The sequence below is a fragment of the Acanthochromis polyacanthus genome, chromosome 8 (assembly GCF_021347895.1).
Source record: "Acanthochromis polyacanthus isolate Apoly-LR-REF ecotype Palm Island chromosome 8, KAUST_Apoly_ChrSc, whole genome shotgun sequence".
Taxonomy (NCBI): Eukaryota; Metazoa; Chordata; class Actinopteri; family Pomacentridae; genus Acanthochromis; species Acanthochromis polyacanthus.
Window position 1 is genome coordinate 39,517,028 of NC_067120.1, and position 237,674 is coordinate 39,754,701.

The 237,674-nt window shown below is 37.7% G+C and overlaps 4 protein-coding genes and 2 long non-coding RNA genes across 7 annotated transcripts; 3 read left to right on the plus strand and 3 right to left on the minus strand.

The window, feature by feature from the left end:
* The first annotated feature begins 27,560 nt into the window (after positions 1 to 27,560).
* olfml1 (olfactomedin-like 1) lies at positions 27,561 to 36,722 on the plus strand. The gene is made up of 8 exons (XM_051951864.1): positions 27,561 to 27,864; positions 29,496 to 29,599; positions 29,667 to 29,857; positions 30,589 to 30,692; positions 30,982 to 31,167; positions 34,996 to 35,176; positions 36,165 to 36,324; positions 36,407 to 36,722. Exons 1-8 carry the CDS (start codon positions 27,745 to 27,747, stop codon positions 36,561 to 36,563), a joined length of 1,203 nt encoding a protein of 400 aa, XP_051807824.1. The 5' UTR covers positions 27,561 to 27,744; the 3' UTR covers positions 36,564 to 36,722.
* Positions 36,723 to 37,634: 912 nt separating this feature from the next.
* si:ch211-266k8.4 (carabin) lies at positions 37,635 to 134,294 on the plus strand. Of its 2 annotated transcripts, XM_022197330.2 has the most exons (15): positions 37,636 to 37,867; positions 39,656 to 39,743; positions 39,844 to 39,951; positions 41,559 to 41,751; positions 41,878 to 42,003; positions 43,848 to 43,971; positions 44,891 to 44,960; positions 50,993 to 51,107; positions 52,774 to 52,891; positions 61,061 to 61,173; positions 93,185 to 93,283; positions 97,820 to 98,010; positions 99,385 to 99,476; positions 109,391 to 109,648; positions 134,020 to 134,294. In XM_022197330.2, exons 1-15 carry the CDS (start codon positions 37,719 to 37,721, stop codon positions 134,084 to 134,086), a joined length of 1,911 nt encoding a protein of 636 aa, XP_022053022.2. In that variant the 5' UTR covers positions 37,636 to 37,718; the 3' UTR covers positions 134,087 to 134,294. The 2 variants fall into 2 exon arrangements, with proteins under 2 accessions (XP_051807819.1, XP_022053022.2); XM_051951859.1 differs by lacking the exon at positions 109,391 to 109,648 and having other exon boundaries at positions 37,635 to 37,867.
* Positions 134,295 to 143,332: 9,038 nt separating this feature from the next.
* LOC127535049 (uncharacterized) lies at positions 143,333 to 147,342 on the plus strand. Its single transcript, XR_007943695.1, has 3 exons — positions 143,333 to 144,052; positions 146,052 to 146,120; positions 146,648 to 147,342. It is a non-coding gene; the product is annotated as an uncharacterized LOC127535049 (long non-coding RNA).
* Positions 147,343 to 149,089: 1,747 nt separating this feature from the next.
* Positions 149,090 to 158,452, minus strand: rassf10a (Ras association domain family member 10a). The gene has a single exon (XM_051951863.1). It carries the CDS (start codon positions 157,805 to 157,807, stop codon positions 156,392 to 156,394), a length of 1,416 nt encoding a protein of 471 aa, XP_051807823.1. The 5' UTR covers positions 157,808 to 158,452; the 3' UTR covers positions 149,090 to 156,391.
* An 8,409-nt stretch (positions 158,453 to 166,861) lies between these two features.
* tead1a (TEA domain family member 1a) lies at positions 166,862 to 211,477 on the minus strand. Its single transcript, XM_051951866.1, is given in 12 exon segments — positions 166,862 to 172,539; positions 173,749 to 173,901; positions 175,070 to 175,210; positions 176,804 to 176,977; positions 178,604 to 178,731; positions 181,754 to 181,815; positions 184,998 to 185,047; positions 185,189 to 185,320; positions 192,322 to 192,384; positions 195,599 to 195,663; positions 211,121 to 211,213; positions 211,216 to 211,477. Coding segments are annotated over 12 exon segments (1,281 nt in total). The 5' UTR covers positions 211,322 to 211,477; the 3' UTR covers positions 166,862 to 172,425.
* A 20,632-nt stretch (positions 211,478 to 232,109) lies between these two features.
* On the minus strand, positions 232,110 to 234,695 carry LOC127535050 (uncharacterized). The gene is made up of 2 exons (XR_007943696.1): positions 234,122 to 234,695; positions 232,110 to 232,688 (listed from the first exon to the last, which is right to left on the minus strand). It is a non-coding gene; the product is annotated as an uncharacterized LOC127535050 (long non-coding RNA).
* Between the last annotated feature and the right edge of the window lie 2,979 nt (positions 234,696 to 237,674).

Below are 237,674 nucleotides of genomic sequence, written 5' to 3' on the forward strand. Positions count from 1 at the left end.
CTATATTCCGGGAAGCTTATATATTCTGGTTTAATCAACTTTATGATCTGCCACCACCGTGCTTCACATAACTTGTTGATTAAACTATCTAACTATAAAATCGATCTTGTCAGTTTCATGCAGCTCTGTTCTTCAGGAATCCAGATGCACTTGCAGAGAGCTGAAGGTTCTGATTGTTTTTAACGTGTTTGTTGTTTTTTACAGTGCAGGTGAACACGTGAGTAATGAAGGGCTATCCCCATGTGCCCCTGGGCTGCAGATGTTTAAACGCTGGTGTCAAGGCCCGAACACCTGAGAGGGAGTCTGACCTTTAGCTGATGGAAGTATTGAAGGGCGAGAGCGACTGATAAATGTCACATTAAAGCCCCGGTGAAGGAGCTAATAACGGCCTGCTGCCTCCGTTTGTTTGTCGACTATGAGGAGGACCTTTAAATCTGACCAACAAGCAGCTGTGAGTGCCGCACAGTCCACATTTGGTTTCCTATTTCTGCATATTTACAACCAAATCAGTGCAGGAGGGTTCAATCACACAGCTTCAAACCCCAGAAACGTTCAAAGGATCTCTAGAAATAAACTGCTACATTTTTAGCAGCTTTTTCCTGGATAAACATCATTTAACACTCTGCTTATCAATATTTCTACATTAAAAAAAATCCATAAATGACAGAGAATGTGGTGGAAAAAGTTAAATATGTTTAAAAAATGCCTTTAGGCTCAGATGAGAAACAAGATTTGGTGAATCAGAGTGAATAAAACATAAAATACGTGAAGCTTTAATCTGTTACTTACATAAAACCCAATAAGTACCAAGTAAAAGCATCACTACAGCAAAATAAACATACTACTTTACAAGCAGAAGACCTAAGCAGCATCACGACGTGAAGCATGGTGGAGGCGGCATCATGACATGAAGCATGGTGGAGGCGGCATCATGACATGAAGCATGGTGGAGGCGGCATCATGACATGAAGCATGGTGGAGGCGGCATCATGGTGAAGCACGGTGGCGGTGGCATCATGGTGAAGCACGGTGGTGGTGGCATCATGGTGTTTCTAGTGTTCTCATGTGACATTGCTCCACCTCTGTCTTCCTCCAATCAGAGTTCACGTGGACATTCTAGAAACTGTGATGTGTTTTTTGTGCTGCTGAGCCGGTGATGTAATCCGGTCACGTCCTCCAAAATATCCTGGAAGAAGCTCTGGTGTGGGAGTGTGTGTGGGAGCTGCTCGGTGGGTTTGCAGCTCTGCTCTCATGTTGTTGTGTGGTTTCTCTGAGCGTCTTCACATGGGTGCAGGTGTGTCGTGTCCAGGTGTGGATGAGGGTTTGGTTGATTCTGCGGTTCTGATCCGGAGCTCTGGGCCAGACCAGCTGCCTCAGAGGAACAAGAAGGCTTCTGTTGGCCTCCACACCAGTCGCTCTGTTCTGGACTCAGCAGCATCCAGATAAAGCTCACAGCAGAGGTTGGAGGATGGATTTAAGAAACCTGAATACGTCTTTGTATGCTTTGTTCAAATCTGCGACTTGACAGAAAAATCTGCACGTATAAAATTAAAATATATATTATAAAATTAAAGCAGTGTCAGTGAATTCAAGAGTTGATAAATTCAAGTAAATATATAAATAGCTAAATGTATAAAAACAAAATTGTTCACTTTTGAAATTTTTTTATATTAAAATAAATAGATATATACATTTGTTTTATTACATTAAATACATATATTTAATTAATGTAATAAAATGATAAATACATATGTTTTAATAAACACATTAATGAATTAGTTATTAATTCAAATATTTACTTATATGATGAAATACATAAATATATGTATTAATTATTTATTTATTAAATATATTTATTTTGTTATTGCATTAAATAATTGTATTTATTTAATATAATATATATAATTATTAATGAATACATATATTTATTCATTTATTTATAATAATTTTAACATCTATTTATAAAAAAAGTAAAGAAATATATATTTTAAATAAATACATATATTTATTAATTAAATATAAATATCAATGTATTTGTTATTATTGCAGTAAAGAAATACATTTATTTAATGCAATAGTAAATAAATAATGTAATTAATGAATACATTTATTTATCTATTTATTTTATGAGGTACATACATTTTATTTATTTTATTGTCCCATCTCTTAAAGTGAACGGTTTAAGTGCTGTTTAAAATGAGCAATGTGTGTAATATCTGCAGTACCAAAGAAAAATCACCATAACAACAAAAAGTTCACACTGTAAACACCTTTAACAAGGTAAACTTCACCTTGTTGGCGAACAGAACAAACCTCTGTTGTTATAATTCCTACAAACCAGCTTTACATCCAGTAACTATTATTTCTTGTTATTTTGGAGCACTTGGAGTTAACGTTTTAGTCTAAGCTGAAAGATCCAACAATGCATTTTAAGTTAAAATGTGTTAGCTAGCAGCAGGCCACCATGACAAAGACTGACGCGGCACTTAATGACCTCTGACCATTTCTGTTCATAGAGGCGTATGTAACAGAAGGACTTTTGTGATCCCAAATCATGTGTCTCTTGACTAAAACAGGAAAATCAACTCACTGAGGTCAATTTGTGTTATCGATTAATTGATTATTCAGACCTACTGTCCCCAGTGCATTGCCACAAACTGATTTCTCCCTTTACGACACCTGTGTGACAGCGGACATAAATGAAGGATCGGGTTTAGGTTTGTGTCGATGCTGACCACTTAGAAACAGGCCTTGAATGAGATTTTTAGGATCAGTTCTGGATATTTACAAGATAAAATGGTGCTAACTACCAAACCAATCTGAATGAGTTTGTTTTGCGTTTTGAGATATTTGTTAAGTTACTGCATGGCGACAGGCTGTTGTCCTGTCTAGTCTGATATTTTGTGTGGTGGTTGTTTTTTGTTGTTGGTGGTGGTGCAATGGTTCTTTTTATTAAAGTCACCTCATGCAGTTTAGTTTTTGTGAGTCCAAGTGTCAAGTGAAAAGACATTTTGCTGCTCATGGTAGATGTGATAAATATTAATCAGTAACTACAAAGTCATGGAAAGAAGCTAATTACATATTTAAAATAATAAAAAGAAGCTAACTACACAGCTGAAGTGATAGAAAGAACCTAACTATACAATAAAAATCATAAGAAAGAAGCTAACTACACAGCTAAAGTCATAGAAAGAGGCTAACTCCACAGCTAAAATCATAAAATGCTAATTGCATGGCTAAAGTCATATAAAGAAGCTAACAACACAGCTAAAGTCATCAAAAGAAGCTGACTACATGGCTAAAGTCATCAAAGGAAGCTAACTACTCAGCTACAGTCTTTAAAAGAAGCTCACTGTATGGCTAAAGTAATAAAAAAGAATCGAACTATACAGCTAGAGCCATTGACAGAAGCTGGCTGCATGGCTAAAGTCATTGAAAGAAGCTAACTACTCAATTAAAGTCATCAACAGAATCTAGTTATACAGCTAAAGTCATAAACAGAAGCTAACTGTACAGTGAAGGTCATAGAAAGGAGGTAACAGAACAGGTGATGCCATAAAAAAGAAGCTAACTACACAGCTAAAGTCAGAGAAAGAAGCCAACTGCATGGCTAAAGTCATGGAAAGAAGCTAATAACGCAGATAAAATCCTTAAGAGGAAGTTACCTATACAGCTAAAATCACAAAAGAGAAGCTAACTGCACAGCTAAGCTAACTACACAGCTGAAGTCATAAAAAAAGAAGCTTTGGCGACAGGGTTTTGTCGTGTTTAGTCTGATGTTTTGTCAGGAGCGTTTTCTGCTTTTTTGTTGGGATTGTTTTTACTAAAAACCAGTTGAATTTTTGTAAGTTTCTTAATGAATTTGAGTGTCCTGCATGGTGCTTTTGAGTTTATTATAGTCTTGTAGTTTGTGTTGAAAGTACTTCAGTTTGTACATGTTGTAAATTTTTATTAGAATAATGTATTTGTGATAACAAAGCAGAAGCAGAAAATAAAACCCAAGCCTGGTTAGTACTTGGAAATACTAGGTTCTGTGCGTTTTTTATTATATAATGTGCAATATTTCATATTTTCATTTCTCAGGTGTGATAAAATATAATATTCTATTTGATTATCCTGTGTAACATTAACCCTCTAACATTTCATTTTCATGTACAACGTTGTCGATGTAATGAGGAATATTCCATTTTTGTGTCTTTATTTTGTAATTATGTGTTATACTATTTCTTTCTCCTTTTAGGCACTGTATTTCATATATATATATATATATATATATATATATATATATATATATATATATATATATATTATTATTATTGACCCAACCATCAACCTCAACCTCCTCCCTGTAAAAACGTTCCCTGACTTCCTTATCTGCTGCTGTCACTGGAGCATGAAGTTTGTTATTTTGAGGTGTTTGCTGAATCTGTACTGTCACATGACCTTTAAAAGTCAATATCACTTCAACCAAAGTGTGTTTTGTGTAGTAAGAAGCTTTTAAAGGTCGTTTTTAATTGGATGACAGAATGGGATGAGTCCCACGGGGGCCACATCGTTAATGAAAACACAAACCTAAACACTCTCTTAGCTCAAATCAATGAACCTCATCTTCTGCACCATGACTGAATTAAACAGATCCTTCATGTAACACCTCAGTTTCCTGCTTTTTGTTGTTTTGGTTTTGTTTTGTTTTTTGCCTCTATAATTGCTGATTTCTCAGTTTTCTGTGTTTGTCTGTTGAAGGATGGCGAGTAAAATGTGAGTGAAGGTCAACAGGAAGGAGGATTTGAAGAACAGGGAGGTCGTATTTATTGGGAGTCGAGGCGCTCGGCGGACAAACGAGTAAATGTTTGAAGGCTTCAGAAGGGCGTGAGATGGGAGAGATGAAAAAAACTCTGAGTTGATTTTCTTTTTTGGTGTGTTGAGTCTGAGAGACCCTTGAACTTTTTTAACCGTCCATCAGTCTGCAGCTTTCATCAGCCCAAACATCAACGCTGTCCTCCATGAAATCACTAAAATAGAAGTTCATGGGGCCACGGTGGTGAAAACACAGGAATCCTTTTAATGCTTGTTTTTGCTTTTTGACATCAGGATGGAATGAACCAGAATAAATCCGCAGCCTGCAGGTGATGATGTGAAGTGAATGGAGGTAAACCATCTACGAGCACAAGCTTGAACTGAAACACCCATTAAAAACCGCAGCTTTTAGCATATTAGCATACACCAAGTTAACCTTTAAAATGCGGGGTTTGAACTTTTTAAGAAAAAGAAAGAAAATGGACATTTGCAGTGTTCCATTACTGTGCAAAAATGCATGAAAAATCAAGAAGTATAAGTAAACAATACAATAATACACAATATAAAGACAGCAATTCATAAAACATGTTCATGTTGTAGATATTTCATCTAGTAAGTACTGACGTTCCACAGCCATAGAAAGAAGCTAACTACACAGCTAGTCATTAAAAAGAAGTTAACTACACAGCTAAAATTATAGCAGTATGTCAAGTGAAAGCTAGTTGCTGAGACAGGAGTGACTAGCCTTAGCTAGAACTGAAGCTATGCTTAATGATGTATTTTCACCTGGTTGCTAGCTGTAAAAAAAAAAAAAAAAACAGTTCTGATGACAGAAAAGGAAAAGAAAATGTCATGGCTTTAAAACAGTTTGGATATTAGATGGAATGATCGTTAATGAAATGCATTACAATTTATAACAGGTTTTCTACTATCACATGTTGCTAATATATAGCATTTAATGAATATTGGGTATAAATGTTGGTTACTGGTCTCACTGATTGCTAATAATCAATGTCAAACCTTCAATCAACCCATAAACTTACCAAATCAAAGCCCAGTTTGAATTAAAAGCTGTTTTGTTGTTTTTTTTTTAAGCTTTGTGACTCTCAGAACTGTTATTTGACCACAGTGGACAGATTTACTGCAGCCATCAGATCAGCTCCAAGCACAGATCATTAAAACATGTGGTCAATACATTGACGACATACAAACGAACACACTGCTGTTGTGTTCTCCACTTCCTGGTTAGTATTGCTGCAAAGTGGTGACCATTAACGCTCTCACTCAGCAGTGGAGCGCTAAATTATTGAAGAGTAAATCAACTGTTGCACCGTTATATGGATCTTTATAAAGACGCCCTCCAGTTTTTCATCTCATTAACGTGTTCTTGCTGTGACTTTTACATGCCAGAGTGAAACAGTCAGCCATGATGGAACATTTCCACCTTAGAACTGAAGTAAACTGGTGACAGTCTCCAAACCAAGGAACATTTTAAGTGAAAAAATTTCAAAATATGTGAAAGACCCTAACTACACAGCTAAAGTCATACACAAAAGCTAACCACACAGCTAAACTCATAGAAAGAAGCTAACCACACAGTCACAAAAAAGAAGTTAACTGCACAGCTAAAGTCATAGAAAAGAAGCTAGCCACTCAGCTAAAATCATTAAAAAGAAGCTAGCTACACAGCTAAAGTTGTTAAAAAAATGCTAGCTGCTCAGCTAAAATCATTTAAAAAAGAAGCTAGCTACACAGCTAAAGTTGTAAAAAAAAAAAAAAAGCTAGCTGCTCAGCTAAAATCATTAAAAAGAAGCTAGCTACACAGCTAAAGCTGGAAAAAATAAGCAAGCTACACAGCTAAAGTAAAAAAAAAAAGAAGAAGCTAGCTGTAGCGCTAAAGCCATTAAAAAGAAGCTAGCTACACAGCTGAAGTTGTTAAAAAAAAAAAAGAAGTTACACTTTTAATTTCTTGCGTTTCTTCAAACTGCTTCGAAAGGCCGGCCATGGGAGCATGCATGAAAACTTTTAAAATACACTGTAAAATTAAATTAAATCTGAATGCCTAAATATCTTAATTTACAACAATAGTAACACTATTAATAATATTTTTTCTCTTTTTGCTATTATGGGAATGCATCTCTAAAATATATGAAAATAACTTGTTTAAGCAAATTTAGCAAATATCACACTGATTAAATAATTTCAAAATATGAAGTTGTGCAGCTTTAAAATGCCGGTCCTTTAAATATTTTAACTTTATATAAGAAATAGTGAAGTGACTGAAGCAAACTGTTGAATAAAATGTCACATTTTGTTCATTTGTTTGTGGCTTCAACAGAAAAACAAGTCGGAGAAGTTGTCTTGATCTTTGCAAGTCGTCTAATAAGAGGCGGTTATCCATCCTGTCCATATGGGTCGACCTTCAGACCGATCAAAAGCCATCAAAGTTTCCTTTTATCCTCTTCAGCTGCACAATGATCTGGACAATAGCCAACATTTCCATTCGACAACAGCTCTGCTCATGTTTGAGTAGTGTAAAGTGCACTCTCACAATCATTTATGTCTCGTTTTCTGAAGTAAATTTAGTCTAAAATTAATCATAATAATCATATTGTCACTCGATATAATTCTGGTATTAAAATATGAAGTCGTGCAGCTTTAAGATGCTGCTCCTCAGACAAAAACAAGTCAAAAGAAGTCAACTCTTTTCCTCATAGATTTCTATTCAGTCAGACACCAGAGGAGTCGCCCCCTGTTGGCTGTTGGAAATAAAGCAGGTTGAAGGCTTCACTTTCAGAAAAAGATGCTACGTCCATCTTTTCTCAACATTGTATGGCTTTCACTTACAAATGTATCTAATTTTGTTTTGTATTTTGAATAAAATCTGACATTCCAAAGCCATCTCAACACAAACCTCAGTACCTTTTTGACAACATTTAATTCTAAAAAGCTCCTTAATTTGCAAAATAGACATCATGCTGTACTGAAGGAGACTTTAAACTAGCAACCGAGACCATAAACTTATTAGGAAATTATTTACTGAGATAAGTCAAATGAGAAGTTGGTTAATATTTTCATAGACTTCTATACAATGGAAGGAGTCGCCCCCTGCTGGTTGGTAGAAATAATGCAGGGTTGTCTTGTATTTTTGAGTAAATGTGCTAAAATAAATTGTATTTCCAGATCTGGCAGTTTGGTCTGTAGTTTGTGGCTGTGTTTGACCCATTTTGCATTAAAAAGCAGTCATCTGATACAATTCCAGTGTCAAAATATAAAGTTGTGCAGCTTTAAGATGCCGCTCCTTTAAACGCTTTAAGTTTATGTGACAGACAGTAAAGTGGCTGAGGCAAACGGTTAACAAAAAGTCACATTTTGCTCATTTTTGTGGCTTTAAGTCACAAACAAGTCGACTCAAAACAAGTCAGCTCATTTCCTCATAGATTCCTATTAAATCAGACACCAGAGGAGCTGCCCCCTGCTGGCTGTTAGAAATATTGCAGGTTTGTCTTGTATTTTTGAGAGAATGAGGGGGGAAAAAATCGCTTTGTTGCATATAATTCACCCTAATAAGACCATACAACACTATTTTTTTATGATGAGTGTGAATATCTAGCATAATATTTGGCGTTTCTGGGAAAAGCTGCATCCTCTCCGGCATCCGACACACCCGCTGAATTGAAAGGTTCTCCTTTATGGCCTGGAGTGAATTTCTAATGTGATCTGGGCTGGATTTGAATTAGATTTTCCTATTAGCCGTATTCCCCGACCGAACCAAGACATCTGCTTTGAATCTGGCCTGATGCAATAGAATTATCAGTTGATGTCTTCCTGCCCATCTCTGCTCTGAGGTTTTCCTTTTCCTCCTCCAGGTCTCTGCTTGTTTAATAAGCTCTTGTTTTGTGGATATTAATGAGCAGATTATTTACTGGAACAGGTTTCACTATTTATAGATCGCAAGGAAAGCTGTAGATCGTCAAACTCCTGCCTTAAACAGACGCCGTCCTCGGTTTCTGAACTGTTTCCCGTCTTTCCCTCGGCGTCTTTGCTTCATTGTGTACTTCAAAGTTGAGTCTTGGGTGTATTTTAGTGCCACTAATGATATTCCTCTCCTGTGGAAACACGTGAGGCCTCAAGTCAAGGCTTTTAGAGCATTTAAATGTTTAAACGTCCTGCAGAGTTTATTAGACACCAGAGTTTGTAGAACATTCAGGATGAAGACTTTATCTGGGAAGAGCTTTGGAATCAAAAAGAGTGAATAATTCAGTAGCACTACATGACTATTATGCATTACATCAGTTCCACCCATATTATTTTAAACAAACAGAGGAGTTTTGATCTTTCCTGAACCTTTAGAACCTTTTATTGCAGTGTGGTGGAATGTTTTGTGAATTTGTGTTGTTCTATTTAAATTATTGAAATAAAAACTGGAATTTTAATCACATAATTTCAGTTTGTACTTGGTCTACAATTGACTTCTGTTGCTCTGAAACTGTATTTAATCCTCACTAAGGACAGCTAGCCATTTAAATGCACTTCTCTGTCTTATTGTGATGTTATAGTGTCAGAATAATGTTTGTCCAGAATTGAATTTGTCAAAAATCACTCGAAATTTTAAAAAAAAAAGGGCTAAAATGATTAAATATGACTCAAAATATTCCTAAAATAAGGTTAAAATGGTTAAGTGACTCAGAAATTGTCCAAAATTTCCTAAAATCAAGCCAAACTGCTCCAAAATGATAGAAAATGACTCAAAATATTTCAAAAATGAGTTTAAAATTATCAAAATGACTCAAATTTTATTCAAAGTGGTCTAAAATTCATCCAAACGGACATTAAATGATTAACATTGACTCAAAATATTTCTAAAATAAAATTAAAATGGTCAAAATGACCCAAAATGCTTCTAAAATAAGTTTACAAATGCTCGAAGTGACTCAAAATCTGTCTAAACTGGCTTAAAATGTGTCCAAACTGTCCCAAAAATATTTAAAATGACTCAAAATATTTAAAAAATAAGTTCAGAAATGATCAAAATGACTCAAAATTTGTCCAAAGTGGCTTAAAACTGATCAAACCTGGTTTAAAAATGATTAGGAATAACCCAAAATATTATTAAAATAAGTTGAAAATGGTTCAAAAATATTTCTGAAAAAGTAAAAAAAAAAAAAAAGGTCAAAATGACTCAAACTTTGCCAAAAGTGGCATAGCATTGATCCACATTGGCCTAAAACAATTAAAATTGAGTAAAAATATTTCAAAAATGAGCTAAAAATGTTCAAAATGACTCAAAATCTTTCAAAAATAAGTTTAAAATGGTCATAGTTACTCAATATTTGTACAAAAGAGCCTAAAATCGATCTAAACTGGCCTATAACTATTAAAATTACAGAGAAAAAATTAAAGAGGTGGTGAGTTTAGAGATCTGTTTAAATTAGAAGGGAGAATTATTCAACCTCGTGTGAGAAATCCACCCTTTAAGTCTTCACATCTCTGTTCCATTTCCTCATAAAACAGAGCTGAGCCGTTTCATTCTGTGCAGAATGAGGACAGGTAATGTTTGAACGCTGAATATTTGATTTCAGTCTGTTAGAGCAAGCGAAGCCTTTTTTTTTTATTTATCAGCCCCTGTTTGGATATTCAGGTCTCGGCTCTAATTAGTGTTGAACAGCAGAGGTGTAATGAAACAGAGGAGGATGAACGTGCACATTTTCACTGAGATAAATATCAAATAAGATCCGGCGTTAATGTGAGAGAGACGGAGAATTAAAAAGGAACAAGCAGAGTGGGTTAGTTTCCCAGTCATCGTGGAGCAGAAATGAGCTCACTCTTGTTCTTTTCAGAAGGTTTTGTCCCGTTTTGTTTAACATGTTGGACCTGAAACCCAGACAGAAGAACATCTGCTGCGAGGCTTCCTCCCGTTAAAACTCTCCACTCGGCTGAGCTTCGTTCCCCGCTGGTCGTCTGTTTGTTTGTCCTTGAGTGGAGGAGAAGCTGCTTTATTAACGGGGTGGAGTTTCCTGCGAATCCACAGCGGAGATGCAGCACTTTAGCGATGGACCAGATCCACTATCTGTTTATTCAGAGAAGTCTGTTTGTGCTGCTATTTATACACCAATTAAAGCCGACAGTCAGCAGGAGAAACGAGCCGCATAATTCCCCTTCAGTGCGAGGCCTGTAAAGTTGTAGTTTAAGTTGATTATGTGCTCTTAGATATGATGTACCGGCTCATAGATCAAGCGTGGGCAGCCTCAGTGTCTGCTGAAGCACGTAATGCAATTAGAGAAACGTACATCATGTTATCTTGTTAAAACAGGCTCCCTTATTGTTACTTTAATTAGCTTAGCGTATTTCTGCGAGGAGGAAGACAAAGTGAACTCGATATGTACTCCAATGTAGCGAATGAATAACATTATATTCACCAAAATAACTGATGAAACACCAGAACTGTGCTGCAGCCAGATCAAAGTGGATGTTCACACTTTATTTGCAGGTAAAAATGAAGCAATCGAACCCAAAACAACTCCATTTCGATCATAATGTTAAAAAATAAAGCCAACTTTTCTTGTTCATGTAATGTAAGTGTAAACTACTGTTCAACAGCTTGGGGTCATCCAGACAATTCCATGTTTTCCATCTTTTATCCATGTGCTAACATAATTTAACAAGGGTTTTCTAATCATCAATGAGCCTTTCAGCACCATTAGCTAACACAATGTAGCATTAGAACACAGGAGTGATGGTTGCTGGAAATGTTCCTCTGTACCCCTATGGAGATATTCCATTAAAAACCAGCTAGAAGAGTCATTTACCACATTAACTATGTCTGCACTGGATTTATCATTCATTTGATGTTATCTTCATTGGGAAAAAACAGCTTTTCTTCCAAAAATAACGACTTTTCTAAATGACCCCAAACTTCTGAATGGTAGTGTGTGTTTTGCAAATTTCTAGTTAAATGTGCTGAAAAGGTACATTGTTTAAAATTTCTAAAATCACTTTAGAGCTTAAAAACACCAAAGTACGACTCTTCTTTGTCAGAAGAAAAACAGGAAGTAGTGTCACATTATTATAAAGGGACACGACTTAAGGAGGAGGCTGGGGTCAGCCGAGCCTCTTACTGTTAATTGATTATTGTTTGAGACAATTCTAAATTCATATATTAACTGGTAAGATACAAGACGAAGGTTGGGCATGTCAGTAAATGTACCATAGGCCAGCTGTAGTTCCTGGTTGTTCCGCCAGGGGGAGCCTCTTCCTGTTTAATACTGTAGGGACCAGAGGAGGCGTCCCTCAGTTTTGGGAGTTTAGCAGCAACGTGCACCATGACAAAGACTTCTCTGATGCTTAATGACCTCCAGCTGGAGCTAATCCAACCCAAACTTTGATCTTTTTCTCATGAGAACCACATTTTACTTTAAACAGAACTAAAACTCATCTTTAGTGCTTCCACATCATTCTCATCAAACAAATATGTTTTTCTCCACTGGTTTCTAACGTTTTTAAAGGCACAGTTACCTGATCTTCTCCTGCTGGTCAGGATTGAGGTTAAAAAACATTTTTTAGCATGGAACAATGATGTATTTTGTTAGCCTAGCCGCGCTAGACAACCCATGGCAACGAATTTAATTTTCTGCCAGGGTGGGTCTAGTTACCCTCCATAAGGCTCGAGGCTGGATTCTCCTAAAACTGGCCGGACCAATCACCATGAAGTGTAGAGTCAGAAGGCGGGCGTAACTAAGTGAGGACAGAGGTGTGACGATTCTGACAGAAACAACCGGCGCACAATAAACAGTTATCTTTCGACTCGGCTTTGGCCACAGCCCTTAAAGATTTGAAGCTAAAATTCAACTTGAAAGATAAACAAAGGACGGCACTGAAGTGTTTCATTGAGAAGAAAGACGTATTTGGACTTATGCCGACGGGATATGGCAAATCCTTAATATACCAGTTGGCTCCGCTGGTTGGGAAGCTAATGGGACTTAGCCACAATCCGCCGGTGCTCTCGGAACTCCGTCAGCCTATTCGTTGCACTGATTGGTTGTATACCTACCCAATTGCTGTAGAGGGATTTGATAGACAACCTTTTAGCCCGCCTCCCTCCCTGTCGAGCTTCCCTAGAACCTTGTGCCGTCAGAAACATGGGTATAGCGTGGCTAGGCTAGTATTTTGTCATTTAATTTGGGAATTTTGTTGTCCAGCAGTGATAGAGTTGGTTTGTTTCCTACTCTGCAACTTTGGGTTTGTGTAAAACTATTGAAAAAAAACTGGTGAAAAAGTTGGAAAATTTGTTCATCATTTGTGGAGCTTAAGTTTTTTAGCATCAAATGTAGGCCGGGATGTTTATTCTCGTGCACAGAAATGGATTAATGTCTGCATATTATGTAGATTTTTTGCTATACAGTTAGCATTGTTAGTACAAAAATGTTGGCGTCTCTGTTAGTTTTCACGTCTACGCCGATGACACTGTGTTCTCGGTTGTCTTCATGTCTCTTTCTGAACACGTAATTATTTCAGATGGACACAAGAATGAAAAGAAGATTAAAATTGGTTCAAACCTGACTGATCTTTTAGCAGTTTTCAGGACTTTCACTTTGGGAATGACATTGCACTGCAGATTAACATTTTTAAATGAATACATCCCGCTATTCTGCAACAATGTGGAGGAAAAAAGACCTCTCTGTGCCCAAATTACATGTCAGACGGTGAAAGCAGCCGTTTCCATCACAAAAGAAGGCATTTGGTCTCTCACCGTGTGATTTGTAGCTTTCTGCGACGCTGAAAAGGTCACAGAGCGAAGCTTCGGGTTTCCGTTAAATTCCTGCAGCTGCTTTCCTGCACACCTATACGCCGCTCTGCCGTCGCCAAGGCAACCGGAGCAGGTACAGGCCTCGAGTCGCGGGTGATGAACGAACGATGATCGGCGATGAGCGGCTGTCAAAGCAAAAAGCACAAAGGAGTCTGGTCCTTGAGGATCGTCGTAACTAATGGAGTTTTTCTGAACGGCTGTCAGACTGAAAGACGTTTCCTGAACCAGAAGCTCAATGACCGGAATCCGTTTCCTGAAGAAAGCTGCCTTCAGGCAAGAACTGCCGCAGTTTTACACAAGTTAGACACCATTTGCAGATTTCATTTTGTTGTTTTGCTAAAGATATTTTCCCTCTGGCTGTTCCTGCTGGTTGGTGTTTGTTGGGTAGCAGATAAAGATCTTAGTGGTTTAATTTTCTAAAGAGGAGTTTAGAAGCTCTAAAAACAACTCCAGGAGTCCAGTCTCACTTTTCTGTTGTACAACTTTGGACATAATTATTCTGCCGTCTGTTTTTCTCTTCATAAAATCGACACAACAGAAAAAAAACTTTGAATTTTGTCGCAGTGGTTGAATAATTAAAACACAAAAACTCAAAATTGCTCACATCTTTTGCTAATGATGCACTGTAAAAATAAAAAAATAAAAAGTTCAGCAAAAAAAGAAAAAGTTGCAAAAAATGCTGCCTGGAAAAAATAATAAAAAATTTTTAAAAAGTAGAAATAGGAAAAATGACATACATAACTGTAAAATAATAATATTTTAAGCTGATTCTAACACAGTAAAACTATACAGATTTTTGATTATTTACGGTTTTGGTCTTTTTCTTTTATATGGTAAATGTGTAAAACAAAATTAAATAGTAAACAAATTAATTACTTTTGCAAAAATAAAAGTTTTTGATTATTTACAGTTTTGGTTGTTTTTTGTTTGTTTCACAGTCAGCATGTTAATATTTTTTCACAAATACTAAAAGAATTATTATTTTTAAAAACATTAAAAATATATATTTACCATTTTGACTCCTAATGTATATAATTATCCTTTCATATAATGATAAATATCTATAAAACAATGATACTTATTTCTTTAAATACAATACAAATATTTTAACTTCACGATTAAGCCTGTTTTATTTTTTTATGGTTGACATTTAAATTTTGGGTTTTTTCATGATTTTTACCAGTTCTTATCTGTAATTTAACAAAACAGGAAAAATCTGTTGAATAAAATTAAAAATGTGTATTTACCACTTTCAATCCTAATACAGATAACATTTTTTAACTTAACAAATATCAGTAAAAAATGATACTTTTTATTTTATTTGAGTTGTAAATTTTATTTTGATTTATTTTTTATGGTTTCTTTTCCAAATTGTCCAAAAAATTACTTTTAAAAATCTTTTAAAAATGTTCATTTATTACTGTGTATGATGAAACCAGTTCAGAATGAGATTAAGAGGAAGAAAGTGAAAGTAAAGGGAAGACGGGACCAGTAACGGTAGTTTGAGATGAACTCTGAGCTGCTGTTCTGACCTTGTCATCGTGGAGTTCGTCATCTGGAGGTTCAGAGAGTTGATCAGATATTTGTCTTTGTCCTTCTGTATAACTGTACTTCTACTGTAGATGAGTGACAATTTCCAACGTGTATTCAATGCTCTCTCTGTACAGTATTTACTGCATCTAAAGTTGAGTTGTGAAGTTTCTGGGGAGAAAACAGAAACACTTTTTACTGCATTATAAGTGCTGAACATCTTTTTCTGGAGTTTCAGGCCCTGAACTCTGCATTGTGTGATGAATAATTATGAAAGTTTTCCTGCTGACTGGCTGTATGAGTGATCTGAACACAGCTTTGAGGAGATTAATTGAATGTAAAATGTAGTCTTGTGAATGCAAAAAGTATCAAGAACTGTGTCGACAAAAGTGAAAAATTGTAAGATGTACAATAAGAATAATACACATAATTTCTAACTAACACACATCGGCATTTCAAGAAGAACAGTGAAAGAACAGAAAAACAAAAGCAGAACAGTCAAACTAAAAATGATAAAAAATGTAAGTATATTAATTGAAAACCACTGTTTTTACTACACTCCAGCATGTATTTTATATGTTTGCTCTGGTCAGAGGTCATTAACCACCACGTCAGTCTTTGTCATGGTGCCTGTTGCTAGCTAAACTCCCACAATGCTCTCTGCTGCAATATGAACTTCCTGTAGTTACTGATAATGCACATATGTGTGAAATATTATCTTTTTTCTGAAATGGAGTAAAATTTCATAATCTAATCATCAAATGCTGTAAAAGAACTAATGCTTGTTTGTAGAAGTAGTTCTTTATGTGGATGTTATGTGCAGTTACACTTAAATTATTACTTTATTTCTGTGGATTTACAAGATATCATCTGTATTTAACAAAACTGGGGAAATATGTAAAATATTATGCGTGTAAATAAAAAATGACAAAATAAAATTCAAAGATGTAGGAAATAAAAAATGCGAAGATGCACCGCGCACCAATGAGACTGATGAGTTTTGACCCTCCTCGCCTACCGTAGAAAAAAAATCGCTTCAAAACGGAGGAAGACGAGGCTGAGGAATTAGTTTACGCTCCTTCGTCAAATAATTTGGTCGTGTGGACCTATTTTGGCTTCCTGTGCAAACGATGAGAGAACAGTGATATTTTTTGTGTCTGCATAAGGAAGAAAATAAAGAAAATGAGATTTTTGGAGAACTTCCTACTGTTGGGGGATTTTCTTTAGTCTTTATCTCATATTGTGAGTATTTCGTATCGTGAGCCCTGTTTCGTATTTCGTATCGTTTCGTGAGTTGACCATTTAGTAAATATTATGTATTAATAGAAAACTGTGATGGTGTTGGTAGTCCAGGAGAAATATAATTTATTGTCCAAAACTTTCTTTAACCACATGGTTTTTGTTCCGTTGTTCTCCTTTTTATTTGTCATCTTATTTTATTCCTAACAGTGTTTCTGACTTTCCTGCAGCTCGTCTTCCTCTCTTCACGCTGCTCTGAGCTGAAGGTTTCTAATATTAATATCAGGATGACATAATCCTGTTCGGTCCTAATGCAGTCTGATGTCTCTGCAGCTTTTCGAGTCGGATCTCTGCAGAGGAGGCTCCAGGTGCTGCTCACATCTGGGGAACATCAGGATAATAAAAGCCTTTTGTTTGCAAACTAAACTGGATTCTCAATATGTTTTAGGGAACGTATTTTAGTCTTCAAATAATCGTCACTTACGATGTTGTAGGCCGGTTTGTAGGAGAGGTTTGGGTTTAGCCACTGAAACTATGTGGTTAGATGTAGGAAAGCATTGCACTTTTACATGCTAGAACCAAAGTTATCGGTTTAGGTTTGGGGGAAAAAAGTCATACTTTGGGTGAAAATGTGAGTTTTCTACTGAGATAAAATCCATTTCCTTCCAAAACTGACTGAGAATGTAGCTTAGTTGTATAAAACTAAACCTCTAAGGGTTGCTCCCTGTGACTTCCTGTTCTTCCCTCCAATAAAATTCAAGTTAAAGTTTTGAATTAACATAATTTGACTGGTTTTCTTTCCATTTTCACCCACTTACTGGTTTGGTTTAGGCACCAAGGAAAAATATTGTGATTGTGATTTTTCAAGATACGACACTTTCACTGTTTATTTGAAGCTTTTCCTCCGTTTTCTGGGTTACCATGGTGACAAGTCTATCTAGTACACGATTGGTTGGCTGAAAAGAAGCCACAGTGAAGCTGTAAAGATGTGTTTATTAGAAAAATATAACGTGTGTCCCTGAAAACGGTAAATGGTCTGTATTTATATAGCGTTTTACTACACCTGCAAGGTGCCCAAAGCGCTTTACATGATACGTCACATTCACACATTCACACACTGATGGCGGAAGCTGCCATGCAAGGTGCTAACCACGACTCACCAGGAGCAATTAGGGGTTAGGTGTCTTGCTCAGGGACACATCGACATGAGCACGACGGGCCGAGGATAGAACCGGCAACCTTCCAGTTACAAGACGGCCACTCTACCCACTGATCCATGCCGATCCCTCAATGAGTTGTAGTTGTGTAGAAATGTAATTTTGTGGAGATTGTGTTGGTTAAAAGTCATGACTGAACAATAGAACAGATTTAATAAACCAACAAAACCAGTGAAACACATCCAGCCAGGTGTGGTTTGCACCTTATAGCATGTAATTTCTGCAGAATTTGAGATCATTATTTTTACTATTATGTGCATAATCCAGAAGTTTCGCTGCTGTTTTAGAGTTCTTAACACACCATCTAATGGTAGATCAGTGTTTCAACAGATTTTACTGCACATATTCAGTATAGAGTCTCTTCAGCAGGCAGGTTTTGTGAACAGTGCATGAGTAATGTGTAACAAAATAAGATGGCATGATTAAAATTCCTCAGCCCTGTTTCATTATTTGCTCTACATATTGTCTGACATAACTGATGACTGCTTGGAAATATTAAAACCGTGATGACGAACGATCCCATCGCTGACGTCTTTCAGAAATCAGTCGCGACTTCTGGCTCTGCTGAAAACGGCTTCAGGTATTATTTAGTACGTGTTTGTTCTGCTGCTGGTGTTTCCTCTCTGACTAAACCCTGTGATTGTTCTTTCCTTCGGTGTAAATCAGTAAATGTGAGGCTTCGACGTCGCTCCTCATCCCACCTTCCTGCTGCTGCTTCCTGCTTCCTGCCAGAAACCCAAACACCTGTTTCAAATCGCAGCGGATCTGTCCGTCCGGAGGCTGATTTTGTGAAGCAGATCTTGTTTTAGCCTCTTCCAGGACTGCAGTCTTTCATCTTAATTGTACCGCTTCATGTCCGAATGTTCACCCTCCTTACTTGTTTGAGAAAGTTGCAAAATTACCAGCTCAGCCCAAACAAGAAAAGCATTCAGAGAGCTCAGGACTCCTCCAAGGCTGCTCAGTTGTATCATTTCTGACGGCTGAAATCTTGAGAAAATTTGTTAGTATTCAAACCAGTGTTGATGAAAGTTAGCAAGCATCAGATATGTAGCTGAGCTTGCCCTCTTTTCATGTTAAACATCATAAAATTTATTATTAATATCCACTGTAAATATTAACTAGTGCGGTTGTAACTGTTAGCTGCTTTATGACTGTTTAAATTAAGTAGCTTAATCTAAACTAAGAGCCAGTTTTTCACATTTATATGCAGTAAAACCACATATAAGCAATGAAAACATGTTCTCATTGTTTTCTATATTGGTTCATATGAAATGTTAACAGATAGAAATGATAGATTATGTACGATACCTTACATCTTAAACCTCATGTGGACTCTCAAGGCAAAACTACGCTTTATACTCTTTCATGCGGTTGTTTAGAGAGTTTCTCCCTTTGAAGGATGAGCCTAATTAGATTTGCTCTAATTACATGTTCACAAGGTTTGTCATTTACATGTATTCAGGACAGAACACGCCGAACCAGCGAAATGCAAATGCCGACGAGGCCGAATTTGCTCTGAAACAGGAGGAGCAGAAGCCTGACAAAGACGGCGCAACAATAAATGGCAGCCGAGTTAAAGCTAATTAATTTCTCTACCTGGGGTTCTCGTGGCATTCACCTCGGCCTGCTGCACCGCCGAGCGCCTCGCTAATTAAATTTTTAAGAGCAGATCGACGGGAAGTCGGGCGACCTGCAGGGAGATGGAAGGATGAGGTGAAAGAGTGAAGCCGAACCGAGGGGGAAGGTCAGAGAGCAAATATGAAGTTGTGTCAAGAACAAAAGGAGCAGCAGATATTACTGGATGTGATGGGAAAGGTGAGCTGACAGACAGAAGATAACAGAAGAGAAGTCAGTACTGAAGACATCATGGACGATTTCAACAAAGTCTACATCCACTTATAAAGACCAGGTGCATCATGACTGTCCTAGAACTCGGAATTTTCTATCATGAAATCATTTAAACACATGAATATTTGTCACAAAAAACAACTGATTATTCAAGGTCTTCTGGAAATATGATAAAATTTGTCGGGTCATGAATGTACAAACACCTTAACTGGGTTCTTCTGGTTTCAATCTTCTGGTTTATCTTTGACTCCTCTGGACAGAATTGGTTCAGTTCCACTAAATTTGTCATCTTTCTGTCTCTTCAGGTTCTTGATGGGTTTAAGTCAGGACTTTGGGGAGACCAGTCTAGAACCTTCATTCTATCCTGATGTAACCATTTCTTTACCACGTCTGATGTGAGTTTTGGGCTCATTGTCATGATACTGCTACCACCATGCTTGATGGTAGGTTTGGTGTTCCTGGGATTAAAAGCCTCACCTTCTCTCCTACTACAGGAATCATATTTACAGTTTTAAACTAAAGTTTCCATCCACTTAAAAAGTCCATGAATTAAATGTTAGTCTTGATTTTCCAATGACTCCTATAACTGAATTTTCTATGATGGAATCATTGAAATACATGAATCTTTGTCACAAAAAACAATCACGAAATTTGGTTCTTTCATAGATTTGTTAAAGGTCTTCTGGAGCTATGACAAAATCTGTTGGGTCAGAAATATACATACACCTCAGTTTGGTTCTTCTGGTTTCCATCCAAAAATGTTTCATCTTTCTGACTTGGTTCTTCAGGTTCTTGATGGTTTAAGTCAGGACTTTGGGGAGACCAGACTAGAACCTTCATTCTAGCCTGATGGAACCATTTCTTTACCACGTCTGATGTGAGTTTGGACTCATTGTCTGGTTGAAACATCCAACTGTGTCCAAGATCAACCTTCTGATGATGGTTTTAGGTTTTCCTGAAGAATGTGGAGGTGATCCTCCTTCTTCATTATTCCATTTACTTTGTGTGAAACTCCAATTCCACAGAGCATGACACTGCCACCACCATGCTTGATGGTGGGTTTGGTGTTCCTATTCAAAATCCATTAAATTATTAAGAACAAATAATTGATTCTCAAATATCATTAACATCTGTTGTGCTATACAGTCCCGTGGATGGTTTGGATCTCATCTACAAGAATAAAAATCCTCGTCTGAAGGTCCTTCCTTAAGGAATCACCAACTAGGGTTTATCCTTTGGGGACCACTGATGAAGACTAAAACTAATTCTTGAAATAGTTAGGATATTTCAGCATTAACTAAATCTGAAAGCTCTGTATGCTGATTTATCTTCTCCATGTCCTCCAGGGTTCTGCTGTCGGCTTTATCACCACTGCTCTGTTTTTATCAGTCGTCCTCTCCAGCTGTGCTGCCCAGAGCTCACCTGTCAGTCCTGCCTTGATATGGAAATGTAAAATCTCTTCATCCTCTCTGAACTATCGGTCTGTTCTGCTGCCGTCTATCTGCTGCTTCTCTCCGGCTGAATGCAGATGGCTCCTGTTGGCTCGAAATGCTCCGTGTCTTTAAGCTGTAATTCAATCTGATTAATGTAATGCGCCTGGCAGTGTAGTTTTATCTGGACGGATAACAGATACATGAATCATACAGACTGGACCAGAGCTGGCGAAGCTCCACCACAATCTCCTCACTCACAACAGATGATTCACAGTAATTCACAAAACAACACGATATATGAATGAATAACGATGAATGAAGCCAGACTGGAGAGCAGATGTTAGACGCGATCAGAGTTTAGGATGTAGACGGACAAAACAACAGCATGGATCCTGTGTTGGTCTAAATCGGCTGGAACAGTTTTTATTTATTTACCCTCTACATTTACAAGCCTCCAGGACCTGCTGCTGAGGAACATCATGATGCTGCCTCCACCATGCTTCACGTCATGATGATGTTCACTATTTGGTGTCCAGCTACGTCATCTCATCAGATGGACATAAAGCTCCATCCTGGTCTCCTCAGACCAAAGAACCTTCTTGCAGGTGTCTTCAGAGTCTCCACATGTCTTCTGGTGAACTCTAGTCCAGATTTAATTGGAGCTTTTTCCATCAGAGTCTTTCTCTTTGTCTCCATGAAGCTTTGACTTGTGAAGAACAGACAACAGTTGTTGGATGAACAGTCTCTAACATCTCAGCTGCTGAAGCTGGAACTCCTTCAGAGGAGTCATAGGAGTCTTGGTGGCCTCAATCACTAGTCTCTTTCTTCTTGGTCTCTAAGTTCTTGAGGACGTCCTGCTCTAGTCAGATTTATTAATGTTCCATTTTCCTTCTATTTCTTAATGATGGATTTAACTGGACTCCATTGTTGAACTGAAAGACAAACTGTTGTTGGCAAAGTTTTGAACAAAAAGATTATTTTTTTTACATCAGTTTGTTTGGAATCGACTGATTCTGTCTCTCTGTGTGTGTTTTTTGTGTGTCTTTGTCACCATTCTTTGACTCTTGGTATTGAATGTGAATAACTTTGTATCTTTATGGTTTTCTCTCAGTTATAATTGGTTTTACATCAGTTTGTTTTCGTGTTGCGTCTCTTGTAGTCTTTTTATTAGACAGATGATGGTATTTGTCCTTGGTGAATTATTAGATTTTCCAGGTTCTTGTCGTAACCTCTGCAGCTCAGACAGTGACTGTCTGGCTTCTTTACAGTTTTGCTTTGTCAGCTGTACAATGAAAACCGTTCAAAAGTCTATTAGATTACACCTTTGTCTCTTAAACAGTAAGGTCAGAAAGTCACAGGTGGATGAGTCACGCAGGGAGAAATGAAATTAGATTTCTATTTTTTAACCCAAAAAGGAAAATGTGCTTCCCTTGGGTAAAGAAATTAGCAGGAAATGAGATTTGGATCCTTTTTTTTTTTTTACGGTAATCTGTCCTGTGGTATCCAGGTGGAAGCTGTCTGGCATTAAAATCTCATCATCTGCTGAACACAAAGACGGCCAGGAAAGGTCAAGAGACGGAGGGAGGCGGGAAGTTGGCGTCAGTCGCTCAATCACTCTGACACACACATATTAAAGCACACACACATGCAGGTACACAGCGAGCACACAATACACGGATTAACACGTACATATGCACGAAAAATCCACAAGTATACGTACATGCATGGACATAAAACAGCACAGATATATACAGTCAACACGAGTATATGGGCTGTAGACATAGTTATATGCTACATTACTGCACACAAACTAACACACACACACACACACACACACACACACACACACACATGTCTGGTTCTTATATCCCCGTGGGGACTTACCATTGACTCCCATTCATACCTAACCCCTAACCCTTACCCTAACCCTAACCCTAACATTAACCATCCCCAAAACAATGGCTAACCCTAAAGATACGTTTTTGCACTTTTACTTTTTTCAATAACAACAACATGACCAAGAAAACACTGTTTCCCTTCATGGTGACCCAAATGAGGTCCCCACAAATGGCAATTCTTTTGGTTTTGTGAGGACATTAGGTCCCCCACAACCCCTATAATTACACACCCACACACACCCACACACACACACACACACATCACAATGAAAAGGTACAAAACGATCATAAAGAGACACGAAACCACAAAAAACACACAAAACATGCAAAAAACATACAAAAAAATGCAAGAAACATACCAAGAAACACAAAGAAACACAAGAAACTATGCAACAAAATGACATGCAAAAACCACAATAAGCATGCCAAAAAACACAGAAAACATGCAAAAAATGCAAAAAGCACAAAAATCATGAAAAAAACTCACAAAAACAAGCAGAGAAACACCAAAAACATGCGAAAACCATAAAAAATTACAAAGAACATGCAACCTCCTCCCCCAAAACATGCAGAAAAATTTGCAAAATACTCAAAAAACATGCTAAAAAACACAAAACATTTAAGAAAACCACAAAAACATGACATGCAAAGAATCACAAAAAACATGCAAAAGCAAAAGAAACATACCAAAGAACCCCCACAAAAACATGCAAGAAATACAAACAACATTCAAAAACCACAAAAACATGCAAAAACACAAACAACTTGCCAAAAGAAAATAAATAACATGCAGACAAACAGAAGAACATGCAGAGAAACACACAAAAAACATTTTAAAAACACAAAAAAAAACATGGTGATTGCCAGAACATTCCCACGGTAATCATCACCTCGTGGGGTCATAATTCTGTTTACACTCACGTCATGAGGACCTCTTGCGTTATGGGGACCAACATCAGGTCTCTATAAGGAAACCATTTAAAATGACTACAGGAGCTTTCCCAGAGGTGCCTGTGGGGTTTTTAGAGTTGGCCCAAAACACAGGTTTTCCAGTGTACACAGACACACACACTAACACTAACACACACACTAAAACACACACTAAGACACACTAAAACCCACACTGGGCTCGTGGGAGTCCCGCTGTCAGCTCTGGATGAGAACCCAGTCAGATGTCTTGCTGGGTCTCTTTGGATATTTTATAGGACTCCACGGTTTGAATGAATCTTTCATGAGCTTACATCCCATTGTGTGTTTGTGTGTAGCCGAGGTGTGCGTTTATGTGTGTGTTCATACATGTAGAATACGATGAATCTGGTGGTTAGATCCTTACCTCGTCTGGTTCTGAACAGATGCTTTCTAGTGACGTCTGCAGAGAAAAGTGGAGGATTCTGACTGTAAACGAGGCTTTACTGTATTTAAATTATGAATCATTTTTATCTTTTAAGACCCGAGGTGTCGCATCAGTCGATCACAGCTCATGACTTTACCAAGAATCCTGTCACGCTGCATTTGAGCTCCATCCACCTTCAGTGACAGCAGAGAACAACAAAAGCAGATGTTGTCTATAATTAATGATATTATGTGATTATATAATGAATTATGAACTCAGTGAACCACAGACAGGTTCAACTCTTTAACCTGCAGAGGAATTCTAAATCACCATGTAAACAGAGTTTTAGCAGCAGAATCATCACTGTAATCTGGTTATTTTCTCCTGGAATTACAAAAGGATCCAATATGAATCTTATGAACTCTATCAGCTGGTCTGTTTGGATCTTTCTGTGGTGATTTTTTGTGGTTGTTTTGCAGCTTTTTGTGAGAATTTTCTCCCGCTTTTGCTTCTTTCATGGTGATTTACAAGTTTTGTGTTGATGTAGCTTCTTCTTGTTGTAACTAAGCGTCTTTTCGTGATGCTTTGTGTGTTTTTTTTGGGTGCTTTTGCGTGTTGTTGCATAAGTTTTGCGTCTTTTGGTGCAGATTTTGCATCTTTATGTTGTAATTTATTTGTCTTGTGGTGTTTCTGCATGTTTTTTGTGTTTTCTGGCATGTGTTTTGGGCACATTTGTTTTTCTGCACTTTTTTGTTTTTTTTAAAAATGTTTTTCGTATTTTTCTGCATGTTTTTCTTCACACTTTTTTGTGTTTTCTTACATGTTTTTAGTGATTTTCTGTATTTTTGTGTTTTTCTGCATGCTGGTTGTGCTTTTTGCATGTGTTTTTAAAAATATTTTTTACTTTTTTGCATGTTTTTTTATGGTTTTGTGTCTCTTTGTGGTCATTTTGTACCTTTTTTTGTTGTGATTTTCGTCCTTGTCCACTGAAATGATGAGGACAGTGTGGGGTGCTTCACAAATTCCTCTGAGTTCTGTGTTGACTAAGGATCTTTATATGGTCGTTTCATGTGTTTTAGTGACATTTTAGGGACATAGGTTTAAAGCTGTATTCCACCCAAAATACTACTTTCTGTTCAAATATTTGTAGCTATTTATAGGTTTCTTCCTCCAAAATAGTACTTTTTAATGAGCGACCTATGGTTCTAAAGGTTGATTTAATCCAAAATATTAATTTCTGTCCAAGTACTCATAGATTTAAAGGCTTTTTCCAACCAAAATACTACTTTAGACTCACAATAATTTGTTTGCTAAAAGTTGCATTGTGGGTAAATACAGTAAAGGTCTTTGTAAGGTAAAATGTTGATGCAGTCAATAATTGTAACCATTGTTTTTTTTATTGTTCTACTCTCCTCCTTTTCTGGTTCAAGCAGACATATTTAATGTTGTCCTACAGCATTTAAAGATCCTTTAAACTGTAAATATGAACCTGCTGCTGTTATTCCTGCAGGGATGTGGCGTCACCTGCTGGTAGAAACTTGAAACAACAGACTGAAGGAGAATCAGAAGAAAAGACATGAAGTCTGCTGCTTCCTGGCTGTGTTTCTGCTCCATCCTCAGTTATTCTGGTTTCTGTTCAGAGTGAAGCGTTTAATGTTCTCTTTATTTACAGCAGCGGTTAAAATCTGACTTCCAGATGTTTCACGTCTTTCCAGATGTTTCATGTCTTTCATCAGCAGAAGCTCCGGAAACCTTCTGAAGCGACTAAAAAGATCCAGATGGAGATAAAAAGACGACAAAAGCAGCAGCTAGAATAGAAATATCTGTAAATGCACTGAGGACTGTTGGACCACAGAAACTAGATCACCAACAGTAGAGTAATGAAGTACATTTACTAATGTTCTAGTACATTTGCTAACTTTCTAGTACATTTGTTAATGTTCTAGTACATTTACTAACGTTCTAGTACATTTATTAATGTTCTAGTACATTATTAATGTTCTAGTACATTTTAACGTCAGTACATTTACTAACTTTTAGTACATTTACTAAATTTCTAGTACATTACTAAACTTCTAGTACATTTACTAATGTTCTAGTTACATTTACTAACTTTCTAGTACATTACTAACTTTCTAGTACATTTGTTAATGTTCTAGTACATTTACTAACTTTCTAGTAACATTTACTAACTTTCTAGTAATTTACTAACTTTTTAGTACATTTGCTAACGTTCTAGTGCATTTATTAATGTTCTAGTACATTTACTAACTTTTTAGTACATTACTAACTTTCTAGTACATTTACTAACTTTTTAGTACATTACTAACGTTCTAGTACATTTGTTAATGTTCTAGTACATTTACTGACTTATGTGTGGGTCATATTGATGTAATATAATGTTTTTCTTTGGGATTTTGAGGATTAACTGTGTGGTTCCACACACTTTTTTGAGTTATTTTCAAAAAAATGTGACTATGTTGAGCAATATTTGTGTTATTTGTAACGATTTTTAAGTTGTTGACCAGTTTTGAGTCATTTTAGACAGTTTTTTTTTTGTCATTTTTATTAATTATGAAGTCATTTTGAATAATTTTTTCGCAATTTAGGACAATTTATGACAGATTATTGATTTAATGTGGGTCATATTGACGTAATTTAACATTTTCTTAGTGATTCTGAGCAATTACTGTGTGATCACACACATTTTGTGAGTTGTTGAGTCATTTTGGGTGATCATTTAAACAATTTTTTTAGGTTGTAAGCCAGTTTTGAGTCATTTTAGACAGTTTTTGTCATTGTTAGTAAATGTGAAGTCATTTTGGATCACTTTTGAGTAATTTAGGAATATGTTTGACTCATTAGAACTATATGTGACAGATTTTTTACATTTATTGAATTAATTTGGGTCATATTGATGAAATGTAACATTTTCTTGTGATTATAAGCAATTATAGTGTGATTTTTAAGTTATTTTCAAATATTATTGATTAATATTGGAGAAATATTTGTGTAATTTCTAAGAATTTGAAGTTGTTGGTCAGTTTTGAGGAATTTTAGACAGTTTTTTTGTCATTTTATTAATTATTAAATCATTTTGGATCACTTTTGAGTCATTTAGTACAATTTGTGATTAGAAGTCATCATGCAAACTGCTGCAAACATGATTTTTTTTTTAATGTTCATGAAGTAAAATGCAAACAAAGTCGAACACCAGTGAAGTAAATCTGAATGAATCAGCTTCATTTCTGTTCATAAACCTCATTTTTTACAGTTCAGCTGCTCTGTGGTGTTTCCTGTGTATAAAATCAGCCCTGATTATAACGTTTCCTGCAGTTTTCTGTGTTTTTCTGCTCAGCTGGAGGACTGAGGACGTGTCAGCGGAGCATCTGGAGATTATTAGAATAAAAAAACTGAACCGCTGCATGGACCAATCAGCCGCTCCTTCTCCTCCTCATTCTTCAACCCAGAGAGGGGAAACGTGGGCGAGGTTCAGCTGGAAGTCGGACTGGAGGAGCTGAGGCTCGTTAGAGAACTTTAAACCCAGCGGGAGCAACAAGAAGCAGCGTTTAAGGCATCAAGAGCCGCTGTGGATTGATGTTTTTATCTGTAGCTGTGTGTTTCTGCAGCTCTGATCCTCATAATGACCGTCTCACTTCTTCTTCTCCTCTTTTCTGTGAGTGTAGCTTCGGTCCAGAGCCAGGGTTCCTCCCAGGACGCCTTCATCATCCAGTACCTGGAGAGGAGGCTGGTCCAGATGGAGGTCGGTTACTTTACACCGTTTTATTAGCTCAAACATGCACAAGATTCTCATTCACAGACACAAGTAACGTCACTTTTACTTGCGTTTTCAGCCTCCTGACATCGTCTGGCTGCAGGATTTCTGGCATCTCTGGCTGCTTTTTTTATGAAATCCTCCGGTTCTGGCTGTCTAAATGTTTGGATCGCTGCTTGTTTAAGAGTTTTATGTAACGTTTCTTCAAAAGTTTTTCATTTAGCCTCATGGAATCCACAATATTAACACAGACTTTACCACAGCTGCAGGAAAATCTGTAAATATGTTCTTTAAATGTGTAGAAATACTCTTAAGTGTGTAAATTTGCACAATATTCTTAGAGATTTTGTGCATTTTTTTTGTGTGACTACGCACATTTTTTGAGTTATTTTCCAAAATTATGAGTAATTTGGACAATATTTGTGTTATTTTGAACTATTTTTAAGTTCTCGGCCAGTTTTGAGTAATATTAAATAAGTTTTTCAATAAATATGAAGTCATGTTGGATCATTTTTATATTATTTGGGAATATTTTGAGTCATTTAAGACAATTTGTGATAGATTAATGAGATAATGTGGGTATAACTTTTTCTTAGTGATTTTGCACAAGTTTGATGTGATTCTGCACGTTTTTGAGATATTTTCAAAAGTTATTTAGTATTGGACAGTATTTGTGTCATTTTGAACTTTTTTTTAAGATGTTTTGCCATTTTTAAGAATTAGCAAATCACTTCTGTATAATTTGGAATACTTTTGAGTCATTTATGACAGATGTTTGAGTTATGTGGCTCATATTGATGTAATATAACATTTTCTTCCTGGTTTTCAGCATTTACTGTGTGATTATGCACATTTTTTTGAGTTATTTTGAGTAATATTAGGCGATGTTTGTGTTATTTTGAACAAATTCTAAGTTGTAAGCCAGTTTTGAATTATTTCAGACATGTTTTCTAATAAATATTATGTGAATTAGAATCATTTTCAAGTCATTTAGGACAAATTGTGACAGATTGTTAACAATTATTGAGTTAATGTGGGTCCTATTAATGAAATATAACATTTTCTTCGTAGTTCTGACCAATCGCTGTGTGATTATGCACATTTTTTGAGTCAGGTTCAACATTTTTTGAATAAATATTGAGCAATATTTGTGCTATTGTGAACATTTTTTCTGAATATTGTAGCAATGAAGACTCATAAACTGATCCAGACAGTGAACAAAGTGGTGCGTTAAATTTAAATAAAGTGTTTTGTATTCAAAATACTGAAATAATGTGTTTGGACCACACATTTATTGCCTTTTCTGGTTATAAAAGCCTGAAATTTTCACTGTTATTTCTCATGTTGTTGAGATGTTGTTGTTCAAACTGTGATAAAAAGCTGCTGAATGTGAGTCGATGAAAAACCTTTGATGAAATTTACTGAGAAAGAGTTTCATATATGAAGCTAAAATTAAATATCTTTAGAAATATGTGGAGTTTATGCAGCAGATGGTGAAGCTGAGCTTGTTCTAAAAGCTGATAATTTGAGATTAAATGACTCTTATGATGTTTCTTCTGTTCTAAAGCTACATGTTCTTACTTTGACTCCGTTTTAACGCCATATTCTCATTAAATCAGGAGCGTCTGAGTCAGTGTGAGCAGAACATCGTGAGCGTGACCCAGAAGAGCTACGACCTGTCGTCTGAAATCAGAGGCTCTCTGTCCACGTTCAGCGTCCTGAGGTAGGTCAGACCTTCATCATCCCATTAAACCTCAGATCTGTGGAATAAACGTCATTCTGATCCGCAGGTCGGAGGTGAAGAGTCAGGTGGACGGAGTTTCTGCTCGGGTCGACCGGCTGGAGAGAGAGCTGGAGTATCTGGAGAACAAGATCCCCAGCCAGTCGGACATCGAGATGGAGGAAACTCTTCTGGAGCAGCAGATCAAAGCTGCAGAGCTGGACCAGCTGAAGAAGAAAGCAAAGCTCCAGGTGCAGAACGGTGAGAAGGACGGCTTCCAAAATGACACAAAACAACCAAACTATGACACAAAACAACCAAACTATGACACCAAATGGCCAAAAGTGATTCAAAATTAACACAAAAACACACAAAGTGACCACAGTTTGATGGAAAATGACCAGAATTTGGTACAAAAAGACCAAAATTTGATGCAAAACGACCAGAAGTGATTCAAAGTTAACATAAGAAAAATCAAAACAACCAAAATTTGACCCCAAATCACCAAATTTGGTACAAAATGATCAAATTTGACACAAAATGACCAGAATTTTATAGAAAAAGACCTAAATTTGATGCACAACAACCAAAATTTGACATAAAACAACCAAAAATGATTCAAAATGAACACAAAAGATGCAAAGCAACCCAAATATGATGCAAAATGACCAAAATTTGATTAGTACCACAAAAACTTGCAAAACAAAATATGTCACAAAATTAGCAAAATGTGAAAGAAATGATTAGAAATGAAGCAAAAATGATCACTAAAAGACAAAAAACAACCAAAATATGACACAAAATGACCAAAAATTATTCAAAATGAACAAAAAAAGACAGAAAACAACAGAATTTGACACAAAATGACCAAAAGTTGACTAGAAATAACCAGAATTCATGCAGTGCTTCTCATGTATTTGTCTGCTAATAAGAGCAGAACTAATAAAAACAGATATTGTGAATTGAAAACTGGTTAATGGTTGTGTTTCCAGACTGCAGCGCGGCTCTCAGTCAGATCAGATCAGTGAAGATCGTGAAGAAGGTTGGAGACGCCATCGGTTCGTGGTTCAGAGACCCGACCGAGGGCTCAGAGAAGGTCGGTTCTCTTTAAACATGGATTTTTGTACAACATCTGTGTCCTTTTTCAGAGTAATTTTGGACGTCTTTTTAGTGATTTTCAGCGATTTCTGAGTAACATGTGATAGACGGTTGATCAGAGAAGTTCTGGACAATAACAGGATCATTTTATATGAAGAAATGCCAGTTTTCATCATTATTATGGAGGATAAATAACTCTGTGAACGTAAAGTCGAGGTAAAACCAACGATTGATGTTTAATACCTTTAGCATTACGCTGACGTTAAAGCTGCTGCTGGGTCCTCCAGGTCTTCCTCCTCAGTGGGATTCGGAACAACTCGGTTCTTCAGTTCAGTTCTCTGCAGAGCTTCATAGAAACGTCGTCTCCAGAGAAGGTTCTGCTGCTGCCGGTCCACTGGCAGGGATCCGGTCACGTGGTCTACAACGGGTTCTTCTACTGCCACAAGGCCGACACTCCCAACCAGATCCTGAAGGTAAAAATAAAATAAATAAAATAAAATAAAGGCTGACACTCCCAACCAGATCCTGAAGGTAAAAATAAAATAAAATATAAAATAAATAAAATAAAATAAAGGCCGACACGCCCAACCAGATCCTGAAGGTAAAAATAAAATAAAATATAAAATAAATAAAATAAAATAAAGGCCGACACACCCAACCAGATCCTGAAGGTAAAATAAAATAAATAAAATAAAGGCCGACACGCCCAACCAGATCCTGAAGGTAAAAATAAAATAAAATATAAAATAAATAAAATAAAATAAAGGCCGACACGACCAACCAGATCCTGAAGGTAAAATAAAATAAATAAACAAATAAAATAAATAAAATAAAATAAAGGCCGACACGCCCAACCAGATCCTGAAGGTAAAAATAAAATAAAATATAAAATAAATAAAATAAAATAAAGGCCGACACGACCAACCAGATCCTGAAGGTAAAAATAAAATAAATAAACAAATAAAATAAATAAAATAAAATAAAGGCCGACACGCCCAACCAGATCCTGAAGGTAAAAATAAAATAAAATATAAAATAAATAAAATAAAATAAAGGCCGACACGACCAACCAGATCCTGAAGGTAAAAATAAAATAAATAAATAAATAAAATAAATAAAATAAAATAAAGGCTGACACGCCCAACCAGATCCTGAAGGTAAAATAAAATAAATAAAACAAAATAAAGGCTGACATGCCCAACCAGATCCTGAAGGTAAAAATAAAATAAATAAAATAAAGGCTGACACGCCCAACCAGATCCTGAAGGTAAAAATAAAATAAATAAAATAAAGGCTGACACGCCCAACCAGATCCTGAAGGTAAAAATAAAATAAAATATAAATAAATAAAATAAAATAAAGGCTGACACGCCCAACCAGATCCTGAAGGTAAAAATAAAATAAATAAAATAAAATAAAGGCTGACACTCCCAACCAGATCCTGAAGGTAAAAATAAAATAAAATATAAAATAAATAAAATAAAATAAAGGCCGACACGCCCAACCAGATCCTGAAGGTAAAAATAAAATAAAATATAAAATAAATAAAATAAAATAAAGGCCGACACACCCAACCAGATCCTGAAGGTAAAATAAAATAAATAAAATAAAGGCCGACACGCCCAACCAGATCCTGAAGGTAAAAATAAAATAAAATATAAAATAAATAAAATAAAATAAAGGCCGACACGACCAACCAGATCCTGAAGGTAAAAATAAAATAAATAAACAAATAAAATAAATAAAATAAAATAAAGGCCGACACGCCCAACCAGATCCTGAAGGTAAAAATAAAATAAAATATAAAATAAATAAAATAAAATAAAGGCCGACACGACCAACCAGATCCTGAAGGTAAAAATAAAATAAATAAACAAATAAAATAAATAAAATAAAATAAAGGCCGACACGCCCAACCAGATCCTGAAGGTAAAAATAAAATAAAATATAAAATAAATAAAATAAAATAAAGGCCGACACGACCAACCAGATCCTGAAGGTAAAAATAAAATAAATAAATAAATAAAATAAATAAAATAAAATAAAGGCTGACACGCCCAACCAGATCCTGAAGGTAAAAATAAAATAAATAAAACAAAATAAAGGCTGACATGCCCAACCAGATCCTGAAGGTAAAAATAAAATAAATAAAATAAAGGCTGACACGCCCAACCAGATCCTGAAGGTAAAAATAAAATAAATAAAATAAAGGCTGACACGCCCAACCAGATCCTGAAGGTAAAAATAAATAAAATAAAATAAAGGCCGACACGCCCAACCAGATCCTGAAGGTAAAAATAAAATAAATAAATAAAATAAAATAAAATAAAGGCTGACATGCCAAACCAGATCCTTAAGGTAAAATAAAATAAAATAAATAAAATAAAATAAAATAAAGGCTGACATGCCCAACCAGATCCTGAAAGTAAAATAAAATACAAAATAAAGGCCAACACACTCAACCAGATCCTGAAGGTCTGGACACACTTATTATTTAATATAGAAATCAATAAAATAAAATAAAATCCAGTTTGCTTCACTCAGAAATTGGAGGAAACTCTTCAAATCAATTAAATTCAAATAACTTTATTTGTCCCCAATTTAAAAGGACATACAAGCAGCTTAAAGGGGACTACCAAGTAAGAAACACAATCACACACAAAAAGACAACACAATATTAAAAAAAAAAAAGAAACTCTGACAGAAAGAGGTCTGGAAAACTCAAAGCCACAACAGAATCAGAAAACCAGTTTCTGAGAGTCAACAGCTTCAAACACAGATTAGATAGAGGTCATAGTAAGAAGTCTCAGTTTAAACTTGAAAATCTGCCTGAAATAACTTGAGTTTTGGCCAGAATAACACAAAAATATGCATACAACAACCTAAAAAGTGGCTAACATGACTAAAATTGTCCAAAATTATTGACTACAAATTGGTCTAAAACAGCTTGGAACTTTTTCAGAAGGACTTAAAGTTTGTTAAAATGACTTAAAATTCACCAAAAACAAAATAAATTGTGTCCCGAATAACAGAAAATGTGTAGAAAACAACCGAAAATGTGACAAAATCTGTCCAAAATTACTATAAATCATCCAAAACAACTTAAAATGTGGCCAAAATGACACAAAAACCTGTCCAAAATGATTGAAAATCTGTATAAAATATTGTAAAATGGGGCAGAAATGACAAAATCTAAGCAAAAAAGACTCATTTCAGCCTTAATACTTGACAGCTGGAGAAAGTTTTGAAATGCTTTGTTAATCCCCAAGGGGGACATCTGTTTGCTACGACAGAAACAGCACAGTTCCAGCCTCCATAAATACAGATAAACACGTACAAATGTGCAGTAAATAAAAATATAAAATACAAGACGTTCTATGTAAAGGATGTGCAAATGTTAAGGTGTTTGTGTGCGTTACAAATAGAGTGCTAGAGTAAAATAAATACTGACAAATGACAGGATTACTGTTGTTTCATGAAGACCATTGCACTGTTTCTGTCTTTATTTTGCATCTCTGTGTTTATTCTGACGTAATGCTCAAAGTTCTCGTTTCCCAGAAACAGTTTCTCCTCCACACTGACTTCATCTCTGTAGAATCGCCTCTCTTGGCCGGTTTCTGATGGCTTCCATGGTGTTTGTCCAGTTTTCTGTGCTGTGTTTAACTGAGGTCATCCTGCTGAACAACGCCAGAAAATAACACAAACATTTAGTTCCAGTGAGGCAGGTTTTTCTCAGCATGCTCTGGAGACCGTTAAATCAGAAAAGATGAGGAAATACTGAGTCAGTTCAGAAAGTTTTTGTCATTTTTTGGACAAATTTGAATTGTTTTGTGTAATTTTGGACACCTTTTGTCATTTTGAACAGTTTTTGAGCCATTTTGGACAAATTTTGAGAAATTTGGGATGATTTTTGTGTAATTTTACTTTCATGTGATTTGACCAATTTTTAATAAAAAACACATTTGAGTTCTGCTGAAAACTGCAGTCATCCAATCAAAAGACCAAAAATATGAACAAATTTGTATCACTTCGGTCAAATTTAATGTCTTTTTTCTTTTTTAAAAAAAGAGTCATTTTGGACATCTTGTGAGTCATTTCAATCCTTTTTGAGTATTTTTGCACAACTTTCAAGTAATTTTAGACAGGATTTTCTCACAAATGTGTAAAAACTGGCACCAGATCAGATATTTTCTGAATGACTTCCTACAGGAGGCCACAGAAACTAAAACACTGACAGGATTTCAGGATTTCTGCTGAAGGCAGGTCGAAGCCTGCAGATGACTGTGGTTTGTTCTTTAAAGGTGGAACTGCTGAACGGGACGGTGGTGGACAGCACTCTGCTTCCAGGAGCAGGACGTCTTCCTGTCTACAGCCTGAACCCAAACACCTTCCTGGACATGGCTGTGGATGAGCTGGGCCTCTGGGTGATTTATGCTGACCCTGAGTATGGAGGAAACCTGGTCATCACCAAACTGGACAAAGGTAGAAAACCCACAGGAATAGAATTCATACTGAGAATGTCTACAGAGTTCCAGGTCCTTGAAGTCCATAGAAGAGAATGTCCCCTGGAGAAAGTTCTAGAGTAGACCTCCAACAAGTGTAGAAAGTTCTAGAGTAGACCTACTGACAACTGGAAAAAGTTCTAGAGTAGACCTACTGACAACTGGAAAAAGTTCTAGAGTAGACCTACCGACACCTGGAGAAAGTTCTAGAGTAGACCGACTGATAACTGGAGAAAGTTCTAGAGTAGACCTACTGACAACTGGAGAAAGTTCTAGAGTAGACCTTCTGACAACTGGAGAAAGTTCTAGAGTAGACCTACTGACAACTGGAGAAAGTTCTGAGTAGACCTTCTGACAACTGGAGAAAGTTCTAGGGTAGACCTACCGACAACTGGAGAAAGTTCTAGAGTAGACCTACCGACAACTGGAGAAAGTTCTAGAGTAGACCTACTGACAACTGGAGAAAGTTCTAGGGTAGACCTACCGACAATTGAAGAAAGTTCTAGAGTAGACTTACTGATAACTGGAGAAAGTTCTAGAGTAGACCTACTGACAACTGTAGAAAGTTCTAGGGTAGACCTACTGACAACTGGACAGTTGTCAATAAAGCTGTCAAAAATCATCTTAAATTTCTCAATATTTTTCAGAAATGGCTCAAAACTCTGTTCAAAATGACAAAAGATGTCCAAAATAACACAACGCTGTCCCAAAATTATTAAAAAATTGTATCAAAAATGAAAACAAATTTCAAAGTGACTCAGTATTTCCCCAAAATGACTCAAAAATGATCCAAACTTGGTAAAAAAAAAAAAAAAAAGAATCCATTAAAAATTGATAAATCTGGACCCACCTCTACGGACTTCAAGGACATGGAACTCTGATCGTTAATAAAGTTACTGTAGATGAAGAACCAGATTATTATTGGTTGTTGAAGGCAGTAATTCTGGTTTTATTTGTGTCTCCACCAGGGACTCTGGCTGTAGAATATACCTGGGATACTCAGTGTAAAAGCCATGATGCTGAAGGAGCTTTCCTCATCTGTGGAACCCTCTATGTGGTTTATAACACCAGATATGGAGGACGTTCTACCGTCCAGTGTCTCTACGACATCCACGACACCATCCACAGGTGGGAAACATGATATTCTCCTTTCACCTGAAAAACTGCAGTCATTTCCTGATCAATATTACACATTTTCTTTCCCCTACAGCAATGAGAGTCCAGTGATGTTCTTCCCGAAGCGTTACACCAGCCACAGCAGCATCCAGTATCACCCTGGAGACCAGCAGCTGTACGCTTGGGACGACGGATACCAGACCATCTACAAGGTGGAGACCAGGAGGAACGACCGGGTTACTGCAGACTGATCATCCTGAACCTGTAGCACTGCAGAAACAACCCACAGTCCTGCAAGAAGAGTTATTTTTATGTAACTGTAGAGATCCTTTGCTGGCATCGGATGCTGCCTCCATCACTGTTAGACACAATAAGCTTTGTACAACCACAATAAAGAGCATTTAAATGTCTTACATTCTCCTCTCTGAATGTTCTTGGAAATTTCTGAAGAACAATTTTAGCTGTAATTTTTCAAAAACAATTTAGTGGTTTTTGACTGATTTTCTCCATTTCTTTTACTTTTACTGTATTTAAATCATATTATTTTACAGATATTTGCTATTATTTGACAAAAAAAAAACAAGCATTTATGTATATTAAGGATTGGAAAATTTGGTTAACTGTTTTCTTCAATTACAGATAAAATCACAGAAAATAAAAAAAAGTCTTAATGTAAATGTTAGCCCTTAAATTACTGGACATAATGTCCACATAAAAAATCTATATATTTGCAAAAAGCAATTAATTAGTTTGTACGATTTTATTGTGTCTATACCTGCTTAAAAAAACCAAACAAAAAACACCAATAGTTTTACATCGGACTAAATCAAATCCTTACAGTATAGTTGGACTTTTAAAAAAAAATTAAATAAACCAAACTAATTATATTAAACACATACATAAATGCAGTTACAATTACATTAACGCTAAGATTTCAATATAAAACAAATAAAACAAATGTAGGTGTAAAGTTTCATGTAGTCCTACAAAAAATATTAAATACATTAATAACAAAAAAATAATAAATCCCATTTTAAAAAAATTAAACTGTTCAAGGTTCTTCCAGGAACCCTGCAAGCAAGCAGAGAATATCCCCAGAGTTCCTTAAGGTTATATTAATTCTAAAGGATCAGATAGATAAATAGATAATTGATAAGTCCGCGAATTATTTATAGATAATTGATATACTTACAGTGTCTCCTCAATATTCTTCCGGGTATTTAAATTCTTCCGCCATTTTCTTTGCTCCGTCTCTGATTCGTCGCGCCCATTTTCACTTCCTGATGACGTATGGAGGGGGCGGAGTCAGAGTGACCGTTGGGTTTGACTGACAGCCGGTTCAAACAGACCGCTGAGACTCGGTCTGACCGGACAGAAGCTGGTCCGGACGGGGCGACTTACTGACCATGAGGCGGAGAAGCAGCAGCACCAGCTCTTCCAGCCGGAGAAGCTCCATTGTCAGACGGAGAAGTGAGAATCTGCGCTTCGACGAGTTCGGCTTCGCTCTGACTAAAAGAAAAGACCGAAAAGTTCATCACCGGAGTCACGACTACAGGTGCGGACCGGTTACCGTTAGCATGCCAGCTAGTTAACTGACAACAGGCTGATGACTGTAACGAACCGAGGGTTTGGGTAAAGTTTTCTAAGTTTCTGGACACTTTCCGCTTCTTTCATTGTTTTCTGTCGGTTGTTAACGTTAATTAATGACAGAAAATATAACTTCACTGTATTTATATTAAAGTTAGTAGTATTTAAATGTTTAGTTATCGTGTTTTTAGAAAAATAGAAGTCTCGTGATGCTAATTATTCCATATAACATTGAATTAAATAAACTTGTGGCTGCACAATGAACTAACAGAGCTATTAAATCGGAAAAGCTGCACTTAACTCATTATAGATGATATTGGTTTTATTGTTTGACAAAGCAGCACAAATGCATCATTTTCCGTCACTATAGTGTCATTATTTCACATGCAAACGAGTTAAAACAACAGCAAAAGCTCCTGTGTAGTGAAACTGACCGTCCAATATGTTGTTTATCTGTGATAAATATTGTAATATGAAAAAATAGAGGAATTTTGACCAGATGGCTATTTGTGGTGTTGATTCTGAACATTTGTGAGAGAAATACATTTTTTTTATGAACATCGTCCTTCTTGTAGCTAATTTACAGTTTTATTCTTTTTACAACCAAATCTTCCTTTTCAGTGCTTCTCTGCAGTTTCTTGTTTATTTTTCTGTTCACATGTGAAGCCTGAATATCAACAGGCTTCATGTGTTTTAAATGGAGTTAAAGAAAACAGCTGCAGTTTTACTGTTCAAACTGTGATACATCCCATAATACTGATGCTCAAAGTTGTTCATAAAGAAAATGAACAAAAAACTAATTTAGTCTTCAGGTGTAAAACTGATGTGGTTGCAGAGCTCAGGTGTTTATTTCAGTGGAAATGATGGAAAAAGTCCGTTAAAAAGTGATAAATCTGGATGAAAACATATTTGAGTTCTGGTTAAAACTGAAAGCAGTTTTACATCCATCTCAGGTGAGAAAATTACTTAATAATCCATAATTACAGAAAATGAGTTCAGAATAAAATTAAATTTGTCCTAAATGACTAAAAAATGATCCCAAAGAAACAGAAATGATCCAAAAATGATGAGAAGAGATCCAAGTTGACATAAAATTTGTTGAAAATGACAAGAAATATGTCCAAAATGAGTCAGAATTTACCCAAAATTACTCAGAAATCGTCCAAATTGACTGAAGATTTGCAGAACGACCCAAAATTAGTCCACGGTGCTTCAAAAATGATAGAAAGTGACTCAAAATTTGTGCAAAACGACTTGAAAATGATCCAAAATTACAGGAAATTTGTTCAAAATGAAATGAAAATTGTCCTAATTTGCTTGAAAATGATCCGATTTCTGAGTCAGCAATTGTCTAAAATTGTGGAAAAGCATGGTTCTGAACAGAAACCAGATTCAGTGTTCAAACTGAGACACCTGGATGGATTTAAACTGATCTGGGGTCAGTTTTTACCAGAACTCAGATGTGTTTCTCCTCCTAAATGTCATGGTTCTATCTGCTGGACTGATGAAGTTCTGTGGCTCAGAAATGATGGAAAAAGTCCATTAAAAAGTGATAAATCTGGATCCTCCTCTGTGGATGAAGGTAGAACTGTGATCATTGATGAAGTTACTGCAGATGAAGAACCAGATGTTCTGAGGACATCAGGCTGTAGTGATGCTTCTCTGCTGTCCACTCACAGCTCAGTGTTTGTTCTTCTAGAAAATGATGACGTCCTCCTGATGAATCAGTCTGAACTCACCATGTTTTCTCTGTCAGCTACCCTCAGCTCAGCTCAGGAAAAGTTAAAGAGCTGTGTGAGCTGCTCAGCTACTGGAACGGATCCAGCTTTATCTGCAGGAGTCAGGTCAGAGAGCTGGATTAACTACTACTACTGCTAATAATAAAACGATCTAATGTGATGTTTGCACCATGTGGTCATCGCTTTCTCCTCTCTGTGCTTCCAGATAGAGAGGTTCATCAGGATGGGGATTCCTCCGAGCCTCAGAAGTCGCGTGTGGAAGTGTCTCCTCAGCATCGACGGTCTGAGAGAAACTAGTGACTTCAACTACCAGGTAGAACACAGTGAGACATGAAGCTGTCATCATGATGTAACGCTGCTCTGAATGAGACTCTGCTGGTGACTTCAGAACACATGACCCGTCACTGCATAGTAAAAACAATGAGTGTGTGTGACTTTAAGTGACAGAAATCTGTGTTTTTTGACTGTTTGATGAACAAAAATGTCTAACATGCTTGAGTAAGTGACAAGAAGTCCCTGCTGTTTTGGAAAATTCTGACACTGAATGAGAAACAAAAAGACTTTCTATAAGCGGCGCCACCGGATATTCTCAGATTCCTTCTGTTTACGTTTTTAATACTTATTCTAAGACCGCTTGTACAAATATCTTCTTAAATAATTGTTTCCTGTAGTGTCTAAACCTTGCATTCACCTGTAAGTGTTACAGTTTCAGTCCAGCAGATAGAACCATGACATTTAGGAGAAAAAAAACACATCTGATAAAAACTGACCCCAGATCAGTTTAAATCCATCCAGGTGTCACAGTCTGAACACTAAATCTGGTTTCTGTTCAGAGTCATTTGTTTCTATGATTTTATTTAATTATTGACTCAGAAATTGGATCATTTTCAAGCAATTTAGGACAATTTTCATCAAATTTCCTGTAATTTTTATGATTTTTGAGTCATTTTGCAAAAATTTGAGTAATTTTCTGTCATTTTTGAAGCATCTTGGATCAGTTTTGTGTCGTTCTGCAACTTTTCAGTCAGTTTGGATCATTTTTGTGTAATTTTGGGTGAATTCTGGACAATTTTTTGTCATTTTCAACAAATTTTACGTTAACTTTGATCGATTCTTTTCTTTGACATTATGTAGATCATACGATTATTTCAAAAAGTGTCAGTAGAATGATTTTGGGGGAAAATAAAGGTTTGTGCTGTCCTTGATCTGTTGTACAATTACGGATGGCTTCATATAAAGTCCTGTCTGTAGATTAAACAAAACCGTGAATGTGGATTAAAAAAAAACTGCAGTTGGCCAGAATAGATACTGCATTTACAACAAAACAGCAAAATAAGCAAATAAATTCTTCTATTTGGTGCTTTTCATGCAGAGTACAGTACAATTAGAACTGTACAAATGAAGAGGACAGTTAAAAATGATAAAATAATAAAAATAGAAGCAACAGAGGATTAAAAAAAAAAGCAAAAAGATGTTCTAGTTAAGGTGTCAGAACGTAAATGCCACCTCGTTGTGTTCCGCTGTCTTCGCACTGTCAACTGTACATCATCAAAGTAATTAATGTAAACACGTATGAAAACTCACTAACAGTTTAGAAACAGACTGTTCTCTACAATCTGCCCACATTTTATAGATGATGATGATGATGATAATGAGACTTTTCATCCAGAAGCAGAAGAATAAAACCAATGAAGACGTCTTCTAATGTTGCTTCCAGTTTAATTGCTGTTGGATTTAATCCTCCAGACAGAAGCAGCTCCAGAGGTTTACCAGCAGATGTCCAACAGCTTCACAAAGTTTCATTTCCTCTTTATTAGTACCAGAACTATGATTTTAGATCATTTTAACTGGTTCTGTAGTCTGTTTATGAGCGCCTGTGACTGATTTCTAACCGGACCTTGTGTTTATTCCCTCTGTTAGAGCTGCCTGTGTGAGGTTCGAGGTCCTCTGGTGGATTTGGGAGTCAGTGAATACGGGATTTTATCTGCCATCGCCACGCTGAGCGACACCCAGAACGACCTGGACCTGAACCGACAGCAGCCGTCCAGCTGCTGTGAGACCAGATACTCGGTCCAGGACATTGTTCTGTTCAGACAGATCGCCCTCGACCTGCGTGAGTTCAGCCCATACCAAAAATCACCTGATGTTTGGCGTGGGCGTGAAGGAAAATGACTGTTTCCCATTTAGCCGATGAAGGCGTATAAATTAAAAAGTGGTGCTTTTATTTTGTCCTCCTCAGAACGTTCCTTCCCCACTCACCGCTCTCTGATGGGAGAAAGTCCAGAAGCCATCGAGGGTCAGGCTAAACTCTTCAGAGTCCTCATCGCCTACGCAAAGTACCACCCACAGGTCGGATACAGCCAAGGTAACACTCCAGGGTTTGGCTTTTATAAACAGGATGAAGTTCGTCTGTCTTTGGTTTCTCAGTAAATAATGTTGAAGTGATTATTGCTGGCCCTGTGCTTCCTGCTGAGGGCGGATTTGAGCTTCACTGATCAGGGAGTTTTCACATTTTTATCAGAATTCTTCATTCATTTAACCCTCCTGTTGTCCTCATTTATGGGCACCAAAAATATTGTTTCCTCGTCTGAAAAAAAATCACAAAATTCAACAAAAAAAAATTAATTCTCCAGATTTCTGAAAATTTCAGGAAGAAAATTGCAATAATTCCTCAAAAGTTTCCCATCAAAGTTTTATTTAAAAAACAAATCCCTCAAATGTGGTAAGAAAATTCTTGCAAATGTTTTCAAAAATGAGTAAAAATCATCCAAAAAAATCCTACAAACATCTAAAGTGGTTCCATATATGTCAGTAAAAGAACATTCACATAAAAATCAACCAAAATCCAGCCAAGTTCACTGGATTTTGGTTGATTTTTATGTGAATGTTCTTAAAGACACATTTTTTTAAGGTTTCTTTTTTTTCCGCCAAAAATGTTCACAGATTTCTCAAAAATGTTGAAAATGTGAACATCAGCAGTTTCACTGTGAAAATATAATTTTTTTCTCCACATTTTCAAACTTCAAACGGCTCAGTTTGACCTGCAGGACGCCAGGGTTAATGGAAATAGCTGCAGTATGTAATGTGGAAGTAGAGGACCGTGAAAATAAAGAGTTTACATGAATTATTCTCTTTTCTGCTCAGAAAACATAAACGCTTTAAATTATTAGTTACACATTTTTCTGTCACGATAAACTTAATATTTACATGTGATTGGAACGTATTCTGATCTCTCCTGAAATCTAAGAAGCATTTTTAGTATAAAACTTCAGTAAACATTTGTTCTTTTGCAACCTTGATGTGTAATAATAAACCAAAAAATGACTGAAATCATCTTAAACTGGAGAAAGATAAAAAAAAATGTGATATTTGACAAAGAAACATGCTTACATGCTTTCTGTTTTTCTGTCCTGTCGTTAATGATTGCTGTTAAAATGAAGCTTCTGTAGTTTCTTAACCTGTTTCCTTTATTACATCTTATTATTATACCTACATCCGTCTTATTTTTATGCTCCTGCCACAAGAAATATGTGAAATAAAGGAAGCTAGGTGCCCTTATTTTATTATTTGGTTTCAAAGGGGAACTTCGTTTTTTTCAACCTGGGGTCTGTTTTCAAATGTAATTTCATACATGTGAGTGATGGAGAAATGAATTTTCGACATAGCTCCAGTAGCCAGGCAGGCAGCTTAGCAGCTCAGCTAGCAGCTCAGCTAGCGAAAAGAGCGATCGCTCTTTGTTGTGGTCTGTATCCAAATCTCAGGACGCTAGAAAGCAAATCTCGTTCCGAAATCGCGCGATAGAGCCGAGCTGCTAGCCGAGCTGCTAGCTGAGCTGCTAAGCTGCCTGTCTGGCTAAATACTGGAGCTATGTCAAAAATTAATTTCTCCATCACTCACATGTATGAAATTACATTTGAAAACAGACCCCAGGTTGAAAAAAACCGAAGTTCCCCTTTAACATGATGAGTTGAGGTGGACATAAATGTGCAAAAGAACACATTTTGCTCGATGCGCTGCTGTTCATTTCTTAAAATTTGTTCATTTTTCCACCTTAAACTTTTCTAACATCCTGTCTCTATCACACGTACTTTAGATTGTAGCATTTTCTGGAGGCTACATTACTAGTTCTGCATTTCTTCTGTGTTTTAATGATTAAACTGTGTTTTATTGAAGCGTTGTGTGTTTTACTGAAGCATTGTGTGTTTTCAGGGATGTCCTACATCGCTGCAGTGCTGCTGATGCAGCTGGGAGAAGAAGAATCTTTCTGGGCTCTGACGGCTTTGTTGGATAAACCCAAATATCTGTCTGAGCTGTTTGACCTCAGCCTCACCAAGTAAGGATCAAATCTACTTTTAAGTTCTTATATTACAGACTTTCTGACACCGAGGGATCCTCAGCCTCTTCTGAGATCTGCAGGTTCTGATTTTCTGAGCTGAGATAAAGACGGAGGCTCAAACTGTGGAATAATTTACCTGCTGATTAGATTTAGCACAATCTGTCACTTTATGTCCATCTTTGTTTAAAAACTTTATTTGGAAGAGCTTTCATACATATATGTTATGTCTGTTTTATATATTTTTTACTGTTTTTATTTCTGATTTATTAGAATCTTACTGTCATTTTCAGTCCTTTCACACTTTGTATTTGTAGAAACTATATATTCTTCTTCTTCTTCTTCTTCTTATTCTTATTCTTATTCTTATTATAATACAAAAAAGGGATATTAATATTTTTGTCATTAAAATTATAAGGTAAAAAAGGAAATAATAAAAAAAGAAATGACATAAATAAAAATCACTGCCAAAATATTCTTCCCAAGCAGCAAATTGAAACACTGCAACTTTAGAATTATATGAAATTTAAAGTTTAATTGTAATGATCTAAACTTAATTATTAATGATGCAAAGAATCATGATATTCTCAATAATATTCACTTTATTTGTGTTTTTTACAGCACATTTTGAAAACAAAGCTACACAATACAACTGGTGTCAAATTTGATGAATAATAAAGGGAAAAAATTCAAAAGAATTAATAAAATACTCAGCATCTAATGAAGGAAAATCCAGACTTTTTGTTTCTTTCTCTTTCTTTTTTTATTATTTACTCATCATATAAATATTCTTCACATCCATGTTTACAAAAATCAGTTTTTTTCCACATTTTTGTCTGAAAGTTTGTGTTGTTGTTTCTGTGCTTTGTGGTCCAGCTGCAGGACTGAACTGTGATGTTTGTTTTCTGGTTCTGATCAGAGTCCAGCAGCAGGTGAAGGTGTTTGAACAGTTCCTGAAGCACAGGAAGCCTCGACTCTCCCAGCACATGGTGAGTGTGGATCCTCCTTTAGCTCACGGTCTGTACAGAGAAGGAAATGTCACTCTAATTATCGGTTACATGACGCACTTCTGAGCTCCAGACTCTTATTTTAAGAGTGTATGAGTTTAAATTTCATCAGTCATTCAGCTGTGTTGGTGTCGCTGTATTACTTTTGTCAGTCTGTCCCTGCCTGCTGAATAAAACAAACTGTTTAGCTGATGTGTGTTATTAAAATGGCTGGTTATTATAAATGAAAATGAGGGAAGAGGAGGCAGACGGAGAGATCGGACACCTGATGATCAGATCAGAACGAGGAAGCAGTTCAGTCACTTTCTAAAATCAGAATTCTGCATTAGTTTAATAGAAAAAGCTGCATTACAGAATGTGACCACTTGGTGGAAGCAGAGGACCGTGAATATAAAGAGTTTAAATGATTATTGTCTTCTCTCAGGTCTGGAGCTCTACAGATGGCCAGTTAGAGAATTCATTTAGTTCAGATGTTGTTAGCGGATGCTGGATCTTCTTCCTCGTGTTTTTTCCTGGAATCATTTGTCTCAGAAGGAAAATGCTTCTAATAACCTGACGACAGGAAACACCCCAGAAGTATGTGAGCATTAGAGTCCAGCTATCGGCGAGTGATGAGTGGCTGATCTGGAGGAGGAGGCGTCTGTAACAGATCTATCATCAGAGGGGCGTCTTCTGCCTTTCAGCCCTCATCCTAGAGATGTTTCTGGTTCTGTGGAATCCACTGCTACTGGACTGTTTTTAATAAGAGCTCCTCTACAGACATGTTGTTTACTAAAAGAAGTATCAGCTGACAGCGGATCATTGACCTCTGGGTTCAGCAGTTTGTCCTTAGGATTAATCAGCTTCTATATATGTGGCTTTGTTCAGCTGTTGTTCTGGAAGCTTTAGGAGAGAAGTTACAATTTAGAAGTTTGTTCAAGGTTTGCTCGATGTTCTGTCATCTTCAGTTCAGAATTTAAGAGGATAAATTGAAATTTCAGACACCGTCTGGTTTGTTCTGTGATCTGAAGAAACTGGACTTTTAGTAAAGAACTTTTAAGGTTTGTTCAATGTCGTTTAAACGCCAGCGTAAGGCTGGGCGATATGGCCAAAAAATAAAATCTGGATTTTTTTAATTTTTTTTAGTCGTCTTGGACGATTACGATTTTAATGGATTTTTGTTGTTTCTTTGCGGTCTGTTTGCTATGGCTAGTGCTAGCCATGTCACACTCTTCCCATTCTTTAGGATGCCTCTGCTGGAGGTGCTGAAAGAGGTTAGTTGTGCTGCCACTCTTTGTTTTCACAGTACTTTTGCAAACCTTGCACATGACTGTAGTTTGCTCTGTGTCAGTCTTGTCAAAGCCGAACCACTTCCATATAATCGATGTAACATGAGGCCCTTTTCTCGCGACCAACTCTTCATCTGCTGTTCTGTCCTCCATGACGGGGGTGTGAGTGTTTTGGTGGAAGGAGATGAGAGGCGGAAGCAAACGCTAGTGCACAAGTATTGCTATATATTTAAGCTCGCCTCGATTTTACGATTTGGCAAATTTTCCAATTTTCAGGTTTTAAAAAGGCGAATTAATCGAATTCATTTAATTTATCGCCCAGCCCTACGCCAGCGTCGCAAAAGCAGAGTGAGCACCACCTCTCGGTCCAGCTCACCCCCGGCATTTGCCTGTCCACACTGTGCGAGACGTTTTCAAGCGAGGATCGGGCTGATCAGCCATCTTCGCACCCACAAAACCCAGTGATTCAAGAAGTTGTGGTCATCTTCGCCCGCGAAGGACAAACAACAACAACAACAACAAACTTAAGTAGAGAAGTGAAGAATTTAGTGAAAGAAATTAGAATTTTAGAGGTTTTATGGACTTGTTTGAGGTTTGTTTTATGTTATTTAAACGTAAGGAAAGAAATTTAAGTGAAGAATTTAGCTAAAGACGTTAGAATTTTAGATTACTTTAGATTTTTTAAGGTTTCTTCTGTGTTTTGAATATTTGAAAGCAGAAACATGAATGTTGGAGACCTTACGAGGTTTGTTCTATGATCTGTTATCTAAAGTAAAAAAGTTAGACTTTTAGTAAAGAACTTATGTAAACTTTATAGAGTTTTACATACTTGTTTGAGGTTTGTTCTGTGTTATCTAAACTTAAGTAGAGAAGTTGAAATTTAGCTGAAGAAATTAGAATTTTAGATTCCTTTATAGTTTTTTTTTTTAGGTTTCTTCTATTTTCTGTATGCTTAAATAGAGAAATTGAAATTTTAGTGGCCTTAATTGGTTTGTTGAAGGTTTGCTCTATGTTCTGTAATTTTAAGTTCAGAACTTTGTGGAATCAGACTTTAAATAGAAAAATCAGGTGGAGAAATTGAACTTTTACAGGCCTTAGCAGGTTTGTTTATGGTTTGTTCTATGATCTGTTATCTAAAGTAAAGAAGTTACACCTATAGTAAAGAATTTAAGTAAACTTCAAAGGGTTTTTTTGTACTTGTTCAAGGTTTGTTCTGTGTTGGGTAGAGGGGAACTTCGTTTTTTTTCAACCTGGGGTCTGTTTCCATATGTCATTTCATACACGTGAGTGATGGAGAAATGAATTTTCGACAAAGCTCCAGTATTTAGCCAGGCAGGCAGCTCAGCAGCTCAGCTAGCAGCTCAGCTAGCAGCTCAGCGAGCAGCTCAGCTAGCGAAAACACCGGTTTTGGCGCGAGCTATCGCGCAATTTCGGAACAAGATTTTCTTTCTAGCGTCCTGAGATTTGGATACAGACCACAACAAATAGTGATCGCCAGGTAATGTGGAGGTTTTCGTTCACTTCTCATCTCTAGTATGTTGTGGGACACTCATTGAGACTATCTGAGCCGGTCAGTGTGGGAAAAAAGCACGTTAGGGCGGACTTTGACGCGGAGGGGGGGGCTCTTGCCCCATGCTTTTCGCTAGCTGAGCTGCTAAGCTGCCTGCCTGGCTAAATACTGGAGCTATGTTTAAAGTTCATTTCTCCATCACTCACATGTATGAAAAGACATGAAAACAGACCCCAGGTTGAAAAAAACGAAGTTCCCCTTTAAGTGGAGAAACTGGACTCTACATGAAGAATTTAGCGAAAGAAATTAGAATTTTAGGTTTGTTCTCTCTTTTGTATACCCGAATAGAGAAATTATAATTTTTGAGGCCTATTCTGATACTTGTTTTCCGTCTTTAGTCATAACTAGGTCCATGTGTTTAACCCTCCTGTTATGCTGGTAAAAAAAATCCCCAAATGTTCTTCTTCTGCTCGGCTTAACAAGTGTATCAATGTTTAACGTGTTTGCAAATCCACCCTGGACAGAAGAAATGTCTGGTAATAATTTATCAACATCACTTCATGAAAAGAAAAAAATCAAAAATGTAAAATAAAATCAGCGCCATATAAAACTACTGTATTTTAACATGCATTTTTTATGACAAACTAGTGGATTCTCCTCATTGAACCCGGATATGTGAGAGGTAAACAACACTGCACTAAATAAGGTCAGTAATGTCGTTAATAGTGAGATATAAACTATGTTTATTGGGATTTTTTGGTTGGATAATTAAACATGCCCCAGATCAATGTCATTATTGTTCCTGACAAACAAACATAACAGAGGGCTTAAAATGATGATCACAAAGCTTTGTTTGGTCTTGTCAGTCCCTCCTGTTGGTCTACAACCGAGAATTGCCCCCCAGTTTTTAGCTCTAGACCAGTAAGTTGTCACTGCTGAACCAGTTTTTCCTCCAGTGCCCAATGTGAAGAACTGGTTGGAGGTTAGACCGGACCTCAGACTGCCTGGAGGTAAAGGAACAACAGAGCTGCTAGCATGGCTGTCATCTGCTACGGTACCTTTACGCTTCATCAGAATGACCGAGCTGCTTTACAAACTGCCCTCAGTCCGTCTCATCTCCACCACGCTGCAGCAGCTTCTTCTCCCCCGTTTTAAATATTCAGACTGAGTGTTCAGACACACTAATGCATCCAGCGCTGCCGTTTGTGCTGCCCAAGTGTCTTTGAAGGGATTGTTGTATTTCACGTCGACTCAGCAGGTCCAGGAGGAGAGAAGCTGCCCTTTTAGAGCCAAAACACACACACACACACACACACACACACACACACACACACACACACACACACACACACACACACACACACACACACACACACACACACACACACTCTCTCTCTCTCTAACCACAGGGGTGTGTTGTCGGCACAATAATTTTTCCTCCTTCCACAAAATCCTCTTAGAGATCAGAGGTCAGCACTTCCTTTGTAATGGAGCCGTTCAGCAGCAGACTTAGAGCTGTAAACAGATTGTTGTTGTTCTGCTGCTGTGATCCCTCGTCTCCGTTTATCACTGCCACTGTACAGAACGTACGGGGAAGATTCAGCCTTCCTGCCTGAGCACAGTGTGACACAAACCATGAAGTCTGATGCAAGAAAGACGTCTGTGGATGAAACCAGAAGGAAAGCCTTCAAACCAACGGTCCGGTTACACAATGTTTGTCATGTAGAGCAGCGGTGTCAAACTCATTCTGGTTCAGGTTCACATTCAGCCCAGTCTGATCTCCAGCGACCAGTAAAACCACAGCATGATAACCTATAGATGACCACAGCTCCTAATGGTTCCTTCGGTTAGTGCAAAAAAGTACGTTCTGATAATGTTCACATTTAAGGAATGATCTTTTTGTAAAATATTAAGAACAAACTGACATTTCTCAAGAAAAATAAGTTCAGTTTCATTAACATTCATCCTCAGTTTATCATTTCCACATTACAACTTCCAGATCACAGAGTGTCTACAAAGAAACACAACATTTAGTCACCTGGACCTGAACCATGGAGGATTTTACTTTATGATCAAAACGACAACGTCAGACAAATTAAAAAGACAAAAACAAGAGAAAATATTACAAAAATTAGACCCCAAATGGAAAAAAACGAGACACAAAACAACAAATGAGACAAACGAAACAAAACAAAAAAGACAAACAAATTTGTTAAAAAAGTTACAAAGTGACAAAACAATGGACAAACAACAAAAAAATGACACAAACCAGACCAAAAATGACAAAAAAAGAAACAAAACAACAAAAAGTAGACAAAAACACAAAATGACACAAACGATACATAAAAAAATGAATAAAGCAAAACACAAAATGACAAAAATAGACTAAACGCAAGCAAGACAAAAAGGAAGCACAAAACGAGAAGGAAAAAGACAAACATGAGACAAACGACAAAAGTCAGACAAAAACGACAAAATATTACAAAAATGACAATAAATGACACAAACGACATGAAACGAAACAAGAAAAAATTAGACAAAAGAAGTCACAAAGCGACAAAGCAATGGGCAAGCTACAAAAACAGGACAAAAAATTACAAAAATGACACAAAATGACAAAAGTGAGAAACAGAACAACAAAAAAGTAGACAAACAAAACAATTGTGACAAAAAAACAAAACGACACAAACGATACACAAAACAACAAATAAAGCAAAACACTAAATGACAAATGAGACAACAAGGAAACACAACATGACAAAAATGATACACAAAACAACAAATAAAGCAAAACACTAAATGACAAATGAGACGACAAGGAAACACAAAATGACAAAAATGATACACAAAACAAAGCAAAACACTAAATGACAAATGAGACAACAAGGAAACACAACATGACAAAAACGAGAAACAAAGCAACAAAAATGAGACAAACGACAAGTCAGACAAAAACAGAACAAAATATTACAAAAATGAGAACAATGAACAATCTAGTATTTTACTTTCTGATCCAAACAACTTGTCATGGCCTACAAATGATTTTATAGTTTTACTAATTTACAATCTGCAGTTCATTTACACTCTTTAGAAAGTAGCCCCGGATTGGACCCTGTGGAGCTCCAGTTTTGGCCCGCGGCCCGCATGTTTGCCACCCCTGATGTAGAAGATGGATGCTTCAGTAAAAGTTTGACAGAAACTGGCAGTGAAACGAGTGTTCTCCATCGTCCCTGCAGGAGTCGGTGGGAGTCTGTTCGGTCCACTTTGTGACGCCGTGGTTCCTCACTCTGTTCACTTCCCTGCCCTGCTGGGACTCTGTGCTGGCCGTCTGGGATCTCATCATTCTGCACGGTATGTCTGCACAAAAACACACGCATGGATGGACATCTATGCACATAAAGAACGGAAACAAGCCCCTATGTGCCGCATATTAATGTAAGCAGCTGTAATTGGGACGGGGTTTAATGAATTTAGTGAAATATTTATTGGTAAAGCTAAATAATTAGAAACAACCATTAGCAGATCACAAAGCTGGCCATTAGGATGTTTATTGAGTTATTCTGTAATTGACTTACAATTAACTCAAGCACATTTAAACTTTCAGAGGTTGTTTATGCAGGCAGCTGAGAGGTTCAACTGAAGTTAGTATTCCTCCATGTTTGTAGTTTTATAGATCCATTTCTCTTCCTTAGCTGACATCGGCCCATTTAAGGACGTCTCCTGATAATTCTCCATCACATTTAAACTCTCCTGTTTGGTTCATTACTCAGGAACAGCAGCGATGTTGGCCTAGATCGTATTTAATTATCCAAAAATGTCAGGAAAAAATCCCTATAAACACAGTTTATATCTCATTATTAACTCCACTACTGTTTAATTATCACACATCTTGGTTCAATGAGGAGAATTCACTCTTTTTTCACAAAAAAATGCACCTTAGAACTATTTTAATGTACACTGGAGAGACCTACATATAAAATTCAACAATTTTACATGACATTGATTTAAAAAAATGTATTTTACATTTTTTCTTTTCATGGAATGATGTTGATAAATTAACACGAGATATTTCTTCTGTTCAGGGTGCAAATAGGTGAAATGAATCAGTTTCATTTAATATATTGATTACACTTATTTAGCCGAGCAGAAGAAGTTTCATACTGAAAATAATACTTTTAACGAGTTTTTTTTAGATGTTTTTTCTTTAACCCTTTAAGGTCTACCATTGTGCCTGTCCACCGGGACATATTCTGACATTTTTACACACTGTAGTGCAATTTTTTGGAGTATTTTCATTTGCTTTACATCAACGTAAGCCTTATATCTGAAGTTTTAATAATATGTATTGACTTATGTCTTAACTACGACAATAAATTACACATTTTTAAATGTAATAAAGTTGCTCAATATCCTGCGGTCTCGTTTGTAAAGATTTTTGTTGTGTATTCTTTATTGTGTATTTTAACAAACCCATCACTGCAACGAAAAAGTGCTCTGAGACCTGGTGAATGTGTGAAATGTTAGTCTGACTGCCCAGATTTTATAAGCAAAAAGAATAATAGGTCTATCTGATCTGGTTTCAAATCTACCACCAATCAAAAATGAAAATGCAGTCATAATGCTGGACTCTACAGGGTAAAAACAGGCTGATGTGACCCACAACATAACAGGAAGTTACATCAAAAACACAGCAAACATTAGACTTAAAAAATGAAAGCGTCACGTCTGGCAGAAAAATCACGATTAGATGATTTCCTCAAATCGTTTCATTCTGGTCATAGTGAAAAGTTTGTTGGGCAGGACTGTTTGTTTTTCTGGAGCAGTGACTTTCTGAAGTTTCTGCCTGGAAAGTTCAAAACTTTGCAGAGTTACCGACTGCAGGCTGAATCTTTCCATCTACAGCACAGATATGAGCGTGGTGCTCATCTTATGGGCGAGAAGTAAAATAAGTTTACTTCCTGACACGTTGAAGTGTTGCTTTAATGCTGCTGGAATCATTTTAAAATCTCCTCCTCAGGCCTGTCTGCGGTGTTTCGTACCGCTCTGACCGTCATCGAGCTGCTGGAGCCTCGACTGATGGACCTGAATGATGAAGGATCCATTTTACCTCTGCTGCTGAGAGTCCCTGTGAACGTGTAAGTCCAATCAGGCTTCGCTTTGTGTGGTATTATGAATATACGTATGCTGTGTAGTGAGACAAATTAAAGGAAAACCATTCAGTGTGTTAAGATATTGGGCCTTTAGAGCAGCATCAGTCCATCTCGATGTTGATTCTCCAAGTGTCTGACTCTCTACTGGAGGGATAAACACCACCAATAGTTCTTATCTGTTCTATATATCAGACAGCAAACGTAAACAGAAGACTGGACTTAGGAGTTGATACTGATCAGTTGAAATATGCCTTAATTTACCCTAAAATCTGACTGAGACACTCTATTTATGTTACATTTTTCGGACATCTATCGCTTTTATTCTCATGCATCGTTCTCTGTCAACATTGTCTCCTCCATAAAGAAACATAAGCCGTGTTGTCTGAGCCCGACATGTGTGAATATCGTTCCGGACCACCCTTGTTCATCCACTGAAAGCTCCGGTTCTATTGAAGAATGTTCTCAGAGCTCAGTTTTTAGGCTCCATCCTAAATGGAACCGCAGGCAGCTCATGAATATGAATCGGCTCGTCAGGGCTGGACGTGTTTGGACATCGAACATTCCAGGAAAAGTGGAGCATCATTGTTTGGCCATGGTTGTTTATCTACGTGTTCGATGTAAACATGCCTTTTACTAAATTAGCTCCTTGAATAGCGGCCCATGCTGCTTTCAGTCTCACTGTGCTGAATATAAACACCGTACAGCTGACAGACATGTTTTGTTGACATGTAGCCGTCGTCATGGCAACCCAGCGGGGTCACCGGGTTCTGTGTGTACAGCCAGTGTTTGTGTGTCAGAGATGGACTGGTGCACGGTGATTATTAAAGTGCAGTTTATCATATTTGGTTTAATAGATAAGCCGCCTCCAGCTACTTAAATTCCACCCTCCTGTGAGCGTCTCATTGTAGGAAAGCTCCCACTGTTTGTTTACCTTGGACGGAGATCTGTGGAGTCGACCCTGGACAAATGGAGGCTGCACGGCCAAGTAGTTTCCATAAACGTAGCTGTGTCACAGGCGGTGATAAAGCACTTAATCACCAGCCAGAGGGGGAGAAGGCGAGCTAGGTACGCCTCAATGACTTGCAAAGTGCACTAGAAAGGACAAATTACGCCGGATCATTGCGGAGAACAGCTTCTCGACTGTTTAACTGGTCATTTAATGTCTTAATGCTTGATTTCCAGCATTTTCTAGCGAGCTTTCTTTAATTACACAGATGTTTGCTGTGTCACAGGAGCAGAAATAGCTGTGTTTGGTTCGTGTGTGAAGCTCCTCTGCTGTTTGCTTGTGTATCCAGCATCAAGGGCAGCACTGACAGACACATTTTGTTCTCGCTGTGGTGTTCAGTGGGCAGCCTGCCATCCCGTCACATTGAGAAGTCCTTGTTGGCTGCTTGGCATCATTACGAAAGCTTGGTCAGAAGTCAGCACTAAGTGGCTCGGTCGTCTCCCAGGGCAGGATCTCCTTACACTGGGAAGATACTGCTGAAGAAAGAGACCAGATGAATGCTGAGGGCACATCTTCAACCTCTCCTCGTTTTCTTTAAGCATCTCGCCTCTTTTACCCGCTGTGAATGGTATAAATGGGAGTTGTCATGCGGCCACATAGGCCATCCTGATTAATGATTGGTTGAGAGCTCATCCATCTCATGTGAGCGTCTGTCCACACTGAGCTGTCCGTCAGCTGTCAGCTCCCTCATAGGCTCTAACAATGACTCCCAGCAGCTTCTGTGTGTTTCACTGATGCTGGATCTCATCTAAAGCTTCAGTGTCAGAGCTGATCAGCTGAAGAGTTTTAGGACTCACAACCACTTCTCTTCCTGTTCCACAACTTTGTTTGTTGTCTGACATAAATACTACTCAGATAGCAGCCCTTCTATCTCAATTTATTCTGTAAACCTCTATATTAGGGATGTCACAATATCAGAAATAGTCTGATTCTATTTTTTAAATGTAGTCTTCCGTGTTATCAATCAGTGATCGAATAATCTTTTGAGCGTCAATCTTTCCCATCATTTTTTTGTTTTTTCTATTTTTTGGTTGCGTTAGCTATTCAAATAATCTTTTTCAGTAATTTTGTTGTTTTTTTGGTTGCGTTAGTAAATCGAGTAATCCTTTGAATAAGAAAAGTTGTCTATCTTATAACAATGTATATAAGAGTTATCTTGTACTTGCACCTTTTGTGACTTTTTGCACCCCTCTGTTTGTTCCTAAGAGCCCTGTAACAGTAAATTTCTCCTTTGTGAGATCAATAAAGTCTATCTTATCTTATGTTATCTTATCTTGAACATCAACCTTTTTCCTTGCATTTTTTTATTTTTTATTTTTTACTTTTTTGGTTATGTTAGCTAATCAAATAATCTTTAGAACGTCAGTCTTTTTCCGTATTCCACATATTATTCTTTCTTCTTTTGGTTACGTTAGCTACTCAGATGTATGAGCAGAGTTCTGTTGGACTTTAGAACCACTTTTTTATTGGAGCTCTGGTCGGAGGTCATTAATCATCACATAAGTCTTTGTCATGGTGCCCATTGCTAACCAAACTCCCACAATGCTCTCTGCTTGCCAAAATAGAACTGCCTGAAGTAGTTGTGACTACCTCCACTAGTTGTTACCGTACAAAACAGTAGAAAGCTCCAACTGGTGGAACAACCAGGTACTACAGCTGATCTACAACACATTTACATACAAATTGAACATCATCGAACACAAGGATGTTTAAAAACAGTCAGTGTTGTGTAGTGAATGTCACTGGAAACACTTTGTAGAGTAAAGGCTAATCACAGTTTTCTCATGTTTTCTCATGATACTCATGTAGAAAACGGTGAACAACAGGCAGGAACCTGAACTTTGCAACTAAACAGGTAGAAACAGAAAATTATGGTTAATTCACTCAACTCTAAATTATATTAATATGCAACCTCCTCTGAACAACCTTTAGATGCATTAAAAGAACGTTTATTCTTACTCAGAAATGAATTATGAACGTTTAAAAATCCAGAACTAAACGGCAAATTAAATCATCTCGAGCCGTTAATGTCAGAAATGATGAATGTGGCTTTAATACGATGTTTGTGATGATTTTATGTCATTAAATTTAGTGGATTTGTTATTGGATTATGAGATAAAACCTGCAGCCCTGCACAATCTTCTCCTAAGTGATTTGTGATCCCTGTCAACTTTATTATAGTAGTAAGGATCACATTTCACCTGACTTAAACAGCTTTTTCATGCTAAACGCTGACATTAGGAGCAGCCACACCACCTCCAGCAGCCCTCTGACTCGTTCAGCTCTTCTTTCAGCAGATCCTCTCCATTGTGCCTCCTTCAGCCTCCATATCTCGGTGCCCAGTCCCGTCTCGCCCTCTAAACCTCCTCCTACACTTCCAATCTCTTTCTCTTTTGTTTACTCCGTCCTTTGCACTAGTCGATTCCCATAAACCTCCCCGGGCCGTCCCTCCTCCCCCGGCTCCTCATTTTCTTTTTCCTCCTCTATGCCTCCTTTCATTCATTCATTTATCCTCATTGACACATTGACACCCTGGTTCAGCTGCAGGCGTTGACACATCATTTGTTTACTTCACCGAGACAACACCAGCTTCAAACTCTCTGCTTTATTTTGTCCCTCTTTTCTTTCAACCATTTAAATTTCCTTAAATACTCCAGCTGAGGTTTAATAAGTCCTGTTTGTGTCGCCCGTCCTTTTCACACGACACGCATTTTAGATCCCTTATAGTCTCCGTTTACTCATTTTAATCTAAAGTCTGTCTTTTTTTTTCTGAAGGGGCTTTTTCCTCAGAAACCTGATACCGAAAATTGGTTTGGGATAGTCGGAGCTTTATCTGTTTTAACATCTTGTAAAGTGAACCTTCCTCTACGTTTTACAAAGCACATATCAAAGCTGTGACAGATAAACTCCGTCAGTCAGACAGACTTAACACAAGATTCCTGGGAGCTTCTCAGAAAGCAGCATAAATAGACGACACAGTCATCTCCTCTGAACCATTTAGAAAAAGATTAGCTTTGATAAGGTTGACATTTTAAATGTCTCAAAGTATTAATCCTCCTGTTGTCTTCATTTACAGGCACCAAAAATATTGTTTACTTGTCCGAAAAAATTCAAAAATTCAGCAAAAAATTCCACAAATTTCTGAGAATTTGCAAAACCTTCAGGAAGAAAATTACAATATTTCCTTAAAAGTTTTCCTGAAAAGTTTTATTTTTAAAAAGTCCCCCAAATGTGACAAGAAAATTCTTATCAATATTTTCAAAAAATGAGTAAAAATCTTCCAAAGAAATCTTCAAAATATCTAAAATGATCACACATATATCAGTAAAACTTTTAATATTTTCTTTAGGAACATTCAACAAAAAAGTCAACCAAAATTCAGCGAATTTCGGTGGATTTTGGTTGATTTTTATGTGATTGTTCTGAAGAAATATTTCCTTTTTTCCACCAAAGAATGTTCAAAGATTTCTCAAAAATGTTGAAAACGTGAACATCAGAATTTTCACTGTGAAAATATATATTTTTCTACGTTTTCAAACTTTAAAACGAGTCAGTTTTGACCCGCAGGACGACATGATGGTTAAACACCTGTTGAACAATCGAGGGTTTCTTTAGCTGAGGTAAATAAAGGAGCATACTTTAGAAAGTGCTACCACATTCTAGGGTCAATGCCGATTATTGGTACTAAAGAAAAGCTGATGTCTGGGACTGATATAGCTTAAATATAATGTTTTACCATCATGCGATAGCAGAGAACCTGTCATTTATAACTAGACTTCTATACTGAAACTGTAAAATACATGCAACTGGTCCAACCCTGTAAACACTGGAAAAGTTAAAGTAGAAGTGTTCCGTCAAATTCTAAGTCCCCTTATGATGCTTTCATTATTGGTCCATATGGGGTGGCATCTGGAACCGGACTTGAACTGCCAGTTAGTGACCGAGGATGCAGTGCATATAGATGATATTTTCTATTTATTTATCCACCATTATCATTGAAGTAGTTTGCTTGTGCAGCGACACTCTGCTCTCAGTGCTCCTGTAACGCTCCCTGGAAGTCATACAAACATGTCAAGAGCCATCTGCAATGAGAGCTCAGTTTCCTAAACCGTGATATTGTGACAGCTGCTGCTAATAAATCAGCATCTGGAATATGTTACATGTTCAAATACGAGCTAATTTAATCTGTACGAAACCTGCAGCGTAAATACAGACACTCTGCACTTTTGTAAGGGGATAGTTTTTGCTCAAATCATGAGTTCTGAGACTTTCCCTGGTTTCCTGTCAAACTGGTGATGATTAGACATTAAAAAAACTGCTCAACAAACAAACAGTTCATCACAGCTTTATGCTAAGTAAAGCTAGCTGACTCCTAATCACTTTTTCTACTGGTTTTAGCCGTGTACCGAGCACACAGATATAAGCTCAGTACCAACTTTTAAAGTGGAAATCATGCTTTCTGAAGCTGGTAATCGACTGATATTTTAGTTTTGATACAGACGTTGATTATTTTTATCAAGAATGGCAGGATACCCACTATTTTTAAACGGGTATTGAATGTAATGTTTTCACAGCTTGTAATAGTAGAGGACCTATCATCCATAAATACACATAAAATAGAAGCAGGAGTGGTTAAATGATCTCCTCTGTTTATGTGGGATCTGCTGCAGTTATGTTCTGTGTTTTCTTAATATTTCTCTGTTCTGTCACTTTTATTCCCCTATAAGATCCAGATCTTAAGGCTTTATCAGTTATTGTCTTCCAGACTGTGACAGAAGCTAATTTCCTCATTTCCTGTTCAGCTTTTCTGCCTGTATTTTGCCTTTCTGATTCCACAGAGTGATGACAGACAGAGAGAGGAGGCTGAATCAGACCTGAACTACCACATTTTATTCATCAATAACTGCTCCATAAATACACAGATTACCAGTAATCAGTAAAATGCCGACGATAATCTCTTTAGCCCAACCACGTTGCATTGCATAATAGCTTTTATTTCTGCGACATTTTGTCTTAGTTATTCCCCCCCGTCAGGCTATCTTCCAAAACCTTAACTAGACTCTTTGGATGCACATTATTCAGCAGAAAGACCACATCTTTGAGTGTGATTGACTAGAATTTCCCAGAGTCAGAGGCGGAACAGCAGCAGTCGAGCTGATAAAGTCAGAAAAAGCTTCAGGACCCATAAACAGGGCGGATACGTTTGCTGTTGCTTCACTTCAAACTGTCTGAAACTCTTTATCCAACCTACTAAATTAAGTTTACATAGAAATATCAACAACAAAAGTTATATTAAGTTAATTTATTAGTGGTGTAAATTTGTTGTTCTTTGGTGCTTTTCACTCTCAGCTTATTGTTCGAAATGAACAGAAAGTCGTCCAGCTGTTTCCTGCACTTCAGAAACTAGAATTACTGCGGCCCATGTATCATGGTGACATCGGTTTATTTACCCTCGTATCCTATCATTCATCAGCATCACGTCACGTCTGTGAAATCCTCTGTGGATCTTTAACGAGCCGACAGAAGCCCCGACCGATCACAACTCTCAGCTCACATCATTCGTCTTCCTCCCACAAGTTCACTCAATTTTCATTTTCTCCCAGGCGCTCCATCTATCTGTCGCTGTCCCAAACCATTTGTCATTCCGAGTCGGACAGCTCAACCCTGAGATCTAACCGGGTTCCAGCTCTGAGAAACTCACTTATTTGGTTTCTTTTAGGAGTCAGATGGAGATTGATGGAAGTGTCAGGACTCTGTCTCAGTCAGAGTCTTTGTTTGAAAAGTTCAAAATGCTTAAACACAAATTCATTCATAAGTGAGGCATCAGTTATTTTAGAGACATTCAGTCTAGACCTGTCACATGAATCCTGAACAGTTTTTCTGGCTTTTGCTGGGTCAAACAAATGTTACCTTCACATGTTAAATCCCCCAAATCTGAAAACAATTCCACCTTTTTTATCTACGGTAATTTGCTAAAATTTAATGAAAACATGCAAAGTTCTACCTTCAGACTGGGACTGTCTCCAGAGTTCCATAGAGGAGGATCCAGATTTATCACTTTTTAATGGGCTTTTTCCATCATTTCTGAGCCTCAGAACTTCATCAGTCCAGCAGATAGAACCATGACATTCAGGAGGAGAAACACACCTGAGTTCTGGTAAAAACTGACACCAGATCAGTTTAAATCCACTCAGATGAGAACCAGAATGACATGAAATTTGTCCTAAATGACTCCAAAATGATCCCAAAGGAAGGCCTTTGCCATACTGTATCATATGTCATGTTGTCATTGAAATTGCTTCCAATAAAGATAGTTAATAAAAAATGATCCCAAAGACACAAAAATGATCCAAAATGACGAGAAGAGATCCAAATTGACATAAAATTAGTTAAAAATGACAAGAAAATTGTCCAAAATGAGTCAGAATTCACCCAAAATTACCCACAAAATGATCCAGATTGACTGAAGATTTGCAGAATGACACAAAATTAGTCCATGATGCTTCAAAAATGATAGAAAATGAATCAAAATTTGTAAAAGAAAAAGAAAATGACCCAAAATTACAGGACATTTGTTGAAATTGATTAAAAAACGATCCAATTTCTGAGTCAGCGATTGTCTAAAATTGTGGAAAAGCATGGTTCTGAACAGAAACCAGATTCAGTGTTCAGACTGAGACACCTGGATGGATTTAAACTGATCTGGGGTCAGTTTTTACCAGAACTCAGATGTGTTTCTCCTCCTAAATGTCCTGGTTCTATCTGCTGGACTGATGAAGTTCTGAGGCTCAGAAATGATGGAAAAAGTCCATTAAAGTGATAAATGTGGATCCTCCTCTATGGATGAAGGTAGAACTCTGATCATTGATGAAGTTACTGTAGATGAAGAATCATCTGAATCTGAGGGGGTCAGGGGTAGGAATGATTGATTTTTAATGGAATAAAACATCTATGTATCTTAATTCTACAGTAATCTGCTCTTTAAGTTGTTTTGTTTTTTGCACACTGTGTATTCAGTGCTAAAAAAAGAGATGCATAAATGTTACAAACTTTGAGGCATTAGAAATAAGCGCTAAAATAAAGCTGTGTAAGTGTGTTTTTAATATCTCTGACACCTTTTTTTTACTTGTTCTGTCGTCCCCCTGCAGGGCTCAGTACTCTGTGTTGGTTCCTGCTCTGTGGAACACCGACGTCCAAGACTGGGAGCTCAAATGTATGACCAGTCTGGTGCTGGACGAGAGCCACCACGGAGCTAAAACAGGTAGCAACACACACACACACACACACAGACACACACACTCCGTTTGTTGTTAGTGCAGAAGGACTCCCGGGACGTTTCCACAAACAGTCGCTCAAACTCTGGTTTCTCAGTCACTTAACCTCCAGCGGCTCTGTGACTGATCCAGTTACACTCTCAGACCCACACCTTTGTCCTGCAGCTCCAACGTCACTGTAGAAGCTGGTCAGACGTCTACAGCCGGTTTCTGAGAACCAACAGGCCTCCCTTTGTTCACCTCCATCACTCACTTCCTCCTGTTTACAACCTGGTAAATGTTAACCTGCCTGTTGGCGTGTTCTTGTCCTCGTTTCATCTCTCCGTGCTCGGTTTCGTGTTCGGTTTATCCAACTTATCGTCCTGCAGGTCAAACTGACCCGTTTTAAAGTTTGAAAATGTGGAAAAAGTTTATATTTTCACAGTGAAAACTTCCACATTTTCAACAACATCTTTGGGAAGTGTTTTCAGTGGAACACAAAGAAATGTTAAAAAAAAAAAAAAAAAGTTTCTTTAAGAACCAACCAAAATCCAGCGAAATTCGCTGGATTTTGGTTGTTTTTTTTCCTAAATGTTCTTAAAGTAACAGAAATTTTACTAATATACATGTAATCACTTTGGAATTTTTAAAGATTTTTTTGTTGGAAGATTTTTACTCATTTTTTTAAATTTTCTTGCCAAATTAGTTTTTGTTAAATTAAAACTTTCAAGGGAAACCTTTAAGGATTTATTGGAATTTTCTTCCTGAAGGTTTTGAAAATTTTCACAAATTTGGGGATTTTTTTTGCAGAATTTTTGGATTCTTTTCAGACAAGGAAACAATATTTTTGGTGCCTGTAAATGAGGACAACAGGAGAGACAGACGGATGGATTTTATTCTAGTTTTTCACTCGGATGAGGACGTGGGTATCAGGGTTTGGTCTGATTACTCTGAAATGTTGTAAGTTACTAAATATAAATTTCAATGCAAATTTTGTAATCTAATGAAAAAGCATTGAAGCTTACTTATTACCAGTCGTCTGGCCTATTGGTATGGATTCTCAGGTATTTCAGCGCTGAACTTGCCCCACAGCCTTAGGAAAAACATATAAATTAAAACTGCAAGGATTTACAACACAACTGAAAACACACACAAACACATTTGCCAACATTAATGAAAATAAATAATAATACCAAATCATGTAATGTTTTGTTTTGCCTGTTGAGCACATTTCATGAGGACTAGCCGAGCCTCTGAAGGCTGTCTATATTGAGGACTCCTTGGAGAGTTTGTTGAAGCAATCAGTGTTTGTGGTTTTGTTTTGTGTTTTCACAGCATCTGATGCAATTCAGTGAAACGATCGGACACTTTTCTTGTCCTGTTGATGAAGCATCTGTCGCTGTCTTATATGTCTGTTGTTAAACTGCCCGGGTCTGTATTCAGAGGCAGTAAAGAGCATGACGACTTGCTGTCAGTCTCTAGAATAAACCTGCTTTTGACTTCTTAATGAGAACTGACAGCCACCAAAACTGTCCGATGAATGAGTCACCTGTGAGTCAGTTTGGGTCACTGTTTAAAGCTTTTAGTTTGTGATGAGTAAGCCGACTAGAAAATTAACAAAAAGGACAAAAATATGTCTTTGTTTTTGTTTTGTTTGGTTCAGACCAAATAAACTGAACTCCAGAGGACTGAACTATGAAATGAGGTTAGTGAATTAGCAGGTATGTTGTGGTTAAAGACAGAGTTTTCAGTATCAAAAGGTTAGACCTTTACCTGGCTAGATCTCCATGGTAACTGATGCTGTGGAGCTAGATCTCCATGTTAGCTGATGCTGTGGAGCTAGATCTCCATGGTAACTGATGCTGCAGAGCTCGATCTCCATGGTAACTGATGCTGCGGAGCTCGATCTCCATGGTAACTGATGCTGCGGAGCTGGATCTCCATGGTAACTGATGCTGCAGAGCTAGATCTCCATGGTAACTGATGCTGCGGAGCTGGATCTCCATGGTAACTGATGCTGTGGCGCTAGATCTCCATGGTAACTGATGCTGCAGAGCTGGATCTCCATGGTAACTGATGCTGCAGAGCTGGATCTCCATGGTAACTGATGCTATGGAGCTAGATCTCCATGGTAACTGATGCTATGGCGCTAGATCTCCATGGTAACTGATGCTGCAGAGCTGGATCTCCATGGTAACTGATGCTATGGAGCTAGATCTCCATGGTAACTGATGCTATGGCGCTAGATCTCCATGGTAACTGATGCTGTGGAGCTAGATCTCCATGGTAACTGATGCTATGGAGCTAGATCTCCATGGTAACTGATGCTATGGAGCTAGATCTCCATGGTAACTGATGCTGAGGAGCTAGATCTCCATGGTAATGGATGCTGTGGAGCTAGATCTCCATGGTAACTGATGCTGAGGAGCTAGATCTCCATGGTAACTGATGCTGAGGAGCTAGATCTCCATGGTAACTGATGCTGTGGAGCTAGATCTCCATGGTAACTGATGCTGTGGAGCTAGATCTCCATGGTAACTGATGCTGTGGAGCTAGATCTCCATGGTAACTGATGCTGTGGGGCTAACCTGGTCCAGGTTTTGTTTAGAGTTTCAGATTTAAATCGGCGTTAAGAAGCGTCTCCCTTTAACTAAAGCGTTTTCTGATGATTATTTATGAGTGATGCAGATTCTCAGCTGATGAAAAATGTTTTATCTTTTTATAACTAAAACCACTGAATGAAGTTGTGTAGTTACAGTATGAGACACTGTATGTATCGTGTTGCCATGGAAACCTACATGTTTTTCGTTGGTGATACTTAAATCGTAAAAATCTGTTAAATTTCATCGTGAGTTGCTGCCAAGTCCGTTTAAACTGCTGGTTCTGCAGCTGATAGAACACGGATGAGAAAACTGGTTGTTCTATTCCAGAGAATATTCAATCAACAACATTAATTTCACTTTGATTTGGTCACAAATTAAAGTGATTTCCTGCATTATGGGACGGTGTCAGACCTAAATGCACTTCAAAACAATATCGTGTTTAAATAAATGACCTCTAAAGTTTAATAACTTTATTGTTCAGCTGTCAACTATCAATAATCAGCTGCACTGATCAATAAAACGAATATATTACACACATGTAACAGCTTTCTACCAGCATTCCTGGTAGAACATCATTTCCAGTAGCAGCTTTTATCATCAAACATCTTTACTTTCCTCATTGTTCTGCATTAAAACAACCTGTTGACTGAAGAGTCACATGATGCGTTAAACAGCTCCTTTTATGTGAACAGAGTTTGAAGCAGAAAGTCTGAGTCGACAAAGAAACTTGAAAACCACCTTCGAGATTTGAGTTAACTGACTTTTTGTCGAACTGAATTACATCAAGAAAGTGTGGATGTGTTGAACTTGATTCATAGTTCAGCCCTCAGGTGTAAACGTGAGCTGAAAACTAAACATTGACCTCCTAAAGATAGAAAATAGTTTTTTTAAAGAATCAGAGGAGCAGTTGATTTCATTTATCTGAGGCTCTTAAAGAAGCTGCTTTTACTGCCGGTATCAGTTGACAATCTCCCAAAGACTGATGGCAGACTTGGACTAACGTGTGGGTTCACGTGTTCCTGCTGCAGATCAAAGCAGCTTTCATCTTTCTGAAGGTTGTTCAGGTGTCGCCTCCACCAGATCTGGAAACCCCTCGGTGTCGTCTTCACCAAAAGCAGACGGCTGGAATGCAGCTCTGTTGTGTTTTCTGCTGTTTGTGGCTTCATCCTGAGTCACACGCTGGTGGCTGCAGGGCTGATTGTCAATGCAGATGGGAAAAGAAAAGAAAAAGAGAGAGTGTGTGTGTGTGAGAGAGAGAGTGTGTGTGTGTGGAGGAATGAGTTGTGTGTTTGCAAAAGACCAGAAGTAGCTGAAAGAGTTTGAGAAGTTTCCTTTCAGGGCAACTGGAAGACACAAAGCATGTTTTACGGTGGATAATCCATCACACTGTGCTGGTGTGTGTGTGTGTGTGTGTGTGTGTGTGTGTGTGTGTGTGTGTGTGTGTGTGTGTGTGTGTGTGTGTGTGTGTGTGTGTGTGTGTGTGTGTGTGTGTGTGTGTGTGTGTGTGTGTGTGTGTGTGTGTGTGTGTGTGTGTGTGTGTGTGTGTGTGTGTGTGTGTGTGTGTGAGTCAGGATGAGTCATCCTATTTGTTGGCCTGTCAGACTGTCTCGCCCCGAAGGCATCCAAGGAAAAGGGGGGAAAAAAAAGGAGCTGATTCATTGGCTGCCTCTGCGATGTGTTTTCTGTGACACACTTTCACTCTCTCTGCCCGTTACCGACACCCACCACCATCACAACATCATTACACTTTCATTAACGTGTGTTTAATGCCTCCATTAACATTTCAGGATGTGGAAACTGGAAACCAAGGACAGCTTGTTCACAGCGTGTTCTGTTTGGGAAAGATTTGTGTTTGTGTTTAGGGACACAAACAAGCCCAGCCTGTGATGTTTAGAGATTTGATTTGCGTGTTTTTGTCTGCGTTTGCCGACACGGCTCTGTGAGGTTTAAGGCTCTGTGTGTTAATAATCGATTTACTGCCCTTAACAATTCAACCAATTAGCAATGTATCAGGCAGAAGATGAAGGACGTGAATGTTATGAGATGTGCTGTAGACGATGTTCTGTACAGTGACAAACTGGTATTTATTCATTTCAGTTCAAACGAACTGTAAAGACATTTGGTCCCCAAATTTCGGTCTGCCCTCATCAGTAGTCTCAGTTTCAGAGATCTTATAGTCATGTGGCTGGTAGATGAGGCTTTAAAAAAAGATTACTTATTTAGTCCTTTGCAGCAGCCCAAAGGCTGACCAAAGTGCTTCTCAGTGAAAATAATAAATATCTTTGTATTTTAATTTTGTATTTATTCATTGTTTCTTTTTTAGCTCACTAAGAATGGAAGCTATTTGAGGACATGTGTGTTATGTCTGTCCTGAAACTGCTGTCACACTGTAATTTACTGCAAAGGATTATTACACTAATGATTTATTGTCAAAAATGCAAAAATATTCTCTACTTAAATCATAGAGCTTCACACTCTCCTGCCAAAAACACAAGAACAATGAATATATTGCTCAAAGTGCAACTTATCCAGAAAAAGTACAAAACCTAAAGTTATAGCCGACTTCTAACAGTTTTAACAGAGTTATGGAATAAATAAAGAGCAGCTGGGTTTTGCAAATTTTCAACGATTTTCTTAACTGAGAATCGGCAGCATTATGAGTTGGTAAGCGATTAAGAAGTACAGCAGTGACGATTCCACATGGTGTTATTGTGTTCAAAATGGAGAATAACAGAGTTTATCCATAATCTCAAAGGAGCATAAATATGACAGTTTCAGTGAACTTAGTTCGTACGTTTAACCCCTTGATCAGTTTTCTGTAAAATATGAGAAATGCCGAGTCCACCTTTCCAAAGACATGAAGCCTTTTCGTTGTGTAAGTAGTAGGGTTATAACTATTTGACTTTTTTTTCCAAAATCAAAGTTCTGCATCATGATTGGATGAACTTTGTGGTATAATTGAAGAAACCAAACTCTTAAAAAAGTCCCCCTGAAACAAAAAGTATTAAATACACATTACAGCCGATGACATGGCTTATAAAGTGAAAGCAAGAACAGAAACTGATACTCCAGTACATTATGATGGCAGTACAACTCATCATCGATCCATTATCAGTCATATGCACTTGTAATGGCCCTTGTGATAACTTAGCATGGTTTCGCATTTCATATCATTGGCTGGAACCTTTTTTGACTCAGAAACAAACTTCTAAAGTTGGACGCTGCACTGAAACACGCTGCGGTGTTTCATTTCAGTATCAGTAAGAAGTGCAGCCAGGTACTGCAGCAGGTGTACAGTCCACTCTGACATGCATGACCTTCATTTCCTGCCTTATCTTAGAATTCTTAACGGCAATTAATCAATTAACTGATAATTATTAACAGCCCTCAAGCCAGAGATGCTAAAAGAAACCAGAGTGGAGTAGTTGATGATTTGGACCAGATTTGAGTTATTAATGATTGGTTTTGTTGTTTTTTTGTTAACGGTTTCCTGATTTGCGAGGTTTTCAAGGTGCTTCAAAGTCAGGTTGCGCGTTGCCGTGGCAGCAGCAGGTGTTGAGTGATGTTGTCGTAGTTTTTCCACCGTGACCGTGGGGGTCTCTGGGGCCTGTCCAACGACAGCCTGACTCAGCGATAAAGGACGGAGCCGGAGTGACTTCAGGTTATGCTGAGTCAGGCTGAGAAGCCCCGAGAACACAGAGACGTGTCCTTCTGTCCTCCTGGCTGATTATTCTCCTCTGGTTTCCTCCACTCTCCTGCCTTATTCTGCCTCTCGTTCAGCTCTTTTCTTCCATTCCTGTCTGGTGCAGCAGCAGATGCCACAGTCCTGTTCTCCTCAGCAGGTCCCATGATACCTACGCTGGTTTCTTCCTGTCCTGCTGCTCAGAGTGCAGTGACTCAGCGTTCCCTTCATTCTCTGACCCAAAACAACCCCCTAGAGCTGAACAACCTGCATATATTCTAAGTTTATGATGCTTTAAATCAAGCATACGCTCTCTGTGGCAGGATTATAGAGTTTATACACTGTTATTTATTAATACACTGGATCAGGTTGTTATTCTGAGAAACAGAACCAACAAACTGACCTTAAAGAGTTTCATTGCACAACAAACAAGACCGAGAAATATTAGAGATTTATTTAATGAGAGATCTATTCAGCTTGAGTGCGTAAACTTGGAAGCATCTAGCAGTCTTCTACCTGTGTGAGAATAATTATGTTAAAGTGTAATTTGCTCAGGGAAGTCTGTATTTATCTTGGCTCAATGTGGGACGACTTTACTCCACAGTAAAGGAAACGAGTCCACAAATCTGTTGGATTTCTCGTTATTTCTGACTATTTGATAATGAAATGTTATCTTGGAGTAAATTAAACCATCATTCATCCTCGTCAGTAGTCACCAGTTGTCTCTGTTTTAGGGTTCCTGAAGTCATGCGGATGGTTCACCAAAGTATTATGAAATTAGAATTTTTTTGTGTATATTTAGCCAAAAGAGCGGAACACGAGTTGACTACTCAGTTTAATCATTTCAAATTTAAGAGTTTTCATGATTTTTTTTTTTTTTTTTTTTTACATGAGGCTTTTCAAAAATGTTTTACTCTCAAAAATAGAAAACCAGTTATTCTTTCATGTACCTTAATCATAGAACTTCACACGTTAGCGCCAAAAACACAGGAGTAGTAACACAGGAACAATGACTAGATTGAAGTGCAATTTATCCACCAAAAATAAAAAAAACAAATTCTAGTAGATGTGTAACAGGTAGAACCGAGCTGCGGAATAATTTAGCAATTAGGTTTTGCAAATTTTAAACTGTTTTCTTAAACGACTGTCAGCAATGAAATGAAACCATAATTACCTCCGCCAAGGAGGTTATGTGACACCAGGCGTTTGTCTGTCTGTTAGTAAGATAACTCAAAAACGCCTGGGCAGATTCACATGAAATTTTGAGGGGATGTAGACTATGGTAAGAGGAAGAGCTGATTTAATTTTAGTGGCAATCTGGAAAGGATCCTGGATTCTGGATCACTTTGAATTTTTTAGTATGTTTTAGTATGTGGTCCAAAATGTGACAAAAACATCATAGGTTAGTATGTCGTCCAACAAACTGGAGCAAGGTGTCCAGATAGCTCAACTGGTTAAGAAGGTGATTCGTAAACAGAACTGTGTCAGAGACGCAGGTTCAATTCCAGCTCATGATCCTTTACTGCATGGGTTTCCTGTTTTCCTCTCTATCCTTGGTGGAGGTCTGCACTCTGAGTGCTTTTCTAGTTCATAAATGTGGTTTTACTCTTAACTCAATGGTAGATGTAACAATGCTACATAAATCTTTAACAAATTTGTGGATCCAAACTATAAGCTGCATCACTGCCAAAATATAATCACTTTGTCCTTGTGTCATTTCTGACCTTACCTGAAAATTTCTTCCAAATCGATTGGTCTGTTTTTGAGTAATGTTGCTAACGGACAGACAGACGGACAGACAAACATACGCCGATCGTCAAATAACTCTGCCAAGGCTCCGCCTCATTGGCAGAGTAATACATTAGGTGCAGTTCACATTATTCTAAATGCTACTGAAGTAATTTGTGACCACAGATAGATATATTAGTGAGCGTCAGCTGAAATATGGCAGCGCTGGCTGGAGGTCATTAACCGCCACAGAAGTCTTTGTCATGGTGAACATTTCTAGCTAAACCTTCATAAAGGTCTCTGCTTTCCAACACAATCCTACCTGTAGTCTGAGTGATTGCATCTTCTGGTTTCTACTATATTAAACACAAATAACTGCAATAAACAGCAACAAGCGCCATCTAGTGGTGTACCGTGGCACTACAGCTAACATATTTAACATTGTCTGACCATCGTCTTCTATTTTTAGTCGTTTCGTTATTATCCACAAGTAATCGTTATCGTCCTTGGTGGTAACAGTTCATTTTACAGATTGTTTATAACTGCTTTAGCCACCCATCACCTATGTTTAGTTTTTTATTAGATTTTTTGTTTTGATTACTAATTTGTTGAGATTTTATGCGTTGTACGAAAATGCTCAATTTATGTAATCCAGTTGATTTAATTTGCTGCCCAGCTCTACAGTGAACCTAATTAATCTTTTTTTGTTTGTTTGTTTTGACCCAGAAAAAATTAATCTTTTTAATTCGGAGTCATGTTCAGTCAAACCACGCTTTAGCAGAAAATCTCTTAATTGCATTGTTTCCGACCTGCTTCCTCACTCCTCCATTTAGTGAACTCTGAGCCCATCTGTTCTCTAAACCTCTCTGTTCTATCCTCTTGTTCACACCGTTTATGACCTCCATGTCCATCTGCTGTTCGTCTCTCACTGACTCTCTGCAGTAGTTTATGGATTTTCATGTGTTCATGCGTCAGAATCCATCCTCAACAGAACCGTCCTCCTCCTCTCTCTGCTGCTAACGTCTGTAATGCTTTCATTTCTGCTTCAGACCAGCTTGACACTAGAGGTAGACAATATCAGTTTCACCTTGTAAAAATAGAAATGAGGGAACGTACTGAGAGAGCAGAGGGATTTAAGGTGTAGTCTGTGGTTTGGGTTGGAACAAACAAGGTCAGGTTAAAACCAAAGGTCACAATAAATGGCCTGAGGCTGAGAGCTGGGCCGACCTCACACCCAGACATCGAGATAACGAGAGCTGATGGAGGTCCTGTCAAGAGCCTGGATGTGGAGCTGAAGGGTTTCTGTGCAGCTCTACCGTCGGCCTGAAGGCAGATCCAGCAGGGCTTTAAAACACAGGTCACTGTAAACAGTATCTAAAATTAGAAGCTGGGACTCTTAGTGCACGTTTCCACTACTTAAATCAGATTTAGATACACCTTTGAAGTTGGAAATATTATTTCACTGAGTTTATTTAACATGAAAATGTTGCATCAACTTATTGTTTGTAGCTTAAACTCACATTTCCACGTTCCTGACTGTTCTGTGTCTTGTTTTTGAGTCTCTGTAATTGTTTTATGTCACGTTTTAGCTGTTTGAGTTTTGTTTCCGAGTATTTGTAGTCATTTTGTGCAACTTGTAATTACGTCTTTGTTGTTTTTTTGTGTTTCTTTTTTTTTTTGCTTCGCATCTTGTTTCTGAGCTCTGGTACTTTTTCTCAATTTCTTGCAATTTTTGTTGTGTTTCTAATTCTTTGTTGTTGTTTTGAGTCGTTTTTTTGTCCTTTTTTGCTTTCTTTCCAAAGCTTTGTACTCGTTTTGTCACTTTCAGGCCATTTTATAAGTTCATTTTAAACTAAATTCAAGTCGAGGTAGTAATGGTTAGAGTAAAGATCAGTTGAGGAGCAAAAAGGTCCAAGGACTGTCTTATGAAGTCTACCAGTGATGGATCCTTCAAAGTTAGGAGTCAACCAGAGGTGGTAGGAGAATATCTGGGTCATCTTTATTGGTCCTGTGGTTCTGGGTCACAGTTGGGGCTGGAGTGCATCTATTAGTCCCAGAAGAATGTCACCTTTCTCACCTTTCTTTCCTCTGAGGACACTTAACCTACCTGTGACCTCCGAGGTCGACCTGCTTTGTAGGCAGCTTGGGTTTTCGTTGGGATTCCTTGTAATCTCTGCTCCTTCTTCATGAGTTTCTGCTGGTTGAAGTGGCCTCAGGCTGACCTACTGCCATCATTAGACACCTTTACCAGATAATTCAGTCATACACTGAAGGACAGTTTCACTATATTCCGTATGTAGTACAAGAAAAAAGATATTTTTCACTCCTTATAACAGGTTAACTGTTGGTGTCCAGCAGACAGAGAATCAAGGGGTTTGTTTTTGTAGATCTCTGATGGTAAATGAATCCTCTAACTCCTGTTTTTAGCTCCTCTGAGACAAAAGGATCATAACTTTAGCTTGTTTCTAACAGTAAAAACACCAGTGACCTCAGATATTTTTACCAAGTTCAACTCCAAGTGGACTAACAGGTTGTAGGAAGTGGACCGAGAGACGTTCTGGATCCTTCTGTTGACTTCATAGTAGGAATAGTTGGTGTTTTCAACCAAATGTTTGCTGAAGTGTTTCCATTTGGAAATTTTACTGTTAATTCATAGATAATGTACATCCAATCACAGCTAGCAGTTAATTAGCTTTACCTGGAATTTATTGCCTAAAATCTTTGTTTTTTTCTCTCAATCTGCAGCTAAAATGTTTTGTCAATGCTTCATAATCAGGTATTTTCTAGACTAATAATTTAGTTTATGGAATCTGACATCTGCATTTTAACAAACAAACAAACAAAACAACTGTTAAACTTTGCAAAAACAATTAAAAATCTCTATATTTAATAATGGTTATTCATCCTTTTACAAACTTTAGCAGTAAAATGACACTTTTATTTACAGCATTTAAAGGTTAATTTTATAATATTTTCTGTGAAATTACATTTATTTTAAGTTATTTATGAGATAAAATGTTAACCTTTTATTTAAAAAAAACTCTAAATTATGTTTTTGTGTCCTATCTCCTAGTGTTCTTGCACAGAAACACTGAAATTTAAATTATTATTTTAGGTTTAAGTGACAAATAAAGCAACTGTAATTATGACAGAAGAGAAATGTAAAACCAACATTTGGTGTTTTGAGAAATGAGCGATACAATTGATGGAAAACCATTTCTGTTGATTAGCCATCATTTAATCTCAGCTGATTATTTTCCTTCATTCATACTGAAGCATCTGTTCCATTATTTACCTTTTTTGTAAATTAATGGTTGTGTTTATGTGCCGCAGTATTTTTATTTGCTTAACTTCTGAGTTGTTAAGCAGTAAAATAAACAAAACCAAGCCTTTTTACCTGCTTAGTTTGTGCAGTAAAATAGGAGATCAACGCTTTGCTTGTCCTCGTCTTCCCTCATTAAATCAGAATGAAGCAGCTGGTTAGAAATTCTGCGCTTGTTTGCTCGCCGTCCTTAATTAGCTAAAATTATGAGCTGTATTAATTATTTGTGATTTGTGTATAAACGCGTCGGGTGGTGAGATGAGAAGCTGCAGATAGGAGAGGAGATCAGAATCTAATCTTTTTAAGGGAGAAGAAAGGAAGGCAGTGTTGGCTCAGATCCCGCTGAGCGCCTGAGTCCTTTCCTCTGGGGTTAAACCCTGAAGGTTTCCTCTCAGCAGATCTCTGTGTTCGCCAGCTTCTTCCTCACCAACACGACTTTCTCCTCCTCTTCGTCCTGTTCTTCTGCTGCTCCCCGTGGATTCCCTGTGGCCATCCTGCAGTCTGTTTGTGCTGCTGTATAATTGAAGTTAAAGGAGAAGCTGTGCACATATGGTTTGTGTTCGTACATGTGACTAAAGCAGCCTTTTATTTATTCTCTGAACCAAAACTCAGCTCTCAGACTCAAGCAAGTAATTAATGGATTGTATTAATTATGTTTGCTTCCGTTAAAATCTGGGGCATAATTTGTTAAAAAGGTTGCGATGAATTTGCATACACTTAAATTTGGGTCATCTTTTACTTTCCAAACGAGGCAAGAACTGCTTTCTTTGCTGCACTTCTGATGTAAAATATGCATGAACTGGAAAGAACGTACATGTGTGACGACGACAAGGGAGCAGTAGATTGAATATTCCATTAGCTTTGGGTAAAACTTCATTTCCACAGAGCATGATACTGCCACCACCATGCTTGATGGTAGGTTTGGTGTTCTTGGGGTTAAAAAAAAGTCTAAGACCCACCCACGACAGTCTGAAATCAGTTCTTCAAAAGTCTAAAACCAGGACCAAAACCAAATTTAAACCAGTCCAAAAATGTTCGAAATCAGTCAGAATACCATCTGAAACCAGTCCTAAAAAAGTCAAAAACCAGTACAAAATCAGGACCAAAACCAAACCTAAACTACTCCTAAACAAGTCCAAGACAGTCTGAAATCAGTCCTCATCCAGGACCAGATCCAGAGTGAAATAAATCCTAAACCAACTTTAAATCACATCCAAAACCAGGAGAACCAAGACTGAAACCAAACATAAACCAGTCCCAAGAAAGTCCAGAACCAGTCCAACATCCAGTCTGAATCCAGTCCAGAAGCTCTTCTAGAAAGCCCCAGAGCATGATACTGCCACCTCCATGCTTGATGGTAGGTTTGGTGTTCTTGGGGTTAAAGGCCTCACCTTCAGTTTTTCTTCCATCTGACCACAGAACTTTCCTCCAGAAGGTCTTTTCTTTGTCCATGTGATCAGCAGCAGACCTGAGTGGAGCTTTAAGGTTCTGATTCTAGAGGAAGAACTTCCTTCTTCATGGATCCTCTCAGCTCATGTTGATGTAAAACCCTGTGGACACTGACAGCTGTGTTCCAGCAGCTTCTCATCCATCCAGACCTGCTTTCTGATGGTTCTTGGATGACTCTTGACCATCCTGACCAATGGTCTCTCAGCAGCAGGTGGTAGTTCGTGTTTTCTTCCTGATGGTGGCAGTAACACAACTGGGCCATGAACTTTATTCTGACAAACAGATGATTGTGGATCTGAAGCTGCTTTGAAATGGCTCCAAGTGACTTTCTGACTTGTTCAAGTCAATGATTTTCTTTTTCAGATCTTTGCTGATAGCTGTAGTCAGTCGTCATCACTCACAAGAAGTCAAGCTAAGAAAATTAGATCAACACACTGATAATTCAAGTTGCTGGATCATGATATTCATGGATTTTACAAATGGATGGAAACTTTACCTCTTGACTGTAGCGCATGATTTTACCAGAACTTGGATGTATTTGTCCTTCTTAAATGTCATGGTTCTATCTGCTGGACTGATGAAGTTCTGAGGCTCAGAAATGATGGAAAAAGTCCATTAAAAAGTGTCAAATTTCAATCACTTTATGTACTTCAAGGGCCTTTAGTTCTGTAAATAATCCCAGTATGAAGGTTAAACTTTGCTTCTTTCAATATCAAGTCACAGTAAATAAAGGATCAGCAGATTCTTCGGTTTCGGGGGGGGTGATTTTAATGGAGTGACCTTTTTGTCATAGTGCTTTATTGTATTTTATGGCCCTTTTTAACTTTACAGCACTTTGGTTCAACTTTAGTTATTTTTAAATGTTCCTTATAAATATATTTGACTTTAGTCTGGAAGGACACGTTCACAGTGACCCACAAAGTAATTTCAAGGAAGACCTGACAGAGCATTACAAAGGCACTAAACCTAATTTCACTGTTTAGACATCATTATAAAGTGGCACAATAAAGTAGTAAAGTTGTGGAGTTCAAATTAGAGGCAGCAGACTGTGTTTATATCGCTCATCATTATGGTTTTGGCAGCTGTAATTACAGGCTACAAAGCAGAGAACTCGCTGTTTTGGTTCTTTTGTTCGTGTATCTCATTACTCCTCTGCCTACTTTTTACTCTTTTATGAACATTTCAACGTCACTAGCATCCACCTAGCCCCTTCATGTATTATGTGATACTTACTGCTCGTGTGTCGCAGCCTCTTGTCGGACATTTTGGCCTCTGGGGATGAACTCTGACCTTAGTGTCGGCCTGAAGGCGCATTAGGAGGCAGGTGTTGAATGACAGGGTGTGGAAAAGGTCGAAGCTCACAGGTCAGCCGGGTTCAGACTCCTCCATTATTATCCTCTGCTTTCAATTGTCCATCTTTCACTCATATCCCTTCTTTTATCCACTCCTGTATTCTGTCTTTACTTGGTTTGCACCAGACAGCTTTTTGTCTACATTTGTGCTGCTGTGATTGTATGTAAAAGTCTTAATTCTCAGTTGTTGATTAGCCGATGATGCTCACTAGTAGCTTCATGTTCTAGAATTGCCAGAGCAGCAGATCCTCCTTCTAACAGCAAGCTTGTCAGAAATACAGCAGACTCACGGTGTTTTAATAATGGACTAATTGGCCTTCTTCCATAACGCCAGGAGCAGCAGTGATCTGGTTTCATGCTGGCACAGAGCAAGTAGATTCCTACACAACGGCAGCTGGTTATCTCACTGAGGAGGTTTGCAGAGTGTCGCCTGAAGCTTTACGTCTAAAGTCTCACTCCTTGGTAATGATGAACATCTAGCGTATGCAGACCATAGCTGACTACTGGTAAAATAGGTGCTGATGGAGTGATCCAGACTACGACGTGGTTCTGTTTGATGGGTCAGTCCATATAAAATCTGAATGAAAGTTCCTCCAGACCTCCTCAGAATCAGCTGATTCTTTATCCACAGCAACTTCACTATATTTAATGAAGCTATGCAAAGTTCTACCTTCATCCTGTGAATATTTCCAGAGTTCCAGGTTCTTGAAATCCGTAGAAGTGGGTCCAGATTTATCACTTTTTAATGGAGCCCTGACTTAAATTTGCATTCTAATTTATCCACCTCCCCCTTCTTCCCATCTTCGTCTTTTCTTTGCTTGTTCACTTCTTCTTTGTCTTCTTCTTTGTTTTCTTCTCCTTCTTTGTCTTCTTCATCTGCCTCCTCTTCTTCCTCCTCATCTTTTTCTTCGTCTTTTGCTTCTTCTGCTTCTTTGTCATCATTTTTTCCTTCTTCTTCCTCTTCTTGTTCATCTTCTTCTTCTTCTTTGTCTTCTCCTTTATCTTCATCATCTTCTTGGTCTTTTTTGTATTCCTCTTTCTCTTCATGTTCCTCTTCTTCTTTGTCTTCCTCCTTTTCTTTCTATTCTTTTTCTTCATCATCTTCTTTGGTCTTCTTGTTCTTCATCTTATTCATCTCCTTTGTCTTAGTCTTCCTCATCTTCTTCCTCTTTTTGTTCTAGTTCTTTGTCTTCTTCCTCTTCTTCTTGTTCTTTTTGCTCTTCATCTTCTCATCTTCTTTTGTCCCCTTCGTCTTCTTCTTCTTCTTTATCTTCTATTGCTTCATTTTATTCTTCTTTTTGGCCTTCGTGTTCTTTGTCTTCTTTTTCTTCATATTCTTCATCTTCTTCTTCTTCTTAGTCTTCTTGGTCTTCTTGTTCATCCTCATCTTCGTCTTCTTCTTCATCGTCTTCTTCTCATTCTTCGTATATTTGTCGTCTACTTCCTCCTCCTCTTGTTCTTCTTCTTCTTCCTCTTCATTTTCTTCCCAGCGTCCCTCTCTGCTGTCATGGCCTCCACACTTGATCCACCAACCCACTGATGGGACTTTTCATTTCTGCCAGCTTTGTCCAGAATCTGTGCATGTTTTTTCCTCATCTGAAACCCTGAATGCCGCTGCTGTGTAGAATAATACCGACACTCCTCGGGGAGCTTTTCTTGTCCATCACTTTTACACATGCATGCACAAAAACAAGCGGTGAAAATGATTTGGCTGCTGTCTGAGGACGTGGTGTCTGAGCGATGAGACGTTGATCCCTTTGGATGCTTTGGTATTATCACAAACTGCAGCAGGAACACCAACGCTGCTCACGTGTCTAAAGCAGCCTGAGGACGTTTATAAATGCTACCTGTCTGAACAGCAGAGGTCTGATTTCTGCTAATAATCGCCGATGACTGAGCTGCTTTGTGCTGCGATGCTCAGTAGGTCAGATTAGATACTGTAAATACCTGCTGGATTCAGGTGATTAGCGTGTCACTCATGGTGGGAATTAAACAGGTCGAGACGCTGCTTCGGCTTAATGACTTTTGGACTTCCCCCTTTATATGCAGCTGGAGAAGATCTCAGGCTCTCGTGCAGTTAGATCTGCTTTTATTTATGTGTATACTAGCATTGTCACGATATCAAAATGATCACTTTGATACCACAACCGCTAAAATATGCTACAAATCCACGACGATGCCCTAAAATACCAGGAGAAGTAGATGGATGTGACTGCACAGGGGCCTTAAAGTTTGTCTTTTTAGATCATAAAAAAACTGAAAATTCTTGGACAGAAAATATGCCATAAAATTTATATATAACATTCCAATGTTTACAAGATCATAAGGAACTCATAAATTAAATGCATCCTGTCACATACTGAAGAAACCTTCTCTCTGATACAGTGCTGAAGAAGTAGTAGTCGTAGTAGTAATGGTACAGAGAAAACACTCAAGAAATGCAGCTTCTGTAAACACTATACACTGGCATTCTTGAATTTCTATAATAGTGGTGGTAGTAATACCAAGAAAACTCTCAGGAAATACAGCTTCTATTTAAACACTGACATTCTTAAAGTTCTGTTGTTGTTTTTGTAGTAGTACTGAGAAAACTCTCATGAAATACAGCTTGTATAGTAGTTGTATTTGTAGTTGTAGTGGTACCAAGAAAACTCCCTGGAAATACAGCTTCTGCTAAAGTAAAGTCATTCTTAAAGTTTTGTTGTAGTAGTAGTTTTAGTTATAGTAGTACAAAGAAAACTCTCAGAAAACACAGCTTCATTCTTAAAGTTCTGTTGTAGTAGTAGTAGTAATAGTACTACTAATTGTTGTAGTAGTAGTAGTAGTAGCAGCAGCAGTAGTACAAAGAAAACTCTCCGGATATACAGCTTCTATTTAAACACTGTTGTTCTTAAAGGTCTGTAGTAGTTGTTGTTTTTCTTCTAGTAGTAGGATTTGTAGTGGTGGGGATAGAAGTAGTGACAGGTAGTAGTAATTCAGGACAAAACAGCCCCTAACAAATTCAGTTTTATTCCACTTTGAGTAAAGTTTCATAAATCTACAGTTTCCATCAGCTTGTTTTGATAGTAATGAACATTTAGAATAAAACCAGCTGTAGTTTTTTATTAACTGAATACTTATTATAACTGTATAATAACCTCATTAGCTGGTCTACTTCAATAGACTGAATGCCTCTCATACCAAATATCCAGGAGTTTTGCTGCTGTTAAACTACTTAGCTAGTTCTTTGTGCAGCTGATGTCATTAATCTGAGCTGCTGTTGTGTTTGTATTTCGGATTTCTTGGCTGCTGTTTCTGCTGAAAGTCATGTTTCTTTAACCTCTTTATCTCCTTTCCTCCATCTGTTGGCCTCTCCGACCTCCAGATAATCTTTTAGAACTTCAACTGTACAACACAAAGACGCACTGAAAACAAAAAGTTTAAAAGACTACAACACTTTGAGGTTTGAAACTGAATTATTTTGACTTTTAGTGGTAGCTGGAAGCAATGGAACCTCTTGATGATGTTCCCAGGAGCAGACATAAGAGGAATTTGCTTAAAAAAAAAAGTTTTCTTTTTGACTTTTTGTGTCTTGCTGTGGAAACCCCCTTCCTCTCAGTCCTAATCTCTACCTTCATAGTTTATCTCCTTTTGTCTTCATGTTCTCTGGTGTTATTAAAGTTCAACCTTTTGTCTGTTTCTTTATCAGTTCAGCCTCAGTAAGCAGTTAGAGGTTTTATTTATGTTTATATTAGCGTTGTCACCACATCAAAGTGATCACTCTGATACGTTACTAACCTGAATGTACGATTAAAACGAGTCCACAGATAAACCCTGAAATACCAGGACAAGTACATCCACATGACGGCACAGAGAACTACAAGTCTGGCTTTTTAGATGATAAAAAACTAAATATGTTGAAAGAAAAGAAGCCATGTAACAACAAGTTCTGTTGTAGCAGTACTAGTAGTGGTTGTAGTGGTGGTAGTAGTTGTAATAGTGACTCCCCCACTGTCACGTACCGAGAAAACTCTCTGGAAATATTGCTTCTTTTAAAGTCCAGTCATTCTTAAAGATCTGTAGTTGTTGTTGTTGTATTAGTATTAGTTGTAGTACTAGTAGTAGTGACTACTGTCACATATTGAGAAAACTCTGCAAATATACCTTGTATTTAAATACTGATGTCATTCTGTAATAGTATCACTACTACTAGTATTAGTAGTAGTAGTAGCTGCCCTGCTGCTACGTACTGAGAAACCTCTATAAGTCCACTACATCAGTGGTAGGTGGTCACAGTGAGTTTTAATTGTCTATTCTGTAGAAACGTTCCTGCTCAGAGAAACTCAGTCAGTTCTGTAGTGAAATCCTGAGGATCTGGTTTATTCTCTGCTGTAATTCCTGTTTTTAATCTGCTGTGGACTTAAAACTACAAACAGGTCTGATGTGAGCGATGATCCAGACAGATAAAGTGACGACGCGTCTACACCTCCATCCTCCATCTGGTCTCTAACCTGCTCTCATCATCTGTTACCAAACAAACGCAGCAGCTACCTCCATCCAGCTGCCACATTAAATGGTTTTAAAAAAGGTTATTTGATGTGAAATATGAACCCACCTTATGTATTTACATTGTGATGTACACTCACTGGCCATGGCTCATTTTAATCCCTTTTTTGTTTTGTTTATTTGGTCTATTTTTTTTTTTATCTCTGTTGTTTGTCAATTTTTTTGTCATTTTTAATCTGTTTTGTTGTTTTTTTGTGGTGTTTTTTTTTGGTCTATTTTTTCAATCTCTGTTGTGTTTTGTCCATTTTTTATGTTATTTTCAATCTGTTTTGTTTTTTTGTCTCATTTGTATCATTGTCAATCTCTTTTTTTTTTTTTTTTCAATCTCCCTTTTGTCTCATTTTTTGTCATTTTCATTCTCTTTGTTGTTTTTATTTTCAATCTCTTCTTGTTTTTTGTCTAATTTTTTCATCATTACCGCCCGGCAAAACTGCGTTTTCCGGAAGCTATTGTTTTCAGCTGCATGGTCTCGCTTGCTTGCTTGTTTGTCTGTAACACTTTGGTTTCCGTGCAATAAGTCAATAAAATACTGATGTAGCCTCACCATATTTGGTACACAGGTGTACCATAATAAGACTCAGGTCAAGTTCGCATTTGGTGACCGTGACCTCATTTTCCAGGTCACAGGGGTCATCTTTGTCGCCGGGCGGTCCAAGTTTGGTAAAACTTCTTGTTTCAGTCTCTTTTTGTTATTTTTTTAATCTCATTTTTTAAATCATTCTTAATCCGTTTTTGTTGTTTGCAACTTATTTTTTGTCCCTTCCAATTGTTTTGTTGTTTTTTGATAAAAATTTTTTTGTCATTTTCAGTCTTTTTGTTGTTTTTTGTCTAATTTTTTTTCTTTTTAATCTTTTTATTTTCTGTCTCATTTTCATTCATTTTGAATCGACATCAGGTTTAATCAGAGCTGCAGCCTGCATACAGCTCTCCACTCCCACTACTGTGGTTGAATTACTCATGAACTCGTCATTTCACAGAAAAATTAATGTCTAGACATGTTATTGTCTGCACGATAAATCACATTACTTTGTTTTATCATTTGTTTTTATTAGTTTTATCCCATTTTGATGTTTTGCACATCATTTTGTTACCGCCTCCTTGATAACATTAAAAAAACTTGATTTGATGAACGTATTTCTGCAGCACAGGATCAAAAATGTTCCATTTTACCACCTCTGTAAGATGACAACCACTTATAAACACTACAATAAATATAATATTGTTATTTCTATTACATGCACAGTTTTCACACATTTTATAATGAGAGTAAAAGTAAAACTAGAACAATTTTATAATGCAGAATAGACCTTTTCTTGATGTGAAGTCTGAAGTATTACAACGTCAAATGATGGAAGATCTGCATGGTGAGAAAACGTGTGGTTATAATGACCAAGATAAGAGCTTAAAGTAAAGACCGTTACTCTGAAAACACCCTGAAGCTCCCAGAGTTGAATCAAACAGTCAGCAGATCACTGATGAGATTCTTCTGTGGACGTCTGAGGCGTTCAAACATCATTACCTCTCAGAAAACAGCAGTTATCTCTAAACCCACAAGACATCTGGCTATTGTTTTGCTCTGTTATTCTTTTCCCTCCGTTTTCCTTTCCCTCCTGCACCTCTAATCTTTTTCTATTTCACCTTTGCTCTCTCTCTCCTTTTGTGTTTTCTCTTCTACTGTTTTTTAAAAAGGAGACTCTGTCCTTGTTGTCTGAGCGAACAGAGGAAGAGACGAATTGACTGGAGGTTTTCAGTCGATTCCAGCAGCCAGAAATAACAAATAACTTCACTGCTCTCCTCCTTTGTGGTGTGAAAACGTCCAGTCAAGGCATTAGAAGTTTAACACTGATAGTGGTAGTCTGTTTTTGGCCTATTTTTTCCATCATTTTCAATCTCTTTTTGTTGCTTTTGTCTCATTTTTTTTAACCTTTTTGTTGTTCTTTGTCTCATTTTTGTTATTTTCAGTCTTTTTTTGTTTTTTAATCTAATTTTTCCAATCTTTTTGTTGTTTGAGTCTTATTTTTTTGTCATTTTCAATCTCTTTTTGTTGTTTTTTCTCTTTTTTTTATAATTTTCAATCTCTTTTTGTTGTTTTTAGCCGATTTTTTCATCATTTTCAATCTCTTTTTGTTGCTTTTATCTCATTTTTTCAATCTTTTTTGTTGTTCTTTGTCTCATTTTTGTTATTTTCAGTCTTTTTTTGTTTTTTCATCTAATTTTTCCAATCTTTTTGTTGTTTGAGTCTTATTTTTTTTGTCATTTTCAATCTTTTTGTTGTTTTTTCTCTTTTTTTAAAAAATAATTTTCAATGTTTTTGTTGTTTTTAGCCTATTTTTTCATCATTTTCAATCTCTTTTTGTTGCTTTTATCTCATTTTTTCAATCTTTTTTGTTGTTCTTTGTCTCATTTTTGTTATTTTCAGTCTTTTTTGTTTTTAATCTAATTTTTCCAATCTTTTTGTTGTTTGAGTCTCATTTCTTGTTATTTTCAATCTGTTTTTGTTGTTTTTTTGTCTCATTTTTGTCATCATTTTCAATCTCTGTTTGGTATTGTTTTTATCTATTTTTTTCAGTTTGTTGTTTGTATCTCATTTTTTGTCATTTTCTATATCTTTTTGTTGTTTTTTGTCTTATTTTTTTTGTCCTTTTCAATCACTTTTTGCTGTTTTTTCACCCCATTTTTCGTCATTTTCTCTGTTATTTTTGTCAATTTTTTTGTCATTTTCAGTTTGTTTTTGTTGTTTTTTTGTCTATCATTTTCATCAAGTTACTTCACTATAGTCATCCTTTGTGGTCTAAAAAAGTCCAGTCAAAACATTAAACCTTTAACAGTGATAGTAGCAGTCGTATTTGTAGTAGTACTTGTAGTAGTAGTGGTAGTAATAGTATTTGTAGTAGTAGTAGTGGTAGTGGCTGCCCTGATGTCACAGGAGAACTCCAGTACACCCACACTGTCTGTTTGCACACAAAAAAACAAATGAATCTTGAATCTTGACATTTCCAGTCAGACAGTAACATAACTGGGTTCTGTACGTGTTTCCTTTCATACTCCTAATATTAGCTCTTATCATTTAAAAATAATAGAACAGCAGTATTCACATAGATTTCTGTGAACACATGGTGACTCTCAACATACAACTTTGATCTCTTATTACCATTAAAGGTTCTAGCCACCTGAAAACATTCGGTATATGCTCTCCTTCTAGCCTGGTTTCGTGTCCACCAACTCACTGTGGGGAAGATCTGCCTCTGTAGCTGCTACCAAGCCTTTTCTGTTTGCTGTTGGGTGCATTTTAGGTAGTTTACAGTTATTTTTTAGTGCCTTTATGCTAGTAAAGTGGCCTGTTGGCACTGGAAATAAGGATAATATAACCAATGAGACGAGTTCTAGGCCTTAAAATCACAACAAACTGGCCTTTCCTGTTAGCTATTGATGCTTTTCAGGTAGTTTACAATTGGTTTGTCAGAGCTTTTCAGCTAAAACAGCCGCCTTTTGGTGCTGGAAACGAGGATAAAGCGAACAACGAGAGTAAACTGGAGAGGATGTATGCTGAAAAACCAAAACAAGCAGCTGAAAAACACAAAAACACTCAACAGAACTGAGTGGGACTGCATATTTTGTCATAAAAACAATGCATGATAACTATTTAATGATGCTGTAAACTGGGTTTTTGTGAATATTTAAAATTATTCATAGAAAACTAGAACAATAACTGTATATTCTATTTGTAATGTGTACGTAAACACCTAACTAGACACAAGAGTTGAAAATGAGCAAAAACTATGAATGTTCTTTGCAGCGCATCAGTTTAATGCTTTGCTTTAGAACCATAATAAACTGAGTTCTGCCTCACAAACAAAAATAAATGTAGATTAGACTGATCTTCTGTCTTCAGACTAAAATTGACGTCAGAAAGTCAAACATACAGTCGACCAAATGTGAGCAAAGGACTTGCACTTTTGGACACTATTCGCACAATAAAACACTTCAACATTTGTACATTTTTTTACATTGGACATTGTTGTTTATTTTTATTTACAGCTCATTTTTGCTTCTTTATTTATGATGGTGAGAACTTTACTCTTTCTGCTGTAGCAAACAAATTTCATCTGTACTATTCTATGTATAGTTGAGCCTTTGTGGGGCACTGCGAGAGTACCTGGCTGCTCCTTTTGCCTTTTTCTCCCTCTAAAAATCTCCTTTTTGAGGTCGTTCTGGTCACAAAACAACCTTGATTCCAGTGTGTAACCTAAGCTGAGCAGTATGGATCCTCTGGTTTTTATTTCAGTGACAAACACATGAAAACATTGCTTGGTAGACGCCAGCTGGTATTTGCCCTCAGGTCATTACGAGGTTTTCTAACCCTGAGAACTGCTGGCTAACCTGTTCCCTCTTTGCTGCCCGTAAAACCTCCTGTTTTCTGCCGTATTTCTCACGTTCAGCTCAAATCAGTCGAGCTGTCGCTGTTTTCACGTTGCAAAAACATCTCTATCGGTTTCCTGGGTGGATTTTTTTCCTCGTCCCCTCCTGTGTTTCTCCCCTCAAGACATTTTCTGTAAACTATCAGCACTTCAAAGCCTCCTCTGGATGTGCTGATCCAGGCTTCCATTGGAGCCCATCGGATCCCTGCTACAGGTGTGCCGCCCTGCCAACTCCCAGAGGCCGGCCGAGGCTTCAAACGGCCCAAAACACAACCTTCAAAAGGCTGCGTGTCATCAGCATTAATTCCTGGACAGTGAGGAATCAGCAGAGCGCTCTGTCATCTGAACCTGACTCCGGCAGAGAGAGTGGGCAGGAAAAGACACTCTGTCATTCATAGGTCCTCATTAAAGCCCTGAGTCATAGAGAAAGCCGGAGCTGAGCTCACAGATGCTGACATTTCCAACTGCTGATACCTACCACTGCTGATTAGCGCCGTATGTTTCACCCTGACAGCTCCCAGTCACCACAGCCCTCTGTTGGTGTTGTGAAATTTGTTTTTGTGTGTCTGTGTTTACTGCCATTGGGTTGTTGTGTGCTGGGTGTGTCTCAGAACAGAGCTGGAGGGTTGTAGCTGCAGTTCCAGGTCGGACTGACTCGACGATTAAACTGTAGTCTTCATGTTCAGCTGCTGTATGAATGTGAAATATTTACAGAGCATGTGTTAGACACAGTGTCAGATGTCTAGGATTCCATCACATTGTGTTGACGAGCGTCACCGATCAGGCGTAACTTTATGACAGTGTTTCTGAAAGTGTGAGGCGTGACTGGGAGGAAAAGGTTTGTCTACGTCAGGAGTGTCAAACTCATTTTAATTCTGCCCAATTTGATCTAAAGTGACCAGTAAAATAAAAGCATAATAACCTCTAAGTAACCACAACTATAAATTATTCATTTGTTTTAGTGCAATAATGTTCACATTTAAAGAATTATCTTTTTACAAAACACCATGAACAACCTGAACTTTCTTAGCCCTCGTGTCGTCCTGCAGGTCAAATTGACCCATTTGAAAGTTTGAAAATGTGGGAATATATGTATTTTTTTTCACAGTGAGATGTCTTATGTCTACATTTTCAACATTTTTGGAAAATCTTTGAACATTTTTTGATGGAAAAAAAGAAATGTTAAAAATGTTTCTTGAGAACATTCACAAAAAAAATCTACCTGTCTGTCAGCAACATTACTCAAAAACGGACTAACGGATTTGGATGAAATTTTCAGGGAAGGTCAGAAATGACAGAAGAGCTGACTTGGGGGCAGTTGTTCTTGACTTTTAACCTGCTAATCCTGACTTGGGGGCAGTTGTTCTTGACTTGAAACCTGCTAGTCCTGACTTGGGGGCAGTTGTTCTTGACTTGGAACCTTCTAGTCCTGACTTGGGGGCAGTTGTTCTTGACTTGAAACCTGCTAGTCCTGACTTGGGGGCAGTTGTTCTTGACTTGGAACCTTCTAGTCCTGACTTGGGGGCAGTTGTTCTTGACTTGGAACCTTCTAGTCCTGACTTGGGGGCAGTTGTTCTTGACTTGGAACCTTCTAGTCCTGACTTGGGGGCAGTTGTTCTTGACTTGGAACCTGCTAATCCTGACTTGGGGGCAGTTGTTCTTGACTTGGAACCTTCTAGTCCTGACTTGGGGGCAGTTGTTCTTGACTTGGAACCTTCTAGTCCTGACTTGGGGACAGTTGTTCTTGCCTTGAAACCTGCTAGTCCTGACTTGGGGACAGTTGTTCTTGACTTGAGACTTGTTGGTCTTGGCTTGTGATTTCACTTAATATTTCTTGGAACAAGCTTCAGAGATAGAGGATAGTGGTCCAGACTTTTTACTTTTTCTTTTCTTTTTTCCATCAGTCAGTTTGTCTTCTTGGTCAGCAGTAACAGCTATCTAAAAATCTAGCTTCTACTGCTACCAAAACAAGCTAACACTAGCATGGATTAGCAACCCTGTTACTGTGATTAGAGTAGGGTTAGCAAACAACACAGAAAACATGGAATATACCATTGATGTGTAAGCTGAGCCAATCAAACCTTTGATAGATTATTACCTATTACTACTCTGCCAAGGAATGCCAGAGGTATGTGTCGTTCGGCTTTCGTTTGTCCGTCCGTCTGTCTGTAAGCAACATTACTCAAAAGTGGACAGACGAATTTGGATGAAATCTTCAGGGAAGGTCAGAAATGACACAAGGACCAAGTGATTAGATTTTGGCAGTGATGCTGCTTATAGTCTGGATCCACAAATTAGTTAAAGATTTCTGTATCATTGTGAGATAGCGGCACAGTGTCACTGTAACCATGACAACAAGTGAACAACACCACATGATTACGATTCTATTACAAATCCACCGCTGAGGTAGCCTAGCCGCGCTAGACAACCCACGGCAACGAATTTAATTCTCTGCCAAGGTGGGTCTAGTTACCCTCGGTAAGCCTCGAGGTTGGATTCTCCTAAAACTGGCCGGACCAATCACCATGAAGTGTAGAGTCAGAAGGCGGGCGTAACTAAGTGACGACAGAGGCGCGACAGTTCTGACAGAAACAACCGGAAACAACCATAGAAACAGGGATAGACAAGAAGATGGCTGCACACAATAAACAGTTATCTTTAGACTCGGCTTTGGCCACAGCCCTTAAAGATTTGAAGCTAAAATTCAACTTGAAAGATAAACAAAGGATAAGATAAGAAAGATAAATAAGACTTCACTGAACTCCCGCATCCTCTGATTTCTGGTGCTCTAGGAAGTCCGTCAGCCTATTTGTTGCACTGATTGGTTGTATACCTACCCAATTGCTGCAGAGGGATTTGATAGACAACCTTTTAGCCCGCCTCCCTCCCTGTCGAGCTTCCCTAGACCCTTGCGTCTTCAGACCTGGGTCTAGCGCGGCTAGGCTACCGCTGAGGACTTATCTGGACTTTTCCATCAGAAATGATCCAACGACTGAGCAGCCTTGGTGGAGTACTGAACTCTCTGAGTGCTTTTCTTATTTATTTTTCATTATACGTCATTATTTTCAACCTCTGAGCTGCACAACACTCCTGTTGTCTGATCGTAAATGAGGGCATTGCATTGTGAGCAGAAAGTTTCATTGTGAATTTTCTGCTGCCGCTGTATGGAGCGTATAAATACCTGCAGTTGTTCTGTTCAGAGGCGTTTCCTCTCACCTGTACTGATCATATTATGTGGGTTGTTAAGTCTCATCTACACTGAAATGGTCAATGTGATGGTTTGTTGTTTGTGGATTTACCGACACGTCTTCAGCCTGTTATTACCACCAGAGAACATCTGTCATTATAGCATTAGTGGGAACCTTTATTTTGGCATCAGATGAAGATGGAGTGAGCAGCTGAGGCTCTTCTTGGTGCTTTTATGAAGAAATTCTGTTGCTGTTAAACATTCCAGTCTCAACGTCAGCACTGAGCTGTCCTACTGGTTATTTTACATATTATATTTCACTTTTTAAAGGAAGGTGTGTTTTGCTCTTTCTCTGCAGTAAATCACTCAGAACAAGCAGTGCAACACGAACCTTCTGTTTGTCTGACTCTCCAGCTAAAGGCCAGACTGGTTGTGTTACCACCGAGCAATTAAACCCCAACACAATCCAAGATTAAACCGTTTCAAAGTGTTTCTTTGATCCTCAGACAATTTCAGCTGGATTATGAAGAGTTTAAATAATTGTTTTGCTGAATTTAGAACAACCTGCCCTGCCAGAGCTTAGTAATAAACAATAACTTTATTTGTACAGCACCGAGTTACAAAGCGCTGAACAAAACGACTCATGTCAAATTAGACGGATAGCCAACATAAAACAGTCAAGACAAGTCAAGACAACGATTTTACACAGCGTCTTCCAGTAAAAAGGATCAGGATTAGCAGGAGAAGCCTAACCAGGTATTATTAAAGGTGTAATTAGACCAGAATAATTTACAAATTACAGATTTAACCCTCAGAGGTGGTCGATCAGATTAATTCAATTTGTATGCAAGGTTTCTGCAAAGCTTTGTCAAGTTTATGTACGTTAGCATGTCGCCCTACTGTACAGCTAACTAGAAGTCCCAGATGACTACAAAATATTAAGAGTACCAGCTTTTCTGGTCCTTGTAGAAAAGCATACATTTGAGTTCTGGTAAAAACCGACACCAGATCAGTTTTACATCCATCCAGGTGAGAGCCAGAATGACACTAAAATTGTTCAAAATGACTTGAAAATGATCCATAATTACAGAAAAATAGTTCAGAATGACATGAAAATTGTCCTAAATCACTGGAGAATGTTCCCAAAGACACAGAAATGATCTAAAATAATGACAAAAAAAATCCAAGTTGACATAAAACTATTCTAATTTGTCCAGAAAATGACTGCAATCTTTCAAAATGAATCTTTCAAATGTTTTCATTCTTCAGAAATTTCTCAAAATGTCATTAGAATTGTTTAAACTCGTCTCAGACTTCTTAATATTTGCCTGAATTGGCTAAAAAACGCTTTAAAAAGACAAAAATTGTCCAAAATTGTCCCAAAATGATTCAAATCTTTTGCAAAAAATTACAAAAACATTTTGTTTTCACTTCTACATTATTGTTTTTTCTCAATGTGAGCGCCTTTTTCAGATTTCCACTCCTCCATGACCAGATTTATTTGCTCTACTTGTCCAATATTGCTGATTTTGAATCAGTGCCATGATGAGAAATGAGAGAAATAATTCCTCAGATGTTGTTGTTGTTCAGTCAGCCTCAGACAGAAGAGTTCTACTTCCTGAAAGCTGCTATTAAATAACGTCATTCTTCTCTAAATGTCAGACTGGAGTCTTGTTAGTTTTGTTATCTGGCAGCTTTGAGAAGTCTTTTCTCCTCGTGATTGATCGTTAGATGGACTGTGACTCCACTCAGCACATTTCATTCACATCTGCAGATCTTATTAGATTAGAACAGACTAAGGGACATGAGGTTCTAACTGAACTCTCTGGAGGAAGAACTCTGGTAAAAGGTGAGTGTGTTGTAATCTGAGTCTGCTGGCTTCTCTAACCCTCATCAGCTCTCACTGATAGACTGTTCAAAGTGCAGATTGTGGAGTTTTATCTGTAATTTGTGCTTCCGTTTTAAAACCTTTTGGGCTGTGTGAGAATGAAACTGGAGAGACGATAAAAATGCCTGCACAAGGTTGACTTCCAGCAATAAATCAAACAGTCAAACATCCACTCAAGGCTTCTCATTACAGACTGAGTCATACAGAAACTGTGCAGGTGAGCTCAGCGCTGTTAAAGCATCCGTCGTCTGTTTGTAGGAGCATGTTTGACTGTTTGACTATGAAAACACACGTATATAACAAAAAACCCATGTTTGTTTGTGTCTGTAGGATTTGTTTTCTATATTTGTATAACTTTTACTCAAAAATCCATTATTTTTATCACAACTTTTCATATTTTTAGCATGTAAAATGTTGAACCAAAGTCCTGAAAGGCAGCACAGAATTAATAATGTGCAGACGATATCAGAGTTTATTTTTATTGCTTTTTATTCAATCATCTGAAAAGAATGGACCTGCTTAAATACCAGCCATGAAAGATTACCTGGTATGTTTCTATCCAGATTTAGTTTTCAGACTGGGACATTTGGATGAATCTAAAACTGATTTAGTGTCAGTTTTTAGCAGAACTCAAATATGTTTTCCATCTTTTAAAAAAAAGAATCAGATGACCTGAAAGTTGTCCAAAATTAAATGAAAATGGACCCATTTTTTTTGTTTCTCCATAGTGACAGAAACACTGCAAGAGTACTCACAAATTGTTCCAAACTAAAAGTACTAAAAGTACTCAAAGTTCTCCAAAATATCTTAGGATTTGTCCATTAATAAATTTTTTGCTTTAGGTTGTGACACCTGAATTCCAAGAATTAGTAGATTACAGTATTCTACAAATTATGCTGACAGCTCACAACAATGCACTGCCAGTTAACATACCGCGAGCAGCGGAGCTTCGACAGCTGATCGCTGCTGCTTGGGACATGTCTCAGTTCTGATCACAGATGTATTAAAAATGACTCCCGAGACACACACATGTTTTGCACACACTGTTGCTCAGTGAAATCTGGCTGGTACAACCGTGTCCGACCTGTAGCACAAACGCAGAAATGCCCGGCAGCAGCCGACCATGCGAGTTTCGTGTTGCGGTGACGGACTGGCTTGGCTCCGTGCCAAATCAAAATTTCAAAATCATCTGGCGGGCCAGATATTATTCCTGACGGGCCAGTTGCCAACGACTGCTTTAGATTTTTGTTTCTGTATGCCAATATGCTAAACAAGTGATTCATATGAAGAAAATCCAGTTTGGGGCTTCAAAATAAAAATTATGTTGAAAAATATGGTCTCAAAGTTTTTAATGACTGTCAGTGTATATATTTTCATGTTTCCTTGTTGTTGTTGTTTTTAATTTTACTTTTTTGTAATTGATTTCTGGGGATAAAGGGGCAGACATAATAAGACTTGTCTTCTTTCTGCTCCCTGTCATTCGTGTTTGGTGACTGTATTTACATGAAACCTTTTTTTAATTTTACAAATTAATGAAATAAAACAAACAAAAAGACATGTAAACTGATCTGGTGTCAGTTTTTACCAGAACTCAGATGTGTTTCTCCTCCTAAATGTCCTGGACATTGGACAAATCTGCTGGACTGATGAACTTCTGAGGCTCAGAAATGATGGAAAAAGTCCATTAAAGAGTGATAAACCTGGACCCTCCTCTATGGACTTCGAGGGCCTGGAATGTTCTAAGTGAGACTAAACTTAAAGACTGGAAGCAGGAAAGGATAACATCCCCTGGAGAAAGTTCTAGAGCACACCTACTGACAACTGGAGAAAGTTCTAGAGCAGACCTACTAACAACTGGAGAAAGTTCTAGAGCAGACCTACTAACAACTGGAGAAAGTTCTAGAGCAGACCTACCGACAACTGGAGAAAGTTCTAGAGTAGACCTACCGACAACTGGAGAAAGTTCTAGAGCAGACCTACCGACAACTGGAGAAAGTTCTGGAGCAGACCTACCGACAACTGGAGAAAGTTCTGGAGCAGACCTACCGACACCTGGAGAAAGTTCTGGAGCAGACCTACCGACACCTGGAGAAAGTTCTAGAGTAGACCTACCGACACTTTGAGAAAGTTCTAGAGTAGACCTACCGACACCTGGAGAAAGTTCTCGAGTAGACCTACAACTTGTTGGTAGGTCTACTCTAGAACTTTCTCCAGTTGCAGAAAGTTTCTAGAACTTTCTACAGGGGACGTTCTCTATGGACTTCAAGGACCCAGAACTCTGGAAATATTCACAGGATGAAGGTAAAACTCTGATCACTGATAAAGTTACAGGAGATAAGTAAGAAAATGATTTTTAAAGATTCAGAAAATGTTCCTAATGACTCAAATAACTGTTCAGAAGAGATGTGCTTAGTCCTAAATGAAGCGGATCCGTCCCACTGAACCGATGAGCTGATGTTGTTCTCAGACAGTCTCTGGGTGGCGAACAGGAAACGTGCTGCGACACGCCGCTGTTTTGAAGCGTTGGTTGGAGGAAGGGAAGCTCCCCTGGACTGACGGTGATTGAGACAGATTGGAGGGAGTGTCTGGGAAATGGAGCTGTTCCAACTTCAAAGATAAGCTCAGCCTCGGCTCTGAGAAGACCTCGCATTAGGAAGCACTTCATCATCTGAGAAGACCTTGCACTGGAACGCACTTCATCATCAACGCTTCCTGTTTGGCAGAAGCCTTTTCCTCCAGGCTTGTGTTAAATCACTGATAGACGCTGCTGCAGATTAGAAGTCTGCAGATAACTAGACCTGAATCTGAGCTTCTCTCTGAACAAACAAACGTAGATTTAAAAAATGAACCAGAGGCTCGTTTAAAGTCATGAACCAGAACTTTAACGGTATCAGTGTTTCCCTGACCTTCTCTGTATGCGGACGTTTATGTGCAATAATTTTAATTTACTTAATGATCAGAGTTCTACGTTCACTGTGAATATTTCCAGAGTTCCATATAGGTAGCTCTAGATTTAGCACTTTTTAATGGACTTTTTAACCAATTTTGAACTATTTTTGAGTCATTTGGAAGGTTTTTGACATTTTTTTGCACAAATTTGTATAATTTTTGGACAATTTAGTAGGAATTTGAACTCTTTTTTTGACAAATATGAAATTTGGAATGATTTTTGTGTCATTTTAGACAAGTTTCATATAATTTGATCAATTTTTAATAAAAAAAAAAACATCTGAGGTCTGATAAAAACTGACAGCAGATCAGTCTTACATCCATCCAGGTGTCTCAATCTAAATATAATCCAGATTTGACCAATTTTACACAATTTTTAAGACATTTTGGGTAAAATTTCAGGTTCTTTTGAACATTTTGTAATAATCTGGGGAAATAGTGAGTTTTTTTGAAAGGGTTTTGTCACTTTTTGGACACATTTTTTTAAAAATTTATGACAATTTTGTGTCATTTTTGGGCATCTTTTGTCATTTTTAACATTTTTTTAAATCATTTTTGACCAAATTGAGAAATTTGTGATGATTTTTGTGTAATTTTAGACAATTTTCCTTTAATTTGACAAATTTTAATCATAATAAACATTGGACTTCTGGTAAAAACTGCAACCACATAAATTTTTAAGTACTTTTTTTTTTTGCCATTTTTGAGTAGTTTTGCAGTTTTTTGACATTTTGCTCAAATTTGAGTAATTTATTTTTTTTGTCAATTTGACCATTTTTAATGAATTTTCATTAAGTATGAAGTCATTCTGAATATTTTTATTTCTGGCTCCAGATTCATCACTTTTCAGTCGACTTTAAATCTAATAAACTAAAATATTTTGTGTTTTATTTCAGAGCAGAGTGAAACGCAGAAAGAAACGCCGTCCAGCCAAGTCGACTCAACAAAAGAAAAAGTTTCCGCTCCATCTGAGGCAGAAAATACCGAAGCAAAGGGTGAGTGTTGTACCTTTAAACACGCATTCATAACGTTTGTCGCTCTATTTTACAGCTGTGTTTGTCCAGCTTTATTCTATCCAGCAGGTCTGAGCTTCGTACATCTTTTAGTCTGAGCTAATCTGAGAAAAATGCTCCTGAATCAGTCCAGCTGGTTCAACACAGGACAAAACAAGTGTAAGCCTGCAGAACGGTGGCGTTAAACCATCGTTCACTTCCACAGCAGCTTTGTTTTAGTCGCTAACTTGGATAATTTATTACAGTTTGATTGCCACAAACTGCTCTTTAAACGGAGCTGAGTGCAGCTTCACAACACTGCTGACCTTTTATCCTCTGTAACCGCCTGATTTACTGCTGTTTGGACTGAACGTTTACGGAGAACGCAGCCGTTTTTAGCGTTTAGTGTCAGATGTTCGTGACGTGTGCAGCAAAAAAAACCCAAAAAGCAACAAATCCAGTGTTTACCCTCTGAGTATTTGGTGTTAATATTGTGTTTTTCATGCTGTAAAATAAAATCCTGTTAAAAAAAAAACTGAAAACATGGCGGCAAGAGCGTATAAAATGTCATATAATGGTGTAAAATGTGCATTAGAAAATGGAGTAGATTAAAATCAGTCAAGTAATGATCTTTTTCAGCAGATTTAAACACTGTGTGATTTTCCAGTCACACATAAAAGAACAGAATAAGATTTAACTTTAATAGTTGAACTTTTTTCTCTGTACATTTTACTAGATTTTAGATGAATATCAGGAACTGAATCAGCTGGATGTTGATCCAAAACCCTAAACCAGCTGGAATCATCCTGTCATGTAAACGTGCAGTAGGAGTCTGAGACGGCGGTAAACAGATAGAAAGGTTTCATTAAAGTTGTAATGTGGTTCATATTTTAGAGGCTGCGTCGTGCTCAGTGGTTTATTTTCACAATTAGTTAAATTCCTTTTTGCACAGATCAGTTTGATTTTGTTGCCAAAGAATAATTCTCCTTTATTTTGTTTGGCTAAATACGGAGTCACTTTGAAAGGTTTTCATTTTGAAGATAATTTTTGAGACGTTTTGTGTAATTTTGGTCACATTTTGTCATTTCAAGCATTTTTTGAGCCGTTTTTGGATAAATTCTGCGTCATTTTAGACAATTTTCATGTAATTTGACCATTTTTTAAGAAAAACACATTTGATTTGTGTGAAAGACTGACATCAGATCAGTTTAACATCCATCCAGGTGTCACAACCTGAAGCAAAAATGTAAACAAATGGACAAACTCCAAGATATTTTGGACAAATTTGAGTACTTTTGGACAACTTTCATGCAATTTTAAACAATTTGTCAGAACTCTGGAGACAATTTCAAGAAATTTGGAACAATTTTCATTTAATTTTGGACAACTTTCATGTCATTTGACTCATTTTTAATGGTTGTAAAACACATTTAAACTCAGTTAAAACTGACACTAGATCAGTCTTACATCCATCCAGATGTCACAGTCTAAAGACAATTGAAATTTGACCAATTTTGGACAATTTCTGCATCATTCTGGGGAAATACTGAGTCATTTTGAAAGGTTTTTTGTCTTTTTTTGACAAATTTGTATAAATTGGGGTAATTTTTTGTAATATTGAACACCTTTTAACACTTTATTGAGCTGTTTTTGAAAAATATTGAGAAATTTGGGACGATTTTTACATCATTTAAGACAACTTTCCCATAATTTGATCAATTTTTAATAAAAAAATCACATTTGATTTATGTTAAATACTGCAACCAGGTCAGTTTTGCTTCCATTTAGGTGTTACATCCTCAAGCAAAAATGTAAACAAATGGTCAAATTCCAAGATATTTCGGCCAAATTTGAGTACTTTTGGACAACTTTCATGCAATTTTGAACAATTTGTGAGTACTTTTGGCTTGTTTCTGAGAAATTTAGAGAAATTTGGGACAATTTTCATTTAATGCTTAGAAATGTTTTCATTTCCAGATCAGTTTTACATCCATGCAGGTGTCCCAGTCTGAAGATAATCAATATCTGACCATTTCTGAGTCATTTGGTGGAAATACTGAGCCATTTTGAAAGGTTTTTTGTAATTCTTTGGACAGATTTCAATAATCTGTGAACAGTTTTGTTTATTTTGGACATCTTTCATCATTTTGAGCAGGTTTTTTTCAGCATGCCTCTCTCAAATATCACACTGTAAGCTTTGTCTTTAAGTTCGTTTGTGGTAGAATCACCCATTTATGTGCCCAAATGTAAATGCTAAGCTAATTAGCAGAATGTAACTTACAGATTCAAACTGCCTCCCCACCAACATTTGTGAACATGGAGCTTCTACTCTAATATTTCCATATCAGGAGACAAATGTGAAGACAGAAACTGAGCATTCTGGCAGTAATTTTCTAGATCATGTAGTTATACTTCTGTTAAAACATGTCAGGATTTCTCTGCGATACTGTAGAAAATAGCAGAGTGTTTTAATCTCCTGAGATCCAGCTGCAGAGACACGACTGTGATTGTCTGAACCAAACAGTAGATTGTGTGAGTGAGTGTTTGTGTTCACAGCTCGGTCTAAGCAGGCAGACCCCCTGAGTAAATATGGAGAGCTGCTGATAACATTCATTTCACTGTTACAAGGACACATACAGTACACAGAGCGGGCTGTAATGGAACGATAACTTATTGTGTTGGGTGTGTGATTCTAACATAGTGGAGCGTTTCATAGCAGCAGAAATGATGTTTCCTACTTTATAAAATGAAGTTCTTCTTAGTGGAGAACCAAAACCACAGAATTTGTTGCATTTGACTTTTACCTTTAATATGATTATGATTGTTTATATTTTTATACTCTACTTAGGCTTTTTATCCCCCACCTCCACGAAGTGGAAAAGGGGGATATAGGTTTGGCCTCTGTCCGTCCGTCCGTCCGTCTGAGATGAAGGGGACAGCTTTTCTTGGAAACTATTACAGCTAGGATTACAAAATTTAGTGTGTAGCTTCACACCATGGACACCTTGATCAAGTTTGAAAATGAGACCTGTGCGATAATATTTAAGAGTTATGGCCCTTTATCACTATTTTGGATATAGACTCATAGACATCACATGTGGCGGGGGATATTGATGACCATCTTATTACTCTTTTTTTTATTGTAAATACCAGTAATTTTGCACCTTGTTTTTTCAAATAGCATGATTTGCACGTTTCGGGCATCTTCTCTTGCACATTAGTTTCCTAATGTGCAAATGTTTAAAATCCATGAAACATTTCTCATAAAAGGGAGAAAAATAAACCACTAAAGAATGCCCCAGGAATGCAAACTGATTTTTATTTTCTGTCGCTAATGTTGCATTTTTCCTTAAAGTCTCTGGAACAAATGTGTAGAAGTCATTCTCTACAGATTACATGTGTCTAAAAGTTTTTATAGCTAAAGAAGAAAAACACATAAGTGTTATTTATTTCTGAAGTCTAATGTGTGAGCTGCTGGATGTCTTGAAGAGGATGAATAAAGTATTTTTCTATAATCCTAACCTTACCTATCTACTAACCAACAAACCTACCTACCTTCTAACCCAGCCAGCCTACCTTCCAACCAATTTACCTACCAACCTACCTGCTTATGTACCTACCTACCAAACTTCTAACCCTCCTACTTACCTCAGGGTTCCCACGCGTCCTGGAAAACCTGGAAAATGACTGACCAGTTTTCCAGTCATGGAAAACATATGGAAAATGAGGAAAAAAGGTCAAATGTCCTGGAAACGGTTAACTTTTCCTGGAGAAATATTTGTCCTCCCCCTGTCAATGTAAACGGGTTGCAAGTTATGCGCATGCATGTCTGTTGTCACCGTATTTTCTGGGTAACATTGAGGCATATAATATATATAAAATAGCGCTTCTCTGCTTCGAGCCAGTGCAGCGCCCCATGTGCCGCTACCAGCCAATCAAATTTGCATTCCCCTGAGTTGGCCGTAACTTGCGAGATGAAACACAACTCTGATATCGGCATAGCGGCGGCTTAACGGGTATGGGCCACGTTTCACTCAGTAGTTCACAGTTGTTTTATTGTCTGATAAAAATAAGGGAATGAAAACATTAGGAATTCTGTTGTGTGGGTGTTGTGACACCCGCACTTTTACTGAAACATCATTTCATCCCCCTCACTGCCGAGGTGTGTGGTGGTGTCCGCATAAACTACATCTTCCCACAACAGTTGAAGGTGCAGCTGAGCGTTTCATGTCTGAAATCAAACTTTCAGTCGATGACGCCGGTCAGCACCATAGAATACAGTCTATGGTCAACACAGATAAAGTCTGTCGCGAAAAGTCCGCCTGCCTGTGATGGTGACGTCACGGTGACATCACTCACTTCACCTCCTACGTCCTCCTACCTGATGACGTGTGTCTGTACCGAATGGAAATGTCCTGGAAAAGTCCTGGAAAATCATTTCGGGGAAAGAGTGGGAACCCTGTTACCTACCTTCCAAACAATCTACCTGTCTACGTATCTACCCACCTCCTTGTAACCTACCTACTTATCTACCTACAGACCCGGTTCCAGGTCCCGTCAGCGTTCTGACCCGGGTGATGCGTCTTGCCCAGCGGTTCCTGTTGGAGCCGATGAGCCGACAGCGGGTTGAAAACAAGAATCCACAAACACAAGCAAAGACCAGACAGAGGAGTCCTGCAGCCGCACGAGTCTTCAGGAGTCGGACTTCAGCTTCGTTACCGAAAACTCAGGTACAAATTCATGACTGCAGCTTATTTATTTAAAACCCTAAAAACTAGCTACTTCTCAAGAGAAAGCTCAGTGTGTATCGTGGTTTATGGAGACAAAATCGGATGTGCAGACTCTGATGTTCTGGACCTTTGCTTTGGTCCATTTTCTCTGACTGGATCTCTTCACATTTCAGTCCATTACGGCTCCACTACGGCGTCTCTTTGTGCCGTTTGTTTGGATTTTCCCGGTCAAATGAAGCTCTTCTGTTGATTCACGGTCGGTTTTCTCTGTGTGTTTTGGCCTTTCACCTCCACTGCAGCTCTCTGGGAGATTGCCGTTTGCCGCCCGCCACCTTTCTCAGCGTTTTGTTTTGCTATGAAAGTGACCAGGAGCAGTGTGAACAACGGGCCAAATGCTGCTGCCACACTTTGAACAGCTCCACTTAGAGCCCAGATCCCTCTGAAAGCAGACTGGGCAGCGACGCTCACTGAGCTGGCTTCTGATTTAAATCACGTTTGACACAGCAGAGCTTATTTCTGTTCTCACTGTGTTGCATAATATTTGGTGTTTGTTTCCTTCTGTGGACACTTTAAACAGAGACTGTTTCATTTCAGCTGCAGGGATGTGTTTATATGTTTTAAATTCTGTTCTTCTTTTTCTTCTCTTACTGGATTCTCAGAGAAACGCTCTCATTTGACCTGCTCTACAGTTGTATGTACAAGAGAGGTTGAAGAATTTATAATATAATTCCCTTGCTGTGATCACCTGAGTAATGATGCTTTTCCCCACAGTTTTGACTGGTGATAAGCAGGAGTGTTTCCTCCTGTTTGCTCTCAGTTACATCAGTGTGATGAACAGCTGCAGCCGTGGGTTAGGGATGACTGGCAGATGGGATTGGATCGTCACCACAGGACTTTTTATTGATGACATGTAAACATATTGTTCACACAGTTTCTAGAACAAGCAGCGTGTGACGGTCCTCTGGGTGACGATACTTCCTCGTCTTTCATCCTCCTGCCCTTTGCCACGCTCGGCTCATTTTACCATCCATCATCCTGCTCTCCTCTTCCATCCTTTTTTTCCTGGATTGTTTGCTTCCCATGTTGTTTCCCCAAACGCCTGGTGTGATTTTTACAGATCTAAAGGCCCACACGTAATGAGGTTTTCAGGAGGGGCTGGACGTGATTCTCTGAGGTGAAGCCAAAAAACAGATGCTGGGCTGCATCCAGACAGTAATTAAAACACATTCTTAATAATGATCTTGTTGATGCTGTTTCACCACACCAGTCTGATGAGGAGAGAAAACAGGACACACCTCCAGACTGTGATGGAACGCTCCATCAGTTGGTTTCTGGTCGGATAAATACTCTGCCATCCTTTGTTTGTTCTTTCAGATCGGGTTGAGGAGGCGGAGCCAGCAGCGAGGTGGAGCCCATCAGCCAATGGGGCAGGGGGGCAGCGGTGATGTCACTGCCAGAGATGACAGGTGAGGACAGAGTTTAAACATTGCAAAGCAAAACATGACAAACCTGCACTCAGTCATGTCAACAGCTCCTGCAGAAGAGGTTTTTATTTACTTTTCACTGCCGGTTAGAAAACTGCTCACAAAGATGAGCCTCTGTGGGCTTCTTAAAGGTTGGAGGGAATCCATTTTTATTTTGTATTGTGCTGTTTATAAACTCAGAGGTGTAAAACTAATGACTACACTAATTACTGAACTCCCAATAAAGCTGTTCTCATTTACAGATTTACCTGTTTGTTGTCAAACAGGAGAACGAGTAAGAAATGGTGACTATAAATCAGCCCATTAACACGACATGTTAACCAGCAGCCAAACTCACCAAACACAGGAGTTAAAAACAATGGTTGTGCCAAGAATTCACACGGACCTCCATGTAAAATAATTGATAATGCTAATGTAACTCTTACCGTACAGTTCTGTGTTACTGTGGTGGGTTTGGGTAGTAAAGGGGCACCATGACAAAGTCTTCTGGGACACTTAATGACCTCTGGGATCAATTATCTATTTCAGTGATAAACCTTTGTGATTCATATCATCAAAGCAATATCAGCATAAACCAAATGTCCTCAGTGCTCAGTTTGCATTGGAGGTTAATCAGTTATTGGCTGACAGTGCTGCATTTATCAAGAAAATCATTCAACTTCACTACTGAGGTTTAGATTCCTGCAGATACAAAACGGTTAAATCAGTTAAATGGTTCTTGATTAGTACTGAATCTCACCAAACAACGGCTGTGCTGGACTTAAATAAAAAGTTAGCAAACGTTGGCAATGGAAAACTGGTTTATTGTTAAGATAAGGAGGGAGTTTAGTGTTTGTTCATGCAGCTAAACTTTGTGTTTTCATCTCGTGGTTGTTTGCATGTGATGTGTTTTAATAAAACTATTGAACGTTATGATGAATAGTTTAATTATAGCTATTAATAAGGCGTATCTCTGGTATATATCTTGTTGTTTTCTTGCTTCAGGCCTCATAGACCAACAGTGAAGCATTTCATTTGCTCTTTGTGGTTTCATCAGTCTTTTTCTCTCCTTCTGTTTAATCACAGTCTCTCAGATTTCTAGGCCGACCTGTCTTTTTATTATCTCTTTTTCTTTAATGCTCACTGAAGCAGTCGGGTCTCTGATTCCCAGAATCCTTTAATATCCCCCTGCAGCCGCTCTGACTTACCTTTTGCATGATTCAATAACAAATTGGAATCTGAGATTGTGGCTTAGTCCTGAGGGTTTCTGTCACTCAGTCAGGCTGCTCAGAATGACTCATTTTTATGGCTGGATGTGCACAAACTTATTTCACTTTATTGTGGTTGCTCCTTTCCTGTATCTTTTAGGGAATCTGCTGCCGGCATACTAAAGATTTTCCCACGCTTACAGATAAGTGTGTGTATGCAGGCAAGTCGGCCACAACTTAACGCATGACGCACATTTTAATTGGTTTCTTTCACGTGCGAATATGAGGAGAAACAGCAGCGAAGATGAGGGTGTCGTGCTGTCGTTGTGGCTCATTTCTAAAGTTGTGTAACTGCTGTTCCCTGCATTAGTCAGCTCTAACTGAGCACATGATCAAATGTTAGACTGGCTTTTAGCTTGGTTCATCGTGTAGCAGCTCATTTATTTACAAAAAATAGCAGCGTAACACTCCCATAAGAAGGATTCTGTCCATTATGTCATAATCATACAAATTAATATTGCATGTCTGGCTGTGGACAAACAACCTGATGATAGCAGTTTTTGTAAATCAGTGTTTTTCAACTCAACTTTTGAGCTCTGGACTTGACTATTAATGATAAACGTTAAGGTCAACATGCAGAAATAAGGACTTTTTTGTATTATTTTTACCCTTAATATTTTATTTTGCACATGATCATAGTTATTTAATCTTTAGCACTGGACAAGACAATTTTTCCAGGATATTACACAGTTCAAGTATTATAGGTTAGCTGTAGTCCGCCCGCAGGTGGACCTTCTTACCGTTTAATACTTGTATTAATACTTTAATACTGTAGAAACCTAAACACTTGGGCAGTTTATGCTGCCAACAGAGATCATTGTGGGGATTTAGCAACGGGCACCATGACAAAGACTTCTGTGACACTTAATGACCTCAAGACAACTAGGATAAAGTTCTACTATCCCAGCAAAGAACAAATGTCCTCAACTGATCAATTATTGATTAGCAGAGATACTAAAATACTGATCAGTTAAACACGCCTTGATCAGTTTCTAAACTGTCCCCTATTGATTAGACTAGACAGCCACCAGTGGGCTTTAGCAATAATTGGATTTTCTTAATATTTAGCGCAATAGCATTTTTTCTCGATATTACACACTTCAGGTATTATAGATTAGCTGTAGTTCCTGGTTGTGACACCAGGTGGACCTTCTTACTATTTCAGCGCTCAATTTAGACGGTCGCCAGGTCACCATTTGCGATGTTTTAAGTCGCAAATGGTGACCTGGCGACCGTCGAAATCGAGCGCTCGATCGAGCTGAACCGCCTATCATGTTTTCTTCATGGAGGCAGCCACTTTGTATGATGTCATCAACCTGCCATGATTCCCGGCGCTCGCGGTGACCTGGCGACTGTCTAAATCGAGCGCTGTATTTAATACTAGGATCAATACTTTAATACTGTTGAAATCTAAACGAGGAGAGAGCATCGTGGGGATTTAGCTAGCAACGGGCACCATGATAAAGACTTCTGTGATACTTAATGACCTCAAGCCAACCAGGATAAAGTTCTACTATCCCTGTGATGGCGCCTATCATCAAAGAAATGTCAGCAAAGAACAAATGTCCTCAGTTAATCAATTATTGATCGGCAGAGCTACTAAAATACCGGCCAGTTAAGCATTCCTTGATGAGTATTGAAACCGTTCCCAACTGATTGCACTAGAGAACCACCTGTGGATCTTCTAGCACTTTAAGAAATCTGCATGAATTTCAGCTAAGATCTTTAAACTGCAGGAATTCTAGCGTTGTTTTGGAGCAGCTGAAGTTGCTTTAATTTTGCCCTGATTGTTAAATACGGTCCAGTTTGGTGCATCACATTCAGCTGTACGTCCTTTTGTTAAACTCAGTTTATTAATATTTTACTGGTAGAATCGTCCATCTATCCATCTACTCATCTATTCATCTGTTCATCCATGTATCCATCCATCCATCTATATATCCATCTACTCATCTATCTATCCATCTATCTATCCATCTATCCATCTATCTATCCATCTATCCATCCATCTATCTATCCATCCATCTACTCCACGACGTCTTCAGGTACCAGCTGGTTCTCAAGCAGGAAGGAGAATTTCACAACAGCTTTCTAATCCTGTCATTGTAATGTTGTTTCTTCCTCTGACACACACACACACACACACACACACACACACACACACTCTCTCTCTCTCTCTCTCTCTCACTCTCTCTCTCTCTCTCTCTCTCTCTCTCTCTCTCTCTCTCTCTCTCTCTCTCTCTCTCTCTCTCTCTCTCTCTCTCTCTCACTCGTCTGAAGCATGCCTGTCATTCCTCTCAGCTCTGCTCTCTGTGTCAAGTGGTTTTAAGTTGTTTTAAGCGGGCTGGGGGTCACAGAGGTCACAGAGGTCACCAGAGGTCACTGCAGGGATTATTGTAATTGGGTGTTAAATTCGTGTTCGAGGACAGAATCAGACAAATCCTCTCTGCCAGGTGCTGAAAACTGACTTTATCTGCAGAGGGAAACCAAATAGAGCAGCAGAGTGAAAATAAACAGAGAAAGTGGAACATGATTGATCCTTCCTGTTCAGGAATCAGACTTTATTTATGGAGCAGTTATCAGACAAATTAAATGCAACTCAAAGGAATAACAGCCCCCAAGATCATGTTGGAAAAATGTAGAAAAATTAATCTAATGGAGTAATAAATTAATAAAATCAATCAAAATGTATCTAGAAGTAAAAAAATAAAATAGACCAAGAACCATGGGGATTGAGGAACTGAGAAAAGGAGATAAAATAAAATAGGATGAAATAAAGAAAATTAAATATAAAAAATATCCATGATTAAAGCATAGATAACTATATAGGTGAAGGGCCAAATAGAAGTAAAAATTCATAAAAACTAAATTATGAAATCAAAGTAATACACAATACATTCAATAAACTAAAATATGTAAATGAGTAGATTTTTAGAAAAAAATATAAATACAATTAGTTTTAAATAAATAATTGTAGGTAATCAACATGTAAATATAGAGAAAAATTAATTATTTTTGTTTTAACAAGTAGTGCATACATTAAATCTAACTAATCAAAGTGGAAATATTTGAATAAATAAAAATAGTTCTACAATTAATAAATTAATTAAATCGATCAAAATGTGAATAAATAAATACATAAATACATAAAAATAGTTGTAAAGGAGTAATAAATAATTAAAATCAATCAAATCAAAGTGTAAATATAGAAATAAATTAGATTTGTTCTAAATTAACAAGAAATTATTAAATATTTATTAAAAAAATCTAAATGTAAATATATAAATAAAAATTGTTCTAAATGAATAATAGATATTAATCTGTTAAATAAACCAAAATGTAAATATATAAATGAAAATATTTCTAAATCCGTAATAAATTAATAAAAATCTGTTAAATAGTTGTAATGTGAATATATGAATAAAAATAGTTCTAAATCAGTAAGAAGTTAAATAAAACTAATCGTATCAAAATGTAAATACATAAATAAAGACTAAAAGTAGTTCTAAAGGACTAATAAATTAGTGCATTAAATTATATAAATAACATTGTAAATATAGAAATACAATGGTCCTAAATTAGTACTAAATTAATAAAATCAATCATAAGCCTGATTAAAGCATTTCATTTTGAGTTTATCTTTACAAACATCAACAGTTCAGGGAGCGCTTCACATTTAGTAATTTTTTTACAGCAATATTTATAACAAATTATACTAGAGTATTTCACAGAGATGTTACATCTGACAGAGTTAAAAAGAGTTTTTCTATCATGTGGTTCAGGTGATTTATCACAATAATAATAATAATAATTACTAAATAAAATAATCACATTTACAGAGGAAGCTTTGTGTGATAAAGCTCAGTTATGATTCTGTCTCATTTTCCCAGCATTCAGTGGAAAACATCCAGAAACCTGCAGAAACTAGAATCAGTGCAGAATTTAATCCTCATCCGGTTCTTCTTGTCCTCCTCTCTGTTTTCATGTCTGAGTCCCTCTGAGGGCTGCTGGGAAACACAAGAATCCATTTTTAACGAGGTTTTGTTTAGACTGTTTCTAAAATTTAGTAGAAGTCACGTTTAAATCAGAAACGCTGAACAGTTTTCTGTCCTCCTGAGGACTAAAAACAACCTGAGAGGATCAGATTCTTCCTGTATAAAAACAAATAAGGCTGCAGTGGAAGTCATTTAAACAGAAGTCGTGTCAGACATCACTAATTTAAAGGATGGGCTGAGCTGCCCAGATGTTCACGTCTTCCATTTATTTACAGCTGAATCTGACTTTAAATATTTTAATCACTTCTGACGCTGTTGTTCAAACGTTCACTGACAGAAGATAAAACTTTATTTATCAGAAAACCACTCATCAGAAGACATGCGGTACCTAAAGACTAAATGGAACAGGAAGTTTTTCACCGTGTACCAGAACACTGTGATTTAATTTAGTTTTTATGAGTAGTAACTGTCCAACTCACAACACACCTGAAAGAAGCTCTGCAGCCAGAAAAAACAGAATGACAAAACATGAGAGATGTAGCGACTAAGACTTAAAACAGTGAGATATGAGGACGATACGCATAAATAGTGAAATATAATAAGTAAAGGCTGGAATAGAAGAGTAAAATATGACACGAGTAATTATATGGGAATAATAATTAATGTCACATGTGATGATGAAAAAATGAAATATTGTATTTGCACCTGAAATATTACACATTTTGACAAAGTTGTACGTGAAAGTGAAATATTACAGCTGAAAAATGAAAATATGAAATAGTGCACATGAAATTAAACAATAATAAATATTTCACGTGAAATTAAATGAAAATATGGTGTTGCACAACAGATGAAATATAAATCTGAAATATTGCGCTTCAAGTGAAAGAAAATATAAAATAGTGCACACAAAATGAATGAATGAAATATTACACATGAAGTGAAATTAGGATACAAAGTGGTGCACATAAAATGAAAATATGAAATATTTCACATTAAATGTAATGACAGTATGAAATGCTGCACTGGAAATAGAAATGATTAAACGGTGCATATGAACTTCAAATGTTTGTTAGAGACGAGGCAGTGTGTAACCTGCAGCTCACCTGTCCTCACTGCAGCCCGGTAGTCTGTAAAAGGAGCTGTTCTAAATCAGTTTGGTGTGACACCAAAGAGCCAGCGCCTTCACTTGGTTTCTCTTGGTTTGTGTGAGGAGTGGTTATGTGTTTTGAGGGAGAGGGTAAATTCTAGAGTTTTGTGAGGGCTTATCTCCAAGGAAATGGTTGCGCTTAATATTTTCCCCCCACCAAACGATTCTACCTTTGTTTGAGGCCTCTTTCCTTTAGTTTGCTTTCTTCTAGTAAAATGAGTGGGTGGCTGTGGGGAGTCATAGCTCCACTCCACCTTTTAAACGCCTTATTTCTGTTTTTTTTTCTTTTTGTTACGTTCCCTGTCCTGATCCCTGTCCTTCACATCACTGACTTACAGGAACGTAACATATTGCACATGAAATAAAATGAAAATATGAAATACTGCACTTAAATGTACTTAAAATATGAAATGTTGCACATGAAATAAAATCCTACACACGACGTAGAAACTAATGTTGTACAACCTATTAGCAGTAATATTACAGTGAGATTTAACACGTCGTTTAGCTGTTATTAGCCTTTTATCTGACATCATAGGAAGACAATCATCAATGCCGGCCTCAGATCAGTCTGAGGGTTAGTTAGGTCACTCAGAGGTCAGGAGTCTCTTTATTTAAACTCCACGATGACGTGACGATCTACCAGAACAGCGTCACATATCTGACCTGTGCTGTAACCCACTGAACTTCTCTGCTGTTCTTTTGTCAGAACCGTTGTCAGACGTGTAGAATTTGTTAAGAAGCCGTCAGACTAAATCCAGAACGTCTCAACACTCTGCTCCTTTATCTCCCACAATGCACTGCTCTGCTGCCTGCCTCTGCAGGTTCCCTCTGATGCTGTCATCTCCAGGTCAGGACCCACATCTGTCATACGTGTTCTTCAGGGCACGGTTCAGCGTCATTTAACTTTACTGCCAGATATCATTTTACAAACTTCATTTTATTAGACAACGCTGCAGATTTGTCAGGTGGAGGAACTTGATTCTGACTTACAGTAGATATAAAAGTCCACACATCCTGTTAAAATGAGACCAAAATCAATCATTTCACAACTTGTTCCACCTCTAATGTGACCGAATAATAACCTGTATAACTCAACTGGAAAACAAACTGAAACCTTTTAACAAATTCTGAATTATTTGGGCCAAATTCTGATTAATTCTGTAAAGGTTTTATGTAATTTTGGACTAATTTTAGTCATTTTGATCAAAATCTGATTAAGTTTGAATGAGTTATGAGTCATTTTGGAAAAATTTGAAGTCATTTTGGTCAAATTAATATGTAATTTTGGACACATTAAAGTCATTTTGAACACAATTTGTCATTTGGGCCAGATTCTAGGTCATTTTGGACAAATTTCAAGTCATAGTGGGCAAAGTTTGAGTCATTTTGAACATGCGTTGATTTGTTTTGGCTGAATTTTAAGTCATTTTGGTCAAATTCTGATTCATTTTGGACATGGCTTTAGTCATGTTGGACAAATGTTTAGTCATTTGGAACACATTTCATTCATTTTGAATGACTTTTGAGTCAAGTGTGAGTGCATAAAGCCTCTTGTGCTCACTCCAACAGCTAACAGTAGAATGTTTGGTGAGTTTCATTTGTGGTTCAGACATTTTAGAGTTTATCAGAAGCAGCTGTAGAAAGTAAATAAACCTGATGGACTGAGAGGTAGCTGCTCATTCTGTACAGTAGGAAACATCCTCATAGTTTTACAGACTTTATTTTATACCTTCAAGTTTATAAAACATAGAAAACACAACAAAAGCAGATTTCCACCATGTGAGACCTTTAGTCTAAAGCTTGGTAGTGCTTTATCACAGTAGTGTTTCTGCTTTCATGCTGGTATTTTAATGCTGATTATGAATTTTGAGTGTGTTTGTGTGCAAAACTGCATTAATTTACATGTAGTAGTAAACTGGTATGTAATGCTGGGAAGCAGCCAGATCCTGACGTGTGTGGGGGGGGAGTTTTCTAACCCTCCTACCAGCATTATGTCTTGTAGATACATCACTCTACACCACATCTCTGCCTGTTAATCCCCTGCTGTAGATTCCTGCAGTGTCACTCTTCCCTGCTCTGTTCTGAACCTGATGCAGGTGTTTCCTGTTCTGCATCGACACCTGAGGATAAAGAGAAAATCACCAACAGTGCAAACACAGTCGTAATCCCATCGAGGGTTGGGGGGAGGTGACGACGTAGAGGAACGCATTTATTATCTCCCCTCGTTGCTGCTGCTGTTGTGTATTTATTGTTACGTAAAAGAAAGGGCTGAGTCAGAATGTGTGGATTTACTGTTTAAAGCTGCTGTGTCTGAATTCCACTGTTTAGAATCTCTCCAGCAGTCATTTTAGTCATGTACCTGCAGTATGTTTACATGAGAATAGTTAGCTGCATTATTGTATTAAGAATGTGTACGTATCAATGAACAAACAAAAACTCCATAATTCCTTAGTGATCTAGAGATCTGTGCACACGGAGCTATGTGCAGCATAAAAATGACATCATTTGGTTTCAACTTTATTCTTTCACCTCTTATAGCCATTTTCCAAGTGAGGCGTTTATGGAATGTTAGTAAATCACAGTGTCTAAAAAAGACAAAGAAAACGAAGACAGTGAAAAAGAAAGCAAAGACAATGTTTTAAACGACAAAATGGACGATGAAGAAGATGACAAAGATGAAGACGACAACAAAGACTAAGAAAATGATGAAGACGACAAAATGGATAACAAAGAAGACGAAGACGAAGCTGACGTTGAAAATTACCAAATGGGCGATGATGACAATGCCGATGAAAAGATAAAGAAGACAACTACAAAAAAAGATGACAACAAAGAAAGCGATGACGTAGAAGACGACGTAGAAGATGAAAACAACAGAGACGATGAGGGAGACAACAAAGAAAAAGATGAAGACGAAGAAGAAGACGCAGAAGACGACGAATACAAAGATGACAAAGAAGAGCATGACATAAAAGACAATGACCACAAAGAAGATGAAGAAGACGACAAATAGGAAGAGGATGAAAGAAGACGATGACGTAGAACATGGAGACGACAAAGTAGATGAAGACGATGAAGTACAACCTGATAAAGAAGACAAAGATTTAGAACACGAAGACAAACACGAAGTAGAAAAAGACAGAAATCAAAGAAGTGAACAATAAAAACTATTGAAATCAAACGTTCAAACTATAGAACTGGTCAAACTCATTCCATCAGTCGAGTAAAAGGCATATGATATGACTGAATCTTAAAATGCCATTTAAAAAAGATCCTGAGTTTTCCTGCCTGTTAGTAATGACACAACTGGTGATCATTAATCATTAATATATTCATACATTTCATTTTATTGCAGATATCCGTTCACTGTCGGTGCAAAACAACAGTGTAAATGAAGACAAGCATCTATCAGGATGTAATGTTGATTAATACCTGGACCTAAACAGGACTGAGGAGGTTCAACCAGCTGAGGAACTTTTTCTGGATTCTTTCTGTTTCCAGATCAGAACAAACCCATCAGAAGTCGGGTACCGGACCTGTTGGCAAGGTCAACCATCGCCGTAGCAACCACAGCATCATCCACCACGTCAGAGCCAAATCTCTCCGTCTTGTACGAAACAAGAACCCATCGAACCAGAACCCTCCATCCTCCTCCCCCTCCTCCGTCCTGCCTTCGTCCCTTCGGTCCTCCAACCCTCCTCCATCTTCAAGTCCTCAAACTGTGGAGCAGCTGGACTCTCCAAAGACGGCTCTCATCAGGTAAAACACACCTTTAATGTCACCTGCTAATAGTTTGACAGCCGTTTCACCTCCTGTTGCTCTTCTTCCATCTTCCCAATAATAAATAAACATCAACAACTTCAGTCCCCCGAGTCAGAAAACCTAATTAGACATCACAGATTCAGAGACGTGATACTGCAGCTCCTTGAAAGTGTCGTCGGTGTTGAGCGCTAAACAGCCCAGAGCATGAAATTAACAGTTTAATTCAAGCACTAATTTGATATTTTCATTAAATCTCCTCCCTCTGGGACTGAATTATTTATCCTGCAGGGACTTCAAATGTACTGCGTACTAATGTTCATGTGCTCCGAAGTTCTTGAAAACTAAAAATCAAGATTTATGTGACTACACTCCGACTCCACCTGTGATTCTCGTTGACAGGAAGGTTAGCCTCATCTCTGTTGTGTCGTCTTGATGAATTCATCGATCAGAGTTTAATAGTTTCAACGCTACTAGCTAGAAGGCAAAATAGTCTTTTTCAACAAACATGTTCTGTCTACAATAACAAATCATATTTTTCTTCAGAGGCATACATTTTCATCTATTGGATGGATTTTAGACCTGCCACCATATCATGAAGACAAAGAGAAAATAAAACGCATAAAATGAAAAACAAACAACCACAACCTAAAATAATGAGATGGATGAGGTTCAACCTGTTAACTGCTGGAAGAGCAGTTTTGAGAACTTTGATCTTCCTCTCAGAGTGTTCGTCATCAGAGTCCAGCAGCATTCGCGTGGACATCTCCAGCTTCGACTTTTAAGTTCTGTTTTCTAACACGGGCGAAGTGAAGCGTGATGTCAGAGTTGGTAGTCAGCGTGATACAGCTGGGGGCAGGGGGGTATCCGAGTATTTGGATCTGAAAATTAATATTCGGTTACACCGCAATGACCGAAGATTTGGATATTCGGGTCCAGCCCTAGATTTTATGTCATTTTGTTGTGATTTTTGCATCAATGCTTGGTAATTCTGTTTGTTTTTGTGGGGATTTTGCGTCATATTGTGGTGTTTTTATGTCTTTTTCTGGTGATATTGTATCAGTTATTGATAATCTTATGTGTTTTTGTGGTGATTTTGCATCACTTCTCGGTAGTTTTGTCTTTTGTGGTGATCTTGCACCAACGTTTGTGAATTTTGTTGGTTTTTGTGGTGATTTTGTGTCCTTTGCGGTGTTTTTTTCATCTTTTTGTGGTGATTTTACGTCAAATATTGGTAATTTTGTGTGCTTTTGTAGTGATTTTACATCATTTTGTGGTGACCTTTAAAAGTCCAGAATACTCTGGATGTGATCAAACTTCATCTGAAAGCACAGCGAAGCCTTTGATCGGTTCTATGTGAGACAGAGTAAACAATGACCTAACACGTATAAGTTGTACACAAATATCACCAAATAAAAGACTGTGTAGCGACCTAATTATCTTAGTTTCACCAACCACTGTTTTTTGCCATCTCTGTCTACTTTATAGCGTGTCTAAACTAAATTAAATTAAATACGTAAATAGTCGTATCATCTGCGTATAACCGCACACTTAATTTGTGGTTTTAAATACTCCTCTTCAAAGCATCTTGTAGTGTGCATTACATCAAACAGAAACCCACCACATGCAAATATGACAAACAGTCAGCACCCACTGGTTTCAGTGTCTGTGGATTTGTCACAGTAGCTGGTAAGTTGGAGAACTTTCCTGGTAATTACGAGATCAGACCTGCCAAACGTCCCTTTTGTTTGTTCTTCTTTTAAGTGTACAGTTTCAATAACGAAAGGTGAAATGCTTGATACTGTAAAGTTTCTATGTCCCACAGATTCTCTTTACATACAAATGTTCAGTAAATAAACACAAACTTCCCCAAACAACAGATAAATAATGAAGAAAAGGACACTTGAGGGCTTGAAACGTTCTGAGCATTGATTTTTCCCAAAGCTCAACCTGCCAATGAAGCAGAAATCTTTCCACCTTTTCCTTTTTCCCTCGTCAGAGCAGAGCCGAGGCTTAAGTATGATATGAATTAGCATTATTGAGCTCAGATTTATTGACGTGGAAAACTGCTGACCTACAAATGAGGGACGATTCACAGTTTTCCTGTCAGATTCTTTCAGTTTAGTCTGACGTGAAAGTTTATAGTAGTTTGACTTAAATGTCTGTTACTGTTCCCCTTTTTAACAAGTAATGAAAGTTTCACAAAGATCCCAGAATAAGTCTTTGAATTTTGAGCTCAAAACACCAAAAAGATGGATCCTTTCTACATGACGGTAGAACTCGTGGTTTTAGTTCTGATCTTAAGCGACTGGTTTGACGTGATGTGAATGTATATGTTGCTTTGTGTTGGTTTTTAATCAATTATTGGTACTTTTGTGTATTTTTGCGGTGATTTTGCATCTATCAATGGTAATTTTGTGACTGTGTGGTGAATTTGCATATTTCTGTAGTGACTGTGCATCATTTAGTGCTGATTTTATGTCGTTTTGTGGCGATTCTTCACTTTTTTGTGGTGATTTTACATCAATTAGTGGTAATTTTGTGTTTTGTGGTGATCTTGCATCATTTAGTGGTGATTTTTTGTCGTTTTGTGGTGATTTTGTGTGTCGTAATGATAATTTAGATTTTTTTTGTAGTGATTTTGCATCTTTTAATGGTAATTTTGTGATTTTTGGGGGGGGGATTTTGCATTTTTTCTGCAGTGTTTTTGCATCATTTAGTGGTGATTTTGGTCTTTGTGGTGACTTTGCATCTATTAATGGTAACTTTGAGTCTTCTTGTGGTGATTTTGGATCTTTTTATAATGATTTTGCATCTGTTAATTGCAATTTTGTGTGTTTTTGTGGTGATTTTAGTGTGTTTTTGTGGTGACCTTTAAAAGTTCAGAGAAATACTTTGGATGTTATAAAAGTTTATCTGAAAGCACAGTGAAAATACGTGTAGACTTTAGCTTTTTGTTTCAGTTGTGTATCAGACAGAGTAAACAATGACCCAACACGTACAAGTTGTACACAAATATGACCAAATAAAAGGCTCTGTCTCCTGGTTACCTGCTTCATTAGTTTCAGTTTGTAAGTTTGACAGAATGTCCTTGTTCCTGCTGTATTTCCTTGTTGCTGCCATGTGGTTGTTGTGATTGTAAATAAACTGTTAGTGACACGTCTACATTCTGTTTATCAACCCTTTTATAGAGCAGTAATCAGTGATGCAGCCTCTTTGTCTCTTAATAAGGGCTTACCTTCTGTTCTCCTCACTGTACCTGAACAGACGGACATTGTTCAGTAACAACTGATGACAGGAAGTAGTGTCGTCATCGTCCAAACACATTCCTTCCCCGGCTGACTTTTAAATCTGATCACATTAATATTTATGGGACCACAGCGGTTAATCTTTCACCGCTGATGTGGGTCAAAATATTTTCACTCTGATGAATGTTTAGTGTCTCTGACTGTCATATTTTAACCACAGAAACTGACTCCCACCCATGGCCTGTAAACCGCAGGAGCGATCACAGCCGAGTGTTTACGGCGTCTCTGATGTGTTTATGAGGACAGAAACTCCTCCTGGTGTGTGTTCCACGGCGCTCAGCAGCAGAGCAGGGCGGAGACGCTCTAAATAGATCAGCAGTTTCCGGTTCGGTCGGTTCCACACCTTCTGTACGAGACGTTCCTCCCACTGGGCTCATGGAAAGATTCTGACAGCAGAAACACCAGCAGGTTCTTTTTATTCTGCTAGTAGATGGACAGGAGGAAGTTTAAGTTTTAGCCCAAGAAAACAACAAGGGTGTTGGTATTATGCTTTTCTAAAATAGTAATAAATGGATAAAAACATCAATTAAACACACATTCTGACTCCAACACACAAAGTCACACCTATGGTCAACGTATCGACAACAAACTGCATGTTGTCATCGGTTTGCATCTTTTCTCAGTGATTTTTTTGTGGTGATTTTATGTGTTTTTGTGGTGATTTTTGCGTTTTCCTGTCGTGATTTTGCATCACATTGTAGTGATTTTGTGACTTTTTGTGGTCATTTTGCATCACTCAGTGCTGATTGTGCATATTATTGTGGGGGTTTTGGTTCTTTGTGGGCTCATTTTGCATCATTTTGTGTTGATTTAGCAACTTTTAGGGATAATTTCATGTCTTTCTGTGATAATGAAGCCTGTATTTCTGGTTATTTTGCGTATCTTGGTGGTGATTTTGCATCATTTAATGGTAATTTTGTCACTTTTTGTCTGGATTTTGCAACTTTTCTGCTGATTTTCTATCATTTATTGGTGATCATATATCTGTTTGTGGTGATTTCATGTCTTTTTGTGATAAGATAGCTTGTATTTGTGGTGATTTTGCTTTTTCCTGTAGTGATCTTGCATCATGTTGTAGTGATTTTGTGTCTTTTTGTGGTGATTTTACATCATTTAGTGGTGATTTTGTGTCTTTTTGTGGTGATTTTACATCATTTAGTGGTGATTTTATGTCTTTTTGTGGTGATTTTTCATCTTTTAATTGTAATTCTGCATATTTTTCTGGTGGTTGTGCATCATTTAGTGGTTTAGTGAGTTTTGGTGGTGGTTTTTCATCTTTTTGTGGTTTTTGCATCATTTATTGCTGGGTTTTTTTTTGTCTTTTTGTGGTGATTTTGCATCATTTAGTGGTGATTTTATGTCTTTTTGTGGTGATTTTTCATCTTTTAATTGTAATTCTGCATATTTTTCTGGTGGTTGTGCATCATTTAGTGGTTTAGTGAGTTTTGGTGGTGGTTTTTCATCTTTTTGTGGTTTTTGCATCATTTATTGCTGGGGTTTTTTTTGTCTTTTTGTGGTGATTTTGCATCATTTTGTGGTGATTTTTACATCTTTAAATGATAATATTGCATCATTTTTGTGATGATTTTGCATCTATTAATGGTGATTTTGTATCTTTTTTGGTGATTTTGTGTTTTTGTGATGATTTTGTATTTTTTAAAGATAATTTGGAATCTTTTCCTGGTGGTTTTGCATCTGTTAGTGATGATTTTATGTCTTTTTGTGGCAATTTAGCAACTATTAATGGGGATTTTGCATCATTTTGTGGTGATTTTGTCTTTTTGTAGTGATTTTGCCTTTTTTATGATTATTTGGTGCCTTTCTGTGATAATTTTGCATCTTTTTATCAGGATTTCATCTCTTTCTATGATAATATAATCCGTATTTGTAGTCATTTTGCACCTATTAATGTTAATTTTCTGTCTCTTAGTGGTGATGTTGCATCTTTTTGGACTTCTCTACAGAATTGTAGACTAGAAGTCGAGCTAGCTGCTGCTTTTAGATGTTTTTAGAGGATCTACATGTTGGTTGTCGGGCTGTTTGTGAAGTTTCCAGAACCAGTGATGATTTCTTTGAGCTGTATAAATGTTCAGTAGACGTTAAGTCCGTCTGCTTTAGGCTAGAGTTTGCTGTTGGTGAACCTTCTGTGACTTCATCACTGACTGATGATCAGTTGTTGTGTTTTTTGTGGGAGTGGAGGAAACACGACGACACTCAGGAAGATGAGCTCAGCTTCACGTTATCGCTCCCACACCAGAATTACTTTTCCACTTTCAGGTCAGTGAATCAGAGCAGCCAGTTTCCTGATGCATTTAAAGTGCAGAAGGAGATTTGTTGTGCAGTAAATTTGGACGGCAGAACCTTCAGCTGACGGAGGACAAAAAGCAATTTGGTGCTTTTCGTCTGCTGGAGATAAATTCTCACTTTGTTCCAGTAGAAACAAACAAAGCTGATCCAGCGTTCTGCAGAACGTTCTAGAACTTTTCTGCTGTTTTCATTCATTATCACCGTATTAAATTACATTTACACACATGACTGCCTGTATGAAGTCTAATTTTAGGAACATTGATATTTTTACCTATGTGTGTTGCAGAGATATTTTCAGTTGTTTTTACTTTTTTTGTAGGTTTTCATTGTTACAGTTCACCGTGTTTTTTTGTTTTTTTTGTTTCACCCCTGCTGCCAGATTTTCACAGTTGTTTCTATGTGGTATCTTGTTTTTTGTTGTTTGTTTTTGGTTTTGATCAGTATTGCACCCTTACTGCCAGATTTCTATATATCTTTATAATTATTTTTTTTTGGTTGTTACAGTCCACCATGTTGTGTGTTTTTCATCTCCAGTCTTACCAGTACCTTTAAACAGCTGTTTCTTCTTTCTAGGATCTTGTTTTTAGTTGTTAATCAGTACTTACCCTCTAGAGGACTGACTGCTGCTCTGCTCTTCTTCATGCGTGTGCAGCTGCCAGTAAAACATGTTGTGCTGCAGTCATTATAACCAGCTGAACCAGTAACACATATCTGCTCTGATAGCGTTGCATAAACATCTGGCTCTGCTGTTTAATTACATCATAAATTTAATTCTCAGTTCATCAAACAAACATGTCGACTAGTTCAGTCCAGCTACCATCTTTATTTTAATCCTTTTTATATCATATTAGAATCTAACAGATAAAAGCTGTAATTAAGACGTCGTCTTCACTAATTATTTATCCAGAAGTCCAGGCTTCATATTGAGGCCTGTTGTTGCAAAAACCACAAGTTTGTGTTTTTATCTGGACAATGATGTAGGGTTAGATTTAAAAAAAAAGATCTTATTATGGGATATTCCATTTTTATTTATATTTTTATTTTAGATTATTAGAATATTTTGTCCATTTTTATGATCTCATAGGTTTTTCCTTTATTATTATTATTATTGTTGTTTGTCGTATTCTCTTTTTTTCACCACTTATTTACTTTTTAGGGGTTTATTTTACTGATTTACTATTACTACTATTGTATTTCTAATTTTTGGAAAATATTTTACAATGCTTAACCTTATTTCACCACTTTTTAATTTATTCTTATTCTTATTATTCTTATCATTATGTTATTGTTAATTTTGTTCCTTTTTACCCTTTATTTACTTTTTTTTTTTTACTATTATTATCATTATTATTCTGTTTTTCTTATTTGTGTGTCTGTTTTCTTTTATTCCATTTTTTCTGTCCCTTCCTTGGACGTGACATTTCATTATTTTGCTGTTATTACTCATTTATTTTAAAAATGTTTTAGTATGATTAACTTTATTTCTCCACCTATTTATTTATTTAATGTGTTTCTGTTATATAATAAATATTTTTTTTTATAACTTTCTGTTCTTCTTATTAGATATAGAATATAAATACGTTATTGATTCCCAAGGGGACTTCCTATCAGTATTATATTATTTGTTGTATATTATAAAATCTTAATCTCTGAGATGTGATTACGATGCAGTAGAAGACGACAGTTTGTTGTTTTCGTGCAGTTGAAGATAAATTCTCACTTTCTACCTTTTTTCTGAAGAAAACTAATAAGATATGTGCAAAATGTTATTTACTTTCTTCTACTTTGGCTAAACAAGTCATAAAACACAGATTTGAGTCAATCTAAAGTTTATTTTCAGTTTTAATGTGACGCTGTGTTGGTCCAGACTGAATGAAAACGGTTGTTCTCTGACGACAAACGACGACTAAACTCACAACTGAAATCAAATAAAAGGGCAGAATGTAGTAAATGTAAGAGTAGCTGAGCGGGGTCATGCGTGCACTGAAAGTTGTTCCAGCAGCAGAACATATGTGACTCTGCAGTCTGCCAGAAGTGTTCTAGCTGCAAATAAAAAGCTGTCACCTGATCCTGCTGCTGGAGCTGCTGTCCGTCCTGTTCTCACCTCCTCCCGTCTGCACACGCTCCACATACGTGTGCAAACCTCACGTTGCACAAACGGCAGAGTTCAGGTTGTGTTTACATGCATGAAGACGCCGTGCAGCGGTCTGCAGCCACGCTCCACCTGAACCAGAAGCAGGTGTGGAGGCCTTACGTAACGGGACGGACGATCAAACGTCCTATTTACAGAAACAAAAGGACACATTGACTGCAGCGTCTGGTGCTCAGAGACCGCTTCAGTCCCCCGCTAACCACAAACACACCGACAACGGCCTCAGTCAGTGGAAAACAGTTCAGCAGGAAAAAACAATAACAGCCTGAGAATAACGTGCTGCATGGTACAGTCCTATAGAAGTGGTTTCATCTTTTTCTGGTGATTTTTCAGCTTTTAGTGAAGATTTTCTGTCATTTAGACGTGATTTTGCGTCGTTTTGTTGTGATTTCACGTCTGTGTGGTGATTTTTTTTTTTTTCCATTTAGTGGTAATTTTGCGTCTCTATTGGTGATTTTGTCTTGCTGGCCATTTTTTGTATTTTTCTTGTGATTTCACATCATTCAGCAATGATTTTGCATCTTTGTGTTGATTCTGTGTCTTTTAGTGGTGATTTTTCTTCTTTTTGTGTGCGATTTTTCATCTTTTTGTGTTGATTTTGCATCTTTGTGCTGATTCTGTGTCTTTTAGTGGTGATTTTTCATCTTTCTGTGCTGATTTTGCGTCTTTTTGTGCTGATTCTGTGTCTTTTTGTGCTGATTTTTCATCTTATATTGCCAGTTTTGCACCTTTTTAGTGATTCAACATGTTTTTGTTCTGTTTTTTCATCTTTTAGTGGTGATTTTGTGTCTTTTTTTAACCAGTGCAAGCTTTCCAAATAAACTGCACTTGTATTTTTTGTAGAAACTGGTTTTGGATCTGGCTTCTCTCTGCTGGTAAACCAAGTCAGCTGTTTGGTTAGACAACTAACTAAGCTTGTGTTTTTTATCTATAATGGTGACAGACGTTTACCTTTGCTATATCACAATGAGAACACAAACACAACAGAATAAGGAGAATTTCTCATATCTGGGTCAGTTTGGTCTTCGTGTTTCCCGTTATTCAGCGTTACTGAGCATCATCGACTACCAGCTGCTGCTTTCTTTATTCTTTTGTGTTTACAGGAAGTCAGGTCTATAATCACGTCTTTTCACTGCTAGTTTAACGATATCGGGACGCTGTAGTATTTGTACACACCGTCCTGAAAACCTGTTGTGTAATAAACAGCCTCAGCCAAAGAACTTTGTGGAATCTGTCTGAACTCGTCTGCTGGTCGTTTGGAGTCACGCTCGGCTGGCAGCTTTAATTAATAATGACAGGTGATCGCTGTTATTCCCGTGTATCTGTTTATTTATTTATTCAGATTCCAGCAGATCTCTGACACCACCTTTAATCATTAATGACTCCAGATTTCCCAGCGTTGCCCGGCTGCTGCTCTGTGTTTAATCTGCTGTAGCCGTGTGAAAGGCGACGGTCTGACGGTCTCACAGCAGACAAACGGAAAGAAAAGACGCCCCATCTTCACAGACTCTCTAAGAAACTGTCACACCTGAAGCCTGAACAGCAAAGGTGAATTTACTGTTTAAACTGGAGCTGCACTACAAAGAGACTTCATGCCAACCTGTCGGATTTCCCACCAAGGAGGCCGTAAACTTTGCACTCTTCACCTCCATCGTAGAGAAACAAGACGTCGCAAAAACAGCTTTTAATGGCTTTAGTGTTAGCTCCCTGCAGACAAGAACTAGTTCTTTAGGGTTATTATTTCATAACTACACCAAAGACTTCATTTAGATGGGTATGTTTTCACTTTATGTAAGGTTGATTACAAAATAAAAGCAACAATGTCAGCATAAAAAACTAAACAATACAAAAAAATAGGAAAATGAGTTGTTGTTCCTCTATTGTTGCAAATAAAATATCATCATATAATACTACAATAAAAGAAAAAGAATCTCAAAATGAAAACCGTATAAAAGGAAAAAAATACAAAGCAAATAGAAAAGGAGTTTTTTGTGCTCTATTGTTGCAAATAAAATGCAATCAATTCATACAAAAAAGGAATTTGAAAAAATGAAAATAGTATAAAAGAAATAAAGACTAAACAAGACAAAAATAAAAAAGTTGTTCTTCCTCCATTGTTGCAAACAAAATCTGTGCTTGCCCTAGGGAAAATGTGTCTCTAGCCACTGTGGCTAAAGTGCTAGAGTTTTATTTAGCCACACTTTTTCAGTATCTGTACTGCAGCGAGTCCTTTTCCTGCATTCTGGTGCATTTTGAGGCCAAAGATCATGTTCAATATTGCTTCAGTTTATTTCAACATTTTTATTTAAAAAAAGTTACTCACACACAATTTGCATCTGGACTATTTTTATTTCTAAGTAATAAGAAATATGCACAACAATTCCTGTAAAAAATCAATAAATCAATCTGTAACATAAAATACATACACATTCAACACTTAAGACTAGAAAGTTCTGAATCTGACTTTCCTGACGAGATTCATGAAAAAAGCTAATGAGATTCATCTCAACAAAAATACGACTTTTGCCATAGAATGGCTTTCTTCTAAAACTACAAAGTATCACTGGAAAGTACTCAGTCATTAAATTATCCCTCAGACTAGAAATTACTCATTTGTATTACAAAATAATGCAGACTAGAAAAGCCTTGGATTAAACAGTCACTATGTGATATTGCAATTGTTTATTATGGGGGAGGGGGGCACGTCCTCGTATCCAGATATGTGCAGCATCAGGAGTCTTAGACTTTTTAAACAATGTTTTCATGATAATCTGACCTCTCATGTGTTGTACAGTTGCCCAGCATTCACCATTTGTTGTACATGTGATATTTTTATATAAAAAAAATTCAGTGTCTTTCTATTTAAAAAGATTTTTCAACTCTTTAATCGCCCTCTCCTTGTCCTCCTTGTTGTACGCCTTTAGTCTGAATCCTTTTTTCTGATTGGCTGAGACGAGACACATGACGGTGTGCGTCTATTAATGATCGGAAGCATTCGGGTCGTTCCGGTTATACTCGGTAGCGCTCTTCAGTAAAGGAGACGCGGTTTGTTACTTTCTTTGATTATCGCTCGGCAAATTACGAAAAAGTTGTAGATTAACCCTTTTTTCACATTTATTAGGCAAAATTAGCTTAGCCACCGTGGCTAAACATGCTAAAAACAGCTTTGCTATCCTGAGGAAGGTTTCGCTTATGGAGAAGTGGTGAATGGCTAGCGCAAGCACAGGAAATGGAAACAAATAATACTAAAATAATTTTAAAAATATATACATATATATATATACACATATACACACACACAATAAAGCAGTATAAAAAAAGGAAAAATTAAGCAAAATAATACACTAAAAATAAAAATTAAAAAGCTGTTCTTCCATATTTGCAAATAAAATGTTATCAAATATTACTAAAATTAAATTTAAAGAGCACGAACAACTCCCTTTTTTATTTTTTTATGTATTTCTATGTTTACTTTTTGTTTTGGAATGTTTTTGTTCTTTTTTCTTTTATTTTAGTATTATTTCATTTTATTATTTTTAACAACAAAGCATGAACAAGTCTCTTTGAATTAAATTTTTTGTTAAATTCTGATTAGTGAGACGAATAAACCTGTACAGCTCTGGAGCCAGAAAAGAGAGGACTAAGAGCTGCTGGATCGCTCTCCATGCAGGAGGTTAACACATCTAGCAAAGTGTAGATTTCAGGTGTCGGGTGACTAATTTGGGTGTTTATCTTCAGCCTAACTGTGGATTTCTTTGAAACTCTCGCCACACTCTTTGCTACTGGAGGCTAATGCTAACTGCCACCGCTCAGCACTGTTTCCTCGAATCTCTGCAAAAGATTGAGTGCAAAATTAGCATGACACTTAAAGCTACAACAGTCCTATTATTTACCATGATTTTCCTTTAATTTCCACTTTAGTTGCTCTCATACACCAGCAGCTGTTTGTAGTGAAAGTGCAATTCAGTTTTATCAAATTTAGTTCGTGCAAACCAAAATAATCTCTTATTAAGCTGTCGCTCCACCAATAATTCATTGTTCTGTTGTCATTTTATGCCACGCTAGGAAGTCTTGAGCCTTTTATTTCAGTTTCAATCTGAGAATTTCTTCTTTAATTAACATCTGACTACTGAAGACGCACCATTATTATGATTTTATTAATACAAAATTGCAGTAAAAGCTTCTTTAAACGGTGTCAGGGGTGAAGTTTTCCCTGAGAGAGGGTCATCCTGGAGGCAGCACACTGTAAGTGAATGGCAGCTTCAGTCCACGCCTTGTTGTTTACCCAGAGAGGCAAACAAAAGCCAACAGGTACAAATGTAAAAGCGAACGAACCGTGAACCGACCACACCTCGCTGTTTTTCTTAGAGCTGAATGGAAAAGGCTCCCCCCCACACCTCCCATTCCTCCACTGAAGGGAAGTAATAAATCGGATACACAGAGCTTAAATTGTTTTCCCTCCAGTGTCACAAAGGAAACTGTCATTCCCCACTGAAAAATGGAGGAAACATAGGTGTTGAGGTTTAGCCAAGAAACATGTCACGGGTTGTTGCTTATCTAGAATGGCAGTGAAAGGGTTCGGCTTGAATGTTGGCGACCGCAGTGAAAGGAAAAGGTCAAAGTTAATGACAAAAATCCTTCAAGGTTAAAAGTATAAAAGGGAATGGAAACGGGATAAAGGGACAATGCCAAGTCTAAGTCCTCTGGTGCGCGGGGAAGGACGGCGTTTTGTGCAGAGACGTCCATTCAAACCTCAGGATTTATTTGTCACAGACTCACATTTCTCATTTGTGAGCGTTGAAGGCACACTCTGGAGGGTTTGATGAAAGGTTAGCGATCTGTGCGGGATAGAGTTCACGTAGCGGCTTTGATCGCACGTCTCGGCCTGTAGGACACCTGGGATTCCTTCAACAAGGCCTCAGAAAGCAGCAGCGATCATCCATCAACGCACAAAACAGGAGTTATATTACTGAGCAGCATCAGTATGAAGCTTGTCAGAACTTCTGCAGACTCACTGATGGGAAATATCCCCGTCAAAGTCAGCCGTAGGTTCACTTTCATGTAGCTCCATCGCATCTCCTGATTTCCCAGTTAATGTGGCTTCATCAAGCATTAGTTAATGAAGAATTTCTGCCTGCGACCTCAGAAGACTGGAAGCTCCATATGCTAAAGATGTTTGTGATATAAAGTCTAAAGTTCTGGCCAAAGCCAACAAGTGAATCCTAAGCTTTGAGTATTTTTGAGCCGGTTCTTTATTCTGATATTCAGTTTGCCTACTTTTAGCTCAACACTTCAATATTTTGAACCATGCTGGGAGCGTGCTAATGCTAGCGTTTAGCTCAGTGCCTCACCCTACATCACAGAACTGCTAGCATGAGTGTTTTCTCTTTCTGACAGCAAAGATTGTTCTAGTAGAACAGAACCACAAACTGATGTTAACAACGACCACAATGATGAAAACGGTCAAATAAAAGAGGCTCAAATACAGAAAGATTGTCCAAAAAGTTAGAAAATCCAGAAAATGTCATTTATTTGAAAAGAAAAAAGCATTTACCAATAAAGAATCCTTCTTTACCCACAAAAACAACTCAAAAATGCCTTCTAAGAGTTAATGCAGTAGAATGAGTGGGAAAAGACACGAGTTTATATAAGATTGAGAATAATATCATCGTCTGGTTGCTGTAAAGGTGGAAAAAGTAGAACAGGTGGAAACAAACGCTACACACCCCATATTGGACTATTTCTACATACCTCATGTAAGATAATCTACTTTTATTATAATCTGTACAATGCAAATAGTTCTTAATCAGTGCAGTTTGTAGTGATTTTGTTCTCTTCTGTCGTGTGCTGCTAACTTAAAGAGCTGCTAAACCTTTTTCATTAGCTGGGTTTCCTTTACAGTTTTTCGCAAAATAAAAGCGATATTTCTAAAATATCGACAAAGTATATTTGTGCTTTGAACGTGTTTCCATTGAAGGTTGTTCTGGGCAGAAGCATCGTAACTCTCGTAAAATATCATCCCGCGAGATTTCACTGCAGGAAGATGGACGCCCAAAACCTGTTTCTATCTCCTTCTAACACTCTGCATTCCTCTGCTGTTTGCTGTCTAGTATGGCAGTGATGTTTTTCTCAAGAATAATGGCAAGAAAAGTCTCGGTCTCCTCTTCTGTCCACACGTACCGTGCCATGTTTACTCCAAGAGAACTGGTCATGTGACCAGGTACGTCACGTCCGGTGACGTGTAATTACAGAAAAAATGTTTCCATTGCGCTTTTGCGATATTTTTCAATGTCGAAACGTCTAAAAAACCTCCTCATGAGAGCGTAAAAACTTTTTAGCGATATTTTAGTCCTTTTTCGAAATTCAGGTGTTTCCATTACCAGTTTTTTATTGTGCTATTTACATTTTGCGCATATCTAAGGGTAATGGAAACGCAGCTATTGACTGAGATTTTCACAAACCTGGAGGTGGAAGTCGGTCTTCGTCTGCCCTCATCTCCATTTCCCTTGTTTTAGATAAACTGTCATGCCAGAGTTGTTCAGTAACTTCCAGTACTTCCTAAAACCCGTATCCTGATAGTATCTGATATCTGTGAACACCTGCTGAGGACAGGATGAGGGAGACGGAGCTGTGAAGGTCGGTTTTATATCAGCGAGGCTTTTGTTTCTGCTTCAGTTGTTAACTGGATGCATGTTGGTTAAATAAGAGCACAGAGACGGTGGTGAAGCTGTGACAGAACATCAGAAACCTCCAGTAGGTTGTTCCTGTGGTGCCATCAAAGAAACACAGATATCCTGAATGTTAACGCCCTAGAACATCTTCAGACTCTTTATTTCAGTGTTTCTCTTGTTGAAATACGCTGACTTTTGTTCAACAATAGTTGTGGTAAAGTTATCATCTGACGTGGTGTAGACGTCTGTGGTGAAGTCATCGTGTGTTTAGTTTTAAACATTCAATTATCCAGATTCTGTTGCTAATATTAGTGTTAAGACAATATATTAATGTCTAAGGAACTACTGCCTTGAATGGTGCTAAATAAATGTGTTGATTAATGGAGACTTTGGTTGATAAATTATTTAGTAATTTTAGCCTAAATTAATTTTAGTATTTAGTCCTAAATATCAAAGGTTAGCATTGTAAGAGTCACTTACTTATAGACTCATGAACTTTGCGGTGCATCTCCACTTGACACAGGACGGATTGTGAAGTGCATGAGGGCTCTAATGTGCACGTTTCGATGCTAATGCAGTATATATCTGATATATCCTTTACGTTATGTAGGAGTCCACAGATCTGCAGTGTTTTCTAATCGACTAGTGTACAGTCCTTAGTGACATATAAATGTGTGTCATCTGCAAAAAGCTTTATCTGACAGTGACTGCATTCGGCTGCAAGCTGTTGTGATCATTGTTATTTTCTTTGTACAGCTGTTTGAGTTTCAGTCAAATGTCTGCAGACCATTCTTTACGTCTCTTTGTGGCTGTTTTTCTGTTGTTTTGTGTGTCTGTCAGAATTTTGTTGTCTTTGTTGGTATTTTGCATCTCTGCAATTGTTTTGTGTTTTTTGTCTGTGATGGATTTGTCTCTTTGTTTGTTTTATGAGCCTTTATTGTTGTTTTGCGTCTCTTTGTGGTTGTTGTGTGCTTCTTTGTCATAATATTGTGTCTCTGTTGTTGTGTTTGCCTCTTTGTCATAGTTTTGAGTCTATTTTTGTTTTTTTGTGTCTTTTTGTGGTAGTTTTGTGTGTCTTTGTGGTTGTTTTGTGCCTTTTCTCAGCTGTTTTGTGTCGACTTGTGGTCGATGTGTGTCTCTGCAGTTGTTTAATGTGTGTTTATTGTTGCTTTGCATCTCTGCAGTTGTTTAGTGTCTCTTTGTGGTTGTTTTAAGTCTCTTTTTGGTTGTGTCTTTTTGTGGTAGTTTTATGTGTCTTTGTCATAATTTTGTGTCTGTGCAGTTGTTTTGTGTCTTTTTTCAGTTGTTTTGTGTCTTTGTGGTATTTTTGTGTCTCTTTGTCTTAATTTTGTGTGTCTTTGCGGTTGTTTTTTTTTTGCCTCTGTCATAATTTTGTGTCTCTGCAGTCGTTTTGTGTGTTTTTGTGGTAGTTTTGTACCTCTTCTTAATAGTTTTCCTTCTTTTAGAGCCACATGTAGTATTTTCAGATACACAGCTTGTTATTTTATGTGTACAGTAACATACAGCTAAAAGAGCCCGACCAGATTATCGCCACGGTGAAGCTCCATCACACCAAACTGTCGACTTAATGCAGTTTCCGCTCAGAAGACGCCACAATGGAGCTGCTAAAACATTTAGACGGGTGTCAAGTTGGGCTCATTCTGCAGCAGGGTGGTAATAAATTAGATTAAAGTGGTTCAGTAACACAGTCAGGTGAAGCCGTGTGTTGGTCCAGCAGTGAGGTGGTCTGAGCTCAGGTTTCTGTTTCTTATGTGACAATCAGCTCAAATAAAGTAGCAAACATGAGCAGAATGCACATCAATATGAGGATTATTTGTGTGTTAATACGAACACACACCAACCTGAGCAGATCTTCTCCACTGAGCTGCAGCAGACGTACGTAATGCATAATTTAAATTCAATTACAGAGTGAGGAGACGACGGAAACTGGAGAAACTGTGCTGCACCAGTAAAACCATTTCCTCCAGCGTGCCTCAGCCAGAAACACTGAGTTCAGTTACTCAGCTGTTTCTGCTGCAGCTCACTGGTGTTAGCACAGGGCGTCTTTGTGTGTTTTTGTGGCTAAAGGAGGAGTTTTTATTGGTAAATGCTTTTTGCTTTTCAAATAGATGCCATATTTTCTGGATTTTCCATATTTGTGATAATCTTTCTGTATTTGAGCCTCTTTTTTTGGACTGTTTTTATCGTTGGGATCATTAATATCGAGTTTTCTGTTCAAACTACCACCAAAATCAATAAATACAGAAAAAGTTTAGCACCCTAGAGCCATGCTAGCAGCTCTGTCATGTTGTAGAGTGGTGCACTGAGCTAAACGCTAACATTAGCACGCTCACAACATGGTGTTTACTGTGTTTTAGCGCTTTAGTCTTCATTAGGCTAAACAATATTCAACTAGTGAACTAAAAGGATGCCAACTGATCCCCAGAATAAATTCAAAACTGTAACTTGTTAGCTTTTTCCAGAGCTTTCAAGTAGATGTTGCAACTCACTGGTTAGCATAGCGACACCATCAGAAGACTGAGCTCAGAAAACCCATTAATAAAAAAAACACTGAGGGCCTGTTACTGTAAAACTGTCCCTTCATGTTGGTCGGATGACTTTTCTGGATGTTTTTTGATTATGTTATGTGTCTTCTGGAAATATGAGGAATTCTGCTTGGTGAAAAATATACATACAGCAACTTGAATTATCAGTAAAAAAAAACAAAAAACGGACATATAATGATCCACAACAAAAAACTCACAAAAAATTACACAAAGTGAGGAAAAACTGAACGTAAATGACACAAAATGAGGAAGATTAGACATGAAGGGACCCAAAACAAAAAATACAGCACAGAAATATTTAAAAAATGAGACATAAAATGAAAAAAATTAGATGCAAGATGAGAAAAAAACAGAAACAAAATAAGAAAAGCACAACACAAAATAAAAACAGTTCACACAAAACAAGAAAACCTAGATGGAGACTATAAAACAGAGATATATAATGGCTCAGAACAAAAAAAAACACAAAAAATGAGACAAGATGAGGAACAACTGAATGTAAAATGACGCAAAATAAGGAAGATTGGACATAAATTGACCCAAAACAAAAAATATAACACACAAATAAAAACATTTGACACTAAATGAGAGAAAATAGATGCAAGGTGAGAAATACCAGACGCCAAATAAGAAAATCACAATATAAAATGAAAAAAGTTTGCATAAAACAAGAAAAATTAGAGACGATAAGAAACAGACATATGACCCAAAACAAAAAAACACACAAAAAAATTAGACAAAATAAGGAAAAACTAGATGTAAAATGATACAAACCCATGTACATATACATGTTATGAGGCAAAATTTAAAAAACACCCCAAAAATTAGAAAAACTAGACATATGTTGACCCAGAACCAAAGAACTGATACGCAGAGTGAGAAAATGAGATGAAAACAAGATAAGCAAGGCATAAAACAAGACAAGTGTTTTGTGATGTAGAAAGCTGTGATAATCAGATTTCCTTAGGGACCTTTTAACTTCTCCTCAGTAGTTGCCATTGGCAACAGCAGCTGGCTTCTCTGAACTGATGGAAAACATTTGATCCATTAATCAGACTCAGACACAGCTGATGAAAAGGCTTCTGGAGGAGAGTTGTGGTCAGATGGAACAGAAACTGAACTGTTTGGCCTCAGTGACCACAAACATGTTTGGAGTGAAGGAGGCGTGTTGAGGCGTGACGATGGAGGACCGTCAGGCCTCAACACGTCCAGACAGACGTGAACAGCAGCTTTGTTTCCTCAGGTTTAGGGGATGTTTTTGTAGATGCACAGCTGATAGGAGCTTTAACCTCAGTGGATGTAAAACTGGACCACATCTCTGGTTTATGTTTCTTATCGAATGTTCCCCAGACAGAAATCAGAGGGAAGTGTAAACAAGAGGATCTGACTGTTCAAAGGCCTGCTGGTTCCTGCAGGCTGCTGCTTTTGTACACTAGCATGAAGCTGGTTGAGTAGTTGTAAAAACTCAGCACTAAATATATGGAAAATGGAGATGGATCCATGTGAGCAAGAGAGTTTTTTAGTGAAAGCACAGCAGGTTGGGTTCGTTATAAAAACTTCTCATAAACCAACTAACTACAGCCATGGCCATAAGTTTGGACACAGCATGACTTATGTCTGTTTTGATGTCTATTACAGAACATAACTAATATTTTTTGACAACACCAGTTTAATTAGTCAACAAATCAACAAGGGATATAATATTATCAATAAATTCCAACAATTGTTCCCAAAACATAATATTAGAAGAAAATAACAAAAAAATGCAGTACTTTCACAACAGAATTTGGTAAGAATAACAAAATGACACCAAACTCTTTTGATGTTTTTTTTAAATATGAAACTTAATATAGTTCTCAGGTTATTTCTAATTACCCATATCAGCTTTCTTAAACTGTGTGAGACTTGACATCAGTAGAAGTTGATTTGTTGCAATTAGTTTAGATTCCAATTTTTTTGGTATATTGACATAAAATTTGACTTGAAAATGACTCAATTGACCAAAATATGATCTGAAAATTGTACTAAATGGCAAGAATGAGTAATTATTGGACCTTAAAATTGGGAAAAAAAGGTGCAAAATTTCCAATCCAGACTGTGACCCCATAAAGTTCCTGTAAGTGTATATCTATGGATGGATCCATATTTCTACTTAAATACAGTCTTTGGTCCACATTTCTCCAACTTCTGAGGCTCTAACATCAGTAGAATCTGATTTATGGAAAGTTTGACCAGACAAGGTTCCAGTCTTTAGCTTTGTAATAACCAAATTACTTCAAACTTGTCCAAAAAGACTTGAAATTTGTGTAAAATAAGATAAAAGTGGTCTAAAATTATGCAAAATGTCAAAAATTCCAATAATTAATAATTATTGACCCTTGAAAATGGAATAAAAGTGCTAAATATTCAAACCAAATTGGTATTATAACTGCATAAAGTTCCTGTGAGTGTATATCTATGGATGGATCCGTATTTCGACTAAAACACAGACTTTGGTCGACATTTCACCGACTTTTGAGGCTCTAGCATCAGAAACAGCAAAGTTCAAAGAAAGAAACAACTATTTATTAAACAAGCTAACAGGCTGAAAGGGGTTTTTGAACTTTTCAACCAAGTTAATGAGATTTATCAGAGATGACAGCTGACCTTTTAGGTGTTTCTTTGCTTGTTTTGTCTCCAGACACCAGGAAACAGTAAAGAATAATTCCAACTTTCTCCCGAAGGATTCTTTACGTTATTTCTTGTAGATGGACCATGTTTGATTAGTTTTCTCTTCTTCGAGGATTCTTAGCAGTTGGCTAACGGCTGGTAGCCTTTAGCACACCACTCTGTACCAAACCAGTCAATGGAAACAAACCTAATTTGCATTTTCTTTCTTTTAGTTTTTATTTTGGAGTCATTTCAGCTCCAAACTCTCTTGACAGTCATGTCAAAACGTGGCTACAGGATCATTATCTTCCCTTATTCCCAAAGCCTGTTGCTTTAAGCTCGTCCACATTTAACATTCTTATTAAAACTCTGTTTGATACCGTCCAGAAGGGAAGTTTCTCTTCTTGATGCCGTGTGAACTGAACCAAACATGCAGTAAAGTCAGATTCCATCCAGGTTAGTTTTCACTAAGTGCTGTCTTCATGCTTTAGTGGACTTAGATGGAGTTTGGTTTCCTCCTCTACTAAAGCTTCATTACCCATGCAGGTCCACAGCGGTGTTCTCCTGCTTTCATACAGGCTGTGTGTGGCCAGCAGGAGGTGTTTTACCCTCCAAATGCTCCTTTTTTGTTCTGGCTGCATGTTTTCATTTTGGATCAGAGTCTCCAGAGACTTTCTGGGCTTCTAAAGCGATTATTGGGGTTCATTTAGAGGCTGCAGGCTGAATAGCAGGAGGCCCAACGAACGTTTAAATGTCTCTAAAGACTGAGCTGGACGAAGCTTGGAAAGACTCAATGATCAGCAGCAACACAGAGGACAGACTGGGACCGAAGGACGTCCAGACTGGGACCGAAGGACGTCCAGACTGGGACCGAAGGACGTCCAGACTGGGACCGATGGACGTCCAGACTGGGACCGAAGGACGTCCAGACTGGGACCGATGGACGTCCAGACTAGGACTAGGACTGAAGGACGTCCAGACTGGGACCGAAGGACATTAGACGTCCCTACTGGAGTCCTCTGTCTCTGATTGGATGTTTAGCCTTAGCTCTGTTGTTAGCTTGGTTGTGTCTCCAGCCACATGCAGCTAAAGCCTCCGTGGCTAACGGGCTCAGGCTAATCGCTGCAGAAACAGTCAGACCAAACAACGGCGACTCAATCAAACACACAGTGGACAAAGAAGCAGATTCACACAAACACAGTCTGATAGGAGAGCCAGCCACAAGTCAGACGTTTAATCTGAGGAGCAGAAGAGCAGAGTTTTACCTGAACAGCTGACTGGATGGAGTCATTTTACGTCTCTTTGTGGTTGTTTTCTTCTCTTTGTTAGTATTTTGCATCTCTTTGCAGTTGTTTTCTGTCTTTTTTCAGTTGTTTTTTGTCTTTTTTCAGTTGTGTCTATTTCTGCTGGTTTTGTGTCTTTTTGTAGTCATTTTACGTGTCTTTGTCGTTGCTTTGCATCTCTTTAAAGTTGTTTAGTGTCTTTTGTAGTCATTTTGTGTGTATTTCTGGTGTTTTTCTGTCCTATTGTGGACATTTTTTGTCTGTTTGCTGCTGTTCTGTGTGTTTTGCAGCTCTTGTATTATAACATTCATGTGTAATATTTGGAAAATGTTTACTCAGAGGTGAAATCAACAGACTTTGTTCATAAATTCAGCTTTTAGACAGCATTTAAGTATTTCTGTCACATGTAGGAATAGAAATTATGTCTGTTTTCTGCTCAGAAACTGATTGAAAACTTTCCCTTCAGAAGTGAACCGGAAGCTCAAACCAGGAAAGAACAGGTGGCATGTGAAGCATTCCACTGCGTTCATGTGTTTAGATCCACACACTGTCAGCATGTTCGTACGTTACGGGATTCCTGAGCCGGTTGAGTCTCTGCAGGGTGTGTTCTCAAATGTTTGTGGCTCATTTAGAATCCAGAACTTTTTTCTGAGGCGTCTGGTTTTGGCAGATGAGCAAAAATGTCATTTGATCTGCTGAGAATGTGAATGTTGGAGTTTTAGAGGAGCTGTGGGGAAGAAACACTTCTGAAAGCAGCAACTCAACCAATCCAGAGAGACTTCTAAGGATTGTAAATGGGAAGATAAGTAGATCAAATTACAGGACTTATGTTGACCTACTTTGTAAAATAAACAACACAAAACCACAAACTGGTGTTGATGAATGCAGCAGGACGTTACGAGTCAACAGTATTATTTCTGACTCATGTGGTGTGACTCTAATGGGATTTTAATTTTAATATCAACAATTAAAAACCAGAACTGGAGCAGCCGTTTCACATTTTGTTTTTACAATCAGTAGACTAGAACATTGTGATTTGCAATAAAACCTGTCAGTCTTTTAGTGCGTAAGTAAAATAAACAATTGATGGTTACATAACAAAAGCAGGTTATATTTGTGTGGTGGTCATAACTTCAGAAGTGAACGATAAAAACTTGGTTTGCCATGCAGAAAAAGTATAAAATAAAATACACCAGGAAAATACTCACATTTCTCAGTATTTGTCAAAGATGTCTCAAAAAACTGTTCAACACGACAACAGATGTCCAAAATGACTCTAAATTGTCCCAAAATTCTTAAAATGTATCCAAAAAATGACAGAAACCGTTGAAAATGACTCATGAATGCTGGACTGTCATCTGCATGCAGGAGTTTATCAGGAGTCCAGTCCAATGAAATCGAACTTTTTGCAAAACTTATTTTAAAAAACTGTCATATTTCTGGATTCATAGCATCCTGAACCTGGAGATCTGCTGCACTTCCATCTACGTCTTGTCCAGTGTTTGAGCTTTCTGTCACCGTCCTGCTAAATATGAAATAATTCTCTTTAATACTGAATTCCAGCAGCATTTTTATTCTGCAAAGTCGTATTTATGATGCTAACTGATGCTAATGTGTCCAAATGAAAGTTACAAAAACTGTAGAAAGTTAAGCGTCAGACTCTTTTGCAGCACAAATTCAGTAATATTTACCCGTTAGCGGTGCAGCTAGCGGGATGCTTTGAGATGCTGTTGCTTGTTGGTTGCAGAGTTTTCTAAATCTTTGGTCCAGATCCTCAACAAGTTAATTCCTGATGTTGTACGTGAGGTTTGCAGCTACAGCTCGTCCATTTTGTTCACTAGAGATTATATATCATCTATCATGTATCACACATGTTAATATGAGGCTTGAAAGTTTACCCAGAATGCACTTTTTGAGGTTTTCACCGTCTTTAGAGAGAAGAAAGTCGTCCAAAATCACATAAAGACTCATCTAGAATTACTCAGTATTGTTAATAGTAACGTGTAAATCATGCAAAATTACTTAAAAATTGTTTAAAATAACAAAAAATTGTCCAAAACTCTTTAAAAACTTTTTCAAATGACACAGAACTATCCAAAATTACCTAAATCGGTACAAAAGTAGTCAAACATTGTCAGAGTGGACAGGGAATTTGTGGAAAATGAAATGAAAATTGCTTGAAAATTGTCTAAAATTCAGTGTTCCGACTGCGACACCTGAATGGATGTAAAATGATCTGGGGTCAGTTTTTACCACAACTCGCATGTATTTATTATTCATCACAAATTGATCAAAATGTCATTAAAGTTGTCAGAAATCATCTAAAATGACTTAATATTCGTCAGGAATGGCCAAAAAAAAACTGTTTGATGACCGTAGACGTCCAAAATTACCCTAAATTATTTAAATTTGTCCAAAAAATGACTAAAACCTTTGAAAATGACTCAATATTTGCCCAAAATGACTCAAAAAGTGGTCATATTCCAATTATTACCTCCGCCAGGAGGTTATGTAATCACCGGAGTTTGTTTGTCTGTCCGTGTGTGTGTGTGTGTGTGTGTGTGTGTGTGTGTGTGTGTGTCTGTCTGTCTGTTAACAGCATAACTCAAAAAGTCATGGACGGATTTTCGCCAAATTTTTTACAGGATGTCCGGAAGAGCAAGAGTAAGAATCGATTAGATTTTGGAGGTGATCCGGATCACCGTCTGGATCCCAGAATTTTTTGAAGGTCAAAGGACAATTGAGAGATGGCTGCCAGGCCATCTCTCAATTGTATAGAGAGCTCTTCCGGACATCCTGTAAAAATTTGGTGAAAATCCATCCATGACTTCTTGAGTTATGCTGTTAACAGACACACACACACACACACACACACACACACACACACACACACACACACACACACACACACACACACAGACAAACGGCATGGCGGAGGTATGCGCTCTCCGAGTGCTTTTCTAGTCTTCAGACTGTGACGCCTGGATGCTTGTAAAACTGATCTGGTGTCAGTTTTTAACAGAACATCCAAAAAATGGTCAAATCACACAAAGCTTCTCTACAGGTACACCAAAACTGTCCCAAATCACTCCTAATTTGTCCAAAGTGACTCACAAATTGTTCTAAAAGACATGAAAATGATTCAGATGACTTTTATTTGTCCAAAGTGTCTTGAAGTTGTCCCAGCTCCACAGTGTGACACCTGAAGTGGATGTAAAATTATTGACAATGACTCAAAAATGTCCCAAATTATCAAAAAACACAAACCTAAAATCATCCAGTATGACTCAAACTGTCCAAAATGACAAAAGCTCGTTCAAAATGACTCACAAATTGTTTCAAATTAGACTCAAATGATCCAAAACTACTTTTAAGAAATGTTGAAATGACTCGGTATTTCCCCTGTTTGCTCTGATTTGTTCTTCTTCTTCCAGAGAGCTGTCGTCCAGACATCAGACCAGCGTCCCGTTCAGGAACTCCAGAGAGTCGAAGCTGATCTGAAGAAGGAACGACGGAGCAAGTGACGGATTAAATGCACTAAAAGTTTCCTTTAAAATGTGAAAACTGATTGAGGTTCTGCTGGTTTATAGACAGACTGAGAATCACTCATTTACAGACAGAACTTTTTACTCTTTCTCACTCTACTGACCCACTAATGCTTCACACTGACGCTTTTATTGTCTAACTAATAAAATATTGATGCTTTTGACACTGACATCGTATTTATTTAGCAGGTTCATGTTATTAAAACCACACTCATCGTGTTTAATGAGCTTCAATCTCAGCAGGAACTTTTATTAAATCAATCAGAGCTGCAAACTGCTGAAGGTCTCACTTATGTTCGTGTTAATTTTGTTTTAAACGCCTCTGAAACTGGGTCAGCTGGCTTTATTTAGAGCAGATGAGCCTTTTGCGGACACTTTCTCCTCAAAGGAAGCTTTTTTTGAACACCGACTTTTAGAGGCAGCAGCTAAAATTATTCTAACAAGAAACATTTCACATAAAATCCTCAGAATTTATTGTTTTAACATAAATTATGATTCAGAATGACTCGATACTTGTTGAAAATGACAAAAAACAGACACAAAAATGATTCAAAATTACTCACAAATGTCCAAAAATGACTGAAATTGATCTAAACTTTTCATGAACATATTTTCAGGCACACTGTGTGTTTCAAATAACACAAGAAGCTAAACAGTGCTGTTCACAATAGCATGAAAATTGTCTCAAATTCCTCCACATTTGTCCAGAACGGACCAAAATAGTACAGATACTGTTTCAAAAATACTAAAAAATATCCAAAATGACTCAATAGTTGTTGAAAATCACGCAGAAATTGTGCAAAATGACAAAAAATGTATTTAAATGTCTTGAAATAAAATATAAGTCTGTGAGAAATGACAGTAATTTAGCAGAAATTAATCAAATCTGTCAAAAATGACTCCAAATCAGACCAGACTAAGTGAAAATGTGTCCAGAATGATAAAAAAAATACTTGTTTTAAAAAAGGACACTTTTTTCTACCACAACCCAGATGTGTTTTTATCTAAATTTGCTCAAATTACATGAAAGTTTTCTAAAACTGCCAAAAAAATTGTCCCAAATTTTGCAATATTTGTCAAAAATGGCTCAAAATTGTTCAAAATGACAAAGTTGTCCAGCACTAAACAATAAAATGATTTTAATTTGTCCGAAAAGTGACAGAAACAAAGTACATTGAAGTTGTGTACAATTACTCAATATTTGTCAAAAATGGCTCAAAAAGGTGTTTAAAATGACAAAAACTGGCTAAAATTGCACAAAATTCTTCTCAAATGTCTGAATATTTTTCAGAAAACGGCTCAAATTTCTCCAAAAAAAATGGTAAAACCTTTGAAAATGACTTGAAAATTGTCCAAAATGGTTGAAAAGTCCATAAAGTGATAAATCTGTGGAAATATTCACAGGATGAAGGCAGAACTCTGAAGCCGGTTTTCTTTCAGGTACGTCGACTGTTTCTTCTTTCATGGTTTGATTTCCTGCAGACGTTAATCAGTATTTAAACGCTTCAACTGCAGTTCTTTCTGTCTGTCTCTAATTAATAAAACTCTTTCCCTGCAGCGTTACTGATGAGGTCAGAGGAATGCTTCGACCCCGCTGACCTCACAACGGTTCAAAGACAGACTCAGATCGCTGTTTGTTCTTTACGTCATCGTGAGAAGCTTCTGCTCTGAGGGAGTTTAGTGACATTTACTGCAGATACAGTTTATATTTAAATAAATTCTGTTAAAATCCCTCCTGCAGACCTGATGTTTGTCACATTTGATGAGAGATAAAGCTGATAATTAACGCTCTGTCTGCAGCCAAAACACGAAGAATCCAGAAAACTGCTGTTTGCTGGATCCAGACAGACGAAGGATTCAGGAGCTAACGAGTCTTTAAACCTCCATCTCTCTGTTTGACAGTAAACTGGTGGCTTCAGCACATTTTAGAGAGAAACAGTGGAAAAAATCCCATTTACAAAGCTTTGATATTCACTAAGAATGCAGTTTAGACTCATTAAAATTAGTTTTTTATTATTATTGTTATTAAAGCAGCTGCTAAAAATGGAGAACCAGTTTGTTTACAGGTTTCCCTCCTAAATTAAACATAATTTAAGATAGAAAAGTGTCACAGCAGCAAAAATGAACATTTAAAATATTCTTGTACATTCAGTAAACGGGTAAAAAAGCACTGCATATATGTACAAAAACATTAAGTCTTTAGTTATTGATTAGGAGCATAAACACGACGGTTTTAGGTGGATTTTTTAAAGGAAAGATGCTCCAATTGTTTGTGTTTTTTGTGTTTTTTTTTTATTGTGACGACACTAAAACGTCTGAATTTACAGAAACAAACTGAAATTAATCATTTCAACAAGTTTCCTTCAAATTCTCTTAACAGTTGTTAAATATCCTGTTTTTATACTTCTGAAACTACCTTTTTACACACTTTTAAAAAAATGTACAAAATTACACAAAAGAAATACAAAAATAAAACAATGTCCAAAATCACACAAAATATATACACAATTACACAAAAAAGTCCAAAATTGAACAAAAGATGTATAAAAAACTACACCAAAGATGTCAAAAATGACATCAAAGATGTCCAAAAGTACACAACACATTCCAAATTATACAAAATTATACAAAAGATGTCCAAAAGTAGAGAACGGTTTTTCAAAATTACACAAAAAAATCCAAAATTGCCCAAAAAATGTACAAAATTTCACAAAAGATGTCAAAAAATTTCACAAAAAAATGTATTAAATTGTACAAAAGATGTCAAAAATGATTCCAGAAACCAATTTACTCAAGAAAATGCTCAAAAAGACCTGAAATTTGTCCAAAATTAGTCAAAAACTTTTTGACTTTTCTGCTCTTTTCTGTCATAGTTGAAGGGAAAACTTTGCACTCATTAAGTCTCCCAAAATGTCACAAAAATTGCCCAAAATTCCACAAAAAAGTGTCAAAAATGACTCAATATTTTAAAAATTTTCTCACGAAAGTGTTCGAAAGGACCTGAAATTTGTCCAAAATTGTTCAAAGCAATTTCTACGACTTTTCTGTCGTAGTTGGACTAAATTTAGTTTATTTCTTTTTCTTTTTTTGAGGTTGTTCAACAGCTAACTTTGTCTTCTTCTACTCTCTTTATTGTAGCTATTGTATCTCACAGCGCCTCCCTCTGGTCACATTATGTCGCCTAATTTATTGGCTCCAAACAAACCTAAGTCACATTTTCCTTCAATTTAGTGCAACTTTTTTGAAGTTTTCACATTGAAAGTTGGATATTTTAATCGTTTTTTTAACTATTTTTGTGCATTTTTTCTGATTTTGCGTCACTTTTTGTTGTCAAAACGTTGTTAGCTTTATTGTAAATCGAGTAAACTGCAGTTAAACGTCGTCCTAACTGACCTGCCGTAGTTTTACTGAATACATGATTCTGCTGTAATCAGCCTGTAGGAGGACTTCAGGCTGAGTTTGAACTGCAGAGCTGCATCAGGATGGCAGGTTAATGATTGCAGCAGGTTTCCTCACATCCTCCCTGTTAATCTACAATCACATTCTTTCATTGCAGCGAGGAGGAGAGTCGACTCTGGAATCATCAGACGTTCTACAAGAACAAAGAGCAGCTGAGGAATGAAGGAGGAGACTGAGAGCAGCAGTAATTATAAATCAGGTCTGTCTGCTGTGAGTCATCAGAGATCAGAAATGAAGAGTTCAGCTGAAAACAAAAAGAGAAAAGAGTTTAGTTTTAGTTCAGTGACGGTTAAAGTCTGCAGAACCAACCAGAGTTTTACACATCAGGGGCTCCAGTTATTAGGTCTAGTCTGTGTAAGTTTAGTTGGTTTGGTTCAGTTTTATCTGCATACATGGAGCAATATGTGTGTTTGAGGTGTTAAAAATGACGTAAAACTTGTTTAAAATGATGTGAAACTTACCCATAACTAATCGAAATGTATTCAAAATGATTAAAAATGTATCCAAAATGCTCTAAAACTCAACCAAAATGAATTAAAGCATGTTCAGAAAGACACTAAAGTCATTCAGAGTGAATCAAAATTCTTTACAACTTCGCCAAATACGAATTAAAATTTGTCCAAATTGATCCTACAAACTAAATGTCTGAAGAAAGAACAAAACTCACCAAATGTTCTGCTGTAACAGTGAACAAAAGAGTCTTCATGCACTCAAACCTGTTCAAAATGACTCAAAAATAGTAGAAAATTCATAGAAAGTTAAAAAAAAAAAGACTCAAAATTTTAATAAAAAGCTTTAAAATTTGCCCGATATGACTCAAAACCCACCCAAAATCAATCAACAGATGTTCAAAATTATTTAAAACTTGGACAAAGTTAATTGAAATTTGTTTAAAATGCTTCAAAATTTGTCTAAGATTTCTCTAAACTTTCTAAAATCAATCAAAATATGTTAAAAATGATTTAAAACCTGTTTAAAAAGACTTGAAACTTATCATAATTGAACCTAAGTACTCAAGACTCAAACGTTGTCCAAATTGACCTAAAAATGTCTTAACAATGAACACAACTCACCAAATGTTCCGAGAGTGAACACAAGAGTCTTCATACAATGACTCAAAACTTGGAAAAAATTAGTTCAAATTTGTATAAAAAGAAAAAGACGTGTCAAATGCCAAAAATCTGTCCAAATTGACTCAAAACTTCCAAAAAATAAAATAGGAGATGGATGGATGGAGGATGGATGGGTGGATGATGAATGATGGGTGGGTGGATGGATGGATGGATGATGAATGATGGATGGATGGGTGGATGATGAATGATGGATGGATGGATATCTGTCTGTTACGAGTCTTTTTCCTAAAGATCTTAAAACCGTGGTAATGCTCAGTGACTGGTGACTTTCCAGGTATAAATCCTGGACGAGGTGGTTGAAAGTTCAACTTCCACCTTCTGCTGACGAGGAATTTCATCAAACCTCTGTAAACGTCATCTGCTCTGGAAATATTCCCAGGATGAAGGTAAAACTCTGATCATTAATGAAGTGAGTGCAGATGAAGGTCAGGAGGAGGTGATCATTTCTAACAGTTCAGGGTTTAGCTGATGTTTGCTGCACAACCAGAGCTAACAGGAAGTGACAGACAGGAAGCTGAAGGCAGCATCTGTTTCCCTGAATTCATCCGCTGCTGATGATGATGATGATGATGATGATGATGAACTTCCTGCTCTGCCTTCGTCCAGATGTGTAGCCACATTTAGCATCTTCTGCTAAATCAGATTCCTGCTGCTGGTCCAACCTCCAGAGACAAGACGAACACAAGTTACTGAGCCACAAACTCATCAAGATCGGAGCAGAAACCCTAAAGGAACGTTTTGAAAACACGTTTAAAACACTCTCATGTCTGTACAGTAAATATGAAGCAGCAGGAAGCTAGCTTAGCTTAGCATGGACACTGGAAACAGCTGGAGTTACTTTGTTCTGAACATGTTCTAGTACTGTGTTCAGCAGGAAGTTTGTTCTTTTTTCCTTCCCACAATGTTTTTCTTAATCAATCAATCAATCCTTTAAAGGTAGAAGAACTAAAGATGTTCTAAAAACGTTTGTTGAAGCCGTCGTTTTGTTGTGAGAACGTTTTATAGAAGCGTCTTTCCTCAGCAACATCTGCCAAACATCTTCAGAATATGACAGAAAACAGTTTATTTTTACGTCACATTACAGGAACATTTTGTAAACTTTCATTGAACGTTGGTTTGAGAACGTTCTTCTGTTATCATCCATCCTCTGAATGTTGGAGTTAAAAGTTTATGTCTTTATTATCTTTAATTCTCTCTAAATATTCACATTTCCACTAATAATCCATGGTGTCAGATTGTTGGCTGCTTCTTAACTTATCAAATTTCTATCTGCTTCCTCGTTTATCTCCGATTACACCGAGACACGACCGCAAAGATGTAAAACAGTCACAAGCAACATGTAGAAAAACCAACATGTTTTCATTACAGTCGTGTTTTTTTCTTAAAAATCACAGTACTTAGGATGAATTGTGTTTGCAATCTGGGGTTTTATTGATGCTTTAAACACCAATTATCCTGTTTTTCTTTATTTTCACACAACTGACACAACGTTTACCTCAGGTGCAGTGATTTGTCCAGCATTAATCGAAACATGTTTAAAATTACTCAAAATTTATCCTAAATGCTTTAAAACTCGGCCAATGTGAATCAAAATTTGTCAAAAATGACTCAAAACATTCTAAAAATTACCTAAAAATTGTCCAAAAGGAATCAAAATATGTTTAGAATTCCTCAAAGTGTATCCAAAATGCTTCAAAACCGGCCAAAATAAATCAAAATGTGTTCGAATTGACTAAAAGCTGTCGGAAACGAAAGCAAAACTCACCAAATGTTCTGCTGTTGGCTGTACGAGTGAACATAAGAGGCTTCATGCACTCAAACTTGTCCTAAATGATGCAGAAAAGTTCTCTAAAACTACTCAAAACTTGGACACAATTAATGGAAATTTGTCTAAAATGTTTCAAAACTTCTCCAAAACGACTCAAAACTTTCCAAAATCAATCAAAACTTGTTAAAAATCACCTAAAATTTGTCTAAAATCAAGCTCTGTTTAAAATGACTCAAAATTTGTCCAAATAGCTTCAAAAAAACTAATCAAAATGTGTTCAGAAAGACTCTAAACTCATTCAAAGTGAATCAAAATTGCTCCAAAATGACTGAAAATTTGTTCAAATTGACCTAAAAGCCCTCAAATGTCTGAACAACGAACAAAACTGGCAAATGTTCTGTCAGAGTGAACACAAGAGTCTTCATGCACTGAAACTTGTACAAAATTAATTGAAATTTGTCTAAAATACTTCAAGAATGTGTTCTACATGACTCAAAACTTTCCTAAATGAATCAAAACTGGTTCAAAATGACCTCAAATATGTCCAAAATCAATCAAAATGTATTTAGAATGACTCTAAATTTGACTGGAAAGCTTCAAAACTCAACCAAAATAAATCAAATTGTGTTCAGAAAGACCCAAATTTGTCCTAAATGACTTTAAATTAGTAGAAAAAGTTCAGTGTGAGACGTTTAGTTCTGGTCGTGTAGAAGATTTGGGATTAAATACTGAAGTTTTAACTCACTGAAGATGACTGGAGTCGAGTTGAAGGTTGTGTTTGTGTGAATGGAACCATAAAAGTGTGTCAGACTGAACGTCGTCATCGGTGATTCCTGCTGGGTGATTGATTCGTTGTTGGCTCTCAGCTCGATTCCTCCCACCTCTAAACCGGTTTGACGTTCTCACGCTGAGAGAAAAGGAAGTTTCTCAGAACCGGCAGACGTCAGGTTCTGTAGAATGAGCCGACATGGAGCTCGGTTTGTGGAGGAACGTGAGGTCAAGGCAGCTTCAGGCCGTTTGTGTTTGACTCGTGGCTGATGTTTAACTCACAGTTTACATTGTTCTGTAAGGCGGAGCTGCAGGAATGGAAGTCTGAGCAGAAACAAGCAGCATGGCTGGAAAGATTTAAAACTTCTGTAGGGTGACATTCATACAGAAGACTGTTCATGCACTCAACCTGAGAATCCCTCAGAACTCGCCCAAATCCACCCAAATGTCGACAAAGTTGTTAAAAAAACTTCCAAAATGACTCATCATTTGTCCAAAAAAGACTCAAAATTCATCAAAATCTAGCAAAATGTGTCTAAAATGACTTAAAATCCTTCTAAAATAAATAAAAATGTGTTCAAAATACCTTCCAGTTTGTCCAAATTGACCTAAAAACTCTAAGATGTCTGAACAATGAACAAAACTTCACTAAATGTTCTGTAGGGTGAACACAAGTCTTCATGCACTCATATTTGCTCAGAATGACTCAAAACTCGTCCAAAATGAATCAAAATAGGTTCAAACTGACTCGAGTTGTACAAAATGACTCTAATCTGGTCCAAAATTGATTGCAATGTTAAAAATGTCCGAACCGACTTTAAAAGCCTAAAATGTCCAAAGATTCTCAAACTTGTCCAATGTGACAAAGAGAAATGACCGAGAATGACTCAACTCAAAATTAATCAAAATACTTGCAGAAAAACCCAAAAATGTCCAGAATGACTCTAATGTTGTAGAAAAGGTTCAATGTGAGACGTTCAGACTGAAGTTTTCATCCAACGGAGACGACTGGAGTCCAGTTAAAAGTTCTGATGACGTAAAAACTCTAGAAAATGTTTTGAAGCTACAGATCCATTAGAACCTGAGGACCTTCAGACTTCCTGTTCCTCTTCGTGAGTCGTAGTCTTTCTCTGGTCAGGAACAAACCAGCTGCTCTCACATCTGCTCAGTGTTCTTACCTCCAGATGTTCCTGTGGAGCTTCATCGATGGTTTCCTCGACTCTTTCTTTGGTTTCTGTGTTTTTCTCTTTACCCTCTCTGAGTTCCTCTAAAAGCCCAGAATCAATAAAGAACGGATCCATTAAGGAGTCCAGAGTCGCTTTAGATAAAAACCATCGATGGAACTGTTCTAGAAACGTCTTTAGAGCCTGAAAATGTTTATGGGTTGAAGGTTTCTGCTTTAGAACAATTTAAATCGACAAAACATCAGAGAGAAAAAGAAACCACAGAATTTATAGTAAAATGAAATGAGGAGAAATGTAGATCCACACACTCTTTCTCTGGTGTCTCTTTATTGTCATTTTGTGTCTTGTTTTTATCATTTTGTGTCTCTTTATTGTCATTTTGTCTCTTTATTGTCATTTTGTGTCTCATTATTGTCATTTTGTCTCTTTATTGTCATTTTGTGTCTCATTATTGTCATTTTCTGTCTCTTTATTGTCATTTTGTGTCTCATTTTTGTCATTTTGTCTCTTTATTGTCATTTTCTGTCTCATTATTGTCATTTTCTGTCTCTTTATTGTCATTTTGTGTCTCATTATTGTCATTTTGTCTCTTTATTGTCATTTTCTGTCTCATTATTGTCATTTTCTGTCTCTTTATTGTCATTTTGTGTCTTGTTTATGTCATTTTGTGTCTCATTATTGTCATTTTGTGTCTCATTATTGTCATTTTGTCTCTTTATTGTCATTTTCTGTCTCATTATTGTCATTTTCTGTCCCTTTATTCAGAGACAAATAATTTGAGCACAAGAGAAAAAAAACAAACGACAGGTGATGTTTTGGCGTTTGGCTTTTTAACGACCAGAAAATCTCGTTTCTGCCGAACGTTAATCAAATCAAACAGTTTTTAAATGTCAGCAGAATCCCCTCCAGCGTTGGAGAAATAAATTCATGTTGGTGACTTGAACTAAACACTGCAGGTAGAAACACACCTGTTAGAAATATTAAGACAGAAAAGCAACAACTAGAAAAACATCACGCTGACACGTAGAGAGTAAAAAAAAATGTGATTAGTCGTTTAAATAACTTTACCAGGTTTATTGTTCATTCTACTCTTTATTCTTTTTCCTAATTTTATTGTGGTTTTACCTTCTTTTTACTTTTTTTATTCCCTTTGTCTTTCCTCACTTGGATCATTTTATCTGCTCTTTTTGTGTTACTTTATTTTGAAAATCCTTCACCATATTTGGACTGACTCTTCCGTTGTTCAGTGAACTTCTTTCTTCTGTTTTCTTTTACTTTTTGTTCCTCTCTGGATGCATGTTTTGGTTCTTCATTCTCTGATTTATTTATCTTCTCCCCACCAGGATGGATTTGATCAGTTTCTATTTTAAAGTCTTTATAATTTCTACTTCCTGTTGCTCGTGTCCCGGTGGAATAAAAGCTTCGTCTTAATGCAGAACTGCCACTGCTGCTGCTTCATTATTTACGACTCGGCCTCGGTTTTATGGAGGATTCGGACGCTTCCTGCTCCAGGGTAAAAGCCTCTGAATAAATAATGGAGCTGACAGGACGGATAAATCAGGACCAGGGACTTCTGACGACTGGGAATCTAGTCTAGATGTTTTATTTTGGTAAATATCGATGAATGTAAACCTTCCTCTCAGTCCACTCAGACATGAATAATATTCAGAACAGGTTTTTTTTTTTTTTAGTTTCTTCCTTTAATAGACATGCAAAAGCAGCTTTTAGTGACTGAAGATGGACCTTTTTGTCTTGTGATATCACATTATGTGCTTTTATTTTGAAATTTTGCAACAGTGGATGAAAAACTCCCCACAAACAGAAGTTAAAAACATAGACTATGCTCAGAATTCACACGTTTAAATGTAAAATGACCCTCAGAGATAGAAAGTCCTGCTGGCTGGAGAGTTTTCTTCCTGAAGGGGGAGGAGCCAGCAGAAGCTACAGGCACAGAAACCATCAGAATAAAAGAAGTTCTTCAGTCATGGAGGAATCAACGTGTTTTTGGCAAAAAAACATTAAAAGAAACGTACAGGGAACACATGAGACTTTTATTCATTTAATTAAAAGAGGATAAATATGAGATTTTTATTTTTTCTGAACACACACATCGCTTTATTTTAAATTTTTAAAGTTAAGCTAAGTTTCTGTCGAGAAGCTTTTAATTTTAATTTAATAAATACATCAATCAGAAACATAACGGCCTCCAAATTTAAAACAGACAAAGTCAAAGTTTTTATCTTGAAGTTTGGATCTAAAATGCATTTTAATGTTATTTTCTATTAGAACTGATCAATAATAATAATAATAATGAAAAATATGTATGTAGCATCTTTCAAAGCACAAAAAGAAAGAATATTTATCTAATATTATTCAATTTTTATCATCAAACTGATTTTCTTTAATTTGATCTAATGATTTTTTGTTCTATCCTTTTTTTATTCACTTACTTATTAGTTATTTTATTTATTTGCTATTAATGTTATTAGTAGTAGTTTTAATAATTGTATTATTATTAATTTTCTTATTTTTTATTATTTATTTTCATCATTTGTCTGATTTTCTTTAACTTCATCTACTCTGTTGTTCATTTTGCCCTTTATATATTTACTTAATTATGTATTTATTCTATTTGTTTGCATGACAGTAAATATATAACTGCATAATAATAATAATGATAATAATGATGAAAAGTATTTAGCATCTTTAAAAGAGCAAAAAGAGAGAGAATATTTAAATAACAAAATATCACATAATACATTTCTTGATTTAAAGAAATCATGAATTTTTAAAATATTCATCTTTTTGGTATAATTGTGGTTTAATTATGTGTTTATAAATCTTATTAAAATTGGGATTTTATGGGGGAATTTTTAAAAATTTGTATTTATCATAAATAATGTTCAAACTATTTTATAATTAATTGGTTAATAATGTACTAATAATTAATAATGTATTTTTTAAAAAGTTGTAGTTATTGTCATTTATAATGAATGACTTTATTCCTACCAGTCCTCTTATTTACATATTCTGCATTATTAATAATATTATTCTTTTAGTCCAGTTAATTATTTATAGCTTTAGTTTTAGCAGCAGCTGTTTCACTGGTTTAATAAATAATAAATAAAGCTGTGATTATGAGGGGAAATTTATTCAGTAGTTAAAAAAATATAGGGATTAAAACCACAAAAAAGTTTAAAAATAAACAAATACAGCTGTATTTATAATCCTAAAAAAATTATATATGTAAATATGATTTTATCAGTCTATAAATAATATATAATAATTCCGTATTCAAAATATATATATATATATATATATATATATATAATTTTAAAAATATTAAAATGTCTAAATCATTTTTAATACATGGTAATTAAAATTAAATACATATACTTTTATATGTATTTATTTGTATTTTGGGTGGTTTGTTTTGTGTTTTTCTTTTCTTTGTTATATTTTGTATTATTTTTAATTAATTTCTGTTTCCTTTTATTTATTAGTGAGCTGTTTATCCTCACTAAAACTGACAAATGATCTTTATGATTATTTTTAATTATTACTCAGGAAACATGACTTATTTTGTTTGTGTTTTTTCTCTCTTTTCAGAAAACCGACGACTTCAATCAGTCGATGTTCATCTTTAACATTTCAGAGGCTGTTTAGAGACAAAAGAAGGTAAACGGACAGATTTTTGATCTTATTGCCGTTTCTGAAACACAAAACAGTCAAAAAAACAAAACAAAACTAACCAATCAGAACTTGGACTGGTCGCCGGGCAGAATACATCCAGGAAAATTTATCATTTTAGGATTTAAAAAGCTGCTGGCAAATGAAGTGTTTCACAAAAATTAAGCTGCAGCTGTCACCAGCTGTTATACACACACTCTCTCACACACACACACACACACACACACTCACACACACACACACACTCACACTGTAACACACACTGTAACACACACACACACACTCACACACACACACACTGTAACACACACACACTCTCACACACACACACACACACACTCTCTCACACACACACACTGTAACACACACACACACACACACACTGTAACACACACACACTCTCTGATCTTCACACTCTGCTCCAGATGTTGTTCTGTGACGTCATCAGACTGAAACTCATTTATTCAGTTTGTTTTTGACTCTAAGCTCTGTTTGTTCTGCTTTTATTCTTTCAGTTTTTCTCTGACTGACGTCTTTGTTCTGCTCTGGTCGAACCCAGAACACGTGACCAAACTGTTATCCTCTGATAACGAGGCGCTAAACTTCACTTTCTTCATCTGAAATCCTAAAAACGTGACTGAAGACTTTAAGGAGCTGCAGTTTTTAACCCTCTGGACTCTTTTTCTTCACTGAGGTTCACTTTTAATCTGAAGTCCTGCAGCTCTGTGGAACCAGAAAGAAGAAGGAGGGAGAACCTCCAGAGAACCTGGAACCAATGATGAACTGAAATCCAATCAGTGATTTAAAATCAGTGTCTCCAGATCTGCTTCTGTCCAGTCTGTGGTGTTTGTGCTGCAGCTGCTGACTGACCTCACATCAGACTATTATTATTATTATTATTATTATTATTACATTTAGAACTGGATCAGATCTGCTCCAGGTTCCATCATCCGTCTCACTGAAACGCATTCTGGTTTACTTTAGTTTGGAAACTTGTCAGTTAAACGTCGGTTAGTGAGGATTTAACTGGAGGCCAGAACAGGAAACTGGAAAAAAACAGAAAACTGAAACACAGAAGAAGATTTAGAGCAGAGAGACGAAAATACAGACTGAGATTAAAGAATTACTGAGGCTGAAGAAGAGTTATCAGTGAGGAGGCTCCAGTTATCCAGCTAGGTCTCCATGGTAACTGATGCTGCACAGCTAGATCTGCATGGTAATGGATGCTGCACAGCGAGATCTCCATGGTAACGGATACTGCACAGCTAGATCTCCATGGTAACGGATGCTAACCTGCTCCAGAGGAGGTTCTGCTCGGACTCTTAGAACAAAAATTGGTTTAAACATCATAAAAGGTGTCCAAAATTAGACAAATATGGCTCCAGATTTCTCAAATTTGATCCTAAATGACCAAAACCTTTCAACATGTGCTAAATATTTCCTCAAATTACTCAAAACTTGTTGAAAAAGACCTAACATTTGTCCAAAATGACTTAAAAATTGTCCAGAAATGGTCAAATTTAGATCATCTTCAGACTGAGACGCCTGGATGGATGTAAACTGATCTGGTGTCAGTTTTTAGCAGAACAAAAATGTGTTTTTCTTTCATCAGAAATCAGTCAAAATGACATGAAAATTTCCCAAAAACGATCCTAAAACTCTTGACTCCACTCGGTCTGGTTTATTCGTTCCGAGCAGCCAATAGAAATGATGATAATTTGCTTTTATTCTTTACTTTTCTCATTTCAGAATTTGCTGCAGATTAGCAGCTCTGTGGACGCGTTTCTAAAGCAGCAGATTTCCAAACATCACTCATCATCATTACTGTTAGAATCAGAAAACCTGAAACTGAAGCAACGATTCTCACAGTTAGAGGAAGTTCTAGTCAGTTCAGGATCCGGATGTGATCGTCAGGTGTGGCCTTCATCTCGTCTAAACGCCGTTCTGTAAAAACATTGTCACACCTTCAGTCTCAGCCTGCAGCTGTTTGAGTTTAAAATCCAAACCTGGCAGGAAGAAAAGCCGTTTAGCCCAAAGGAGGGAGAGATTCCTGCTCTGACATGAAGATAAAACAGCTTCATCATTTCTATTCAGAACCTAAAACTAAGTTCTGTCAAATACTGGGACTGAATTTAGACAGTTTCATTTGTTTTTAGGATTTAGATTTTTAAGTTTGTGCTCCTAAAAACACCAGAAGACATTTTAAAGCTTCTGTTTCCACATCCACGTTTAGCCTATTTCAAACATTCCAGACGTGTTTAAGGTCATTTTGAGCAGGTTTCAAGTATTTTTACACATATGTAGGTCATTTAAGACCATTTTTAGCCTTTTTTTTTTGGCCAAACTGGACTCATTTCAGACAAATTTAAAACGATGCTTGACAGTTTTCAGTTATCTAAGACAGACTGTAAACCTAAACAGCAAAAAAACAAAACTTTTAAATCATTTAGGACACATTTAAGCAGTTTTAGACAAGTTTTGAGTCATTTTGGACAACTTTGAGTCTTCTTAAACAGATTTCAGTCTGAATCTCTAAAAACTGGAACCTTGTCTGGTCCAACTTTAACCATCGGATTCTACTGATGTTAGAGCCTCAAACGTTGGAGAAATGTGGACCAGAGACTGTGTTTTAGCAGAAACATGGATCCATTCATAGATATACACTTACAGGGGCTTTATGGAGACACTAGACCAGCCTGGATTGGACATTTAGTACGTTTTTCCATTTTTAAGGACCAGTAATTAAATCTGTGTCCTCTGTTGGATCCATATAATGATTCTGGTCTGATTGAATCTGTTCTGAGTTTTCACCACATTTCATGGCTGTAGAGTTTGATTTATGGAGATTTTGAACTATTAAAATGCTTCTCCCTCCATATCCAGACCATAACTGAACTCTAGCAACATTTTCACTAAACTCTGTCTGAACGGAGACAAACGGAGCCAGAATCCAGACATGATTCCATAATTCACCGTTTATTTCAACACTAACAGTCGTGCGATAACGTGGAGCCATGAAGCTTCCTAAAGGTCCTGCAGAAACAGTTTTCATCTTTTACAGCTGGACGAACATGGAAGAACCGACGTCACGACATCCTGACGAAGACACACAGTGAAAGCACTCCTCTGAATGTGAGACATCCCAGCAGGTCTGAGAGCAGACGTTAAACTACAGCAGCTATTTCTAGGATCCAAAGTGAGCCGAGGCTGAAAATAGTTCCTCCTGCAGCTGTATGAGGCTCCCAAAAGCATCTGAGAACCATCCCACAGGTGTTTGTGCCACATACAAGGACATTTTACTCATTTATTCTGTTTAAACTCCTAAAATAACACTCTACGGAAGCCCAAAGACGCCACAGATGTAACGTCCGATGTGCATTTTGCAGATTTTGCATGAATGAAGAAACGTATTATCTGAATTTTGGATTTTTATCCTGTAACCATCCATTTAAACAGCAGGAAACATGTTTCCTTCCAGACTGGATGTAATTTTTTGAGAAATGGGAATGTTTTTCCCCAACTTGGGTGTCCAATAAATAAATGCAGTTTATAAAATTAATTATTAGTTCGCTTTTGCATCTTTCTCTGCTTCTTTCAAACTAAATTTAACACGAACAGAGCAGGCTAAAGCAGTTACAGAAACCAGATTCATTCATTTATTTCTGTTTTAACTGCAAAAATATTTCTACGGAAGACCAAAGAGGCCACAAATATGACTTCTGATGGGCATTAAATTGGATTTTTCTCTTGTAAACGTCCATTTAATTAATTGATTGAGTGTAAAACAGCAGAAATCATGTTTCCTTCCAGACTGGATGTAACTTTCTGAAACAGGATTGATTTTTCCCAACTTGGACGTCCAATAAATAAATAAATATAGTTGGATTGGGTTCATTTTGTCGTTCATTACTGTACAATAGCGTTGCTTATTTAAACCTCTGAGGAAACATGTCAGCAAAGGTAATACAACTTTTCTTTTTTGAATCATCGGTTTAAATGAGCAACACTACCGTATAATAAATAAATATACTTTATAAAATGGGTTATTAGTTTAATTAACACTTCTTTTTGCATCTTTCTCTGCTTCCTCCAGACTCTCTAATTACCCAGATTTACCAACACCAGAGCAGGTTTGTGTTTGCTACCTTGAAATGTTCACACAATTATCCACACATGACGCTGATTTTTGATTTTTATGTCATTTTAAAGGGTCACAAGCTTCATAAAGTTGCTAATCAACACACTGAACAATCCTGGAACGGCTGAAAATGAGCTGCAAACACCAGATGTTCAGTTTTTAAACCCAGCAAATGGAAAATTAAAACGCCTGCATCCTTTAGCGACGAATACGGAATTCAAGAGACGCCACAAATGTGACTTCTAATGTGCATTTTATACATTTTGCATGGATGTGCTGATTAGAAACGCTACAGATGTTCAGATTCACATGTTTTTGTTACACAACGGCCGAAGCGGAAGCGATTCCTCGACGCTGATAGAAATATGAGGCTTTTCTTGTCGGCCGCTGTTGAGTAAGAAGCTTTTCCAGGAAACAAAAAGCGCTCTGAGCTGCCAAACCGACGCTCCAACGATAATCCAGACGCAGGTTTAAAGGGACACGACGATCAAATCGATCAGGAAGCTGCTGGGAAGTAAATATTTCTGAGTTTAGACGACTTCTGATGAAATTAACAAACAAAAACGAGCTGCTGAAGAATACTTGGGAGCAGAAATGCAAGATTTTAAGTTGCTTTTAACGAATATTTTCACATTATTTATGGTATTTTTATTTGTTTTGTGCATAAATACAAGTTTTTAAGTTTGCAAATTTGAAAAAAGCAATTATTCCACTGTTAAAAATAGGAAAAAGAATTTAGCTAATTTTATTAAATTACTTCAACTAATGCAGAAATTTGAGTTTAATTTACAGCTAATATTCAGTTGAAGCAACATTATCGAGTCAAACCAACTTAAAATGATGTTTGAAACTTTTTTGTGGCAATTTTGATTATTTTTCTGATCTTGGAGCTTTAAGTGGTGAGAACAGGAGCTTGTGCATGACTTTTTTTTTAGTGTATTTATGTTTATTTAATCTGTATTATAGTGATTTTTTAAGTGTTTCCTGTTTTTAAGAATTTACCACAATAAAAACAGCTTCTTATACGACTGAGCTGCAGTCTTAATGTAAAGGAAACTGATTTTCTGCTGCATTATGTTTGTAATTTATCACAAGTAATATTTAAATCAAGTTTTTTTTACCTTTTCATCATTTATTAGATGAACGTGTCGCTGTGGTAGCCCAGAAAACGGAGAAAAAGCTTCAAATATGGACTAAAACTGTCGTATTTTAACCCAAAACATCCCACTTTCCTAAAACTAACCTCATCATTTTGGTGCTCCTAACAGGTGTTCTTAATGTTAAAGTGTCAACTAAAGCCAGATATTTTCCAAAAAAGTAGTTTTTGTACCTAAATTTAACCAAACAGGGAGTAAAAATTAACCATAATTTCAAGAATAAAAGTGCTAAATTGGACAAAAACTTCCTGCTATGTTACAGTTTTAACCATAGACTGTATATAAAGTGGACGTAGCATCTGGCTCCAGAATTGAAGCCAACCCAGAAGTGTCAAAAACTTGCAATATCCCGCCGTCCGCTAGGGTTGGCTCCAAAAAGCTTTTTCTCCATAGACCCCAATTCATTTTTGGAAAAAATAAAATTTGATAGACTGATGTTCTACAGCTCAGGATTTTTTTCCCCGTTAGTTTTCATGGTCAAAATGAGAGATCAGGTGGCCGATCTTAAAATAAATCAATACTGAATTTTAAATAAATCGTTAAAGTTGGCGGAGCCAGGGGGCGTGGCTATACTTGATAGACAGCAACAGAAGCCTCTGCGGTAAAATGTGGGCGGGATAAGAGAGTCCTCAGCCAATCCTGCCCCTAGTTGCTCTCCGGTCCAGTCTGTTTGATGACGCTTTTTACATCACTGGCTCCAAAAAATCCAAAACGGCGACCAGGAAGTAGCAAAATCCGGGCTTCATTTTCTCGACGTTGAAACCAACGGGTGACGTCACGGTTAGTTTACGCCTGGTTTTAACTTTCAGGGAGGAAATGCATTCTAATATACAATTAATTAAAATGCTGTTTAGTTTTGTATAAATGGATTTTTGGGGGGGCAGCAGGGTTGTTCTGATAGTTTAAACTGCTAAAATAGCATTGTATGGAAGCCCAAAGAGATCACAAATGTGACTTCTGATGGGCATGTAAGTTGATTTTTTATCTTGCAGGGTTGTATTGACTTATGTAATGTTTATTTAAGTTAAAATCCACTATTTACAGATTGTAAACCACATTTACAGACTAAAAAATCTAAATATTTCAGCTTCTGCTTCTTCTTAAATGAGTTTTTTTATCTGTCTCATGATTTAAACACCTGCTAAGTTTTTGTTGGAGTTTCTCTTTAAACAGAAGCCAAAATAATATTTGTTCTGATCTTATTATTTCAGGAGCCGTTTAAACAGGAAAACACCAAACTAAACCAACCTTTTCTGGCTTTAAACCCACAGTTCCAACCTTATTCACTCAAAAAGTCACATTCATACTCAGCTAATCTGCATCCTCAGTCTTCTTTTTAAAGGAAATATAAAAGACTTTTACTTTGAAAGAACACTTTTGCAACAGGTTGTAGTGACATTTCATTGTTTTTACTCGCTGTTTGGTTAAATTTAAGCACCAAAATATCACAGTTTGGGTTAAAAAATACACTTTTTACAACACGTTTGAAGCTTCTGTTCCATTTTCTGGATTATCAGGATTCATTTACAATTATCTGGATAAAAAAGAGCTGCAGTAAAACGATTTGGGCTCAATGAAAAAAAACATTAATGCAGTTTTACGGCTGAGTCGCCCAAAAGCATCTTAACATCCGACAGGCGTTTGTGCAACAAACAAGGACAATTTCCTCACTTATTTCTGTTTAAAATGATAAAATTACACTCTACGGAAGCCCAAAGACGCCACAAACATGACCTCTGATGTGCATTTTACATATTTTGTAAGAAATCTGCAATCTGAATAATTGGATTCTTATCCTGCAAGTTGATCATCTATTTAAATACCAAAAAACATGTTTCCTACAAGCTCAAATGCATTTGCATGTCCAAAAAATAAATATATTTTTTTAAATCAGCTTTTAGTTGAATTAACACTCGGTTTTACGTCTTTCTTGGCTTCATCCAGACTAAATTTTACACCAACAGAGCTGGTTGAAGCAGTTACAGAGCTGTAAAAAACAGATTTTTTCATTTATTTCTGTTTAAACTGCTACAGTAACTCAACTGTGGAAGCTCAAAGGTGCCACAAATGTGACGTCTGATGTGCATTAAACATTTTTGCATAAATCTGTTGATAAGAGAAGAAACATGTGATCTGGATAATTGGATTTTTATCCTGTAATCGTCCATTTAAACAGCAGAAAACATATTTCCTTCAAGACTTCAAAAATTAACAGTTTGCATCAATCTTTTTGAATTCGGACGACTTCTAACTAAATTATGTTCAACCAACAAATTAAATTGAGTTGGAGGATGAGTTGGAGGAATTAGTTTTTTAGTATGAACTCATTGAAATTGTCCATAGTTGTTAAAATAGCAGAAATCCTGAACTCAAGAGGAAGAACAAATAAGTTATTAATCCAATTTTGTTGAGTTTCATCAACTTAATTTCAGTTTTAAATCAACTGATGCAGAAATCTGAGTTGAAATTACAGAAAATATGAAGTTGATGAAACATTATTATGTCAACAAAACGTCAAAATAGTGTTTGAAACTTAAAAGTGTTTCTATTTCTATCTTGCAACCATTTATTTAATGAAGTTGTGCCAACAGGAAGCACTTTTTTGAGTGTAAGCAGCAGAAAATACGTCTCCTTGTGCAGTTTTGTTGAAGAGAAACATCATTTTTGAGAAACACGAGCCGCCTGGTTCAAACCTGGGTGTAAATAAATAAACTGGCTTTACAAAACTAATTATTAGTCTTATTAACACCTATTTTTCATCTTTCTCGGCTCTAAAATCATCCAAATTTAACCCCACACAGCAGGAAAGCAGCAGTTTAGCTTGAAATGCTCAGAAACACGAACACTCGATGCAGGTTTTAGATTTTGTGTCATTTTAAATCTTTAAAAAGTTGTGAATCAGAATTTTAAATAATCCTGGAACAGCTGCACAAAAGTTTCAGAGGATAAAGTGTGACGCAGCTTGAAGACGGTTAAATAAAAGTTTCTGAGGAAGACATCGATGCTAAAACCTTTAGAGCAGGGGTGTCCAACATGAGGCCCGTGGTCCAAAAGTGGTCCTCCAGAGGGTCCAATCCAGCCGTCAACGTGTAAAAACTACAGAGAAGACATTAACTGCAGATTGTAAATCAGTAAAAGTATAAATTTAAAATCATTTCTAGACCATGACAAGTTGTTTTGTGTCTGACTTTTCTTATTTGTCTCATTTTTGTCGTTTGTCCATTTTTTTTGTCACTTTGTAACTTTTTTGTCAAATGTTTTCTCTTCTATTTTGTTTCGTGACGTTTGTCTCATTTTTTTGTCGTTTTGTGCCTCATTTTTGTCATGTTTTGTCTTGTTTTTGTTGTTTCTTTTCATCTTTTTGTTTGACTTTTGTTGTTTTGTCTCGTGTTTTTGTCATTTTGTTTCTTTTTGTCTCGCTTGTGTTTTTTGTCATTTTTCGTCTTGTTTGTGTCATTTGTGTCATTTGTGTTTTTGTTTTTGTCGTTTGTCAATTTTTTTGGTGCTTTGTAACTTTTTGTCTCTTTTTTGTTTTGCTTTGTGCCATTTATTTTCGCGTTTTTGTCATCTTGAGTTTAGCTTTTGTCTCGCTTGTGTTGTTTGTCTACTTTTTTGTCATTTTGTTTCTTGCTTTTGTCATTTTTGTCTTGTTTGCGTCATTTGTGAATTTTTTGTCTTTTTTTTGGTCTAATTTTTTGGCTCTTTTCTGAAAGTAAACATTAGAAGTTGTGGTTATTTAAAGGTTGTTTTGCTGTGATTTTACTGGAAACTTGCGATCAAATTGGGCTGAATGTGGAACTGAGATGAGTTTGACACCCCTGCTTCAGATCGTCGAGTCGTTCTGTTTTAGAGTCCTTCTGTTAGTCGGTTTGTTTCGATGCGTCTAACTCCACTTTACCGCCTCATAAAAGAGCTTTTACAGAACTTTAAACGTGCATTAAGCTTCATTCGACCTTTTACAGGAAACAGCAGCCAGTTTTCAGATTATAAAGCGTCGACGGGATTAAAGTTATTCTGTGGATTATAAGTGTTCTCCTTTAATGCTCTGCTGCTAACAAGTGCTGCTTTGTTGACGTTCCTGCCGGAGGTCAGAGGTCGTCTACGGAGCAGCAGAACAGCGATACACTCTGAAAACGCAACGTCTGGGCTCCAAACACACAAAAAAACAACAGTTTGCATCGATGATTCTGAGTTTAGACGACTTCTGATGAAATTAATGAGCTGCTTGCAGCAGAAATGCAACATTTTAAGTTGGTTTTAACAATTTTTTTTTACTTTATTTAAAGTTTTTAAAGTGTTATGTATTAAAAAACAAAATTTTAAGTTTGCAGATTTGAAAAAAAAAAATTATTCCACTGTTTAAAGTTAGAAAAAGAAGAAAAATGTAGCCAGTTTTATTAACTGATGCAGAAATTTGACTTTAAATTACAACTAATATTAAGTTGAAGCAACAATACTAAGTCAAACCAACTTAAAATGATGTTTTCAACTTTCAAAAAAATGACCTAAAACAGCAAATCTGCTTATTTTTCTTATCTTGCAGCTTTAAGTGGTGGTAATCGGAGCTTCTGCATGACTTTTTTTTAGTGTATTTCTGTTTATTTAATGTGCATTTTAATGAGTTTTAAAAGTGTACTCAGTTTAAAAAGTAAACTGCTGTGATGTTCCTCGACTAAAGCAGAACTTTTAGTTTAATTTACTCACAATATCAAGTTGAAGCAACACAATTCTGTCAAAGCAACTTAAATAATGTTTCTTCTTAGAGCTTTAATCTACTCAGTAATCAGTGGTTCCGTGTTTCCAGGAGCCCTGCTGGTCCAGATGTTTCTCTGCTGCTCCTCCAGCTGATTGTTGTGCAAAGACTACATGAAGCAGAGTTATTGCTGTAGAATTAAAGTCCTCAGAGGTTCATCCAACACTGATCCTCTGCCCTGAGTTCGTGGAGCTGCTTGAAGCTCATCAGTCTAAACCAGGGACTCGCAGACCGGCGGGTTGTCGGAGTCCTGGCTGTGCATGGAGCTCAGTCCGGTGTCCGAGTCCTCGTCGTTGGTGCTGCAGGTCTTGGAGAGCCCCCTGGCCTGCTCCACCCAGCCGCTCCTCTCTGAGCCCGGCTCGGCCTCGGCTCCCCCCGCCTCCAGCTCCCCCTGCTCGCCGTCCTCCAGCTTCTCCTGCTCTATCTCCATGGTCTCCACTCGGGCCAGCAGCTCCAGCAGTTCGCTCTCCTTGGTCTCCCAGAGCGCCAGGCTCAGGTCCAGATCGCCCCTGATGGCGTCCAGGTCTGTCTTCAGCCTCAGGCCGATGTAGAGGCTGGTGTCCAGTTGGGTTTTGATCCGCTCCTCCTCCAGAACCAGCTCGTTCTCCGACAGACTCTCCACATCTGGCTCCGCAGCTGGAGCGGCGGCGGTGACGCACATCTCCTCCGCGACGCCGTCCGCGTCCTGCGCCGCCTCCGCTCCTTTCTCCTCCCGCCGCCGCTTCATCCAGCGCCGGTTGAGCTCCTCCTGGATCTCCCCGGTGATGCTGTCCATCAGCGCCTCCCGCTCCGTCAGCTCCTCCTGCAGCCGGACCACCTCCTCGCAGCGCCGCGCGTACTCCTCGAACTGCGCCAGCGCCTCCGCGGAGCAGCGCGCGTCCTGCCGCTCCGCTTTGCGCTTCCAGTCCGCAGGTGTCGCCTCCGCCTCCAGGTAGGTGTCCTGCACGTAGTTCACCCCGTGTCTCTGGATGCGGTCGAAGTGCACTTTGGCCTCGTAGCGCTCGATGTCCCGGTCCAGCTCCTTGATCCTCTGGATCTGCTGGCGGATCGTGTGGTCCTGGGAGATCACCAGGTGGACCAGCGTCTCCATCTTCTCCGCAGAGCCCTTGTCCTTACACACCGCCTCCTCCTTCTTCTTGTTCATCTTGTCCAGCTTCCTGAAGGCCTTCCTCACGATGCGCCGCTGCTTCTCCTGGGATAAGTTTGCTGCTGCGGCGGCGGCGGTCCAGCAGCTCCGGGCGGTCCCTCGGAGCAGCCCGCCCGGTCCGCCGCTCTCCCGGCTCTGGACCACCCGGGCTTCGGCGCTGCGGGGCCCGTTGTTGGGCAGCGACGCCTCGTTCTTGACCAGCACGAAGCGGACGTTCTCCTGCTCGTCGCCCCAGGCGCTCCACAGCCGCAGGATCTTGGTCTTGTTGGGCAGAATCCGCTCGAAGCCTCTCCACTTCTCCACCACGCAGTAGTTCTGCGGGGATCCGGACAGCATCGCGGCAGAGACGCCCTGCTGCAGGTTCTGGTCCTCCAGCAAGACTCGGACCACGTCGGCGCAGGTGGTCCTCTTGGTTAAGCCGGAGACCAGCTTCTCCTCCCGGCAGACCCACACCGAGATCTTCCCCTCCTCCGGCTCCATGTCCGAGTCACAAAGTTTCTCCAGCGGATCCTCCGGGTTGGTTTCTGCTCAAACTTTAAGAATAATGAACAAAAAGGTCTCTTTTTAGATTTTAGACTCCATAATCAGAGAGAAACGGATCCAAAACATCCAGAAACAAACTGCGCTCCGGTCCCGCTGTAAAGAAGTCCGAACTTAAAGCCTCGTTTCTCCGTGAATAAGTCCGACTCCTCCCGGTCATTCTCCCTCAGCGGTGCGTCCTCGGGCCGCCTGCCGGGACTTCATGCTCTCCGGCCGGCAGAGATGTGCGCTCTGCCCCGGAGAGGAGAGAAGTGCGTCCGTGTGTCAGGAGGAGCTGCTCCGGAGTGAAGCAGGATGAAAGACCCGCCTCCAACACACGCGCGCACACGCACACGCACACGCACGCACAGATAATGAAAGTGGTCTTTGTTAAGTGGAGCTGAGTGCAGCTGATCCTGATAACAGATTATCGCAGGTTTTCTGCTCAACTTGATGCTGAACTGGATGAATTTCAAGGTTAAAAGTCAGAGTTGATGTAAAAACAGCAAACAGAGCTGGAAAGTACATTCAGTCGGTTCTACTTTTCATGTAATGCTCCACTCCACTATGTTAATTTTTCTGTTTAATGGTAGACAAGTATTTTGCACATTAACTCTTGTAAATACCAGGTAAATTCTGACACTACTGAGTTTCCAGTTGACTCCTATAACTTTTAATTTTCCATTATGTAATATATAGATCTAATTTATCATGAAAACAATCATGTGTTTTGGTTCTTATATAGATTTATTAAGTAAATCTGTTGAGACAAAAGTATACAAACACCTGAACTAGGTTCTTCTGGTTTATCTTTGACTCCTCTGGACAGAATTGGTTCAGTTCCACTAAATTTATCGTCTTTCTGACTTGTCTCTTCAGGTTCTTGATGGTTTAAGTCAGGACTTTGGGGAGACCATTCTAGAACCTTCATTCCAGCCTGATGGAACCATTTCTTTACCACGTCTGATGTGTGTTTGGACTCATTGTCTGGTTGAAACATCTAACTGTGTCCAAGATCAACCTTCTGCTGATGGTTTTAGGTTTTCCTGAAGAATATAGAGGTGATCCTCCTTCTTCATTATTCCGTTTACTTTGTGTGAAGCTCCAGTTCCACAGAGCATGATACTGCCACCTCCATGCTTGATGGTAGGTTTGGTGTTCTTGGGGTTAAAGGCCTCACCTTCAGTTTTTCTTCCATCTGACCACAGAACTTTCCTCCAGAAGGTCTTTTCTTTGTCCATGTGATCAGCAGCAGACTTGAGTGGAGCTTTAAGGTTCTGCTTCTAGAGGAAGAACTTCCTTCTTCATGGATCCTCTCAGCTCATGTTGATGTAAAACCCTGAGGACACTGACAGCTGTGTTCCAGCAGCTTCTCATCCATTCAGACCTGCTTTCTGATGGTTCTTGGATGACTCTTGACCATCCTGACCAATGGTCTCTCAGCAGCAGGTGGTAGTTTGTGTTTTCTTCCTGATGGTGGCAGAAACACAACTGGACCATGAACTTTATTCTGACAAACAGATGATTGTGGATCTGAAACTGCTTTGAAATGGCTCCAAGTGACTTTCTGATTTGTTCAATGATTTGCTTTTTCAGATCTTTGCTGAGCTCCTCAGACTTTCCCACTGTAGAGTTTGAGTCTAATGAGTGGATCTAATGGGTTCTATTTAAACCGGATCAGAGGAGTCAGCAGCTGTAGTCGATCAGGAGAGGTTAAGAGGCCATGAAACTAAGAAAATGTTATTAAAACAACTTTTTATATCACCACAACTGATAATTCAAGTTTCTGTATATATAATTTTGATATTTCTTGAAGACCTTTAATAAATCCGTTGATTTTGGTTGTTTTTTGAGAAAAAGATTCATGTTTCAATGATTCCTTCATAGAAAATCCAGAGTTCTAGCAGTCACTGGAAACTCAAGGCTAGCATGATTTAAATGGTCTTTACAACAATATCGAAACTTTTGTTCCTGACTTGACACATAGATCTGAGTCTAATGAGTGGATCTAATGAGTTCTATTTAAACTCGATCAGAGGAGTCAGCTGCTGTAGTCGAATGGAATCACTCATGGGAAGTTAAGAGGCCATGAAACTGAGAACATTCGTTTCAAACATCGTTCTCTTTACACAAACTGATAGTTCCAGGATGTTGAAATCATTGGAAACTCCAGACTAGCACGCTATAAATGGTCTTTACAAGTGGATGGAAGCTTTCTGTGATCCAGATTTCACGTTTTTCAGGTCTTGTAAGATGCTAATTCTGAACACAGACAAATTAAAAGACAAATATTCCAGATTCTTCTTGTCAATTTAGTCACATTTAAAGAATTACTGTCTCCCTTTTATTCTTATTTCTAACAGTTAGCTAGCTTCCAGAACAGTTGTTTACCCCATTTGTAGATGTGTTTTTGCTTTGAGTGAGCAAACACGTGTTACATTCACTTTGTTCCACACAAACCGATGAATCGAGGACTGAAGCTCTACCTCGGTGTTCATTGTTGCAGAGTTTCCTCTAATCTGCTCGCAGCTGTTGGAGAGCTCAGCTGGGTCGAGCAGAAAGCAGAAGGAAATCCATCTATTCCGGCCTGCAGCTTCCTCATGCCGACCCCTAATCTGCTCTTCCCACTATTTCAGGACCAACATGGCGGAACGTCGGCGGCTCCTGAAAGGATTCATGTGCATTAAGTGGTGCTGCATTAACCGGCTGATCTCTGTACGTTTGTTGGTCAAATAACTGCTCAGAAAACCATCTGGAAATAATGTGAGAGATGTGGGAGCGTGCACGAGGATCGCTGTCAGGAGCGTGCACGCTCTGCATGACAAACAGCGGATCTGGATTAAGGGGATTTTGGCTGCAGCAGCGTCTGGGAGGCCTGATAACGCCGCTGCATGTTTCCTCTTATCGCTGGTCTCATTTCTGACCTGCAGCAGAGTTATCAGCTTCCAGAGACACAACAATGGCTTCATTTCCTAAAATACACAACTAATACTGATTAGACACAGCCGTACACACAGACAAGTCTAGTTTATGATCATATATGTTTCATCAAAAAACAAATCAGGTCATTCTAGACTAATTAATGTCATTTAATCTGTTAAATTCACAAGAAATCAAAATAGAACGGCAATTTAATTCAAATGATTGTAGCTTTGATGCAAATAAATGCAGGAAAAGTGACGTTTTAAGCTTCTCCTGCCATAAATAGAAGCGGTTTGAATTCTTAGAGAGTGGCGCCCTCTAGTGTTAGTCAAAGGAAACACAGTAAAGATCAGTTTTTTTTAAAATTTTATTTATTGATTTGCACAAACACAAACTCAGTGTCTACTTATTGTCCTTTTTCCAGGAACTTTATGCAGGTTTTTCTGCTGTTAAAATGCATTTTTTCTCACTAATCTGCTGCCCAATAATAATAATAATAATAATAACCATAATAATAATAATAATAATAATAATAATAATAATAATAACAACATTTTAATATTTTTAGTGTTTTAATTTTAAATATCATTTTAGTTCAATAATTTATTAGAGTGTAATTTACATTTTAATTTCTTAAATTTCACATTTAAGTTAGTGGGGTTAATTTGCATTAAATATAATATTGTAGACATTTAATTTTAATACTTAAATATTTGGGTCAATTCACAAGTTTTGGAATATTGTTCATCTTGATTTTAATATTTTACTTAGTCACATAAAATGCATTTTATATGATATTGTAAACATAATATTTAAATTGAATTTAATATGAAGTTAAATTCCATAAGGATTCTAAAATAGTATGCAAATTATACAGTTAAATTTACATAATTATTAATGCAGTGGGAACTTGAATACTATATTTAAATTAGACTGTTAAATTGACATAATTAGTAACATATTAGGTGTTTAAGCTTATCCAAGTAAATTTGCATTTTTAGGAATACTGTTGATTTTAATCTTAATATTTTACTTTGTCATGCAAATTAGTGCTTTATATGATGTTGTAAACAAAACATTTAAATAATACAGTTAGATTTACATCATTATTGACATGTGAAGTGTTTAACCTTAATATTTAAATACTTGGGGAAATTTATACTTTTAGGAAAATTAATATTTTACTATATTACTGTAGCATTTTTTCACAACATAATTTACACTATTTTTACCATTTGACATGTTTTTACGATGCGTTGGTGTTTTGTCTGACAAAGTTCCTTCTCAAAGACAGCAAACCCCAAAGAGACCAAACACTTCAGACCATCTGACGGAGACGATCGTCCTCCAGAAGCTCCATCCCCAGATGAGCCCACATCTGGATCCACTGCAGTTCACTGGATGAAGCAGCTGATGGCAAAGCTCACTTCCATCCTGGACAACCCCCCACGGCATGACGCTGTATTTTAACAAACACTAATTCACTGTTTACAATGTTTGGCTGGAAAATGTAACTATTTTACTGTATTTAAATGAATAAAACTATATTTTTGACAGAAATTTGGATTAATTTAAAGTAAAATGATGCATTTTAAGGACTAAAAATTGCATGTATTTTTTTTAACTGTTATTTTACGGATTTTTCCTGTTTTGTTAAATTACAGATATGTATTAAAATAGTGGAATAAAGTTTAATTTACACATTAACTGCTACAAAACAGATTAAACCCCACGAAAAACAAGTATTTTGACAGACAACAGTTTGTTTTTTCAACATTTTAAATGAAAAATTGTGCAAATTTACTGTATTGGAATCAATAAAAATATAATTTTACAGACATTTATTAAGAATAAAGTTTGTCAACAAAAACTAAATCTGCTGCTGGATTCCATTAAAGTCCTAATAAATGATCATAAAGTGTGATACTAAAGGTTTGTGGTGCTAAAAATCTCAAAGTAAAGATCTCAAGTTGAACATCTGGATGGAGGCTGATAAAAGTTGACCTTCCTTCATTTCTCTGGAGCGACTCCATGGATTTTAGGGATGCTGCTTAAAGACCAGCTCTTCTGGTCGTCTTCCTTCTAGTCGCTGTAAAAAGTAACTCCATCCTCACCAACACCTCTTCATGACAACTTGTTCTGCCTCTGACCTGGTGGAAACTCCAGAAACTTAAGAAAACCCGTCGAGACTCGGATTTTCGAAAAACTGGTCGGGCAGGGGAAGGTGTGGTGGGCGGGGGGGGGGGGGGGGGGGGGGGGGGGGGGTAGAGGGGAAGCCGCCACCCACCTCCTCTCCTATTCTCTGCCCTGACTCCACCCAGACTCCGCCTTGGCTCCACCCATGTGGTCACTTTATTAGGAACAGAAAGTACGATGTCAAAGGGACAACAAGTCTGTTTCCCTTCTTCTGATCTGTAGCTCAGTGAGTTAAGGGTTTGTCTATGGAGCTGCAGGTCGCTGGTTCAAGAACAGACCCTTCTTAGATTTTCTGAAAAACTTAGACAAAGACAAAGAAAGAAAACTGCCAACAGTAGGTCTTGATCCTGCTACCTTCCACTTGGTAGTCTCTGTTCTTACCCCCTGAGATACTCACTCGGGTACTGTTTTTTCACGCATTTATAATCTATTTTTTGCCGTTTTTAAGTTGTTTTTTTCAACTCAAGTCTCATCTCCATTGTTTTTTCCAGGAGGTTGTACTTCAGCCTTTGTGCTGGAGGGTTGAACCCTCAGTTCCAAGACTTTCCAAAGCCTCCAGACCTCCCGAGTCCTCAGGACCTGAGCTTTCACACAGTCTGAGGGCTGAAATCTTCTGAGTCCCTGGGCAGTTCTCTGTTAGTTTGAACCTTCAGACAGTCTGAGGACTGAAGTTTTAAAAGTTTCTCAGTACTTCTGTGTTAGTTTGAACTTTGTGGTTAACAGAAGCCTTAAAACTTGTGCCCATGAGTCTTGATTTCACATTTAGACCATCCATCTGAGTTCTTCTCAGACCTTCACCTGTGGGTTCTTCAGAAATCCTGAACAAACTTTGATTCTCTTCACTGAACAGTAAAGTTTGTGGAGATCAGAAGGTAACATTAGTTTGATCGATGCCTTCAACTACTAGTAGACTTTATCTGGACTTTATCTTTAATTTGACTCTTCTTAAATGTTTAGTTTTGCTCCTTTCTCACCTTTTATTCTTTTCTAATGTCTGATTTGATTTCTAAATGTTTTGTATTTTCAATGTTTAATTGTTGTTTTTTCAAACGTTTTATAGGCTAATATAGTAGGTTCTCCAAAATGTCACCAAAAACGTCATAGTTTAGTATGGCGTCCAAAATGTGACCAAAATTTCTCAGTTTAGTTTGTAATCCAATAAGTAAAAAAGAGATGTCCAGGTAGCTCAACTGGTTAGGAAAGTGTCTCATGAACAGTATTGAGTCAGAGGCACAAGTTCGATTCCAGTTCATGGCCCTTTCCAAAATGAGATAAAAGCATTGTATTTCAGCATGTTGTCCAAAACGTCATAGTTTAGTATGTTGCTGCAAAAATGTCATAGCTTAGCATATCATCCAAAATTTCACAGTTCAGTTTTTTAATCCAATAAGTGAAACAGAGATGTTTCACACAACCTCAACTGGTTAAGAAGGCGACTCATGAACAGTATTGTGTAAGAGACGCAAGTTCGATTCCAGCTCATGGCCATGTCCAAAATGGGATAAAAGCATCATATTTCAGCATGTCTAAAATGTGACAAAAACATTATAGTTTAGCATATCGTCCAAAATGTGGAAAAAAGTTTTATAGTGTCGTGCGTCATCCAAAATATGACAAAAGCATATTTCGTATGTTGTCCAAAATGTCACTAAAACGTCATACTTCAGTATGTCGCAAAAAATGTCATAGTTTAGTATGTCGTCCAAGATGTCGCCAAAAACATCATAGTTTAGTATGTCGTCCAAAATGTGACAAAAACATCATAGTTTAGTATGTCGTCCAAGATGTCGCCAAAAACATCATAGTTTAGTATGTCGTCCAAGATGTCGCCAAAAACATCATAGTTTAGTATGTCGTCCAAAATATGACAAAAACCGTCATAGTTTATTATGTCGTTCAAAATGTCACCAAAAACGTCATAGTTTAGTATGTCGTCCAAGATGTCGTCAAAAACATCATAGTTTAGTATGTCGTCCAAAATGTTGCCAAAAACGTCATAGTTTAGTATGTCGTCCAAGATGTCGTCAAAAACATCATAGTTTAGTATGTCGTCCAAAAGGTCACCAAAAACGTCATAGTTTAGTATGTCGTTCAAAATGTCACCAAAAATGTCAGTTGAGTATGTTGTCCAAAATGTTAATGAAATGTCAGAGTTTAGTGTGTCGTCCAAAGTAGGGCTGCACCTAACGACCCGTCGACGAGTCGTCCGAGCACGATACGTCATCAAAAGCGGAAGTGAGCGCGCAATGCAATCATAAACATGGATGTCAGCGTTTACTATAAAGCTGTATCTAAACGCGGACGTCCACGCTTCATCGTGCATACATAATACATGCACGATGCCGCGCCGACGTTCGTACGTGTTCTGTGCTCCGGTCGGAAGGGAATTTCTGTTGCATTGCGCGCTCACTTCCGCTTTTGATGACGTATCGTGCTCAGACGACTCGTTGACGCGTCATTAGGTGCAGCCCTAGTCCAAAGTGTCACCAAAAACGTCATAATTTGTATGTCGTCCAAAATGTCGCAGAAATCGTCATCGTTTAGTACGTCATCCAAAATGTCGCAAAAAATGTAGTATGGCGTCCAAAATGTGACCAAAAACATCATACTTTAGTGTGTCGTCCAAAATTTCACCAAAAGCGTCATAATTTAGTATGTCGTCCAAAATATGACAAAAACGTCATAGTTTAGTATGTCGTCCAAAATGTCGCAAAAAATGTCATAGTTTAGTATGGCGTCCAAAATGTGACTAAAAACGTCGTAGTTTAGTATGTCGTCCAAAATGTCGCAAAAAATGTCATAGTTTAGTATGGCGTCCAAAATGTGACTAAAAACGTCGTAGTTTAGTATGTGGTCCAAAATGTCGCAAAAAATGTCATAGTTTAGCATGTCGTCCAAAATATGCCAAAAACGTCATAGTTTAGTATGTCGTCCAAAATGTCGCAAAAAATGTCATAGTTTAGTATGTCGTCCAAAATATGCCAAAAACGTCGTAGTTTAGTATGTCGTCCAAAATGTCGCAAAAAATGTCATAGTTTAGTATGGCGTCCAAAATGTGACTAAAAACGTCGTAGTTTAGTATGTCGTCCAAAATGTCGCAAAAAATGTCATAGTTTAGTATGTCGTCCAAAATATGACAAAAACGTCACAGTTTAGTATGTCGTCCAAAATGTCGCAAAAAATGTCATAGTTTAGTATGTCGTCCAAAATATGACAAAAACGTCATACTTTAGTATGTCGTCCAAAGGGTCACCAAAAATGTCATATTTTAGTATGTGGTCCAAAATGTCACCAAAAACGTCATAGTTTAGTATGTTGTCCAAAATATGACAAAAACGTCGTAGTTTAGTGTGTTGTCCAAATTGATATGATTTAGTATGTCTTCCAAAATATGACAAAAATGTCATAGTTTAGTATGTCATCCAAAATATGACAAAAATGTTCTGGTTTCGGATTTCGTCCAAAATGTCGCAAAAAATGTCATAATTTAGTATGTTGTCCAAAATGTAACGAAAATGTCCTGGTTTCGGATGTCATAGTTTAGTATGTCTTCCAAAATTTGAAAAAAATATCAGTTTATTATGTCGTCCAAAATATCACTAAAATGATATTTTTAAGACATGTTCAAAAATTTCGCTTTTTTTTTGCATAGTATATTATGACTTTTTTCGCTAAATTCGCCTCAATACAAGCAGTTAATTCAACATTAATAACAAATTTCATTGCTGTCTCTACAAAAGCTGTTGTTCAGTAAATCTGTCATCTGTTCATCTTTGTTTTTATCTACTCTAGTATTTTCTACAATTAAGCAAGAAATGTCCTACTTTTTAAAATGAAAATGTGTTGGTGCGAAGAATATTTTTATTATTTGAAACCACTGAAGACAAAAGTCGTGAGCACAGTTTAGAATTGACCATTTATTTAAACTGAATAGCATGTGCGTACAAAGTCTCTACAAAGCTAGAAAATCTCTAACATACTTTTAGCCATGAGGGGAAAGTTACAAAGCAAAGATCAGACCCTGTGCAGAACCAACAGACGTCACACTCTCCTCCAAAATAGGATAAACATTAGAATATCAAAGATATACACAACATCTGTAATAAACCTTAGTGTCACGTCTCTTTTTTTCTTTTATACAAAGCACCTTATTAAAAACAAAAAAAACCTCCTGGGTGCAGACGAGCTGCAGCCGGAAAAGATTCAAGGCCATTCTGGAATCCGTTACAGGACTTCTGCGTGGTTTTCTGAATAAAGAGATAAATATCCAACTTTCACAAACAAGACGACATTAACAACACGGACGACGATGATTGAAAACTCGAGTTTATGCGGCGGCTTCCAGTGTGAAGTTATCGGCTCAGAAACGGACATTTAACAGTAAAACCTGCTGATGTCGACACGTGGATTTAGATGTCACAGTTCAGGTTTTACTTTCAGGAATCCTTCAGTCTGACAGCAGAGATGACAAGAGGCGTCCACGTTTACCGGAAAAATGTGGGTTTTTTGGCAGAAGCTTGTAATAAATCACTTCAGATGACTGTCTTTGGTTAGTAGGTGGTAAATAATGTCCAAACTGAAGGTTTTATTGCAACAGCAACTGGATTTTCTCTTCTACATTTGCAAAATTCAGAAATTTCTGAAACTTTTTATGATGCACAGGAAGTTAGAATCCTGAGAAACACTCTTAAGTGTCTTTAGAGTTATAATTTTGTGGTTTTGAACAAAGACAAATTAAAACAATTCTGAAGAAAATGCATGAAAACGGCCCCTCAGTCGCATCCAGATTACATTTACTCACAAAAAGGTAAAATTTCACATCCTTGATTTTTTTTTTAGTTGACTTTTAAGTTGGGATTTAATTTTTTTTTTTACATTTCCTGATCGTTCGCAATCTATAATCAATCAATGATCAATTAATAATTAATGTGATTAGATACAGGAGACATTTCAGATGCAGATAGGCTTTTTTTAGTCACAAATACGTGACTTTTTTTAGACGTACTGACATAATAGGAGTCATTAATCATCACTGAAGTCTTTGTCATGGTGCCCGTTGCTGCTAAACTCCCACAATGCTCTCTGCTTTAACATGAACTGCAGTCTGAGTGACGCCTCCTCTGGTCTCTACAGTATGAAAGAGGAAGAGGCTCCACCTGGTGGAACAACCAGGAACTACAGCTGATCTACATTTACTGACATGTGTGACGTTCTTTTTTCTGCTAATATAATTCTACTGGGTTAAATTCTTAGTGCCAATTAATTGACTACCTGATAATTACCAGCCTTAAATGAATATTTCTGGGTTCAGCCCCTGAGAAAATGCATTTAAACTGCTCCTCAGTTATTTGTTAAATATATTTTTACCAGATGAACAGTTCGGACTAAAACGTCTTATTTCAGGAGTTTTCTAGAAGTTACTGGATCTTCTGGACGCCTCCTAACATCTCAGCTGGTCACACTGGAAATAAAACCCGCTGAGCTTCAAACAATGTTCTTCCATTATTAGAACACATGAAAGTTTCTGGGCCTCGATCATTTACACAAAGGAATTTAATCTGTAGTTTGTTTTTTTACCTTTTTAATCAACAAATTATGAGCACAATTTTTACTCAACCATCTCTAATTTTCCTGAAAACATTACAGCAGAAAATTTGGATATTTGTAAAGATATTTGTGGAATTTTTTGCTTCATATATATGCAAAAATAAAATTTCCCGTCGACCCACTTAGTTTTTTTTTGCACATTTAAATGTGAATTTTGAGTCTGAGTAACAGTATCTCAAAGCATTAGAGATAAAAACCTGAAATTTCCACAGTTATTTCTGATCATGTCACTGATTCAGAACATGAAAGAAGATACAAATTTGTTGTCGTATTTGTGGGACATTTTATAAATATTTTTAAAAATCCTTTACATCATTTTATCAACCCATTTTATATAGTATTGCATATATAAAATTTTAGACAATTTCCTGACATTTTATTATAGTATTTTTCTGCACCACGCTTCATTTTATGATGTCACCACCGTGCTTTATATCATGATGCTGCCACCACCATGCTTCACATTATGATGATGCCACCACCATGCTTCACATTATGATGATGCCACCACCGTGCTACACACTATGATGTTAACTTATTGAGCAGGTTTGTTGTACCACAAAAAACAAAAATTTTGACAGATAGATTGATCCAAAACAGAGCTCTGGAGTTTCAAAGTGGTTTTCTACATATAACTTATATTATATGAGGATATTTTTATTTTTAGAGCCCATTTTGAATGAACTTTTACTTATTTTACTTTCCGAAAACCCGCTGACAGTGGATCGATGGGTAATTTAAATGCTAAAAAAAAATCTCAATCTAAAACTTCACAAATATCTATAATTTATTACGGAAAAAAAGTTTTTAGTCAATCAGAGATAGTCGAGCAGAAACTTTTCTAATAATTTGATCATTTGAGATGGAAAACCCCTTTTAATGAGTTGAAATGATAAAAAAAATGTCTTAATTAAAAAGCAGTATCAGTATTCTGTTGACTGTTACTTCTAAAAGCTTCTAAAGACAGAAGGACGTCTTCCTACTTTATGAACAAACCTTCAAGCAGATTTCTTCACTTTGTGATCAACAAAGTCCCAGATCTTCATAAATCATCCCACAGTAGGGAAGTCAGAATTAGTGTTTTATAAGTGAATGAACGAGGCACCAGATCGTATTCAGTGTGAAGCTCTTTCTCCACAAACATGTGGAACAGATTCCTGTAAACGCTGCTATCAGATAGAAGTGAACAACAGTGTGACATCTACAGGGAAATAAAAACAGATTTTCTCGGATGTTTCGCTGCAAATGTCCACAAATTACGTTAAAAAAAACAAACTTTCTCATATGAAATTCAGATAATTGGCTCCAGCATGTGAGACTGAACTGTGTGTTCTTGACAAACACTAAAAGGCTTTTTTCTCTTTTCTACAAACACCAAATTATCAAGACTTTAGCGAAACAGAAACGTCTCCTGCTGTCTCCAGCCAAAAGGCACTTCACCGACCGACCGACCGACCGCCAGACCACCCCTGCTACAGCTCCACCCGCCGACAGTTTTTGGTTTTTGATTAATAAACGACTTTAATTCTGACGGAATCTTTCACAACGTGGACTTTCTGAAGGGAAACGCGAGTTAAAACGCCACCGAGGTGCCGAAGTCTCCTGGTCAGGGCGGCCTATAATCTAAAATTTAACTCAATATTTCAGTCTCTTTTGGCAGTACGGGTGAGTTAAAGCTCAAATTAGCTGGTATAAGAACACTTCACTAAGCTAGACTTCATTTGTAAAGAGATCCAGGTCATAAAAGTGTTAAAGGTGGATACACCATGAATAATGTACAGTTTTTTTTAATTCACAGTGCTCTTCAATGGACTGACCAAGATGTATTTAAAATTAGAATCCTTAAGATCGTCCTGATTACGGATCATTTATTTTTCAGGAGTATCCATTCATTGCTTTTACATTTACAGACAAAAAGGTAAAGATTTGACATGCATGACCTTCTTTTTTCAGCGTTTTCTTAACATTTCCTGATAGTTGGCAGTCTAAAATCAATCAACGATCAATTTATGATTAATGCAAATGAGACACCAGACACATATCATATGCAGATAAGATTGCTGTAGCCACAAATACGCGACTTTTTCAGTAAAGCTGACTTAATCTCCCAGTAATAGGAGTCATTAACCACCACTCAAGTCTTTGTTATCCTGCCCTGTTGCTAGCTAAAGTCCCACAATGCTCTCTGCTTTAACATGAACTGTAGTCTGAGTGATGCTTCCTCTGGTCTCCTAAACAATAAGAGGCTCCACCTGGTGGAACAACCACGTACTACAGCTGATCTATGATACATTTACAGACATGCACGACCTTCTTCTTTTTCTTATTTTTACTCAGTTAAATTATCATTTGCTAGTTAAACGATTAGCTAATCCCTGCTAAAGTTACTAAATACTTAAATGTCGCAACAATAAAGTCTGATTTATTTCGTCAGTAGCTCTACAGCTTAGCTTGATCCGTATCTTCCCAGAAATGTAGCATGTAGCGGCAAAATTAGCACAAAAGCAGTGACTGGCCTGCTTGGTTGTAGTGTACCAAGTTTACACATGTAAAATAGTGTTTTTATGAGATGAAGATTAATATCTAACAGACTGTAAGTATATCTGACGTGCTCATGATGCTAAAGGATAACTTTTCATAGCTCTGTCAGTCGTTCTTCAGTAAAAGTTTGTTTATTCCAACATTTTCAGCTGTTTCAAACTCAGCTGCTTGACAGAAATGCAGAAATTCAACACAGTGGCATAAAATCCTCACTGCTAACTAGTGTTCTGTGGTGTAATTGCAGACTAACAGAGAATAAATGCTAACAACAGACTTTTGTAAACTAAACGCAACAGTATAAATCAAATTAACGACATGAATCTGTTTGATTCCTCTGATCAATAAATCACCAAACTCCTCTCAACCAGGACTGAAACCTTAAGGACTCTAATTTTATTGTGGTCTTTCTTGTTTGAATCTAGACAAAGAGTCATCTTTTGCACAAAAAGGTACCTGAATCGTTTAATTTTACTTATAGTTTAATAAGATAAATTTTAGATAGTGATCGTGGAATTAAAATATAGTCTATATGCTACTATCCATAAACAATTTCCCAAAGTTTAGAAGCTATTTTTTTATTTCCTCAAGAAAAACACACAAAAGGTAAAAATTAGATTTCCTTTTCTTTGGGACAAACCTCTTCTTTTGTGTGTCTATCTGTACAAACCCACCTCTATATTCTACTATATGATAATGCAGTAACTGTTATTTCCTCTCTGTTTACTGGCGATACACAGGGTCTGACCTTCAGAGCTATCTCGGTGGGATCGTTTTCGTCGTTGGGCCGTCGTGCCAAATTGTGAGATCTTTCTCCCTTTCGACTGGGTTGTCTTTCCCAAATTAAACACGACAGAGATACCACTTCCATCATCAGAAGAGCAAAAATTACAAATTAAACAAGAGAACGAGGGGAAGAAAGTAATCAGCAGGAGACGCGACATCTCCTGGTGGTATCAGAGTCACGATGTTCTCGGGAAAAACCTCCCAGGTCGATTCTGCTGCGTTTCTACGGCTGCGTTGCCACTGTGCTTTTACAGCTAATGAGCCACCGGTCGGCAGCTCCCAGTTAATATTTCGTGTGCTGAAATGAATCCCGTCGAGGAGGATTCTGCAGCACACTGAGCAGTTTCTGGTGTTAATTGAGATCTACCCCGTTTTATTACGTTCTAGCAGTGAGCATGCAGCCATCTTCCTTCTTCACTAACTTGTTTGGCTGAGAGAAATTCCGTTTTTCAGACATTTTTTACTTCCGACGTCACCATTAAATCACCAAGCGAAGGCCATAAATGTGTTTGTTGCTGTGGTGCTCGCTGCTATTCCTTGATGAGCCGGTAGATGTGGTGCTGTGCTCCGTGTTCGTTGTTGGAAACCTCGAACACACAGGCCATACACAGCAACGTCTCCTGAGTGTCTCTGTTGCTCACCACCTGGAAAAACACAGGAAACGCCACAAAAACAGGCAAAAATGAGGTTTACTTATCTTTAAACACTGTCATGGTTGATCTAAGAGCTAAAACGAAGGCAGCTGCACTTCACTAAGTTTGTTGAAGACGTTTAATTGTTCCAAAAGGCGTCTTTTTTGAGGTTATTTGCTTGTTGAGGTGTGAATAGGTGTTAGCTTGTCTCAGAAGGGATCTCAGGACTGCATTGTAAGTCGCTGATAAGTGGCGGTAGAGCCTACCTGTTCCAGTTTAATGTATACGTTGGGATGTCCGACAACCGATCCGTGATTTATTTACATTTATTCTTAGCTAGCAATCTGTTTTCAGTGCTGCAGATACAGTTGTTACTCTTTCTTCTTTGGTATAGAATTGCTATCTTCCTCTATTGTTACTTAGATTGACGTTTTCTCCCTGTCTTTGCATGATTAACCCTCTTAGAAGTCTCTGTCATGGTGCTGCTTGGAGGAGACAGATGAAGAGGTGAAACATCTTCTGGAACCAGAAACAATTCCCATTACTTCTACTGAAGCACTAAAGTTCATGTCTTGTCGGTTCTTGTTTCAAGAAGAAGTGCTAGTAGGTAGCTGATAAGTGGTAGGAGACTGTCTGCTTTTAGAGACACCTGTTCCAGTTTAACGTACACATTCTTGGTTCAAGAACCTACAAGATGTGAACGTAAATGTTTCAGTAGAAGGAACAGCACTTATTTTTGGTTCTAGAATAACTTAAGAGGAAACAAACAAGACTTAACTTCACCTCTTAGGTTCAAGAAGGCGCTCTGAGAACCCTTCCCAGGTTCAGTAGAAACCAACTGGACTTCTCTGGGAGGTTCTTGAAACAAGAACTACAACTACCACGACCCGGATGACTGAGAATCCACATGGACACATACATAGGTCTTTTAAATCTCTAATCGTTTATTTCCTCTTTTACTAGGGTGAGGAACCATGATTGGCTGCCTGAAAATGAGCAACACTGGCAACTTCCTGAAAGAAGATGCTGGATGAAGAGATTTGACGACATCCAAGAAAGTCAAAGATCTACTTTTGCCGTACAATATGCCTTACTCTCTTTCAGATCCTGACATGTTTAGTCCGGTTCTGTCATCTCTTCGTTTAGTAAACATTTCTGCAGATACTGAAACACTTTGATGCATTTAATGACCATTCAGTGTTTTTACATAGAGTTACTCACCAGCAGAATAGTGAAGTTCTCCAGCACACTGTTCATCATGTACTTCTCAGGCAGGTGTTTGAGCTTGTGGATGAAGTTGATCATGTATTCACACATCGGAGAGCGACTGATTCTGTAGACGAAGCGTCCGTTTTCAAACCTCGCGTACTCCGTCTGCGAAAGAAAAACAAACTTAGTACCAAATTAAATGTGACAGTTTAATATTAAAGTCAGTTTTACGTGTAAAAATTAACTTTAGTCTGTGAAAACTGTCAGATGTCACAAAATAACCCTGAAGTAAGATGTTATTTAATGTGTTTAGGGGCTAAACATTTACTTATATAACAGAAATCCTGCATTACTAAGAAGAACTGTGCAGTTAAGTGAAAAAAGACATGCTTTTTGGGAAATGGGATCATTCCAAGAAAAATCAGTGAATCTCACCTAAACTTCTTAAAATAGCACTAAAACTTTGATTTTATGTTTAATGAAATGATGCAAATTTATGGCAGTTCCAGGTCCTTGAAGTCCACAGAGATGGGTCCAGATTTATCACTTTAATGGACTTTTTCCATCATTTCTGAGCCTCAGAACTTCATCAGTCCAGCAGATAGAACCAGGACATTTAGGAGGAGAAACACATCTGAGTTCTTTTGTCATTTTGAACAGTTTTTTATTTTGTCATTTTTAACAGATACTAAGAAATTTAGATGACTTTTCTGTAGTTTTGGACAACTTCCATGTAATTTGACCTTAATTTTAAGAAAAAATACATCTGAGTTCTGGTAAAAACTGACACCAGGTTAGTTTTACATCCATCCAGATGTCTCAGTCTGAAGACTAATTGAAATTTGACCAATTTTGGACACTTTTTGAGTCATTTCAGACAAAATTGCAGGTCCTTTTAAACCATTTTTGAGTAATCTGGGGAAATACTCAGTCATTTTGGAAGGTTTCATCAATTTTTGGACAAATTTTAGCCGTTTTCTGAGCCATTTTTTACCAATATTGAGAAATTTTAGTCTATAAAATCATTTTTTGACAACTTTCCTTTAATTTGACCAAAAACTTTGCCAAAACTTTCCCAAAATCATTAAAGAATTCGTCTAAAATGACCTTTTCCTTAAAGAAACCTCAACAAGACTACTCAAAAAATGTCCAAAATGACACATCATTTATCAAAATTGCTCAAAAATTATTTTAAAATGTCTCAATACAACCACATAAAACTCTAAATGTTTCAAACAGCAGAATGTAAGGCTTTAATTGACTTTGCTTTGGGTTAAATCTCTCATTTCAGACCTTCATTTCCATTAAAAACGCCCCCAGCATCCTCCCTTACCTCGACCTTCTCCACCACCTGCTTGCCGAAGGAGCACACCTTGGTGGAGCAGGTGATGGTCATGTTCTCGGAGCTCTCGTATTGGCTGGTGACTCCGTAGAAGGCAGCCGGGTCGTCCTGCACGTTGTAGTTCAGGTCGGCCTGCAGAAACACAGAATAGCTTCAATGTAAATGCAGTGAAAGTCAGTCAGCAGAAGCAGAAACAGGAGCAGGAGGCCTAGTGTGAGAATCAGGCTCCTCTACAGCGCCCTCTGCTGGGACATCAGGCACTGCACCCGTTTGAACTGATGAAAACTAACTTTAAATGTCCTTTCAGTTAGTTCAAATAAAGACAAAAACGGGCTCATTTTTAACATTTTTCTGTCAAAGAAGCTAAATTATCCCTAAAATTCTCCTGTAGCAAAAAGAAGATAAAAAAGAGAACTCTGACCCTTAATTTTATCCTTTAATTAGTGAAATTTGCTCATTTCAAGCCAAAAAATGAGGCCAAACTGGTGTTAAACCTGCTTATAAAGTTAGAAGATGATAAAATTACCGAGGATTTTGGACTTAAACTTAATGCAAATTTATTTAAGCAATGAAATGACATGAATTTAAAGTGAACATGGAAGTTAAAACGACATTATTAGTCTGTAAAGTCACTTCAGTGTTCGTTTTCAAATGACGGAGGAGGTTTGATCGGTTAGAAAGTCAAGTTTAAGAGGCCTAAAACTTGACTTTAAACACTGAATACTTGGATGACAAATATCTGTATTATTATTGTTAATAATAAAAAATAATAATATAGTCCTTTTGAAGACATTCAAAGATGCTTTACAATGTTGGTAAATTTGTTTATTTTTAATTGGTTTCTTTATTAATTAATTTGTTTGTTTGGTAATTGCATTAATTTTATTTATGTATCTCTAAAATTCTAAACAATGGATTATTGAAGAACATTTTTTTTTAGTTTATTGAAATAAAATTTAAATATACAAGATAAATACAAAGATACAGCATTTTATTTTATTAATTTACTTGTCTGTTTACTGCATATTTTATTTACATATCTCTAAAATTCAACACGACATATTTTTTTAGGTTTATTGAAAGTACCAAAAATATTTTTAAAAATCTAAGTATACCAGTCTAAGGTAAAGATAGAGCATTTATTTATTTATTTGTTTGTTTGTTTACGGCATGTTTTATTTACATCTCTCTAAAATTCAACACGAGAGATTTTTTTCAGTTTACAGAAATTAACAAAAATATTTTTAAAAATCTAAATACACAAGTTAAATGTAATATTTTTATTTTTTTATTGCATTTATTTTATTTCTGTATCTCTAATAGTTGATAAAATGCTTTCATGAATAACTTCAGGATTAATTCCACCGTCTATGAAGTCAGATTGATGGAGTGAATCTGTGAGTAAAAAGGTTCTCTGGAGGTTCTCTGGAGGTTCTCTGGAGGTTCTCTGGAGGTTCTCTGACAGAACGCTGGTGGGTGGAGTTCAGTCTGGAGGTGAGCAGGTGTTCAAACAAACAGCTTTCATCAAACCTCCTCGTCCAGGTGGGAAAACCCGACGCACCTGGAGCTGCTCAGAGACAAAGAGAGAGCGGAAAAACACCAGACGGGACGGACAAGAACCTCCAAAAGAACCTCCAAAAGAACCTCCAAAAGACCAGAGAAGAAGCTCCAGAACCAGAGAAGAAGCTCCAGAACCAGAGAAGGCGTCGTGCTGAGTTCACTGACCCAGAACTTGATCAGGTAGAAGGCGTTCTGGGGACCCTTCCCAAACAGTTCCTTCAGGCCGCCCTTCTTCTCGGGGAACTTGTCGTAGATTTGCCGGATGTCGACGCACTCGAGCAGCGGGTCGCTGTAGGTCGGACTGTTCTGGCTGATGTGGACGAACAGATGTTTGTTGTACTGAGAGGAAGAAGAAGAAAAGAGATGAAACAACAAAAACATTCTGACCAGAACAGTCATCTGGAATCTAGAAACTGGATGGAAAAAAACTGAACCAATCTGTCAAAATACAGAAAAAAGTGTGGAAAACTGTAATGAACAAAAAGTGGAAAAACGATGACGGAAATAAACAGGAAATATCTGAAAAATAATCCTGTGAATAAAGATTATTTTCTGTGATTTTAGTGGATATTTGAAACAGTTTACTAGAACAAAGACTGTAAAATTATTATCATTATGATGATTATTATTCAATAATAATACATTTGTCGATCCTTAATATTTAATTTTTTTCTATTTAACAATGGAAAACATTTGTAAAAAGTATATTTTCAGCTGATTTAAATCCAGTAAAACAGTAACTGTAAAAGCTCCTTCCTGTAAATTTACACATTTTTTCTGTGAAAACAATGAGTGATGTTTACGAATAATATTATTATTATTAATTGAACAGAACAAAGAGTAACAAATAATCTATAATGATGATAATATTATTGGTATTATTATTTGTCCAAAACTACTTGAACTTTGTCCAAAATAAGCCCATTTTGATCAAAACCGATTCAAATCTTCCTAACATTATTTGAAACTTGTCCAAAATGATTCAAAAGAACATAGATTGTCCACAACTCCTGAAATTAATTTAAAATTATTTAAATTTGTATCTAAGTGACTCAGCATTGCCTAAATTGACAATAACTATTCAAGAAATATTCAAAAACATCCAAAATTGATCCCAAAATGACTTCAAAATGTCAAAAAATGACTCAAAATTCTCCAAAAATTCCAAAGAATTGTCCAAAATTCAATTGGAATGTCCTAAATTTGTCAAAAAAAAAAAAAGAAATTACTTTAAAAAAAAAAAAGTCTCAAAATTATTTAAAATGCGTCCAAAAATAACATTAAACGCTAAAACGATTTGGAATGTCCGATGTTTGTCAAAAAATTACTTCAAATTATCCGACAATGACTCAAAATTGTCTAAAATGAAAATAATTCTCGAAAAAAGATTCAAAAACATCCAAAGTTGATCCCAAAATGACTTAAAAATGTCAAAAAAAATGACTCAAAAAATGAAAATAATGAAATAATAAAGTAAATAAAATTGTCCAAAATTCATTTGGAATGTCCTAAATTTGTCAAAAATTAAATAACTTTGTTTAAAAAATTACTTAAAATGATCCAAAAAATAAAAAAATAAAATTTGTCCAAAAATGGCATTAAACACCCAAAAATCATCCCAACAGTTGAGTGTAAATACAAAGTTCGGAGGGGTTTTTAAAGGACAGACTTATTTAATAATAACTGACTATACGTCACCACGGCAACAGTTTTGGAAATATTAATTTTTCCAGCTTCTTCGGACTTTACGTGACAGTAAATCTGATTTATTTACAGCAGAATCTGTTTCAAAGTCACCTCGGAGCTGTTTTTATTATTTTACAGAACAGGAAGACGGATGTTTGCTGTCGGGGCTGGAGGTGACTGATGGAGGGGGACGCTTTAGTGGCAGGATGACGGATGGACGGAGCTCAGACGGAGCTCCTCATTGGTCCAGAGGTTGTCTCTAAGGTAAGATAAACTCACCGCCTCCTGGTCGCGCTGCGTCTCCAGGAAGGACGAGAACTCCACCAGTCGTAGTTTGGTGGTGCCGATGGAGCGTCCCTGCCAGGCCGGCTCTCGGTGCGTCTGGGCTGCAGCCGGCGGCTCGTAGCCTGCAGCAAAGAAACACGTTTAACCTCCACAGCATTATCATCTGAAGCACAGAAACACCTTTAACCTCCACAGGATTATCATCTGCAGCACAGAAACACCTTTAACCTCCACAGCGTTATCATCTGGAGCACAGAAACACATTTAACCTCCACAGCATTATCATCTGCAGCACAGAAACACATTTAACCTCCACAACATTATCATCTGCAGCACAGAAACACGTTTAACCTCCACAGCATTATCATCTGCAGCACAGAAACACCTTTAACCTCCACAGCATTATCATCTACAGCACAGAAACACCTTTAACCTCCACAGCATTATCATCTGCAGCACAGAAACACCTTTAACCTCCACAGCATTATCATCTGCAGCACAGAAACACCTTTAACCTCCACAGCATTATCATCTACAGCACAGAAACATCTTTAACCTCCACAGCATTATCATCTGCAGCACAGAAACACCTTTAACCTCCACAGCATTATCATCTGCAGCACAGAAACACCTTTAACCTCCACAGCATTATCATCTACAGCACAGAAACACCTTTAACCTCCACAGCATTATCATCTACAGCACAGAAACACCTTTAACCTCCACAGCATTATCATCTACAGCACAGAAACACCTTTAACCTCCACAGCATTATCATCTACAGCACAGAAACACCTTTAACCTCCACAGCATTATCATCTACAGCACAGAAACACCTTTAACCTCCACAGCACTTTCATCTGGAGCACAGAAACACCTTTAACCTCCACAGCACTTTCATCTACAGCACAGAAACACCTTTAACCTCCACAGCACTTTCATCTACAGCACAGAAACACGTTTAACCTCCACAGCATTATCATCTGCAGCACAGAAACACATTTAACCTCTGCAGCATTATCATCTACAGCACAGAAACACATTTAACCTCCACAGCATTATCATCTGCAGCACAGAAACACGTTTAACCTCTGCAGCATTATCATCTACAGCACAGAAACACATTAAACCTCCACAGCATTATCATCTGCAGCACAGAAACACGTTTAACCTCTGCAGCATTATCATCTGCAGCACAGAAACACATTTAACCCTTTAAGCTTCAGTCAATTCCAGCCGTTTTCAGTACAAAAAATCGCTAATATTCTATTTTTAAATTAAAAAAAATACGAAAAATACGGGGAATATTGGACGGGCATCACGAGGTGCATTTCCTTGAAAATGACCGATTCGGGGATTTTATACGACTTCAGGACATGTTTTGGACAAAATAGTTTACTGGCTTGTGTCATCTGGATGTAAAAGGTTGGATTATGGCCGTTTTTTGTGGAATATTTTTTTTTGTGTGTAATAATGAACCCGGAAATGTGAGTCGCGCTGTGTGCGTTGAAGCCGTGTATAGAGAACGGATGGATGGATATTCGTTTTTGTCGGACAAATGTGTTTTTCTCACCCGCTGTAGTAATCGCATCTGAAAGTGGTTTATACCGGCGGATTCATGAGAATCTAAGCTTTCCATCGGCGTATAGTGTTTGTATAATCGTGTTTGCAGCCGTCGGACATTCTTGAAATTCCTATGCAAATTAGTAGGTGTACCGCCGGCGGTACACCTACGATGCACTGAAGCGTAAAGGGTTAACCTCCACAGCATTATCATCTGCAACACAGAAACACATTTAACCTCCACAGCATTATCATCTGCAACACAGAAACACATTTAACCTCCGCAGCATTATCATCTGCAACACAGAAACACATTTAACCTCTGCAGCATTATCATCTGCAGTATAGAAAAATGTTTAACCTCCACAGCATTATCAGCTACAGCACAGAAACACATTTAACCTCCACAGCATTATCATCTGAAGCACAGAAACACGTTAAACCTCCACAGCATTATCATCTGCAGCGCAGAAACACATTTAACCTCCACAGCATTATCATCTGAAGCACAGAAACACGTTAAACCTCCACAGCATTATCATCTGAAGCACAGAAACACGTTAAACCTCCACAGCATTATCATCTGCAGCGCAGAAACACATTTAATCTCCGCTCACCACAGCATTATCATCTAAAAATCATGTTAAAACACAACAACGACGGGAAAACTCGCCTCACAAAAGCTCCTTTCTGCTGTTAGAAGCTGCAGCGGGATCAGCAGCAAAACGCAAAAGTAGCTTCTATTGTTCCAAAATATCAACTGGATTCTTACAATCAGGAGTCAAAAACAGCCTCAAAGTGTCTGAGTTTAATTATCTGGTAACAAAATCCAAATATTTCAGCTGATTTTTTTGTATTTCCACCTTCAAACAAACCTGTGAAGTCATTTTAATGGTTCAATATCTCCAGAAATTAAACTCCAGCAGACATGAAATGTGGTGAAAATATATATATAATAAATATATAGATATAATAAATTCATCAGATCAGAATCAGTGAATGGATCCAGCTGAGGACTTTAAAAAAAATCATTGGTCCTTGAAAGTAGAAGTGTGCAAAATGATCTAATGATCGGATTCAGTGATTTAAAAAGGGCAAATTTAGCCAAAACATTGCAATAATTTGTCCACAAAAGGGTTATAATTGTCAACAACGACTCAAAATCATTTGAAATTCGTCTAAAATGACTCAAAATTCATAAAAATCACTCAACATTGTCCAGATTAATAACAGTGAAGAATTATTGGGCCTTGAAAATGGAAAAAAGTGCAAAAACTTCCAATCCAGGTTGGTTTAGTGTCTCCATAAAGTTCCTGTAAATGTATATCTATGGATAGATCCATATTTCTACTAAAATACATTTAAAATGTACATTTTTACTGTCTGATGCTCAGTTTTTCAACTATAACTCAGTTTTAAAGCAGATTCTGAGAGGAGTTTGTGGTTGCAGATGATGATAAGAGTCACACTGACACCTCTTTCCTCTTTTTGACCTCCTGGCAGCACAAAGGACCTGAATCAGAGTCTGGAGCTCCCTGCAGAGAGGTGGCGGACATAAAGGAGATAATGTGGGCTTCTCACCTGAGATGGTGGTGGTTCCTGCCGTCTGCACCGAGTAGGCCTGCTGGGAGAACGGCTTGATGCTGGAGAGGAAGATTCAGACACAAGATCATCCACACAGAAACAGCAGGGAGGTCAAGAGCTGCTGGGAGTCGGTACGAGCTGCTGGGGGTCAGTACGAGCTGCTGGGAGTCGGTAAGAGCTGCTGGGGGTCGGTAAGAGCTGCTGGGAGTCAGTACGAGCTGCTGGGGGTCAGTACGAGCTGCTGGGGGTCAGTACGAGCTGCTGGGGGTCAGTACGAGCTGCTGGGGGTCAGTATGAGCTGCTGGGAGTCAGTAAAAGCTGCTGCAATAACATTTACCTCCATCATCATCACAGCAATGAAACAGAACAAGTCAAGCTAACTGATGACGAGGAACAGCAGGACAGCAGGTCTGAAAATCTACTGAAGTTTACCCTTTGCACGGTGAAATTCATCATCTCAATCACAGTAATGATTTGTAAATTATCACCTGAGATAATCTTCTGATTCTACACACATGATCAAAACTGCAAAAACTAAAAAAAAAAAACAAAAATCTGTAATTTCACTCAACTTTTACTTTTAATTTTACAGATATTTTTTCTGTATTTGGAAAAAAATCCAAAAATATCAATTAAGTGCCAGAAAAACTGTAGTGAATTTACATATGTAACGTAAAATAACAAGTGAAATATAATAATACAACAAAATAATGAATAAAACTGATTTTTTTTACATGTGAACATCCTTCATTGAAATGAAAAATCAACCAAAAAAAAAATCACAGGATCTCGAGTTAAATTAAGGCAGGAAAATGTGTTTTAATTGTGGAATTTCTGCTGTATATTTAAGAGATGTTTGTTTAGTTTTATTTGACAGGATTTTTCAGCTTAAAAAGTAAATGCATTTCCTTTATTATACACTACCAAACAAACAACTTTTCTGACTGAACTGTGCTGCGTATGAAAGCAAAAACAAACACAGGAATACTGACCACAGAAAATAACATTTGATTTGAGATTAAATGTCTTTTTTTGCTTTTCAGTATGAGAGGATTAACAGTTCAGGGTTTGTCTTTATTCCGTTCTGTGCATCAGTAAAACATCGTCATCAAACCTCGTTGACATTCAGTCTTTCTGCTTTCGGAAAATATTTCTTTTACAGGGTTTTTTTTATTCTGTTTCATACAGAAAGTGAAGAGTTTTGACCTTAACGTTTTATAGCCGCTCTAGAGGCAATTTTATTGCTCATTTATTATCTCAGTTTTCTTTTATTTCACATCTACAAGTTCTGTAATTTTTTTATGACTCAGTAAAACTCATAGATAGAAGCTGATAATTACCAGAGGATGACCGTCACATGGTTTCACATTCACAGAGAAGTAATAAAAGCAGTTTTTGTGCAGAAGAACACAAGATAAAACTATTCTGACCCGTTGTTAGGGGAGATAATAAACAATCACAGATTTTACGTTGTTGTTTTTAACTAAGACACGTAAGAGGAGACAAAACAAAAACTGCTTTTAGCTTTTTGGCTTTTAGTGTTGCTTTTCTGTCAGCTGGTGGAACATGAAACACCTCCTTCATACACTTAGAGAAGTAAAAATAACGTCAGGGCTGAGAAAAGGTTTTTAACCCCACGAATCACTTCTTTTTTATTGCTTTTCCTCGTTCACTCTGTCAATTTTATTTTATTTTTTTCAAGAATACACTAAAAAAAACTGTTGGATGTCACAATGAAAATAGATTTCCATAAACTGATGTCAGGACTTCCTTAAAAACCAAGTGAGCAAGAAAGACTAGTGAGGGAGGCCACCAAGACTCCTATGACTGCTCTGAAGGAGTTCCAGCTTCAGACGGTTCATCAACAACTGCTGTCTGTTCTTCACCAGTCAAAGCTTCATGGAGACAAAGAGGAAGACTCTGATGGAAAAAGCTCCAATTAAATCTGGACTAGAGTTCACCAGAAGACATGTGGAGACTCTGAAGACACCTGGAAGAAGGTTCTTTGGTCTGAGGAGACCAGGATGGAGCTTTTAGTCCATCTGGTGAGATTATGTTTGTTGGTTTGTTGTCCAAATACTGGACATCATCACAAACACACCATCTTCACTGGGAAGCACGGTGGAGGCGGCATCATGATGTGAAGCATGGTGGTGGTGGCATCATGATGTGAAGCACGGTGGTGGCAGCATCATGACGTGAAGCACGGTGGAGGCAGCATCATGACGTGAAGCATGGTGGAGGCAGCATCATGACGTGAAGCACGGTGGAGGCGGCATCATGATGTGAAGCACGGTGGTGGTGGCATCATGATGTGAAGCACGGTGGTGGCAGCATCATGACATGAAGCACGGTGGTGGTGGCATCATGACGTGAAGCACGGTGGAGGCAGCATCATGACATGAAGCACGGTGGTGGCAGCATCATGACATGAAGCACGGTGCAGGCAGCATCATGACGTGAAGCATGGTGGAGGCAGCATCATGACATGAAGCACGGTGGTGGTGGCATCATGACGTGAAGCACGGTGGAGGCAGCATCATGATGTGAAGCACGGTGGTGGTGGCATCATGATGTGAAGCACGGTGGAGGCAGCATCATGACATGAAGCACGGTGGAGGCAGCATCATGACATGAAGCACGGTGGTGGCAGCATCATGATGTGAAGCACGGTGGTGGCAGCATCATGACGTGAAGCACGGTGGTGGCAGCATCATGACGTGAAGCACGGTGGTGGCAGCATCATGACGTGAAGCACGGTGGTGGCAGCATCATGATGTGAAGCATGGTGGTGGCAGCATCATGAGTGCTTCTTGGCAGCAGGTCTTACTAAACACTGGGCTGATGCAATTATTTATTTGATGTTTTATGCTTTTAACTGACATCACTTTGTAGAAATATGTTTTCACTTTGACACGAAAGAGTCTTTGTTTTTTGTAAATCTTTCAAAAAAGGAAAATAAATCGACCAAGATACAAAGTTGACATGCAGTAAAAGGGGAAAACTTTGTAGTATATGTACTTCAAGAGCCTGTAAAATATTCACAGTATGAAGGTAGAACTTGGATCATTAAATAAAGTTACTGTAGATGAAGAACCAGATGATTCTGAGGAGGCACGGATTGATTTATCATGGAATAATCCAGTGTTTTTATTGTTTTGGTGAAGTTACAGAGTTAAAGGCTGACCTCACAGCATCAACCTGTTAAAGCTGGATAATGAAGTGAATAATTGTGACTCACTCTTCTGTGGTGGAGCTGGACTGTCCTCCAGGAATCATCCCCTGCCACAGCTGGAACAAACATCAACACACCGGATTCAAACTACAAACCAAACTGTGGATATGTGGCCACCAGATTAGACACAACTAACTGCTTCTCCTGGACTTATTTGCGCAGATTAAATGTTTTTTTTTTTTTTTGGTGTTTCTTACCTGTGCGTTGCCGGGGAAGCTGGCTCGTACGATGCCCGGCAGCAGCTTGCTGTGGATGGCTGTCGCCGAGACGATCTGAGCCGAGGACATGGAGGAGATGCTCTGCAGCGCCTTCTCCTTCGCATTCTGGTCCTGCAGCCAAAACAAACCATCATTAGGAAAAGCAGCATCATGTCTAAACTTCACTCAGTGAGTTAAAAAAGGGGAAATTCCACAAACTAGAAACAATGATGACAACTTTCTGGACTAATGGAAGTTAAAGTTGAGCTAAAACTGAAGCTAGAGGGGGAAGATCTGAGTTATTCAACCGCAAAAATAGACGTTTCACATCTGTATCATCGCATTAAAACTGTAAAACCACTCAGTTTAGCATTAGGACGTGCTGCAGTGAAACACTGTGAAAGGACAGACAAATATATAAATCACATGGGGATTGTTTTGACAGCAATTGGGTGAAAATCATTTCAGTATTTCTTTCCAGTATTTCTAACTCGCATCATGATGAAGCACGGTGGTGGCAGCATCATGACATAAAGCACGGTGGTGGCAGCATCATGATGTGAAGCACGGTGGTGGCAGCATCTTGATGTGAAGCACGGTGGTGGCGGCATCATGATGTGAAACACGGTGGAGGCGGCATCATGATGTGAAGCACGGTGGAGGCGGCATCATGACGTGAAGCACGGTGGTGGCGGCATCATGACGTGAAACACGGTGGAGGCGGCATCATGACGTCAAGCACGGTGGAGGCAGCATCATGATATGAAGCACGGTGGAGGCAGCATCATGATGTGAAGCACGGTGGAGGCAGCATCATGATGTGAAACATGGTGGTGGCAGCATCTTGATGTGAAGCACGGTGAAGGCGGCATCATGATGTGAAGCACGGTGGAGGCAGCATCATGATGTGAAGCACGGTGGTGGCAGCATCATGACGTCAAGCACGGTGGAGGCAGCATCATGATATGAAGCACGGTGGAGGCAGCATCATGATGTGAAGCACGGTGGTGGCAGCATCATGACGTCAAGCACGGTGGAGGCAGCATCATGATGTGAAGCACGGTGGTGGCAGCATCTTGATGTGAAGCACGGTGGTGGCAGCATCTTGATGTGAAGCACGGTGGTGGCAGCATCATGATGTGAAGCACGGTGGAGGCGGCATCATGACGTGAAGCACGGTGGTGGCGGCATCATGACGTGAAACATGGTGGTGGCGGCATCATGACGTCAAGCACGGTGGAGGCAGCATCTTGATGTGAAGCACGGTGGTGGCAGCATCATGACGTCAAGCACGGTGGAGGCAGCATCATGATGTGAAGCACGGTGGTGGCAGCATCTTGATGTGAAGCACGGTGGTGGCAGCATCTTGATGTGAAGCACGGTGGTGGCAGCATCATGATGTGAAGCACGGTGGAGGCGGCATCATGACGTGAAGCACGGTGGTGGCGGCATCATGACGTGAAACATGGTGGTGGCGGCATCATGACGTCAAGCACGGTGGAGGCAGCATCATGATGTGAAGCACGGTGGTGGCGGCATCATGACGTGAAGCACGGTGGTGGCAGCATCATGACGTCAAGCACGGTGGAGGCAGCATCATGATGTGAAACATGGTGGTGGCGGCATCATGACGTCAAGCACGGTGGAGGCAGCATCATGATGTGAAGCACGGTGGTGGCGGCATCATGACGTGAAGCACGGTGGTGGCAGCATCATGACGTCAAGCACGGTGGTGGCAGCATCATGATGTGAAACACGGTGGTGGCGGCATCATGACGTGAAGCACGGTGGAGGCAGCATCATGATGTGAAGCACGGTGGAGGCGGCATCATGACGTGAAGCACGGTGGTGGCAGCATCATGACGTGAAGCACGGTGGTGGCAGCATCATGACGTCAAGCACGGTGGTGGCAGCATCATGATGTGAAACATGGTGGTGGCGGCATCATGACGTGAAGCACGGTGGAGGCAGCATCATGATGTGAAGCACGGTGGAGGCGGCATCATGACGTGAAGCACGGTGGAGGCAGCATCATGATGTGAAGCACGGCGGTGGCGGCATCATGACGTCAAGCACGGTGGAGGCAGCATCATGATGTGAAGCACGGTGGAGGCGGCATCATGACGTGAAGCACGGTGGTGGCAGCATCATGACGTCAAGCACGGTGGAGGCAGCATCATGACGTGAAGCACGGTGGTGGCAGCATCATCTCTTCAAAAAGAGATTTTGCAACTCTCACTGTAACTTTACACTGTTTTACTGTATTTAAATCAACAAAAGTAAAATTATTTTCCAGATATTTGCAGTAACCCTTCGTCTATTCCGGGTGTGACGAGAACTAAACTGGATGCAAACATCTGAGATCTACAGCAAACGGCAGGATGTGAAGGGAGCCGGAGCAGCTGAATAAAATGGAATTAGAGGCTCGGCGATCGCTGCAGATTCACTAATTGGCAGCTTCACTCAAGTTAATTGGCGCTGAGTGAAATCTCTCCTCCTGTGGGAACTAATAACATTATAGACGGGAATCACGCTGGATTTTCCTGCTAAACACCAGCAACCATCTGGGTCTGATAACATCCTGACCTGAACTCATCTCTGTAAAAAACCACTAGAGCACATGTTCGCTTTAAGCCTCACCAAGTTCGAATGAAAAAACAGAAACAATGTGGAGGAAATACAGAATAATAAGCCACAGATACACAGCTAGGGTTGAAAAAGAGGCAAGAAATCCTGGTTTTGTAGGTTTAGTTTAATTACTCAAAATCTTCACACTGTGTTTACTTGAGCTTAAAGTCAACATTTATTGTCTGTAAAGGAACATTTAGCTCCGAGTTTTATACTGAACAGAAAATCTGCGAAAGAAAATTAAATTCTGCAAACATTAGAGCCTCAAAAAATGTTAAACTGTGAAAATACCTGCAAATATCTGTAAAATAGTGACATTTTAGCTGATTTAATACAGTAAACAGTGATTTCAGTCTTACATTTTCAAAAAAAATTACGATGCCACCACCACCGTGCTTCACACCATGATGAAGCCACCACCGTGCTTCACACCATGATGCCGCTACCACCGTGCTTCACACCATGATGCCGCCACCACCGTGCTTCACACCATGATGCCGCTACCACCGTGCTTCACACCATGATGCCGCCACCACCGTGCTTCACATCATGATGCTGCCACCACCGTGCTTCACATCATGATGCCGCCACCACCGTGCTTCACATCATGATGCCGCCACCACCGTGCTTCACACCATGATGCCGCTACCACCGTGCTTCACATCATGATGCTGCCACCACCGTGCTTCACATCATGATGCCGCCACCACCGTGCTTCACATCAAGATGCTGCCACCACCGTGCTTCACATCATGATGCTGCCTCCACCGTGCTTGACGTCATGATGCTGCCACCACCGTGCTTCACATCATGATGCTGCCTCCACCGTGCTTCATATCATGATGCTGCCTCCACCGTGCTTGACGTCATGATGCTGCCACCACCATGCTTCACATCATGATGCCGCCTTCACCGTGCTTCACATCAAGATGCTGCCACCACCATGTTTCACATCATGATGCTGCCTCCACCGTGCTTCACATCATGATGCCGCCACCACCGTGCTTCAAACCATGATGCCGCCACCACCGTGCTTCACACCATGATGCCACCACCACCGTGCTTCACACCATGATGCCGCCACCACCGTGCTTCACACCATGATGCCACCACCACCGTGCTTCACATCATGATGCTACCACCACCGTGCTTCACACCATGATGCCACCACCACCGTGCTTCACACCATGATGAAGCCACCACCGTGCTTCACACCATGATGCCGCCACCACCGTGCTTCACGTCATGATGCTTCCGCCGCCATGCCTCACAAACTACCATTTGGAAAAAGACTGATTTTGGATGTTATTTACGTTTGATGTGGATTTTGTTGACATTTTATTTAGTTTTGCTCGTTTATTCAGTCAACATGTAAATTAATCCCTTTTCTGTGATTTTACCAGATATTAAATATTAAAAAAACAAATCAGGTAAAAATAATTGATATGTCCAAAAATGAACAGTTTGCTCTAGAAAGATTCTGTAAATAAATAAAACTTTTGTGCTGCTCACTGCAACCGCTAAGCCATTAATGACTCAGCTATGAAGAACAATGACATGACAAAAATTCTGAGTCTTTTCAGTTGAATTGCAAGTGGCCTCGAGTATAAATATGAAGAATGTCGGCCAATATATATATCAAAAAATATACGCAGCATGCAGAGAATCTGTTGAAGGAAAAAATGTCAAATATTTGCTTTTTCCAGCGTCTCCAGCGTGAGAATTTGCTGCTTTTCTCCGTTTTCTGTCAACAGAATCTGACAAAAAAAGCAATTACAAAATGTAACCTTGAGCTGCACAAAAGTGGAATCATGGATGATTGAAAAAAAACATCCACACACTCACATAATGAAAACTAGATAAAAACAAGATAAACAAGGTTTATTTTTCATCAGGTTGTCACTCTGAGGCGTTAAAAGTTCAGGTCATAAATCCTGATTTAATACGTAGAAAAGGAGAACAAAAATACTGTCTAAAGCAACATTTTCATCCTTTTAAAGAAAACAGCTTCAGCTACATTCCAGTTTAACGTGTCAGAATATGATTCAAACGAATCTTTAATGTGGACTTTAATGAACCATCTGTCGTTTATTTTATGACTGTTCGCTGCGTCTCCTTTCAGCTCCGCTCGGAAAAACAAGCGGCGCTTTGTTGCTTCACGTGAAGTTAATTACAAGCAACAGTGAGAAAGGAGAAGAAAAGATTAATAGAGTGAAAGGAGGCGGAGGAGAAGAATGGATGTATGGATGTAAGAGGAGGAGGAAGAGGAGCTAAACAGACCTAATTAGACACCAAGGATACAGGAGTCACTGTGACCGGCATCCAGCAACAACAACAAAAAAAACAACAACACAGGATTTACACCATTTCTGTGCATTGGGTGACAAAACTGTTGCTTCTACGAGATTCAAAAGAGATCTTAAAAAGCCTCATAAGTCCAAAACCTGCAGCAGAGTCTGAATGGCATGTTGTATTCAGAAAAAGCACCATAATTATGTGATTTATCAGAGCTAGAAGCTTCAAAAATAGGAAAAAAAATGCTGGATTTCCATGTTTCCTGCAGTCCTTGAACTACTCATCTGTGACATGTTGGGAAAATGTAGCTTAAAAACTGATGATTCTTTAGAAATTCACCAAAAATAAACAATTTCCTCAAAAAAGATTCTGGTAAAAATAAAAATTCTGTGCTTCTCTGTGTAATGATGAAGCAAACAGTAGCTGGGTTTCCTTTACAGTTTCTTGCAAAATAAAAGCGATATTTCTAAAATTTCGACAAAGTATATTTGCGCTTTGAACGTGTTTCCATTGAAGGTTGTTCTGGGCAGAAGCATCTTGTAAAATATCATCCCGCGAGATTTCACTGCAGGAAGATGGACGCCCAAAACCTGTTTCTATCTCCTTCTAACACTCTGCATTCCTCTGCTGTTTGCTGTCTAGTATGGCAGTGATGTTTTTCTCAAGAATAATGGCAAGAAAAGTCTCGGTCTCCTCTTCTGTCCACACGTACCGTGCCATGTTTACTCCAAGAGAACTGGTCATGTGACCAGGTACGTCATGTCCGATGATGTATAATTGCAGAAAAAGTGTTTCCATTGCGCTTTTGCGATATTTTTCAATATCGAAACGTCTGAAAAACCACCTCATGAGAGCGTAAAAACTTTTTAGCGATATTTTAGTAGATAATTCAGGTGTTTCCATTACCATTTTTTTATTGCGCTATTCACATTTTGCGCATATCTAAGGGTAATGGAAACGCAGCTAGTGACTCAGCTGTGACCAACGGTGACACAGCAAAAATTCAGTTTTCAGCTGAACTGCAGGCAGTGTTTACACTGTGCATAAACAAATTAAAAAGTAGGAAAATATCTGTAGTATATAGAGTCATCATTTATTTTGATTTCTTTTTTAGGTGCTGGACATTTGGAAAAATGTTGGACATGTTGATTTTTGTTGTATTTTTTTTTCAATTTTTGTAAATTAAAAATACAATTTATCAGGCTGAAACTGCAAAAACAAGAAAAAATGATTGGATTTTGAATTTTACAACAGCCCATGAATGAATAATCTGGGACATGCAGCTCTTTAAGGAAAAAGTAACCAAATCTAAGCTTAAAAACTGCGTAAATTTCATCAAAATCGCTTTATTCTACATGTCACGGTTAAAGATTTGCCAAAAATAAACAGATTCTGTTAAAAATTATTAGAAATTCTGTGCTCCTCAGCGCAAGTGTGAAGCAAACAGTGACGCAGCAAAAATTCAGAGACTTTTCGGATGGACCGCAGTGTTTACACTGAGAACGGAAGAGTCAAGTATGGAAAGTCATTAAAAATGTAAATAATTAAATATCTATAGTATGTGGAGCCTCCATTTATATCCAGCATCAGGAAAACCTCTGGAAATTGCTGGACATGTTGATTCCAGTTTTTAAAAATTTTGGAAAACAAATAATCCTAGAAATTGAGATGTAGAGTATTCTATTCTCTTGATTTTCCTCTCCTTTATTCTTTAGAATGGAGAAAAAATGAATGTCAGTGAAGAAAAACGGGATGGCAGCAAAAAACTAACAAAAAATAAACAAAAAAAGAACCAGAAACTACTCAGAATTCAGAGGATTCATTGTTTTTTTACTGAAAAACTGTTCAACTGTTGTGTTTCTCACCATCAAACAGAGCAGAAATCAGTTTTTCAGGTTCAATCAGGTTGTAAAAAATAATAAATGCTCCTTTTACAGTTGGCAGTCTGTGTTTAAAACAATAACACTCTAGCTTCATATTATCCAGAGTATTTCTGGTGACTTTTTGCACATGTAAACTGCAGATCAGAGCAGTGTGAGACTTGCGATATTTGGATGCATTTTTAGAATTTGTAGAATCTGCCTGGCTGCCTGCAGGTGGCGCTATTTCTCACCCACTGCAGTGATTGGTGCTAATCCTGTTTACTCCAAACAAACTGTAAAAACACACCGCCGTCCGTGCAGAAGGGGATTTATTTCCTCACGTCTTACCTTTAGTTTGGACTGGAACTCCCTGGATTTCCTTCTGGCCAAGACCTGGATGTGACTGGATACCTGGAGGAGAGGAGAGGAGGCGAGGAGAGGAGGGCAGCAGGAGAAAAGGGGGTTGGAGGGTTGGGAAGAGGAGGAAGGACCAAACAGAGAGTTGCCATGGTTATGAAAGGCCTGTTGCCACACTGGAAGGGCGAACACACACTCAGTCCTCCCCTGACAACAGTGAATAGATCCATCTATGCACATCTTTTGAGAGCAGACAGACACCTGGGAACGCCGACCAGCATCCGACAGATTCACGCTCTGCTGCCGCGATCTGTCACAAAACCTCAACAGACTGGTTCCACATGTCATTTTTAATGTGTTTATAACCTCAACATGTGATGAAAATGCTTCAGTAGAATGTGTTTTCATTGCTACTCTTCTTCTTGTCGGCATTTAAAGACTACAGAGGTCATGTTTAGCAACGCGTCTAGAATAAAGTCACTGATGCAAACCTTAAATCAACACTAAGTCAGACTTTCATAGTTAAATATTTTAATGTTAATTTTAAGGTGAAGAACAGCACACAATGTCATTTACTGCTGCAATTTAGAACTATGAGTAGTTAATTAGTTTCTGTGTCGTGTGCATTCGTTATTTAACAAACTCAGAGGAAATAATCCTAAACAACCAGAAGCAACGAACTAAACTTCAGATCCTGTATGTCAAAACCTGGATTATATTCATTATTACTGAGTCCATAACGGGAAGCAACTAATAAAACTTCAGCTGCCGTTGGTCAAAACCTGGATTGTATTCAGTATCATTGAGTCAGAGGAAATAATCCTAAACAACTGGAAGCAACAAAATAAACTTTAGCTACCATTAGTCAAACAAAACGAAAGTGGAATTCTACTGTTCTGGGACCAATTGTGAGGTGGAAATCTGGAAAAATCTGTCTCTAAATCACTTCACACAACTTAAAATACATCGCTTGCAGTGTTATAGTCTATTGTATGCAAATAACTGTCTACAAACAACTGTAAGCAACAAACTGAACTTTTACTTTTTTTTGTGGACATTTGTAATAGATGTAAAATTGTAGAGGTCACATTGATCCTGCTGCGGTCAGCTGTAGGATCAATTTTGGTGCTGAAATGTGGAAAAATCCTTCCCCATAGCAATTAACACAATTCAAAGTACGGTACTTCTATCTGTTAATGAAACTTCATGCTGTCAGACAAAACTTGGATTTTTTTTTTACCTGTTTTCTACATGTTTAGCTATGTATTTAGTGACTTTTTATGGCCATAGCTGTGTATTTAGCCGTTTCTGTTTTAATCTAGCGATGTAGTTAGCCTCTTTCTATAGCTTTAGCTGTATTATTAGCTTCTTTCAATAACTTTAGCAGTCTAGTTAGCTGTTTTCTATGACTTTAGCTATGTAGTTAGCTGTTTTCTCCAACCTTAGCTATGAAGATAGCGTCCTTTTATAGCCACAGCTGTGTATTTAGCTATTTTCTTTTACTTTAGCTGTGCAGTTAGCTTCTTTTGATAATTTCAGCTGTGTAATTATATTTTTCAGTTACTTTAGCAGAATTCTTAGATTCTTTCTATGACTTTGGCTATTTAGTTAGCTTCCTCTATGACTTAGCCAGATTCTTAGCTTTTTTCTATTACTTTGACTATGTAGTTAGCTTCATCTATGACTTAGCCACATTGTTAGCTTCTTTCTATGACTTTGGCTATGTAGCTAGCTTTTTCTATATCTTTAGCTGTATTATTAGCTGCTTTCTATGATTTTAGCTGTATACTTAGCTTCTGCCTATGGCTAAGTGTGTAATTAGCTTTTTAAACAATTTCAGCTGTTTTCTATGACCTTAGCTGTGTAGTTAGCATCTTTTTAATAGCCATAGCTGTGTATTTATCTGTTTTTGTACTATTTTAGCTTTGTAGTTAGCTTTTTTCTATAGCTTTAGCTGTATTATTAGCTGCTTTCTATGATTTTAGCTGTATAATTAGCTTGTGAAATTAGCTTTTTAACCCTTTAAGCTGCAGTCAATTCCAGCCGTTTTCAGTACAAAAAAAATCGCTAATATTCTATTTTTAAATAAAAAAAATTACGAAAAATACGTGGAATATTGGACGCACATGGCGAGGTGCATTTCCTTGAAAACGACCGATTCGTGGATTTTATACCGACTTCAGGACATGTTTTGGATAAAATAGTTTACTGGCTTGTGTCGTCTGGATGTAAAAGGTTGGATTATGGCCGTTTTTTGTGGAATCTTTTTTTTTGTGTGTAATAATGAACCCGGAAATGTGAGTCGCGCTGTGTGCATTGAAGCCGTGTATAGAGAACGGATGGATGAATATTCGTTTTTGTCGGACAAATGTGTTTTTCTCACCCGCTGTGGTAATCACATCTGAAAGTGGTTTATACCGGCGGATTCATGAGAATCTAAGCTTTCCATCGGCGTATAGTGTTTGTATAATCGTGTTTGCAGCCGTCGGACATTCTTGAAATTCCTATGCAAATTAGTAGGTGTACTGCTGGTGGTACACTGAAGTTTAAGGGGTTAAACAGTTAGCAGTTTCTGTATTACTTTAGCTGTGTAATTTTCTGTTTTCTATAACCTTAGCTATGTAGTTAGTGTCTTTTTATGGCCACAGATGTGCATTTATCTGTTTTTGTATTCATTAAGCAGTGTAGTTAGCTGTTTTCTATTACTGTAGCTGTGTGGTTAGTGTCTTTCTATGGCTTTGACAATACAGTTAGCTTCTTTCTATAACATCAGCTGTGTAGTTATATGTTTTCTGTGACATTAGCTCTGGAGTTAGCGTCTTTTTATGACCAGAGCTGTTTATTTAGCTGCTGTTGTATTCATTTTTATGGCCATAGACGTGTATTTAGCTGCTTTTGTACTAGTTAAGCTGTGCAGTTAACTGTTTTCTATTACTTTAGCTGTGTAGTTAGCGTCTTTTTATAGCCATAGATGTGTATTTAGCTGTTTTGTATCAGTTTAGCTGTGTAGTTAGCTTCTTTCTGTAACTTTAGCTGCAACAATACCACTGTAACACTATATTTGGGTTGTGGGTAAGACCACACTGCTTCTCACCAAGTGATTTTTCTTTATTACCTTCAAAATTTTAAGTTTATGATTTCTTTTCTGTGATGAGGACTGATCACGTCTCTCTTCACGACTGCAGTTTAATCTCTGTTTAACGTGATTTCCTGCAGTGACACATTCTGCAGACGCTGTGATTGGATTTAAACGCCGCCTCATTATTACCTGTTTCCTCGTTCGCGTCTTCCCCGTCCTCAGCTTGATGTATCTGGCTATCAGCTCGTTGCGACCTGGAGGCAAAAGACACAAAACATGAAGCATGACACATGCTTTGTTTTTTTCTTTTTCCTCACACACACACCCATGTTAAACCCCAGAAATCATATGACCCTGACAAACATCTTAGCTGCTGATTTAGAGCTGTTGACCCAGCGACCCAGTGACGTGCAGCTTCACATAGAAACGCTGTAATCACGGATACCCCGTTGAGCCCGACACACACACACACACACACACACACACACACACACAATCACACGCTAACAAACACACACACACATGCCCTAGCCCTGAATACACATGACCCAACAATACAGGCATTCATGCGGACCGGCCGTCCCCTGATTAAAGGAACCAGCAGGCCAGCTGTACCCATGCTTACGAGCGTGCACGTACGCGCATGCACGCACACATGCGTGCTTACAATGCTGAATAATTCAGCCCATTCAATAGGCAGCACAGCAGACTCAGCATGACCTGGCCGGTATGGATTAGTGAGGCTGAGAGAAAGGAGGCAGAAAACCGCAAGTTTACGTGGAGAAAGTTTGTGTTCACGTATTATAGCTTAAAAAAAACATGTTTTAATGGAATTATCAAAGAAATGTGGAGCAAAGTTTTGAAATGCTGTAAAAAAAACTTAAAAGAAAAGCTTTAATTTGGCAAGAAATAACATTTAACGTTTCATGGAAGACATTTTTAAACTTCATTTGCTATGACTGCTAAAATATAAAAGCTTGTTTTTAATAGAGACCAGTTAGCATGTAGCTAACCGGATAGCTGGCGGTTTATTGTGTTGAGAATATTTTATTTACTTTATTGCTAATAAATGATGCTGACGATGAGTAAACCTGCCACCAGAAGGGGGCGCTACAGCTGTAATCAACAGATTAGAAGAAGAAACAAAACTCGCCTTTTGAAAACTGCTAAAGAAAGAAAAAGAAAAATGTGGCTCATCTAGAAGAGAAAAATGGACAAAAGTCTTCAGGAAAAATTCACATTTTTATATTTGTCATAAAAATTGATTACTAAAGCAATCAAGTGTATTTTTACTCCATGTCAGGCTATTCGGTGTTTATTTTACAGTACCAAATTATAACTAGAGTTGGGAGTTTGACACATTAATTTAAAAAAAATAACGCTAAAAAAGCATTTAATCACACCCTTCTCAGTTCCTTAACTTCTGGCACAGTGGTAACACTAATGAACACTCCAGTCCAGCAGGTGGGGCTAATGAACCGAAAGCCGTGAAGAAGAAGCAGAAGACTCGCTGAGTGAATCAGCGCACAAGAAAGTTTGGTGAAAAGTGAAGGAAGACGAGATGCATTGAGCTCGTTGGGAGGAAAGTTTTCTTTTAAAATCTGTCTGATGTCAGCGTGGATAAATGCTGGTTGGAGCAAATTCTGCAACAAAGAGTTTTCTGATCACCCCAATGTAAAACATGTTAGCACCAGAGCGAACGTTAGCTACGTGTCCTCAGGGAAGTTTTTTCTCGTATGGAAACGTGTCTGAATATGGTCCGGTTGTTGGGTGGGTCACGGTACGTGTCCACAGGATCCGTCAATTTATCACATCCCATTCAGTGTCTCGTTGCATGCTGGTTCTGTTGTGGTGCAATTCGAGCTGCGATCCGTTACAGGCCCCTGGAGCTCATTTGCATGAAGTAAACTTGACTTATGCAAATTTGTCACGGGTGAACAGAGGTCTGACATCCCAAATTTTTGTCAAATGTCTTGTAGGAGTCAGGAACAGTTTGGTTTACCAGCAGATTCGAGTTTGAGCTCAGGTGATTTGTGACTGTAGGAGCCAGGACAATTGTTTTCTTTATTAATCTGTTTTTCTTGAGGTAACCACATCTAGTGGCTGAAAGATGGGAATGAAAGCCAGGAAGACCTCCAGGAAGGTGTGGCCTACCAGAGACAGTCTTTTGATTACAACGCACATCCAAGGCCTGCAGCAAATTCTTCCTCATTTTATCTTTAGCATCCTACGTCTTTTTGTTTCTAAGTTTCAAAGAAATTTATGTTACAATAAATAGTGCCTTATTTTTAAAACATTTTTCTGTGGGCATCATTTTCTTTTGCATGCGTGTTGAGTCAGACACTTCGGTACAGCCAGCAGAGTGGCTCTAAAGGCCCAGGAACAGCCACAACACGTCTAAACTAGCCGTCGAACTAAAACCAGGACAGATTCAGCAGATTAGTTCTCACCTCAGATGTTTTCAGAAATACTTTATGCTGAGCTGTTTTTGTACTAAAAAAGAAAGTTTGCAACCGAGCCTCCATGTTGGTCCGACGTTTTTACCAGACTGAAGGTCTGTGACCACCTAGTGGCCCACTGGTGACCCGCCCACCAGGTGGGACATTTTCAGATGTGATACGTTTACACACGAGGAAAACGGATCCTGTGGACACGTACCATCACTAGTGGGCCACTAGGAGGTCACATGACCGACCTTTAGACCTTCAGAGCTTCAGTCCTATGTTTGACAAACGTTTCATGATACATCGGATCTCCACTTACCACATCAAATCTGCATAAAGCAGAAGACAAGTTTACTTTATGCAAATGAGCTGTGGGCTGCTCTGGAGAAACGCAACAAAACGCAACCAGCATACAAGCGTTTCACATAGACAATGAATGGGATGAGATAAACTGACGGGTCCTGTAGAGCTCGCACAACTCTTATTTTTCCAGATAAATGGTGAAATCATCTAGTTTAATTGTTATTTTTCTAAATAAATGGTGAGATCCTCTAGTTTAACTCTTATTTTTCTGGATAAATGGTGAAATCATTTAGTTTAACTGTTATTTTTCTAGATAAATGGTGAAATCATTTAGTTTAACTGTTATTTTTCTAAATAAATGGTGAGATCCTCTAGTTTAACTCTTATTTTTCTAGAATAAATGGTGAAATCATTTAGTTTAACTGTATTTTTCTAGATAAATGGTGAAATCATTTAGTTTAACTGTTATTTTTCTAAATAAATGGTGAGATCCTCAAGTTTAACTCTTATTTTTCTAGATAAATGGTGAAATCATCTAGTTTAATTGTTATTTTTCTAGATAAATGGTGAAATCATTTAGTTTAAACTGTTATTTTTTCTAAATAAATGGTGAGATCCTTAGTTTAAACTCTTATTTTTCTAGATAAATGGTGAGATCCTCTAGTTTAACTCTTATTTTTCTAGATAAATGGTGAAATCCTCTAATCTAACTCTTATTTTTTCAGATAATTTTTAATCTAACTCTTATTTTCCAGATAAATTTGTGAAATCCTCTAATCTAACGTGCTGTTCTTTCCTTGTTTTTCTTCGTCTCGTTCTCTTCTGGCTCGTCTCCGATGCAGCCGAGTGGATAACCCAAAGTCCTGCCAGCTGGCCAACCGATGGTCAAGATCAGCACAAAGCCAAACCTTCTACTCTGCTCCCAAACGGCTCCACAATAGCCTGACTAAACTAGGCAGATTGGCGGAGCGGTGCACTGTGGGCGTGCACGTGGAGGGGGGGGCATGGCTCGTGTCTCTGAGCGGGTCGCCGCCACAGAAGGAGGTTTACCTGAATAAATCTGGGCATGCTCCTCCTGCAGGGTTCCCCCCAGCGGTCTGACGACGTGCACCGCCCACACACACACACGTGCGGCTTACGGAGCACGAGCGCCACACACAACTGTGCAGTACGTGCATGGAGCGCCAACACTCACACAGAGGCTGGAGGAGGAGGCAGGGCTGGAAATCTGACTCCAGAGGGGGCAGCTGGTCTTTGGTAGGAGGCTTAACGGTGAATTATCATCCTTCAATAAAACACACTACTTCCTGCTAAACTCTGACTAACTCATCCATCCATCCATCCTTTTACCATCCATCCTGCCCTTCATCCATCCATCCATCTTTTATCCATCCTCCCTTCATCCACCATTTCCCTTCATCCCATCCATCCTCCCTTCATCCATCCATCCTTTATCCATCCTTCATCCATCCATCCATCTTTTATGCCATCCATCCATCCATCCTTTTATCATCCATCCTCCCTTCATCCATCCATCCATCTTTTATCCATCCTCCCTTCATCCATCCATTCTCCCTTCATCCATCCATCCTCCCTTCAATCCATCCATCCATCCATCCATCCTTTATCCATCCTCATCCATCCATCCATCATCATCCCATTCTCCCTTCATCCATCCATCCATCCATCCATCCTTTATCCATCCATCCATCTTTTATCCATCCATCCTCCCTTCATCCATCCATCCATCTTTTATCCATCCTCCCTTCATCCATCCATCCATCCATCCATCCATCCTTCATCATCCATCCATCCTTTATCATCCATCCTCCCTTCATCCATCCATCTATCCTTTATCCATCTTTTATCCATCCTTCATCATCCATCCATCCTTTATCATCCATCCTCCCTTCATCCATCCATCTATCCTTTATCCATCTTTTATCCATCCTTCATCCATCCATCCATCCTTTATCCATCTATCCATCTTTTATCATCCATCTCTCTTTTATCCATCCTCCTCCATTCCATCCATCTTTTATCCATCTTTTATCCATCCTTCATACATCCATCTTCCAATCCTTCATCCATCCATCTTTTATCCATCCTTCATCCATCCATCCATCCATCCTCTGTTCTGTCTGGCTGTTCCTTCCTCCCCTCCTCTGGCTGTTCCTTCCTCCTCCCTCCTCTGGATGTTCCTTCTTGTTCAGTTAAAGACTTCAAGGTTGGAATCAGATGTTTTTTTAACCATGACGACCAGAAGCTGCTCGTTTTAATGGAGGCTCCAGAAACACACAGAGCTCATGTTTTGGTATGTAAGAGATTTAAGAACACGGAACCAGAGCCAGGACCAGAACTGGAACTAGAAGCAGAACCAGAACCACAATCAGAACTAGAACCAGAACCAGGCTGCTGATGTTCACGTTTGTTGCTGGGTGGAAAACTTTATCTCTAAATTCATCAAGTCAATCTGTAAAATTCTTCCTCCTCTCGACCTTAACGTTGATCAGAATCAGTTTTATTGTCATTAAACAGTTTATCATGAAACTTCTGTCCTCACATACCAACAACATATAAACGTATAAAAACATGAAATATGTACAGAAATATAAATAAGTTGACATTTATCAATTGCCGGTGAGGTAAATGTAGTTAAACTGGGGAATAAAAGAATTGAAGCAGTTAAGAGAACAAGTAACATGAATGCAGCTGTTTTTAGTCAGATCCTCTTTAATTCATTTGCAGCAACTGAATTATAAAACTCTGGAGTGAAATCTAACTCCTTAAAATAGTAAAATGCACGTTTTATCCTTCTCACTAAAAGTTAAACTGCTGCTAGTTTTAAACATCCACTGTCACCGTTTTTATTTATCTGGATGGTTTTTTTATTTTAAGTGCTGCAGCGGTGAGGAAGGTTTTTAGTTTTGTTTGCTTTTACTATGTATGCAGATATTTAGGAAAATTACATTAACTGATGATTAAAATGGCCTTTTTCTACAGTTAACATGTCAATTTACACGTTTTTTGGGGTCATTTTTATTATTTATTATCTGCAATTTAACTAAACAGACACATTCTGCAAAAAAAGCTTTTTTTTAAATTATTTTTATTATTTTTTTCATTCCTTAATATACTTCATTTTTCTTTCCAAAATATAAAAATAGTGTAAATTTAGTCAAATGCAGCGAACAAACAAAATTTTAAAAATATAGGATGTTATTTACAGTTTGGCGTTTTTTTTTTACAGAAAACATTTAATTCATACATTTTTTTTACTTTTTTCCTGTCTTTTAGACAATATTATTGTTAATATATAATTTAACAAAACAGACAAAATCTGTAAATAACAGCTTAAATTCTTTTTTACAGTTCTTCATTCCTTTTTTTTACACTTCATTTTTCTGAACATTTTTCTTTCAAATGATGACAGTATCTGTTAAAAAATTACTTTTGCTTAAATAATTTAAAATAAATAGTGTAATTTTACAATCAAACTAAAGGAACAATGAAAAACAAATAACAGACTCATGATATAACGTTATTTACAGGTTTAAACCGTTTTTTTTACAGTTAAGTGAAATTTACACTTTTTTCCTGTTACTTTATGATCCATTACCTGTGATTTTACAGAAGAAGGAAATACAATAGAAATGCTTAAACTCTTAAGTCCTTTCTCCAGTGCAGACCGATCCCTGTGCATGTGACAGACCAGCTTCTCAGACAGATTTCCTTCTCAGAGACTTGTGGACGATAAACACAAGCTGAAATTGAATTCAGCTGAGAATCAGCAGCAGCGTTTGAACGAGCTTGCAGACGTCCGATGGTCTGATTGAGAAGGGTTTTTTAACAGGAGTTCATTCTGGATAAAGCATGAATGAGCCCACTGAGTCTAACTGGGACCCAATAACTCTCAGTTTAAGACGGCAGAAGGAGAATTTACAGCGTGAAGGGTTTAAAAAACGGCTCAGTGGAGCCAAAATGTTGACTAGTAATATGAAAATGTTGAACTTTCTGTGCTGCTTCTGACACAGTCGGTGATTAAGACTTCTAGAAAAGCTCCTCAGAAGGAGGTCAGAGCCTCACTGACCACCCGAGGAGGAGCTCAGGACCAACGCTGGCCTGGAGCCCGGAGCTCACAGATCATTACAACATCCACAGATCCACAGATCCACCTCAGTGTCCTCACTTTAAACCATCACAGCTGCTGCTTCGTCTTCCAGTCACTGCAAACAACATGCAGCTTCATTTAAAGGGAAAATAAAACATCCAAGCTGGGAATATTTCAGAGTTCCATAGAGGAGGGTCCAGATTTATCCCCTTTTAATGGACTTTCTCCATCATTTCTGAGCCTCAGAGCTTCATCAGTTCAACAGATAGAACCATGACATTTATACAGGGACAAAAAAACTAGAAATCCCCACAGAAGTAGCAAAAGTTACCACAAAAGACCCAATATCACCCAAAAAGAGCCAAAACTACCCTGAAAGATTCAAAAAGGTAAGGAAAACACTCAAATCTCCACAAAAAGGGACTAAAAATCACCACAAAACGGGTTAATTTGCAACAAAAACTCAAATTTGGCAATAACAAAAAAACATGCAAAATAACCACAAAAATGTCCAAAGTATCACAAAAGACACAAATCACCCAGAAAAGAGCCAAAACTACCTGAAAGATTCAAATATGCCAGGAAAACACCCAAAACCACCACACAAAAAAGGACCAAAAATCACCACAAACAGATGAAATTTTAACAAAAACTCTAATTTAGCACAAAAAAAATCAACCAAATTGGACTAAAGCTCCTCCAGAACCTCCTCAGAACATCTGGTTCTTCATCTGCAGTAACTTCATCAATGGATCACAGTTCTAACCTGCATCCAGATTTATCACTTTAATGGACTTTTTCCATCATTTCTGAGCCTCAGAACTTCATCAGTCAGCAGATAGAACCATGACATTTAGGAGGAGAAACATCTGAGTTCTGCTAAAAACTGACCCCCGATCAGTTTACCATCCATCCAGGCGTCTCAGTCTGAACACTGAATCTGGATTTTGTTCAGAACCATTTTTTTCTTTAATTTTAGACAGGTGTTGACTCAGAAATTGCATCATTTTCAAGCAATTTTCATTTCATTTTCAACAAAGTTGGATCATTTTCGAGTCATTTTGCACAAATCTTGAGTCATTTTCTGCCATTTTTTGAAGCATCATGGGACTAATTTTGTGTTGTTCTGCAAATCTCCAGTCAGTTTGGATCATTTTTGGGTGAATTCTGACTCATTTTTGGACAATTTTTTTGTAAATTTTCAACAGATTTTACATCGACTTGGATCTTTCTCATCATCTTGGACAATTTTTGTGTCTTTGGGATCATTGTCGAGTCATTTAGAACAAATTTCATGTCATTCTGGACTAATTTTCTGGAGTTATGGATCATTTTTGAGTCATTTAGAACAAATTTCATGTCATTCTGGACTAATTTTCTGGAGTTATGGATCATTTTGAGTCATTTAGAACAAATTTCATGTCATTCTGGAACTAATTTTCTGGAGTTATGGATCATTTTTGAGTCATTTAGGACAAATTTCATGTCATTCTGGTTCTCATCTGGAATGGATGTGAGACTGATGCTGCAGTTTTTTAATAAATTCAGGGGAAATAATTCTAACACAACCGGAAACAACAAACTAAACTTCAGCTCCTGTTAACATTGAATGGAATAAAAACCTTGGATTATATTAACTATTGTTGTTTAATCATTAATCTGAGCTGCTTAAAGTTTCATTTTATGCACATTGTCCAGAACAGGAGCAGGTTTAGATTTTTAACTACGTGTCTTATTTAATGTAGTCTTTTAAGGTTATTTATTTTGCTTATCACGTCTATCTTTCCTTTATTATTTATCCTGTAATTAATGTCCTTCCACCATCTTTTAACATGTTTGAATCAAAATAAACAAAACTGAGCCAGCAGTTTCTTTAAAATGAGTCAAATTTAAGACATTAATAAAACATGAAAACTGCAGGAAATTTTCGTGAAAGAAAGAAAAGTGCCTATCTGACTGCTGCAGCCTCCAGCACATCTGGAACATCTGTTCTTAACATCCAGCTACAGCGGCCAAAGGTTCCAACACCGGGTTGTTTTTTTATCATGCTGCCGTTACTTTGTACCTTTAATAACAGCTTTTTATTCTCTCTGCCTTCTACATGCATCGTGCTCGTTCTCATTTTTCTCTCCCACTAAGTTCGTCTCATCACTTCCTGTACCTTTCTCTGCTTTTCTATTTCGGTCGCTCTCCCAGCGGGGGGATTGTTAGACCCCACAGGTTAACTTCCTGTTGGGACTATTCACCTGCCACTCATCTTTTTCTAACCTAAACCAGCCCTAAAGACACCAGAGGTTTGGTTTTATAGCCGGTATGCTGCAGAAAAACCAGAACGACGATTAAAAACACGACATCTGTGATTCAGGACTCTTTGGGAAGCGCTGCATTACCGCAAATACACACAAAACAACTAGGAAAAGACGCAAAATTAACAAAAGATGATCAAAAATATGACAAACGGCTGCAAAGGAACTGTTGATAGGCGCAAAATGACATAAAAATGACCAAATTACTGCAAAAAAGTGAAAATAATGTGCAAGATGACTAAAAAAAGTCACAACATGAACACAAACTGGTGCTGCATTACTGCAAAGACGCACAAAACAACTATAAAAAGATGCAAAATGGCCAAAAAGAAAGAGAACTGATTGAAAAGACACAAAATGAACACAATCAGATGCAAATCAACGGTAAAAGAGGCGCAAAATGACAAAAAAAAAAGTTAGAAAAGGCGACAAAATAGATGCAAAATGATTCATGAGTGAGAGAAGTGATGATGAATGGCTGTGAAACAACCGCAAAAGAGGCGCAAAATGACAAGAACTACACAAATATTACTGCAAAATGGTAGAAAATTACGCAAGATGACTAAAAAAAAGACAAAACATTTACAGAAAGATGCAAAATGATTGAACAGTTAAAGGACTGAGAGAGAAGATCTGCAAAATGAACTAAATGGCTGATAAACATTAAAAGAGCTGTAAAATTGATTGCAAATGACTAAAAAGTGAGAGTAGTGACTGAAGAGACACAAAACGAACACAATTAGATGAAAAACGACCACAAAAGAGGCAAAAATAACAAAATAGACTCAGACTAAAAGCAGAAAGGTATAAAAACATGCAAATGACAAAAAAAGTCACAAAACGCACCAAAGTAATAAACCTTGTGAGTCAAATGAAGCAGATCCATCCACTCCATTAGGTGATAAACGTGTCAACAACCCGGAGTCAACAAGTAAACAAACAAACAACAAACCACGGATCAGGAACAGGACGAGACGATCGATCGCAGCTGATCAATAAGACAGACGGAGTTTCAGTATCAGAGTCCTGCAGGTCAGAAAGGAGTCATCGACTGTTTAAACCAGGAACTATTCTGACAACAGATTCACCAGTTTGAGTCACTTTAAAGAAAGAGAAAGTCTAATTCTGTGATTCCAGCTTCCTAAATATGAAGATTTTCTGCTTTCTGTACTCCTCTGTGACAGTAAACTGAATATATTTGGACAAAAGGAGACATTTATCAGCACAAAACACATGACTAAAAAGATGGAAACTGACGCGGAGCTGCGAAAGTGACACAAAAACAACTGTAAAGAGGTGTAAAATGGCACAAAAAATGCAAAATAACTAAAAAAGAGACTGAAATGTAGACAAACTGATGTTGAAAGGATTGTAAAATAGAGCTGCAATGATTAACTGAAGAGTAAATAATAAATGCGTCCAAATTCTGTGACTGCAGCTTCTTAAATGTGAATAATTCCTCTTTTCTTTCCTCCTCTATGACAGTGAATTGAAGATATTTGGATTAAACGCAGACCATTTCTCTGCACAAAAGATGCAAAATGACCAAAAAGCAAGGGAAATGATTGGAAAGGCGCACAAAATGAACAAACTGCTGCAAAACAACTGTAAAAGACGTGTAAATTACTGTAAAAGGTAGAAAACTCTGCAAAATGACTAAAAAAAGTCACGAAATGCATCAAAATAGATGCAAATGACTAAATTCTTAATAGTTTAGGAACTGCCTAAGAAAACCTGCAAAATATACAGAAATAAATGAAAAACATCAGTAAGAGGCAGAAAATTGTGACAAATATGCACAGAACTGTAAAGAGGCACGAAAATTACCCAAAATGACCATTTAAAAAAATGCAAAATGCACCAAAATAGAAGCAAAACGATCGTAAAATAGAGCTGCAATGATTCATTAAACAATAAAAAAGCTTCCTAAATGTGAATATTTTCTGGTTTCTTTCCCTCCTCTGTGACAGAAAACTGAACATTTTTGGACTAAACCAGAGACTTGTCGTCATTTTTCACCGTTTTCTCTGAACTTCACTGAATAACTGAGAAAATAATGGTGAGAAAAATCTTTTCATGATGTGACAGTGCTTTAAGCTGATCTTTAATGAATGAAACCTACAGTTTAAAACATAAATAACAGGATAGATTTGTACAAATGTGATTATTCCATGTTCAGCTGCAACCTTTATCTTCCAGTACTACTGGAGTACAGCTATTGATCTAATGGAATTAAAGCATGTGGACGGTTGTTGTTCTGCTTTGTGTCCAACTTTACCACAGTTTTCTAAGTTCCTGTTTCCTGTATTAAAACACCGTCGTTCCTGTTCTCCAGCAGAGCTCCTCAAAGCTCCATTAATAGATTTTTTCTCTTCCTGAGGAGAACACCTGGCTGCTAGCTACCTTCTGTTTTCTCCTCACCTCTTGAACTGAGGTTCAAAGAGGAAACAACAAAACATGAAAGCTGCAGGCGCTAAATCCAAACTACGGAGCCAAAAGAGTTCAGCAGAACCAAGGGAAGTTGGTGGTTGATTGCTCTGTGGATCTCTGAGTCCACTCACCGATATTTAGACTGAACTTTTAAGTAAAACAGCTAAAAAGTCTTTTTTGTGGCTTCATGAATGTACCTGACACATTTAAATATTGGGGTTAGTCTTATTTTTGATGAGTATTATACATATTAAGAATTAAAAATCCCACAAAATTAACATCCTCCCGTCATTTTGCACTTTGAGGGCCGGATTGGACCGAGGCTAGGCGATATGGCCAAAAATAAAATCTAGATTTTTTTAGTCATCTTGACAATATGATTTAATGCTGGTTCTTTGCGGTCTGTTTTGCTATGGCTAGTGCTAGCCATGTCACACTCTTCCCATTCTTTAGGATGCCTCTGCTGGAGGTGCTGAAAGAGGTTAGTTGTGCTGCTACTCTTCGTTTTCACAGTACTTTCGCAAACCTTGCACATGACTTGTAGTTTGCTCTGTGTCAGTCTTGTCAAAGCCGAACCACTTCCATATAATCGATGTAACATGAGGCCTTTTCTCGCGAACAACTCTTCATCTGCTGTTCTGTCCACCATGACGGGGGTGGTGAGTGTTTTGGTGGAAGGAGATGAGAGGCGGAAGCGAACACCAGTGCACAAGTCGTGAAAGGCAGAAGAAGAATCTGTATTGTTATATATTTAAGCTCGCCTCGATTTTAAGATTTGGCAAATTTTCAAATCGTCAGGTTTTAAAAAGGAGAATTAATCTAATTAATTCGATTTATCGCCCAGCCCTAACTGAACCCTCTAGGGGGCCGGTTTTGGCCCTCGGGCTGCATGTTGGACACCCCTGCTCTACAGTGTAAGGTTCAATAATCCAATCCAATGATCTTTGAGACAGCTCGGGATATTCCCACAAAAAAAAAAACATCATCTTTTCGTAGATCGACACAGTTACAGCATGGGCACCATGAACAAAGCTCTCTGTGGTGCTTCATGCCTTCTGGTCACACATTATTGGAATTCTCTGAGGATTTTTGAAGTCAGACATGAAAAATCAACAATCTTAGTGTATTTTTGTGATTTTCGTTTGCTTTTTGCCCCCGTAAACACACCGTTCACATTTCACAATGCAGCTTTTACTATTGTGCTAAGGTTCAACACCGACAAGTTCAAAATGTGTTGATCGACCCGCGATGTTTGAGATAGGTCGAGATATTTCTACAAAAAACTACGTCACTAATTTTGCAAAGAAATTGCTCACTTGAGGTGGTTTTTGACTTTTTCCTAACAGCTAATGAGCTTCATGGGAGACAGAAACAGTTTTGATGTAACAAACTTTTAACTTTTGTGTTTCTGGTTGATGAACAAAGCTAACAACGGGGCACCATGACAAGCTTTCTGTGGTGGTTAATGCCCTCTGGAATTCTGGATCCTCTATGAACAAGCTTAGTGTATTTTTGTTTGCTTTATTCTACTTCATATAGTACACATATACTTAGTACAGCCACAGTTGGTGATCTTTGAGCATAGACTGTATATAAAGATGGACGTAGCATCTGGCTCCAGAATTGAAGCCCACCCGGAAGTGTCAAAACTTGCAATATCACGCCGTCACTAGGGTTGCTTCCAAAAAGCTTTTCTCCATAGCCCCAATTTCATTTTTTGTAAAAATAAAATTTGATAGACTGATGTTCTACAGTTCAGGATTTTTTCCCGTTAGTTTTCATGGTCAAAATGAGAGATCAGGTGGCCGATCTTAAAATAAATCAGTACTGAATTTTAAATAAATCGTTAAAGTTGGCAGAGCCAGGGGGCGTGGCTATACTGAATAGACAGCAACAGAAGCCTCTGCGGTAAAATGTGGGCGGGATAAGAGAGTCCTCAGCCAATCCTGCCCCTAGTTGCTCTCCGGTCCAGCCTGTTGATGACGCTTTTTACATCATCTGGCTCCAAAAAATCCAAAACGGCGACCAGGAAGTAGCAAATCCGGCTTTCATTTTCTCGGCGTTGAAAACCAACGGGTGACGTCACGGTTAGTTTACGCCTGTCTTTGAGACAGTGTGGGAATATTCCAACAAAAAACTTGGCAAGTTTCACCAAATAAATTCATACATTTTAAAAAAAAAATTCCTTTCATGTGAGGTGGTTTTGGACTTTTCTAAAAGCTAATTAAAAAAAAATTTAATGTAGCAAACATTCAACCTTTTTTAAAATTACTTCTTGTTTATAGATGTTCAAAGCTAACAGCAGGGCACCAGGACAAAGCCTTCTGTGGTGATTAATGCCTTCTGCTCGCAATAAAAAAGTGTTTTTATTCATAAATGTTCATGTTTGCATTTTGAAAACCAGCTCAATCCACTGATAAAACATGTCCATTATACTGTGTGTTATGTTTAAATATCACTGATTGACAAGCTGCACCACTGCTATTTATACACTGACTAACCGTGTTTAAAAGGTGCCAATAATTTTGAATTGTTGATTCAACTGAGATATAAACACATCCTGGAGCCGTGGAAATGCTCTCAGACGGTGAGAACAAGTCGGTCGGGAGGTTTGGGTCTCACAGGAAACAGCGCCGGGCCTGTAAAGGAGCAGAGTGAACAGCTATAGGTGGAGAGTGAGGCAGCGTGACACTAGCAGGGAGAGTCTATGAACTAATGGAAGTGATGACAGATGGTCCTCTGGCTGCCACCAGCTGCGACTCTCTTTCCTCTTTCCCCCTTTCTCTCTAAGTAGAGTGCTCTCCACTGATTCCTTTATAACACAGCTCTGGAAGTCTGGAAACTAAAATTAGGATCATAAATATGTTGTTTCACCCTGAACACTTGATAAGGTGTCGCCTCGGGGAACTAGCTGGTTTATGTTCAAAAGTTTGTGGAAAATTAAAGATTATGATGATGTTTGTTTGACACAGTAGCATTGTTGGTGTTCATGAAGAGCACTTTGTTGTGCTTTGATCAAATCACATTATTTTTATTCCGTGTTCTATTTGTTGTTTGCTAACCCTTCTGTAATCACAGTAACAGGGTTGCTAACCATGCTAATGTTAGCTTTCTCTCAGCAGTAGAAGCTATATATTTAGCTAGCTGTTACTGCTGACCACTGATGGAAAACAGTCCAAGAATGAGTCTGATCCTGAAAATATGAAGGTAGAGTGAGACGTGAAATCAGACTGACAATGGAGGAAAACCGTTTGATAATTAAACGAGACAGAAAATGACAGAAATGACACAAAATGACGACGCAAACGACAGAAACAAACAGAACAGGACACAAACGTCATCAATATGGTTGGGTGCATGTTGTGGGACACACAACATATTCGTTGTACAAAAGCGTATCAATTGAGAACACCAATTCTTCCAATTTTAAATCTTACCACAATTTAAATGAGTGATTTCTATAAAATGTACCACCTGTGTGGTTGTCATGAAGGGGAAATTAGCTTTAGAGACCTAAAAGACTTCTATACCGTGCTGAAACATGCTTAATTCTGGCTTAAAGTGGACATTTTAACATGGAAGTCTATGGGGATTGACTCGGTGTGGAGGCAGCCTCAAGTGGACATTTGAGGAACTGCAGTTTTCATTTTTCAGTTCTGGAGGTTACGGTTTGGTAAAAACACTGGACGGAACAGGAAGTTGATGCTATTCATGTACAAAAAAGCACACTGATTGAAAACCACCAATTCTGTGGAATTTTAAGCCTTAATACAATTAAATGGGTGACTTGTATAAAAATTCACCACCTGTACAGTTTGGAAAAGGGGACAATTACTTTACAGACCAAAACAGATTTTATATGAGGCTCTAAACAAATTTCTTTCTGCTGTAATGTTGGACATTTTAACATGGGGGTCTATGGAGATTAATTCAGTTTTATTGCCAGCCTCCAGTGGACATTTGATGAACTACAGTTTTAAATTTTTACTGTTTGGTACGAACATTGGTCAGAACAGGAAGTTGGTGTGCTATAAGGAGTTATTCATGAAAACCACCTTCACCTGGTGGCGTTTTGGTTTAGATGCTTCCAAACAACCTGAAGATCTTTTCCACTCACCGTACATCTTCCCTTCGTCCGACAGAATGATCTCCTCTCCCACAGGCGGGTAGATGGCCAGGGCCTCCTGGAAGCTCTGCTCGATGTCGGGCTCCAGACGCCCTCGGGGTCTCCATCCATGGTCTTATCCCCTCCAGAGTCGCTCAGTCTGTCCATGTCCTCGCCTGGACTCTCACTGCCGCTCCAGCTACTGCGATCCATCCTGGCGGCCGAGTGTCCCCACGTGACGGTTTGACGGCCGGGAGATGATCAACGCTAATTGTAAACTCGAGCTAAAACGAGTTGATAACACCAATAATTAACTCCCAGCGGAGCAGCCAGCTGCAGACGGCTACAAAGTGGAGGCTGTTAGCTTAACAGTGGCCAGCTCCAAACCCCAGCAAGAAGAAGAAGAAGAAGAACAACCAGAGAGATGTTGGAGTGGAAATGGTCCACAATCCAGGAACACCTACCAAAGAGAAAAAACAGGCAAAGAGAAGCAGAACTTCAGAACGGTTCCGTTTTACTCATGCAAGGAGACGTTTCTGGGTGTTTTTACTCATTTTTTTCACTATGGGTGATTTTCACTGCAATCTAAAGTCCTGCAGCTTTTACACCTCTTTTATGGTTGTTTGCAGCAATTTGTCTTGATTTTGTGTGTCTAATCAATTGCATAGCTTCTCAGTCATTTCTGTCTTTGTAGTTGTTTTGTGCGTCTTTGCTGTAATTCTGCATCTATTTGTGTTCCCAAGAGACCAAGATGACAAATGTTGGTTTTGTTCAAAATCTTCAGTTTACTGCCATAAAGAAATTATTTACATTTTAGCTGAAATCACAAAATATTGTCAGTTTGTGCTCCTTTGTGCCTTTTTCGAGTCATCTTTCATAATTTTGTCTATTTGTTGTCATTTTATGCCTCTTTTGCAGTTATTTTTCAACTGTTTGTCTTGATCTTGTGTCTTTTTTAGTAAATGTTGTAGCACTTCAACCATTTTGCATCTTTGAGTGCCCTTTTGCAGTAATTTTGAATATTTTGGTCATTTATGCCTCTTTTATGGTTCTTTTTCTGCCATTTGTTTTCATTTTGTGTGTTTTACCAATAATTGCATAGCTCTGTAGTCGTTATTGCCGTGTTTTTGTGGCTGTTTGTGCCCTTTTTGCAGTAATTTGACTATTTGGGTCATTTTATGCCTCTTTACAGTGTTTTTCCACCATTTGTGTTCATTTTGTGTGTTTTATCAATAATTGCATACCTCTGTAGCCGTTATTGCATCTTTTTGTGGCTTTTTTGTGCGTTTTTGCTGTAATTCTGCATCTGTTTGTGTTTTCCCAAAGAGCTCAAGATGATAAATGTCTTTTGTCCAAAGATCTTCAGTTTACTGTCACAGAGAAGAACTTGAAAGTATTTACATTTAAGAAGCTGGAATCACAGAATTTAGACCTTTTTTTATTATATATTGTTCAGTTATTCATTGCAGCTCTAATTACGATCTTTTTGCTTCCATTTTGGTGCTTTCCTGTGTCCCTTCTTTACTCATTTGCATGTTTTGTGCCTCATTGCAGTTATTCCGTGCATATTTCTCGCAGTTTTACTCGTGTTTTACTGATATTTTTCATCTATTGGTGTTATTTTTGCGGGTCTTTTCAGTCAGTTCCTGAAGCGTTAAGTCATTTTGCATCTTTTTTTTTAGTTGTTTTGTGCAGAAAAATGTCATGATTGTCCAAAGATGTGCAGTTTACTGTCACAGAGAAGAAAGAAACCAGAAAACATTGACATTTAAAAAGCTAAAATCACAGAATTTAGACTTGTTTTTAAAAGTCAATGATTGTAGATCCGTTTTACAATCATTTTTGCTTCTATTTGGGTGCATTTTCTAACTATTTTTACTCATCTTGCATAATTCTTTTGCCTTTATGCAGTGATTTTGACTAGTTGTCATTTTCTGTGAAGATCTTCAGTTTTCTGTCACAAAGGAAGAAAGAAACCACAAAATATTTATATTAAAGAAGCTGCAATCATAGAATTTATACAATTTTATTATTTATTATTCAGTTAATCATTGCAGCTCTACTTTGCATCTATTTTGGTGCGTTTTGTGACTATTTTTGTGTCATCTTACATATTTTTCCCCCTTTTGCAGTATTTGTTGTCTAGCTGTTGTCATTTTATGCTAAAAGATCTCCATTTTTCTGTCACAGAGGAGGAAAGAAACCAGAAAACATCCACATTTAAGAAGCTGAAATCACAGAATTTAGTCTTTTCGGTTATTTCAACTAATCGATTAATGGCTGCAGCTCTAATTAAAATACAAGAAAAACGGGTGAAAGGTCTGAGCCGATAAAACAATGAAACAGATTAACCTGCTGCTGCTCAGTTACAAATTTAGATTTTCAGTTTGCAGGATTTCATTTTCAGAAAAATGGGACAAAATAATGAAAAAAAAAAAGCTTCCATTCGATTGACGCTGAAAACATTTCTAAGTTGTGATCAACACGTCGCACGCCTGTTTCCCAGCTGCTCCTGGCAAATTATGCTTCTTTTCACGAAGGGAAATTGCCTATTTTGTTAAACCGTCGCGCTGCATCAAATCCGAGCGAACGGCGGCTACACACAGCTACGAGCAGATTTAGCTGCAGAAAGAAGAAAAAAAGAGAGAGAGGAGAGGAACTGGAGGGTTGCCAGCTGCCTACAATTCTTCTAAAATCCCCCACGGTAAACAGCAGGGTTGGCGGCCTCACAGCACACTCACACAGCGACATATGCACACGGAAAACACACACAAACACACACCAGCGCAGTGCCAGGCCCTCGGGCGAACACATGTCATTTTGTCTGGTCTTCTACTGTTCACACTTCCCATGCAGAGTTCCCGAAACAGAACGAAGCGACCGGCCTGCAGGGCGGAGAGGAGGCCGGAGTGTGTGGCTGCTTCACACACACACACACACACACACACACACACACACACACACACACACACACACACACACACACACACACACACACACACACACACACACACACACCACACACACACACACACACACACGAATGCGTGTGAAGCTGCAGCGTTTCCACCTGGAGGCTCTTTGACACCTGAGGCCCGAAACGCTGCAGCAGGAAAAGCGTTTTCTGTCTTCCCTCTCCACGCTTTATTTCCTTCCACTCGTGCGTTTTCCGTTTCCTCCCAGACTTCCAGACTCTTCCTCCCTCCCTCCATGCGGCCGGTCGTTCGTGCATCGAACTGCAGAATCAGTAAATCTGGGAATGAACGGTGAAAATCTGCTGCCAGGAAAGTGCAACGTTTAAAAGGTGCAGGATGAGTGGAAACAACAGCAAATATCTGGGAAATAATAGATATTTGTTGTTTGAGGTTTATTTTTATGGTCACACACTGTAAAAAAAAAAAAAGTACTGTTGAAAATATGTTTTATCATTTTGTGTTTATCTTTTTTTTTTTACTGATTCCACTTCAGTGATTTTTTCTTCCACATACTGGGAAATATCTGTAAAATATTTTTAGAATGAAAATGAAGAGTTCATTTGCAAAAACATGTAACTCCGTTTTCAGAAAGCTCATTTTTTTATGGTTTACTTGAGATAATAATAATAATAACACTAATAATGTATTTTTCTCTGTTTTGTCTTGTATTTTTCTACTGAGTCAAATCAACTCAACTTCAGTTTGATTGATATTATGTCAAGTAAACATTAAAAAAAGAAGTTTTCTGAAAATTTATCAAAACACAGTTATCCGTTTTTGCAAATGAACTCTTCATATATTGTTGCCGATTTAACTACAGTCAAATTTGTGTCATTTAATGATCACACTGTAAAAGCACAAATTATAATTTACAAAAATACAGATTTGTAATCTGAACATCATGTCCACTTTTGTCCTGTTTGTTTTATATTCAACATGTAAATTAATTGTGTTTTATGTGGTTTTACTAGATATTATCTGTAGGTCTACATTATTTTTGGTAAATTTATAACGCTAAAAAAAACAAGTTTTTCCTCCCAAATACCGGCAAATAAGTGTAATGTTATGCATTTATTTTTCCAATTTAACTACAATAATTATTTTTCTTCCACATACTGGCAAATATCTGCAAAGCATTTTTATAATATATCCTTTTTTTTTTACTAATTTAACTAAAGTAAAAATTGTGTCATTTCATGGTCACAGAGTGTAAAGGAACAAACTATAATTTATAAAAATACAATTTCTGATCTGAACATTAGATGAATATCTGTAAAATAATGTTTTTGTTTGTTTTATTTACAATGTGTACATTTTTACTCTTTTAAATGATTTACTAAGTATTATCCGTAATTTTAGTTTTTAATTACTTATTTTTTAGCCATGCAAATATCTGTAAAATAGTTTTATAATATTTATATTTTGCTGCTTTAAATAAAGTAAAACTATTTATTTTATGTTCAAACACTGTAAAAGAACAAATTGCTATTTGCAATAAATTTAGAGTTTTGGTCAGTTAGTTTTACAGTCAGCATGTACTTTAACAGTGGTTTATGTGGTTTTACCTGTAGGTTTACACTTTTTACTCTAAAACTGATTTTTCCCCTCCAAATACCAGCTAATATCTGTAAAATATATATTTTTTATTTTTGTTGCTGTTTTAACTACAGTAAAAATTGTGTCATTTTATGGTCACACATTGTAAAAGAACAAATTAAATGTGGAAAAAACAGATTTTTGATCTGAACATTAGATGAACATCTGTAAAATAATGGGTTTTTTTTGTAAAATGTGTGCATTTTCACTGTTTTTATATGTTTTTACTTAGTATTATCGGTATGTTTTTTTTTAAATTGCCAATTTTTTACTCTTAATATGCAGTATACTGAATTTTTCTTCCACATACTGGCAAATAGTTCTAATGAGGCAACACAAGCAGTGTTTTCATCCAACTGTCAAAGTTCTAAGCAAACTTTTAAAAAACTGTCTCAAAACGAAAACTAGCTGTTAGCCAGCTGCTAAAACTGAGAAAAATGGAGGAAAGTCCACTATTTTTCAGGATGAGTTCTAAAAGCCACCTGAACGAGCTAAAAAAACAGCTATGCTAGCTTATCCCGGCCGTGTTCAACACGTGTGCGCTGCTCGGATGTCATTAAGGACCATGGAAGACTGTCATGATGTCCTTTACGAGCTAACCCCCACAAACGTCAATCACAAAGAGTCATTGTTTACACAGAGAGACAGACGAGCACATCAGCAGAACGGAGCACTCATGTAGGGGCTAACAAGTGCTATGGCTATCGCTAAGGGGTTAGCTGTGTCTCTTAGCTTGCAACTAACGCTATCTGGAGCAAAAAGCAGAAAAACAACCTGCTGAAACTGAACAAGAAGCATGAACATCAACACAAGACAGGACATTAGCTGCTCTCTATGCTAACAGCTAGTGGCTAAGATAGCAGGTAGTCATATTAGCCCGAAACAGAGTCTGGAAACAATAATTAATAATGCTTAGTTAGCTGTGACTCTTAGCTTGCTGCTAACTCCATCTGGAGCAGATAAAAGAAAAGCAGAAAAACAACCTGCAGAAACTGAACAAGGAGAAGAAACAACACAAATCAAGACATTAGCTGCTTCAGAGTGCCTAAGGCTACGCTAACAGCTAGAAGCTAAGTTCACAGGCAGCTACAGATTGACCTGAAACAGAGGCCGTGTCCGAAATCGCATACTAACGTACTACATACTACATTCTCAATGAGTATATACTGTATACTACGTACTATAAGTATGATTAGAATGCCGACCATTCACACTGTAGTATACTACTACATTTCCCATAATGCATTTCAACCTCCGACGACAAAAACCGGAAGTACTGCTATCAAATATCTCGGCTGAATGCCGGCTTCAGGTCGATTTATGCTAACAAACAGTCGCATAATTAATGTGGCAATTTCAAGCCGGCACTCCTCATGCAGTTATTAGCCAGATTATGCGAATCGTTTCAATTGTAGCTGCAGGCTACTGGAGGTAGCTGCTACTTGTTCTGTATGCAAAGCGAGCTGCTGCAACTAGCTGCTAGCATTCAGTAGCACATTGTGAGGCGTCTGACAAATTTAAAACATTGGTCAGAAAACGCCTATTTCTCAATCTGTGGGGTGATTAGGATGACTACTTAACCACATAAATAAAATAAAAATCGCCCCGGTCCGGCCACATATCCCGCGGAGGCTTGCATTTTGGTAGGTAGCTCGCAAAGCATTATGGGGCGGTTGAGTATGACTAGTGTGGTCACCGCGCATACTTAAAATTTTCCGGATGTAGTATACATCCGGGTATTTCTCGCGTACTCAGTCTTTTCATACTATCTAATGTGAACGCACTACATACTTATTTTGACGTCACATTTAGTATGAGTAGTACGTTAGTATGCCATTTCGGACACAGCCTTTGTCTAAAGGTGGTCAATAATTGACATTTTAAATAAAAGTATGGCTAACATGGCATGACCAGTAGTTGATGTAGCTAGCTAATAGCATGGCTAAAAGGTAAAATTGCTAGACAAATGTCTGGGTAACAGTTGAAACTGTTCGCTAAAGTGCAGCTAGCAGTTAAAATTGTCAGCTAATATTATAGCTAAAAGTTGAAGTTGTCAGGCAAAAGTATGGCTAACAGGTAAAATTCTTACTAAAAGTATAGCGAGCAAATTGTCAGCTAACATTAGGCTTGCATTTCGGTAGGTAGCTCGCAAAGCATTATGGGCGGTTGAGTATGACTAGTGTGGTCACCGAGCATACTTAAAAATTTCCGGATATAGTATACATCCGGGTATTTCTTGCGTACTCAGTCTTTTCATACTATCTAATGTGAACGCACTACATACTTATTTTGACGTCACACTTAGTATGAGTAGTACGTTAGTATGCCATTTCGGACACAGCCAGAGTCTGGAAAACAATAATTAATAATGCTTGGTTAGCCGTGTCTCTTAGCTTGCAGCTAATGCTATCTTGAACAAAGTCAGATTAACTTTAACACCCAGTTCTGACTGACGGACAGAAAAACAACCTGCAGAAACTAAACAAGGAGAAGAAACATCAACACAAATCAGGATGTTAGCTGTTTTCAGTCCATAAGGCTATGCTAAGAGCTTGTGGCTAAGTTAGCAGGTATCCGCAGATTAACCTGAAACAGAGTCTGGACAACAATAATTAATAATGCTTGGCTAGCTGTGTAACTTAGTTTGCGACTAACTATCTAGAGCAGATAGGGAAAAAAAAGCAGAAAAAATAACCCACAGAAACAGAACAAGAAGCAGAAACATCAGCACAAATCAGGACATTATCCGCTTTCAGAGTGCCCAAGGCTATGCTAACAGCTAGCGGCCAAGTTAGCAGGCAGCCATATTAACCTGAAACACAGTCTGGCAAACAATAATTAATAATGCTTGGCTAGCTATGTCTCTTAGCTTGTGGCTAAATATCTGGAGCAGATAGAAGCGATAAAAACAGAGAGATTAAGAAAACAGCAGGAGGCAAATTGTAACTGATCTCAATCAATAACACTTGAAGTATGTTATCTAAGAAATAGAAATAAATAAGGGATCAATCAATTACTGACAGATATTTGGAATTTTAAGATTATTAGTATGATTATTTTAATCACCAAATAATTTGCAAAAACTGAAGAAACACAAACATCAACACAAATAAGGATATTAGCTGCTTTCACAGCGGCTAAGGATATGCTAACGGCTAGCAGCTAGCAGCTAAGTTAGCAGGCAGCCACAGATTAACCTAAAACAGAGTCTGGAAAGCAATAACTAACGCTTGTAGATCTGGTCCCTAGTGGGTGATTAAAGTGATAGATTAAGAAACAGCAGGAGACAAACTGTTATTGATATCAAATTGATGAATCGATCAGTTGATGCAGTTGACAGGAGAGCGTTGTAGCATCTCAGGACTCTCAAATATAATCGCTCCTGTTTCTGTTGGACATATTCAGTTCTAATTATCATAACAAATGAAGAAGCCTACTTATGAAATAAAGGTTTTCTGCTTTCAAACGCTTGTAAATAATTAAAAACTACTTGTTCAGGACGTTCCTGCATCATTTTTTTTGTTCTTTTTGCTGCTTCCTGTAACTTTTTCCTGCCTTGAAGCTACCATGTGCAGAGAGAGGTTAACCAGAGAGGTGGGAGTCGATCCGAGGGGCCCAGCATGCAGATGGAGGCCGGAGAAAGACATTAGTCAACACAAAATCGGCTGTGACTGCTGGTCCTTCCTCCCACCACCGGGCCTCCAGCGCCGGGCAGGTCCAGAGCCGGTGGCCAGGCCTCCGGAGGGCCAGCCGGGCCCGAGCCACGACCCTGCAGCTGGTTCCTACTTCAGATCTCCGGTTCCTCGGCTGCTCGCGGTTTTAATGAAATGTGATTGTGTCTCAGCGGGGGTCCTGTTGCTTTACAGGTCCGCTGTTATCGAGTCGGTTTCCTCTCTGCTGCTGGACGGATCCACGCCGCCTCTTTCAACCGCTTCCAGGAGTTTTATTCACGTAATCCTCAAAGCAAACATTGTTCCACTTCACAATGCCACGTCTAGATGTTCCAGACAATTATTCCGCTGATGTTTCTCCGCTTATCTGAATATTTTTTATTTCGCTTCAAGGACCGGCGTTCAGTTCGGCTTCATTTTTTATTCAGATGCGACCAAGCGTTGGACATGAGAGCTTCATTTATCTTCGCCAGGACGAGGTGAGATCATCAAGGACCCTCATGTTATTCAAACAGTCCAGCTTGGATGGAAGCGTGAGATTTCAGACGGGGTCGACGTCCCTGAACGCCACAACAGCAAATACAACATTATGCAGATTCTAAGACGACAAACCTGCAGTTTGGTCAGATTTTACACCTTATTCAAAAATTAAAGTAGTAATCATGACTGTTTTCCAAAGTAAAAGTACTTTAATATGGCTGTACTGTCTGGAACCTGCTCATGTTTACTCCACCAAGGAACACTGCAGAGTTAAGTGACAATCAGCGCACATTTTGGACAATTTTTCAATTATTTTGGAGAAATTTCAGCCACTCTGGTCCAGTTTTGAAGCCATTTTACACAATTACATCAACATCTCCATGCTGAATGCATCTTAAACAACCTCCTCTGTTTCACCGTTCAGAGCCATGCCGCATTTATTTTATTTCATCCAGTAGCTTTGATTTCTTCTCATGATCATTTAGATAAATTTTGAATCACTCTGGACAAATTTTTTTGGTGATTTGAAGAAATTTCCTCCATCGTTTTGAACAAGTTTCCAGGTTTCAGCCATGTTTAGCTAATTCTCAGTCACTCTGGACTGTTCTTTTAATTATTGCAACAAGTTTAAGTCACTTTGGATAATTTTTTTTACTAGTTTTGGGCATTTTTTTCTGGTATTCAGACAAGTTGAAGTCATTTTGGAAAAATTTTCAATTGTTTGAGAAATTTGAGCCATTTTGGTCCAATTTTGAAGCCATTTTAGACAATTCTATCAACATCTCCATGCTGAATGTATCTTAAACAACCTCCTCTGTTCACTGTTTCTGAGCCATGCTCACTTATTTCACTGATCCAGGAGCTTTGATTTTCCATCTAAAAATGTCAGAATCTATTTGAGACTTGTCCAAAGTAACAACAAATGTCCAAAATGAATCCAAAATTTTCAGAAATACCTCCAAAACAGTTCAAGCTTAAAAAGTGGAAAGATGTTTCTCCATGCTGATGGATCTCCAACTGCCTGCTCCTCTGTTCACCATTTCTGAGTCATGCTGACTTCATTTTATTCAGTCCAGTAGCTTTGATTTTCCTCTCATGATGATTTTGGACAAATTCTGAATCATTCTGGACATTTTTTTTTTTGTGATTCTGGATAAATTTGAGCCATTTTGGACCAACTTTCTCAATTGTTTTGAACAAATTTTCAGGTTTCACTTATGTTTAACAAATTCTGAGTCATTCTGGATGTTCTTTGAATTATTTCAACAAGTTTCCCTTTAGAGGAGTTTTTTGATGAACACCACAACAAAAAGTCTTTGCAGCAGCACAAACCGAACAAACAAATGAACCACAGTCTTCAACTTGGTCTCCAGATCCACGTTTGGCTTCAGCGAACCGACTGGATCCGTTGGTTTGGGGACGGAGGATCTACAGGAGGTCCTACGAGGACACGAGAGCAGGTTCGACGTGTAAACGACGAGCAGGAGAAGACGGATAAACAACAACGACGTCCAGCAGCCGCAGGAGAATCAGCAAACCACCGTGAGGATTTATCAAAAAGGTTTAAGGAACAGCTGCATCGAAGAAACAGCAGAAATCTACCGTAGCGCATGCTCCTGTCCTCACTGAGGCTCATTTCTACTCATTCTCACCTCTGTGGAATCAGTCTAAGTTGAATTTCCCGATTTCTTTCACAAACATGAGGTTTATTGATCCCATCGTGGTGAGATATGAAGGCTATGGAGCAAAAATGCAGAAGAACCAGCAGAAAAATCCAAATAAACAAGAAATATTCATAAATACTCCTGATATTGTTCAGATTCTTCTCCATGCAGAAGTTCCAGCTGATGCAAAGATTCCTGTAAATGTGGAAGATATTCTACAGCGATGTTCTAATAAATGCTGTTATTGCACAGATTCATGATGTAAATGTATAAATATTAATAATGCACGGGTATAAGTGTTGCACCACAGTGAAATATGACAGACATGATAATATAGATATTATACTGTGTGGAAACACTGCCTGCAGCTCAGCCCAACAGTCCCTCCATTTCTATGTTGTTCTCAGCTGAGGTTTTTATTTTCTATTTTTTACAGAATCTAGTTGAAGGAAATGTTTATTATTTAAAAATAAGACATGAAAATATCAGGATTTTAGGCCGAGATTTGGTTTAATTGTCCAGTTGAGTAGTTCACGGGCTGTAGGAAATTTACAAATACGCTTTAAAAAAAAAAAAGAATAAAAGCAACGTTTGAAATGACGCAAAAAAGTTACACAAAAATTGACCGAAATTCCTTAAAATTTGTCCGAAAATGACACAAACCCTTCGAAATGACTCAGTATTTCCCCAAATTAGCCGAAAGGACCTCAAATTTTGTCCGAAATGACTTCAATTCTAAATGACAAATGTTTTCCTGGATGGATGTGAAACTGATCTGGTGTCACTTTTTACCAGAACTCAGATGTTTTTTCATTAAAAAGGATTAAATTAGATGAAATTTGTCCCCAAACAACATTTTCTTCCCGTTTTCATGGTTTGAGGCTCAGATAGAGGACTTAAAAAAAAAAAAAAGACGACAATATTTGTTTTTGTAAACGTGTATTTTAACAGATTATCTGAACATAAACTCTCTAATCTGTGATTTTGTCTCTACATTCACAGTTCAGATGGTGGATGTTTCAGTTAATCCATTACTGATCATCCAGAGGGAAAAACATCTTTATGAAGTCGGTTTGATTCGTTCTGACCCGATTTTATGTTTTAAAAAACAAAACAAAGGTGGAATGAAAAGCAGCGCGGTGAAAAGAAACCGGCCGAGCTCCTCTTTTTCTTCCTCACCGCTCAGATACACTCAAGGAAAGCGGCTGAAGAGGCCTCATTATGTCTGCGTGTGTTCGTGTAGAGCAACACGTCTAGAACACTTCAGTAATTAGCAGCAGATCAGCCTTCCTCCTGTGTGGAGCTGAAAGGCCTTCACTGCTCGTCTTCTCTGTGGGTTGATGCTGAGTCAGTCTGGACATCATCTGGCCTCAACACACACACACACACACACACACACACACACACACACACACACACACACCACACACACACACACACACACACACACACACACACACACACACACACACACACACACACACACACACACACACACACACACACACACACACACACACACACAAGGCCGGGAGGCTCCAGCAGCGCCGACACCCTTTAATGAGTGTGAACATCCAGACTGGAGTCTCAGGAATCAGAACCTTTATTCATCTGAGCTCCACTAAAACAGGTTCTAGAAGGTTCTCCAAGGATCCGGCAGGTTCTGGGTATTTGTAACTGAGCTAAACGGAGCCAAAACTGCAGATGAAAACATGATAAAAACACACAAAGCTGCTCCACTTCGTTCTTATAACGTACAGCTGAAGATGTGGACCGACTGAAGAATACAAGAGAAAAACAGCACTACTCCACCAAAAAACACAGAAATATCACTAATTAATTAGAGCAAGATACTGTGAAACCAGGGTTTCCAACGGTCCTTGAACTGCTCATCTATCATAAACGGTTCAGTTGGGAAATTTTTTAAAAAATGTAAAAATTCCCCCACTGAATTAAATGTAAAATAGCATATAAATAATGCAAAAATCAACTGAATTTACATTATTTATCTGACCCAGAAACTGTAAAAATGGAAAAAGGATTGAGCTGGTCTGGAAAATAAACCAAATATCAGCTTAAAAATCAAGAGTTTTTCCTTGAAAACCATTTATTTTCCATTTTTTATTTGAAAAATTGCCAAAAATAAAGTCTTTGCAGTAGCCGGATTCTGTAAAAAACTAAAAATTCTGCAATTTTTGGTGCAAACATGAAGCCTGAAATGACTCAGGTGCCATCAACGTTCACATGACAAAAATTCAGAGAGTTTTCGGTTGAACTGCAGGCAGTGTAACAGAGCAGAGAGGAAACGAGTACAGAAACCAATTAAAATACTACAGATCATTAAACATAGAGCCACTGGTTATTTTTCTAGCTCTGGTAATGCCTGTGGACACAAATGTAGTCCAGATTTTTAAATACTTTTTCAAAATAAATAATCAAAGAAACTCAACTTTTGTTCCATTTTCAAATGATTTCTGTAATTTTTAATGCATCATAACGACAGAATATGTTCCTGAGTTTTCTCTCCTTCACTCTGAGCAGCAGAACTTTAGATCACAGTGAAAAATTAAGTTACAGTGAAGAAAAATGCCCACAAACTGCTTTGAGAGCTGATTTCTGGTTCACTGGAATAATCAGAGTAACGCTGATCTGCTCAGTTTTCCTCCGATTTATTAATAATCGTGTTTGTTTTGCAGCAGAATTCTATTTTAATCTGATCATCTGACGGCTTGTCCTCAGATCTGAGCTGCTAAAACTTAACAATAAAACCGTCGGCTGAGGATCCTGCAGGCCGAAGAGACTCTGTCGTCTGTCGACTCCTAGCTGGGCGCTAACGACGGCAGACGCACAGAATAAGAAAGAAAGAAAGCAGCGTTTAGCTCCTCGGATGCGTCTGTGTTTCATATTTACTGCTGAGCCTTAATCCACAACGTGATATTATCGTTTCTGTTCACGCAAAATGTCTCGATGAAGCAGAAATAATTGCAAAAATGTTGTCATACAGACAGAAAAAATGAAAATGAGCCCAAATTCACCCAAAAAAAGTGAAAAATGTGAAGTTTGATGCCATTTCGCAGCTGTACTTTAAATTTTGGATCCTGAATAAATCCTAAATGTCAGCTTCTGCACAGAAAATAATCAACTTTCCCACTAATAAACAACCACAAAGCAGATGTTTGGAAACACAGTGAACAACAAACGATCATTTCTGGATTGGTTGTTTGGTCTAAAATGTCAGAAAATGGTGAAAATTTCAATGAGAAATGTCTTATTTTCTCTAAATACATTCAGTTTACTGTAATAAAGGAGGAAAGAAAACAGAAAATATTCAGATTTAAGAAGAAATCAAAGAATTTGGATTTTTTTCTTTAAAAATGCTTCAAATTAATTCATCTATAATCAAATAGACTAATTAAAGAGTCGATAACTAACCGAGTAATCGTCACAGAAAAGGCTGTTAAATATCAATATTAAGCTTCAGTAACTCAGAAAGGCAGGAATCATTAAAAAAACAACACAAAAAGTTGAATGTCTTTGATTAGTATTTCTACAAAATGTTTAACATCTTTAACATTTTCCACTTCTAAAACACTCCTCATGCTGCAGATGTTTAATTATTTACTCCTATTTCCGTGTACTTGTGGAAACACTGCCTGCAGTTCAGCCGAACACTTCCTGTTTTTTGGTCACATGACTGTTGGTCACAGCTGGGCCACTGATGACATCACGGTTACTTCAAAGACGTCAGAATTTTTTGTTTTTTATAGAATCTAATTCGGGCGCGCAGTTCATTTTTGGTGATTTTATAAATGAGACGTAGAATTAAACAATTCGCTGAAATGCGACAATTAAAGCTCAGATTTGGAGGATTTTTCCCGACAGAACTGTTTGTAACAGATGATGCATTCAAGGACCATCGTAAAAGTGAAAATCTGATGATTTTTTCTGTTTTTACAGTTTCAGACTCTGATAGATGGTTTAATTTTAGCAGATTTTTAAAAAAACAACATCTTTAAAACCTGAATTAAACTCAGGAAAGTTTAAAGCTTTATTATGCAATAAGAACATGAGATATAATTAGTTTTTTTAAAGTTCCTCCAATAGATTATTCTATTTCTGTATCTACAGAAATCAGCCAGAAAACGTCAAACTGGAGGAGAAGCCGAAGCAGCAGCGAGTACTCGGATATTTTCCGCGGGATTTGTCAGAGGACGGTGAGTAATCAGAAGAAAAACCCGAGCAGGAAACGTTTTTTTCCACTGAAGCTGCTGTTTACCGACTCTCAGCCTCCAGCCGGGAAACGACTCGAGAAGTCGTTGAAATCTAGATTTCCTGCTGAGGTCAGGAAACACGAGGCTGGATCCCACTCCCAGACGAGGATCCAGAATTTATTTAAAACCTGAGAGGCCCAGATCAGAAACTGCTGAAAATAAACCCAACAGACGTCTAAAGTAGGTTAAAAAAAACCATTAAAAATGTCCTGAATTACTGAAGAATGACAAATGATCATCAGAACTGTGAGAACTGGATCAAATTATTGTTATTTGTAAGCTTACAAACAAGTTCAACAACCGTTCAAATGGACTTAAAAATAGACGAAAGTGAAGCTAAATTTGTTCAGAATGACACAAACCGTTTAAGATTTGTCTAAAATGACTCAAGAATCACCTCACATTTCTCAATATTTGCTAAAGATGACAAAAACCTGTAGAAATGACTCAATAATTGATCAAAATTATTCAAAAATTGCTCAGAAGGACCTAAAAGTTGTCCAAAATCACACAAGAATTATTCACAATCATTCACATTCTATTATTTTAAATTATGACGCCTGGATGGACGTGAAACTGATTTAGTTTGTGTTTAAAACAGACTTTAAATGCTCAAAATGTCATTAAAGTTGTCCAAAATTACACTAAATGGTCCTAAAATCCTTTAAATTTGTTGGTAAAATGACAAAAAAAAAATGGCTCCGTTCTTCCCAAAAATGAAAAAAATAAAACCTCAAATTTTTTCCAAAGTGACTCAAAATTTATCCAGAATTTTTGAAAATTTCCAGTTTCCTCAAAAAATCTTCAACACACATTAGTCCAAAAGGAGTCCCCTCCCCATTAAAATGACAAAAACTTTTCAAAATGATTCAGTACTTTTCCAAATTATTCAAAAAAAAGGCCAACATGACACAACAACTTGTTCAACATCACAAAAGATGTCCAAGATTGTGCAAAAACTGTCAAAAAAATGACAAAAACCTTTGAAAAATGACTTGAAATTTGTCCTAAATGACTCAAAAATGACAAAAATGATCCAAAATGACAAGAAAAGATCCAAGTTTACATAAAACTTGTTGAAAATGACAAGAAAATCATCCAAAAGGAGTCAAAATTCACCAAAAATGACTCAAAAATGATCCAAACTGACTGAAGATTTGCAGAACGACATAAAATTAGTTCATGCTGCTTCAAAAATGATAGAAAAATGACTCAATGACTCAATGATGACTCAAAATTTGAGCAAAAATGACTCAAACGATCCAAAAATTACAGGAAATTTGTTGAAAATGAGATGAAAATTCTCTTAATTGCTTTAAAATGATCCAATTTCTGAGTCAACAGTTGATTAAATTATAGATAAAAATGGTTCTGATCAGAAACCAGAGTCAGTGTTCAGACTGAGACACCTGGATGGATGTAAACTGATCTGGGGTCAGTTTTAACAGAACTCAGATGTGTTTTTATTCATCAGAAATTTCTCAAAATGTCAATAAAGTTGTCAAACATTGTCTCAAAGTTCTCAATATTTGTCAAGAATGTCTCAAAAAAAGTTTAAAATGACAAACGAAGTCCAAAATTACACTAAATTGTCCCAAAATTATTCAAATGTGTCCAAAAAAATGACAAAAACTTTTCAATGTCACTCGAAAACCGTCCAACAGAACGTCCCCTGGAGAAAGTTCTAGAGCAGACCTTTCTGCTCTAGAACTTTCTACAGGGGACGTTCTCCTCTGTGGACTTCAAGGACCTGGAACTCTCTAAATATTCCCACTCTGATCATTGATGAAGTTACTTTAGATGAAGAATGAAACGGTTCTAGTTGGGGTGTTTTTCTGCTTCCTCCCCCTCCTTCCCTCCAGGACTCCATTGTCTCTTCCTGCCCCAAACAAAGACCTCCTTCACCCCCAACACTCCGCTCTGTTGCTCCAATAAACCCAGAACCACACAGGAACCAGGAGAACACTCTCCACTGAGTCACCTGTTGATCCAGAACTTTAGGACTACGTTTGTGCTCCGAAAACCCGACAGAGTGAGACGTCACAGATTACGCCTCTAATCCATAAACAATCTGTGCAGCAGATTTTCATCCAGAAACCAGGCGACAGATGAGAGGAGGAACGGCAGACGCACCATACTGGAGCAGCATTTAGCAGCACACACACACACACACACACACCACACAGGAACACGTGCACGTACACAGCGGTTGTGACTAAAGCACACAGAGGCCATATGGTGCGTCCTCATCCACCCGACGCCTGTGCTGCAACAATAGAGCTGCCTGGCCTGGACAGCAAGAGGCAAACACACACACACATGCACTCTCACATGCACACACACACACACACACACACCAAATGGTCGTTAGTCAGTCGGTCTGTGTTGCTTAGACTCAGAACAAACGCCTGGATTTGCATTCTGCACCTCCCTCCTCCTCCCCTCTGTAACACACACACACACACACACACACACACACACACACACACACACACACACACACACACACTACAGGTGCACGAGGCTCTGAAAACAGATGTCAACGGACTGCAGGGGGAAGAGGGGAGGGAAAGTGGAGCTGTTTGCCCAAAGCTTTGTACGCTCCGAGACACGGCAGAGAGACAATGACACACGCGCATGTACGTGCACGCTCACACACACACTCACAGGAACACACACTCTTGTTTTCATTTTCTTCTCTCCCTGTTTGGAAGGTTTTAAATTTTAAAAAGTAATTTGTGTCGCGGATATTTGCGTCGTTGTGGAGCATCACAGCTCCTCATTTAAATAAACAGCAGCTGCCAAAGATCCTCAAAAAATAAACAGATTTATTTTAAAAAGTCAACTTTTCTTAATTTTGAGTTGATTTGACATATTAATGTTATGTCACCTAAACATTGTTTGAATTTCAACTCCAATGTTCGGCGTTATTTGATTTAAAATTCACTTTAAATTGAGTAAACTTAATAAATTGGCTTTTTCACTTTATTTTTTTCATCTTTTTCTACGTCACCTGGACAGTTTCCTTTAATCAACTATATTTTTTATTAATAATCAACTTGTGTTTACACTAAAAAACACAAACAAAAAAGCCAAAAACTCGCAAACAAGAATTTAATTGGCACAACTTACTATTTTTTAGTTGCTAATTGAACATTTTTAATCCAGAATTATGTTAAAAGAGCAGAAAACCCTAAAAAATATTATTTTTTGAATAATCAGCCTCTGTATTTATGCCACCAATTGTTAAATAATTAAAAATAACTCAAAAACTTAATTAATGTGACTCAATTTAGCTCGTCGGCTGAACATAATTCCATCAAAAGTTGCCACGACTCAAAAAAATCAATGCAAATTTGATTTTGTTGAATTCAAACTGTGTGTTTTGAGTTTACATGACAAAAGACATTAAATTAAACTCTTTAAAAGGCATCTACGTCTTCAAATTAGATCAGTTTAGTCACATTTAAGTTGAAAATATGAGCAAAAATGGCAAAAAATGAGGCTGAACAGGACAAAAAATACGATAAATTGCAATAATAAAGGCACTGAAAGCAACTTAATGCAGATTGTTGCGTAACGGAGCTAAAATCAATGCAGGAAACGGTCATTTAAGGCAGAAAAGGGACAAAAATCTAAACATTTTGTGCAATTTTTACTATTTTCTGACATTTTACAGGTAAAAAAGCAGATTAATCTGCAGACGATCATCCCACTGACTGAATATTGTGTAAATATTGTGTAAATTTGTGTTGTTTGTGTCCACCATGTGAACATCCAGCCTGTTTGTGAATTAATGCATCTGCTCAGGCTGTTAATTTGCTCCAATAATTACATCGTGGTTTGGCCACAAGATGAGCAGCTCTGAGGACAGCAGCCTTTAATCAATATTAAACATTTTTAAAGCTCAAACTCTCACCGAGGATTTAAAACTGTCCAAACAGAATCACATTTAGACGCAGAAATAAGAGCTGTGTGTCCTCCTGCGGCTGTTAAACTCCCCACACTGTGGATGTGGACTTTTATTCTCTGTTCGTGTCGTTTTGGGTTTTTGGGGGGGTTTGGGTGGAAGCGGAGGGTCTGGCCGCCTGTGGCCTGCTTCTCTGTTCTCTGCTCGGCCTGAAGCTGAAGCAACAAGTCCCTGATTCACTCCCAGCTTTGTTGAGCTGCAGCTCCAGTCCTCAAACCGGAGCTGACCGGAGAAACACCGGGGCAGGTCAGGATTCAGAGAGAAACAGGGAAAGCAGCTTTGTGCTTTCTTTTCTTTTTTTTTGTTTGGTTTTTTGTTGTCGCCAGGAAGGAAAAAGGAGTAAAACTGGAAGAGAAGCGGCGCCTCCGGAGCTCCGGGAGCTCGGATTAATCAGCTTATTAGAGCTTTCGCCTCCTCTGCGGCCGATTTGGGTCGATTTGTGTCGAGACGTCGCCGAAAGTGTTTGAAATCCAGAGCCGGAGCCACTTGAGGCTTTTTTGGAGGAACGAGTGAAGCGTCCGGAGGCTCGAAGCCCGGAGCCGCTCCGCTGCTGCCGGGGGCAACGCTCCTCCTCGGGAAACTTTACCTCGATCCGTGGCGCCTTCTTTCCGGATTTAATCGCACACTTTCCCGCGGAATCGGGCACCGGGGAAGCCCTCCGCCAACTCGCAGCTTCCTCCGGTTCTGGTTTCCTCGAGGATCGGGCGCGCTGAGTGCGTAAAATGCGCAGCGTCTCTCCAAGGATGCGAAATATGCGCTGGATGGAGCAGGAATGAAATGAACGCTGCAGTTGACGGGGCGGGTGAGAGGGGCTGGCGTCACCCTCTGATGGAGGAGGAGAGGGGAGGATGGGTGGAGGAGAGAGAGAGAGAGAGAGGAAGGGGGAAGGGGAGGACAACAAAAAGAAGCAAAACTCAGAGGAGGAGGGTCCAGAAAACACATCAGATAAGGTGAGCTTGGAAGAAAAAAAGCTCCTGACAGCAGCTGGGAGACGAGAGCGAAAAGTTTAAGCTAAAAACAGTCCAAATAGACCGGAAAAGTTCAATAAATATGAATAAAAAAATGGAGAATGGCTCAAAAATAGACCCACTTTTCTCAAAAAAATGTGTTAAAAATGAATAAAACCGAGAAAAAAATGCTCAAAACTTACCCAAAAGGACCTAAAATTGTCCAAAACAACCCAAAAAATGTTCAGAGTGACAGCAAAGTTGTCCAAAATCACGCAATTTTTTTCAAACTTATTCAAATTCAGTGATCTGAATATTTTTGACACTTGGATGGATGTAAAACTGTTCTGTGTCAGTTTAATTATCCATTAACAGAGGCCAAAATGACAGAACATGGAATGAAAGTTCTCAAAACTTGTTCAAAATGACAACAACCTGTAAAAATTACTAAAAAATTTGCCCAAAATTATTCAAATTGTTGTTGAAAAGGACGGAAATGTTCCAAAGCGGCTGAAAAAAAAAATGTTCAGAGACACAAACGTTGTCCAAAACGACACAAATATTATTTAAAATGATGAAATATTTCTTCAGTTTATACAAAAAATAATCCAAAAGACTCTTTTGATTTCAAAATGACTTTTTGCCATAATTATTCAAAGGAGCTAAAATTTTATCCAGAGACTCAAAAATTGTTCAAAATGACTCAAAACTTTTCTAAATTACCTGAAAATGATCCTAAACTACTCACATTTTTAAAGAATGACTCCATATTTCCTGAATCTATTCAAAAAAATCGTCCAAAAATTGTCCCTTATTTCTGAAAATTAGCTCAAAATGACAAAAAAATGGTTCAAAAAATTCTCAAAATTTCCTCAAAAGGACCTAAAATTTGTTGAAATCGTCTCAAAAATGTTCAGAGTGACAGAAAAGTTGTCCAATGATTAAATGATTTTAATAATTATTGATTAAAATTATTCAAATTCAACGATCTCAATATTTTGACACCTGGATGGAAGTAAAACTGATCTGGTGTCAACTTTTAAACAGAATTCAAAACATCATTAAAAGTGTCCAAAATTACAGAAAATCGTCCTAAAATCCTCAAAACTTTTCCAAAAGGACACAAAGAGGACTCCGTATTTCTCAGTTTAATCAAAAATTGTTCAAAAGGACCAAAAGTCGTCCAAAGTCGGTTGAAAATTAATCAAAATTACCCAAATTTTTGAAAAATGACTCAATTTCTCCAAGATTTCTTTAAAAAATTGTCAAAAATGAATTAAAAAATGTTCAAAACAACAAAAGATGTCCCAAAATGGAAAAAAAAAACCTTTAAAATGACTTAAAATTTGGTCCAAAATGATTTTAAAAATGTTCAAAACAACACAAAAGTCCAAAACTGCTAGAAAATGATTCCACACTACTAAATGTTTGAACAATAACTCAGTTTATTTAAAGGAGGTGGAGAACAAACACATCAGAGGAGCTGAAATAAAAACGTGACAGCAGCTTTAAAAGTTTAAAACAAACACAGAATAGAGCAGAAAAGTTCAATAAAACAAATTAAAATGTCAGAAAAACTGGAAGTTTTACAGGAGAAGAGCAGAAAAAGTGACTTTATCCACCTAAAAACAGCATTTTCACTCATTTTTTGTTGGTGTTTTTACACCTCACAGTCATTTTTAGTGATTTTTATTCTGTTTAGGAACTTTCTAGGTCTGACAAACAAGATATTTTTAATAACTTTTGTGCTTTTAGTTTCTGTTTCTGACAAAATCAGGATTTTACTGATTTTTATTCAGTTTTTACAGTTTTTTAAAACCACAGTCATTGATAATTTTTGCTAAAGGTAATGTTTCAATAAATGAACATTTGATGATTTTCGGATCCAAACTTTCTTCATCTTTCGGCTGTGAATCTGCAGCAGACGTTCGTTTCACAGTTTTTCCTCTTCATGAAGATCAGAGAAAACCAGAACGGGACGTGGAACCGGGATCCAGCAGAACGTTCTCCTCAGATGGAACAGAAACAGAAACACTCAGATCAGAGCGTCTTCACTTCTCTGCTCTTTTCTTGCACAAATCGACCCGAGTTTCACTGATTTCACCTTTTAGTTTTCTCCTGCTCACATCTGATCACTTGTCCGTGAAGTTCATGTCAGAGATGAAGAAATAAAGACTTTATTCTTCCTCTTGGGGAAATTACAGACATCCAGTAGATCAAACACGACAGAAATAAGAAGGATAAAGTTTGGATCAATTCCGTCACTAATAAAAGCAGAGAAGTTGTAGAAAATGTGCAGAGGATTCGTGTTTTTCTCTCCAGGACGGATTATTTTAGGTTTGATTTGGTGCAAAAAGGGGGAAAAACTGCATGAAAATGAGACATAAACGAGTTTTAGTGAAAGTTCAAGACGACAAACGCCTCATTTAGTCCAAAATGATTCAGTTTCTGTCACAGAGGAGGAAAGAAAGCAGAAAATATTCAGTTTGAAGGAGCTGAAAACAGAGAATTTAGACGAAATGATCAGAATGTGATTAACGGAACATCTGGCGATTATTGAGGAATATTTGTGTTCAAATGAAAAGGTTTCCCACTGAATGACGCGACGTCTGACTGAAGCTTCTAATTAGTGATCAAAGCGTTTCTAATTTCAGATTTCAGAGCAGAAACGACAGAATAAAGACGGAGGAGAAGAAGTTTAACGACGACTAACAGAAACAAACAAAACTGTAGAAATAAATCTGAAAAAAACAACAAATGTGAAACATTTAAAAGCTGCAAAATACAAAACAAGGATGTAAGTTTAGAAATGTGACTGTTAAAGAATTAATCACTATAAAAACTGAATGTTTGTTGTGACATTATTTACAGCTTTTATTTATTTTTAACAGTTTATATGTAAATTTATGTTTTTTTCTGTAATTTTCTATGAAATATATGTAATTTAACAAAACAGGAAAAATCTGTAAAATATCAGTTCAAATAATATATTTTCATTTTTTAATCCACCAAATAACAGGAATTATAATATTATATGTAAAGTAGCATTTTGTGTGTTTTACATGCAATAAAACTGTAATTTTACAGTTTTAGATTCAAAAGAATTAATTATAATAAAAAAAATTACAGATTTGATTTAGACTTCATTTTTCCAATCTGCATGTAAACGACTGTTTTTTTCTGATTTATTTCTATAATTTAAAAAAAATACAGGAAAAAAAAATCATTACAGTTTAAGCAAAATATTTCGCATTTTTCAGTCCCAAACATACAATTTTTTGTTGATTTAAATACATCAGTTATTATAATAATAAATAAATAAATATACTAAATAAAAAGATTTTTTTTTGCAGCCCATCAACAGAAAAACATTTAAATATTTTAGAAACATGAGCGTCAAAAATCAGTAAAAACCGATGAAAACCTAAAAGCAGCTGACCTTAGGCGTGGACTCGTCTCTTTCCTCTGAACCCTGGAGGATAAAATCATTTAGAAATAATTAAAGAAGTGAAGGAATTCTGTGTAAAACCTGCAGCAGCTCCGAGGCCTTCAGTCCTTTTGGTTCCCACAACGTTCTCTGTTGGTTTCTGTTCAACCTTCGGCTGATCGAGTTTCATAAAAAGACTGAAGGCTGAACTTTAAACGGTTTCATCGTGTTCTGCTGCCGTCGCTTCACAGAAAACACAGTTCAGCTTTTAGACGTTTGATTAACGTGAGGAACAACGAGAGGAACAAGAAAATTCACTGATTTTAGCTGAAAATAAAGAAAAATCTGAAGAATCACAGCAGATACATACATGTGTGTAAAATACATCCAACAAAATATAAACAACACTTTTGTTGTTGCTCCCATTTTTTATGAGATGAACTCAAAGATCTAAAACTTTTTCCACAAACACAATATCACCATTTCTCTCAAATATTGTTCACAAATCTGTCTAAATGTGTGACAGTGAGCACTTCTCCTTTGCTGAGATAATCCATCCCACCTCACAGGTGTTCCATATCAAGATGCTGATTAGACACCATGATTAGTGCACAGGTGTGCCTCAGACTGCCCACAATAAAAAGACACTCTGAAAGGTGCAGTTTTATCACAGCACAATGATTTAAGGGAGCGTGCAGTTGGCATGCTGACAGCAGGAATGTCAACCAGAGCTGTTGCTGGTGTGTTGAATGTTCATTTCTCTACCATAAGCCGTCTCCAAAGGCGTTTCAGAGAATTTGGCAGCACATCCAACCAGCCTCACAACCACAGACCACGTGTAACCACAGCAGCCCAGGACCTCCACATCCAGCATGTTCACCTCCAAGATGGTCTGAGACCAACCACTCGGACAGCTGCTGAAACAATGGGTCTGCAGAACCAAAGAATTTGTGTGCATATATAAAATTTTATTCATTCCATCGATTGATGCAAATTTATTAAAATTTTGTGACTTCTTTTAGAAGAAATATAAATAATATCAAATTTATTACATAACTTTTTCTAAAATTTCAGAGAATCTGTATTTTTAAAAATATATATGTATATGTATATTAATTAAAATACATTATGAAAAAACAACTTTTCAGTTAATCATCTTTTTCAATTTTAATTGACATATTTTTTTGTTGTTGATTTAAACACCTAAATTATAAAAACAAACAAAAACATTTTTCCCTGATTGATTTCTTTAATTCAACAGAACAGATAAAAAACATGTATTTAACAGTTTAAAGAAATATTTCCATGTTTCAGTCCCTAACTTAAATCATTTTTATTTCAAATAACAGCATCTGTGTTGATTTAAATACCTAAATTATAAAATAAATACATTAAACAAGTTCCTCTGCAGTTTAACATAAAGGATAAAATGTCCATGTTCTCCTGTACATGTGTGGCCTTTCTCCGTGTTCTCCTGTACATGTGTGGCCTTTCTCCGTGTTCTCCTGTACATGCGTGGCCTTTCTCCGTGTTCTCCTGTACATGCGTGGCCTTTCTCCGTGTTCTCCTGTACATGTGTGGCTTTTCTCCGTGTTCTCCTGTACATGTGTGGCTTTTCTCCGTGTTCTCCTGTACATGCATGGCTTTTCTCCATGTTCTCCTGTACATGCGTGGCTTTTCTCCGTGTTCTCCTCTACATGCGTGGCCTTTCTCCGTGTTCTCCTGTACATGCTGAGGTTAACTGTTGATTCCAAACTGTCTGTGGTGTGAATGTTTGTGTGTGTAGCCCTGATAGACTGTTACCTGTCCAGGTGAACCCTCAGCCAGCTAAGATAGACTCCAGCCCTCTTAACGAGGATTAAGGTGTTTAGATGACGGATGGATGTTTTTCTTGAGTTAGCCCCATCTAGTGGCTGAACGATGGAGGTAAAAGTGAGTTAGACGACCCGGAAGGTGTACCCTGCAGTCGTTCATCCTCAGTTCTTGTTCAGCATCTGAAGCCTTTAGTTTCTAAGTTAATAATACATTTATTTTACAATAAATAGTGCTTCATTTTTAAAACATAGTGGATAATATACCAGTAACATACTGATAACATACCAATAACATATCCATAATATACTGATAATAGACCAATAACACACTGATAATACACCAATAACATACTGATAATACACCAATAATATACTAAAAATATACCGATAATTCACTGATAATATAACAATAAAATACCAACAATACACTGATAAAATACAAATAATATTCTGATAAAATACCAATACTATACAGATAACATACCAAAAATATGCTGATAATATACAAATAACACATCGATAACATACCAGTAATATACCGATAACATATTGATAATGCACCAATAACATACTAAAAAATACCAAGAATAAATGTGTAATATAATGATAATACACCAACATACGATAGAATACTAATAATATACTGATAATATACCAATAACATCCCAATAATATACCGATAACATACTGATAAAATACCGATGATATACCAATAACATCATTGATTTATTATTGTCTTTTATTTATGTTGCTTTTTAACAATACAGTGTAAGGATTGTGGGGTGGATTTGGGTCATAATTTCTTTCAACTTATTTTAATTATTTGTCTGTTTGCAAACCACTTTGTGCTACACTGCTGTATGAAAAGTGCTATATAAATAAAGATTATTATTATTATTATTATCCCGATAATATACCGATAACATACTGATGATATACCTATACTATACTGACAATATACCAATAATATTCCAATAACATACCAATAATAAACAGACAATATACCAATAATATACCATACTGATAACATACCGATGATATACCAATAACATCCTGATAATATACCGATAATGTACCAATACCATACTGATGATATACCAATAATTTACTGACAATATACCAATAATATTCCAATAACATACCAATAATAAACAGACAATATACTGATAATATACAGATTTTTTTTTTCTGTGGACATTATTTTCTCTGGATGTGTATCAGTTCCACCACCACAGTGGCTCTATAGGCTCAGCAACATCCACTACAGATTTAGCTAGCTTTAGCGGAGGCCAAGCTAGCTGTTCCTCCATCTGTAGTTTTTAACCAGCTGAGAACTACAACTTGATGTTTTCTGCACAAATATGAAACCAAAGCGTCCATGTTTGTTTCCTCTGTTAAATGATTTCTCTCAGACCTTAAACTGCCATCAGGTGGGTGAATAAATGAAACCTAAACCTGCTGAGCTTCCCGTCATGCTGCTCCATTACTGCGGTGTCTTCAATCAGAGGAATGCGACCGTCTCCCCATGCGACAACGAAGCCGTAACGCAATAACAGCAACGTAAGTAGGTAGTAAGTGGAGCGGCGGAGAGGAAATGATCGAGAGGAGCTCTGAGATCCCCGAGGATCGGATCGGACCGACATGAGAGCCTCTGAGAGCCGGATCCACTTACTGCTGACAAACAATGCCGTTTTCTCAGTTAAACACCAGAACCAGGAGGTTTAAGAGCTCCTTAACGGTGAAATATCAGC

Coding starts and splice junctions, on each gene's coding strand:
- olfml1 (XM_051951864.1), top strand. CDS start 27,745: ATGACCGTCTCACTTCTTCTTCTCCTCTTTTCTGTGAGTGTAGCTTCG. Junction 29,858..30,588: donor AAAGCTCCAGGTGCAGAACG/GTGAGAAGGACG, acceptor TTGTGTTTCCAG/ACTGCAGCGCGGCTCTCAGT. Junction 36,325..36,406: donor ATCCACGACACCATCCACAG/GTGGGAAACATG, acceptor TTTCCCCTACAG/CAATGAGAGTCCAGTGATGT.
- rassf10a (XM_051951863.1), bottom strand. CDS start 157,807: ATGGAGCCGGAGGAGGGGAAGATCTCGGTGTGGGTCTGCCGGGAGGAG.
- si:ch211-266k8.4 (XM_022197330.2), top strand. CDS start 37,719: ATGAGGCGGAGAAGCAGCAGCACCAGCTCTTCCAGCCGGAGAAGCTCC. Junction 61,174..93,184: donor CCACCACGGAGCTAAAACAG/GTAGCAACACAC, acceptor GTTTTATTTCAG/AGCAGAGTGAAACGCAGAAA. Junction 93,284..97,819: donor AGAAAATACCGAAGCAAAGG/GTGAGTGTTGTA, acceptor ATCTACCTACAG/ACCCGGTTCCAGGTCCCGTC.